Source organism: Dromiciops gliroides, chromosome 2, assembly GCF_019393635.1.
Source record: "Dromiciops gliroides isolate mDroGli1 chromosome 2, mDroGli1.pri, whole genome shotgun sequence".
NCBI classification, from domain to species: Eukaryota; Metazoa; Chordata; class Mammalia; order Microbiotheria; family Microbiotheriidae; genus Dromiciops; species Dromiciops gliroides.
Window position 1 is genome coordinate 522,114,463 of NC_057862.1, and position 288,358 is coordinate 522,402,820.

Genomic DNA, 288,358 nt, shown 5'->3' on the forward strand with positions numbered 1-288,358 from the left:
TACCAAATCATTTTGGCATTCAGTCTTCATTAGTCCTGCCCCCTAGAAGTCTTTCATTCTCCTATATAAATAAGAGAGGTCAGTATGAGTAAAATTCACAGAGCCAAAGCTAAGTCCATGTGATGAAGTCATTGTCCTTTCTACCTGTCTACCCATAGTTCTTGTCTTTCATATGTTATAGCTTCAAGCTCATTCTTATATGTGTGCGTAGGTAAGTGGGGAGAGGTGGGGTTGGGGGTACAGCGGGATGCTAACCCCAGTGAGACTTTAGTGAAAGTTGAATATTTGCCTAGTCTAAAATTGACAGGTAAAGGGGGCAAACCTTCAGCTGGAAAATGGATCTTTCCCAATCTTAGAAGGAGTGAAAGACTAAAAATCTTAACTACATATGAAGAGGCCAACTGGACTATAAATGCAACTCCAGATATATTTTCTTATCTTTGCCCTTAGTCATGCATCTACATAAAATTTCCAAAGGAGTATGAGAGGCAAAAATGACTGAATGGAAATTAATCACCCTAAGGAAAAATGCAGTGTCTAACTTTTGAATGTGGAAGGATTTGTAGAAAGAAGAGTCTGGCTCTCTTTTATCTTCTGCCTAGAGGTGACAAAACAACTTTGTACTGAACTAATGCTCAGAGGGCCTCCAAGAGAAAAATCTGCTACTGATTCTAAGCCAAGGTTAATTTCCCTAGGTGGAAGGGCTTGTATTGCCAGTTCAGTCCAGGGCTCAAGGTGAAAGGACAATTGCATCTACCCTGTCCTAACTTCCCTGGTAGACTGAGCAAAAGTTTGAAGAGTCCTCATCTGCTGGTTCAACCAAATTGTATTTCCCAACTCTGGCCATTTTCACTGATATCCTCCATGCCAGGAATATTCTCTTTCTTTATCTCCACCTTCCTTCAAGTCCCAGCTAAAATTCTACCTTTTGTAAGAAGCCATTCCTGATCCCTCTTCTCTCCGAAGATTATTTCAAATTAAACCTGTGTGTAGCTTATTAGTACAGAGTTGTTTGCATGTTGTCTCTCACATTTTACTGTGAGGTGCTTGAGATGGGGGACTGTCTTTTTAACATCCTTTGTATCTCTGGTGCTTGGCACATAGTAGGTGCTTTATAAATGTTTATTGACTGACTAGAACAAACCGGAAAGTCCACTCACCCACATTCCAGGGACAATGATAGTACAGGAATTATCTCGTATTGTATTTTGCATATATTGCATTTTATTTTTATTTTATTTTATTTTATTTTACAAACTGAAAGACCGTGGCAACCCTGCGTCGAGCAAGTCTATGGGTGCCATTTTCCCAGAAGCATGTGCTCACATCGTGTCACATTTTGGCAATTCTTGGAATATTGCAAACTTTTTCATTATTATTATATCTGTTATGGTGATCTGTGATCAGTGATCTTTGATGTTACTAGTATAATGTTTTTGAGTACTATAAACTATGCCCACATAAGACAGCAAACTTAATTGATTAATGTTGTGTGTGTTCTGATTGCTCCACCAACTGGCCATTCCCCCGTGTTTCTTTCTCTCTCTCCTCCAGTCTCCCTATTCCCTGAGACAAAACAATATTGAAGAATGTTTCATAAACTTAGTTGATAAAGCAGCTGCAGGGTTTGAGAGGACTGACTCCAATTTTGAAAAAAATTCTACTGTGGGTAAAATGCTATCAAACAGCATCATGCTACAGAGAAATCTTTCATGAAAGGAAGAATCAATTGATGCAGCAAATTTCATTGTTGTTTTTTTTTAGAAGTTGCCACGGCCACCCCAACCTTCAGCAACCACTGCCCTGATCAGTCAACAGCTATCAACATTGCTGAAAAACTCTCTACCAGCAAAAGGATTACAACATGCTGAAGGCTCAGGGGATAGCATTTTAAAGCAAAAAAGTATTTTAAAATTAAGGTATGTACAATAGTGGTTTTTTAGACATAATACAATTTTGTACACTTAATAAAACACAATTTTATATGTACCAGGAAACAAAAAATTCATATGACTCACTTTATTGTGATATTTTCTTTATTGCAGTGATATGGAGGAATGCCTTTATTAATTTGATCACAGTTTTCAGAACAAGAGGGAAGGGATTGTGCTTGTGGCAGTTTGGGAAATGGCCAAGGTAAAGATAAGGATCTATCTTCCTAGGGAGTTCCAGAGTATTTTAGTTTCTCCTTAGTGGTTTAGTTTGGACAGAGGAGGAGGAGGAGGAGAGAGACAGAGAGACAGAGAGACAGAGAGAGACAGAGAGACAGAGGATTGAGTCACTGTCTCTTAAGTGATTGGCTCCTGGCTCAGCGGCCGTTCCTTTTGGGCCTAGCACAACCAATCACAAATACAACCAGGAAACGCTGGTCACAGGAAAGAGGCCACAGAGCAAATGTGTCACCAGAAGTGCCTCAATCACCAGAAGGAGCCACGTTCACTTCCATATATGCTTCATAGAGTACCCCCCACAGACCTCAGTCCAGCAAATCAGCGAATCATTCCAATTACTTCCATTACTTTTTGGCAGTCTTGCCAGTGGGATCTAGCTGAGCCATGACCAGTGATACATTATGATCACCTTCTCTCTAAGGTCTGAATCTTACTTTTAAGCTTCAGAGAGGTGGAGGTTGCTTGTAATAAAACTGAGGAATATATATTTACCAATTGATAAGTCAGTCAGTCAGTCAGTCAGTTATTTTTCAGTAGTCCAACTCTTTATGACCCCATTTAGGGTTTTCTTGCTAAAGATACTGGTTTGCCATTTCCTTCTCCAGCTCATTTTACAGATAAGGTAAGTGAGGCAAATAGGGTTAATTGACTTGCTCAGGGTCATACATCTGGTATGTGTCTGAGGCCAGATTAGCATTCGGATCTTCCTGACTCCAATCTCAGTGCTCTATCCACTGTTCCACCTGTTGATAGGTAGTGGAATATAAATAGTTCTCAAAAGAACATTAACAGCCACCTTAGAGACTTGCCAAATCACTAAGGATAAGAGATATGCAAATGAAAAGAACTTTGACATTTCATTTCACACCCAGCAAATTGGCAGAGGACAAAAGATAGGAAAAGTCAAAGTCAGAAAAGGCTTGGAAAGACAGGCATACTAAATATATTGTCAATAGAATTGTAGATGGGCTCAACCATTCTGGAAAGCAATTTATTTAAAAAAAAAAAGACTGTGACTAAAATATTTACTTATCCTTTAAGATTCTACTGCTAGGCATATTCCCAAGGCGGTCAAACATAGAAAGATTTCATATACACCAAAATATTTATATCATCTTGCTATATAGTAACAAAGAGCTGCAAACAAAGTAAATTTCCATTGGTTGTGGAATTGCTAAACAAATTGTGATACATGAATGTAACGGACTATTACTGTACTCTAAGAAACAATGAATATGAAGAATACAAGGGCAGAATGAGAAGACACGAACTGATGCAAAATGAAGTATATGTTGCACTCAGTCAGCTGAGAAGATGGCAGAGTAATAAAAAGAAGTATGCATAGAGCAGTTGCCCAGGGAAGAAGAGTAATTAGAATGGACCTTCCCTTCTGCAGAGGTGAGGGCATGTGGGTGTGGATATTGCATATATAACTGCAATCAGTTGATGTTTTGGTTAGTTTTGCTGAACTGTGGGTTTTTTTTTCTTTTTCTTTTTTTATTCTTCATTATAGGTTTAGCTCCCTAGGTGCAGGGTTTGGGGAAGGACACATTGGGAAAAGAAGATCATATAAACCAAAGTATATTAATACAAAAATGTTGAAATTTCTATTTTGCTAGAGCTCCTAATTCTTCAGGTGAGGAGGGAACTTTCTAACACAAAGGAGTAACAATTTTGACAGACACTGAGCACCCACTTCCAGGCAGGGGAAGCTTTTCTCCTCAAATTAGTCATCAGTATTCCTCTTTCCCCCTTTTTTATCCCACATATTGGCAGGAGGCTCCTGGAAATGTGTACCTCTCCCTCTTGCTTGTCTTGGGGCTCACCTTTGCTGGATTTAGGACCAGTAAACAGTGTTCCCTGGGCCTCATTATTGGTTGTTACTTATTGCTACTTTCCCGGAGACTCTCCCAATCATGTGGTAGTTCCAGCTTTAAGTCATGCTATTTATGACATACTCTGGAGCTAATCAAAGCAGGCAGCAGATTCTTGCCAAAAGAATTGTCCAATCCCCAAAGCTCCCCGCCACCAATATATGGTTCAGTTATAGAACTAACAGATTTTTCCTCTATGACTATTCCTTACCAGGAGACAGAACTCATGGCAGACCTACCTGGACTCTGTTAGAAAGACTGGGACTCTTGCATTCCAGATAAAAGGAGTACCTTAGCCTTGGGACTTCACCATGTTTTGGGGACCCTTACATGTTAACCCCTTTGATATCCTTCAAACGCTGAGAATCATTCCCCAGAGAATTATACCAGCTCATGCCCATGCTTTTGAAAAACAGGAAGTAACAAGCTTTGTAAAAGAGATTGTACAGTCAAAATAGCAATTGAAAAATCAAGAAAACTGTGTTTCATGTGGCAATGAAGACAGGGAAGTTAAATTGCCATAAAATGATCCTGCTAGCAGCACCAAATTTCCTAAGATTGGAAAGGTGATCAGGAAGAAAGAGGGGATGATCAAAGGGGCAAGCTGATAAAGGAGCCTTGAGGGACTGAGATCGAGGGGGTTGGCATTTGCAAGGAGATGAGTCACATCATCCTCCGTAAAGAAGAAGATAATGAAGAAAGGTGTTAAGGTGACTTGAAATGTGGAATTCAGGAGGAGAATCAGATCAACACAGGTGGCCTCAATTTTTACAATGATATATGAGCCTAGGTGTTCTGATGATGGAGAAGGGGGAGGGATGTTTCTGTAAGAAAATGGAAAGCTTGGGAGGGAAGCTATGGGGATTGTGATAGAGAATCAGTCGGGGAGGGGGTGGTGAAATGATTTCTGGGGAGCGATGAAGGCTCTGTTGAAACTGGATACTATAAATCTGTAGTGGACTCAGCCAGCAAAGTTACATTACTTCCTCTACAATGCTTAATAGCACAGAACAACAATGGGGAAAGCAGATGGTGAGAACAACGCAGGGCTTGGGCTTGGGTTTGGAAAGGAATGGGTGACAATAGGAATGGGTCAAGAGACTAAGGGGCAAAGGAAAGCATAGAGTTGAACTGGTTAAGAAAAACACCTCTTCCCTCCCTATTCAACAAGGCCTGTTGAAAAAAATTAATTAAGATAGAAAAAAAATAAGCATCTGTATTAAATATCTCTGAAAATTTCTATGAATTAAAGCCAAGAATAGGCTGAAGGAGAGACAGTAGAGGAGGAGATCTGAGGAGGACAAAGGATTGCTAGGCCTACTTTTTCACAACCTTTGCCCCCTGAAAAAAAGTCAGATATCTAGAATATATAGGGAGCTGATGCACATATGTAACATTAAGGACCATTCAGCAACTGGTCTAACCATTCTATAGAACAATTTAGAACCTGTGCCCAAAGGGCATACTTTTTCACCTAATAATAACACACCTCGTTCTATATTCCAAAGGGATCAAAGAAAAGGAAAAAGATTATATGTATGTATATAGAACATATATACATATACACAAAAATATGTATAGCAGCTTTTTGTGGTAGCAAAGAAATGGAAAATGAAGGGATGCTCATCAATTGGTGAATGGCTAAACAAGTTGTGATATATGATTCTGATGGAATACTACTGTTCTATAAGAAATGATGAGCAGGACGGTTTCAGAAAAACCTGGAAAGGCTTATATGAACTGATGCTGAGTGAAGTAGTATACACAGTAACAGCAATATTATAATGATGATCAACTTAGCTACTCTGATCAATGATCCAAGACAATTCCAAAGGATCCATGACGAAAAATGTTATCCACCTACAAAGAGAGAACTGATGAACTCTGAGTACAAATTGAACTACACTTTTTTTTCATTTTCTTTATGTTTCTTATTATTGTTGTTTTTGCAACATGACTGCTATGGAAATATGTTTTGCATGACTTCAAATGTATGTGATATATTGCTTGCCTTACCAAGATGAGGGGAAAGGAGAGAGGAAGGGAGAGAATTTGGTTTTTGTTTTTATTTTTTTTAGAGAGGCAATTGGAGTTAAGTGACTTGCCCAGGGTCACACAGCTAGCAAGTGTTAAGCGTCTGAGGTCGGATTTGAACTCAGGTCCTCCTGACTCCATGGCCGGTGCTCTATCCACTGCGCCACCTAGCTGCCCCTACAAGGGAGAGAATTTGGAACTCAACTTTTTTGAGAAATGAATGTTCAAAATAAATTAATAATTTTTTTTCTTACAGAGTCATTAATCAGTAGGTAAATAACTGGGGGGCAGCTAGGTGATGCAGTGGATAGAGCATCCGCCCTGGAGTCAGGAGGACCTGAGTTCAAGTCCGGCCTCAGACACTTGCCAACTTACAAGCTGTGTGACCCTGGGCAAGTCACTTAACCCCAATTGCCTCACCAAAAAAAAAAAAAGTAGGTAAGTAACCAAAAGATGTGAAATGTTCAAAAGAGGAAATATAAACTATCAATAATTAGATGAAAAATGCTCCAAACATAAAAATAAGATAAAATGAGAATTAAAACAGGTCTGAGGTTTCAGCTTATACTCAGCAAGTTTGCAAAGATGGCAAGAGGTGAAAATCATCTGTGTTAGGAGAACTATGGGAAGACAGGGACATAATCATGCATGTTGGTGGAGCTGTGGATTGATGAAACCATTTCAAAAAGCAATTTGAGATTATAGAAGAAAAGTGACCAAACCACTTATATACTCTTTTATTTTTATTTTTTTGTGGGGCAATGGGGGTTAAGTGACTTGCCCAGGGTCACATAGCTAGCAAGTGTCAAGTGTCTGATGCCAGATTTGAACTCAGGTCCTCCTGACTCCAGGGCCAGTGCTCTATCCACTTCGCCACCTAGCTGCCCCACTTATATACTCTTTGACCCAGAAATACCACTCCTGGGCATATGCTGCAAAGAAGGTCAAAGTCAGAAAGATAGGCTACACCCCCCCACACACACACATTTGTAGTAGTACTACTGTAGTAGCAAATATATAAATATGTATATATGTGTGTATATATATATATATATATATGTATGGAAAAAACCTTAATACTCATTGATTGGGGAATAGCTGTGGAATATGAATGGAATGGAATTCTACTACACTATAAAAAATAAGTGCCAGAAAGACTTCTGGTATTTATGAGAAGTGAAGAGAATGGGCATTTATATGGCATTTACTATTTGCCAGGCACTGTGTTTGGTGCTTTTTACAAATATTATCTCATTTAATCTTCACCATAGCCTTGGGAGAGAGGTGCTTTTACCCTCATTTTAAGATTGAGGAAGCTGGGACAAACACAGGTTAGGTGACTTCCCCAGGGTCACACAGCTAGTAACTAACTATCTAAGATCAAATTTGAACTCAGGCCTTCTTGACTCCAGGCTTAGCACTGCCTACTGCCCCACAACAGATAACAAGCAATAGATACTAAGAGAGAAAAGCTACAGCTTGTAAGAAATGTAACATATTGAGGTTATTTATTTTAAACAAACATGTTAAAATGTATACATCAAATTAAATACTGTCTATCTGTGAACTGGTGCAAACCAGTTTGACAGCCAGAACACCTCCGGACTAAGACATGACCCAGAGACTAGGCATTTCTTCTTCCCCCCACCCCCTATCCCAAGCCCTCAGCTAAATGACAATTAGAATCAAGTTCCCTGTGTCCCTGTCCCTCATTCCCCATCCTTTGTAGATAATTCAGAAAATGTCTTCATTTCACTGGTCCTGACTATACTACTCTTTTCCCTTCTGGATGACAGGGCAGTCTCCTTTAGGTGCCATGCTGGCTCTTTGTCTAACACGCTATATGATTTTGAGCCCTGAGGCGCTCCAGACATTTCACCAGAGTACTAAGGTTGTTGTGTGATTCCCTGTCCAGAAGCCATCCCACTGTGTGCTGCTTTCCGCCGAGGGAAATGGAGGCTCTATCCCGTTCTCCTTCTCCCCTTCTGAATAGTAATAAAGTTTTGTTAACTGTGATCCCGGTGTGGCTCTCTTGCTTGTCGTTTGAACTCTTCTGGACTATGACATACAAGTAGCCCCCTTTGCAAGTTTAATTCCAATGATACTGCTAGGGCTCAGAATGGTTTTAGAGTTTTGTTTTGTTTTTTTTTTCTTTTGGAATTATCTTCAAAATTAGTTTGAATAAATAGAATAAAATAAAGCCTGCAAGCAGAAAGAATACTGGGTTTGTTGCCCCAGGTTCTAGGATCAAATTTCTGTTTTACTACCTATGCTACTTGTGGTAAGTCACAGACCCAATTCTGGCCTCAGTTTCCTGATTTGTAAAATAGGACAATTGAGATAGATAATGTCTAAGGTCCTTTCTAGTGCTAAATCTCTGGATGCTATCCCATGGTTACAGCTAATAGCTTTTAGCCCCCCCCCTCCCCCCCCCCCAAAATCCCCAAACAACCCAATCTTGATTTCCTAGTGTTTCCCAGATAACTTCTAAGTTTCTAAAACTCAGGTCTATTGTGAAAGGATTAAGATTTACCACCATTAAGCAATTTCAAAATGTATTCTCCTCTTAACTTTGTCTCTCCCCTTGTTGTGCTGTGTGGAGCTTCAAGGCTCTGGCTAGTGATTTGAATTGAATTGGATTTTGGAATGGAAATATGAAGTGAGGAAAACTTTATGTGGGTGCCAAGCTAGTTGTTGGAGGGAAGTTGGCATGTAACAGCAGCACTGCTCCTTGTAAGGACTGGTTGTTAGGTTCACTCATCTTTCTCTAAGATGAGTGTCTAGCCAAAGCTAGAAGTGGTCAGAGACCTCTGTCAGCAACCAATCAGTACTCAAGAGTTCAAGTTCACATTGGGTCCCTGACTTCCATGGTACATGCTCAGTCAAGATTCTAGGAGTTTAGAGATTTTGTGACGCTAAAGATTAGTCCTAATAGAAATGTGAGTAGTACAGAGTATGACTATGTCCTTTCCTTCTAACAGGAAAATGAAATATACTCAAATTGTGCCTGGGGAATGTTAGGGGAGAAGAGTATGGGAGAAGCTGTAGGTGAGTAGCTCACTCATTTGATATTTTGTTATAATATTGTTCATTGATTTTTACTGTTCCTATGTTAAGAATAAATGCTACACACAGTATCCAAGCATTCAATCTATGTAGAGTTGAGGTTATTGGAAACATTATGGCCTATTCAAGGAGTCTGGATTTGACCTAGGCTGCAGAAGTGATCTGACTGGAAAAATCCATAAATCCACACATTCCCTACATAAGGAGCTGGTGCTGCCTGTAGGAGACAGGGAATTTCTGGAAGAATTTATTTCTATAAAGATAGGTTGAAGAAAGGATCTCCCTTGATTTCAGACATATAGTGACCTTTGCCTGTACCCAGCCAGCAGAACCTCCCCTTATTTGTTTGCCCTTTTGTTATTATATTATATAATATTTTACATTATATAATACTATTATAACCTATCCAGTTGATGCTGAACCATTGGGTGACACCTGTTGTGCAAGCTCAAAATGCACAACATATTTGGTTTCCAAACAAAGAAATCAATTTCAAAGAACTGCCCTGGGATAGGTCAGAGATGCTTTGTCTACCCAGATCAAATTCATGATGTTAGGAGCTTCCCTGTTACTGATGGCTGGCCAGCTCTTGAAATATAAAGTTCCTCTCCTCTACATACTTATTTTTTCTATGACTAATTCTCATTGCCCTTGTGCTTCTCATCTTTCCTGAGTTCAGGCCCTCCATAGTTAATATTGTACCATAGAAAGAAACAGAGATGAGGGAGAGGGAGGTCATTGACTTTGAGAAGCCAGAAGAGTCCAGCTTTTACCCAGTGCTCTGCTCCAGAGGGGGCGAATATAAATCATCAGAATAAGTCTGGGACTCCTCGAGGCTGGATCCGGTTTTTCTTGCATTGTTTTTTGTTTCTTTTCTGTTTTGTTTGTTTGTTATAGTCATCTGGGTGACTATAACCCTTTGAAAAGTAGTGTACATTGTCATTCCTCTTAAGGGACCTCACTTTTCTAACATGTAGAGTAGTGATAATGACATCTATGATGTTTTACTTCTGGGATTATCGTTAAGACAATCTATGTAAACCTTTTGCATACTTTAAAGTTCAAAGAACAGAGGTCTGTACACAATGTTTGTCGATCTGTCCAAGGTCTTTGGTGTTGTTAGTCATGAAGGCTTGTGGAAAATAATGGCAAAATTTGGGTGCCTAGAGAAGTTTGTCAGTTTTGTAGTCAGTTTTATGACAGCATGCTTGCCCAGGGTTTTGGATAATGGATAATGCTGTCAGCTTTCCCAGTCACCAGTGGAGTTAATAAGTAAGGCTATGTGCTTACTCCCATGCAAAAGCATGATGTTTTCAGCAATGTTGTCAGACACCTTCAAAGAGGACAAAAATGGCATGAAGGTCAGCTATCTCACTGATGGTAAATTATTTAACTTTAAAAGGCTACACGTAGGGGCAGCTAGGTGGTGCAGTGGATAAAGCCATCAGCCCTGGATTCAGGAGGACCTGAGTTCAAATATGACCTCAGACGCTTGACACTTACTACCTGTGTGACCCTGGGCAAGTCACTTAACCCTCATTGCCTCACAAAAAAAGAAAGAAAGAAAGAAAAAAGGCTACAGGTCAAGAAGAGGGAAAGTTGGTACATGGCGTTTTGTTTGCACTCAATATAGTCTCTGAAGCCAAGATGCCACAAAGTGTGGATCAATTCTCTGCTGCTTGTGCTAATTTTAGCCTAAGAATTAACACCAAGAAAACAAAGTTTCTCTACCAGCCAGCACTGAACCATCCATATGTGGAAACATCCTTACAACAAAAGAAGAAATTTTGAATGCTGTGGATAAGTTCACTTACCTTGGCAGTATACTTTCTAAGTACTTACACATAGATGCTGAGGTTGACATAGACATTGCCAGAGCTAGCTGTGTTTGGGAGACTCCAAAAGAAAGTGTGGGAAAGAAGAGGTATTAGGCTGCTTACCAAACTGAAGGTCTTACAGAGCTGTTGTGCTGACCTCATTGTTGTATGCTTCTAAAAGTTGGACAATATACCATCTCTGTGCCAGGAAACTAAAGGTACAGAAGAAGAAATATGCACTCAAATGTCACAGACTGAAAGAAAATAGTATTAAGCACATTTATGCTGTCAGTGCCATTTCCTTTCACAACTTTCACAACACATTTGCTACCTGTGGATCTGATGGATCTGTTGATATTTGGGATCCATTCAACAAAAAACCATTGATATCCCACTAGCATAGTATCACTTGCCTTCAGTAATGATCAGACCACACTTGCAATAGCATCATCACATATGTATGAAATGGACAATACTGAATGAACATCCTGAAGATGGTATCTTCATTCAACAAGTGACAGATGCAGAAACAAAACCCAAAGAAGCCTCAGAAAGGTTTGGAGTGACTTGCCCCAGGTCCCAGAAGGAAGAGTAAGAAGTCACATTTGGCCACAAGCTCAGGCCTGGCTTCATGCTCCTTGCTTCTCCATTTTATCTAACTTGAAACTTTCTAACAATACATGTCTATTACCAACACTACTTATATTTGTTTAGTCCTCCCAAAATGCGTTGTTCTATTGCCAAACATACATTTGCCTAAAAAAATATTTGACAGAGAACTCACTAAGGCAAGCCTCACATGGAGGTCAAAAGAAGCAAAACAGGGACACTCTTGAGGTCTTCACAACTCTGGAATTGATTGCCTGTCATGGACGACACTGGCAAAGGAACACCCAGCATGGCAAGCCCCCATCGAAGAAGGCACTATGCTTCCCTCCCGCCCCCCCTTTGGGCATCTAGATGGCTCAGTGAGTAGAGCGCAGGGAAAGGGTTTTTGTCAACCTATAGCAGGAATTTATTAGCTGTGTGACCCTGGGCAAGTCATTTAACCTCTGTTTGCCTTAATCTACTGGAGAAGGAAATGGTAAACCACTATAGTACCTTTGCCAAGAAAGCCATGGACATGGACAAGAACACCCAGTCATGAAGAGTCGGACCTGACTGAACAACACTTCCGCCATAACTTTGTATCTACTTACTCTTATGTATGTTTTTACCCCCTAGGGAATCTAAGCTCCTTGAGGTCAGGGGTTGTTTTTGTTTTTCATCTTTGTTTCCCCTCTCCCTTCCCACTCACCCCTTCATTAGCTTAGCTTGGCACTTAGTAAATGTTTAGTTAGTTCTCGTTGATTTATTATAATCTTCCCATTGCAGAAAGACCTGAAAACACTAAGAAAAGCATTTATTCCTATTCTCCCAAGGTCTTAAAAATGTGAATAAGATTAAGCCAAAGTTCTCTCGATGTGGTCACACTAGTGCCCTGAGCACTTGGGTGTGAGTGGCTCCTTTTAGGGTTCACTTTCGTCAAACAGGAAATTCAGATTTTTTTTTGAGAAAAGTCGAATAAGCCTTAATAGGATGATAAGCAAAAATATATTTTTTCTTCGTTAATAAATTTTTTTCCGAGCTGATAAAACGATGATAAAGTTCTGAAAAACTTGGCAGGTTTAAATGATTGCCCTTTAAAGATTCGTTAAAGTTGCTTTGAAAAATGGCCATTTACGACACCCACTTTTGCAGGATTCGCGGGGTGGGGATGCTTTCGATTTTAACTAGTAAAAACTGTGTAGGGCTTTGCAGCTAAGCTAAATAATAGAAGAAAAAAACTAAACGAAGGCGCACTAATCTTCCTCTCCTTTGATGTACTTTAGGATTCTAAAAGAAAACTTCGCCAACCGCGCCGCTGGTGTAGTGGTATCATGCAAGATTCCCATTCTTGCGACCCGGGTTCGATTCCCGGGCGGCGCACGTGCTTTTACATTTTTTTTTCCCTATTCTCCAGTTAAGGAAGGAACTTATTTGAAAACCTACCTTTATTTGTTTATAAGGCTATGCAATTTTAATTTCATTGCTTTTGTTGATTTCTGATCAAGGGACAAAAGTAAAGCTTTGCGCGTGCGCAGTCAGAAACCACGGCAGCATTTCGGCAGCAGCCCGGGAGGTCGACTTTGTACTTGCGCAGTACGAGAAGCGCCCCCAATACGTGGGACGGAAGCACGCCTGCGCAACAAACGAGTTGGCGTCGGTGGTGCCGTGGCGCGGGGCAGACGGGGTCTTAGAGAGAGTGGGTTCCCTCTGCGCTTGCGTGGCCCGGGCCGCTCGGCTGCTCCTGGGCGCCCGGCTCGCCGCCATCTTGTGTCGGGACTTCATTGTTCGGGCACAGGGGCGTGCGGGCTCGTGTTGCTGCTGCTGCTGGACGAAGAGGAGGCGGACGAGACCCCGCTTCACCGAGAGCGACAGAAACCCCCGGTAGCCCTCACTGCCGGGCCGCCGAGGGAGGTGGTAGGTGGTAGGAGCAGGAGGCCGAGGAGCCGCCGCCACAGCCGCAGCCATGGAGGACGAGATGCCCAAGACCCTGTAAGTCGTGTGGAGCGGGGCGATCGGGGGCCTCTGTTGAGGAGGGGGCGCAGTGTTGGGGACATGAGGGACGGGAGGAACGCCTCGGCCGGCCCGGCCTATTGTTTCCCGCGGCGCCCGTTCCCCGCTTCCCAGGTCCCATTTCCGTCTCTTTCCCTCCGCCATGAGGTCGGGGCTGCCGGGCCGTGAGGGAACGAGCGGGTGGTGGGGCGAGCCCGCCGGGGCCTGCCTTGTACGAGGCCTCTACTCGGACTCTGGAGCCCGGGAAAAGACGGGCCATGTGTCGGTTTAGAGCTAATTCCCTCCCTGTGTGAACGTTCTGTTTTTTCTCCCTCCCCCACCCCACCCCACCCCACCCCACCCCCACCCCCATTCCCACTCCCCGCCTTGATTAGCCCTTTTTTTCCTCCATTTTTTACATCCCCCCCCCAATTTATTTCCCCTTGCTGCTCAAAACTCCTAAGTTTTTTTATTTTCCTCTTTTGGGTTGTGGGGACTTCTACTGGATCTCGATTTTCCCCGAGAAGGTCTTCACTCGGATCAATTAAGTTGGAGAAACCTGGACTTAGAGCCTACTATGTGCAAAGAAAGCGCTGGGGGATGCCAAGATGAAGACTAGAAACGAAACTGGTCCTGCCCTCCAGCTGCTTACTGCCCTGGGGGAGGGGAGAAGAAATATTACACTGCATGTGGGCAAAACACTATAATGCAAGGTAGCATGAGATGGGGGCAAAGAGAATTAAAAGTGCTTTAGAAAAATTTGAGAAGGAAGAGAACCATTCCATCAAAAAGCGAGGTCGCCTTTATGCTCCTCCTTTGCCAATGGGAAGAAAGCCAAGTATTTTCCTTCCTTTCCCTTCTTTTCTTTCTCTCCATAAAAAATAGTTGAAATAGAGAGGAAAAACAAATACTTTTTTTTCCTCCCCTCCTCCCCCAATTTGGAAACCGATCTACTAAAGGGGGGAGTAAACTTTTGTTCTTTAGCTATATTAAAATAATAGGTGCTCTTGTGATTGATATTCTGTAGAAAGAGCTGGCTGTACTTTTGAAGCAACAATTAAGTCTCCATAACTGATTTTCATTGATCTCTGAGAATCTTTTTTTATTTTTATGGCTGCATATCAGTTTTTTTCTTAGTGGTTTCTAAGGCTTCCATTTCTTTGTCATTGAGTTTCTTGCATTCCCCTTTGTTTTACAAAATGAAAAGTACCCCTTGTGTGGGTAGACCTGTTTACTTTCCTCTGGTTCTAAGTTGATGCTTCTAAGTATTGTCATTGAAGACAGTTTTTAATATGTAGATATACTTTAATTTGTTGATTGTATTGCCTTTCATTTTTATTATTTCCTTGGAATCTTGATGGAGATATGAACTAGATTACTTGTAAAAAACTGGATTTTAGATTTCTTTTTCTTTTTCAGCTCCTAATGCAGCAAACTATTCTCAAAAATTTCAACTTTGCATTAACATTGGTATTTACCATTTAGGTGACAACTTTCTTGATATTACAGTGACTAGTTCTGGTAAATTATCTAAGAACCTGTAGTGTTATCTTGTGGCTCTTTACCAAGCAGCCCAATTAAGTTTATATTTTCAGTGTTGAAAAAAGCCTCACTCTAGTTATGAACTTCCTAAGAATTAATTGAGGCTTTTATTAGAAATTATTTTTTACCTTCTGCTACCTAGTGAGTAATTTGAAAATATTATTAGTTTTCTAATGACTCATAACCTCACCTAGTTATTTCAAGTTTGAGATTCCAAAATAATTTTATAATTCAATAAATTTGGAAGCTACCAAAAAACATGTAGTAGAAATTTATCATATCCATACCATAATTTGGGCAGGCAAAAGACCTGCCTTCAGTTCTTGAACTTTGTATGTGGAAAGTACTTACTAATTTTTAAAAATAGAATATTTGTTTTATGTGATAAGTACATCAATTGTATTCCTGTGCAACTGCCTAGCCTGTTACTGAGTTAGACATTTAGCATTAGAATGTACAATAAGAAGTTTCTACTTCAAAAATGGGTTTCAGGTTTTGTTTTTAAAGATAGTGATAGGGACCAGATTTGTGATTTCTTTAGGAAACTCCCTCTCTATGCAGATCTGAATCTTGTCTATAATTTATAATCCTAGAGTTGCCTAGAACAGAAGCATCAAAAACATGCAGCCCACAACACTTCTCAGTGCAAATGGAACCAGATGAAAATGCAATTGGGAAATAGTTAACAAAAGAAATAAAAATACAAGAAATAATGTTAATCTGTGGTTTTCTGAGTCAACATGGGGCCCACAGGGATCCTTGTTGATGGCTTAGTTTTACCTCTTTCTATTTGACATTACTAGCCGAGTACTGGACTGGTAGTATGTGTAAGAGCCTAGGTTTTTCTGGCCAGCTCTCTACCATTACACCTCTATGCTTTTGTTTTTCAAGTCAGTTGTAAAAAATTATTTTCCCATAGAAAACATTCATTCAACAAATCTTTGAGCCCTTTGTGTGCAGGGCTTTATGGGGATAGAGTTCTTTGATGGAGTCCTTGGCCTTAAGAAATTAATTTAGTTGGGGGGAGGTGATGAGGCTCTCAGACCAGTCTATAAAAGCCTGACAATATAGTAGCTCAACTATATTACCAGAAGTTATAGGGCAAGACAAGGAAGGTAGGTTTCCCTCTTTCCTGGACACTGGTCTAAACAGTATTTAAGTGAGCAAAGGTTGGCTTGTCTCTCTGGCCCCCACTTTCCCCCCTTCACATATTTCTTTCCCACTTCCCCCATGTGGGCTAGTATCCTTCTGAAACCCTAGGCCTTCTGCTCAGACCTGCATTTCCATTAAAGTATCTTAAAATTACTTGTTAGTTATTGATCAAAATTCCCCTCCACTCAGTGCAGCATATCTCAGCCAGGTGTTTGTGGAAACTAGTTTTAGTTGAACTAGTAGTGAATAGACGATTTTTAATTGAAATAATGTGACACATAGTCCTGACATCCTTCCTAGAGGTAGATACATTTTTAGGAGATGGTACTGATGAATAGCTAATTAGTAGAATTTGAGGCAATATGAGAAAATGAGGGAAATTTTTTTACTCACTATTGAGGATTTTCTAAAGGTATCTACATTTTTATTTAGCTGATGATCAGCCAGTTGATAGAATTTGAGGCAGTGGCAAAGTAAAGGGAATTTTTTTTTTTTTTAGTCCCTGTGGGAGACTACTATAAAGACAAGACTCTCCATTTTGGGACTTTGGCACCAGAGGTAGCTATTCTCAACTTTTTCCCTCCATTTCTGAAATCACGATTCTCTGAAAGCTCAAGTCATCGGCCCAACCTGAAGTAGCACAAAGGTCACATTAGAAAACAGTCTCATTTTCAAGAAGTGAGTCAGTTCTTTGCATTTAAGATCAGAAGTCTGAGACTCTCTGTTCTCTAATTCTTATTTATACATACTGTACTTAGGAAAAATTGCAGAAAGAAAATATACTGTATCTATTTAGCTAAAATAATTTTGAAGAAAAAGTTATAAGCATTGTTAATGTCTTAAGACCATTTCTATATGGACCAAAGAACTTGATTATCTTTAGAACATTAAAGAGAGGTTGGTGAACATCTAGATTGGCAAGAGATGGTTATAAAGAGCCAGTATGGCTTCATCAAGAACAAGTCATGTTAAACGAACTTCATTTCCTTTTTTGACAGGATTACTAAACTAGAAATGAGAGGAATACTCTGGTTATAGTTTACCTAGATTTTAGCAGAGCTCTTAGTAAAGTATTTCAAAATGTGCTTTTGGAGAAGATGGAGAGCTATAGATTATCATTAGATGATAAAACAATCAGATGGATTCAGAACTGGTTGGATGAATGGACTCAGAGAAATTGTTAAAGACTTTTTGTCAATAGGATAAGGGTATCTCTAATGAAGTAGACCCAGGGATCTGTTTAACACTTTTTAACAGTGACGTGGATAAAGGTATATATATATATATATATATACACATAGATTGTGTAATTACACAAAACTCTGGAGAATAGCCAACACATTAGATGACAGGATCCAAAAGGACTAAGCCCATTGGGCTGAATCTAATAAGATGAAATTCAGTAGGCTTAAGTATAGAGTTTTTCATTTGGGTGCAAAAATCAGTTTCACAAGAATATGATGGGGGGAGGTACAGTGAGTCAGTCAATAAATATGTACTAAGCTTTACTGTATGCCAGCCACTGTGCTAAGTGCTGGGATACAAATTTTCTTTTTTTCTTTCTTTCTTGGTGGGGCAGTGAGGGTTAAGTGACTTGCCCAAAGTCACACAGCTAGTAAGTGTCAAGTGTCTGAGGCTAGATTCCAACTTAGGTCCTTCTGAATCCAGGGCCGATGCTTTATCCACTGTGCCACCTAGCTGCCCCCTGGGATACAAAATCTGAAAAAGAAAGTCTTTGCATTTACAGAGTTTACAATCTAATGGGAAGACCTCACAAAAGGAAGCTGAAGGAGAAAGTCAGAGAGATAAGCTACACAAGAATGGGGGCATGATGAAGTACAAAGTATTGCAGCTAGATGGGAAATGAGGAGATGACTGGTCTTAGGGACCTTCCTTAAATAGAGAATTTTGGGAGGAATAGGAATTTGGGGGTTAACCTTGACAAGGAGAAGGAAGGGCTACCTCTAAGATCTGGGGGATTTTGGTGGATTGTAAACTCCAGTCAGATGTATGTTTTAGCCAGCAAATATGCTAATATGATCTTGGGCTGCATTAAGAGGATCAAAGCTCTCAGGGATAGGGAGGTGATGGTTCCACTGTACAACTGGAATATTGTGTTTGGTTCTGAACATCATGGGGGGTTTTTTGGTTTTTGGTTTTTTTTGGTGGGGCAGTGAGGGTTAAGTGACTTGCCCAGGGTCACACAGCTAGTAAGTGTCAAGTGTCTGAGGCCAGATTTGAACTCAGGTCTCCCTGAATCCGGAGCCGAAGGTGGGCAACCAGGGTGATATAATGAAGGGGCTTGAGTCCATCCATGTTCTGTGAGGATTGGTAGAAAGAAGGGGGGCACTTTTAGCCTAGAGAATAAAAGACTCCTGGGTACATAAGTACTTATATTCAGTTATCTGAAGGGTTGTCATGCAGAATTTGAAAAGATTATACTTAATATCTTATTTGGCTCCAGAAGGTAGAGCCAGGAAAAGGGTGGAAGTCGCAAAGCAAATTTAGGCTTGATGTCAAGCAAAACTTACTAACAGTTATGGATATCTATAAGTGGAAATGGCTTCCACTGTGCGTGTGTGTTCTCCCTCATAGAGGTCTTCAAGCAGAGGCTGAATGACCACTTGCTGGTATTAAAGGAAGGATTCCTTTTGTGTATTGATTAGACAAGATGGCTTCTGAGCTCCCATCCAGTTTTCAAATTATATGACTTCATGGTATCTCTAGCCTCTCTGCTTTTAGGCCCACCATCTCACACTACCAGAACTGTCCAGGACATTTGGACTCTTATTACTTGGGGACACTGAAAACTTGTGTCCAAACCCAAATGTAATAACTCTTCCAATATACTTGTTTCCCTTGATTTATCAGTTTGTCACTTTGATGCAGTGAACATTTTTTAAGTGCCTATTTTATGTGCTAAGACAGGATACAGAGACAAAAATGAAACAGTTCCTACCCTGTGGGTGTTAAGATATGTACACTAATAAGAAAATACAAAGTTATATTACATAACTTCTGGAGGGAGGAAGCAGATGTTAACTAGAGGGCCTATTGTAAGAGATGACCCCTGAACTGTATTTTAAAGGAAGTTAGGGATTCTAATACTTGAAGATGGGGGACCACCTTGCAAAGGCAAGATGGTGGTAGATGGAATTTTCTTGTATGGGAAATAATTAGTACAGGGGAGGGGAGAAATGTGAAGGAAGAAAGGAAAAATAAGTAGTAGTCATTTTTGGTGGAGGACTTTAAATGTCAGATCGAGCCATTTGTATGCTACCCTGAAGATAGTATGGAGGCAGAAAAGATAGATCTTTGAGTAGGCAAAAGTGGAAGTGAGAATCTTGGACACCAGGTCAGAGGTAGGGGACATTGTAAATGTTATTTTACATTCCCCCCCCCCCTTCATTCCCAGTAGGTAGTTGTTTAGTCCTCTTTTTTTCTTGTGACCATAATCATAGACCATGTCCTTATTACTACCTCTAGATTATTGTAGTAACATTCTAACTTAAACTCGGCCTAATATTCAAGTGCTCAGCAGTTTGGCATTATTTAAGTTGTGTTTTTTCCCCCCAGATTTATTCTTTCCATATGGGCTATAATTCTTTTTTTTATTTTTATTTTTTTGCTGGGCAATGAGGGTTAAGGGACTTACCCAAGGCCACACAGCTAGTGAATGGCAAGTGTTTGAAGACATATTTGAACTCAGGTCCTCCTGAATCCAGGATCGGTTCTTTATCCACTGTGCCACCTAGCTGCCCTATGGGCTATAATTCTTTTTTTTTTGGTTGGGCAATGAGGGTTAAGTGACTTGCCCAAGGTCACACAGCTAGTAAGTGTGAAGTGTCTGAGGCTGGATTTGAACTTAGGTCCTCCTGACTCCAGGACCGGGGCTCTATCCACTGGGCCACCTAGCTGCCCTGGCTATTCTTAATGGCTCTCCCCACATTCCTCAAGTTGTATTGCCTCTACTGTCCCTTGTGGTACTTCCTCCTCCCCCAGTTTTTGCTACATGTTTTAAGTTCTAGCTTTTTTTTTTTTATTGAGTCGATTGGGGTTAAGTGACTTGCCCAGGTCACACAGCTAGTAAGTGTTAAGTGTCTGAGGCCGGATTTGAACTCAGGTCCTCCTGACTCCAGGGCTGGTGCTTTATCCACTGTGCCACCTAGCTGCCCCAAAGTTCTAGCTTAAATGATCTTTCTTCTATGAAACTTTTGCTTGCCTATCCTTGTCTCTGAGACCTTACATTACATTCTTTTTCCTTTACTTCCACTCTAGTTTCTTCATTTATGGTCTCATTGTGGTATGTATCAAATCTCTTTACTACCTTTGTGAGCTTCATGGAAACGGAGTTTATCATAATCTACATTTATGTCTATAGATATCTATAAGTGCTTAACATATTGCTTTGTTGAAATTGAAGACTTAGCATTATGAAGAGGACTGAAGGGTCCTTTCTGTCTCAGAGTAGTGTGAAAGCTAATTAAGCCACATATGTTAGGGAAAGAATTGAACTGTGGTTTAAATTTTTCTTTAAAAGAATCCAATGTGGACTTTTCCCAAATGTGAAATGATACTATCCACTTGAAACATAATTTAAACCTGATGGACTCAGTAACCATTAATAACTAGTACTTTATGGGTTGCAAAGTCCTCTACACACTTGGTCTTATTTGAGGCTTATGACAGTCTTCTGGGTTAAGGTAATGAAATTTTACCCATGAAGGACGCAAAGCTTAGAAGGGAGTTCTCTAACCTTATTTCCATGGCTTGTAAGGTTTAGTATCAGAACTAAAATTCAGGCCAGTATTCTTTCCATTCTACAGCTCTTAAAACCAAGACTCCTGGGGGGACTCCTGGGGGGACTCCTGGGGGGTGGCTAGGTGCTTGAGGTGGATAGTATTTTTCTAAGTCCTTCAGAATTGTCTTGGATCACTGTATTGTTGAGAATAGCTAAGCCATTCACAGTTGATCATTGTACAATATTGCTGTTGCTATATACAACGTTCTCCTGATTGTGCTCATTTCACTTTGCATCAGTTCATGTATTTCTCACCAGGTTTGTTTTTTTTTTCCCTGAAAGCATCCTGCTAGTCATTTCTTATAATACAATAGTATATCATCATGTACCACAACTTGTTCAGCCATTCCCCAATTGATGGGCATTCTTTCGATTTCCAGTTCTTTGCTACCACAAAAAAGCAAATGGTTTTGTACATATAGGCCCTTTCCCTTTTTCTGGGATCCCTTTGAGATACAGACCTAGTAGTAGTATTGCTGGATCAAAGGGTATGCATGGTTTTATAGCCCTTTGGGCATAGTTCCAAATTTTTCCCCAAAATGGTTGATTCATTTCACTACTCCATCAACAAGGCATTAGTGTCCCAATTTTTTTCACATCCCCTCCATCATTTTTTTATTTTCCTTTTTCTGTTATATTTGCTAATCTGATAGGTATGAGGCAGTACCTCAGAGTTTTAATTTTCATTTCCTCAGTCATCATTTAAAGCATTTTTTTATATGACTATAGATAACTTTGATTTCTACTTCTGAAAACCGAATTTCACATCCTTTGACCATTTATCAGTTGGGGAATGACTTGTATTCTTATAAATTTGACTCTGTTCCCTTCATATTTGAGAAATGAGGCCTTTATTAAAGAAAATTGCTGCAAAGCCCCTCTTTTCCCCCCAACTTTCCTGCTTTCCTTCTAATCTTGCTTGCATTGGTTTTGTTTTTGCAAAACTTTTAAAATTTAATATAGTCAGAATTATCCATTTTAAATCCTGTAATGCTCTCTAGCTTTTGTTTGGTTAGAAATTCTTCCCTTATCAATAGATCAGTGACAGGTAAACTTCTATGCTCCCTTAATTTGCTTTTGATATTACCCTTTATGTCTAAATCATGTAGCCATTTTGATCTTATCTTTGGATTTAGTGTGAGATTGTTGGTCTATACCTAGTTCTGCCAAACTGCTTTCCAGTTTTCCCAGCGATTTTTTTTTTCCAGGTAGTGATTTCTTGTTTGGGTTTCTCAAACACTAGATTACTATGGTCATTTACTATTGTGAATTGTGTATCTAATCTATTCCTCTGATTGTCTTGATGCTTATTACTTTGTAATACAGTTTGAGAACTGCTACTGCTTAAGTCACCTTGCTTTATCAGTTTTAATTTTATGAGTTATTTTGCAATGTGTCATTACTATTTATATAATTTAAATCTTTTATATTACAGTACCAAATAAAAACATCATAGTACAGTAATACAGAAGGTCTGGTAAGATTACTGTTTTCTAATTTGTGTTCTACAAAATACAATATGTGTGCTTCGTTGATTTCCCTATATTGTCTATGCATTGCATTCTGTTTAAGTGACTTAGTGTTTTATCTACTGGCTCCTCTTCCACCTCCAATCTCGTAGACATGACATTGCCTCCTTTATTAAGGGGGATTTTCCTGCAGAAAACTGGCACACTGTGGCAATCTCTCTACTCTGGGGAAGTGGCCCTGGCCAGGGGGAATGTGGATGCCAACCAAAGCTAGGAGGCTGATTGCCATTCTTCTTTGTTCTTTCCCTCCTTCAGTACACCATGAACATGGTGAAGAATTTGTTCTAATGGGGGAGACAACACAAGAGGAGAAAAGCTCTATGTGTGCTCCTAAGGGTGCAACAGCAAAGGAGATCATTTACCTTTGTTTATGTGACTTCCATTGATAAAATCATGTTAGTATCAAAGACTCAGGTGGAGCTTTTCTTTTCCTGCTCCTTAATAGCTGTGACCATTGAGGCAGGGACCACAGTACCTTCAGACAGAGTTGCCAGGTCATATCTGCACAAGGATTGTTTCTCTGGATGGTGGCTTATAGGGGCTAGATTAGAAACAGTGGAGGATGGAGCCAGCAGTGCTGCTGTTCCCAGGGCTTTTATGTTTGAGCTCTGTGTATTAGTGATGGTTGGTACTAGCAGCTCCCCTCTCTCCAAAGTTTGTTCCCTTTCATGATGGCTGAATAGCCAGGTTAGAAGGCCTAGGTGGGGAGCAGGGATATGAAACAGCTGCCATTCCCAGGGTCATTGGGTCTTGCACTGTCTCCACCAGGGCCAGGATAGTTGACTTGCCTGGCAGATGCCTCTTCCTGTCTCTCTCAGGGTGCCTTGTTGTTTCAGCAGATGTAAGCACACTTGGTCGATTATAGTTGATGTTCATAGGGATAGTGGACTTCTCCACAACAAGTCCTTCCACAAGGGGTCTCAATGATGGCTAAAAGGACTGGATTGAAAATGAGGTCTGGTGTCTGAGGCAGGACACTTCTGTTTCCAGGATCTTGGCCTTAAGAAAAATTTAAATGTATGAAGTTTTGTTGGACTTTGCCTTTAAAGATTTCCAAATTTCATCTAATAAAATGATACATCGGAACAAGTGGATCTCAAGGACATGGGTTTTACTTCCTTTGGGTTCTGCAAGTAAATTATTACTGGGAAGGTGGGAAGAAGAGAAAATAAATTCTTACTTGTGTGACTAGTAAAGCTATATGTGGTCACCATATTTCTGTCCCAAGTTGGGAAAAATTACCTGGTGTTTCTAATATATTTGTTACTTATAAATTAGAAGCTTTAGCACCAGTTTGGCGGCATTAAGCATTTATTAAAGCATACCAAGTATTAGTAAAAAGAACACCTGGCTCAGAAAGTTAAGAAAAGGCCTATCTAGTCTAGAGATCAGACTGTCCTGCTTCTTCTCCAAAGTCCTCCTCCATGAGCATGTTCCAGAGCCAAACTCTTGAGTGGAAGCTTCCTCTTCCTCCTAGTGGAAGCTTCTTCTTTGCTGGGAGGAGAGGTGGTCCATAGACTCTGCTCCATGCTAATTGTCTAGCATCACCCGAATCCATTGGTTCGCCAGGCTCTTAGGTAGGTGTGGTTTCAACCAAGTCAACATCAAGTGAGTCTATCAGCAAAGTCAATCCAATCAATATTAATATAATCCCCTTGAAGGGGGAGGGGCCCCCTCTGGGCATTCCAAAACCCATTATTATCTATTATAGTCATTGATTTCTATCTGGTTTGTCATAGTTTACCGGCAGTCTGTTACTTAGGCAAGGTTTGCCACTTATTCTATTTGTCTTCTAATTCTTTTCTCCATAACTTTAAATTCATCTTTCCCCCCTACCCCCCCAATTTCTTCCAGGTAGTCTCATGTGATCCTCGGGGAACATCCCTTATTTTCTTTGAGTCGGGTTGTAGTTATGGAGTTACTCGTGCCTATTTGGGTATCTCTAGATTGTTAGTTATTTTACATATTGATTAGTCTCTTAGGTTTCTTTCCCCATCTCTGTAGTTTGATTTCATTCTTAAATTGGGGCTTTGTGCCACAGTCAGGACCTGACCCCTGATGGTACTTTTGTTTAGGCTAGTTGGTTAAGTTGTTCTCACTCTAGATTCCTGCACTTCACTCACCTACTGGAGCTAGGCTGTAAGATTTTTTTTTTTAAGTGAAGCATTTGGGGTTAGGTGACTTGCCCAGGGTCACACAGCTAGTAAGTGTTACGTGTCTGAGGCCGAATTTGAACTCAGGTACTCCTGACTCCAGGGCCGGTGCTCTATCCACTGCTTCATCTAGCTGCCCCAGGCTGTAAGATCTTTGAGGTTTAGTACTGGATTTGGGGGGCTTTCTGGCATCTTAGTCTAGACAGAGTGGAATTTATATGGATCTCTCAGAGCGTCTGCGCCTCTGATAGGCTGTTTTGAATGCTACCATTCCTAGATTGGCTACTGCCCCACCCCTGGGCTTCTGAGGTCTCTCCTATCCAGGGACTTGGAGGTGGTGGGCAGTGTGTCTCTGGAGCCACATGTGTCTCTTGCCCATCCATGGTCAAGCTGGGAGATTATCAACTTGTTTGTCCTGGAAGTTCCTGGTCCTTGTGGGCTTCTGTTCGATTTATTTATTTCTTTTGCATTTCTGGGGTGGAAGTCACTGTAACTTCTCATTGGATTTTTTATTCATTATTCTGTGGGTCAGATGTGAATTTCAGCTTTTTGCAAAGTGTAAGTATGTAGGAGTTGGGGTGATTTGCCTCTCAAACGCTTCTAATTTCTTAGCTGAATTGACTTGGAAATAGCCATCTGTGACAATTAAGGATTTAAAGATAATTCAGTTGATTAGAACGTGGTGCAAATGAAGTTGTTCATGGGATCAGTTCTCTTTTGCCTTTTTGATTTGTAAGAAGAGGAGAAAATAAAAATTTATGACCTTCACCAAAATATGTAGATTATTCCATCTTTTTATACTTTCTTATCTTGGAATGTGCTAGTGGTTAGGAATTCTTTTATACATACACATATATATATTATTAACATTATAGAATCTCTTAAAGGAATGTGCTTTGAGAATTCATTTCCATTCTTACATTACACTGAAAGTTTAGCTTTACTCCTTTAGGAGAACAAAGAGCCACCAATGGTCCCCTTCCCCCTACTCCTTGTACAAATTCAGTTAAGTCAATAAATCTTTATTAAGTACCTACTATGTACCAGGCACTGTACGGTAATGTCCCTTAAGGTCTATAAGAGGCAAAGGACTCTGCTCTCAAGGAGCTCAGTGTAATGGGGCAGAGAATAAGCAAACAGTACAAACAAGCTACACATAGGATAAAAGGGAAGTAATTAGAAGAGGGAAGGCAATGGAATTAAGAGGGGTTGAGAAAGGCTTCTTGTAGAAGGTGAGACTAAAAGGAAGCCAGGATAGCCAGGAGGCAGAAAGGAGGAAGAAGAAGGTTTTAGGCCCTGGAGGCAGCTGGATAGAATGCCTGGATCCGGAGGATGGAGGGTCTTTGTGGTACAGCCCGGGACCTGTATTACTTGGGGATCAAAGAGAATGTGGTAGGGAATAAGGTCTGAGAAGACTGCAAAGCTTGGGGGTGGTGATGGAAGTAGAGAGATAGGTTATGAAGGGCTTTGAATATCAAACAGCATTTTCTCTTTTATCCTAGAGGTAATAGGGAGCCATTAGAATTTATTGAGTTGGGGAGGTGTTGACATGATCAGTCCCATGCTTTTAGGAAAATCACTTTAGTGGTTGAAGGGAGGATGGATCGGAGAAGTGAGAAACTTAAAGTAGGCAGATGTACCAGTAGGCTATTGTAATAATTAAGGTATGAGGTGATAAGGGTCTGCATTATAGAGTAGGGGCTGTATCAGAGGTTTATAGAGAGAGATTGCAAAGGTGAAATCGACAGGCCTTGGCAATAGCTTGGATATGTGGGGTAAGAGAGAGTGAAGAGTACAGAATGAATTTTAAGTTTTGAACCTGAGGAACTGGGAGGCTAGTGGTACCCTTATAGTAATAGGGAAGAGTTAGGGGATAGATTATGTATTCAGTTTTGAACTTGTCAATTTTAAGATGGCTACTAAACATCCGATTTGAGAAGTCTGAAAGGCAGTTGGAGAGGAGACTGGAGATTAACAGAATTTGGAGAAGGATAGGTAGATATGAGAGTTTTCCTGCATAGAGATTAAATCCATAGGGGTTGATGAGATAACCAAAATAAATTAGATAGAGACGAAAAGCGGGCCTAGGACAGAAGAACCCTTTGAGACAGCTACATTTAGGGGGTGTGGTCTGGATGAGGAGACAGAGGAGGAATGGTCAGATAGGTAGGAGGAAAACCAGGAGAGAGTAATCTCCTGAAAACCTAGAGAGAAGAGAGTGACATGAAAGAAGACCGTGATCAACAAGGTTGTAAGGCTGTAGAGAGGTTAAGGAGAATGAGGATTGAGAAAAGTCCATTGGATGGATTGTCAGTTAAGAGAATTTTAATTACTGCTTTTATGCTTTTACATTTTTTTCCCACCTAGAATGTACTTCCCATGTTCTTTCTACCTACCCCAAACCAGACATTGTCACATTAGTGTAAAAGAAAACACCAATGAAAATCTTCTGACTCAACAGTGATAAATATGACTTCAGAGGACCAACAGATAAGTATTACTTCTGCACCCTCCTTAAAAAAGGGATACTTTGTCAGATATGGCCATACGTTTATTTTGCCTAACTGTACTTCTTTGTTGACAAAAGAAATAAACTATTGGGGCAGGCTGTGTGTGAGATGGCTTGGAGAAATATTAGTGATATAAACAAGTGCATCAGTTTTGCTGTATGAACATCTATTTCTGGAGTTTAGTAGCATTTTAAGTCTTTGTATCCTGTATACAGGGTTTGTTGTTAATTTTTTTTTCAAGAGTTTTAGTACTTTGGAATCCTATAACTTTTTTTTATACTTAAAAACCCAGGACTGTATATGTATGTGTGTTTCCAGCCATGCACAAGTCACCAACATAATACTACCTTGCAGTTTTATTACTTGGGTGGATAGAAAGGGGTGAGCAGTGCTAGTGGAATTGAGGCAGCTTGAGGGATAAGTATTCTGGGAACGGTGAGAAATTGGCCTGTCTTTTGTTAAAGGAAACCCGTGTAGGAAACCTAGTGCAGATTCTGCTGTTAACTTAGTTCGTGATCATGGCTAAATCCCATAGCCTCTCTGGGTTTCCTTTTTCTTTTCTTTTTCCTTTTTTTTTTTAAAATAAAAGTATTTTATTTTCCAGTTACATGTAGAGACAGTTTTCAGCATTCGTTTATATAAGATTTCCGATTTCATTCCCCCGTCCCCCTGTCCCCCAGTCCCCCAGACAGCAGGCAATCCGATATATATATGTATGTGTGTATATGTATACATACACACATACATAACATTAAACATATTTCTGCACCAGTCATGCTATAAGAGAAGAATCAGAGCAATAAGGAAAAACCTCAAAATAGAAAAACAACAGCACCAAAAACAAAAGAAATAGTATGGTTCAGTCAGCATCCATATTCCACATTTCTTTTTTTTTTTTTTTTTTTTTTTTTGGGATTTAGAGGGCCTTTTCCATCATGAGTCCCCTGGAACTTTCTTGTACCATTGTATTGGTGAGAAGAATCCAGTTGATCAACACATAATGTTGATGATACTGTGTATAATGATCTTTTGATTCTGCTCATCTCATCATCAGTTCATGCAAGTCCTTCCAGGTTTCTCTGAACTCCTGCTCATCATTTCTCACAGCACAATAGAATTCCATTACATTCATATACCACAACTTGTTCAGCCATTCCCCAATTGATGGACATCCTCTCAATTTCCAATTCCTTGCCACCACAAAAAGAGCAGTTATAAATATTTTTGAACATGTGGGTCCTTTTCCCTTTTCTTTGATCTCCTTGGGAAAAAGACCCAAAAGTGGTTATTGCTGGGTCAAAGGGTATGCACGGCTTTATAGCCATTTGGGCATAATTCCACATTGCTCTCCGGGATGGTTGGATCAGTTCACGGCTCCACCAACAAAGCATTAGTGTTGCAATTTTTCCACAGCTTCTCCAACATTTGTTATTTTCCTTTTTTGTCATTTTAGCCAATCTGATAGGTGTCAGGTAGTACCTCAGAGTTGTTTTAATTTGCATTTCTCTAATCAATAGTGATTTAGAACGTTTTTTCTGGGTTTCATTTTTCAAAATGACACCAAGGTCTTTTCTATCTCTAAAAACTAATTCTATTCCAAATATTTTAGTGGTTTTCTCATATGTTGATATTTTTGAAGCAACCTCTGCTTGCTGCTGGAATATTGACATAGAAAATCACAATGAGCATTTATGTTGTATTGTATTTTTATTTATTTTGTTAAACATTTTCCAATTACATTTTAATCTGATTTAGATAATATTCAGGTACTTTCATTTCTTGGAGTTTGACAGCCTCTGCCTTAGTGCACTTAAAATTTTAAAACTGCTATAATTGAACACATAGATTGTTAAATTTGAAATAGAATTGAGAACTCATCCAAATCACCCCTTCCCCCACCGTTTTTTTGTTCATATGAAGTATTCTGATATTTTTTCCTTTTTTAATTAACAGTTTGTTTTGAATTGACAATTCTCATCAAGCAGCCTCCCCCCCCCTCCCCCAAATGCTCAACTAGATCTGCAGTCTCTTCAATAATGCAGATTATAAACTATCCAAGCCCTATGTTTTGAAACACTCGCCCCTACAGGAAGTCTGTCCAATATTGAGGCCATTCTCATTTTCTCTTGACAAGGGCTGTCCACTGGTTATTTCTCTCTATTGGCCACATGACCAGTCTATTTTTTTCACGCAAATTATTTTTGTTCAACTATTTTGAGTACGAAGTAGAACATAAAAATAATTCTATATGATGCCATATACTCTTCTGTACTGCTTGCTTTTTCAAAAAGTATGTCTAATTCAGCATGTTGATTTCAGAGCTGTTCTGCCTTTCTGAGATTGTTTCTGCCCTTCTGTTCCCTTCAGTATACGTGTTTGATTTTTTTCTGTCCTTCTGTTCTCTTCCGTGTGTGTATGTGCATGTGTGCAAGCACAAGCATTATATACACATTAAAAAAATATTTCAGTGACTTTCCTATTCACCACCATCCTGGGCCTCCATGATCCTCTGGGTGAGAGTTGTTCAAAGGCCACAGAGTTCCATGAATCATGCTGTAAAACTGCTCAAGTGAAATCTCTTTTAAACTAGTGTTTCCCTTGGTTGCTACCTTCATAAGTGCTTACTTATTTACTCAGGTAGTTTTTTAGTCTCTTTTGGACTCCCTTGTTAATTAACAAACATTTATTAAATTCCTAGTGTGTGCTAACTTCTGGGAGTACAGAGACCAAATAAAACAATTCTTTTTTTTTTTTTTTTTTTTTTAGTGAGGCAGTTAGGGTTAAGTGACTTGCCCCCAGGGTCACACAGATAGTAAGTGTTAAGTGTCTGAGGCCAGATTTGAACTCAGGTACTCCTGACTCCAGAGCCAGTGCTCTATCCACTGCACCACCTAGCTGCCCCCAAATAAAACAATTCTTAACCATAGAGCTTTTGATCTAACATGGGAGACAGTAAAGGTATGAGTGTGTATATGTAGATAAAATATGTAGGAACTATAAAAAGGAGGGAGAAAGTCAGGAAAGTCTTCATAGAAAAAGGTGCTGCTTGAGCTGAGCCTTGGATGAAATGGGCTTCTAGAAAGCCATGAGAGAGGAAGATTCTCATTCTACTATGAGGAACAGAAAATCCAAAGGCATGTTTTGTGTGAAGAACAGCAAGAGAGCTAGCCTTGGTTAGGGGTGGGGTGAGGGTAGTAATACAGAATGAAATTGATTTACAGAAGCAAAAATTTTAAACTTTAAAATTACTGTAGTTGGTGTTAATTTCTTTCATTCATAATCCATTTTTAACATCAATAATTAAAAATTTTTTAAAACTATGAAAAATAAAATGAACTTTTCTAAATACACAGTAGAACAGAAGGAGGGGTTGTAATTGAACCTGGATCTTTATTATGTAGAGCTTTCTTTTAAATATAATAAATTCATCACGTAACTTTCAAAGCTGTACAGTTTGTGATTCCTTCTGGCCTTCCTTCTGTTCATATTTCAATTTGTTTTAAAACCCTAGCTGCTTTTTCCCTCCCAGTATTCCCCTTTCCTGTTGAAAAGAAAAGTAAAACCGATATAGCAAGTAATCACAAACAAGATTTTTACATTGGCTAGCTTATGTATATCTAACTCGCTGTTCGTCTATCCCTCCCTCCCTAACTGTCTATCTGTAATGGCCAATGTGGGAAATTTATTTTGCTTGGCTGTAAATGTCTGTAACAGGTTTTGGGATTTTTTTTGTTTTTTAGTTGAAGGGAGAAAAAGGGAGAGAAAGGCAGATTTTTGCTGATACAAGTATCACCAAGAGGGGTTCAGGAATCATGTCTACCAGTATAGTCAGTACTCAGGGATGTAGTTCATCTGGGCCAGGGGACTAGAACTCATTTTGGACATTTAAATGCTCTTTTACCATCTTGTTATTCATCTTAGCTAATCAACTCTTTAATTAGTGTTAAAGGCTAAAATTCTAGCTAGTCTGTCTAAAATATCTGAGTGGTCACCCATAAATTATAAGCTTTAGCAAGAGTTAGACTTTTAAGCATTTATTAAGGAGAATAAGAATTTGGTAAAGAGAGAGAAAGGCCTAGTTCCTATCTGTTAAAGGGAGAGCACATTTCTAGCTCTGCTCTCCACCTGAGTCCCCAGGAAAAAGACCCAGAGCGCCAGGCTCCCCCCTTCTTCCTCCCACCAGCAAACGTTACTTCCTGACGCCAAAGAAAAGACTCCTGATCTTGCCCTCAAAGACCTTCATTTCATGGCGGAGCTTTTCTACAGTAAATCTCCAGCAGGTGGCGTCATTCCATTTGTTACATTAGTCAGTTTTGTTTTGTCCAGTCTAAGTATCCTACATGGCAATGAAAACAGAAGCAAAATAAGAATAGAGCAGCTTTCTTCTCCCTAAAAGGTTTGTTCTTAGATTATTAGATCAGGAAGCGCCATTAGGCATTATTTGTTTTAACCCTCCCAGTTTGCAGATAAAGAAAGAAATTGAGGATCAAAAAAAGTTAAATAACTTGTCCAAGTTCACACAGCAAGTCAGAGGCTTGAATCTCCCAGGTATTGGTTTTTATCATGCTACCCTCAGTTTGGCAAGTTAATATTCTCAAACAGGTTGTTTTTAGGATGCAGAAAGTGGTGAAAGGAAAGAAGTTTGGGTGGTTACAATCAGTACTGGGTGACAGTTGTGCAAAAAACATAAGGTTTTGCATTTAAGCAAAAGGCTCCACATGGTGGGGGGGGGGGAGAATACTAAAGGTGGAAGAAGGGTTAGTACTAACAGCAAAATCCTGAAGTCACAGGGAGTAAGAAAATCTAAGTTCCAGGTGCTTATCCTATTGTTCCTCTTTTCTAAAAGTCATGCTTTAGTGGGGAAAAAGAACCCTGATAACCAGTAGAGCTAAATAAATCTCTGTCTCTATACATAAACATACACATGAGAGAGAATGCTCATTCTACACTCTTAAACTTCTACCTATATATAAAGAGGTAGATGGCATGTTTTTTCATTAGCCTTTTGACATGGTGGTTGGTCATTATGTTGATCAGAGTTTCTAGGTCTTTCAAAGTTGTTTTATCTTGACAGTATTGTTGTCATTGTAGAAATTGTTCTTCTAGTTCTGTTCAACTTACTCTGCATGTCAGTTCATATGTCTTCCCAGTTTTTTGAGAAACCATTTCCTTTATCATTTCTTACAGTACCATAGTATTCCATTACATACTTGTTTAGTCATTCCCCAGTTGATAGGCACTCTTCAGTTTCCAGTTCTTTGCCACCATCAAAAGAGGTATGAATATTTTTATACATCCTTATTTCACTTAGGACTAATCCCTTAATCTACCCTCCCTCTGATTCTCCCTTCTCCCCATTTCCTCAAATTTCCCTTTTGAGTGAAATTATTTCTATATCCAATTCTGTGTGTGTGTATTCTTCCTCCTGTAAATGGTATTTGAAAACCTATGGAGAACAGAAGAAGGTGTTGCAAAATTGGAAAAGAGCAAATGTTAAATATTTAGCATTCAAAAAAAAAGGAAAGAAGATGGAATCTCTACTCTAGCTCAGTGAGCCTAACTGAATTTCCTGGCAGAATGGTTAATGAATCTTTAGAAAAGGAATCGGTAATTAAAAACAGGCAGCATGGCTTAATTCAAGAACAAGTCATGCCAGCATAACCTTGTTTCCTTTTTTCCTTTTTTTTTTTTTTTTTTTTGGTGGGGCAATGGGGGTTAAGTGACTTGCCCAGGGTCACACAGCTAGTAATTGTTAAGTGTCTGAGGCCGGATTTGAACTCAGGTACTCCTGAATCCAGGGCCGGTGCTTTATTCACTGCGCCACCTAGCCGCCCCAACCTTGTTTCCTTTTTTGACAGGGATTCTGTAAGTTCAGGGAAGTGCTGTAGATTTAATTTATGTAGTTTGCCTACATTTTGGCAAAACTTTGATTAAAGTCTTAAGCTGGGGGCGGCTAGGTAGCACAGTGGATAAAGCACCGGCCCTGGATTCAGGAGTACCTGAGTTCAAATCCGGCCTCAGACACTTGACACTTACTAGCTGTGTGACCCTGGGCAAGTCACTTAACTTCCATTGCCCCGCCAAAAAAAAAAAAAAGTCTTAAGCTATTTTTATGGGGAAAATGTAGAGGTGTCTGTCTATGTCCAACTCTTCTGTGACCCTATGGTCTTTCCAGCCTGAGGGGCTCAGCTACCAAATTATTTTTGCATGCGCGTGTGCGCGCGCACACACTCACACTCACACACTAGCATTTTTATATTGTTCATGGGGTTGTCTTGGTAAAGTGGAGTGTTTTGCCATTTCCTTCTCCAGTTAATGCAGACTAGATGATAATAAATTTAGAGTACTGATTCTTAACCTAGGATTTACAAATTTGTTTTAAAAATATTTTGGTAACTATATTTCAGTATAATTGGTTTCATTTGTAGTCCCATGCATTTTATTTTATTCATTTTAAAAGCATTTTGAGAAAAGGTAGATAGGAGATAGGTTTCACCAAAGCTGACAGGGGGGGAAAGGAAGTATGGTGATGGTGGTGGGTGGTCTGTGACATAAGAAAGGATAAGGAAACCCCCCCCCCCTTTTTTTTTGGTGGGGCAATGAGGGTTAAGTGACTTGCCCAAGGTCACACAGCTAATAAGTGTCAAGTGTCTGAGGCTGGATTTGAACTCAGGTCCTCCTGAATCCAAGGCCAGTGCTTTACCCACTGCGCCACCTAGCTGCCCAAGAACCCATATTAAGAGGGATTTAGAATTGATTGAATGACTAGACTGTAATAGTAGCCATTAATCATTTAATGTCATCTTAGAAGGGAGGTCTCCAGTGGAGTGCCCCAGGGTTGATATGTAGCTGTTTAGCATGTTATCAATGTGCTTGGATAAAGGCATAGATGTCATACTCATCATAGTTGCAGATGACACAAAGAGAGGACAGATGGCTAAGCCATTAAATGATAGCCAGAATCTAAAAAGATTTTGATAGGCTAGAATATTTGTCTGAATTGAATAAGATTTGGGGAAAATATAAAGAATACTTAAGAATTTGATTTTTTTTTAACTCTAGTACATGGTGGAGGAAGCATGGTTTAGCAGCAGTTTATCTGGGAGAAAAAAACCTGGGTTTTTAGATTGTAAGCTCAGTATGAGTCAGCATTGTAACATGGTAGCCAGGAAAGTAATGGCCTGCTTTTAAGAGAGGCCTAGCTTGTGGATATTCCAGTGATGCAGATCATAACTCATCCATGCCCTTTCAAATTAGGAGACCTATAAACCTTTTGAAAGAGGTATACCCAAGTATGCTGAGAGAGGGGCAGATATATTACATGGATACCAGTGGTACAAAAGGATTTTATTTATTCCTTCATTTATTCCTTGTTTTGCCAAATGACTGGCCAACCTTTTTTTTCCCCCTTAATGGTCTAAAATATAAAATTGTATTATTTTTTAATTGAGTAGTTTCATTTTTCCATAAGTAATTACAAAAACAAATGAATAGCCTGTTTTATTTTTCTCCTAAGGTAATTTTTAAGCTATAAATTCAGTTTGCTTTTTACTTTTAATCTATCACTTGCACCTGATGCTCTTGTTAGTGCAACTTAATAGAAGACTTTCCGTTGCTCCATTAAAAAGAGTGTTCATTTGCTACATTTAAAATGCCTCTTTGGCTTTGGGGCCAGGAGACAAAAGCTAAATCTGGCCCATGCTATTACCTTTCTTTGTGACTTTTCCAACCCTGATTTCTTCATTTCTACAATGAGAGAGATGAAGATTATCTTTTATAGTTCTAAAATGCTGTGACTTTTATGAAATAGAATTGTTTTAACATGACTTTTATAAATTGGGTATTTGGGGATGTGAGGAGAATTATTTAGAAATCATATACATGTGTGATTTAGTTAGTAATGTCAGGCCTATACGATTGTACCACAAATCTGAGTTTTATATATATGTGTATGTGTATATATAATGCACATATATATATATATATATATACACACACACATATATATATATATTTCTTTCCAGAAGTTTTAAAATTTCTCCATTTTGGTTTTTATCCTTAGCAATTTTATTTTTACTAGTTCTGAAGACCCATGGCTTTATTGCAACTACTCTACATCTCACTATTAGTAGACAATAGTACATAATTAGTAAATGACTTGAGTCATCTAGTGATAGGCCATAAAACAGTTTCACTTGGTTGATCAACAATCACTTATTTCTGGCACTATTGTGCTAGGCAGTGGAGATCCAAAGACTATAACAACAAAACTCGATTGCCGGCCTTCTGGTAATGAGTTTTCCTGAGCATAAAGCTAGAATGAATGTCACATGATTTGATTCAACCAAGTTCTGTTAGGTAATTCTTGGAGCACATGCTCTGGCAAAAATCCTGTGGAACTTGAGACTTTGGATTTGTATTGGGTGCTGAACCTATAATTTTGAAGTGGTTCTGTGAGCAAAAGACTGTAGTTTTAATTACAAATTAAATTAATTATAGATTAATTACAACTATTAGGACTGCTGCCCAAGTTTTGTTGCTTGTTGAAAGGTATATTTTTCATAGGTAACACAATCCATTTAGAATTTTACAAGGACATCTTGTTAGGTTTGGTGCTGGTAATTGTGAATCTGATTTGAAGCAATAGAATTAGACTAAGGTAAAAGCTTAGTTTTTTAAACAAAATAAAATTGAACATTTCTCTTCATGGTGAAATATCCAGTATGATTATAAGTACCACAGTTTTGCTTAAGTACTTAAGATATTTCTCATATATTGAGGTTCAAACTGTATCCTGTGATGAATATATCTAAAGCTGACCCAGCTTTGCTAAGTCCCGCAGTCTTCTTTGTTCTTAGTTCAAGCAACTTTAGAAACAATGCAGAAGAATCACTTTAATATTTAATTTTGCATGAACTTTGTTTTTAAGTCCCTCCTCTACTTATAAAGTCTTTCCTTGTCACAAAGAATTTTTTTAAAAGTTCATAATTAGTCTGAAAATCATGGAAGTCTGACTGTAAATTCACTGTTTCATACCTGTAGATCTCCAACTCTGCAAAGAAATGAGGGAAGAGATGCATTTTCACATCTCTTCTTTGGGGTCAAACTTGGTCATTATATTTAGAGAGTCCAGGTTTTGTTGTTGACATTTAATTGCTGCAGTCATTATTTATGTTGCTTTCCTGATTCTACTTCATTCTCTTATCTATTCATAAAAGTCTTCCTGTGTGTTTCTGAATTCTTCATATTCATATGATGGAATAATATTCTATATTCATGTACTCCTATTTGTCTAGCTATTCTGATGATCATCTACTTTGTTTCCTTTTTTTTTTTTTTTGCTACCACAGAAATTGCTGCTATGACTATTTTGGGTTATATGGGGCCTTTTTATTTTTGACCTCCAAAGAAACACTTAAAAAGATTTTTTATTTTTTTTTTTTTTTACAGATATGTAGGCAACCTTTCCCGAGATGTGACAGAAGCTCTAATTCTCCAGCTGTTCAGCCAGATTGGACCATGCAAAAACTGCAAGATGATTATGGATGTAAGGGTATTTTACTTAGTTCTTCTTTTTAAACTAATAATTACAAAGTTAAGAATTCAGGGTTTATTATTAACAAAGTTTAGTGGGGGGAGGGAGGTGTGTGTACATAAAATATACACATGTACACACATATATATAAATTGAATAGTTGAAGTGATCATAGTCACTGAGCTCAACTTCATCTTAAAAAAGGATCTTTTGTTTTATGGAAAATATTTTGAGAGAAGTTTTCTGTCTTTCATAGAAAAAGAATACCATAGCTAGGAATCTAAGGAGTTTTGAACCATAAGGCATAAGCTTCTTGGTTATATTTGAAATACCTTAAAATTAATATAGGGAATCTTGAAAAATTAAATGTTAGTAAACTGGAAATTAAAATTAAGAAATAATAAAAACCCTTCAGTACATCTTTTGAACTTTTATTGATGGCTTTTATTTTTACTTTACATGAGCGATTCCTGGAAAGATCTTCCCAATATACATTTTGAGATCTCCTTTCTAATAAAGAAAAGCAGTTAAGCAAAACATAACCATATCTGATAGTGTGAAACATTCTACATATGCAATCCCCACCTCTGGACTGAAAGGAAAGAGATGTGTTTTCATCAGCTCTGTTTAATGGGATCAAGATTAATCATCATAATTATTTTTAATTCTTTTTTTTCTTAGGAGGCTACAAACCATTTAAAATACATTTTTAAGTTTTAAAATTTACATTTAATTAGATCCCATTTACCTATTTTGCAATATGATTTGGCTTTTCCATATAAGTCTTAAGTATATTCATATAACAGTGAAATCATGGATCTAGTTGGTGGTAGAGAGGCCTTTAAAAAATACACATTAAAAAGTTTGTAATGTGGAAAAAGAAATTCTAGAGATAAATATTTCTTATAGTTTAATTTTCTTTTACCTTTTCTTGAGGCTGTCTTAAAAGTCTCTTATTTTTCTTTTTTTCAAGAAGCCACCCTCAGAATTTAGTTTAATGGGTACTTATTTCACTTGTTTCCTCCTGTGTTTCCCTCCCTATATCCTCTGTCCTCCCTCTCCCCCCAAAATTTTCTTCTATATTTGTTTTTTAAAAATTGACTTTGAACTCCCAAACACTTTGTTGTATATATTTAAAATTTCAAAATATTAGTTACCTATATCTGTTTCAGTGCCCCTATGTTTGTGTATTCTAATCAGGCTTAAAAACTTGTTCTATACTGTATTGACCGTAATCTAACACATACCTATGTATTGGGGGCAATGGGTGGTGGAGGTGGGAATCAAGGAATGGGAAAGTTAAAGGGAGATTAAAAAATATTTTTTCCCTACTTTTTTCTTTCTCCCCTCATTCTTCCCATTCCAGATTTTTTGCCTTGACATTAGCTGAACAAGAATTTTAGACTTTACATGTGGAATGGAAAAGGAAAGGTTGCCCTTGATAAGCCCGCCTGAATATAGGGTTGTTATCTTTGGCTGGACTAATCTTTGAAGATTTTTATAACTCATGTCTCCCCCTTCCTCTTCCCCTTCCCCTAACCCTAACTCCCAAAGCATGAATTCTTTGAGCATTTCTTGGGAGCAAAGGATTATATGAACATCCTTTCTTTGCTCTAATTTCCAGGTAGACTGCTCAAATGCCTTCTTGTGGTCCAGGCTTAGTAAGTCATATGAGCATTCATTTTCATTTGTATATTCTACTTGTAAGATAATTAGGTACTTTCTGACTTTCATATCATATAATGTTGCATTTTTACCTTTATTGTACTACCTTGTATCATTCTGCTCTCTACCAATACAGGTAGAGTTTTTAAAAAAGATTTGTTTTATTGGTGCCTTTTGTTTTTATACTACAGTTATTTCCAGATAGTCTCCTTATACCAAATGAGACCTCTTTTGTAACAACAAATAAAAGAAAAAGGAATTGACATATTTGATATTTCTTTACATGTCTACTGAAAGAGATGCTTCCTCATCTCTTTTCCTTAACCCAAGATTGGTCATTACTGTTAACTTAGTGTACAGCTTCATTTTAGTGTTCTTTTCATTAATTTTATAATCACTGTGTTTATTATTATTATTAGTCTTCAGGGTCTGTTTAGGATCATATATCTAGAGCTCAAAGAGACTTCTGGAGGCATTTAGTTCAATCTCTGCCATATCCCTCCCCACCTTTTTTGTTTTTGTTTTTTTTGTTTTTAAACAGATGATAACTGAGAAGTTATTTGTGTAGGGTCATACAGATAAGTAAAGTACCAGAACCTGGACTTGAACTCAAGTTCTCTCAAGTTCAATGTTCTTTCTACTAGCATTTGCAACTTCTGTCCTTAGTTTAATCTGTATCAGTTCAAATAGAGCTTTCCCATATTCCTCTGAATTTCTTATATTCATTGTTTCTTATGATTCAGTAATATTACATATATAACAATTCGTTCAGTCATTTCCAGTTGATGAGGTCCCACTTTGTTTTCAGTTTTTTGCTACCACAAAAATGCTGCCATGAATATTTTGATAGTGTCTTTTTCTCTTTTGGGGTATGTACTCAGTACTAAGATCTCTGGGTCCAAGAGTATGAATAATTTAGTGACTTATATAATTCCAAACTCTATTTGGGAAGGATTGGACTAGTTTATAGTTCCACTAACAGTGTATTAGTGTGCCGATATTTCCACAGCCCATACGACATGGACTTTTTCTGAATTTTGCTGTAATATGGGGTATTAGATATGAACCCTTATTGCTATTTTAATGTGCATTTCTTATTAATTTGGAACTGTTCTGTGAAGTAGTTGTAGTTTGCAGTTCTATACTTTTTTTCCCCAATTCTTGTTCATATCCTTTGATCTCTTATTGGAGAAATACTGGTAGAATTTCTACAAGTAAAACAATATTTTAAGTTATGCAGTATTAAGGATGTCTGTTCTTTGCTTCTTTTTATGAAATAAATCCATTATGTCTTTCATCATGTCCCCTTTTGTATCAAAATTAGGTTTCTTTAGTGGTCTGTTTGTTCTAAGATCTCTTCATTTCTTTTGATTACTTTCTTGTCTGTATTGCTTACCGATGTGCCTGAGTTCATTTGGATATCTGTAGCCTTGTTCCACGTTATAATACTTTAATTCCTCTAAATTTGGGGGGTCATTAGAGTTAGGAGATGGTTTTAATTTTTTGAAGAGATTATAGAAAAAGAAATCTTATGGATTACAAAGCCAACTTGTATATTGTAATGTGTACAGATAAAATATTGGGGGTGGTGTTTGTTTTTATTTTTGAAATAACACCTCTTTCATTTTGTAATTAATGATCAAGAAACTTCAGCTGTTCAGGATATAGACATGTATCAGGAAAAACCAATAAAATCCTGTGCCAGCCAAAGTAGATGTTAGAAAGTCTATGCACTCACGCCCATTTTATTCATAGGAAACTTCTTCATGCTCTCTTTGAGTAACTATTTACTGTTGTTTTAGAGAGTATGTTTCTTTTTTTTTGGTTATTGTTTTTGTTTTTGTTTTTTAGTGAGGCAATTGGGGTCAAGTGACTTGCCCAGGGTCACACAGCTAGTAAGTGTTAAGTGTCTGAGGCTGGACCTGAACTCAGGTACTCCTGACTCCAGGGCCGGTCCTCCATCCACTGTGCCACCTAGCTGCCCCTAGAGAGTATGTTTTTAATAAGCTTGGTAGCCTGGTTTCTTAGTTGATAATAAATTTGAAACTCAGGTTGGGTTGACTCTTTGCTAAAAGTTTATCTGCTTCTGAATGTGACAGCTAGAGGGTCAAAATATTACCACCACCACCACCACCCCCCCCCCCAGGAAAATCTACATACATACCTCAGTAGGTTGCCAAGAAAAAGATTAAGTTGTATTTCTTAGTATATGCTATCTTAAGGCAGCATGCTTTTAGAAAGGTTTCCATACGAAATAAATACCACCATTAAAAAAAATTTACTTAGTGACAGATAAATTCAATTTTCCCATGTACAGCTTTATCATATAGTAAATATTTTTTAACCAGGTTTAAGAAAACGGGTAACATGGAGCTTTAAGAAATTGGTTTTTCTGTTTTTTCTTCAACAGACAGCTGGAAATGATCCTTACTGTTTTGTGGAGTTTTATGAGCACCGTCATGCAGCTGCAGCACTAGCTGCTATGAATGGACGGAAGATTATGGGTAAGGTAAGCTGTCATGACTGAAGGGTGGAGTGGAAATTCGAAAGTTGTTATACAGTTTTAAGTGGGTGAGATACTTCTAAAATATCAAAAAAGGGTCAACTGAACTACAAAAGGTAAATTATATAATTCCTTTTAGCTTTTAATATTAAGGGAATGGGTGGGGTAATGCTACTATATTGTAGCCTTCCTTGAAGGAAGGAACTACAGCTTATTCATCTTTGCATCCCTGTTGTGCCTCTTTGTACTTTGTAGATTCTCAGTTATTGTTTGTTATTATTATTATTATTATTATTTTTTAGTGAGGCAATTGGGGTTAAGTGACTTGCCCAGGGTCACACAGCTAGTAAGTGTTAAGTGTCTGAGGCTGGATATGAACTCAGGTACTCCTGACTCCAGGGCCAGTGCTCTATCCACTGCGCCACCTAGCTGCCCCTTCAGTTATTGTTTGTTGAATGAAGGAGTTTTAATTAGGGGTGGATGAAACTTTATAGGAGAATTAATTCCTTTGTTATGTTTTGTTTTTGTTTTTGGTGAGGCAATTGGGGTTAAATGACTTGCCCAGGATCACACAGCTAGTTAAGTCTTTAGTGTCTGAGGCCGAATTTGAACTCAGGTCCTCCTGAATCTAGGGCCAGTGTTCTATCCACTTAGCCACCTAGCTGCCCCAGGAGAATTAATTCCAAGGGGAGGGTGGAAGGAAGAAGAAAAATGTCTCTTACCTTTTGTTTCTATATTATAGGTTAAAACAAAAGCTTTAAATATGTTGACTGTAATCTAGTTAGTATTCTTTTTCTGTTCATCATAGATTTTGTGCACTTTCTTTTTTCTTTATACATAGGATAAACTAAGTTTTGAAACAATATAGATTCAAATTTTTCTTAGATATAACTCTAGAAAATCTTTTTTATAGGAAGTCAAAGTGAATTGGGCAACAACCCCCAGCAGTCAGAAGAAAGATACTAGCAGTAAGTGTATTATTTACTCTTTGATGAATTATTTTTATTGTACGCATAGTTTTATTATAAAGCATATAAGCATCATACATGTTTGCAGTAATGTTTTGATCTTTATCCTAAGATATGATTTAATATGTTTGTGTTAATAAATTTAAGAACAAATCTAATCTTTGTCATCAGGTAGTACCGTTGTCAGCACACTGCGTTCACAAGGTAATTGTATCTTCTTAAACATAAAATGAAATATCTCTGAAGGGTATTCACTAACCACCTGAAGCTTTTTTGTTTTTGTTTTTGTTTTGTTTTTTGAGGGGGGAGGGAAGGTCTGTATTTGGATTGTCTTTGGCAGTATTTTCCCCTTCTTCCCAATATTGACAGAATGTGACCTGTAGTAGACTGTTTTAGTCTGGTGCTATTTCAGGTACTCTGAATCCCCTAGGGTAATAGCTGATGCTTTAGAAGTTCTTTATCCAACTAAAGAAGGGGCAAGATACTTTACTTCCTTGAGGTCATCCTTGATGTGTGCTACTGTTTACCCAGATCTTCAGAGTGCTTGAGTTGCTTCTAAAACCTGGGTTTCCCAAATGGCAACCCATTGTGTTGCTTAAGGCCAACCAAATGGGGATAGCTTTAAAAAAAAAAAAAGTTGATTTAAACTTACAACATACGTGTCCATTTCTAGAGTGTTGATGAAACTCTTCTGTACGTATTAAGGTGTTGTGTATGTTTTTTTAAAGAATGTATTTATAATTAAACAATCTTCAGCTGTGGGAATCTTTATTTCTCTCCAGTGTACTCTGTAATGACTCTGACTTAAAGTTTGAAGGGATTACTGTTTTCATTCTGTTGCCTTCAGTCTTAGTTCACTTGCACATGGATTCACATAAACTGAATGGTGTAATGGCTGGGCAACCAAAACTGTTGGCTTTTGAGAAAACTGTCAAATACTTTAACAGCAAACTGTTGCAATGCAAGGTATTTCTTTGATTGTTCTTCACAAACTGTGGTTAAACCAAGTGTTATGTAGTAGCTAGGTTTTGGTATCTTGTCATAACTGAAACATTATTTTCTATTTTTTGTGATACCACTATTCTATTTTAATTTATAAAGCATCATATAGTGGTTAACTGATTTAATGTGAATAATTAACACTACTATAACTGGCATTCAGTGTCTTTTTTGCAGAATTTAAGTGAACTCATTATTTTGTATTCTAGAATAGTGACTGGATATGAGTATAACTAAAAATATCAAGTTCACCTTAAGTACATTATAATAACTTTTTAAAAACAGATCTGCTATAGTGTCAATGAGCAATTATTTTAAGATTACGATAGGATTTATATGCTTAGATATAGAGCTGTGTTTTACTTGTAATTGTCTGGAAATTATTTCTTATCAGCAATATATTTAATTTGCTCTACAATTTATTTTTCAAACTTTAAAATTTTACATTTTTTTTTACCCCACCCCTTTTCCTTCCCCCTTACAAGATCATTTCCATGTCTTTGTTGGTGATCTCAGTCCAGAAATTACAACTGAAGATATAAAAGCGGCTTTTGCACCATTTGGAAGAATATCGTAAGTAACAGATGGCAACTTAAACTTATTTTACCTAGTCACAAGCTTACATAATACATTGAAAATGATCCTTAACTTTTAGATTTAAATTGCAACTTAGTGCAGAAATATTAATATGCATCTTCTAGTAGCAGTGTGCCCTCTTTATATTTATAAAATAAATCTTTGGTCTTCAGTTACTTATAAATTCTTAGGTAGCATCTTGTTTTTTTTTTTAAAGAAACTTGTTGGCCATGTTACATTTCACTTTTTAAACTGTCCTAAGAGATTAGATATCTTGTTTGGTGTCTGTATTAAATTTGTATAGACTAGGTGGAAGTTTTATTTTGGCATGCACTTTATGTTAAATATTAATAGAAACAATTAGTGAGCACATTTAGGGGGAAAAAAGATGTTTTGTTATAAAACCAAGCTATTTTTACTGTTACATCAGCATATTAGTATTTCACAAAGCCCCTAAATGCTTGCATTTTGTTACTGATCACAAATTTAAATCTTCACAATGAAAGACAGTCAATCTAGGTAGCAGTCAGGACAGTACTTCACTGTTTTGTAAAGCATTTGATTTTAGTGCATTCATATAGTTTGTGAATATGGTAATTTCTTTTAAGGGTGTTTTTTTCTTTGTTTTGTCATTATTCCATTCAGCCTTTACATTTAGCTAAAAGTTTTTGGAGGAACTATGTTCCAATTACGATTTTTCTTGATGGGGAAGAGTACTCTAGTGATGAAAAATTGAAAATTATTGGAAGTAATTGATTCTTTAGTGCAAGCATCAAGAAATCTGTCCCAGTGCATTTTTTTCAGCTGGCCCATAACTTATGAACTAAAAATGTTTTTATTACTTGAGAAAGGGACTAATAAGCTAGGTTTAAAAGGCATGTAGGAGATTAAAACTATGTGCTGAAAAATATAGAGGTCAAATAAGGACTTTTATGTTAATTGTAGCATATTTTTAAATTGCCTTTAAAATACCAGGTATCTAAAAATTCCTTTTAAATTAACTTCCTGTTGCCGACTTTGTTCTTTGATTATTTGAGAACTAGTTAGGAAAATAAAAATGTTTCTCTCAGTCTGTTTTAGGGTTTGTATATAACAATAGGGCCAACTATATTTTCAGTCCATCTTTTTACTTTTCTTCCTTCTGATACTTTGCATATTACTCATTCCTTATATCACAGATATGAATAAGGTGAATGAAATGAACCTTAAATTATTTTGTTTCATTCCTCATGAGTTATTCAGGTAAAAATCTAGGTAGAAGAAAGTTTATACCATATTACAAATTATCAGGGATTAGCTGTATTTTAGGGCTAACGCATGAAATACAAATTTTAATCTCAGCTTTAGAAACCTTGTTAGTACATAAAGTAGCTAATATTAATAAGCTTTTTATTGATTTGTTTATTGGAGATAAGATGCTCTTAGTTTTTTGTGTGTATGTTTTTAAAAATTAGTTTTGCCATGATTTTTCTTAAATTAAAATGTGCATAAAAAGCGATAGTGAATCTGACAGCTTTTTTTTTTTACACTGTGCAGTATACAGATTTCCTAAATTTAGAAAACATTTTTTAGACAGTTGGTAGCATATTGCTTACTCCCCCCACTCCCTTTTCTGAAGATAAAAATGTTCATCTTTTTCTTTTGTCAGATTCATTCCTTTTTGAGTGTAGGAATAGGTTTAAATTAGAAAGTCAGATAAAGTATAATTTTGGTATGTTATTTAGTCAAACTATAAAATTGAGTGCATATGCACAAAAATGTAAGATTAAAAGGATTTTTAAAATACCAAAAAATGACAATAGATTTCCCTTTTGATCACTTTTTTGTCAGTTCATTGGCTCTAAAAGTGGCACACATGTTAATTGGAGTGATTAGATATTAGATCCTTTAACATAATATAGTACATGCATGGCTTTCTGATATGTGTTTTTGTTGTGAGAATAGCCCATTTTGAATGGTGTGTCATTAGAGAACAAGTATTATAGCATACCTGGCTAACTTAAAACAAATTGCCTGAGAAGTACAATTTCATTCCATTTTTTGAGGTATGGAGTTTTAGCTGTCATAGCTGGGTTTTTACTCAATCTCAAATAATAGGGCTCTGGTTATTTTGCAGAGTATCTCTGAAGAATGTGGACAGAATTGCCCTGGCTAACTACAAGCTACGGTTCACAGTGGATAAATGTTGGAGTTCTTATTTATTTTCTGAATTTTATAAAATTTGCTTTTATGTCTTGTAGTTTCCAATCAGTCCTGTATGATTACTGTTTTAAAATGCAGTTTAAAATCTTAGTATAAAATTTTAGTGTGTAATTTAAACTGAAGTGTTTTTAGTGTTTATTTTTCTTCAATAATGCAACCATTTCTTAAAATGTCAATTTCTCAAAATTTACAGCTGCCCACAGTCCAAAAAGGGGGTAACGAATTGACCTGAGAAAATTGAATTCAGTTAACAGGCGACGTATGCCTTTTTAATTCCTATTTTTTCCATTTTTTCTATTTTAACTTTTTTTTACTGAGTAGGTAGATTGTGTTGGTAAAATAGCAAGTTATAAATTTGCATGGTTAAAGAGAGCCATTCATCTGATGTGCTAGTGAGCTATAAGTGGCTTATTTAATGTGAATAGCTGCTTTGACCATGCCTAGTGCTTAACATAATGTAAAAGCATTTTGAACTACTGGGAATCAACTTCTGTAAAATATTTGCATATATTTGAGAAGTTAATGATTTGCATGTTTATACAATTTGTTTAATTTACTGCTACATGAGAAAACATTAAATTTTATAGTAGAAAAAGCAAAACTTGCTTTGACTATTTTGCTGGTGTGTTAAAAGGGTCACTTTAATGATGAAACATGAAAATAAATTGTGCGTGAAACTCACACTTTTCTTTCTATAAGAAAAGTTTTATTTGCAAAACTGAAATTCTGATTGCTTCTGATTTTAGAGATGCTCGAGTTGTGAAAGACATGGCAACAGGAAAGTCAAAGGGATACGGTTTTGTTTCCTTCTTCAACAAATGGGTAAGTTCTGATCAGTTTGGCAGTTGTTAGCCTTAAAAGTTAGGAAGGCCTGCATTCAATTTCTGCTTCTGATATATATATCTATCTATATATCTATATATCTAGATGATATATATATGCATAGACTTCTTTGTTCTCCCAAGTGCAAAGACATCTAGGGTATATAAAAGTTTACAGAGGAGTTGCAGATTTGTATCATTGGAAGGGGAATTCATTCATTGTCACTTCTTTACACTGATGAAACCACAGACATTCCCCTTTCCTACCATGAGGCTTATCCATACCTGTTCCTTCTTTTTTTTCTTATACCTTATGATCATTCCACTAATTAGCATTTCACTACAAAGTAGCGTGCCTTTGTCTCTTGTTTTTAACCATTTATCCAAGAAAGGTATATAGTGAATATCTACTATATACAAGCACAAAAAATAATTTTGAGTGGGACCTCAGAGAATAAAATTATTGTCTCAATTAAGTCTATATCTTTGCTGGTGGCTTTAATTTGTTTCCTCCTTGTACTTGATTACACGAGTTGTTGGAAAACTAGTAAATTTGGGCTCAAACTAAGTTGTATTTGTATTTGTCGACTTTATATCATTCATTTCAATACATTATACTTGAATAGCTTGTATACTTTGTTATCCTTTCATATCTTTGCTTTTCCCACTTGTTTCCCATTAGTTTGTTGCAGGTCCATGTCATGGGATTTGGGAGTTGAGAGAAGAAAAATTTAATCTACTAGTATTCCAAATGGATAAGAACATTCACTTAGGAATTTATTTCCTTGTAATGACTCCTTAAGGTTAAATCTTAGTTTTATCATTCTGGGAGATTTTGTTTGCATTCATAAAAGGTTGCCCTAGGCAATGTTCTTAGCCTCATTTTATAGTAAAAATAAACAAAACTTGAGACTGAAGGAAGTTAAGTTTATTGTTACACCGCTTATAAATTTTAAGATTCAAACGCAGGTTGCCTAAGTGTTTTTCCCACTATATCCTGTTACTTATACAGTAATGTTTCTTTGTTATGGAATATTTTTAAATTTGATTATTTTTAGTGGAAAAAATGTAAAGTTATTGGATATTTCTTTGTTCTTTTATACTAAACAAGTTAAACCTTTGTTTTGATGACCTCATCTGAGGAATATGACGATGCCTTCAATGACTGTTGATGTTTAGAGCTGTATGCTGCTGGACCAGCCTCTTTCTCTAGTTCTTGTGTATGGTTAGTTGTATCTTCGACCTCACTGTGATGTCTTGCCACTTATTAGGGAGTATCTATTGGGGATCCAAAGAACTGCTTTTTATATAAAAGTTAATTAAATAAGGTTATTATTTTAAATCATTATGTTCTTCTAAGTGAGAAACTGGGGCTTTTCTAGTTCATGGAGCTCTTAGAGAGCTTTGTCACAGAGGTCTTTTCACTTAAGGTTTTGGATTAGATTCCATATGATGTGGTTGTCAGAAGTGTGACTTCTATTTGCCCTAAGGAAATTTCTTCTCAGTGTTGTTAGGAAAGTGCTTTGTAAAATGTAGAATACTGTATTATTAAGGCTTTATTCAAAGTATCTCTATTCAAAGACCCCATGTGAATTACCTCTGTGGTTTCATTTTATTTTCCTTTGAAATTTTTTGCAGTAATTTTTCTTTGTAATTCTGTCCATAGATTTTTGATAGGCTTGGTTATGCACACCTATTGAGTTTTTTGTTTGTTGGTTTGTTTTTGGTGAGGCAATTGGAGTTAAGTGACTTGCCCCAAGGTCACACAGCTAGTAAGTGTCAAGGGTCTGAGGCTGGATTTGAACTCAGGTACTCCTGACTCCAGGGCGGTGCTCTATCTACTGTGCCACCTAGCTGCCCCTATACCTATTGAGTATTAACATCAACTGAAATTATTTTGTCTTTTATATTCGTTATGGTGAAATAGGATGCCGAAAATGCCATACAGCAGATGGGCGGACAGTGGCTTGGAGGAAGACAAATCAGAACTAACTGGGCAACTCGAAAACCTCCGGCTCCAAAGAGTACATATGAATGTAAGTGTGTTGGAAAAGAAAAAGAAAGGAAGAATTTCTTTTTCTTCTTGGAGAAAAATATAGTAGGTTTTAAAAATATCATAAACTGGTATTAGAAACTTACTGCCAAACTAGAAAGCAAATAAAAGCCAATTTTTTAAAAAGGTATTTTGCATTTCTAGTTCTACAAATAGTGGTGATGTAATATTCCTAATTTTTTTTTTTTTTTTTTTTAGTGAGGCAATTGGGGTTAGTGACTTGCCCAGGGTCACACAAGCTAGTAAGTGTTAAGTGTCTGAGGCCAGATTTGAACTCAGGTCCTCCTGACTCCAGGGCCGGTGCTCTATCCACTGCACCACCTAGCTGCCCCGTAATATTCCTAATTTTAAGTCTCTTAGTTAAAAAAAGTGGAGGGGGGAAATATGTAATACTTTTATAAGAGTTTTGTGAATGTCAGGGCTAGTGAAAGGAGAATTAATTGATAGTTACAAACAGAAACTTAGCATTTTTACAGTAATATTTATGGAATTTAATATTAAAACTGTATTTCTCTTTCTTTTCCTTCTCCATCATTCCTCCCTTCCCCAGCAAATACCAAACAACTCTCCTATGATGATGTGGTAAATCAGTCCAGTCCAAGTAACTGCACTGTGTACTGTGGGGGTGTTACTTCAGGCCTAACAGGGTATATTTTCTAACGTGTCAGATTGATGTGTTTATGATTCAATTTGAAATCCAAAGAGGAAAAGTAGAGTAGGATTTTTTAATAACCTAGATATCTTTTTTGAATTATAGAACAATTAATGCGCCAGACCTTTTCAACCATTTGGACAGATAATGGAAATTCGAGTCTTCCCAGATAAAGGGATACTCATTTGTACGGTATGTTTTTGGGTTTGGTGGGGGGAGGGTATTGTTTCTTTATACATTTTCAAATAAGTTTTCTGTGAATTTCAAGAAAGGTTCGATATTAAGAAAGTACTTTTTCTAGTCATCCAAGGAAGCAAACTTTTTAGTTGTCCTTTGAAAGGACTTAAGATCATTTAGCTTCAACTCTTTTATCTGTAGAAATGAAATCAAAGAAAGAACCTAAGCCAGGTATGTTCATGGGTAAAATTATGTTGTAGGTTCATAGAATTGTAGAGCTGAAAGGGACCTAGAAGTTAGTCATTTTTGAGATGACATTGTGGTCCAGAGGAGTAAATGGACTTGTCCATGGGCACACCTCATAAGAAATTGAACTTCAAGTCTAATGCCACTAAAATCTAATCTTCTCTTTATTATAATAACCAAGCTGGCATTTTCCATCCTGTACAGCAGAGAGCCTGTATGAAAACATGACCCAGTAAACTCAAAAACTATCAAAAAAGAATAAGGGGATCTTATTCTTAAAACTCAGGAGTAGGGAATTGCAAGGTGTATTCAGTCAGTGTGAATGGTAGTATATGAGGCCAATGTGGGAAAAGATGTTCAAGCCCAAGTATGTAGCAAGATAATTTTATCTTTTGATAAATCTATATCATACTTAAGAGGGCTATTATAAGTAACACTGACATAAATTGGGTACTTTACAAAATTCCTTTTGGAAATGCTAGACATGTGATTTTATCTCAGTAAAAAGCTTTAGTTCAATTATTTGCAAGGGGGGGAGTAATTTTGCTCTCTATGTAATATAATAGTTGATTCACAAATGATCTGAACATTTGGCCTCATACAAATTATTCTCTTTCTCTCTCTCTGTGGGGCAGTGAGGTTAAGTGACTTGCCACGGGTCACACAGCTAGTAGGTGTCAGTGTCTGAGGTAGGATTTGAACTCAGGTCTTCCTGAATCCAGGGCCAGTGCTTTATCCACTGTGCCACCTAGCTGCCCTGGAGAAGTAAGAGTTGGGTTAAGATTAATTTTGTAGTGTGTGTGTGTGTGTGTGTGTGTGGCAGTTGGAGGTAAGTGACTTGCCCAGGGTCACACAGCAGTAAGTGTCAAGTGTCTGAGGCCGCTTGAACTCAGGTCCTCCTGAATCCAGGGCTACTTCCCACTATCCACTGCACCACCTAGCTGCCCCCCAAATTATTCTTATAGTTAACTTAGAGGTGGTAAAAAGGGAAGTGTCAACATCAATAAAATTGTACTTGTATGGATTTTCCAGTGGAATTCAGTATGTATTATTTGTTTGATGGTCTCAGTCCTCATCCTTCTTGACAGTTTCTAAGCCTTTGACATTGTTGTTCCCTTTTCTTCTTGGATAGTTTTTCTGGGGTTTTGTGATACTGCTTTCTCTTGTTTCTCTTCCTATCTTTCTGGTTGATTTTTCTCAGTCTCCTTTGCTTGTCAAATATTCATACCATGCTCACTAACTGATGGTGTGCTCCAAGGATCTAGCCTTGGAACTTTTTTTTCTTTCTATTCTTTTTTCCCTGGGGGGCCTCATTGGTTCTTATGGGTTCGCTTATCTCTATTTAGATGACTCCCACATCTATATTCCAGCCTTTAAATCTCTCCAGTCTCGGTAACTGCCTTTTGGCCGGTCCAAAATGGATCTTCTGTCAGTATCTCAAACTCAACCTGTCCAAAAGAAAACTCATTTTCCATTATCCTTCCCTACACTTTACTGTCCCCCCCGCCCCCAACCAAATCCCTCCTTGCAATCTTTAGTGATTTTCAGCTTCTCACTCTATCCATGTATATTCATTGAGTTTCCAAGCTTGCTGCTTCTATTCTCACAGTATGTTTATATCAGTCCTCTTCACTTCAGTCCGTCCTTCATACAGATATTAAATAAAACAAACACTTTGGCTAAAGTATAGACCTGACCACGTCATCTCCACTAATCAGTAAACTCTAATGACACTTTCCTACCTTTAGAATCACATATAAGCTGTTCTTTTTGCCATTTTAAGCTCATCATAACTGGGCCCCATCCTGTATTTCCAGGGGACTTAAGTTTTTTCTGTGAGATCCAGCTGTTTTCCTTAGAGTATTTGATCTTCCTGTCACTTTCCTGGCTCCTCTGCTCTCTAGACCAGAGCTTCTTAAACTTTCCATTTGTGACCTGTTTTTGCCCAAGAAATTTTTTTTGTGACACCTGATATGTAGGTATATAAAATACAAATCAAACATTTACTGCCAAATTTTTTGCAACCCTCCATGTTCAGTTACAGGATTCCATGTAGGGTCACGACCCACAGTTTAAGAAGCTTTGTGGTCTCCTTAACCCCTTCCTCTTAAAATCCTGAGCTTTTTAGATCTTTTCCAGTACCCCCAACTGCTGATATGTTCCCCATTAAGGTTAGCTTATATCTAATTTATATAGGTCTTATGTATTTTTATGTATGTAGAAGTCTTCCCTGTTAGAGTGTAAACTTTTTGAGGGAAGACTTTTTTCTCCTAAGATTGGAGCCCTGGTATACATCTTGACTGATAATAGAAAAAGGAGAATGAAATGATCAAAGAGGAATTGGCTGCTGACTGACCTAGGAAAAAGTGCCCAGCACTTGGGAATTAAACTTACATGGCTTCTGCTTTTAGCTTTTAATCTCACTACTTTGTGATCGATCACTTATTTTCTTGTAGAGTCTCCTATTTATAATAATAGCTGTTTCTTGTACTTTAAGCATTTTTACTTCCTTTTATATGGGAATTATATATTTAGAGCAAAATTTATAATATAAAGTGCCTCAGATGATTTTTCTATATGGTTTCTCAAATCTATTGTATTCAGAAAAAAAAAAATCTTGGGAAATCGTGACTATTCTAGGCCATTAGTATTCTTTGGAATGGATTGCAAATAAGATGTTTTACGTTAGTTCCTAATCTTGAGTTAGAATCACTTTGCTGAGAATGACATTTTATCTTATTCCTTCAGAGATAACTCAGCATATTGGGGTTTTTTTTTGGTTTTTGTTTGTTTGGTTTTTGAGCAATTCGGGTTAAGTGACTTGCCCAGTGTCACACAGCTAGTGTCAAGTGTCTGAGGCTGGATTTGAACTCAGGTACTCCTGAGTTCAAGGCTAGTGCTTTATCCACCGTGCCACCTAGCTGCCCCCTCGGCATATTGTTTTTAATCATGGGGTTCATGAATGATCATGAGGTAAATCAGTAAAAAAAAAACAGTGTGAAAAGCTCTTGGCCAGAGGTGAGGGAGAGCAAGGTCACATTCTCTGGGCTTCCATTTATTTATCATTAAGATTCATTTCAACACAAATATACTGATTTTAGCCATTCTGTTTTCGAGGCTTGGATATTTCTTTTTGTTGTTTTGTTTTGGTTTTTTTGCGGGCAATGGGGTTAAGTGACTTGCCCCCCTGGTCACACAGCTAGTTAAGTGTCAAGTGTCTGGGGCTGGATTTGAACTCAGGTCTTCCTGAATCCAGGGCCAATACTTTATCTGCTGCGCCCCGAGGGCCACCCCCCCCCCCCAATTTCTTAACTGCTTTTTTTGCATAGGCTTAAAAACCTATTTGGAAATTGTACCAGTGTTCATCAATAGTCGCCACCATTAGACAATTCTCCATGCCTAGATGCCTAGTTCTGTTTCCCATTCACCAAGGCCAAAAGAGCACAGTCCTTTGATATAAATGGAGATAACTCTATAGACTTAGGTGATCTCTAAAGTCCCTTCCAACTCTGACTCCTATGTTTGTATATATGAGATCACTTTAAAGAATCAATAAAGAAACCTTGTGTGTTTTTGGGTTTTTTTTTGTTTTTAGAGGTGGGGGAGATTGGCTGGCTGGATTTTTTTTCTTTAAATTCATGATTAAGAGAATATGTAATTAGTTATTTTTAATATTATATCTAATAGGTTCAATTCCCATGAGAGTGCTGCACATGCAATTGTTTCAGTTAATGGTACTACAATTGAAGGACATGTTGTGAAATGCTATTGGGGCAAAGAAACTCTTGATATGCTAAATCCAGTTCAACAGGTAAGAGAGTTCTTGAAACTGGTATTTGATTTCTGGGCTCATAAGGGTTACTTTAGAATAAATATTTGTTATTAAATCCTTGTTAATAGGCTTCTAGCTAAAATTATAGTGTATAAGGGCTGTTCCTACATGTATTATAGTTCCAGAGTGGTGTTTCATGGATTGCAGTGGTGACATGGTGAATGTGACCTCCTCAATTGACTCATGCTCACACAGTGGATTTAAAAATGCTCCGACAAACATAACAGGGTATTAAATCTTTTTTTAATACTTGATAGATTTATTCACATACTGTGCAGATAACTCACAAGCATGCTTGGGTCAATTTAAACAAAAATTGTTAATATATATTTATTAGGGCCTTAAAGTTGTCCTCCAGATTGCTGTACATTATTCTTCTGTGCAACTTAGTGGTTTAAACTTTGCACCATAGCACTCTCCTCTGAAGAGAAGCTATAGATGGAGCACATAATAAGTAGGAGCTGGAATGTCCTGGATTGTGCAAGTATGCAAACCCAAATATAAATATATCTTTTAATTATAAATTAAGGGGTCATTATTTGCTTTTTGAAAAGTCAATCAGTTGAGTATTTGTTAAATTCCTACTGAGCACTTTTAATGTACCAAGGATTCACAGTAGGATTCCTGTAAAAAACATGCTGCCTTCAGCACATTTAAAATATTATTGGATTTATATAGCCCTTTCAGAATAATAATTCATAAAGCATTCTACCTGTAATCTTTAATCAGTCATCTCTGCTTTTTAAAATTCCCCTATACACACACTCAGTACAACATTTCATTATCAATACAATTTATACTACGACATTTCAAAGAGTCTGCAATTAAGAACACCAAGCAGAAATACAACAGTATAGTCTCACTTTATTAAGAACCACTTGCCAAATTCTAGTTTGTTCTCAATGTGATTAATAATGGCCCTTATGTATTGTGACTAAATATAGAAGATATAGTTTTTATGTTCAGATTGTTTCTGCTTTGGTAACTTCATATAATACTAACTTGAATTGTTATAATTTTATTTAAAAGCAGAATCAAATTGGATATCCACAGGCTTATGGTCAGTGGGGCCAGTGGTATGGAAATGCCCAACAAATTGGCCAGTACATGCCTAATGGTTGGCAAGTACCTGCATATGGAATGTATGGACAGGCATGGAATCAACAGGGATTTAAGTAAGTGTTTTTGCTATTTTACTCTTGTTTGAATGGGAGCTATTAGGGAGAAAATGTTGAACATTTAGTGGACATTAGGCTGCTTTTACTAAAGAACAAGTACCAAGTCAAAGTTATTGTTTTTGTTTGTTTTTTGTATTGTTTTGGGGTGGGGCATTGAGGGTAAAATGACTTGCCCCGGGGATCACACAGCTAGTAATGTCAAATGTCTGAGGCTGGATTTGAACTCAGTTCCTCCTGAATCTAGGGCCAGTGCTAAGTGTGCCACCTAGCTGCCCCCAAAGTTAGTGATTTTTTTAACTTGAAATGTTTGCTTTTAGAATTTTCTTACAAATATTGTCTTTATGAATATCTTATTTTATCAGTTTTGGCAATTCTTAGTCGTGAAATAGACCGTTTTTTAGCAAGGGTAAAAAATTTGATAAGTCCTGGTTACATACTAAGCCATTCTGGATGCCCTTGCTTCACTGGCAGTTATGTTTGTGAGTTTTCCCCCTAACAAAAGATGTCCTGGAGCCAGAGGACATAGGTAGCCTCTTCTGAAGGAATGTTTATTTTGGGGATCCTATGTATTTGTGTGGGGGTGGTGAACTTACTTTGAGAATTTTTTTCTGTATTTTGTGTGTGTGCAACATAATTCCCTTCACAGGGATCTTCTATTAATTGTGAGATAAATTATGAGATTAGGCTTTCTTGTTGCTGCACATAAAAATGGAAGAAAAATACCTGCATTTTGTAATGAGAATGTTTTATTGCAATTTTTTTCCTTTTAGGAAAAAAGAATTCTCATTTTACATATGTAAACAATGAATTTTTAGTTCTCTTGTTGAGGAACCATACAAGCATTCTGCCGTATCTGACCATGTTGTCAGTGTTCTTTATTATTTCAGCAGGTTGAATGGTTTTTCTTTGTATGGTGTACAAAATAATAATCTCTAAGAGAAGATACCAGCTTTTAGTTTGTGGTTTGTTTGTTTTTTGAGTCTTGTAGTAAAATGTTTAATTATACTATGTTAAGTTAGCACCTGTTCAGGGTAGGTGTCTTAATGGTAGAATTATTCCTAATTAAGAATACGTCATGTAGGGGCAGCTAGGTGGCACAGTGGATAAAGCTCTGGCCCTGGATTCAGGAGGACCTGAGTTCAAATCCAGCCTCAGACACCTGACACTTACTAGCTGTGTGACCCTGGGCAAGTCACTTAACCCTCATTGCCCGCCCCCCCCCAAAAAAACGAAAAAGAAAAGAATATGTCATGTGATTCAAATAGGGCATATTGGAATGCTTGCCTTAAAAACAACTTATTTTTGCATTCACAAGTTCTTAGTAGTTCTTTGCTGTACCTCCCCTCTCTCCAGGCTTCCCCCTCCCCCCAAGAGCAAGTGAGAACACATGTGGTTTCAACTTTTTTGTGTAATGTGCTCTTTGACACTAAATTGCCTTTTTAATTAAGTGGCTTCTCCCTTTCCCTCCCCATTTTCTCTTAACAGCCAGACACCTCCTCCTCCTCCACCTCCACCACCACCACAGACTTCAGCACCATGGATGGGTGCCAATTATGGAGTACAGCCACCTCAAGGGCAGAATGGAAGCATGTTGCCCAACCAAACTGGATATCGTGTGGCCGGTTATGAGACTCAATGAGAAAGGACTGCAGAATCTTAACACCAGTGGCTTGAGGCTACAAGAAGTGTAGTAAAGCCTTTGTTTACTTAAAGATTTATCAAATCAGTCAGTGCAAATGTCAGATACAATGTATTTATTTAAAAGAAATTCATTTTTTAATCATGAAATTACTTGTCATCCACATTGTTTTAATAAGAAACAAGATGCTGGATGTCTGCCAATTTTTGCCTTCATTACTGTTTTTGATAATGTTTCTCAGATCCTTGTTTGAAACACAATAAATGCAGGGATTGCTGCCACTTTTTAAAATTAAGAGGCAGAAAATTGCACAATGTCGAACTTTTTTCCACTGAAGTAGTGTGCAGTTCTAGTTTGCATTCCTAATATGATTTAAAATGTGTAATATAAAAAAATGTACAAAAAGCCAAAACCGTGCAGAGTCTGAAAGTTCTTTGAAATCTTCAACTTGTGCACAATTCTGTGTTTTAGAAGAACAGGCATTGTCTCAGCTGTCCATCTCCACTTTTGTCCTGTCTGTCAGGGTTTTTAAATATAAATTATTAGTTTACATCATTTTTGTATCAACATTTTTTCACAAAATTTTGTCTTGCCTTATTAAAGTTCTGTAAATTATAGTTAAATGGGGAAAATGACGTTCAACCTTTTAAAAATTGCAAAACTTTCTCAGATGGATCGATAATTGCATTCATTTTGTGTTTTATATGAGAAGGTGCCTAGAGAATTCCCTGTTAGATTTGTTTTAAAGGATTTTTATCTTCTGTGATAAACTTTGCTGTGTACCAGGAAATATATATATATAAAACCATACTAAAGACAATTACCGAAATGTGATAAAATTTCTATGAACCCCCTATTCATTTCATCTGTCAACTTTTACATTTTACATGTATTATTTCACTATCATGTAAAATATTTTAGCAAATTAATATTTGCACAGTTAGCAAACTTTGTCATTTCCTTATTTAAAGGTATGATACAGAGTTGACATGAGATTTATATTTTAACGTTTGCATGTCAGTATCAAATATACACTTTGGTAGGTCTTTGAATACAAAGTCATCTGCTCTTATTTTTCAAAAATTATGACACAGTTGTAAGTAAAAAAGGAAAGCTATTAATTTACTGTTTTCTAGTTGTTAGATTTACTCAAGTAGAGTAAGTCACTTAATTTTAATATGTACAACTATAGCTGTGAAACTATAGAATATCCTTTTATCAGGCATGGGGTATGTGGAGTGCTCCAAAATTTGCCTGAAGGACCAGCCAGGCAAAGGATTTAAAAAAAAAATATTCAGAGGCCAAAAAAAGAAAAAAAAGAGAGAAAGAAAAAAAAAACCAACCGTATGATATCCTACCTCCTTAACCAGCCTTCAAAGAGGAGAGTCCTCAGTGTAATTTATGATCCTTTTGGTACCTGCTTTTGTGGAGTTCCCAACTCACTCTAACTCATTCTGCATCAGTGTCTCTTTGGGATAGCTCCACATATTCAGGGGGTTTTATCTTTGATGGCTTCATTCTAGTTTTTAAAGTTAGTTTTTAGTGCATTTCAAAGTCTTATGTAAGTCTTGAGGGATATTTTGTTTAGCTTTTATTTTAAAATGAAGGTCAAGCTTGGTCTCTTCAAACTTCCTCTTCCTTGCTTCACACTAGGAAATATTTTGAGGTGTGATCCCGGTATACACATAACATGTGTGTCACACACATGTACACATGTATGTATATGTATAGTTGGGAGTATCTTTTTTAAAGACCATCAAAACTCCTGACGCCTTAGGGACAAGAAAGGCCTAAGGAATTTTCGTTTCTGGCCTATATCTCCAGGTAAGAGCAAATGACTCTTAATCTGGTCTCTAAGCCAATAAATTGTAAAACTGGGGGCCAGAAAAGAATGTTCATAAGTGTTTAATTCTCTGGAGATCAATTCTATGCAGCTGTACTAAAAATGTTTCGAGTCACTGTGTGTGTTTTTCAAGTGTTGGTACTTAAGAGTTTGCTTTATGGAAGATGCATAAATTTTTTAAAAATGGAAACTTTATTTCCATGTTTAACTTTGCAGATCAGGGCATGCAATCCAAAACAATGAAAATGAAATACTCTAAAAAATAAAATCAGGAAACTAATTTTAGATTTCTTGACTTATGTTTCTATTTAGACATTCACTATACCATTCCAGATTTAAACAAAAATAGCTTTTACTTCCTGCATATCAAGAACTGCAGGTTGAATTAGATAGATTAGTTCTAGAGCTAAAAGGAACCTGAGAGGCCATCTAGTTTAGCCTTCTCCTTTTTATAGATAGGTAAAACTTAGGCCCAGGGAGATGGACTTGATCAGGTTCAGAGGTAGGACTTGAACTCAGGTCCTTTGACCCCAGAGGCAGTGCTGTCTCCACTACCAGGCTATCTCCCGGATTTTGGATGTAAACAGAAATCAGATATTTTCCATTTATTTTGAATATAAAGTAATAATATTACATGGTTGTAATTGATAACAGAATCCAAAAATGCTCATGGGAAAGTTGGTCAACAGAAAAAAATAACTGCATTGCCTTACATCTTATTGGGAAAAGGTTACTACTTAACAAGTCTTGCATTTCAAAACCAACCTTAAACAGGATTTAAGCTTCCCTGTAGAACTAAGGAAATCATTCAGAGGTTCTTTTCATAATCTTTGGTATTCATATCAGGTAAGGAAATAAAGTGGTCAAAATAGGATTTAAAATTTTTTTTTGCAATATCTTTTGCTATCAACATAAACAGTTTACCTACTGTAAAATGGATCCAAGGTGACTAACACTTGGTGGTTTATTAATTCAGTATTCCACCCCTAGGCTATTTGGTTATTAAAATCACTTTATATTTTTACAGATATCTGGGATGTTGTGGAAGTGTATGAACGTGGGTGTGTGCATGTGCATTTTCAACAGTACTGTTAAGTCCATTCATATACTTGATGGGACAAAAAGCTTTCAGAAACCAGTTTGCTTTGGGTGTTAAAAGTGTCTAAGTAAATGACAGTTATGAAACCCAGATTTGTTCTTGTCCCTGATGTTGGTAGCTTCTCCATTGCAAAAGGCTCTGATTTTCACATCTTGGTTTTCTTCTACTTTTGCCTGTGTCCTTGTGTTTTTCCCTTTGTGTATGTTGAGTTTTTTACTTCATTTGAAAAGAGAGAATGATTTTGCATAGGAACTTCAGTGAAAGAAAAGTCAAATTAACAAGGATTAAGTACTATAGGGGATACCAAAGAAGCAAGGAGGCATGGGGTCTATTCTCAAGGAGTTTATAATCTAGTTGGGTAACAAGATGTATAGAAATGTTACATGGAGCAAGGTAGAAAAATGAGAGTGTTTAAAAATCAGCTTCCACCATAGCTTGTTTGTTTGCATTTAATTAAATGTCTTTTGGCTCTTGTTTTAGAATTTCAGGAATTTAATTCCAGAACAATCAAGTATGTTTTTAAGCCATTAAGGACCTTAATAAAAGTTGTGAATTTGTGCCTCACTTTACAGTTTCGTTGGCTTATTTTCTTTTTATTTTGGAGATCTTGCATATGTGGGAGGTGTAGCCAAGTTTACCACCTACTTTAGCATGTCATTTGATATTCAATTGTTAGTATACTTTTCTTTGAAAATGACTTCTTTTTAGGTAGAGTATTACAAATGGTAGCTTGAAAGATTAGGTTTTGCTGAAGTTGAATAGATGATACCATATCATTACTATTAATTTTCTTTAAATTGGAGTAACTCCACAGTTGAGATAGTAAGCCCCTTGGTTCAGGTTCTCTTAAAACAAATGCAGCAGTAGATAAAGTGAATTTTGTATAGGAACCTAGGTAATTTGGAGGATTGGCCAATTATAATTTTATCATTTAGAATTGACCAGCAGCAAACAAGTGGAATTTACCCTCTGATTCCTAATGTTGGGGTCTCCACTTTCCACTCTGGCTCCTTAAGGAGCTAGGAAAGGAGGAAAAAAAATTCCAGGAATGGAAAGGTGTCCTGTAATCAAGTATTATTACTGATTTTTTTTTAAATTGTGTGCCTGGTATGTTCTGAAGTAGTCAAAAATATCTTGAGTACTGGCAGCAGTTTTTTTTCCCTAGATCTGTTTTCAGCATTGTGGGAAATCCCCTATATGGATGTAGTTTGGTAACTAACCTATAACTTAAAAGAACTAAGCTTTCCTAGAAAATTTCCTCAGGCATGGAAAACTTATGATGGTCATACAGTATAGCTGGTATCAGTGGCAACTTATTTGAATCAGGTAAGTGTATGACCTTCCAAGGAAACCACTTCGAATCACGATTCCACAAACATTTCATTTATGGTAAGTTTTTTTTCTGTGATTGTTTTATTGTAATGTTTATTCCACAAAAATGGATAATGTATAAAAACCTCCTGTTATAGTTAAATCCTATTTTAAGACTACATGAGGGACTTGTTTTTGGAGAGGCAAAGATGTTTGAGTTTGGATTCACGATCAAATTCAACTCTGCACGTTTGAGTTTCTTCACCATTTTCAATAAAACTTGATACTGAGCAAATAACATGGTGAGAATTATATTTTGAAAGTTTGATGTAAATAAGGATTGGTTCATTTTAAATATAGGCGTGGAACTTATGTAACAGTGCAGAGTAAAGCTTTGCTTTACTAAAGAAGAGACAAAAGACATGACAAGAGAAAGACTTGGTTTCTATTATTATATCTACTATATTTGCTGTCAGAGAAATTTTCAGGGAGAAAAAGATAGTGAAATATCCCTAGATTGGTGTTTTCAGAAGCAATGAAGAGAGGTCTAAAGTCTCTTCAGGGATGTTTATGATTTATCAATTACGGATAGAAGAAAAATATTCAATGGAAAAGTTGGAGATTACATAGATTTGTCTGATAAAATTTACACAACGGAAAATGTTGGGGAAAACCTTTGTACTATATGGATAGAGGCTGAATGTGTGCTTTCATTGATAATAAACTGCCATTTGCTATCAACACAGCTTCTGTACAACTTTTGGAATTGTCTAGAGTATTGTGTGAAACTCAAAGGGAATGGGCACTCAATGAAACAAAACGTTGCATTATTGCCTTAGTGTTTAAATGCAGTGTTAACTATTTTGTTATATTTAATTCATTTTATTAAATATTTCCCAATTTCATTTTTTCATTTAATTCTGGTAAACTCAGGAGTGGTGTGGGTATGCTTGGCACCTCTGGCCTAGTGCACTGAAAAAATCAAGTGATTTGTCTTCTCAGGGTTACACAGGTAGTATAATGTCAGTGGTGGGACTTGAATCCAATTGTTCTTAGCTTGGACACTAACTCTATATCGCATTATGCTACACTGCAGTAAATGTCAGATAAAATATCTAATATCAAGAATGTTTAAGGAAATGATAAAAGTTTAATCACAGGGGTAATGGTCAAAGGGTATGAACATTTTAAAAAATGTTAATCATTTGAAAAAGTTTAAACTTTAATAGAGAAGTACCAATTAGAATGTATCACTTAAATATTTTGAAGAATTATAATTTCTTCAATGTGGATATTTATTTTTTATTTATTTTTATTTTGAATAAAAGCATTTTATTATTTTCCATTTACATGTAGAGATAGTTTTCAACATTTGTTTTTATAAGATTTCCAATTTCAAATATTTAATCCTCTCCCCCTTCCCTAGACAGTAGGTAATCTGATATAGGTTATATATATGTATATGTATGTATGTATATATACACACATATATAGATATATAAATGTAAAATAACATTAAACACATTTCTGCATTAGTCATATTGTAAGAATCAGAGCAAAAAAGAAAACCACCAAAAACAAAAGAAATAGTATGGTTCAATCAACATCCATATTCCACAGTTTTTTTTTTTTTCCTGGATTTGGAGAGCCTTTTCCATCATGAGTCCTTTGGAATTTTATTTTACCATTGTATTGGTGAGAAGAATCTAGTCTATCACAGTTGATCAACACATAATGTTGATGATACTGTGGACAATGTTCTGGTTCTGCTCATCTCATCAGTTCATGCAAGTCCTTCCAGGTTTCTCTGAATTCCTGCTCATTGTTTCTTACAGCACAATAGAATTCCATTACATTCATATACCACAGCTTGTTCAGCCATTCCCCAAATGATGGACATCCCCATAATTTCCATTTGCTTGCCACCACAAAAAGAGCAGCTATAAATATTTTTTGTACATGTGGGTCCTTTTCCCTTTTTTATGATCTCCTTGGGAAAAAGACCCCAAAGTGGTTATTGCTGGGTCAAAGGGTATGCATATCTTTAAAGCCCTTTGGGAATAGTTCCAAATTGATCTCCAGAATGGTTGGATCAGTTCACAGCTCCACCAGCAATGCATTAGTGTTCCAATTTTTGATGTGGATACTTATTGATAGGTTTTTTTTTTAATAGAAAGGATTTGTTTTCTATAGCTGCATTTTGTTTCTTACCCTCTTCGTTTCTTTACTCCCCACCATTTAGAAAAATCCTTTCCTAACATTTCTTTTTTTTTTTTTTTTTTTTGGTGAGGCAATTGGGGCTAAGTGACTTGCCCAGGGTCACACAGCTAGTAAGTGTTAAGTGTCTGAGGCTGGATTTGAACTCAGGTCCTCCTGAATCCAGGGCCAGTGCTCTATCCACTGCACCACCTAGCTGCCCCCAGAAAAATCCTTTCCTAACATTTAAGGAAGATCAACTATAGATAGTGAGTATTCCTGGCAACATATGCCTCTGATGGAGATTTCAACCCCTCTATACTATAATCTGTAATTTAATAAATTTACTTGGCTTCAGAAGTTCATGACCTGGTATCTGGCCCTCTAGTAACGTCTCCAGTTTCAGCCTGGTTCTTTTAATATTGCCAATAGGAAAGATGGAAGGAGACAGCAAAATTTGTTACAGCTTATTTGTTTCCCAAGTTAAAGAGTTAATGGTTTCGGGGGCAGCTAGGTGGCACAGTGGATAAGGCACTGGCCCTGGATTCAGGAGTACCTGAGTTCAAATCTGGCCTCAGACACTTGACACTAACTAGCTGTGTGACTCTGGGCAAGTCATTAACCCCCATTGCCTGCGGGAGGGCCCCCCCCCCAAAGAGTTAATGGTTTCATCTAGGATTTTATTAATTTTCTTATGTTTGTCAAGATTGTCATTGACTTTATAAGTTACTGGTGCAATCCCCAAAGGTACCCTTGAATTAAAATTCAGTGGTCTTCCATAGAAATTATATTTATTTACAGAATTTAGGCAAGCATTCATTAAAATAAGATCTGTATGAAAGGGTATGAGGATGACGAAATTTGGGATGTTCACGTTGGATAGCTGTTGGTGGATGGTGTCAGTCATTCAAGTCTTAAGTGTTAAGTCATAGCACAGTTTCTAGTATGTAGTAAGTACTTAATGTTTATTACCTACCATGTGCTAGACATTTTATTAGAAAAGACAACATGCAAAAACAACCATATATAAGATGAATACAGTATAAATGCAAATTCATCTCAGACAAGGCACTAGAAAGGGTAGATACCTGGAAAAACTTACAGAAGGTGAAATTTGAGATCAAAGAAAGCCAGGTGAAGGTGATGAGAAAGAACATTCCAGGCACGGGAGACAGCCTGGAAGGGGGAGGGGGAAGCACAGGTTTGGGAAATGGAGTGCAGGAAGGTGGTGTTGGATTATACATATAGTGGCAGGGGAGTCAGTTAAAGTCTGGAAATAAAGGAAGAGAGCCAGGTTATGAAGAGTTTTGCCAAAGGAGTTAATATTTGATCTTAGTGGAGAGCTCCCATTAGTTATTGAGTAGAGGGATGACATGGTCAGATCTCGAATCATGGCAGCTGAGTGAAAGATGGATTGGAATTAGAGACAAAGCAGGAATGCCGGAGCCTATTGCAATATTCTAGGAATGAGGTAATGAGGGTCTGTACCAGGGTAATAACTTGTGTGATGAGAGAGAAAGGAACTTAGGAGAAGTATTGTGAAGATTAAAATGACAAGATGACTACTTAAAGAATGTGTGTTGTGAGTTTGAGTGAGGAATTGAAGGTGACAGGTTATGAATGTGGGTGATGATGGGTAGGCTGGTGGGGCTTTCAACAGTAACAGAAATTTTGAAGAGAGGTGTTGAGAGGAAAGATGATTATTTCTGTTTGGTTCATATTTTGAGTTTGAGGTATTTATAGGATATCCTTTTTGAGTAGTTCAGAGGGCAGAGACATTAGTAGATCGTAGTACATCCAAAAAAGTGACCAGGAGGTTGAGAGAACTGAAATGTAATTCATGGTTTAATTGAAGCAACTGAGGATGAACTTGGAGAAAAGATATGGGAATTGAGGGAATAATGATCATATAGATGAAATTCAGTGTAGTTCTTGTGGGCAAAACTTAGGTAGAAATTACCCATTTTAGGCAGTTAAATTTTATTCATTTAAAAAACTGACAGAGCTGTCAATAATGCAGTGTGCTGCACTACGAGATAGATTTGTCATTGGAAGATATTTGATCAATTAAACTTAAGAAATTAATTGATCTAGGTATTCTCTCTGCTGGTGCAGATCACAATTCATCTGCCCCAAACTCATTGTGCGTGATTCTTGTCCATGCCCTTCCACAGATGGATTCTACATGAAAGGCCTTTTCATATTAATTGTGCAACAGTGCGGTATTTGGGCTGTGTCCATATGCATGCTACATGACTGGGCCACCTCTTTTTAATCATATGCTTCTTAGCTATCATAAATTATTCTTGCACAAACCATTGTTACTGATGGAAGTACAGCCTACTTTTATATGCTGCATACTTGAGTGCTTTTTGGGACTACCTGCAGTTTTGTTTCTTTAGAAATTGTGGGTTTGTATGCCAAATAGCATACAAAGAGTTTGAGACTTAGAATCTGTATACTTTCTGAATACAATTCAGGTAACAAAATAAGGTATGGCACAAATCAATCCAATTATTAGTCTAAGGGGTTGAAAGATAATTAACTGACAATCTAGAAGGTTTTACATTTGAAGCGGCATTTGATTTGGACTATAAGGGATGGGTAGAAATGTGACACGTGGATAGGGACAGGCAAGAAAATTCAAGAAACTGAATAATTGCATATGAGGAATGAAATGATGCCTTAAGAATCAACCTGCAAGGTTGAACTAGGAAACTTAAAAGGTGTCTTTTCCAATTCTAATGTTTCTTCAGTCTATTCCAAACAAAGCTACCAAAGTTTAATTGCACAGTTCCTTTATCCTTAAATACTTCAATGCTTTTAGGATCTGTGATTCTGCCAGTGTGGTTCTTCCTTCCACTGACAGATTGCAGCCTTCATGGAAATCATTTTCATACTGTTGTTAGAAAGTTCCTCTCCCATGTAGTTATTTCTTTGAAGATTCCAAACAATTGTGACGGTAAAGCATAGTTTGTGACTATTGTCTATGTAAAATTGCCATCTTCAATCAAATTCCTCTTATGATATTACAAATGCTTAAGCAGTGATTCAAGTTGATGGCATGACTGCTGTTATGGTGTTCTCACATTTTGGTAGTATTTCAGTAAGTTCCTTGTAACTGAGGTATATAGTACAAGTGTTAATATCCCCATTTTATAGTTAAGGAAAATAGGTGCAGGGTTGAAGTCCATTGTCTTCTGAGTGTGAACAATTATCTCATTTCCTCAAGCTTCTGAGGTAGGAGGGTGCCCCTAGCACATAGAGGTTAAATGAAATGCCAAAAATTTGTTGAATTAATGGTACAGCAGGGAAATTAGACTACTGTTCCCTCCCTCCAGTCTAGTGGCATAGACTCTTAGATTAGGAATGGAATGAAGTTCTAGACCAATCTAGACCAACCTTCTCATTTTACATACTATGAAAATGGATTCAGAGAGATTCAACAGTAAGTACTAAAACCAGGATTCGGACTCAGGTCTTGCTCTAAATTCAATGTTTTTGCCACCACGTGTGGGTGAAGTACAATCTCAAGGGACATAATATAATGTAAATAAAGTGAAACAGGAATCAAGAAACTTGTAACCCAGTGCAATTTACTTTTTCAACTTGTTTCTTCATGTGTAAAATTAGGGGGTTGGACTAAATATATGTTCTTTTTCATATTTTGTGATATTTTTGGATGTACTTGGCTTTTTCTCCTTGGAAGGTCTGTTTCTTTTTCTTTTTTTGCAGGGCAATGAGGGTTAAGTGACTTGCCCAGGGTCACACAGCTAGTTAAGCGTCAAGTGTCTGGGCTCAGCTTTGAACTCAGGTCCTCCTGAATCCAGGGCCTTTGCTTTTATCCACTGCCACCTAGCTGCCCCAGGTCTGTTTCTTTTCAATGGAAGGTCAATCACTGTAATTGAAAAAGTAACCTGCCACACACAAATCCTTAGGGGTCCAAAGAGGTAGAGAGTGGGCCTTTTTATTTGGACAACTGGCATTTAATGCAGTTATGTAAAACCATTTACTGCCATCATCTGTGCTTTTGTTTCAGCCTCAAAGACTGACAGTGTAATGATACATGGTTAAATGTTGAGCCTCAAAGACTGAAATACAGTGTAACAATAGATGAAACATTGAATGTTTATTATATGCAAGGCACTTGTACTAAATTGAGGTAAAACTCCTACCCTATAATAAATATCAACTCAGATGAAGAGGGCCATCTCTTATCCAAATGTCCTATTTCCCCACCATGGTCTAGCACAAAGCTTCTTAAACTGTGGGTTGCCACCCCGTATGGGGTTGCATAACTGAATGTGGGGGGTGAGTCACAAAAATTTGGCAATGAGGTTATGTATACCTACTTTACCTATATGCCAGTGGTAGCATAAGAATTTCCTGGGGGATTAGGGGTCATGAGTGGGAATACTTTTAAGAAGCTCTGGTAGCAAGAATCAATTGTAGTCTCTGGTCTAGAAGCATATCGCTAGGTTTACAAGGGTTGGGTTGGGTTCATTGTTTTGGGGTATTCTCACTGTGTCTGCTGCTTGCTGAAACGAATTTGGCTCATGTCAAGAAAAGGTAATGAGCCTAAACCCCACCTGCAAAATACTCAGGCTAACGGCAGAATAGGTGCACATCTTTGTGCACCCAAACTCTTAAGTAATCAAGATAAAACTGCTTTGAATCCTACATCCCAGGGACCTAAGCACCACCCTTTGCCCTCAAAAGGAAAGAACTTGGTTGGTGGGCTAGTCAAGCAAGACTTCCTCTGGTTCAAGGTCCTTCAGAATATATAATTCTGTATTGTATGTGGTATACTGGGTTGTTGGGGGAGGATTAACACCTTTGATGTAAAGGCTTAACAGCTTTTCAGGGCTGCTCATCCACTTTAGGTGTCCACCTAAATCTTACCTGTGGCTCCAAGAAGCTTTAGCATGCACATTGACCACATCCAGGTAAAACTCTGGGTAGGCAAGCAAAACCCAGGTTGTCGGCACCGACCAGGCCTCAAACCTAGTGAGTGGGTTATCTACCCCCAAGGATGTGAAGACCCACAACGGACAGATGAAAACAATTTGTGCCAACGTCCATCCATGAAGGTGGACTGAAGCAGGCTCTGTGGAGTTCTTAGTGCATTGTCAGACATCAAAGCCTCCAAGGTCATCTACTGCATTCTGGGACATTGCAACAGTCCTGACTTTTATCTTGCCACTGGACTTCCATGACTGGAAGAGAGTGAGGCTGACAACTTTGTGTAACTCTGTCTCACTTCAATTCAATCACCTTGTGTCATTGGTCCTCTTCTTAACGAAGGACCAACAACAAATGATGATACGATACCTTATATGAAATTTGGGTCCCCTCCTGCTCCTCCGCAAAATAAAAGTACTTGCGACAATATAATGCACCTTCCTCCCCTGGTTCTACACACATATGGACAAAAACGAGACTCCACACAATGGATCTATCGTTCGTTCCTGCTCTTCAACTCCCGCTGATACTTGGTCCAAGAACTCGAATTTGTTCTCAGACTCCAATAATGCTCTGTCTCCTGTCATTCCTGAAGGCTACAAGCTCAGGCCAGAAACCTACTGCCATTCCTGCCGCTTACGTTTCCCTAGCGGGACTGTATGGCTGCGCATTGCCTTTAGAGAGCGAAACCCAAGTGCAATGAACCAGTTTCTCTGGCTTCCCAGCTTTTCCTTTTATAGGTCAAATGAAACATACTTGCACAGAGCAAGGAGTTTGCTATTATCAGAGACACTCAGCAGAAAAGGAATTTTGTACCTTGTATATAATTTCATATTGTTGACCGAAGACAAAATTGGGCATACCCACTACTATTAATAAGTCGCCCTGGCTACTCTGCATCTGGTTAAGTTTTCCTCCTTTTCCAAGTTCGGGTTCATTTCTGTGCGAGAAGACAAAAGAACGAATAGCTTTTCTGCGTGCTCCGCTTTCTCTCATTCCCACTTCCAATATTTAAGACGACTTTTTTTTTTGTCTTTGTATCATTTATAACGACTAAGCGCCCTGCCCCTAGCTTTAGGCAGAGCGCTTACGAAATCGTTATAGAATTTAATTGAATTCGGAGAGGCAAAACTACTACTCCCAGTTGGCCTTTGGGGCCGGAGAAGGGGGGAGGGGGGAAACATACATGATCCGCCACGTGGGAGCTTCTCGGCCAATCGTAGCTGCTGTTACAGCTGTCGGTTGGCCACTACTTGTAAGAAGCCATGGTGGAGGGTCTGGGCTGAGGGTTGGCTGTGGCCGCTATCAGCTTGGGGCTCTAGGGCGAAGGTGTGGGCCGAGGCCGCCAAAACAGGTATGTATGGACGATGTGGCGCGCCAGGAGGGGACGATTTGTCAGGGAGCAGAGAACTGCCATACTACCAAACCGAGGCAAAGGCGTGGGGGTGGTGGTGGGGGGAGGGGTGCAGAGAGAGGAGCTGAATGAGGCCGGTCCCTCTGCTCTAGCTGCCTGACAGCGAGCGGAAATGACGTACGAAGGCGCGGAGGATGCTGGGAGGCAGCCATCCGCCGAGGGTGGCGGGGCTCTGGGGAACTGCCTGACCCCGTCACGCCCAGACGGGATGGAGAGGAGGCGGTCATTGCTGGAGGAAAGGCGGGCCTGGAGCCGGCGGAGGCCGTGAGGTGGGTGCCATTCCTGGGGAGGAGGCTGATGGGCACCCATGTCCACCTGAGCCACAGCACCAGGATCGGGGACTGTCAGAGCTGGAGGCACCTTAGAAGTGATCCTGTACAACCCCTTCATCGTACGGCGGAGGAAACTGAGGCGCTGAGGGGTTCGGTGTGTGCTTGGCGGGTGAGAGGAGAGGAACTTTCTTGGGGTCGCACAGTTAGTCCGTGGCATAGGCAAGATTCGAACTCCGGTTCTTCGATTCCCGATCCAGGGCTCTTTCCACTCCTCACCTTTGGACTCGTTTCAAGCGGGGCGAGAGTGACCCGTGACCCAGGGGGAGGCAGAGGCGCTGCTCCCGGGCCCCGGGCTTGGGGCTGCAGTGAGCAGGGCGGTTCGTGCCGGGTTCCCTCGTTACCCACCTGTGGGATCCTGGACGGGGGACTCAAATTCCTAAGCCTCACCTGCTGCTTCTATGGAAAGGGCAGATAATTCTTGTACTAGCCCCTCTTCATGTCTGTTGTGAGGAGTGTGCTTTTTGAACCCTAATGATGATGATTATGTTTGACATTTCTATGACCCTTTTAAGATGTGTAAAAGTTATGCAGTTTGAACCTCAATCACAACGACCGGTTATGGAAGTCACCAAATTCAACTTCTCATTTTGCATATGAGGAAACAGCTTCAGAGAAGATTAGTGATTTACACGGGGTCGCAGTGATTAGTTAAAGTAGCAAGCTAGCCTGTGAAACCAGGTCCTAGGTTTCAATATTGATTTCAGAAGAGTATCCTAAACTGATTTGGAGAAAGCTTTATTTCAGCCTGTGATCTTTATAGAGGAACAAATATCTACAAAACTGATAGCCGAAGGGTAAATGTCTCCTAGTTGACGGCTCTGAGTAATAGTTTTGTAAAAGACATCTTCCTTCTTGCTATCTATGCCTTATGTTTCCAAATCAGTGCTATAATTGTTGAATATTCCTTTCTTCTCCCCCCGCAAAATAAAAACATAATTTCTGTTATTTTGAAATAGAAGCAAGAGGATAAATATTGAAATGAGAACCATTCTCCATAAAACTTCTCCAGTGTGTTTGATCATGGTTTAGAAGTGATCCCAGATTCTTTGGGACTATGCCAAATGGAGCAGAAGCTCTTGCAGCTCCTACTAAGATGAAAAAGGGCTTTGAGTAGTGAGACCCAGACTGTGTCTGTCATGCAAAGAACATCCTAGCTAAATTTGGTTAGGGACCTCATGAGGTTGGGGGTAAAGTGATTTGGCCACAGCAACTCTCAAGAACTGTCTACTAAGTCATAGTACTCTTGTGAACTCCCTGGGAATAAATCCCTGAGGAAGAGAACACATTTTAAATTTAAGATGGTGTTATTACTAAGATGGAATGACAATATTTTCTCTGCCTACCTCCCAGAAATTATTGTAGTAATAAAATAATGTGAAAGTATTTTTTGAAGCTTTGAAGTATTATACAAGCATATAGTACTTCAGTACTTTTAAATATTCAGTAACAGGATGTAGGACAATATACCATTACAAAGGAAAGTGAGATATGTAAAAAGGTGAAGTAGTATGAGAAAAGGAAGAGTAGTTTGAGCAATCTCAAGAGGGAAAAACTCGATTTTGTGTGTGTGTGTGTGTGTGTGTGTAGGGATGCTTCATAGAGGAGGGAGCATTTAAGTAGGGAAGAAAGGGCAGGTAGAGATATGGGGAGTCAGGTTTAGATGTCAGTTTTTGGCAAAGGAGATGGTGTGAGTGAAGGCACAGAAAAGAACAGGAGGGTAGGGAATAGAGAAAAATACAGTTTAACTGGAAATGTAATACAAATCAAGAGAAGTAGTATGAGAAAAAGCTTGAAAGGTAGTTTGGGAACAAATTGTGTTTGACTTTGAATGCCAGGATTAGGAGTTTATACATTATTTATTAGGTAGTAGGATGCCATCTACTTGTGAGTTGCCCTTAGTAAACACTTTTAAAAGTTCCTGTATCCAAAAAAGACTTTTGGAAATGAATCTCCCTGTAAACTTAGCTAGTTGATTCTTAGATCACATTCTATACTTAAATCTTTTCTAGCTTGCTTGGGCTTGTTCAAGCTTGGCATTTCTTCATGAAACCAGAATCCCTTCCATGCCACAATGAGGCATTAGAGGAGGACTTTGGTGAAGAACAAATGTAAATATCATTTTCATTATGCTCTCTTGTGCATCTGAAGTGCCTGCTTCCCTTTTTTTCTTTTTTTTTTTTTTTGCAGGGCAATGAGGGTTAAGTGACTTGCCCAGGGTCACACAGCTAGTAAGTGTCAAGTATCTGAGGTCACATTTGAACTCAGGTCCTCCTGAATCCAGGGCTGGTGCTTTATCCTCTGCACCACCTAGCTGCCCCCCTGCTTCCTTTTTTTTTTTTTTTTGGGTGAGGCAGTTGGGGTTAAGTGACTTGCCCCGGGTCACACAGTTAGTAAGTAAGTGTTAAGTGTCTGAGGCTGAATTTGAACTCAGGTCCTCCTGATTCCAGGGCCGGTCTCTATCCACTGTGCCACCTAGCTGCCCCTCCTGCTTCCCTTTTAAAAACAATTTTTTTCAATTAGCAAAAATCTGCTTTGATTCCTTACTACTTCCCCTCACTCACAGCTATCTGTTGGTTTTTATATGTAAACACATACAACCTAAAGAGTAGAATTCAATCAGTCAGCAAACATTTATTAAGTGTTTTCAATGTGCCTAAATTCACTTTAAACATTGTCTACTGTGTGCAAGGGTCTTATGGAAGAATATAATACTATTTAATAAATTATTCTTATTTTTGTCAGTCAATAAGCATTTATTGAGTGTTTACTATGTTCCAGGCACTATAATTGAATGTTATTCATATAAAAATTGTAACTCACCTACTGATACACATTGTACAAAATGCTTTCTTAGTATTTTGAAATAGATGGAACAGGTATTGTAATCTCCATTTTTATTACATTTTTCAAAGTAACTGTTGTGGCAATCACTTGATGATTTATTATACTGAGATACTCTTTTTCCTTTTTGCCTGGAAGAATGCACAAGAACAGCTTGTATCTTTTAGAAGTACAGACTTCTACAAAGTGAACATTTTTTTGTGCCTGACTTGTGGTTATGATATTTTAAAATAAAGCAGATTAACATCTAATAAGAATTAGGAAAACTTTACAAAAAGTCCAGCGACTCTTTAGAATGCTTACCGATTATGGCTAAAAATATTGATGTCACAATAGGGAGTATTTTTCATGATGAGTTTTGTCTTTAAAATTTATTTGAAAATAATAAGAATAATTCTGAAAGCCACTAAATAATTAATAATTAACACTTAGTGGCTCAGTTCACTGATTTTTCTTTTGTTTATGGAGAACTTTTATCTCTAGAATCTTGTGGCTTCCAAAAATTTGTTTGGAAAATTATTATATATATATATATATTTAAAAAATAGATTCTTTTTGATATTTTTAATTTTTACATAAGGCTTTTAAATGCCAACTGGAGGAGTATTTATTTTATCTTAGAGTCAAAAGGGAGCTATAGAAGCTGCTTTGAGCTTCAAAGGGATATAGTCAGACAGGCATTATAGGCATATCATGTGACAGTCATGTGAATGACGATTGGAGGAGGGGAAGACCAACAGGAAACAAACAATAGTCCAGGCAAAAGGTTATGAGGGCCTGAACTATGTGAGTAAAGAGGAATGGATGGTTATTAGAAATTTGGAGGTAGAATCAACAATATTCCATAATAAGTGGGAATATAAGAGGAGAGTAAAGATGACCTCCCCCAGGTAGTTTGCCTGGATTAAGTATGGTGGGTGCCTCAGAAGAAATAGAGAAGTTAGGAAGAAGGAAGGTTTTTTGGAGGAAAGATCATTCTATTTTGGGCATGTTGAGTTTGAAAGGCCTGATGATGTGGATCTGGAGCTCAGGAATGAGACTCTGGATTTATACATCTGGGAATCATCTACATAGATATTTGAACCTATAGGAACTATAGCAATGACTAAGAAAAAGAGTACCTATAGAGAGAAGAGGGCAGGGGCAGCTACCTGGCACCGTGGATTGAGCACTGGCCCTGGATTCAGGAGTACCTGAGTTCAAATGCGGCCTCTGACACTTGACACTTACTAGCTGTGTGACCCTGGGCAAGTCACTTAACCCCAATTACCTCACCAAAAAAAGAAAAGAAAAGAGAAGAGGGCCTAGTACAAAAGCCTGGGATACATCCTGGGAGCAGGACATGGATTATAATACAGCAGAGGAGGCTGCAAAGGCCAGACAGATTGGAGGAGAACTGAGAGAGAACAGTGTCACTAAAACCCAGAGAGGAGGAAAAGACTCAAAGCTGGAAGGGATCTCTGCCATCACCTCTTCCAACCCCCTTCTTTTTATACATGGAGAAACTTGGACCTGGAGAGGTAGGATCATTTCTCTAATAAGCAGCAATGGCAGCACTTAGACAGCAGCCCTTTTGATTCTAATTCCATGTTCTTTCCAATATGGGAGAGGGATGGGGTGGTCAGCAGTGTTAAATATTTCAGAGAAATCAAGAAGAATGAAAACTGAGACAAACCATTGGCTTTATATACATATATGCAGGCATGTATACATATGTATGTACATACATATATAATGCACAATACACACACACACTCTTACATGAACTGAGTTTTTGACCTGGATATTTTAGTGTTTCCATGATTTAGGCAAACGAGAGCCTCTATGGAACAAACTTTCCTCATTTTTAAAATGAAGCTAATATTTGAACGTTTAATTATACATCAGAATTGTGAGGATCAAATAAGATAGTTTGTTCAAAGTGCTTTGTAAATCACAAAGGTCTGTTAAAAATGTGACTTTACTGCTAATCTTTAATGCTAAATAGTGAGAATGCTTTATTTCAGTAGAGGTAAAAGACCTGGGTTTGATTTCTAGCTCGCATCAGTACCAGCTCTTTGGCAAGTCACTTAAGGTCACTGAGTTTCTTTCCTCTTTTTCTCCTTTCTGTTGTGAAACGGGGACTATAAGAATACTTACACTACTTATTATTATTTTTTTTTTTTGGCGGGGTAGTGAGGGTTAAGTGACTTGCCCAGGGTCACACAGCTAGTAAGTGTCAAGTGTCTGAGGTCGCATTTGAACTTAGGTCCTCCTGAATCCAGGGCCGGTGCTTTATCCACTGTGCCACCTAGCTGCCCCTATATTACTTATCTTACAGGGCTGCTGTGAGAAATGTGCTTTGTAAACTTGAGCTATTATTAATTTCTCTCAGGCCTCAGGCACTTTTGGGGTAGATAGAGTAAATAATACCTCATTTTACAGCTGAGAAAAATTGAAGTTTAGATAGTTATAGTGACTTGCCAAAGATCACATACCAGTTAGTAAGAAAGGGGATGAGTATTTAGGTCTTCTGAATCCTCATATAGTATTCTTCTATACCAAATGAAGATGATGTGATATACATACAAAAATATATTGCATTTGAAAATTCTACACAGATAGCATGATTATTAGAGTGCAGTGTACTCATTAGGAACTCTTCATTATTTCAGTGAATCTACCTTTTATTTGTATGAATTTTCCCCATACTAATACGTATTACAATCTATGCACCCCCTTTTTTGTGTGTGTGTGAGGTAATTGGGGTTAAGTGACTTGCTTAGGGTCACACAGCTAGTAAGTGTCAAGTGTTTGAGGCTGGATTTGAACTCAGGTCCTTCTCAATCCTGGGCTGGTGCTCTATCCACTGTGCCACCTAGCTGCCCCTATGTACCCCCCCCTTTTTTTTTTTAGTGAGGCAATTGGGGTTAAGTGACTTGCTCAGGGTCACACAGCTAGTAAGTGTCAAGTGTCTGAGGCCAGATTTGAACTCAGGTCCTCCTGATTCCAAGGCCGGTGCTCTATCCACTGCACCACCTAGCTGCCCCCATGCACCCCTTTTTTACAAATGCTTTTTGTTGACTGATTATGCCATTATTGTCCATGTTTTTCAATAAATCCTCCATGAGGAGCTACTTCAGATGCTTAAGGCTTTTCTCTGGTCCTTTTCATATTTTGTGGGAATCATTGCAGCAGTGGGCTATGTTTCATGCCAAACGACCACCCCACCTTTTAAAAATTAGATGATAGTTGTGACTTTTAATAGTATAGGAATAGGGGGCAACTAAGTGGTACAGTGGATAGAGCACCAGCCCTGGATTCAGGAGGACCTGAGTTCAAATCTGGCCTCCGACACTTAACACTTACTAGCTGTGTGACCCTGGGCAAGTCACTTAACCCCAATTGTCTCAACGCCCCCCCCCCAAATAGTATAGGAATAGAGGCTAGCTTTTTCAAAATAGTTTTATTTGTATTCTAGCATATCCTACCAATTCATTAATTGATTCCATGAAAACATGACCTTTGGAGAAAGTTCTTTCTATGGGAACTGAACTGAGTGGATCCTCCCTGACTTGTTGAGTTATTGTGTGATATGTAGGCATGAGGCTTTGGAGTAGTGTACAAGCTTTGATTTCTTTGATTTCTTGACAAACCGTATTTTTCATCATGATCATTTTTCATCCACTGTACCCCCTTTTACTTTTTAGTTTGCCAGTGTCAAAGTACTTTTTTCCCTGGACAGATACTGTCAAATAAGCTACAGTCATTTTTTGTTTGTTTGTTTTATCCTTTAATATGACCATAAAATGATCTGAATAGAATAAAACTGGATCTGATGTATAAACCTCCATGTTATTTATAAAGAATGGTACACAGGATAGGATAGACTTTAAAATAACCAGACATGCTATCATGTAGTAACCTAAGTTGGTATGTTTTAGATTCCTAAGGAATCATAGGATTTAAGGCTGGATGGAGCCTTATGAGCTTGTCTAGTCTAATACCCTCATTTTATGGGTGAGGAAATTAATGTCTAGAAAGCTTAAACAACTTGCCCAGGGTCACACAGAACACTGGTCTTTAATCTTCCATATAGTTGCTAGACTCTATCATCTATTGATGCTTTCATAAGTTTTTTGTTTGTTTGTTTATTTGTTTAGAAATTTATTTTTCCAAATTACATGTAAAAACAAATTTGGACATAAATTTTTTTTAAACTTTGTGTTCCAACTTCTCTTCCTCCCTCCCTCCCCACCTCACCCCCTAAGAACAAAAACAATTCAATATAAGTTATACATGAGTAGTCATGCAAAACATCTCCACATTAGCCAGGTTGTGAAAGAAAACAGGCAAAAACAAAACTTTAGATTAAGGAACTGTCAAAAAAAATTTATGCTTCAATCTGTTTTCAGATACCATCATTTTTTTCTCTGTAGATGGATTGCAATTTTCATAAGTCTTTCAGAGTTATCTTGGATCTTTGTATTGCTGAAAATAACCAAGGCATTCACAGCATATCATCTTACACTATTGCTGTTATTTTGTATACAGTACATTTCACTCTGCACCATTTCATGGAGGTTTTTCCAGGTTTTTCTGATAGCATTCTGCTCATCATTTTTTTTTGTTTCCAATAAAGTAACTAACAAAAATAATTATGTTTCAGTATGTATTCAAATACCAGCTACAATCATTTTTATGGTGGTGTATTTGCTTAGTCTTTTTGTGAGTACTTGAAGGCAAGATAAATTGAGTTTCTCACAAAATGGTTTCTTGTCTTATATGAAGGCATGAAACCATATTTTAGCTTCTTGATTCACTTCTCTGAAGAGAACCTGTGACTTGCCCTTCTATTTAGTTTCATGACTTTTATGCCTTTTGTTTGATTCATGGCAATAATATCACTATATATGTGGTTCATTTTCTCTAGTAGTCTGTCTATTGGTCTTCAGATAAATATTTCAGATTGAGTACTATCAATATAAGATGGCAAAGGAAATAATCAAATTAACAAGGCCATCATCTCAGAAGAAATGCTAACATCTCAGCAATCAGAAGCAAAGATTTAAACTATTTGGTCTTATCAGAAGTGGTGTAATATGAAATAATATAGAATTAGGAATCAGGGGATTTGTATCCTATGTAGTCCTAACTTTGTTCATAACTTTTTATCTTGGCAAATCACTTAAACTCTTTTTGTCTCTTTCACTGTTCATTGTAAACTCTCCTACCTCTCACAGTAGTACTATGATGCTCAAATGAGATAATGTACATATAATTTCTTTTAATGTTATAAAGCACTCTAGTTATTATTATAATAACTAGATGAATGTCTAATATACACATATTATCAGCTGCCTCTTTTCTACTGACATTGGCACTTTTTATACCTTCTTGGTAATCAAGTACCATTGTGGGCAATTATTCTCACAACCTAGTATCTTCCTGTTATCTGTAATACTTTGGATTCCTTCTTTTCTGTTTCTTCCTTAGACATTTTTCTTCTTTGTTAATTTTAGTCATTTCCCTGTGGAATCTTGTCTAATCTTTGGAACCATCAGCAGGCGTCCTGCCATTGGCTGTTCAGGAAAGAGGAAGCAGAATGTCCTCATTGTTACACCATAAGTTTAAAACTTCAGATTCTGGTTTGGTTGGTACCAGTGACTTGGACAGGTTGTTTTTGGCACCTCAGCCAGACAAGATAAATACCTTCTGGGCCTTGTGAATCCACAGAGCAGTTAGGTCTTGCCGTCATCTAGGTGCAACAGCCGCTTTGCTACCCCAAGATTGTTTGGGGGTTTTAGGGAACTCTGGAAGGGAAAGAAATGTTCCTGTCCTTTAGTTCCTTACTCAAGGATTGCTCGTTAAAGGATTAAGCTAGATATTCTCTATATCTTGGTCTTTTTATAGAGGAGTTCACCCTGAAGAAAACTTTTTAAAAGTTTGATAATATTAAATACTGACATTATGTTAGATGCCATAGAGAATACATAAAATGCAGAGTTTTCCTACCCTTTTATTTTGCTTGTAGGTTCAAATATACATTTGTGTTTGGGATTTCCGTTGGAAGGCGGTGAGTGACTTTTATAAATGCTTTCTTTGATACTCCATATATATTAAGTATTAGTTTGTTATAAATTGTACATCTCTGTTGACAGACTTCATGTATTTTCTAGGGCCTGTGAAAAATGGAACCAAACTCGCTGAGGACTAAAGTTCCAGCATTTTTATCTGATTTGGGGAAAGCTACCTTGCGGGGGATCAGGAAGTGTCCCCGGTGTGGCACATATAATGGAACCCGAGGACTGAGCTGTAAGAATAAAACATGTGGGACTATCTTTCGCTATGGAGCACGAAAGCAGCCCAGCATTGAAGCTGTCAAAATAATCACAGGATCCGATCTGCATATCTACTCAGTACGGCAGAGAGACAGGGGTCCAGATTACCGATGTTTTGTGGAGCTGGGTGTTTCAGAGACGACAATTCAGACAGTGGACGGTACCATCATTAGTCAGCTGAGCTCAGGACGATGTTATGTCCCTTCATGTTTGAAAGCAGCCACTCAAGGTGTTGTCGAAAATCAGTGTCAGCATATCAAACTGGCCATAAACTGCCAGGCAGAGGCCACACCTTTGACCTTGAAAAGCTCAGTCTTGAACTCAATGCAGGCCTCCCCAGAAACCAAGCAGACCATCTGGCAGTTAGCCACAGAACCTACTGGCCCACTGGTACAGAGGATTACTAAAAACATTTTGGTGGTGAAATGCAAGGCCAGCCAGAAGCACAGCTTAGGCTATTTGCACGCATCCTTTGTTCAGAAAATTAGTGCCAAGAACATGACGGAGCGCCGGTTCTTCTGCTCCTGCCAGACTCTGAAATCCAGCAAGTCAAACACCTCCAAGGACGAGCTGGCCCAGAGATGCATTCACTTCTTTGCATGCATCTGTGCCTTTGCCAGTGATGAGACATTGGCTCAGGAATTCTCTGACTTTCTCAGTTTTGATTCCAATGGTAGGTGGGATTGGCACATGCACTCTTTCATTTCTAAAATGAGAAGGAATGGCTGAGTGAAGTAAGTGCCAGAATCTTAGAAAGAGTGAATAGCACCTGGTAGTGATTTATGAAGATCTTGCAATCTTAAGGAATGACTAGTTGCTTTAAGATTCAAAGAGATAGGGCTTTCTTTATCTTTAACACAAACACTACTGTAGATTGATATCTAGAGGTCTCTCTAATGTAGCTTTTGACATCATATTTTTGACAGTGAAATTAGCTGAGTGAGCTTGCCCAATATATGAGATAAATTAACAGAAGTTTTTGGTATTAAAAACATAATAGCAAGGCCCCCTCTTATCTGAGTGTAGCACAGTTGGACTACATTCATCCAGTTTGTCACAATTTATATGTGGCTATTCAGAGAGTCACCCCTGATTTATATGGCAAAAAGATGACCCCTGATGAATCAGACAGATTAGACTTGAATCTCTCATCTGTTTCATGGCAGTCTTTAAAAAGTCTAAGAACCTTCGATTTTCATTCTGATTTTCTCTGATTTTTGAAGATGCAGAAAACTACAATGTTTTTATTCTCTATATGGTCCTTAAAAATTCTGAAGGTCAATTGTTTCTGATTTTACCTTCATTTTGATTTCTGTGATATTTCCTTTTTTTCCTCTTCCCTCAAATATACAATAAAAAAAGGAAATCTTCATAACAAATACACATAGTAAAACAAAAATTCCCATATTGGTTGTGTCTAAAAATTGATGTCTCATTCTGCATGTAAGGGCCAAATTCTTTACCTGCATAATAAGTCTGCTGCCTTTTTGGCAGGAGATGGGATAGTATGCTTCAGTTTTGGTCCTCTGGAATTGTATTTTATCATTTTATTCATCAGAGTTCTAAAATCTTTGAAAATTGTTTGTCTTATAATGTTGTCATTATGTAAATTGTTCTCTTAGTTCTGTACACTCATTTTATAGAGAAAGTTCTTCCAAATTTCCTCTGAAACTGTTTATTGTCATTTTTCATGTCAAAATTATCCATTACATTCATATGCCATAGTTTGTTTAGCCATTACCCAATAGGTTAACCCCCTTATTTTCCAGTATTTTGCTACTACAAAAAGGGTGGCTCTTTTTGCCCTTTTTCTCTTTCTCTTTTGGGGCAGAATTCCAAATTGCTTTCCAGAATGACCATACCAGTTCACAGCTAAACCAATAGTGCATTAGTGTGCTTATTTTCTAGTAGCTTCTCCAGCATTTGCCATTTTCCTTTTCTTTTATCTTTTTCAATCACTGATGAGTGTGAAATAGAGCCCCAGAATTGCATTAATTTGCAATTTCTTTAATTCTTAGTGATTTGGAGCATTTCCCCACATAATTTTTAATAGCTTGGATTTCTTACTTTGATAACTGTCCATTGATATCCATTGACTATCTATTGGAGAATGGTTCTTAGTCTTAAAATTTGAATCAGTTTTTGGTAAATCTTGACTTGGAGATCATTTATCAGAGAAGCTTGCTGTAAGGGTTTTTCTTCCAGTTACCTGTTTGTTTCCCTTTTAATTTTAACTGTACTGATTCTGTTTGTGCAAAATGTTCTAACTTCATGAAATTAAAATTGTCCATTTTATCTTCTGTGCTCCTTCTGTCCCTTATTTGGTTATTATGTATCTTCCTCATCCATAGATGAGAAGAGTAATTTTTTCTTTCCTTCTCTAATTTGCTGCTAAGGTCACCTTTTATGTCTAAGTCACTGTCCGTTTGGAGTTCATCTTGGTATATATTGTGAAATGTTGGACTGTAACTAATTTCTCCCCTATTGCTTTCCAATTTTGCCAGCAGTTTGTTTTTTTTTTTTTTTGTGAGGCAATTGGGGTTAAGTGACTTGCCCAGGGCCACACAGCTAGTAAGTGTTAAGTGTCTGAGGCCGGATCTGAAGTCAGGTACTCCTGATTCCAGGGCCATTGCTCTATCCACTGCGCCATCTAGCTGCTCCCCCACAGCAGTTTTTTAAAAAAATCAAATAGTGAGTCTTTATCTCAGTAGTTGGGGTCTGTGTTTTTCAAACAGTAAGCTACTACATTTTTTTGCTTTTGTACTGTATAGTATATCCCTAATTTGTTTCACTGATTGACTACTCTTTTTTAAACAGTACCAAATCATTTAGATGATTGCTGCTTTATAAAATAGCTTGAAATTTGGTCCTGATAGGCCCCTTTCTTTCTTATTTTTTCCATTACTTTTCTTGAGATATACCTAGTTCCTTTAAATGAATTTCTTTTTTTTTGAGGCAGTCAGGGTTGTGACTTGCCCAGGGTCACACAGCTAGTAAGTGTCAAAGGTCTGAGGCTGTATTTGAACTCAGGTCGTCCTGACTCCAGAGCCAGTACTCTTATCCACTTCACCACCTAGCTGCCCCAAATGAATTTCTTGGTTCTTTTTTCTAACTCTATAAAATGATCCTTCAGCAGTTATGTATAGCACTGAATACGTGAGTTAATTTAGATAATATTGTAATTTGCATTTTATCAGACTGTGAACAATTAATATTCCTCTCATTATTTAGGCCTGTATCTGTTTCTGTAGAGAAAGTTTTATAGCTTGATTTATGTAGTTCCTGAGTGTGTCTTAGGAGATAGATTCCCAAATATTTTATACATTCTTGATTAGAATTTGTCTTTTTATGTCTTGTTGCTAGTTTTTTGGGTTTTTTTTTGTTTTTTTTGGTAGTAACAAGAACATTACTGATTTGTGTAGTTTATAATTTTGCTGCATTTTAAAACTGATTCAATTAATTTTTAAGATGACTCTAGGGTTTTCTAAGAATTAAAAATCATATCATCTGCAGGAAATGACTATTTTGTTTCTTCTTTGCCATTCTCATGCCCTTGATTTCTCTTTCTTGTTGTATTGCTATAGCAAGCGTTTCCAGCACAATGTTTACAAAAGAAATACTGGAATTTAAGAATAACTTGAAGGGCCAAACTGTGTCAATTGGTGCAGTGCATTTTTTAATCCATAAGGCAAAAAATAAAAATAAAAAATAAAGGTAGGATTTTTATTTCAAAGTAAATTTACAATAAAACTTTTGTTTCACTTGATAACTTGGTCCTTCTACTATTAAATAGTAGTGGTGATAATGGATATCCTTGCTTTAACTCCTCAATCTTATTAGATTTCAGTGATTAAAAACCACAAAACGTATTTATCTCCAATTGGCAGGGTCAGCTAACTCTTTATCTTTAATCTTCCATGCACACTTTCCTTCCCCTCTCCTTCCTTGGCCTTTCTCTTATTTTGAAAAAAAAAAACACTTAGTACTTGAAGGAAGTCTGTCTTGAAACAGATTTAATAATATTTCTGGGTGGGGGAGTTAGAGTTTTGTAAGTTCAGTTTTCTTTAAGTGGGGCACACTGTGGTTAATTTAGAGATCTGTTTTCTAGGTCTTAAAGGGATTATTGTGCCCCAGTTAGGTTGCCATCCAGAATCTACAGCACAGATTTGTGAATCCACTGCCTCTAAGCCAAAGAAGAGGAAAAGGGATGAATCATCTGGTGAGAAGCTGCTTTGGACTTTTTATTCTATTTTATATGTTGTTGTGGACCCTCTTGATTTTTCAGGGAATTGAATGAAATCTTCTTTTTCTTTAAATCATAAAATCATGTAATTATTTCCTAGTTACATGTAAAAATAGTTTTCAACATTTGTTTTCATAAGATTTTCAGTTCCAAATTTTTCCTCCACCCTCCTTTCCCTCCCCAAGACATAAAGCAATCTGATATAAGCTATATATGTACAATCACGTTAAACACATTTTTGTATTAGTCATTCTGTGAAAGAAGAGTCAGAACAAAAAAAAAAAAAGAGGGAAAAAAACCCCAACAAAAAAGTAGAAACAGAAACATGGAAACATAGGTTCGATCTGCATTCAGAATCCACAGTTCTTTTTTCTGGATGTGGAGAAGATTTTCCATCTTGAGTTCTTTGGAATTGTCTTGGGTCATGGCACTTCTGAGAAGAGCCAAATTTATCACAGTTGATCATCACACAATGTTGCTGTTACTGTGTACAATGTTCTCCTGGTTCTGCTCACTTCACTCAGCATCACTCCACTTAAGTCTTTCCAGGTTTTTCTGAAATCTGCTCATCATGAAATGTTCTTTTTTAGGTTAATTCAAGAAGTGAATTCACATCTAGTGGTCAAAATAATGCAACCTCTCCAACACTGACTTTTGTTATCTTCATGTTGTTGGATGTTTTTCTTTTAGAACTCAGACAAATTTTGCATTTTAAATTCTTTTTTAAATTTAGTTAGAACTGTACTATAGCGATAGCTAAAGCAGTACCATAAAGCTTGTCCTTTTTCTAGAAAAGGATATTTTACCTTTTTCCTATATCTTATCAGATAGTGGATATATTATCCAGATTCACTTGCTTCTTGCCAGCTTTGTTTTTGGAGGTAGGGCCTGAGGTTCCACCAGATTTGGGCTCTACTTCTCCATTTAAATTTTGGGATAAGCTTTGCTATCTAAAGGTGAATTTGCTGAGGTGGTTGGGTGGGGTTTATGGGGTTATGTGTATATTTTTGACGTGTTGGTTAGTTTTGTGACGTTTTGCCCCGTCTTTTTTACTTATTATAAAAGATGGATCTCTGGGAGGAAGCATACATTGGGAAACATAGATAACTTAAAAAAATGGAAGATATCAATGAAATTTTGTTAAAAAATGTTTTTTCCACTCAAATTTACTTTTTCTGTTTTAGACTGTCTCATTCCTCCTGGCCCCTTCCCCTCCCACTGAGAAGGCAAGAAATACAAAACCCATTACAGATATGAAGTCAGACAAAACAAATTTTCTATTAGCCATGTTCCAATAATAAGCAAAAAAAAAAAAATCCCAAGAAAAAGAAAGAAATATGCTTCAGTTTGTACTCTGAGTCCATCAGTTAACTTTATCTGGAAGTGAATAGCATTAAAAGCATTAAAAAATTTGTTGACCTGAAGTTTTCATCCAATGGGATATAATTTCTTTCTATTAAACACTCAGTTCCAGTGTTAGTTAAGAAAGTTCAAAACTACATGTAAAGATTTATTTTGATTTCTTTTATAGAATGTGTCAAGTATACCTAAGCATTATGTAGGAATTATTGCATGTTTTGGTCAATGCAGGGATTAAAATCTTCCGTATGTATATCCTGCAGACATATTCCTAAAGTTTTCAGTCATTTGTATTTTAGGTACACAGACCAATAATCCACTTTTGACTCAAGATGCAGTGAGCAGTAATCTAAGAAAAAGCAGCTTGAAAAAACCTGCAGTTACCTCTTCAATAAAAAGGCAGGGTAAGTGTCTCTTTACTGGGATGGCTTCAAGTGGTAAAATTTTATCCCATGGAGCTCAAAGTAATTTCTTTTTTTTCTTTTTTCTTTTTTAATCATAAAAGTATTTTATTATTTTCTGGTTACATGTAGAGATAGTTTTCAACATTTGTTTTTATAAGATTTCTAGTTTCAAATTTTTCTCCCTCCCTTCCCTCTCTCCCGCCTTCCCAAGACAGCAAGCAATCTGATATAGGTTATATATGTACAATCACATTAAACATATGTCTGCATTAGTCCTGCCGTGAAAGAAGAATCAGAGCAAAAGGGAAAAACCTCAAAAAAGAAAAACAAAAAAGTAGAAATAGTATGGTTCGATCTCCATCTAGATGCCACAGTTCTTTTTTTCTGGATTTGGAGAGCATTTTCCATCATGAGTCCTCTGGAACTATCTTGGACCATTGTATTGCTGAGAAGAGTCAAATCCATCACAGTTGATCAACACACAATGTTGTTGATACTGTATATAATGTTCTCCTGGTTCTGCTTATCTCACTCAGCATCAATTCATGTAAGTCCTTCCAGGTTTCTCTGTAATCTGCTTGCTCATTGTTTCTTATAGCACAATAGTATTCCATTACATCCATATACCACAACTTGTTCAGCCATTCCCGAATTGATGGGCAACCCCTCAATTTCCAATTCCTTGCCACTACAAAAAGAGCAGCTATAAATATTTTTGTACATGTGGGTCCTTTTCCGTTTTTTATGATCTTGTTGGGAAAAAGACCTAATAGTGATATCGCTGGGTCAAAGGGTATGCACAGCTTTATAGCCCTTTGAGAATAGTTCCAAATTGATCTCCAGAATGGTTGGATCAGTTCACAGCTCCACCAACAATGCATTAGTGTTCCAATTTTTCCACAGCTTCTCCAACATTTATTATTTTCCTTTTTTGTCATATTAGCCAATCTGATAGGTGTGAGGTGGTACCTCAAAGTTCAAAGTAATTTCTGTTGAGAATTGTTCAACCATTTGGACACTGAAAATAGGAGAAGTTGCAATGATTGGATCCTTTTTGTATTACACTTGGAAAAGTATTTGTTAGACTGTTAAATTATATCTTTTAAATGAACAAATGTAGAAATACACTGATATGTTTTGGTAGGCTAGGTGGATTTTGAAGAGTTGTGAAGGGGGGGGAAGAATATTCCTTGTTTAATTTCTTTCTTTTTTTTTCCCCTTGTTTAGTTTCTTATCTACATGCATAATAGGTATTGCAGTTCCTTTCCCTAGTAATACCTTACAGTTGTGTAGAGCTTTTTAGTTTATATTCATCATCTCATTTGATCTTCACCATAACCCTGTGAGGGAGGTGGGATAGATAAACAACTTTGTGTTACGACACACATGAGGTCTTCCCATCCTTAAAAAACCATCACTTGACCTTGTTCTTTCCTCAAGTCATCATCATTTATTTCTTCTCCCTTTTCCAATCACACTCCTAGGAAGGATTATTTATACATATTGCCTTCATTTCTTTACCACCACCCTCACTTCACCCCAGCTTATTCTCAGCCACTTGACTTCCAATGCCACCACTCCCCCCATCTTTTTTTTAATTAAAAAAAATTTCCCCCCCAATCTTAATAGTATTTCCTCCCAGTTACATGTAAAGATAGTTTTCAACACTTGTTTTCATAAGATTTTGAGTTCCAAATTTTTCTCCCTTTCTTCCCTCTGCTTTCCCCAAGACAGCAACCAATCTGATATAGGTTACATATGTACAATCATGTTAAATATCTTTCCACATTAGTCCTATTGTGAAAGGAGAATCAGAACAAAAGGGAAAAAACTCAAGAAAGAAAAAACAAAACCGAAAAAAAGTGAAAATAGCATGCTTTGATCTGCATTCAGATTCCACAGTTCTTTTTCTGGATGTGGAGAGCATTTTCTATCATGAGTCTTTTGGAATTATCTCGGATCATTGTATTGATGAGAAGAGCTAAGTTTATCACAACTGATCATCACACAATGTTACTTTTACTGTGTACAGTGTTCTCCTGGTTCTGGTCACTTCACTCAACATCAGTTCATTTAAGTTTTTCCAGGCCAATGCCACCACTTGACTGAAACTGTTCTATTCAAGGTTCCTAATGATCTCTTTAATTTTTTTTTTTTTGGTGGGGCAGTGAGGGTTAAGTGACTTGCCCAGGGTCACACAGCTAGTAAGTGTCAAATGTCAGAGGCTGGATTTGAACTCTGGTCCTCCTGAATCCAGGGCCGGTGCCACCTAGCTGCCTGATCTCTCTATTTTTCAAATTAAAAACAAATTTTGGAAGCTCTTTAATGTTTTAACAACAACAACAAAATTGTGATAGTGAGTTTTAAATTCTTTAGCCAGAAGACTCCCCTGTTTCTTGATTGTTATTTCCACTGCCATCTCCCAAGACTTAAGGTACTTTTCAGAATCTCTTTAGACTGTGACCTTGCAGTTGTAGCCTAACCTTCCTGGTTCATATGCCACCTCCCCTGTTAGGAATTATCAGTGTATCATGAAACTTTTCTTTCAGCCAGACAATCTTTTCCTTATTGAATTTCTCAGACCATTCTGCTTGGACATCTCCTATGTATTTCTCATATTATAATTTGCATTATACTTATCTGTACATTTGTCTTATTGTAGTGATAACAATAATAATAATTATTATTATTCTTTACTTTTATATAGCACTTTGATGCTAAGGTTTGCAAAATGTAAATAATAACCTTGTGAAGTAGATGGTACAAGAAATACTCTCTCCGATGAGCAAATTGAGTCACGCAACTGATAAAAATCAGAGCCAGGATGCCATCCTAGGAGTCTTTGCTTCAAATCCATTGTTTTCTACTATACCATGCTGTGCCTACTAAATTGTAGGGTACTAGAGGGCAAGAATTGTGTTTTGTTTCTTCTTTGTATCTCCAACACCTAACACAGTATGTTGCACATAGTAGGAAATTAAATATATTTGTTGAATTCGTTAAATGATGGATTGGATCTTTTTCAGTCCAGACCTGTAATTTCATTGTAGGGAGTTCCCAGTGAGAGGATAACTCCTTCCACCAAGATATCTGGGGAGCTATTCTGAAACTTATAGTCTTAAGAGAGTTAAATGATTTGCCCAGCATCATATAGTCCATTTATGTTGGAAGCAAGATTTGAACTCGGGCCTTCCAGATTCCAAGGCCAGCTCTCTATTCACAAACCTGTGCTTTAGGTTCATTTGAGTATATAAGTGTAATTTATTAATCCATAGCATAGAAGTCAGTCTAATACATTTGAAGGCAGGTTTTGGCTCTTAAGAAGCAGCTCAGGTATTTTGGTTTCTTTGGTAATAGATTTTTACTTAACACCCTCCAAAATATATATATATATATATATATATATATATATATATATATATATATATATATATATATACACACACATATATATATGTATGTATATATATGTATATATGTATGTGTGTGTATATATATATATATATATATCCCCAATTACCTGTTAAAACATTTTTTTTGTTTTTGTTTTTTAAGTTTTGAGTTCCAAATTCTATCCCTCCCCCCACCTCCCTTTTCTTTCTCCTCCCTGAGATGGTAAGCAGTCAGATAATAGATTATTCATGTACAATCATGTAAAACATTCCCATATTAATAATTTCGTAAAAGAAGACTCAAATAAAAGAAAAAGAAAGTTCTTTTTCTGAAGGTGAATAGTATGCTTCATTAGTCCTTTGGAATTTTCTTGAATCATTGTATTGCTGAGAATAGCTAAGTCATTCACAGGTCTTTATCAAACAATATTGCTTATACTGTGTATAATATTCTCCTAGTTTTGTTTAGTTCACTTTGCATTAGTTTATATGTCTTTCCAGGTTTTTCTGAAATCATCCTCGTCATTTCTTATAGTACAATAATATTCCATTACAATCATATACTACAGCTTGTTTAGCCATTCCTCAATTGATGGGTATTCCTTTGATTTCCAGTTCTTAGCCACCACAAAAAGAGCTGCTATAAATATTTTTGTAAAAATAGGAACTCTATCCCCTTTTGCCATTAAAAATTTTAATAATAAATATTTTTATTTGAAGTTTTGAGTTCCAAATTTTATGCCACCTTTCCTTCCTTCCTGAGGTGGTAAGCAATCAGATATGGGTTATACAAGTGCAGTTATGTAAAACATTACCTTATTAGTTATTTTGTATGAGAAAACATGAATGAAAGGAAAATAATGAAAGAAAGTAAAAAATAGCATGCTTCAGTCTGTGTTTAGTCATTATCAGTTCTTTCTTTGGAGGTGAATAGTGTGCTTCATCATTAGTCCTTTGGGATTGTCTTGGATCACTGCATTGCTGAGAATAAGTCATTCACAGTTCTTCATCAAACAATATTGCTGTCACTGTCTACAACATTCTCTTGGTTCTGCTCACTTCACTATACATCGGTTCATACAAGTCTTTTCAGACCTTTCTGAAATTATCCTGCTTTTTATTTCTTATAGCACAATAATATTCCATTACCATCATGTACCACAGCTTGTTTAGCCATTTCCCAATTGATGGGCATTACTTTGATTTCCACTTCTTAGCCACCACAAAAAGAGCTGCTATAAATATTTTTGTAAAAGTTTTTTGTAAAAATCCCCTTTTTAACAAAAATGTCCTTGGGATACAGATCTAGTTGTGATATTGTTGGATCAAAGGGTACATGTAGTTTTATAGCCCTTTGGGTATAGTTCCAAATTGCTCTTCAGAATGGTTGGATCAGTTCATAACTCCACCAGTAGTGCATTAATGTCCCAGTTTTCCCAATACCCTCCAACATCCATCATTTTCCTTTTTTGTCATATTAGTCAGTCTGATAGGTGTGAGGTAGTACCTCTGAGTTGTTTTAATTTGCATTTTTCTGATCAGTAGTGATTTAGAGTATTTTTTCATATGACTATAGATAGCTTTAATTTCTTTCTCTGAAGACTGCCTGTTTATAACCTTTGCCCATTTATCAATTGGGAAATGACTTGTATTTTTATAATTAGATTCTGTTCTCTATATATTTGAGAAATGAGGACTTTATCAGAGATATTTGTTGCAAAATTTGTTCCCCAGTTTTCTGCTTTCTTTATAATTTTTGTTGCATTGGTTTTGTTTGTGCAAAAGCTTTTAAATTTTATATAATCAAAATTATCTGTTTTACATTTTTTAAGGCTCTCCATCTCTTGTTTTGCCATAATTTCTTCCCTTCTCCATAGATCTGACATATAAACTGTTTCATACTCTCCTAATTTGTTTATAGTATGGTGATAGAATTTTAAAAGGAATTAGACAAATTTGTAGGTGCCAGTCCATTAGGAACTACACCAAATAGATGTTGTTATACTTAAATTTATTACTGGGTTTTGACAATTTGCCAACTTCTCAGTATGTTGATTAATTTTGTTCTTCAGGTTTCCCAGCTAACATAAAAATCCTCTTTCTTTTTAGTCTCCAACATTTTTTTTGAATTTCACCTCTTTGCTTTTCTAATTCTTCTAAACTAGCCAACTTTGCCCCATGTTTTTGACTGTTTATATTGTTAGTAAAAGTAGTTGTTACTGAAGAGATCCTTGTCTTTCAGCCTGTAATCAACTGCTAGATGAATCACAAGTGACTTTATCCTTCCAAGACTGGCTGGCCAGTGTCACAGAACGCATCCATCAAACTATGCATTATCAATTTGATGGTAAGTACTTATTTTTCAACTAAGCTGTTTCTGGAAGAAAAAGAAACTCAACTGCATTATAGACTTGTTATTTTATTCTGAAAGAGTATTATTGAGCTTCTGTTACTTTGTATCTGTCAAACTAATTGAAAAATCGAACGCCTTGAGGTGGAAGTAACAGAAGATTATAGTAGAAGAGAATAAAAATCGTAGTAAAGATGTAGTGCTAATAAAAAAAGTCTTAAGAAATGTAAAAAAAAAATACTAGTAACTAAAACTTAGTGTACCCATAATACTAGTTCTACTAGCCCTGAGAGAGGATATGAGAAAGGTTGAAGAGATAGTCCAAGACCTATGAATGAAAATTTAAGGGAGGAGAGAGGACGGATACATGACAAGATTACATGCAAAGAAAACAAAAGCAAGAGAAACAACATAATTACTCACATTTGTATGGCATTTTAAGTTCTTTCTCATTTGATGATGTAAAATTATATACTCAAGTGCTCAGTCCTGCTTAAGTAAATGGAAAGACTGCATTCAGGTATGAGATTAGTCATTGAAGCTTAGAGTTGAAAAGGACATTACAAATATAGGGAGATCCAACCTCCCAGGCTATTCAGGAAATCCTTTAGCCATATTCTTGACAGATGATCATCCAGCTTCTCTTTCAAAACTCTTACATAATGGAAACTCACTACTTTGCAAAACATCTCATTCCATTATTGGTTATTCCTAGTTAGAATTTTTAAAAACATTATTGAGCTGAAGTCACTTAGCTCCTACCAGTCTGCCTTAGTTCTTCCATTTGGAGCAAAACAGATTAAGTTTACTCCCGTTTTTTGTGATACTTGATAGTTGAAGACAGATGTCATTGCCTCCTGAGACAGCTCTGCTATAGGCTAAATGTCTATAGTTCTTCCAATCATTCCTCAAAAGGCATGGTTTTCAGGCCCTTCATTATCCTAGTCACTTTTGGGATACTGTAGTTTTTCTGTGTTCTCTTGAAAATGCGGCATAGAGAACTAAACACAGCATTATGGTCTGACTAGTCAGGAAAGGTTTAGTGGAGGCATTGAATCATGGAATGGAGAGATTATGGCTTTGGTTATAAAGAAAAGGAACAGGACATTTCAGGAAGATAAGATTGTATATGCAGATACTCCAAATCAGAGGTAAGCAATTGATGTCCTGGGAATGCAAGCAGATTTAGGTGACTGAAATGGAGCGTGAACTAGAATGTAAAAACAGTTGAGGGTAGTGAGATAACAGCTCCTGGTGTCTTGAAATATAAGTTTAAAAGTTAGTTTGATATGTTTTATGCTAAATACTATCAACAAATATTTATTAAGTGTTTTCTATGTGTCATACACTGTACTAAGTGATAGGGATACATTGAAAGGTAAAAACACGACCCTTGCCCTCAGGGAACTCACACTCTTATGAGGGAGACAACATGCAAATAACTATATACACATAAGTATATTGTAAATAAAGATAATTTCAAAGGGAAGGCATTAGAAGTAGGAGGGACCAGGGGCCTCTTGCAGAAGGTGGGATTTGAGCAGACTCTTGAAGGAGTATAGGAACCTAGAAGATGGAGGTGAAGAGGGAATGCATTTCAGTCAAGGAGAGCAGCCTATAAAAACAGCACAGAGTTGGGGAAATAAAAGGGTCACTTTTGAAGAAGTTCAAGAAAGGCCCTTGTAGTTGGATTGTAGTATAGAAGGAGGGGGGTGTGAAGTTTTTTTTTTTTTGTTTGTTTGTTTTTGTGAGGCAATTGGGGTTAAGTGACTTGCCCAGAGTCACACAGCTAGTAAGTGTTAAGTGTCTGAGGCTGGATTTGAACTCAGGTCCTCCTGAATCCAGGGCCGGTGCTTTATCCACTGCGCCACCTAGCTACCCCGGGTGTGAAGTTTAAGAAGACTGGAAAGGTAGGAAGGGGTCAATTTGTAAAGAGCTTTAAATGGCAAATGTAGCATTTTATATTTGATCCTAGAGGTAACAGGGAACCACTGGAATTTTTTTTTTTTTTGGTGAGGCAATTAGGGTTAAGTGACTTGCCTAGGGTCACACAGCTAGTAAGTGTTAAGTGTCTGAAGCTGGATTTGAACTCAGGTCCTCCTGAGTTCAGGGCCGGTGCTCTATCCACTGCACCACCTAGCTGCCCTGAACCACTGGAATTTACTGAGTAGTAGGATGACATGATCACACCTGTATTATGGGAAAATCACTTTGGCAGCTGAGTGGGGGATGGAGTGGAGAGACTCCCACCATGAGGACCAATTAGAAGGCTATTATAATAATCCAGGTATGAGGTGATGCTCCACAGCAGGGTTGAGGCTGTATGAGAGGAGAAAAGGGTAATAAGTGTACACTAGAGGTTATGAATGTAGAAATGACAAGACTTAATGGGTTCCACCTTGCCTACTTGAGAGTGACACTGAGGTCTCAAGCCTGGGTGACTGGACAATCAGTGGTGCCCTTTACAGTATTAGAAAAGTTATAAAGAATGAAACAAACCCAATGGACATGGATCTCTTCCAGTTTTAAGACTTTTATTTATAACTTGCCTCCTCCATGCCCCCACACCTCCTTGTGGGTCCTTGAAGACTTCACTCAATTTCAAGGCTCATCAATTGATTGCAAACTCATCCAGAGCAGAGACTGTTTTGTTTTTGTATTTCCAGGAACTAGCACAATGCCTAGAAGATAGTAGGTGCTTAATCAGTGCTTGTTGATTGATTTTCATTTGGCATCTATGCCAAACCTTAGTTCACAAGTCCCCCCCACCACCCCTTTTTTTTTTTGAGGCAATCAGCATTGAGTGACTTGCCCAGGGTCACACAGTTAATAAGTGTCTAAGGCTGGGTTTGAACTTGGGTCCTTCTGACTCCAGGGCTGATACTCTATCCACTTTGCTACCTAGCTGCCCCACAAGTTCCCTTCCAATATTTCTTTTTACCAGACAAAACTAGAGGACATGTTAACTCAAAGTAAAAGTATTCAATTACTAGAAAGCTATTCTATTACTAGCAAAATTATTCCATTACTAGAGAAAACTAGAAAGGCAAACATATTGGAATAATTGGAAGAGTCTATATGAGATGATGCTTATATTCAAATAGAGGGGGAGCAGCTAGGTGGCTCAGTGGATAAAGCACTGGCCCTGGATTCAGGAGGACCTGAATTCAAATCCAGCTTCAGACATTTGACACTTACTATTACTAGCTGTGTGGTCCTGGGCAAATCACTTAACCCTCATTGCCCCGTGGTGGTTATATATATATGTATATGTATATGTATATGTATATGTATATGTATATGTATATGTATATGTGTGTGTATATATATATGTATATATATATGTATATGTATGTATATATATATATGTATATGATGTTAAGGCTAAAATTCTAGCTAAACTGTCTAAAATATCTAATGAGTGGTCGCCAATAAATTATAAGCTTTAGCAAGAGTTAGACTTTTAAGCATTTATTAAGGAGAATAAGAATTTGGTAAAGAGAGAGAAAAAGGCCTAGATTCCTATCTATTAAAGGGAGAGCACATTTCTAGCTCCCTTCTCCGCCAGAGTCCAGAGGAAAGAGAGTGAGACCGAGCGCCAGTCTCTTCCTTCCTCCTCCCACTAGTCCGCGTCACTTCCTGAAGCCTGGTCTTGCCCTCAAAGACCTTTGCTTCATGGGCAGAACTCTTCTACAGTAAGTATCCAGCAGGTGGCGTCATTCCAATCGTTACAGTCCCCCCTGTTGTTCCTCAAGAAACAAAATGTTTCCTTGACGGAACAGTAAAAACAATATAATAACTATTGCTAACTAATAATATGTGAACAACAATATAGAAAAGGAAGAGAGGAAAGTTTTGTCCAGAGGGGCGATTTTTTTTTTTGTCCTCATGAACCGACGCTTTGACATTAGTCTTGCAAAGGGAGGGCCTCTGCAGAGAATACACGTTACAGATGGTGTATATTATAACAGAAAGAGAAAAGAGAAAAAAAAAACAACAACAAAACAAAACTGTTCATTTAAAGTCTCTGAAAGTCTTTTCTCAGATGTCCTCTAGGTGTAGTCGTAGAATGGAAGTCTTTTCAGGGGTTGATGTGTGGATGCTGGTAATCAGCCAGGAAATTTCCTACAAAATTGAGCTTAACACAACTTTAAAATAGCTTTGTCAATAATAAAATCAAACAATGAAAGTTCTCAAAAACATGTCTAAGGGAATACAGAATCTTAGTTGTTACACATGAAACATATAATAAAACAAAAATTGAAACATTCTTTAAAATTATAATATTACTATAGTCCCCCCCTTATGGAGGGTAATTGAGAAGACAATTGCTGCAATATTAATTATTAAAAATAATTTTTATCTGTTTCATCACTTTTTGCATCATCTGCCTAATTATCCTCATGCCATTATGAGAAATTTTAAAATCTAATATAATTAGTAACAGATGTCAAGGCCAAATTCAACACTGTTATTTATCATGACACCTGAGATAATTATGGGGGTTACCATAAAAGAACAGAGAAATGATGGGATATGAGCATTCCCACACTTGAGCAATATGTACTGCCCATACAGTATGCCAGGCTTAAAATAGGTGGATGGAATATACGTCCATGCCACCGAACATATTGGAGGAAACTGAGTCAGACTTAATCAGATGCATGGGATTGAGATGGTCCATGGCATCAGGCATATAGGAGGGAGCATAGAAGCCAGGTGTAGAAGTGAGATGGGTGGGATCAATACTTCCAGCCATCTGTACGATATTGTGGGGAAAAATAAAATAAAATATTAAACCAAGAGAATCCAACCTCAACATTTGTCAAAAGCCGTTCCCTTGGCCATACCTTGACTTCATGCATGTCTCCCCTCATGTGACAGTTCAGTGTCTGCTCTTGCATGTATTCCTCTTGTGATTGGATGGCATCTTGGCCAACTGGCATCCAACCAGAAGATCAGAAGAAGACTGAGGGTTAGCTTTCCTCTTCGTGGTCAGCCATCTGTTAAGGCTAAAATTCTAGCTAAACTGTCTAAAATATCTAATGAGTGGTCGCCAATAAATTATAAGCTTTAGCAAGAGTTAGACTTTTAAGCATTTATTAAGGAGAATAAGAATTTGGTAAAGAGAGAGAAAAAGGCCTAGATTCCTATCTATTAAAGGGAGAGCACATTTCTAGCTCCCTTCTCCGCCAGAGTCCAGAGGAAAGAGAGTGAGACCGAGCGCCAGTCTCTTCCTTCCTCCTCCCACTAGTCCGCGTCACTTCCTGAAGCCTGGTCTTGCCCTCAAAGACCTTTGCTTCATGGGCAGAACTCTTCTACAGTAAGTATCCAGCAGGTGGCGTCATTCCAATCGTTACAATGAGAAGCAACAAGTATCTTAGAACCCTATTTTTTTCACAGGTCAGAGAAAAAGTAAAATAAGACAAAAATAGGACTTTGGGATAGTTTTGTTATGTTTTGATCTTATTAAGTGAAGAAAGAAAGGGGATTTTAAAATGAGATGCATTAGGACAGAATGAGGGGAGCGGGGAAAGAACTTATTACTTCATGCCATTGTAAAATAAATTGTAAGGTAATTATCAAATAAAATCTCTTCCTCCTCTAAAAAAAAAAAGAATGAAGCAAGCAGATAGAGGGCATTATTCAATTAAAACAAATGATCCTGAGTGTTTTCCTCTTGCCTACCCTAGACAAAAGTCTAGTGGGAAAAGGCAGAGAGCTTTGTTGGGGCAGATCTGAATCTATAGGATTGATTTTCTGAACCTTTCTGTTTCTACTTTGACTAATTCTTCTTGACCCTAACTTTTTGCATGTCTGGTATGGTGATTAAAATGAGCTGACATGCTTAGAGAAAAACACTGATAGAGACTTGTCTGTTAATTGTAAGTAAGTCATAAATTTTGTTAGATATTTTAATGATGAACGGGACCCTAGCTTTAGGTCTAGAGCTGATTCTGACTTTGGTGAGATAATGACTTATTTTAACCTTTGTTCACAAACAAAAGCTGATGGGAAAAAATTCAAACTGCAAATTCACCTCTTGCCTCTATATAAAGAAACCTCACTGACAGGAATAATTTGAATGTTATCGATCTTTAATACCATGTCCTTTTACATTTTACCCATATTCCCCCAGTTTTTTTACTTGTTTCTTTTCATTTTTTGTAGGCAAACCAGAGCCACTGGTGTTCCACATTCCTCAGTCCTTCTTTGATGCTCTACAACAGAGGATCTCTGTTGGAAGTGCAAAGAAAAGGCTCCCCAACTCTACCACAGGTACAGGATCTTTCAGGAACACTAATCAAACCTCTTGGGCTGATGGCATTGAATGTGAAGATATCCTTTTGGGTGCTTCCAGTGATGTTTTTCTGCCAGCCTTGCAGAGTCATGTGCCAATAATATGGGACAGGGTTTGGTGCTTACATAGGCTTGGAATTTTGATCACATTCCCCTTTTTTTTTTGACCCAGTGATCCCCTCTTCTTTCTTTTTCTTTCTTTTTTTTTTGGGGGGGGGCAGGGCAATGAGGGTTAAGTAACTTGCCCAGGGTCACACAGCTAGTGTCAAGTGTCTGAGGCTGGATCTGAATTCAAGGCCGGTGCTTTATCCACTTCGCCACCTAGCTGCCCCCTACCGCACTCTTAAAAGGTCATTTTCATTATTATTCAGATTAATCAAGTAATTCAAGGAGCTTCAAGCCTATTAAATTAAGAAAGATGAAGTGATGTTAATTACCAAAGATTTCCTTATCCGGAAGTTTGATATTTTCTAGATCTGGACAATTACTTCCTAAAATATCACATTATTACAATGGTTAGAATTTGCCTGGCTTTTTTTTTTTTAATAGAATTTTATTTTCCAAAATATATGTAAAAACAAAATTTTAACATCAGTTTTTTTTTTTTAAATGAGAAAGAGCACATAAAGTTTTATTATAAGGGCAATTTAGTAGTACTTTTTTTTTTTTAATGTATGAGGTATTTTATTTTTTCCGTTACATGTAAAAATAGTTCTCAACTTTTGTTTATACATGCTTTACAATTTCAGATTTTTCTCCCTCCCTCCCCTCCCTCCCCCCTCCCCTAGACAGCAGGTAATCTGATATAGGTTATATCTATATATCTCTATACATATGCATATAGATATATATATATACACACACATATATATATATACACATAATAACATTAATCCTATTTCTGCATTAATCCTGTTACAAGAGAAAGAATCAGAGCAGTGATGCAAAACCTCAAAATAGAAAAAAAAACAACAGCACCCAAAACAAAAGAAATAATATGGTTCAATCAGCATCTATACTCCACAGTTCTTTCTTTCTTTTTTTTTATTGGATTTGGAGATCCTCTTCTATCATGAGTTCCCTGGAACTCTTCTGTACCATTGCATTGGTGAGAAGAATATAGTCCATCACAGTAGGTCAACACTCAATGTTGATGATACTGTGTACAATGTTCTTCTGGTTCTGCTCATCTCACTCATCATCAGCTCACGTAAGACCCTCCAGGTTTCTCTGAACTCTTCCTGCTCATCATTTCTTACAGCACAATAGTATTCCATTGTATTCATATACCACAGCTTGTCTAGCCATTCCCCAATTGATGGGCACCCCCCCAACTTCCAATTCCTTGATATGACGTAAAGAGCAGCTAGAAATATTTTTGTACATGTGGGTCCCTTCCCCCCTTCCATGATTTCTTTGGTAAAAAGACCTAAAAGTGGGATTGCTGGGTCAAAGGGTATGCACAGCTTTATCGCCCTTTGGGCATAATTCCAAATTGCTCTCCAGAATGGTTGGATCAGCTCACAGCTCCACCAACAATGCATTAGTGTTCCAATTTTCCCACAGCCTCTCCAACATTTATTATCTTCCTTTTTTGTCATTTTAGCTGATCTGATAGGTGTCAGGTGGTACCTCAGAGTTGTTTTTATTTGCATCTCTCTAATCATTAGAGATTTAGAGCATTTTTTCATATGGGAATAAATAGCTTTGGTTTCTTCATCAGAAAACTGCCTGTTCATATCCTTTGACCATTTCTCAATTGGGGAATGACTTGGATTCTTATAAATTTGATTTAATTCCCTATATATTTTAGAGATGAGGCCTTTATCAGAAGCACTGGCCTCAAAAATTGTTTCCCAGCTTTCTGCCTCCCTTCCAATTTTGGATGCATTGCTTCTGTTTGTACAAAAAATTTTTAATTTAATATAATCAAAATCATCCATTTTGCATTTTATAATATACTCTATCTCTTGTTTGGTCAAAAACTGTTTTCCTTTCCAAAGATCTGATAGGTAGACTATTCCTTTCTCTCCTAATTTACCTATGGTATCACCTCTTATGTCTAAATCGTGTATCCATTTTGACCTTATTTTAGTATAAGGTGTAAGATGTTGGTCTATGCCTAATTTCTGCCATACTATCTTCCAGTTTTCCCAGCAGTTTTTGTCAAATACTGAGTTCCTATCCCAGAAGCTGGAGTCTTTGGGTTTATCAAACACTACATTACTAGTGTCATTTACTACTGCATTTCCTGAGCCTAGCCTATTCCATTGATCTACCACTCTATTTTTTAGCCAGTACCAAATAGTTTTGATGACTGCCGCTTTATAGTAAAGCTCCAGGTTTGGTACTGCTAACCCACCTTCCTGTGAATTTTTTTTCATTACTTCCCTGGATATTCTTGATTTTTTGTTTTTCCAGATGAATTTTGTTATTATTTTTTCTAGCTCTATAAAATAATTTTTAGGTAGTCTGATTGGTATGGCACTGAATAAGTAAATTAATTTAGGCAGTATTGTCATTTTTACCATATTAGCTCTGCCTACCCATGAGCAATTGATATCTTTCCAATTATTTAGATCTGATTTGATTTGTGTGTCCTTCACAATCTCTTGAAAGATGGTGTCTAAGCTTTTGTTTTGGTCATGGTTTTCAGGTAGTCCAATGATTTTCAAATTATCTCTCCTAGATTTATTTTCTAGGTCAGCTGTTTTTTCACATTACCCTCTATTTTCTCATTCTCATTACTGTGTCTTGGTTTCTCATAAGGTCACTAGCTTCCATTTGTTCAATCCTAAATCTTAGGCAGTTATTTTCATCAGACAGTTTTTTAATTTCCTTTTCCATTTGGCTTTTCAAAATGTTGACTTTTTTATCCTGACTCTCCTGCATCGCTCTCATTTCCCTTTCCATTCTTTCCTTCTTTTCTCTACATCTTCTTTCTATTTCTCCTACTTTCTCTACAAAGTCCCTTTTGAGAGCTTCCATGGCCTTAGACCAGTTTATATTTTTCTTGGAAGCTTTGGATGTTGGACCTTCGACCCTGTTATTATCTTTTTTTTTTTAGTGAGGCACCTGGGGTTAAGTGACTTGCCCAGGGTCACACAGCTAGTAAGTGTTAAGTGTTTGAGGCTGGATTTGAACTCAGGTACTCCTGACTCCAGGGCCGGTGCTCTATCCACTGCGCCACCTAGCTGCCCCATATCTTCTTCTTCTGAGGTTGTATTGTGGTCTACCTTACCCCCAAAGAAGTTTTCGATGGTCTTCTGCTTTCTCTGCCTACTACTCATCCTGGCTTACTATTTCTTGGCTTTTAACTCCTTCTTAAAGTGTGGCTCTGCCTCCAGGACACACTATTCAAGCTACAGCATGGCATGGGGGATGGTTGGGCTTCTCATGCTGCCTGGCCTCGCTTTCATTTGATTTTAAATTCTCCACTGCGGGGTGATGGGGGTGTGTGTGTGTGTGGGGTGCTGCTTCTCGCCTCTGCTCCTGTTTTCAGCTTCAGAGGGTCCCAGGTGTTTTGGGTTGAGGGAGGGCAGGTTTTAATCTCACCTGGCCTGTTCTCAGGTCCGGAGATAACCTCAGAGAATTTGCCTGGCTTTTTAATGACCAATTTTTTTTCCCCCTGTGGCTATCTTTGGCTGGTAACAAGTTTTTATTTTGAAGATCCAAATAACTCTCAGACTTGATATACTTATATCATTACATCATCATTTTGATTTATTTATTTATTAGCTTTATCACTTTTTAAGCAAAGATCTGAAGACACTGAATCCAGTATTTGAGTCTGGTAACTTTAATATTAAGCAGCTGGAAATAGGGTAGAAAAGACAGAGAACAATGTTTAGTCAACAAGTCATGATGCATTTATTGGATGCCTGCTCTGTGCCAGCCACTGCTAAATGCAGGGGATACAAGGAAAGGCAAAAACATCCTTATCCTTAAGGGTTCCCAGTCTAATGGGGTAAATCATTAGTGGTAGGCTACCTAAGGATAGCTATAGTTGGGAATCCATGCTGCTTCCTTTGTAAATGCTATTTAATGAGAGGATGTTGATTTCTGGGAATGTTTATGACCTCAGTTTTCAAATAGTACTCCTAATGAATCTTTGCATTTGGGAATATTAGTGCTGGAGATCTTTATTGTGTCTTCCACAGGAGACTTGCCTCCTTCTGAATAGAGAAAGCCACAACTTATCAGACATAAACCTTGAATGCTTACGTTGGTGATTTTTCTTCCATCTTAAGATGTAGCTTTATGTTAAGTATATATTTCCTTTATTTTTGCTAGCCAAATCACATACTATGTATAGAACCCTTTTATACAGGCAGTCCCCAAAATCTTGGTATAGTTTAATTTTGAGAGCTTAAAAACTCTTTAATAGTTTAAAGCTCTTAAAGCTTAAAACTAAACTAAGACTTTTGGGATTCTCTGTCTATTGCTTGTATCAGGAGACAGGGCTGATAATCATGTTATGGGCTAAGCATGTTCAGAAGGAACATGAAGAGGATGTGACTTGACCTTGACATGTGCAAATTCATGTAATAACCATTTTTGTTGTGATAGGGTCTTTTCTATGTAATCACTTTTATGTAAGCAGAGAGATGAGATTCCAGAGCAGTAGTAGGTAACAACAACATAGATACTACACATCAAAAAGGATGTGTGATATTATAAAAGAACTTTGGAGTTGGAATGAGTTCAAATCCTGGCTGTGCCACTGATCACTCATGTGATCTTGTATGACCTTGAGCAAGTCCCTTCACTGCTCAGAGCCCAGGTCTCCTCATTTGTAAAATGAGGTTAGACTAGATAATCCACAAGGCCCCTTCCTTTACAATTCTAAATCTATGATCCTGTTATCCTGTGACTTGGATTTATATCCAGGTTTTTATTATCCATGTAACCATGTAACCATGTATCCACTTTCCTTCTCTGGGCCTCAGTTTTCTTGTGTATAAAATGGAATAGCTAATCTAGATAAATTGGACTAGATGATCTTTAAGGTCTCATTCAGCTCTAAATTCTATGATTCTGTGTGGTTGTGAAAGAAAAGCTAAAAGCGGCACTAAACAGAGACTTTTTCGTGGCAAGAGTTTCACAATGAAAGCTTTGATTTTGTGCCACTTTAGCTAGTCCATATGGTTTGTTTGTCTTTTTTAAACTCTTAGGAAATATTTACTTTAAAAGTTACAAAGCTCCATGTAAAGAAAGAAGAGCATTGTATTATTAGTAAGTATAAATGAAATAAAAAAACTATTGTTTAAAGCTTTTAGTAAACCTTAAAGCTCTTTGTAAATGTCAGCTATGATTATTAACTATATCCCCTTTTTAATTGCAGCTTTTGTGCGAAAAGATGCCTTGCCACTGGGGACCTTCTCTAAATACACCTGGCACATCACAAATATCCTGCAGGTTAAGCAAATCTTAGACACCCCAGAGGTATGGGAAGTTTGTTATCACAACTCTTTGGAGAAAAAGCACATAAATGTGACAGACACACAGATCTTAATGTGGAATTCTTGCCATATCAGGTTCTTATTGGGTACTGCCTTTAAAGATGGTCTCTTCTTCTGCTGTTAAACAAAGTTTACTATTCAAAGAAATGCCAGTTCATTACTTTATTACATGTTACATTCTTCTTGGTAAAGCCCATGTAGTCTAGCTGAAAGAGCACTGGATTTGGAGCAGGGAGACTTGACTTGGAATCCTCATCTTCCTCCTTACTTGGGGGTGGGGTCTTGGCTGCCACTCTAGGACCCAGTTTCCTTTTCCAGCTTCAACTTTTATGACAAGCCAGGTAGCCTATTGCAGCAGTTCATTGGATTGCTGAGGCTTTCCTCTTTTTGTAGCTGTAGATGACTTAGATAAATTGCTGGCTTTGTCTGACCTCTTTCATTTTATGTATTCTTCCTAACACGCAAAGATTCATTCACTAAGCGTATTTTAAGTACTTAGTATGTATAAGACACTGGAGATAGAAGGACAAAGTGAGAAATAGTCATTTTCCCTTAAAAAGCTTACATTCTTCTGGGAGAATTTAATATGTATTTGGATAAATCTATTCATGCTTTTTGTACTTTATCCCACAGTGTAGGAAAGACATTAATTAACTGGAGTGTCCACAAGATATTGGAGAGCCTTGAGTCTGTGCCACAGGAGGACTGGTTGAAGGAACTAGGCATATTTAACAATGAGAATAGAAGACTTAGGAAGGGATGTGGTAACTGTTCAAATATTTGGAAGATTGTCATGTGGAGGAGGGATTAAATTTTTTCAGTTTTGGCCCTAGAGGGCAGAAGCAGGAACAATGGATTGGAGTTGTAAAGAGGCAAATTTAGACTTGATGTCAGTCCAACACTGGGATTGGCTGTCTTGTTGGAGGTCTTCAAGCAGGGGCTGAATGGCCACTTGTTGGATTTGATATAGTGGCTGATGAGGTTCCTTACAACTCTAAAATCATGAATATTTGAGGAGAGAGGGAACCTGGGGTGTGCTGGAGCCAGCTCATACCAACTTGCAAGAGCTGATTATTAAATTTTCAGTGTGAGCATTTGTATCTCAGAAACCAACAAATGATACAAATCAGGGCTTGATTTATTGTTGTATTGATTATCTAGACTTAAAAATTTGATGAACAAAATGTTATTACTGGAGATTAAGCTTAAAAGTGTGTTGTTGTACATTCCCCCCCCCCCACCCCGAGAGCTGGTTGTAAAACATTTACTAGCATACCGCTGGTGAGAACACTAACAAACAGTTGGCTCAAGAAAACCTTACTGTAGGAAGTGACACTTGAGTTGAGCGAAGAGATTCTAAGAGCTGGAGATTAAGAGGGGAGAGTACATTACAGGCATGGAAAGATCAGCAAGTGCATTTGTGGGAGATGGGAGGTCAAGTTCAGGCAGGGAACAGTGGATAGTCTGGATTGACTGAAATGTAGAATACATGAAGGTGAGTGTAGTAAGTCTGGAAAGGCAGCCTTAAGCCAGATTGTGAAATGCTTTAGGTGCCAAACTGAGGAATTTAAATTTTATCTTTCAGGAAGTATCAAGCCACGGAAGTGTTGTGAGAACTGGGGTGACTATGCTTTAGGAAGATTATTTTGGCAGCTGTTTAGATGAGGCACTGAGAAGGATAGATTCTAGAAATAGGCAGAAAAATGAGTGGGTTATGGCAGTAGTTTAAGTAAGGAGTGATGAGTATCTGAACAAGGGAACGGAATGGATTTGAGAGGTTGTAGAAGTAGGATGGATAAGACTTGTCAAGTAAATGGATATGGAAGGTGAGGGATAGAGAGGATATTACTCTGTGGTTGCAGACCTTAGTGACTAGAAGGATAGTTATTTTCTCAACACAAATAGGAAAGTTTGGAAGAGGAACAGATTTTATGAAGAAGTTAATGAATTTCCCTTTGGACTTGTTGAGTTAGAGATGACAGTGGGCCATCCAGGGTAACATGTTCCCACAGGAAAGTTGATGATATAGGACTGGTCGTCAGGAAAAGGGCTGGGGATGGATATAGAAATTTAGCATTTATCTGCATAAAGACTATAATTGAATCCATGGGAAATGATGACATTTCAAAGAGGAAGTATATGGAGAGAAGAGCAAGCCCAGCCTCAGGATACATCCATGGTTCGACAGGGAGTATGTCTGGTAATCTAGCCTAGGAGACAAAGAAAGATCCAGAGAGAAGACAAGATCAGGGAAAGAGCAATGTCATGGAAGCTAAGGCAGGAGATAGTGATCAGGGCGGAGGGGCAGTCAGCAGCATTCTCAGGAGGAGGAGGCTTTCAGAGAGAAGGCCATTGAATTTAGCAGTTATGCATTAACCTATGGTATCAGGAGAATCTTTCTCTGGTATGTGTTTATATGTAAATCAAATGATGATTGGGCTAGTGTTAAGTGACCTATAATTTCCAAATCATTATTGAGATCTTTGATTTTAATGGCAGGCAGTTTGAAAGTGTTTGAGGCTTTGCAAAGATCATATGCTGGGTGTGCAGGTAGGATCTTAGGCATTAAACTTGGGCAGAACTGGAGTTCTTGTCATAGCTAATTCCACTTAATTTATCATCTATTAGTGTTTTTCCCTCCTTGAGGAGATCTTTGGGCAGTTTAAAAACTTTTCCTCAGGAAGACATTGGCTTGGTAAGAGAAAGGATTTATATTATTAGTTGAGGGTTAGCTATACAATGGAAAGACTAATGTAATTCAACTGATTCAACACCAGATTACATTGATAAGTCATATCACATACCCAGAAGAAAGATAACCAACTTTTGTAGTGGCCATGTAGTTTATATGTGCTTTGTAGTAGCTTATAGGTAGTTTTTGTGGGCATTGCAGATATATAGTGACTTCAGTAATTTCCTCAGGGAAATTCACAAGTAGTTTCTAGGTATAGGTGGAATGGGATAGAGGGAAGAAAGCAAGTCACAGCACCACTAGGTAGGAGAATTTAATAAGAAAGTGAGCCAAAGAGCTTTATTTTTGAATGGTGGGTGAGGGGCAGCCATTGAAAAGTTTTGAGGAGACAAGGTGATAAAATCAGAGTAGTATATGAAAAAAATTAGCTTGACTGTAATCCAGAAAACTGCTAGAGGAGCTGCCAGAGAGAATTTGCAGTGATTATTGGAGATAATGAACTTGCTTTGGTTCACACTAAGGATTGTACTATAGTTACTGAAAGTAAAGCATGAATGTATATAGTATGCAGAAAAAAAGGGCAGTTTGCTGACAGAATAATCTTGAGATACAAAGGAGTGTACTGAACTAGTAAGAGGTTTTTTGGTTTTTTTTAATCATTGAATTATGTTTCCTTTGGTAAAGATTTGCCCTTTTTAATTCTTTTCTGGTATTGTCTTTATGATCAGATGCCCTTGGAAATTACCCGGAGCTTCATTCAGAACAGGGATGGGACTTATGAGCTGTTTAAGTGTCCCAAAGTGGAAGTAGAGAATATAGCAGAAACTTATGGTCGTTTAGAGAAACAGCCAGTGCTTCGACCTTTGGAACTGAAAACTTTTCTGAAAGTTGGTAAGTTTAAGGAATGTTTGGTGGTAGTATTTTTCAGTCTCTGCTATGAGTATCAAATCTTATACAAGATATTTGATGATGAAGTTAATTAAACAATGACACATTTCCTGGTATTGTTCAATGTGCCTTCTTAGACATGCATAGGAATCATAGGATATAGAACTGGAAAACAACCATATAGATCATCTAATTCAACCCCCTCATTTTATATATGAGGAAACTGAGGCACAGAGACATAAACTGACCACCCCAAGATCATATTGCTAGTAAGTAGCACAGCTCAGGTCATGGGTCCTCTGAGTACAAATGTAGTATTGTTTACATTATACTATACTACCACTCTATACTTCTCATATTGCAATGGATTTGACATTTTGTTGATTAGAGTTTTCCTCCGTTGATACAGATTATAACCCCTGCCTTTTCATGCTGTATAATTTTTTTGTCTGTGTTCTTACATAGTTCCTCTACAGAGGTTCTGACCAGTGTTCCTTGCTCTTTTTTTCATTTTGAGGGTTCTATTGGAGTTATACATAGCTGTCCCTCTGCTATGCCTCCTATACACCATTTAACCAGCCCACCTTTTCTAATCATATATTTCTCTGGTGATATTTCTTATATATAGTCCCTTCTCTCTTTCTGACATTGCTATCTCTTTTGACCAGGCCCTCATCAGTCTCCTTCCTGGACTATTACTATAGCCTTCTGGTTGCCCTCCCTGCCTCAAGTCTCTCTTCTACCCAGCTATCAAAATCAATCATCCTTAACCCCAAATCTGACTATGTAAACCCTCTACTCAATAAACTCAAGTGGCTCTCTATAACCTGAAAGATCAAATATAAAATCCTTTGTTAGACTTTTAAAGCTTTTTATAACTATAACCTTTACTGCTTTTCTGGTCTTCCTACACCTTACTAAACTCAAGTTAGCTAGCATTTAATATCTCCTACTATGTACCTGGCACTCTGCTGAATTCTTTTCTTTTCTTTACTTTTTTTTTGTGTGGGGGGGGCAATGAGGGTTAAGTAACTTGCCCAAAGTCACACAGCTAGTAAATATCAAGTGTCTGAGGCCAGATTTGAACTCAGATCTTCCTGAATCCAGGGGCCAGTGCTTTATCCCCTGTGCCACCTAGCTGCCCCACTCTGCTGAATTCTTGGGATAAGAAGAAAGGCAAAAACTAGTTCCTATTCTTATGGAACTCACATGTACTCTGTGATTAGCTGACTCTGGCCTCCTTTCTGTTCCTTACACGCCACTCTATGTCCTGACTCCAGGCATTCTCACTGGCTGTCCCTTGTGTCTGGAATGCTCTCCCTCTGTAACTCCACCTTCTGGTTTCCTTCAAGTTTCAGCTGAAATCCTACCTTCTGCAAGAAGACTTTTTAAGGTTCTCTTTAATATTAGTGCCTTCCTTCTGAAATATCTCCATTTAGTTGTGCCTATAGCTTCTTTTTACATATTTATTTACTTGTCTTCCACATTAAATTGTGAGTTCCTTGTTGGCAGGGATTATTTTTGCCTTTCTTTGTAACTTCAACTCTTAGCACAGTGCTTGACATATAGTGAGTGCTTAATTAATAAATGCTTCTTAACTTGATTTGATATCTTATGTGGACTTTTAAGTGAGGTGACCAACATAATTAAGGACTAGCCACTTTCTCTAATTCTGCCCTTTTTTGCGGAGGGGGAGGTGCAGTGAGGGTTAAGTGACTTGCCTAGGGTCACACAGCTAGTAAGTGTCAAGTGTCTGAGGCCGGATTTGAACTCAGGTCTTCCTAAATCTACTACCAGTGCTTTATCCATTGCATCAACTAGCTGCCCTCTAATTCTTAGGACCTCTCAAGCCTCTCCAAAAGAGGAATTATGAGCAAGGGATAAAGCAAGTAACAAGGTAACAACTAGATGAGCTAATAACAAAGAGAACCAATTCCTACCTCCTACAGTGTTCACTTGGCACTCCCTTCCTTACTAGCCACTATGCTCAGCCAGGTCTGTACAGGCCAACAGAACTCAGTTCTTTCCTCTTCCCCCTTCCTGTGCTATGGAAAGCCAAAATGCAGAAGCTTGGGAGACTGGGACTGCAGCATGTCAGTTCTCCCTGCTGCACCATTACTCTGCTAGAGAACTGAGGAAACTGGAACAGGATGCCAATGTATGGCATTGTCCATTAGGCCTGAAGGAAAAGGGACTGACATCCAGCTGGGACTAGTTCCATCCCCTTAAAGTCACTTAAGGCAGAGATTGAGGTTAGTGAAACATAAATTGCCCAGTATGAAAGGTTGTTTTGAAATCTAATCCTCAGGAGAATTGTAATTAAAGAAGGAGTCTGAAAGTGAATAGTATGGGGATATAAGAAAAAAATGACTGAAATTACCAAAGATCCCAGGAGGAAGCTAACTCTTAAAGACTTTGAGAATAAGCAGATAAATAGGGAAGATAAGTACCAGAAAGGAATATGGCCTCTAGATAAGCTAAACAAATCTAGACATCTATGAATAAATATTGTTAGACAAAGGAAAATAAATACATACCTGATGAGGCAGAGGACCTTATGTATTCCCAAGAGAGCATAGAATCACAGCAGGCTATTTCTGAATGATTTAAAAGAGAAATAAGAATCGTGAAAGCAGAATTATAGCCTACGCAGAAGAAATAATGGGCAAAATAGAAAAATATGAATCAGTGGGGGCATACCTTACCAAAGAAACAACAAAGTTTGAGAATGCAAATACACAGAAGTGAAGGACAGTTTTAGAAGAAGAGGAGTAAAAAAAGCAATAATGTTAAAAGCAAACATGATTTACACACAGGTAAATCATACTGATCTCAAAGATGGATTATGTAGAGACAATTTAAGGATTATGTACGACTTCCAGAAGAACATGACAAATCAAAAAATTAAAACACCATAAAGTAAGAAAATAATACGAGAAAATCATCCAGAACTTCTGAACACAGTAAACAAAATGCCATTTCAGAGAATCTACAGATTGCTTCCAGAAACAAAACCAAAACCAAAAAACTCTATCTTGAAAACTCCAAAGCACATAAAGGTTAAATTTAACAATTCCAATTAGAAATAACAAATTCTGCAATCAATCAGGCAATATCTTATGTCATCATTGGATATATGCTACAGCTTACTTGTGCCTACCATGGAGCTCTCCCATTTTAAAAAACGTATTATTTATTTTGTTAAATACTTCTCAATTACATGTAAACATTTTTAAACGTTCATTTTTTAAAATTTGAGTTCCAAATTCTCTCTCTCCCATCCCATCCTCCCCCTTGAAAAGGCAAGAATTTGATATCAGTTATATGTGAAGTCATGCAAAATATATTTCCATAGTAGTCATGTTGCAAAAGAAAATACAAACCAAAAAATCCAGGAAAAATAAAGTAAAAAAAGTATGCTTCAATCTACATTCATAATTCATTAGCTCTTTCTCTGGAGGTAGATAGCATTTTTCATTTTGGATCCCTTAGAATTGTCTGGATTAGAGTAGCTAAATATTTCACAGTTGATTATCCTTACAATATTGCTATTACTGTGTACAGTGTTTTCCTGGTTCAGTCATTTCCCAGTTGATGGGCATCTCTTCAGTTTCCAATTCTTTGCTACACATATTTGTACAAATAGGTTATTTTCCCTTTTTTTTAAATCTGGGATACAGACCTAGGAGTGGTATTTTAAGTAGTAACAACTTTGCCAAAGTTGTTAATTTTTTCAACCAGTTTTTTAGTTAATTCTTTAGGGTTCTCTATGTATACAATCATATCATTTGCAAAGAGTGATAGTTTTGTTTTCCCATTGCCTATTTTTTTTTTTTTTAGTGAGGCAATTGGGGTTAAGTGACTTGCCCAGGGTCACACAGCTAGTAAGTGTCAATGTTCTGAGGCCAGATTTGAACTCAGGTACTCCTGACTTCAGGGCCGGTGCTCTATCCACTGCGCCACCTAGCTGCCCCCCCATTGCCTATTCTTATTCCTTCAATTTCTTTGTGTGTGTGTGTTCTTTTGCTGTAGCTAGTACTTCTTGTACAGTATTAAATAAGAGTGATGATAATGGACATCCTTGCTTCACCCCTGATCTTATTGGGAAGGCTTCAAGTTTATCCCCATTATAGAAAATACTTGCTCTGTATTTTACAAAATAATACTTAACCGTTTTAAGAATGGCTCCATTTATTCCTATGTTTTTTAGTGGGTTTTTGTTTGTTTTTTGGTGAGGCAATTGGGGTTAAGTGACTTGCCCAGGATCACACAGCTAGTAAGTGTCAAGTGTCTGAATCCGGATTTGAACTCAGGTCCTCCTGAATCCAGGGCCGATGCTCTATCCACTGTGCCACCTAGCTGCCCCAAGTCTTTTTTTTTTTTTTTGGTGGGGCAATGGGGGTTAAATAACTTGCCCAGGGTCACACAGCTAGTAAGTGTCAAGTGTCTGAGCCTGGATTTGAACTCAGGTCCTCCTGAATCCAGGACCAGTGCTTCATCCATTGCACCACCTAGCTGCCCCTGCCCTAAGTCTTTTTAATAGGAATAGTGTATTTTGTCAAAAGTTTTTTTGCATCTATTGAGATAATCATATGATTGTTGTTATTTTTGGTATTGACATGAGCAGTTATACTACCAGCTTTCTTAATATTGAACCAACCCTGCATTCCTGGTATAAAACCCACGTGGTCATAGTGTATGATCTTTGCAATGATCTCTCTAAATTTTCAAATGGAAATCTCTTTGAATTACCCACAACTTAAATTCTTCAAAGATTGTGGTGAGAATCAAAGCCATTTCTGATAGAACATTTATTTTTAAAAGTTAAGTTTTTGTATCCCAGAATAGTGTGGGATCATTCATTAAAATCATTGTGTAGTTTCTCAAATACAATCCACTCTGCTTTTTTCTTCGTATTGAGTTTTGTGTCCAACTCGTTGTCCAACTATTAGCTCCTGGCCCAAATATATGTACTGATAGACTAAATCCTTTGTCTTAGTCTGAACAGTAGGTATTTTTCATTCATTTATGTTTTTCCTTTGAGTATTTTTACACTGATTCCTTTTTTTAAGTAATTGTATTGTGCATTTAGCACAATATCTTCTTCAAAAAGGAGCATCTGGAGGAAGTTCTTTTTCCATTTGGACATTGTATAAGACATCTTCCATAACATTGACAGTGCCCTTTCTCAAACATAGGTCTTGTTTCTTTTTCTTTATTCTTTTTTTGTCATCTGATTTCCCATATCTTTCATTCTTAATTTGATTTGCAGCTATGAATACCATCTACTGGAAAGTGTAAATCATAGAATTCTTGTTTGTATGTGAGAGTTTGCTGTTTAGTTGTAGACCAGCCACCTTGCACCATTTGTGTCTTAGATTTTCCAACTGATAACATGTAGCTAGATCTTGACCTTCTTATGTGTGTGTCAGGGCATATATTCCTGTTTCACTTCCTTATTCTTTGATGATTCATAGATTTTTAAATGTTTATAGAACAAATATGTTTATGTTCATTTTGGTAGCTCTCTTTCTGCCATTGTAATACATTTATTTAGGTACAGATAAAATGTAGCTCATTCATCAGTTTTAGTTCCATCCTCAAAAAGTTGATTGCTTGGGTAATCAGTATTTTTAGCAAAAACAACTCATAAAGATGATCTGCTAAAATATGAAAAGTTTGCAATGCTGTATCAAATGGAGGGATTGCTCAGATGGAATTACGTAAAACTGGGGAAATCCAGTCTCTGAATAATGAAGTTTAATTGTTGAATAGCTTTAATTGACATTTTCTATAAAATTAGTCAAATCTATCTCACAAGGTACTTGAAAGTAACAACTATAAATGCCACCTAGTACTTTAAAGTTTGCAAAATGTTTTAAATGTGACATCTCATTTGAGCCATTGTAGTATGTTGTATTACCCTGTGAAGTAAGTATGTAATTATTATTACCCCAAAATACAGATGAGGAAACTGAGGCTCAGACGTGTTAAGTGACTAGCTCAGGTCATATAGCTAGTTTGTCAGAGGAAGCATTTGAGCATGGGTTTTCCTGAGTCCAAATCCAGCATTCTACGTTTTATGCCACTATATGCTATAGTTTTTCATGGCATATATTGAGAACAATCCTTAGGAAAACTACTTTAAGGAGAAGATATGCTTATATATTGGCATCAAAATATAAGAAAAGTTTGATTGCTTAGAAAGGTTAGACACATCCTTTGCAAATAATAATTTGTAAGTTCTTTTAAAGGTAGTAAAAAGTTTAATTTTACTTTTTTGTTCAAATTACTGTCCAAATTACCAGAAATTCTGACCTACTAAAATTGAAATTTACTTCATTGAGTTAAACTTTGTTGAAAAAAAGATGACTGTAAATGGCTTTATTTTTGCAGAATTGTTAATTCTTTTTTAAGAATTGTTAATTCTTCATAGATTTCCTTTCATAAAATTACTTTCTACCTTCTTTTTTCTTTTTATATTTATTCTGAACTTGGACATGAAAAGAACATTTCCATATACAGAACAGAACACAAAAAGGATTGTATATGAAATTGTGAATATGCATTTCATGCCACTTTGTTTAAAGTATATAGTAAATTACACAGTACTTTCAAAACTCTCCTGTGTGTCTCTTTCTGAGCTTCCTTCTGTTCTCTTCTGTGCATTTAAAAAGATTTTTCAATGGTTCTCTCTTTTTTGACATCACTATTGTTAATCCTACTTCTGCCCCCAATCTTCCTTCCCCCATTAAAAAACTGAGAGAAAGGGGGAAAAAGCACAAACCTGGTAACAAATAATCATAATAAAGAAAAAATAATCTACACAGAGGCTATGTCTGAAGTTGTGTCTCTTTTTTTTGTACCTTGAGTCTATCTGTCAGGAGGTGTAGGTAACATGCTTCATCATAGGTCCTTTGGAAACATGGTTGGTCATTGCAATGATCAGAATCGTTTTTCTTTTTTTCTTCTTTTTTTCTTTTTCTTTCAGGGCAGTGAAAGTTAAGTGACTTGCCCAGGGTCACACAGATAGGAAGTGTCAAGTGTCTGAGGCCAGATTTGAACTCAGTTCCTCCTGAATCTAGGGCCAGTGCTTTATCCACTGTGCCACCTAGCTGCCTCCCAAAGTTGTTTTTCTTTATAATGTTGTCCTTATATACATTATTCTCGTGTGTGTGTGTGTGTGTGTGTGTGTGTGTCTGTCTGTCTGTCTGTCTGTCTGTCTGTCTGTCTGTTTTCTAAACTGTGTTGGTTCATAGTACTCAAGATTCTCAGAAATCTTTTTTTCATTATTTCTTAGAGTGTATAATGTTCCATTACATTGAAGGGCACCCTCTTGCATTCCAGCTTTTTCCCCCCTCTTTTTTGTTCCTTTTACCCACACACTTTGGGGAAGTTGATTTTGTTTGTAATAATTCCCTCCCCAGCATTCTCTTTCCTCTTAAATGTCCTCTACATTTCTTCCCTTATTTGTTTCTTTGTTGAATTTGATTTATTTCTATACCAAACTATATTTTTGTGTGGGGTTCCTCCCTTATTCATTTCAGATAAGAGTAAAATTCATCTGATTCCCACTTCATCATGTTTAAATATTCACCTTTGAATGTACCCCATTTATAAGAAACAGCAAGTTACACGCAATCCTTCTTTCTACACTAATGTATTCCTTTAAACGTTTCCCCCCAACTCTCCACTTTTCTTTCCACATTTCATACTTTCGGAACAAAATCAATCTATCTCTAGGATCTGTTTTTCTTAAATCCCTCCATATTCTTTGAAGACATTAAAGTTCTGAAGGACACTTGTTTTTTCTCTCCCTGTTAGAATATTGGCACTACATTTTCTTATACCTCTTTCCAGTTGGTCAAATGAATTTACCTTCTTAGGTTTCTCTTGACTCTTGTGCTTAACATTTTCAAAATTCCCACTCAGCTCTAGTTTCTTTGTCAGAGGGCATACAAATCCTCTATTTCTTCAAAGGTCAATTTTTTTCCCTATAAGAGTATACATAACTTTCTAGAGTAAATTATTATTAGTTGTAAGTCTTTATCTTTTGCCTTTTGGATTATTGTATTCCGAGATCTCCTGTCATTTATAGTAGAAGCTATCAGGTTTTATATGATCCTGACTTTAATTTATTTGTATTGAATTGCTTCTTGTCTGGAGACATTGAGTTTTTTTCCTTTGGCAACTGATCTTTAGATTTTTATCTGTGACATTCTCAGGACTTTTCCTTTGGGGGTTCTTTTTAGGAAGGGATTGGTAAATGCTTCCTACCTTTATTTTGCTCTCTATTTATAATAGATTGGGGACAGTTTTCATTTATGATTTCTTGAACTATGGTGTCCAGACTCTTTTAAAAAGTCATGATTTTTCAGATAGTCTCATGACTTAAATTACTTCTATGTTGTTCAGATCAGTTGTTTGTGAGGTCATATACTTTACATTTTCTTCTATTTCAGTCTTTTGATTTTGTTCTAATATTTCCTGCAGTCTCATGTACAGAGTCATTGATTTCTGTTTGACTTATTCTCGTTTTCAAGGAGTCCATTACTTGGGTAAGGTTTATCACTTTTTCTCCTAAGCAATTTATTTGCTTTCCAATTCTTTCCGCTAGTGCTTTCATACCATAAAAAAAATCTCACTTCATTTATTTTAGGTATTCATGTAGTTTTTGTGGAAAATCCATTTTTCTTGTGAGTCTGCTTGTAGTTGTTATGGAGTTATTCACTCCTTTTGGGAGATCTCTAGATCTACAATAACTTTTTGTTTGTTTGTTTTTTGTTCTTTTGTTTTTATGGGGCAATAGGGGTTAGGTGACTTGCCTAGGGTCACACAGCTAGTAAGTGTCAAGTGTCTGAGGCCAGATTTGAACTCAGGTCCTCCTGAATCCAAGGCCGGTGCTTTATCCACTGCGCCACCTAGCTGCCCCCTACATTAACTTTTGATGCTGGTTGGTATTTTTTCCTAATTTTTCTCCCAATTACATGTACAGACAATTTTTAAATTCATTTTTTAAAATTTTGAGTTTCAAATTTTTTCCCTCCTTCCTCCTTCACCCCGCTCCTTCAGATGGTAAGCAATTTGATATAGGTTATATATGTACAATCATGCAAACCAAACTTCTGTATTAGTCATGTTGTAAAAGAAAACACAGACTAAAAAAACCCCCACATAACAAAAATATAATGAAAGTGAAAAATAGTATGCTTCAATCTGCATTTAGACTCCACCAATTCTTTCTCTGGAGTTTGATAGCATTTTTCAACAAGAGTCCTTTGGAATTGTCTTAGATTATTGTCTTGAACAGAGTAGCTAAGTCATTCACAGTTGATCATCTCACAATGTTCTTACAGTGTACAATGTTCTGGTTTTGCTCACTTCACTTTGCATCAATTCATATAAGTCTTTCCAGGTTTTTTAAAATCATCCTGCTCCTCATTTCTTATAGTACAATAATACTCCATTACAATTAAATACCACAACTCGTTCAGCCATTCTCCAATTGATGGGCATCCCAATAATTTTCAATTCTTTGCCACCACAAAAAGAGCTGCTTTAAATATTTTTGTACAAACAGGAACTTTTGAGGTTTTTTTTTTTTAATCTCTTTGGAATACAGCCTAGTAGTGGTATTGTTGGATCAAAGAATATGCACAGTTTTATAGCTTTTTGGGCGTAGTTCCAGATTGCTCTCCAGAATGGTTCGATCAGGTTCCAACTCCACCAACAGTGCATTAGAGTTTCAGTTTTCTCACCCCCCCCCCTTCAGCATTTATAATTTTCCTTTTTTATCATATTAGTCGATCTGATAGGTGTGAGGTGGTACTCAGAGTTGTTTTAATTTACATTTCTTTAATCAATAATGGTTTAGAGCATTTTTCCACATGACTGTAGATAACTTTTATTTTCTTGTCTGAAAATTGCCTGTTCATCTCCTTAGACCATTTATCAATTGGGAAATGACTCATATTCTTATAAATTTGACTCAATTCTCTATATATTTGTGAAATGAGACCTTTATCAGAGATACTTACTGTAAAAAATTGTTTCCCAGCTTTCTGCTTTCCTTCTAATCTTGGTTGCATTGGTTTTGTTTGTTCAAAACCTTTTTAATTTAATATAATCAAAATTATCCATTTTCTATTTAATAATGACCTCTATATCTTGTGTGGCCATACATTCTTCATTCTCCATAGATCTGATAGGTAAACTATTCCTTGTTCTCCTAACTTGTTCATGGTAAAATAAACAAAGTCTTAAGTCATTTATGTATTTTGACCATATTTTAGTATACAGTATAAGATGTTGGTCTATACCTAGTTTCTGCCATATTGTTTTCCAGTGCTAGTTGGTATTTATTTTTATTTACTTATCTGTTATCTTAGTTTTTGTGTCAGAGCCAGGCTTCTCCCTTGCTGTACTCTTTAGTGGGGTGGTCAGCACTGCTTGTTTTACTTTGGGTCCCTTGGCATCCTGTACTGATATACAGTTCCAGAGGTGAAGTCCTCCTGGATCTTTGAGGTTCATTACGCTGGATCCTCAGGGCCCTTTGTGTCATCTCAGGATAGAGTATGAGAGACCTTGGAATCCCTGGGTGTCTGGGCTGTCCTAGTCTGAACTCTGCCATGTTTCATTGGTCACTGTTGCTCCCCAGGGCTTCCTTCTTCCCCCTTGATGTTTTCTTTTCACCCTAGGGCTTTCCTATCTCACTTGAGCTATCAAGCTTTCTTGGTTTTTGGACAGAGGGACATGTCTTTTCTTTGCCTGTGCTGGCTTTACTGGTGCTCTCTTTTCCTATTTTTCATAGAATTTTGGCTGACTTTTTGTGCAGTTCTGCAGCAGAAGTTACTTTGGTTTTTTTCATTGTTTTTTTTTTTTTTATCATTATTTGGGCCAGTGTGAATGTCAGATTTTTGCTGGATTAGGTCTATGAAAGCTAGGTGTCTGCCTCCCATTCAGGCAATCATTTGGTCTCAAAGTCCCTATTTACTGCATTCTTAAGCACTATTTAGGGCAGAAAAAGTTGCATTAACATGACATTTGAGGAACATATCTTTTGTAAGAGTCAAGTCTTATATTTGCAGATCATTTACTGTGTGCCAAAAAAGGTGCTATACAAGGTACAAAGCCAAATGCGCTTGTGATAATGTTTCCACAGATATACCAAGACACATTTATAGCTAAAATATTTCTTTGCCCTTAGATAAAGATCTTTGCCTTCCCTGTATATTCAACAAAACTATGTATAAGATGACTACTTTGAGTAAGGCACTGGTGGTACAGAAACAGATAATACATGGATTTAAAGGGACTTACATTCTAAAGGGAGAGAAACAAGTATACAAATATTTATAATACAAGAGAGTGTGAACAAGATGTTTGGTTACAGTACTATGAAAAATTTGAAGAAATCATTTTCATTTGGAGGGAGGTTAGGAAAGACTTTAGGGAAAAGACTGGTGAATGAGCAATGAATCTCTTCTCTGTACTAACTGGCAGTAAAGCAAGTCAGTTTATCTGTCTTGGTCTCAGTTTCCTCACCTATAATATATTTGGAATTAATGATCTCTGAAGTCCTTTACTCCTCTCAGTCCTATGTAGTTTCTAGTTCTTTGCAGTTGTCATTTTGATGCAACTTTGATGTCATTTGCTCTAAAGACTTCCCAGAGAGTTTTATTGAAAATTATTTTCTCAGTGGAAGTAATTAAGAAATATCATCAGTAGCCTGAGATATAGCCCTGAGTAAATATCATTCTTTTTAATACACATGGGATCAAAATAAACTCTAATAATATGCACTAGTTGGAGTTTAGCATGTTGCTGTTTTAGGCGTTGGTTCACTACTTTTTTTTTTAGCATACCAAAGTTAATTACAGAACTCCTTCTACAAAGGAGCCAAATAATGTTATGCTCTAAAATTTAATGACTTACATGGAACTGAGAGTATATCCCAAATGAGAGAAATATTAAGAATGAAGAAGATGAACATGTATCAAACTGGTTTAGAATTCAACATTTTTCAACAATGTGTGATGACCTAATTCCTAGAGGGTGAGGAAGACACCTATATAGAAGTGCTTCAAATAGAAATAATGTGGTGCTGCTTTAATACTTTGCTGGCTCTATGCTCTTAACAAGAAGCATCATGGTATAGTACAGTAGTGTTAAATTCATATAGAAATGAGGGTCACCAAACTGTACATAAGGATCCCTGCAGGCCACCTATTTACTTAGAAATCCATACATGTTTATTTCTTTTTTCATGAATACATCAAAACATTAAAATCAGATAGGAACTACATTTTAATCTGGTTGGGGCTGTGTTGAGGAGTGTTGTGGGCTGCATGTTTGACACCTTTGGTGTAATGGATAGATAGCTTTGAAGTAAGAAAGACATAGATTCAAGTTCTCTTTCTAATGCATACTGGCTATGTGACTCTGGCCAAGTAACTTAAAGTATTAGTGACCTAGATAACTCTCTGAGACCTTAAGTTGCTGAGAAAGTACTGATCTGCTTTGGTAAGAAGAATTTCCTCTCCTGGGAATTTTCTTTTTTCCCAAGATATCCAAAAGAGATTTATTAAAGGATATTCTTCATAACCCACTAGAGATGGGAGTAGTATATTGGCTTCCTCCAAATCTGCATCCAGACTGGAATGGTAGAGCAGCAGTTCCCAAATGAGCTTCTGGGAATTTTCTATGTCAGTGAAATCATAGGTCTAGCCCCTCTCCCTCTCTCTATCTCTTTGAGCTTATTAGCATGGATGTCCTCTCCCATGCCCCTCTGTCCCCACTCCCACCACTTCCTTCCATCTCCTCAGTACAGATTATGTGCTGCTTGCTTATTCTGGATAATCACTGACAATCTTTCTGTAAATCCTAGATAGAGGATCTACTAGTGTAGTCCTTTTATTTTCCATCTGTTACCCCACCCTCCTACTTCATAACTGCTTCATCTTTTTCAGTCATGTGTTTTTTGTTTTTTTTTTTCCCTTAGTGAGGCAATTGGGGTTTAAGTGACTTGCCCAGGGTCACACAGCTAGTAAGTGTTAAGTGTCTGAGGCCAGATTTGAACTCAGGTACTCCTGACTCCACGCCGGTGCTCTATCCACTGTACCACCCAGCTGCCCTATGTGTTCTTGATAATGTCTTTTACTTCATTTTTCATGCATTAATCATTTGTTGGTAATATACTATACTCTGTTTATGACTACTATTTGACTTTTGGATCACCTACAGTTATGAATATTCTAATATTATAATGTTTTTTGATGATATATTGTAACAAGTTGGGAAGATAATTTCTTTTACCTACAGTTTCACATATTTATTATTTCTCACACTTCGTTATAACCAAAATATGTAGGTGAAAATTCAGTATTGGATTATTGTTTCTCCTTTTAGGCAACACCTCTCCAGATCAGAAGGAGCCAACACCTTTCATCATTGAGTGGATTCCAGATATTTTGCCCCAGTCCAAGATTGGTGAGCTGAGAATCAAGTTTGAATATGGCCACCATCGGAATGGACATACAGCTGAATACCAGGAGCAACGGCCCCCTTTAGACCAGACCTTAGAGTTGACCCCTTTAACTACCATCACTTTTCCATGAAGCAAAAGAACCTTTTGCTGCTGAGTTTGCACATCCCCACTCCTAGGCAATTTCAGATACTCCTTAGGCACTTAGACATTGACAGTTTCTTTAGCAAACTGCTTTTTGATAGGATGATGTTTTCCAAAGCATCCAAGTGGGTTATGTTGAAGAAAAAGCTCTTCTTGTAAATAGCATGTTTTGGTGCTGCTCTGTGTGCTCTTTAGATGAATTGTGCTGTATTTCTGCTGGGGTTTAGATGTGGGGAGGAAAAACCTTCTTCCCTTATCTGGACAATTTCCTATAGAGCTTATTTTTATCTTTTTTCTTAACACTCTTAAGAAATCAGTTAGCTAAAACTCAAATCTTAACAGATTTTAGAGAGTGTTGGAAAGAAGATACCATAGTTAGGACAAATGTATTATCATTTGGAGCATAATGGCACGGCTCCAGTTATGTTCTTTGTTCTTTTCTTAAAATAAAGCACATTGTCACCCCTTTTCAAGATGACATTTTATATTGATCCATTTACAAATAAGAAACCTTCCCTTGGGTGGAGCTGATAGTGAAATAGGGAAAGGAGACTTAGGTCTTAGGATTTCTAACTAGTACTTATAAAACTCTTTGTGCCCTTAATATTGGATTAATTTTTTTTCCTCTGTACTCCCGAAATGTTATTAGCCAGTAAAAAGCAGTTCTTGTCTCTGAGTTTCTTACTTAATATTGTATATAGCTCATCTGTTCTTTAAGGTTGATTGCAGTAGAGATGCAGCTAGAGGAAGAACAGTTTTAAAATATCAGCTTGGGTAGAGGGAGGCAGTCTTTCCCTTTTCCTCCTTTTGGGGAAAAAGACTCATTAGATGTAATAATAGCTGGACTAACTCAGCTGTGTCCTTTGGGTGCCCTGGAAAACCTTGGCATTTTACTCATAAAGTAATACTGGAAGTTCCATCCAAAGCATTTTATTATACTATAAACCAAGTGAATATTGGTCTCATGGTCTGGGTTCTGGTTTTCATGATGGAAGGACTCCCCTGACTGGAGAAGTTTGAGAGCTTTTTAATGGAGCACAAGATCTTTGAAGATCTGTTATGACCTGAGGTTGCAAACTGGCAGATCTGATGACTTCAATAGACTCATGGAAGAATCTATTAGTAGTAGGTGATATGCCAAGATCTATTAGGATAAAGCAACCCTAATAGACATATTAAGAAAAGAGCTAGTAAACCCATTCAAGCAGGTGGAGTTGGCCCAATTTAAAATGAACTTGTTACTCTTGGCCCAGCAGAGCCTCTGACTAGTGGAATCCCTGCTTCCATTAGAAGGGGCTCTTGAACCTTATGCCTCTGTATCCACACTAAAAGAAGTTCTTTTCTTATGCATGTAGGTGGGACTTTGCATTAGCCAACCCCTTCACAATGAGGAAGGTGATTGGTGAGGCAGCTGTGCTTATAAGGTGGGCAGGTAGAAGTACTTGCAAGAGCTGTGTGTTCCATAACACCAAAGGGATCGGGGAAGGGCTCCATAATGACTGTGTCATTGTCAGAATTTCCCCTTATTTGGGATCTCCTTTCAGAGGTGGCCCATTTGGCCACCTGTTCTGCCACTTCAGGTAGAATTAAGCACACTTAACACAGGGTCATTCATTCATAATTGAATCCCAAGGCCCTGGTTATCCTCATGGAGCCAATAAAGGTAGGAGAGGGTTGGCCTTGGTTTTCCAAATTAAAAGGTCCTGAGCTAACATTGAAATACTTCTAGTAGCAATTGGTTTTGTCCCCACGACAGAACTATACTGTGATTTTGATATCAAAAGCCCTGATTCTGAGGGGTTCTTATATATTCATTGGTTGGCCCCTAGATGATTCAAGCCTTCAAGGAGTTTCTTGTCAACATCCTCAAGTCATAGTTCATCCAGGTTTCTCCTTTACCCAGTAGGTGTTTGTACTATTTGTGAAGAATATTAGAAAACTCTCATTATGTTGAAGCTATTGGGCCCTCAATGCAATCAGTAACAAATTAGAACCCTCTGTCATTAAACACAACCTTATTGCCCAAAGGGTCACTCTGATACTCACAAAATGAGAACTCAAGGGGTACATGCAACCTGATCTATATTCATGTAATCCAAGAACTGTAAAGTACATCATTGTCCATCTAGTCCAATCCAAATACAAGCAAGAATCCCCTCTACAACACAGCCAACTGATCAAGTCATTGCATGAAGCCCTGCTTCCCTCTGGAGAAGGAACACATCTCCCATTAAGGAGAGCGTATAACCATTTCACTTTTGAAAGTCCTCACTATGGAGAAGGGTGGATGGTGCCCATTCCACTTTTAGGAAATCCTTGCAGTTGAGAAGTGTGAATGCCACCCATTCTACTTTTTGGAAGTATTCATTTTTAAGCATTGTGGATGGTACTCATTCACTTTTGGAGAGTCCTCACTGAGAAGTGTGGATGGCAGTACATTCCACATTTGGCAAGTCCTTACTGTGGAAAAGTGTGACTGACCCTCATTCTACTTTTTGGAAGTATTTACAGTTGAGAAGTGTGGATGGCAGCCCATTTAGGCAGTGCCAATTCTACTGGGATGTTCACACCATTGAGAATTATGGATGGAAGCCCATTTCCTTTTTGGGAGCTCTTCACCATTGAGACGTGTTGATGGCATGCATTCCACTTTTGGGTGCTTCTCACCGCTGAGTAGTGTGGATGGTACCCATTCCATTTGGGGGGGGTGGGGCAATGAGGGTTAAATGACTTGCCCAGGGTCACACAGCTAATAAGTGTAAAGTATTGAGTCCAGATTTGAATTTCGGGTCCTCCTGAATCCAAGGCCGGTGCTTTATCTACTGTGCCACCTAGGTGCCCCCCCCCCAATTCCATTTTTGAATGTTCCTTACCACTGAGAATTGTGGTTGGTGCCCATTCTCACTTTTGTGAAGTCCTTATTGTTGAAAAGTATAGGTGGTAGCCACTTCCACTTTGGGCTTGAGCTTACTGTTGAAAAGTATGGATAGTATCTATTTCACTTTGAGAAGTCCTCACCATTGAGAAGTGTGGATGGCAGCCCCATTCCCCTTTTGGGTGCTCCTTACCTTTGAAAAGCGTGGATGGCAACTTATGACACTTTTTAGTGGCTCTCACAATTGAATTGTACATGGCAATCCATTCCCCTTTTGTGAGATCCTCATCGTTGGGAAGTATGTATATAGCTGCCCATCCCACTTTTGGGTTGTCTTCGTTGTTGAGAAGTGCATATTAAACTTTTCGGGAATCTTTACTCTTAAGAAATGTGGATGGTGCCTATTCCAGTTTTGAGTGATCCTCACTTTTGAGAATTGTGGATACTGTCCTTTCTGCTTTTCAGAAGTCTTCAGTTTTGAGAAATGTGAATGACAGCCTCTACTCTTTTGAGGAGACTCTCACTGTTGAGAAGTGTGCATGGCAGTCCTTTCCTTTTTGGGGTGACTCACTGTTGAGAAGGTTTTTCTTACATGAAGCCTGCCTTCTTCTGCAACTTCCACCTCTTGCTGCTCCTACTTCTGCCCTTTGAGGCTGAACAGAACAAATCTAATTTCTCTCAACTTCAGATACTTGAAGATTGCTGTCATGTTTTCCCTAGGGAAAGGCTTAACCTCAAGGCTAATGGTCCCCAATTCCTTCTACTTATGCTCCTGTGGCATGATATTCAGGTCCTTTAGCAGAGAGAATGGTAGGGGAAAGATAAAAATAAGTATTTATATAGTGCCTGCTAAATTCCAGTTACTTTGCTAAGCACTTTGTAGATATCTCATTTGGTCCTCACAGCAACCCTGTAATGTAGGTACTGTTATCACCCCCATTTTATACATATAGAATTGAGGCAATCAGAAGTTAAATGACTTTCCCAGAGTCACACAGCTAGTATGAAGACAGATTGGCACTCAAGTCTTCCTGATTCCAGCCCCAGTGCTCTATGCTCTCTACCATCTGTCCATTCCAATCCAATCCAATATACATTTATTAACCACCTACTATGTACCAGTCCCTGTGCTAAATACTGGTGATACAATTAATAAAAAGCAAGACACTACCTGCCCACAAGGAGCTTCTAATCTAAAGAGGGAGATAACACAAAAGGAATCAGGAAAGTGAGTTTTGGGGAGAATGGGATACCTGGGAGTACCTAGCATGAGGGCATCTTCTTCCATGAACTTGTATACAGGCAGAGCAGCATATGGAAAGTAGAAGAAACTGAGAGTCCAATTTCTGCCTTCTCTAAAGGAAAGCATTGGGAGGAGTTTGGTACTCCGTGCTCTAGCCCTCCATCAGAAGGAGAGGAGGCTGAGGGACATATGTCAATTTAAGGCTTGAGTTAGCAGCATGGTGGTGAGTTTAGAATTGTTAAGCTTATATTGGGAGGGGCATCTTCCATACCATTGAAACCAGGCAGAGGAACTGTCTCATGCTTGACTTTATCTGGATGGAGGAAACTTGAGTCTCAGGGGGATTTAAGGGGCTTTCCTCTAATCACACAGTAGGCGTCCTCAATCTAAACACAGAGCACTTAACACTGTTCCATGCTAACTCCTGGCATATCAGCAGCCTTCTGAATGTTGCTCTTCTAAATGTGGCTTGACCAAGGTGGGTCACATGGGGACTATCATCTCCCTACTTCTTTGCCTTTCTTAATGCCGCCTATTATTGCATTAACTTTTTTTTTTCCTCTTGACTCATATTGAGCTCTTGTAGTTCATTAAAATCCCCAGATATTTTTTAGATGAATTGCTATCTACTCACATTCTTCTCAGGGAGATATAAATGGAAAACAATTCCAGACCCACTACAGACAGTACGAGTATTTGTTGATACTCTTTGGGCCATGTTATTTGCCAGTTGCCTTTCAACATTTTATGAATCTGATATCCTATGACCTATTTGACTGTTGGGAGCTGCAGAATTGGGGACAGGGGTGTTCTTAGAAATCTTAATTTTCTCTATCGATCCTATTCATCATGTCTAATTGTTATGAACAATGCTAGGCTACTTCCAGAAGCCCTTGCTAGATGCTAGATGGGCTGATTGCATATTAGCTGAAACAGGTCTTGGGAATCCAGTATAACTCCCTCAGTTTATAGATGAGGAAACCAAGGGTCATAAAAAGGTTATAAAACTTTCCTGAAGTTACAGGAGAACTTGCTGTCTCTGAAGAGAGTGTCATCTCAAGCTCTCCTGAGACCTGACAACTTTGAAGCTAGTGGTCACGGCTTGGGATGGTTAAAAGTGTTACACTGCTGCAGCAACTGGACAGCTCCCACCCCCAATTTAATCAGCCAAGCAAGGAAGGTTTCTGCAACAGAGAGAATCACCACCAAAGGGTATATCTGTGCCTATCTGTTCATGGCTGACTGGCCTGGGTTTGTCACAGTGTTCTGGCCATGGGTAGTAAAAAATCCTTCAACTGTTTATTCAGAACTTTGTCTCCAGGGTCCTTCATGATGTCACCCGATATATCCATTCACATGAGACCTAAGCCTGGGCCAAAAGTCCCATTAGACATCCTCATGTCTTCTGTCCTCCCTTCCCTTCTACAACCGTGGGCACGTAGCCCCGTTAGAATTCTTCTGTGTCCTCATCCAAGGGCCAGAATTCCATCATGGTGGTGTTAGAAAGCTCACAACAATAACCTAGTTCTCTTCCTCTGGATATCCCACTGCATTGCTGTCAAAGGTGGCCTATACCAAGAACAGGTGATACAATCAGGGCAGGCTAAGACATACATAGTACATGTTAAATTCATGGAGAATTTTGGATATGGTAACCAGTAATTGATGGAATTGATCTGACGTTTCTTGGCACACTTGTCACTAGGTGAACGGGTAAGTGATGTTCTAGTATATGTTGATGAGAGTTAGTCCTACCTCTAATAATAATAATGATGATGACTAACATTTACATAGTGTCTAGTGTGTGCCATACACTGTGCTTCAATATAGGCTCACAATTGTCTAGGTTCTTTGTCCAGAGGGGAAGGGAAGGGAAGGAAAGGGAAGGAAAGGAAAGGGAAGGAAAGGGAAGGGAAGGGAAGGGAAGGGAAGGGGAGGGGAGGGAAGGGAAGGGAAGGGGAGGGGAGGGGAGGGGAGGGGAGGGGAGGGGAGGGGAGGGGAGGGGAGGGGAGGGGAGGGGAGGAGAGGGAAGGGAAGGGAAGGGAAGGGAAGGGAAGGGAAGGGAAGGGAAGGGAAGGGAAGGGAAGGGAAGGGAAGGGAAGGGAAGGGAAGGGAAGGGAAGGGAAGGGAAGGAAAGGAAAGGAAAGGAAAGGAAAGGAAAGGAAAGGAAAGGAAAGGAAAGGAAAGGAAAGGAAAGGAAAGGAAAGGAAAGGAAAGGAAAGGAAAGGAAAGGAAAGGAAAGGAAAGGAAAGGAAAGGAAAGAAGCATTTATTAAGTACCTACTATGGGCTATAAAGGGCAGGTAGGTGGCACTGGGCCTAGAGTAAGGAAGACTCATCTTCCTGAGTACAAATCTGGCCTCAGACACTTACTAGCTTTGTGACCCCGGGCAAGTCACTTAATTCAATTTGCCTCAGTTTCTTCATCTGTAAAATGAACTGGAGGAGGAAATGGCAAGTATTTCTGCCAAGAAAAGCCCTAGTGGGGTCACAAAGAGTCGGACACTATTGAAACGACTGAACAGCAACAACTATGGTATATGATGTGAAATCCTTTACAATTATCATCCTCACAACAGCCTTGGGAAGTAGGTCCTATTATTATTCCCATTTTATAGTTGAGGACATTGAGGCAAGCAGAGGTGAAGTGGCTTCCTAGAGTCACATAACTAGGAAGTGTCTGAAGTCAGATTTGAACTCCGCCCTCCCTGACTCCAGGGCCAGTGCTCAATCCATTGCACTACCTTACTGCCTGTGTGAGAGCCCTGCCAACTGTGGCCTTGTGGGTGGTCTCTCAGTCCAGTCATATTCAGATGATTGGTGATGCCATGAGACTGGGTTTGTTTTTTTTATGTGGTTTGGCACCCAAGGCACCAACAGCCCTAGCTTCATTTAAGGCTCAGCTCATGGGACACCTCCTGCAGAAAGCTCTCTTCTTTCTTGGATTTTCACATATGTACTGATTATTTGTTACATCTACTCAGTGGAATGTAAGTTTCTTGTGCAGTGGGATTAATTTTGGTTTTGCCTTTGTATCTCCAGCATCTAGAGCAGGGGTTCTCAATTTTTCTTTGTTTCTTTTTCTCTCTCTCTTTCCTCTCTCTCTTCCCCCCTCTCTCTTCCCCCCTCTCTCTTTCCTCTCCCTCCCTCCTTCCCACTTTCCTTCCTTTTTTTGGGGGGGTATCATGGACCCCTTTGGGAATTTGGTGAAGCCTATGGACCCCTTCTCAAGACAGCAAGTGCTTACACTGTGCCAAGAACTGTGTGCTTAATACCAGGAATACAAATATAGACAGAAAGAAGGGCAGTCCTTGCCCTTAATGGGCTGACATTCTTTTTGATTGTTTTTTAAAATTTTTTAAACATTTTAATTTAAGGTTTGGTGTTCCAAATTCTATTCCCCTCTCCTTTTTTCCCCTTCCCTAAGAAAGGGTCACATAGCAATAAGATATAGGTTATACATGCGCAATCATGTAAAACATTTCCATATTAGTCATTTTGTACAAGAAGACTTAAATAAAAGGAAAAAATGAAAGAAAGTAAAATAGCATGCTTTAGTCTTTATTCAATCACTACCAGTTCTTTCTCTGGAGGCAGGTAATATGCTTCATCATTAGTCCTTTGGGATTGTTTTGGATGTTTTTATTGCTGAGAATAGCTGTCATTCACAGATGATCATTGTATAATATTGCTGTCTCTCTGCACAGTGTTCTTCTGGTTCTGCTCACTTTACTATACATCAGTTCATGTAAGTCTTTCCAGGCCTCTCTGAAATCATCCTGCTTGTCATTTCTTATAGCACAGTAATATCCTATCACAATCATATACCACAGCTTATTTAACCATTCCCCAATTGACAAGTATTCCTTTGATTTCCATTTCTTAGCCACCACAAAAAGAGCTGCTATAAATATTTTTGTACAAATAGGTCTTTTTCTCTTTTTTTGGATTTCTTTGGGATACAGACCTAGCAGTGGTATTGTTGGATCAAAAGGTACACATGGTTTTAATGGACTTATATCCTCATAGGGGAAAACAACACATAAAAAGAAGCTGAAAAATGGGTGGAGGGGAAGGAGAAGGTATCTTCACAGGAGGAGAGTCAGGAGAACATGGTGGGCCCAGGTACTTTCATTAAAATGAAGATTCTGGGCAAAACTGACCGATCTGAGGAAGGGCTCGCAGGGGCTGAGTGAACTACCAGGGTGAGAAGATTGCTGCTGATGCATGGAGGAGAAAGTCCAGGGCATCAGGAGTGTAGGCAAGAGAGCTTGAAGACATTCTCAGAGTAATGCTTTTAAATACATAGGTCTGCACATGGAAGCCAATTATAGTGAGAGGCAGTTATACAAATATAAACATAGCTGCATACATATATCTCCCTGATAAATATATGTATTCATATGTAGTTATATGTGTATGTGTGTGCATATATACATATAAATGTACATACATATCCACACATATGTGTGTATATAAAAGATAAATTCACAGATGCCTACAGCTGGCCACATATTGACTTAGGTTTTTTTTTCTCCATAAGAATTCCTTTAATTCTGGAGAGGCCTAAACCCAGGAGTGGAGGTCCCTGGAGGGGGTTGGGGGAGAAGGTCAGTTGCTGTGTACAAGAGTGACAAAGAGACTGAGGGACCTCAGGGTGAGGACACCAGTCATCACTGCTTGGACCAGAAGCGCCGTCCAGCTGCCCAGGGAGAAGAGATGGATGAATGCCTACGGGATAAATGCTTTGTAGATGCTGATTCCCAGAAGGAGAGTCAGTGGGGGGCGGACAGCAGAGCTCATCATGTCCTGCTGTATCCCTCTCTGGGTCAGGGCCGAGGTATCCAGTTCCATTGGAAATACATCCAGATGAGCATCGGTTCCAACATCAGCCTGGTCCACTACGTTGCGGTCTCTGCCCTGGCAGAGCTCTGCTGTGGCCCACCCCACGGCTGCCACCATGACCTTGTACTCGCCCTTCCCTGCGTTTTGAGACATGCCAGGGTGGAGGCCCACAAGGTCACCCAGGCCCTTGGTTGCCTTCATGAATTCCCCTATGAAATCGTAGATACCAGCTCTGCCTTCCCACATGGGGAAGAAGGTTGCGAGAAACAGCATCTTGCACAGCTGCACAAAGAGATAGGTGGCTCCTGCCTGCACACATTTCCAGAAAGCGTTGTACTCTGACAAGCCACTGCACTTGTACATGATGAGGTAGGGGAAGTACACCAAGGCGAAATAATTCCCAAAGTGGAACAGGGTCATGGTGGGTCTTTAGCTGGCCTCGGCACCTGAGCATCAGTGGCCCTGATTCACTGGGTGCTTCTCTAGGACTCCTTGACTTTGTTTGTTTTGAGAGGCAATGGGGGTTAAGTGACTTGCCCAGGGTCACACAGCTAGTAAGTGTTAAGTGTCTGAGGCTCACTTTGAACTCAGGTCCTCCTGAATCCAGGGCTGGTGCTTTATCCACTGAGCCACCTAGCTGCCCCCCTTGACTTAGTTTTAAGACGTAATATTAATCTACATTTTATTTTTTATTTGCTTTGTTTAATATTTCTACACTACATTTTCATCTAGGTTGGGCTATCCTCAGAGTGCTATGTTGGGGATGGGGGAGGCATATTTGACACCTCTGTGGTAGATAACACTCCTGGGCTAAATTACAAGAAGGGGACCAACTTTCATTGGTAGAGGGAGTTTCTTTACTTCTGTTCCCCATGCAATCACAGCCCTGTGCCTTCCAGTGTGTAGCTATTTTAGTGTCATTTGAGGGAAGGGGGTCCTTCAGAATTAACAAGATGGGGAACTGATCTGATTCTCTTTTACATATGAATCCCTACACTTAGCAGTAATTGCCTTTTAAGTGAATGATTCCATTGATGAAGGGAGGAAAGGATCAGGCCAGGGATAGAACTCAAGTTATCCTTATGAGGGATATCTTGGAGGATATTCTTGGAAGCTGGCAGAGGTGTGAGAAGGTCTGTCTGGAGACAGGATAGGATTGCTGTGGCTCTTGTAAGTAATATCAATTTATGTTCACAAGGGAAGGATGTCACACAAAAACCCTAGGTGGTAACCACATTCTTGGATGTGTTATGAAAAGGAGTATAGCAACTATAAGGCAGATGCTATGGAATGCATTAAAGCAGTCACAATTTAGTTGGTCCTAACATACCAGTACAGTGCCTTTGTTAGGTGGCTTAATGCAGGGCTTCTTAAACTTTTTCTACTCATGACCCCTTTTTGCCCAAGACATTTCTGCACGACCCCAGGTATATAGGTACATAAAATATGTATATGTAACCTTTCACTGTTGCCCAATTTTTCACCACCCCCACATTCAATTACACAAATCCATTTGGAGTCACCACCCACAGTTTAAGAAGCTTTAGCTTAATGGATAGAACACTGGGTCTGGAGTCAGGAAGACCTGAGTTCAATTCCAGCCTCAGATACTTAGTAGCTGTGTGACTCTGACAAGTCACTTAATCCTGTTTGCCTTAGGTTCCTCATCTGTAAAATGGAGATAATATAGCACCTACCTCCAAGTGTTGTTGTGAGGATCAAATGAATTAAGTGTAAAGCTGTTAGCACAATGTTGTTAGTGTTCTGGGGTCGTTTCAGTTGTGTCTGACTCTTCATGATCCCATTTGGGGTTTTCTTGCAAGGATACTGGAGTGGTTTCTTGTTTCCTTCTCCAGCTCATTTTACAGATAAGAAAAGGAGTTAAAGAGGGTGTAGGAGGCTAGATTTGGACTCGGGTCTTCCTGACTCCAGTCCTGGCTGCCCCAGCATACTGCTTGGCATCTCATAAATTCTTGTTGGGTTGGGTTGGGTCTGGTCAGATTGCACTAGAAGAGCTTGGAGGACTTTGGAGATCACACAGCCCAACGCCTTTATTCTATAGATGGAAAGACCTCTGCACTTGTCATCACTAGATCCAAATTGGATTCCTGTCCTTGGCATTTACTACCTGTGTGATCCGGACAGGTAATTTCTCCCACCTGGGGCTCATTTCCTCATCTGGAAAATGAGGGGTTTAGACTAGACAAGGTCACAGTGATGTCCCTTATGATGCTAATGATTCCACATTAGGGAACCTGGACAGAGCTCTGAACAGAGATCTCTTGATTCTAGGAGTCAGCAGGCCTCTCTTTACTCTCCCACAGGCTGCTTTGAGTCCTATGTTCCATTTGCCCATAGACTAGGCAAATAGCTGCTGTGGAGAATTATGGCCAGGTAGATTCATCTCCTATAAAATGTAGTTAGTGAGCAGTTTTGAAGCACGGAAGCACAGAATCATGTGCTCCAGTGTCACATGACCCTGACTGCTAAAACCAACTAACCAACCAAACAAACAAATGAACAAAACCCACCACATACACAAAATCAATAATATCTCGCTGGTACTTTGCATTTTCTTGGGAGCTATCTCCCTTGCCCTCATTCTTGAAATGGATTTATTAATGAAGTTATTCCTCTCTACATTTGCTGGGTACTTTGTCCCCCAGGCCCCTGGGCCCTACTTTTTTTTTTTTTTTCTGTCCACCTGGCAGCTAGCCAGGCATCCTTTTGTGAGACTGAGTTTGCTTGGGGCTATTTCTCCCTTGGGATTCCTGCTAAATATCAACATAAACCTTTGAAGGCAACGCGCTGCTTTTTTGTATGCTGTCCTCCCAAATTTATTTGCTACCCGCCCCCACCCCCATCCTTTAACTTTTTTTCCTCTTCTATTTACTGGATAGTTGCCTACTATGTCTCTTTCTCAGCTTTCCTCTGGTTAAATTTGGATTTCTTTGGTGAGCGTGTGCAGTAGAAATGTGTGGGACTTAGCCCAAGGAAGGCAGCATTGCTGAATTGTGGGAGTGGGAGGAAGCAGGTGCAATGGTGGTGTTGAGAACACACCACTGCTTCCATCTGGAGGGGCCTACAATTAGGCAGCATGTCTACACAGCAGGGAGCAGTGACCTTGGCTGGGGTTTCATCCTTCCCTGTGCTTCTTTCATCATAGGATGTGTGAACACAGGGGAGGAGAGAGACAAGTGGGGCCTTCAACACTGCAGTGGGTGATCTGAGACCCCAGGGGACATTCCTTGCCTTGTGTGCCTTTGTCCTCTGTACATTAAAAAGAGAAATCAGTGTGTGTCTGGTGTATGTGAACCCCAGTCTCCCTTCCATCATGACTTGGGAACTACCAAGTAACTTAGATACAGGGAATGATTATGTCACAGCATCTGGTGGGTTTATTTACCACTTGGCTTGGCCCAGCCAAGGAAGCAGCAGGGAACTATGGATTCTGGCCAACAAAACAAAGCAACCAATAACCTTGGAGGGCCTTCCATCCTCCCCACTGCCTGTGACCCTCACTCGTGATATTTCGCATTCATACTCTTATTCTGTTTGCTATTTCTTCTAATAGTCTTGTCCCATCCGCACATGCAGACTTTATCTTATAAGTTCCTGTGGCTTGTTGTCAGAGACATTAGAATACTGACCAAGACCATCCACCCAGTCTTGGTGGCTCACTTCCCTTCTTTCAGTCCACCTTCCTGTCATGTCTTTGTCATGGCTGGCCATCCTTCAGATCAATAACTAGCAGTTGCTATTTATTGGTTGGAGCCATTTTCTTACATTGGAATGACATAGATGACTCACTCACATTGCCCTCCTTATTCCCTAAGCCTCATCAATGCTTGTCCCCAGGGGGACATTTGCTTTGTTCACCAGCTTGTTGATAAATGGCTTGAATGTCCTAGGATGTAGCAAATCAACATAGAACTAGTTGGTGTGGCCAGATGCCTTAGGCTTAGCTTTCTTGTGTGCCTGAAGTAACATTTCTGAGTGCGTTCCCATTCTCTTGGAGCAAGTGGATCAGGCAGTCAATAAATATTTATCAATCACCTATCATGTGCCAGATAGGGCAGCTAGGTGGTACAATGGATAGCTTGCTGGACTTGGAGTCAGGAAGATCTGAGTTCCAATTCAGCCTCAGACACTTCCTAGCTGTGTGACCTTGGGCAAATCACAGGAGAAAGAAACGGCAAGCCACTCTAGAGTCTTTGTGTAGAAAACCACATGGACAGGCGTTCATGGGGTCACGAAGAGTTGGACATGATGGAAACTGCTGAACAGTATGTATCGGATGCTGTACTAAGTTCTGAGGATACAAAAAAGAGACAAAAGAGAGTCTCTGCCCTCACAATCTACTGGGGGAGACAACAAGGAACACATATGTACAAACAAGCTTTATGCAGGGAAAAATGAAAATATTTAAAAGCGGCAAGGCATTAGAATTGAGAGGAATTGGGAAGGGCTTCCTATAAAAGATGAGATTTTAGCTGGGACTTAAAGGAAGCCAGTAGGCAGAGATACAGAGGAGGAACATTCCAGGCATGGGGGATAGCCAGAGAAAATGACCCAAGCCACTAGATGGAGTGTCTTGTTTGTGTAACATCAAGGTCACTGGATTGAAAAGTGTGTGTTGGGGAGTAAAGTGTAAGAAGACTGGAATAGTAGGAGAAGGCTACATCATGAAGGGCTTTGAATGCCAAACAAAGGATTTTGTATGGCTCCTGGAGGCACTAGGGAGCCACTGGGGTTTAATGAGTAGAGGAGTATGATATGGTTGGACCTGCACTTTAGGAAAATCACTTTGGTTGCTGAATGGGGTATAGTTTGGAGTGGGGAGAGACCTGAGGCAGAAAACCCACCAGCCAGCTATTGCAGTAGTCAAAGAGTGAGGCAATGAGGACATGAACCAGACTAGCAGCAGTGTCAGAGGAGAGAAGGGGGTGTATTCAAGAGATGTTGCAAAGATGAAATCTACAGACCTAGGCAACAGATTGGACATGGGGAGTGAGAGATAATGAAGGATCAGGATGACATCTAAGTTGTGAGCCTGAGGGACTAGAAGGATGGTGTTGACCGCTAGGGAAATAGGGAAATTTGGAGGCAAGTTTAGAGGGAAAGATAATGAGTTGAGTTTTTTTTTAAGAAAGTATTTTATTTATTTATTTTTTCCCGTTACATGTAAAGATAATTCTCAACTTTTGTTTATATAAGCTTTCCAATTTCAGATTTTTCTCCCTCCCTCCCCTCCTTCCCCCTCCCCTAGACAGCAGTTAATCTGATATAGGTGATTTATATATATATATATATATATATATATATATATATATATATATATATATATATATAATAACATTAAACATATTTCTGCATTAGTCATGTTATAAGAGAAAAATCAGAGCAATGAGGAAAAACCTCAAAATAGAAAAACAACAGCACCAAAAACAAAAGAAATAGTATGGCTCATTCAGCATCTATACTCCACAGTTCTTTTTTATTTTTTTCCTGGATTTGGAGATCCTCCTTCATCATGAGTTCCCTGGAACCCTTCTGTACCATTGCATTGGTGAGAAGAATCTAGTCCATCACAGAAGATCAACACACAATGTTGATGATACTGTGTACAATGTTCTTCTGGTTCTGCTCATCTCACTCATCATCAGCCCATGCAAGACCCTCCAGGTTTCTCTGAACTCCTCCTGCTCATTGTTTCTTACAGCACAATAGTATTCCATTACATTCATATACCACAACTTGTCCAGCCATTCCCCAATTGATGGGCATCCCCTCAACTTCCAATTCCTTTCCACCAAAAAAAGAGCAGCTATAAATATTTTTGTACATGTGGGTCCTCTTCCCCTTTCCATGATCTCTTTGGGGAAAAGACCCAAAAGTGGTATTGCTGGGTCAAAGGGTATGCACAGCTTTATGTGAGTTGAGTTTTTGACATGTTGATTTTAAGAAGTCTACTGGGGGGGTGGCGGCTAGGTGGCGCAGTGGATAGAGCACCGGCCCTGGAGTCAGGAGGACCTGAGTTCAAATCTGGCTTCAGACACTTAACACTTACTAGCTGTGTGACCCTGGGCAAGTCACTTAACCCCAATTGCCTCACTAAAAAAAATTAAAAAAAAATAAAAATAAAAGAAGTCTACTGGGTATCTAGTTTGAGATGTCTGAAAGGCAGTTGGAGATACAAGATTGGAGGTCAGCAGAGAGGTTAGCATAAGGATAGGTACATTAGAATGGACATTTCCATTGGAGAGGTCAGGGGTTCTGCCAGGTGGGGTAGAGAGTAAGATCATAGAGTCAAAGGATTTCAGAGATGGAAGAGAGCTTTAGAGGTTATCTAATATGACCCCCTCTTTGGATTTGTTTTAAAGTAAAACTTTTTTTTTTTTGTGAGGTAATTGGGGTTAAGTGACTTGCCCAGGGTCACACAGCTAGGAAGTGTTAAATGTCTGAGGCCGGATTTGAACTCAGGTCCTCTTGAATCCAGGGCCGGTGCTCTATCCACTGTGCCACCTAGCTGCCCCTAAATTTAAAACATTTAATTGGTATTAGACAATTATTACAGGAATCAAGTCAACATTCACCATGTATACTCAGGGGTTTGGTTCTCCTTTCTTAATATAAGAGACAAGGTTGCGTAGTGGACAGAGAGCTGGCCTCAAAGTCAGAAAGACCTGGATTCAAATTCTGCCTTGGACACATATTATTTGTGTCTGTCAGTGCTCTTGGTGCTTCTTTAAGTCTCTAAGTTGTGGAGTGGGGCAGCTAGGTGGTGCAGTGGATAGAGCACTGGCCCTGAAGTTGGGAGAACCTGAGTTTCAATCTCACCTCAGACACTTACTAGCTGTGTGACCCTGGGCAAGTCACTTAATCCCAATTGTCTTAAACATCTGGGGCCATTTCCAGTTGTCCTGACAATATATCTTGCCACTGGACCCAGATGACTCTGGAGGAGAGAGTGAGCCTGGTGCCTTTGCACAGCCCTCCCTCACTTAAATGCAATTCATGGCCAGTAATGACATCTATCATGGTACTCTTTGAGAACAAAGGACAAACAACAACAACAAGTTATAGAGTGCTGACCTGCATTGGTCTCTACCAATGTTTCTTTGCCTGAGAGTTCCCTTTAAAAATCAAACCACAGGCCTGGTCTCTGTTCCTTATCTTTAGTAAACATTGAGTCAACCTAAAGAACACAGTATAGGGAAAATTAATTTTCAAGAGGAGTCTCTTGCTTCTCTTTCTGAAGACTTCCTAATACTCCTTGCATCCTCAGTGGAGGATGTCTCCTATCTTACTGAAAAAAAAATAGAAGCCCTCCATTATAAGTTGTCATTTCTCCCTAAATCCATATTTCAAAATTTCTTCTTCATTTCCTGTCCTCTTCTTTGCTCCATCTTAGAGGGTTGTTGGATTGTTTGTATTGATGGTTTGTCACTTTCAGGAACACATTCTAAGAAATCATCCTCTTGAAGGTAGAGTCAAGATGGTGGAGCGAGAGTCTGCCATTTTGGCCTAGGTCACCCCACATACCTCATCCAGAAAACCTAGAAAAGAAGACACACTGAATTCTGATTGAGAGAGCCAATAAAAAAGTTGCCATGAGCCAAACAAAAATGGCTAAAGCTCAGAATGAGTGGAAGCTTATAAGAAAAGCTAAAGACAGCAAAATAGTTTTTTAAAGCTATCTTGGGCAAAAGAGGTGGATCAGAGAAGCCATAGACCTTGACCTAGGGGGAGGTAAGAGCACCTAGCTGTCCTTGATGAGTTTGAGCCTCTGTACCAGATGAACTACATCCTTGTTACTGCAAGAACTGATGGATGCTGTGGGTGAGCCATTGTGAGTGATATTTTAAAAATTGTGGGTAATAGGAAAGATACCCCAGGATGGTGTCATTTTTCAGTCACCTGCTATTTTTTGTGACCCCGTTTGGGGTTTTCTTGACAAAAGATAATGGAGTAGTTTGCCATTTCCTTTTCCAGCTCATTTTACAGATGAGGAAACCAAGGCAAACATAGTTAAATGACTTGCCCAGGGTCTCACAGCTAGTAAGTATCTGGAGTCAAATTTGAACTCAGAAGATGTCTTCCTGATGCCAAGCCCAGTGCTCTATCCACAGTGCCACCTAGTGGCCATACAAATGGGCCGATGTTCCTATTGTTTTTGTTAAAGAAAGAGAATAAGACCTGTAAACTGCAGGACAATGACCTTACCTTTGAATTTTCACAAAATTCAAGAATATATTATCAAAGAGATGGTTAGTAAAAATCTAGAAAAGGAAGAAAGTCTCAAAAACAGCTAATAGGGTTTCATAAAAAATAATTAATACTGGGGCGGCTAGGTGGTGCAGTGGATAAAGCACCGGCCTTGGATTCAGGAGGACCTGAGTTCAAATCTGGCCTCAGACACTTGACTTACTAGCTGTGTGACCCTGGGCAAGTCAATTAACCCCCATTGCCCAGCAAAAAAAAAAAATTAAAAATAATTAATACCAGACTGGCCTAATTTCTGTGTAAATATAGTTTGCCTAGATTTTAGCAAAGTAATTGATTTAGCAAAGTAATTGATTTAGCAAAGTAATTGATAAAGTATTTTATGTTGTTTTTAGGGGAAAAAATGAAATGACATGGACTAGAGCATTAGTTCCCAAACTTTGTGGTCTCGGGACCTCTTTACACTCATGAAAATTATTGAGGACTCTTCCTCCAAGAGGTTTTGTTTATGTGGATTATATTTACTTGATAGTAACCCCAATACAAATACCCATGTCTTAGCATGATTATGAAAGTACTTTTGATCTTGAAATGGTCTCAGGGACTCCATGGGTTCCCAGATCATACTTTGAAAGCCACTAGACTAAGATTAAGAGCAAGTTGACTGACTGATCTGCCCCAAAGAGGAGACCTGAATAGTTGTATGTCAGTTTGGAAGCAGATAGCCTGTATGATCCCCCCCAGGCCTCTGGCTTTACCCCGCCTATCTTATTTAATGTTTTCGTCAATGACTTTGATAAAGTATGTTTATCAGATTTGCAAATGACACAAAGCTTGGAGGGATTGCTAAAATACAGGATGAGAGAGTCAGGACCCCGAAAGATCTTGAGATCTTGAGAGGCTAGAACAAAGAGCTAAAATGAATTAGAAGAAATTTAATAGAGATAGATAAATATAAAGTCATATTCTAGTTAAAAAAATCATCTTCACAAAATAGAAAAGTATGGAAGGAAATGAACATTTATTAAGTACTTACTAAACACTTCTAAAATATTGTTTCATTTAATTCTCAACAAACCTGGGAGGTCAGTGCTATTATTATCCCTATCTTGCAGATAAGGAAACTGACTCTGTCAGGGGTTTTTAAAGTGATTTGCCCAAGATCACACAGCTAGTGTCTCAGGCTGAATTTGAACTCAGGTCTTTGTTATTCCAAGCCCAGTGCTCTATGTAGTATGACACCACTTAGTCACCTCTGTAAACCTAGACAGCAGTTTAATCTGAAAAATATCTGAGATTTAAAAAAGAGTATAAATTGAATATTAACTATCAGTGTGATGTGGATGCCAACAAAAGCTAAGGCAATTTGGGGTTACATTAAGAGAATCCCGGCTTCCAAGAATAAGGTACTGATAGGATACACCTGGAGCATTATGTTCCTTTCCACAGTTTAGTGAGGGCCACCAGGATGGTCAAATGCTATGAGTCCATACCCTGGGAGAGCTGATTGAAGGAACTGGGCATATTTGATCTGCAGAAGAGGAGAAAGAGAGTGGACATGACACCTGTCTTCAAGTAGACTAAGGGCATATGAAAGTGAGATTAGATTTCTTTTATTTGCCATACAAGGGCATAACTGGGAGCAATGGGGAGGAGTTGTATTGATGAAGGCAAATTTTTGTTTGATGTCAGGAAAAACTTTCCTAACAGAATTATCTTTTTTTTTTTTTTGTGGGGCAATGGGGGTTAAGTGACTTGCCCAGGGTCTCACAGCTAGTGTCAAGTGTCTGAGGTCAGATTTGAACTCAGGCCCTCCTGAATCCAGGGCCTATGTTTTATCCATTGCATCACCTAGCTGCCCCCAGAATTATCTTAAAGTAGAATTGGAGTCAGGAGTACCTGAGTTCAAATCTGGCCTCAGACACTTAACACTTACTAGCTGTGTGACCTTGGGCAAGTCACTTAACCCCAATTGCCTCACTTAAAAAAAAAAAGTAGAATTGAACTGCCTCTGGATGTGGTGGGAAGGAGACTCTCGCCAGATGTCTTCTAACTGTGATGTTGGAAAGGTTCATGAGACATAGTTTCTGGGTAATTTAATAATTTTATTAATAATGCCAGCATATTTATTAATAAAAGGATGGTCATATGGCTGTCTCTCTCTTAGACCAAAAACCCCTCATGATGTAGGCTCACAATTTATATGCTCTAGGAAGGGCAGGTGTTCCTGAGGGTGGCAATGAACTCTGCTTGGTTAACAATTAATGAGAGAATGAATATAACAGAGGTTGGATCTATTCAAATGAACTTTGATTATGTCATTTACTTCTAAGTTACCCCCCTGCCTCTGGGCAATCTATTCAAAGAATTTATCCCCACCCACCCAAACCTGAGTAGAGCACAATGGGCTTCCCCACTCGGGTGGGTTCTGAACTGGATTGTTAAGAAAGTTAATCCAATCTCATTGTTAGTGACTCCTTCAAGAGACTGAACTTTGAAGTGAGGACTTTAGGAAAAGGGGAACTCTGGATCTCCCCAAATTATTGGTTATTAATAATCATTTCTCTCAAAGCAAACACAGGATAACCCTATTAAGTATGTTGTAGAAGGGACTCTTTAGTGGGCATGAGATTCTTCAGTAGGCTGCTGAGGTCTCACCCAACTCTGCTTTTGTGACTTTAGAAGGAGGATGAGGGATGGCTTTTTCTTTCTGAATAACAAGAGCTACAGCCCTTCCCAGAAGTGGGTTAGTAAGTGTTTAACAACCAACTCTCCAGAATAGCTTGATTTACTTTTAAATTTAATCTGCATTTTTTTTTTTTTGCAGGGCAATGAAGTTTAAGTGACTTGCCCAGGGTCACACAGCTAGTAAGTGTCATGTGTCTGAGGCTGGATTTGAACTCAGGTCCTCCTGAATCCAGGGCCAGTGGTTTATCTATCCACTGCACCACCTAGTTGCCCCTAATCTGCATTATTAACATTTTCTTCATTGATTTCTTAAGTTTAGACAATTTAAAAAACAAATTAAGCCATGATTTGCTGATTTCTGAGGTATAAATGTTCCCATGGAATATTTAACAATTGGTTCTTACAAGCCAGTATGAACTGACAACAGCATGTCACTGGCCCTTCTAGATACAAAAGGGTGAATCTAGTCCGATATGCGTATGTCAGAGACCTGAGAAAAATGGAGGAACCAATAGAGATGGGGTCTCACCTTCAAGCCTATGGCTCTGATCTCTCTTAGAATTTGTTTTACATTGGAATCAATTCCTGAGTTGTGACTTAAGGGCTTGTTATTTTATTTCACTTTTTCCTTTCAAAAATGTTTTATTGCTGCTTTTTGTTTTTTTATCATTATTATTTCCCAATATGTCATCCCTGTCCTCCCACTGAATCCTCCTCTACAACAAAGAGAGTTAAATAAAACCAAGCTATTATAAAAGCACCTTAGTCTGACAGTATATACAATACTCTATGCCTGCTGTGTGGGGGCAGCTAAGTAGCACAGTGGATAGAACTCTGTACCTTCAAATCTGGCCTCAAGACACTTGTTAGCTGTGTGACCCTGGGCAAATCATTTAACCTTGTTTGCCTCAGTTTTTTCATCTGCAAAGTGAACTGGAGAAGGAAATGGCAAAACACTCTAGTATCTTTGCCAAGGAAACCCCCAAACGGGGTCACAAACAGTTGGAACCAACTGAACAATTTAAAAATGTCCATGGTATCCAGTCTCTGGGACTGAGATTGGTCACCGAAATTAATTGGAATTCGGTTACATTTTAGTGTTGTTTTAATTCACATTATTGTAAATATCAAATGCATTCTCTTGATTGTGCTTTTTTTGTGTTTTTTTTTTTTGGTGAGGCAATTGGGGTTAAGTGACTTGCCTAGGGTCACACAGCTAGTAAGTGTTAAGTGTCTGAGGCCAGATTTGAACTCAGGTCCTCCTGACTCCAGGGCCGGTGCTCTATCCACTTCGCCACCTAGCTGCCCCAATTGTGGTTTCTTTACTGGGCTTCATTTCAACTAAGACTTCCGAAGTTCTTCTGAATTCTTCAAGTTCATTACAGCACAATGACATTCCATTCTATTCACATACTGTCATTTTGTTCAGTCATTTGCTAGTCTTTGTGCATTTACTATGGGTTTTTTTTTTTTTTTTTGCTACAGTAAACAGAGCTACCATGAATAAGTATTATGTTTCTTTAAGTGTCTCTGATATTTGTGGGGAAATCCTCTTAAGTGTCTTTTTACGTCTTAAGCTTTATTAAAACATGTTTTAAAAAATTAAATTCTGTGAAAAGAACTGTGAATCTGTTGTTATAGTCTGTACCCCCCCAAATCCATATTTAATAAAATTATGCCTGAAGAGAATTCCAACTAAGAAGCACCAAGATGCAAAATATGTATAGAATCATCTCTAGGGTAATTTCTTTCAACTTTCACTCAAATGTACAAGTCTGCAAACTGAGTCTCCAGGGGTTTGGTTCACACACTAAAAACTGTAGCTCAGGAGCTCTCATCAGTGACCTTACCCCAGCCAGTAGAAATAACTATTGCAAAGTAAAGGCATTTAATGAGATGGCGTAGTAAAAGAACAGTAGGTATAAAACATCCCATGAACCTGAATGATCTCCCAACCTTGATGTCATTTTCAAGGGATATGCATTCTCACATCTCTTCTTTGTGGCCAAATTTGGTCATTAATAATTTCAAAGTGGGGCAGCTAGGTGGCACAGTGGATAGAGCACCGGCCCTAGAGTCAGGAGTACCTGAGTTCAAATCTGGCCTCAGACACTTAACACTTACTAGCTGTGTGACCCTGGGCAAGTCACTTAACCCCAATTGCCTCACTAAAATAATAATAATAATAATAATAATAATAATAATAATAATAATAATTTCAAAGCATTCATGTTAAGTTAAAACATTTCATTTAAATTTTCATTTTTTAAAGTGAAAAGTAACAGGTAAAATATTAAAACAAACAAAACAAACTCTGTGATGGCCTCTAGTGTATTGGACAAACATTTTATGGAAAATTTATGGAAAGACACAGAGGACTCTACAGAATAAGAAAGTTGCGTATGTGTGTTAGTCAGAGGGGAGACAGAGACATGGACAGAGAGACAGAGAGAGAGAGAGACAGAAAGAGAGAAAGAGAACATTTGACACTTACTAGCTGTGTGACACTGGACAAGTTACTTAACTCTCATTGTCCTACAAAAAAAAAAGAGAGAGAGAGACAGATATACTGTTGAACTATGAGCTTATGGATCTATTGTATACTGTATATTGCCTTTAGACACTAGAGAAGTTTGCTTCGTAACACTGGTGATGTCAACGATCGAAAACTGATTTAAGAGATTAGTAGGTGATCCTTCTGTCCAAAGTCATAGTTGACTTGAATAGTAAGGTCAAGAACAGAATCTAGAATATATTTCTGACTCACGTGCTTAGATAACACTCCTTTTTCCCCCCAAAATAATTTCTATTTTCTGAGCCCTAGTTATCCTTCTCCTGTATAGTTTTGGTATCCCAGAACCATTCAGTGTTCTGGTTAGCGATAAGACTGACCTTGCATCCAGCTGGTGTATCTTTGTGAATGGTGGATAGTGTCCCAATATACTGTTGATTATCTCCTTCAAAGGGATGTTCCAAATGGTTCACATTTACATTTTGGACAAGTGGTTAGCTTTTGTTGCTTTTGTTGTTCAGTTGTGTAAGACTCTTCATGAGCCCATGGATCATACCATGCCAGGCCCTTCTATCCTCTACTGTCTATGGAAGTCTGTTCAAGTTCATGTTTGTTGTTTCCATGATACCATCTATCCATCTCATCCTCTGCCCTCCCCTTTTCCTTTTGTTCTTCAATCTTTCCCAACATCAGGGTCTTTTCCAATGAGTCCCATCTTCTCATTATGTGGCTAAAGCATTTAAGCTTCAGCTTCAGTATTTGACCGTCCAGTAAATAGTCTGAATTAATTTCTTAAAGTATCGACTGATTTGATCTCCTTGTTGTCCAAGGGACTCTCAAAAGTCTTTTCTAGCACCATAATTCAAAAGTGTTGGCACAGTACAATTCTCACAGCCATATAGTGCTACTGGAAAAACTACAGCTTTGACTCTATGGACCTTTGTCAGCAAGGTGATGTCTCTGCTCCTTAGTATGCTGTTCAGATTTGCCATAGCTTTTAATTTCATGGTGGCAGTCACCATCTGCAGTGATCTTTGGGCCCACGAATATAAAATCTGACTCTGCTTCCATTTCTTCTCCCTCTATTTGCCAGGAAGTGATGGGACCAGTTGCCATGATCTTAGTTTTGTTCTTGTTAAGTTTCAAGACAGCTTTTATACTCTTCTCTCTCAACCTCATTAAGAGGGTTCTTAATTCCTCTTTACTTTGTGTCATCAGAGAGGTATCATCTACATATCAAAGATCTTTGCTGGTTCCTTTTAACTTTGCACTCTTGGCAGGCACAACCTGCCTTAAAGATAGGTTTATCAATATGACCTCCTCCAGCAACACCATAGAAAGGGCTGAGGTCACTTTCTATGAGCTTGGAGGTAGCTTTAACTGTGCATGCTTTCTGGGTTTTAGAATTGTGGGAGATCACTGTGGCCTAGATTCCAGATGTGCAGGCAAGCTTGTTCCCATCACCAGGCACACAGTGGGCATAGAGTCAGCTAGGAAGACACTGCCAATATGGAGCTGGTCTTTCCTATTCCAGGACATACACTGGCTGGTATGAATGCCTTTAGTGGCAGTGAATGACTTCTTCCTCTTCTTAAACCAGTAAGGATCCCAGACAGCTACTTTTGTTTTGTTTATGTTTTGTTTTGTTTTTGTTTTTTTGCAGGGCAGTGAGGATTAAGTGACTTGCCCGGGGTCACACAGCTAGTGAGTATCAAGTGTCTGAGGTCGGATTTGAACTCAGGTCCTCCTGAATCCAGGGCCGGTGCTTTATCCACTGCGCCACCTAGCTGCCCCTCCAGACAGCTACTTTTATAAGAGGATCCCTCTTAGGTTTTGTTCTTCATGATGTCCTTGATGTTGCTGCATATATAGATGAAGTCAACAACTGAGACTTGGTTGGACCCCTTTTTGTGCTTCATGTGGACCTGGAAGACAGAGCTATACTCTTCCTCTGATATCATCCAGCCCATTATGTGTACTCTGGACTCTCTACAAAGAACAGCATTCCTTGTAAAGAAAAATGCCACCCTCTTTTCCTTTTCCTTAATGAACACTGATGTACCATCGAACCAGATGATATTGCTTTCTCTTAGTCAATCAACAAATATTGCCAGGGATATAAAAACAAAGAATGAACAATCCATACTTTGAAGGATCATATAATCTTTTGAAGAAACAAAACCTACATATGTAAGTATAAGAAGAATAAATATAAAGAGAATAAATCCAAATATTTACAACATAGTTATGGAGAAGGGATGCTCCTAACTTGGGGAAAGGGGATCAAGAAAGGTTTTGTGGAGAAGATGATGTTTAAGATTATGTCTTGAAGGAAGAGAGAGATTATAAGACAAAAGAGAGGAGGGTGTGCAATGCAGGAATGTGTGGCTTCAAATGTGAAGCCATGTAGACCAGAGATGGAGTGCTGTGTGTATGAGGACCAGAGAGAAGGCCAATTTGGCTGGATCACAGCCTGTGTGAAGGGGAGTAATGAATAATAAGCCTGGAAAGATAGGTCAGTGGGGGCAGCTAGGTGGCGCAGTGGATAGAACACTGGCCCTGGATTCAGGAGGACCTGAGTTCAAATCTGGCCTCAGACACTTGACACTTACTAGCTGTGTGATCCTGGGTGAGTCACTTAACCCCAATTGCCTCATCAAAAAACAAAAAACAAAAGCAAAGATAGGTCAGTGCCTGGTTGTGAAGGGATTATACTAAAGGCAATAGGGAGCCATTAGTGTTCAATAAGTAGAGGCATCACACGGTCATATCTGGTTTTATTTGCCATTTGAACACATTCAGTACTGTATTGACAGTTAAATTTGGCCCCAAAAGAAGCTGTCAGTCTTATCTCACTTCTGTCATCACATCCACTCATTATAACACTGGCCAGGCAGGTCTTTGTTTTGTTCTGCTTGAGATAAAAATGATGCATCCTCAGAGGCTCTTAGTGCATTGTCAATATTTGGCAGGTGACCTTGATCCTCTGTCAGGAAACTGGGGTGCTTTGGGGCTGGGAAATGCATTTGTAGTGTTGAGAGAAGGTTCTCTCCATGAGAGCAGCTAATCATGGGGAGTATTTCCTAATCTTGTTCTTTACCCACGGGCTCCTGGTGGCACAATTTGTTCCCTGAGTTTTTGTGACACTGCTCCCTAGTAGCTGTCTGATTGTTTCTTCTCATTCTCTGCTCTATCAGAATACGTGTCTCGACTCTCCACATCATGGGTATTCAGCAAAGCTCTTTCCTCAGCCCCCTCTTCTCTTTTCTCTTTATACCTTCTTTTGGTGACCTCATGTTGCTTATGGGTTCTGTGATCATCTCTATGTGGGTGACTCCCAAAATGGGAGTTATATATGGGGGATAGTTAGATGGCACAGTGGATAGAGTGCTGGGCCTGAAGTTGGTAAGACCTGAGTTCAAATCTGGCTTCAGACACTTACTGGCTATGTGACTGAGCAAATCACTTAGCCTCTGTTTGCCTCAGTTTCCTCATTTGTAAAATGGGGATAATAATAGCAACTGTCTCTCAGGGTTGTTGTGAGGATCAAATCAGAGAATCTTTATGAAAGGAAATAAAGGTTTTCAGCACAGTGCCCAGCACAGAGTAGGCTCCATAGAAATGCTTATTCCCTATAACCCACATAAATTCAACTTCCAGCTCTTTCCTGGTCTCCATTTCTGCCTCAGCAGCTTGCTAAATATTTCTTCCTAGTTGGGGAAAGGGAATAAACAGTTACTATGTGCCAGGCACTGTGCTAAGCATTTTACAAATAGGTTCCATAGATGGATTCAGAATTTCCGAAGCAGAACTCATTATCTTTTTCCCTAAACATGTCAATCCTCCAAACTTCCTTATTTCTGTTGAGGGTATTCCTCTCCTTCCATTCATCAAGATTTGTGTCCTTTCCTCTCTTTCCTTCCTTCCTTCCTTCCTTCCTTCCTTCCTTCCTTCCTTCCTTCCTTCCTTCCTTCCTTCCTTCCTTCCTTCCTTCCTTCCTATCAGATTACCTGGAGGCAACTACCTGGTGAGGTGGATAGGGTGATGGGACTGGATTCAGGAAGACCTGAGTTCAAATCTAGCCTTAGATACTTACTAGCTGTGTGATCCTGGGTAAGTCTGTTTAGCCTCTGTTTGCTTTAGTTTCCTCATCTGAAAAATGTGAATAATGATAGCAGCAACCTCCTACAGTTCCTGTGAGGATCAAGTGAGATAATATTTGTGAAGTACTTAGCGCATAATAGGTACTATAGAAAAATGTGAGTTATTATTATTGTTGTTGCTATTAGCTGGCAAGTCTTTATAAATCGTCAATTCTGTCTCTACAGAATCTCTCAAATGGAATCGATCCCCATCTCTGCACTGATATTTGTTTCTTGTTTTGTTTTGTGGGGCAATGAGAGTTAAGTGAATTGCCCAGGGTCACACAGCTAGTAAGTGTCAAGTGTTTGAGGCTGGATTTGAACTCAGGTCCTCTTGAATCCAGAGCTGGTGCTTTATCCACTGTGCCACCTAGCTGCTCCCTCTGCATTGATATTACCACCACCTTTGTTCAGGCCATCCCCTCTTACCTTACCCTTTTCCAAAGTATATGTACCTCTTTTTTGCCAATAATCTAAATTACAAGTTTTTTTAATAGAACTTTTTATTAGAATACTAGTTACACTCTGTTCCTACATCAAGTGTGTGCAGTGGGTAGAATAAAATTTAAAATTCAGAACAAAAGTATTTCCTATGCAGCTTGCAAGACAGAGACCAGGGCAATTGGTTAGTATTTTAGTCAAACCACACATCAGGCATACTATTAGTGGACAAGTTTTATTTTCATGTAAACTTTTGGAGTTTTCAGTAAACAAATACAAAAGACTTTTAAAACTCGTAACTATGGACAATGGTTTTGCACCTTCTATCATTGTAAATAAAAGAAGAGGAAATGAAGGTTAATGAGACACAATTCATTACGAAACATATTTGTCAACTAGAAGACACTTGAAAAAATTTTTTTTGGTTAAAAAAACAAAAGACTTGTAAACTAAGGCTAAGATGAGATGTGTCAGTTTGTTAGTTTTTTTTTTCTTACAGATGCTTGACATTTCTTGCTGAAACTTATCTTTCAAGTACAAAGAATATATTTAGGCTGCTGTAGTGGAAAGATGGGAATTATGTCCTTGGCAGCTGAGGATTCTCATGTGAGCATCAAGACGAGTCTCAGAATCATCAAGAGGCTTAGGCCAGCCACAATCCCTGCTGGCATGAGTTTCTTAGATCTCTTGAACCTCATGCCCATCATCATGGTCAGAAAAAAGGTCATGAGTAGTGACACTTTGATATCTCGGGGGTCACGGGAGACACGGTGGGCTCCATAACCCGACAACAAGCCAAAGAAAAGACCAGCAACCAAAGATACAATGCTTCCTTTGTGATGATATCCCAAAATGCCTCCAAATATTACTACGCTAGCATATCCAAAACCAATCCAGTCAATACTCATGGTTACACATCTTACACCCAGGAGCTGTCCCTGCCTCCAGTACCCCCTGAACTCTTCTCCCTTCCTTCTCCCCTCCTCCTCTGGACGCTCCCTAAATTACAAGTTTAAAAGAAAAGCTAATAATGCTTTGTACAATGTATGTCATGTAAAAGTCTCCTAATTGAATTCTTAATTTTTTTTTTTTACTTTCCAATTTATCTTCTGTCCAGCTTATAAATAATCTTCCTGAAGCACAAGTCTGACCATGTCACTTCTGAGCTAAAGAAGCTTCATTGGCTCCCTATCTTTCCTAGATCATTCTATAGGGTTACAGATTTAGAGCTGGAAGGGACCCCGAAAGCCATTCTTTTCAACCACCTCATTTTACAGATGAGAAAATTGAGACTCAAGGAAATTAAATGGTTTTCTCAAGGTCACACAAGATATAGATATTGGAGGTACCAGGAGGATCCAGAGCTTGTCTCCCACCGATTCTAACCTGGCCAGCTCAGATCAGGTGGAAGATTTGTGAGGGTGGCTTTCTGACCTTTCATTTTCTTTTTTTTTTTACCTATATAATGTATATTTTCTACATTATTACATTTAGATATACCTAGATATATTCTAGTACATTTAGATATACCTAGATATATTCTAGTACATATAACTTAGTATTTTAAATCCTTCCTCCTCTTTTTAAAAAAAAAAATTTTTTATTTAAAAAATTTTTTTTTTTGCAGGGCAATGAGGTGTAAGTGACTTGCCCAGGGTCACACAGCTAGTAAGTGTCAAGTGTCTGAGGCCAGAATTGAACTCAAGTCTTCCTGAATCTAGGGCTGGTGCTTGCTTTATCCACTGCGCCACCTAGCTACCCCTCCTTTTTTTTTTTTTTTTAAATAAACAGGCAGGTTTTTAAAAAAATGTGGGTAAATAACTGTTTTATAAATAATGTATACATATCAATTTATATAAATAATATATACGACAAATTTGTTTAAATAGAATTACTATATAAATAAGACCCAAATAACTCATATATGAACAACATATATATATATATATATATATATATATATTTATTTATTTATATGTGTATATAGATACATTTACATCCTGTAACCTTCACAGTGCACCCCTCTCCCAACTTTTTTTTTTCATGTTAAACATTTTCTGGCTTTTAAGGTCCTTTCCAGCCCCACATTTATGATACTGTGTGAGTACGTGCACACTCACATGCATAGATCCAGCCCATGTGCTGGCCAACATTTTTAAAACAAAACCACCAAAGAGCAAATTATGAATGTCTTTCAAAACATTTGCTTTAGGATGACCAAAGCAGTATATCTAGGACAGTCCTGCATGTATAATCTTTGCTTGGGGCCAGGCAGATGCATAGCATTATCTGTGGCATTGACTTGCATTGTGAGATATGAGAATATCATTACAATGGACAAATTTCAGTTCTAAGCTCTATTAATGGGATGCCATAAACCCAGGGTATAATTAGCACATTGAGCATTGTGGGAGTTTGCATTGCTGTAATTACCATTTTCCCGGGGCCTCTTTGAAGGCATCCATTTAGGAATCTCTTGCTTTAATATTTCAGTTCCAATCTTAATTGGTGTGAGTGTGCTTGTCATTGTTCTCTCTCTGTATGCCATCCAGTTTAAGGAGGAATAGCTTTGGAGGTAATTGCATTAGGTATTTTCACAAGAATCACTTTATTCAGCCAAGGAGGTAAAAGCACAAGGCTCAATTTGCCAACAATTCAACAAACACATATTAAGCTTATACTGTGAGCGGAGCCCTGAGGGAGGTGCTGGGGAAGATTCAACATGAAGGTAACATAGGGTTCCTGTCCTCCAGTCCTGCATCTCTGTCCAGCAGGGAGAGTTAGCATGAAAACTACATTGACAGCTAGGATATGAGGTAATATATAATAAATACATGAGAGAAGGATGAAACAAAGTGCTGGGGGAAGTTCTAGGAGGAAAAACCCATCAGTGATGGTATGGTGCGGTAGTTAGGGTATTACACCTAGAGTCCTGAAGACCCAGATTCCAAATCTGACCTTGGACACTTGTTGGTCACGTAACAATGGGTAAGCCACGTAACCTCTCACGGTTCCAGTTAACTCATCTGTAAAGTATGGATAATAAGGCCTGTGAGGCAGCATGGCTTTGGAGTGAGAGGAACTGAGTTCAAATCTCACCTCTGAATGACATGGATTTAGAACTGGATAAGACCATTTCCTTCATTTTGCATATGAGGAAGCTGAGGCCCAGAGATCTTAAGTAACTTTCCAAGATCACCCAGCTAGTAAGTTGTAGAATCAGGATTTGAACTCAGGTCTTCTGTCTCCAGAGAAAGCATGCTTTCTAGAAACCTGAATGTAAATGGCTGTCATTGGGATTTAGAAGGATTGTTTAAGGGTGTCAACCATTTGCCTGAAAGATGGCAGATTTTCAGCACAAATTTCAGCTTCCCTCTCAACTTTTTACTGGAAGGCAGTCCTCAAAATAAATTATTGAATGTCTTTGGACCTTAGTTCCTTTATATTTAGGATGAGGGAGTTGGACCAGATGGCCACATAGGTCTCTTTTAGCTGTATCATCCATTTTTTTTTAATTAAAAAAATCCAATAATTTTATCGATCAGATCCTATGACAATTTAATTCACAAGGTTATGATGATTTAGAGGGCAATATAAATTTCAGCTGAAAGACTATCGGTAAATCCCTTAAGGGCTCAGTTTCTTCATAAGTAAAATGGGGATAATAATATTTGTACTATATAGCTCTCAGAGGCAGGCAGGTGGCTCAGTGGATAGGTGCCTGCAGTCAGGAAGACCTGAGTTCAAATCTGATCTCAGACACTAACTAGCCGTGTGACTCTGGACAAATCATTTAACCTCTGTTTGACTTAATCCACTGGAGAGGGAAATGGCAAACCACTTCAGTATATTTGCCCCCCATATTGGGTCATGAAGAGCTGGACACTACTGAACAACAAATATAACTCATGGCATTGTTGTGAGGAAATTGCTTTGAAAACCTTAAATTGCTATACAAATGTGAGTTACTATTATCATGTAAAGATTCAACTTTATAAGATAGGTAGGAATTCAGTGGCAATTCAATGGCAGCTAGATGGTGCAGTAGGTAGAGCTCAGGTTCTAGATAGAGTCAGGAAGACATCAGTTCAAGTCTGACCTCAGACTCTTCCTAGCTGTGTGACCCTGGGCAAGTCACTTAACCCCTTTTGTCTCGGTTCCTCATCTGTAAAATGAGCTGGGGAAGGAAATGTCAAACCACTCCAGCATCTTTGCAAAGAACACCACAAATGGGGTCATGAAGTGTTGGACATGACTAAACTGATTCAACAAGAAGAACAAAAATAATTTAAAAGACAAAGATGACTCCAAAACATATTCCAAACATAAGGAATAGGGTAAGCTTAGGCACAAGGATAACAAAATATAGAGTGTGTTTAGAAGATGTCAAGTTGTACAATTTTCTTATAGGATGTTGCACAATAGGAAGAAATATGAACCAAAGCTGGAAAAATGTTAGAGCGACAAATTGGGGAAGGACTTCAGTGGCATGAAATGGAATAAATGCTTTTGCTAGGGATTAATTGTATCTACTGTCTATTTGTTAATGGAGAGCTTCCTGGTGGGGGCTTGTGAGGTATATAATGTTAGGCATGGGTATTCACAATCTATCCCTGGAATCCTAGTGTAGCATATACTTTCTATGACCCAACTCTTGAGTATGCATGCAAATTGGGGGAGAGGTGCATCCCATAGGGGATGTTATATGTGTCTTACTTTTGAAGATGTTTATACTTTTATTAACTCGTTCATCTTTGGCATTTTTGGTGGGAATTTTTTTTGGGGGGGCAATGAGGGTTAAGTGACTTGCCAAGGGTCACACAGCTAGTGTCAAGTGACTGAAGCTGGATTTGAACTCAGGTCCTCCAGAATCCAAGGCCAGTGCTTTATCCACTATGCCACCTAGGTGCCCTCCCCCCTTTTTTTGCAGGGGATTTTTTAAGTGAAAAAATTCAATAGTTCATCAATGGATATTTCTTTTCTTGTCCTTCCTGTCTATTCTCCCTTGGACTCACCTTTCCAGTCTTCTTATACCATATGCCTTACTATATATATACACTGCAATTCAGTAATACTGGCCTCCTTGCTGTTCCTCAAACAAGACTTCATCTCCTGATTCTGGGCATTTTCATTGGCTGTGCCCCATGCCTGGAATGTTCTCCCTCATCTCTGCCTCCTGGTTTCCTTCAAGTCCCAGGTAAAAAAACCACTTTTTACAGAATTTTTTCTCAATCCTCCTTGATTCTAGCCTTCTTTCTGTTGATTATCTTTATTTGTACATGGTTATTTGCATTTTTCTTCCCCTTTAGACTGTGAGCTTCTTGAGGGCAGTGACTGTCTCTTACCTTTCTTTGTATTCCTAGCATTTAGCAGTGTCTGGCACAAGGTGGGAGATTAGTTAATGTTTATTGACTGACTGGCAGGTATTGTTCTTTCCTAAAAATACCTTTACCTTAAAATAACCTTAAATAAGTAACTTTGGAACAAAGAGGAGTGTTTAGTCTCCTCTTTTCTGTGGCATCTGGGAAAGACTCTCCAGCTCTGGGCTCTATATATGAGAAATGACATTGATAAGCTGGAACCCTTCAAGAGAAAAATAACCAGGATGGTGCAGCAGTTAGAGCTTTGGACTTAGAGGTAGGGGGAGCTTAGTTTGAACTCTGTCTCTAACATTGACTACTTGAGTGACCCTGGCCAAGTCACTTAACCTGGGTCAATCTCAGTTTTCTCATCTGTTTAAAAAAGTAACATGAAGGTAATAATAGCACCCACTTTATAGGATTTTTTTGAGGATCTAATGAGGTGGTATATATAAAGTGCTTTACAAATATTAAAGCATTATGTCACTGCTATCTATTATCCATTTTTAAAAAATTATCCATGTCACATGAGGATGGCTGAAGGAACTGGGGCTGTTAGCTTAGAGAACTAAAGGCCTGAGCAAGGGCTATGGATGGAATAACTTAATAGCTGTTTTTAAATATCTAGATGCCTTTAATATGCAAGAAGGGGCCAGTGGCATATTCACTTAGAAAACCACATATTAGCATTATCTGTGTTCTGTTGTATTTTTATTTATTTTGTTAAATATTTCCCAATTATATTTTAAACTGGTTTACTCTGGGGTTGAGGCTAGGGTAGCAGGTTTGACTCCTTTGGTCTAGATAATCAACAGAATAATAAACTAAGCCCTGATTTGTAGGATTTAACCAATGCTCACACTGAAAATTTGAAAATCAGAATCTTTGGATTAGATGGGCACTAGGTTCCCTTCCAGTGCTCAAATGCTCATCATGAGAATTTGAATCTTGAAGCCAAATGAGTGTTTATAAATAACATGTTCAAAGAAATTAGACTTTAATAAAGGACCTTTAGAGATCATCTAGTCTAGCCCATTCATTTTTGTAGACGAAGAGGCTGATGCCCACAGAAATGAAGTGACTTGCTAAGTGTCATAATGCAAAGCTGAGGTTCAAATGCTACTCTTCTGATTCCAAATCCAGAGCTCTTTCTATTACATCACACTACAGGCAGGGGTGGGTATATCAGATCAGGACATTCCTAACCACTGTATTTGTGTTTTGGCAAGCATGTATGTTAGCTCTGAAAAGCCTAGAGACCACATGGAGATATCCACCCATTTCTGAGACTGAAGCACCATCCCCACTGTTTAATTACACATAGCTCCCAGGTATTTGGCTATCTTCCTCCTAGTCATTTGTGGCCCAATCATTCCTGCAATCAACAATTTTACAATGAGGAAGTCATTCAATTATGTATCTCTGGACCTCCACTCTGTCATGTTTTCATTATTGTCTGATGTAATTTTTAAAGGATGACTTCGGCAAATTACTTAGCCTCTCTGGACCTATAAAATGATAGAGTAGAATTAAATGATGTTTGAGCTCTCTTCCAATCCTAAATCATATGATTCAATGGATGAAAGTGTTTGGTTTACCATTCTCAAGAGAGATAATCAGTGTAATGCCTTTAAGGAACTTCTATGACTCAGAGAGTATATCCCCCAGAAGACCACATTTAGGGTACTTTGTGGTTGTATATTCCTAATACAATAGCTAATAAGCCCCCACTGATGTGTTTTACCTTTAATAGTCAACCAGAAGGCATAATTAATTCAAAGCAAAGGCATTTCATGAAGTAGTGTAGTAAGCAAAGTAGCAATACAATATCCCTCACCCCCCACAACATTAATAAAAAGAGTGGACATGAGGAACAGGCTATGCAAAGTTGGACTAGCGACTAGGGAATGCACTCTTTGGCTGTGGCCTGCTAAAAGATGTGAAAAGAAATACAAAATGGTCATTGGTCCCATGCAGTCTCTTTCCTCTTCTACAGTGACAGTAATAGAATGGAAGCAAAGAGGATTGTAGATGTCCAAAATCACGTAGCTTTTAGACTCTTTGTAAACATTAGTTTAGCTGTTTGAATTAGCTTACCTTAGCTGTTTTAATTTTAAGTATGAGATTCTGTCCAGTAACTAACAAGTGGACATTCTACTGGAGGAACTGAATTGGATTAATCTCGACATTCTTATTATAAATGAAAGCACAAGACAAAAGAATGTTATCCTAAATCGAGGGAGTACTCACAGGTTTTTTTGGAGATGCAAGTAAAGGAGCTGGTAGAGTTTGTTTCATTATACATCCAAAGGCAACATGAAACATCAACTGTTGGAATGCCTGGTCATTTTGCTTTGTGGTGCTCATCATGAGCATTTGCAAAGGGAGCACTAGGAAGTTAATTGTGGCTTAAGAGTCAACAGGTCTCTGAGGATAAGGAGATACAGGAATTCTATAAAGAACTCAGTAAGACCCTCCAAATGAAATAATTTCGTTTAATATTTAGAGATATCAGTGGAAAGGTGGTAATAGGAAACAACAGTGAAAAATGTGGTGGAAAACATGGTTCAAGACCAAGAGATGAGAGAGGTCAAAGGTTTGCAGGCTATACAGAAGACTCAGGCCTATGCACTGTGACTATTTTCTTCAAGAAGAGAATTGGTAGATTCTAGACATTACTAGTACGAAATGACATCACAAAAAAATTGAAATTGATTATATGAAGACAAGTATCACCTGATTATCAATGCGGGAATCAATTTAGAATCAGCTAACTGTATAGAGCCACACCATTGACTTGTTAGAGCAAAAGATCAGCATCGATGTCAATGAAGAAAAAAAATAGGAAGATATAGTATATAATCAAGGCAACTTTAATCTGACCAATTTAAACAAACCAATGATGCAAAAAAAAAGGGAAATGGATTTTTAAAAAACCCAACGCAATATTGACACATGTATCATTTCCTGATATCCCTAGTTGCTAGTGTTCCTTCCCTTCTCAAATGACTGTGTATATACTTATTTACATATAGAATTTAAGCTGTCTGAGGGCAGGGACTTATAGTTTGTTTTGTTTTTGTATTCCTTGTACCTAGCATAGTGCCTCCCACATAATAGATACTTAGTAAATGTTTGCTGGGTTGGATTGGAAATAGAGATCAAGTTAGGTAGTCTCTAAGATCCTGACTAAATCTGTGATTATGTGATATAGGTAGGTGGCATTAAATAGCCCCATTTTACAGGTCAGGAAACAGAGCCTTATTGACTTGCCCAAAGTTAAAGCTAGTAAAGTGTTAGAAATTATATCCAGGTCTTCTGACTCCAAGTTAATTGCTTTTTCTATTATACCATAGCATCTCTTTAAATATTTGCTGTGAAGAAGTCTAAGGGTTTCTGCCCTCCAACAACTAATATTCTAGTTGGGAAAATGATGCACACTAATTAATTAATTATTAATTAAATTAGCTTGGTATTTTGCATGATGTACTCTGTATAGAAGTTAAATAAATAAGGTGACAATATACAGCTTTGTTGTACTCTTTTTCCAATCTTAAACCAATCAGTTACTCCATGTTTGGTTCTGACTGTTGCTTCTTGACCCACATACAGGTTCTTCAGGAGACAAGTAAGATGATATGGTACTCCCATCTCTTTGAGGACTTGTCACATTTTGTTGTGATCCACACAATCAAAGGCTTCAGTGTAGTCAATGAAGCAGAAATAAATATTTTTCTGGAACTCCTTTGCATTCTCCATAATCCAGCAAATGCTGGCAATTTGGTCTCTAGTTCTTCTACCTCTTAAAAAACCAGCCTGCACTTCTGGTAATTCTTTTTTTTTTTTTTAGTGAGGCAATTGGGGTTAAGTGACTTGCCTAGGGTCACACAGCTAGTAAGTGTTAAGTGTCTGAGGCCAGATTTGAACTCAGGTACTCCTGACTCCAGGACCGCTGTTCAATCCACTGGGCCACCTAGCTGCCCCACTTCTGGTAATTCTTGATTCACCTAGCTCACATAATATTAAGTATAATTTAACCATGTGTGAAATGAGCACAAACTGTTTGGTAATTTGAATATTCCTTGGCATTGCTTTTCTTTAGGATTGCGATGTAAACTGATCTTTTCCAATCCAGTGGCTACTGTTGTGTTTTCCAAATTTTCTGGCATTTTGAATGATGTCAGTTCTTTTATGAAATCTTTCCTGATTCCCTGCAGTTAAAAATTATCTTTCTCTTCTCAGAATTTCCGAGAGCACTTTGCCTGCATTTTACTTTAGATCTAATCACCTACATTATATTTTACATATCTGTGTATCATGCTTTTCTTTTATTGGTCTGGAAGCTTTTTGAGGGCAAGTACTGTATCATCTTTCATATGTATATCCTCATGCAGGTAAAACAATGCCTTAGAGGCAGTGGGCACTTGCTGAATTGCTGATTTGAAATGAATTACATTTTGGATGAAATGGGAGAAAAGACTTCATTCCTTCATTTCTTCTCCTACCTTTGCCCTTCCTCCCAATCCCCTCTGTAATTAATTTTTTATTTTAAGTTAAAAAAATTAATCTGTCTATCCCACTGCTCCACTTCCTCCCTACTAATAAGATTAAAAAAACCCAAACAAAACCAATTCCTCAATACATATCTATGTAATGTGAGAAAATAATGCTTAATGCCCCCAAACTGGTGCTAAAGCTTCTAATTTATAAGTAACAAATATATTGGAATCCCCAGCTAATTTTCCCCAAACTTGGGACAGAAATAAGGCAACCACACATATCATTTTACACATCACAGTGATCTGCCAAACAAATCCTCACATTAGCAGTGCCAAAAAATGCACCTCTGCATGTTAAATTCATTATTTCTCGGTCAGGAAATGAGAGGGGTGTTTCATCTTTATTCCTTTGGATTTGTGGCTTATCATTGCATTCATCAGAGTTCTAATGTCTTTCAAAGTTGCTTTTCTCTACACTGTTGCTATCATTGTCTAAATTCTTCTCATTCTGATTGCTTTACTCTGTATCATTTGATAGAGATCTTTCCAGTTTCCTCTGAAATTTTCCACTTCATTATTTCTTATGACACAGTAACATTCCATTCTTTTTATATTATATCCCACAATTTGTTTAGCTGTCCCCCAATAAGAGGACAATCCATGTCCCTACCTTAGTTCCCAATTTTTAGCTACCATGAAAAGAATTCCTACAAATATTTTTGTACATATAAGTTCTTTTCCTCTTTGATTTCTTTGGGGTATAGACCTAGTAGTGGTCTAGCTGGGTCAAAGGCAATGTAGTTTGGTAACTTTCTGGGCATCGTTCCAAATTTCTTTCCAGAAAGGCGGAACCAATTCATAGCTTCAGCAATGGTGCATTATGGTACCTGTTTTCCCACAGCCCCATAACATTTGTCATGTTCTTCTTTTGTCATCTTTGCCAGCCTGATAAGTGTGTAGTGGGACTTCAAAGTTGTTTTAATTTGCATTTCTCTAATTATTAGTGATTTAGAGTGTTTTTCACATGATTGTTGATAGCTTGGATTTCTTCCTCTGGAGACTACCTATTTATATCCTGGACCATTTATCCATTGAAGCATAGCTCTTAGCAGACACTTAAATTTAATTTTGCTTCCAATTCCACCAAATATTCATTAAGCACCTACTATGTGCTTAGTCACTGGGTTCTCTGCTGAGGAAGAGACAAAGACTAAATAGGAGATAGGAAACATAGATAATTGTAATGCAAAAATTATACATGGTAATGAATGAAAAAAACATTTATGAAGTTCTTAATTATGTACCAAGCTTGCACTGTGCTAAGTTCTGGGGATACAAAAAGAAAGAGTAAAACAGCCCTTGCTCTCTGGGAGCTCACACTCTAATTAAGGGAGAAAACATCGATAACAAAGTTCAGTTGCTTGGCCCAAGTCCAGCTTGGCCCAGAAGTCCAAAGGGTGGAGCACTGGGGTGAGTGGCAAGGCCCAAGGTCCTTAGGTTACTTAAGTGGGGAAGATACCAGTGTTGGGAGTGGTAAAGCTAGAGGATCATCAGGGGTAGTGGCAGATCGGATGGTAAGGCTTTGCTCACCATCCTATCAGGATTGGCATCTCATGTCATCTAAGCCCCATTTGCAGTCAGTCAGTTGTGAACAAGGAAAGCAAAGTGGGGTAGAGTGCCCCCAGTGTTGGTAGGAAAAGCAAGGGGATTGTGTCCCCTGGGGTGTAACATGCCAACACATAAGTGTATAGGAAAGATACAAAGTGCTGTGTAAGGAAGGACTGAGAGGGAAAGTGTCATTATTTAATAAGGACTAGGATATCAGTAAGGCTTCATGGAGAAGATGGCTTTTGATCTGGTCCTTAAAGGATGAGTATAGTTTCAACAGGTGGGGATTAGGGGAGGGTTGGGAAAGAGGACATTTAAAGCCAGTGGTTCTCAAACTTTTTGGTCTCAGGACCCTTTTACACTTTAAAAAAACTTATCAAGGACCCCAAAGAGCTTTTGTTTATGTGGATTGTATCAATATTTACTCTATTGGAAATTGAAATAAATAAGATTTAAAAATATTTATCAATTTATCAAGCAAACAGTAATAAACCCATTTAACACGTTATTATAAATAACATTTTTTGTATGAAAAAAAGATATTTCCCCAAACAAAAAAATAAATGAATGGCATTATTTCATATATTTTTGCAAATTTCTTTACTGTCTGGCTTAAGAGAAGACAAATGGATTCTCATATAAGGTTTTATTTTAAATTAGTTGTGATATGTTGTTTTGGAAGAAAACCTGGCATCACAAATATGTAGTTGAAAAGGGGAGGGATATTTTAACAGGCATATAATGTCTTAGTATTATTATGATAGTTGTGACCTCTTTTGACTTCATAGACCCACAGGGGTCTGTGGACCACACATTGAGAACCTTTGTCCTAGAAAATAGAATGAAGAAAGGCACCCAGGAGGGAAAATGAAGGATGGGAAGCAGTAAGTTCACTTTGACTTGAGCAGAGTAGTATGATATAACACTGGAAAGATAAGGGTGGGAGTCAGATTATGGAGGGCTTTGAATGTCAGAATAAGTATTTGCACTTTATTGGGTAAGCAGTAGGGAGCCATTGAAAGATTTTGAGATTAGAAGAAGGAAGGACAAATGTTGGCATAAAAAGTAGGAGAACTGGACTAAGAAAAGGAAGAGACTTTAGTGATAATGTCATTCCAAATCCACATTTTGTAGATGAGGAAACTGAGGCCAGGAGAGACTAAATGATATTCCTAAGGTCACTCTTTGTAGTATGTAGTAAGCTGGGATTTGAATCCAAGCCCTTGATCTCTAAATCTAAATCTCTTTTTACTCTGCTATGCTTAATTTGTCAATGCTGTGAAAAGTACTTTTATTACTTAATGGTCTCTTATCTTTGCTGATGCCAAACACTTTTCACACACCTTCTCATAGTAGTAGAGCCATAGAATTTCAGTGTTGGAAGGACCCTCAGAGGCCATCTTGTTTAATCTGACCCTGAAGAAAAATTCCTTCCTTCTACAACATGCCCAAATGAGTGCTCCTACAGCCTTTGCTTAGAGACCTCCTGTGAGGGAAACCATTATGTTTCTCTTTTTTCTCCCCAAAATTTATTATTTATTTTAAACATTCTTTTCTTTATACATTTTGAATTCTAAATTTTCTTCCTCCCTTATAGCCCTCTCCCACCCACTATGAAATCAAGCAAAATGATATCAATTATACATGTGAAATCATGCAAAAAATATTTCCATATTAGCTATATTGAAAAAAAAAACAAAAAAAGCAAGAAAATTATGCTTCAATCTTCACTCAAAATTCACCAGTTCTCTCTCTGGAGATGGGTAGCATTTTTTCAACATGAGTCCTTTTGAATTCTCTTAGATCATTGTATTGATCTGAATAGCCAAGTCTTTCACAGTTGATCATTATTTTCTTGTTCATTTGTTTCAGCTGTGTTTGAATCATCGTGATCCCAAAAGGGATTTTCTTTGCAAAGATACTATTGCCATTTCCTTCTTTGGCTCATTTTACAGATGAGGAAACTGAGACAAATAGGGTTCACTGACTTGCCTAGGATCATACAGATAGTAAGTGTTTGAGGCTGGATTTGATCTCAGGTCTTTCTGACTCCAGACCCTGCACTCTATCTACTATGCCACCTAGTTGCCTTTCATCATCATCACAATGTTGCTGTTACTATGCACAATTATCTCCCAAATCTTCTTACTTCTCTTTATATCACTTCATATAGGTCTTGCCATGTTCTCTTTTTTTTCTGAACTCACCCCCTCATCATTTCTTATAGCATGATAATATTCCATCATGATCATATGCCACAATTTCTTTAGCCATTCCCCAATTTATGAGCATCCCCTCAATTTTTAGTTCTTAGCAACCACAAAAAAAGAGCTGCTTTAAATATTTTTGTATATATAGGTCTTTTTCATTTTCCTTTGCTAGCTTTGGTATATAGACCTAGTGGTGGTATTGCTGGGTCAAAGGGTTTGCACATTATTATAGAACTTTGGGTATAGTTCCAAATTGTTCTCCAGAATGGTTAGACCAGTTCACAACTTTACCAGTGTTACTCATTAGTGTACCTATTTTCCCTCATCCCTTCTAGATTTCTCATTTCTTGTAGGTTTGAGGTGGTAGCACAGAGTTGTTTTAATTTGCATTTTTCTAAGCAGTAGTGATTTAGAGCATTTTTATATCACTACAGATAGCTTTGATTTTTATTTTTCTGAAAACTGCCTGTTCATATCCTTTGACCATTCAGCAGTTGGGAAATGACTCATGTTCTTATGTTTGACTCAGTTCTCTATATATTTGAGAAATGAGGCCTTTATTAGGGAAACTTGCTATAAAATTATTTTCCTGTTTTCTGCTTCCCTTCTAATCTTGGCTGCATTGGTTTTATTTGTGCAAACCCTTTTTAATTTAATACAATCAAAACTATCCATTTTACATCCCATCATGCTCTCTATCTCTTGGTTGGTCATGCATTCTTTCTTTCCATGCATCTAACAGGTAAACTATTTCTTGCTTTTGGACTTGGAACTGGAACTGTACCCTATAGGAACAGAGCTAAGCTAAAAACCTAATCTTCTTCTCTTCCCAAGAGACTGAGGTGATACAAATGAAGGGGATTATGTCATTGAGTAGAGAAAGTTTGTATATTTATGATTATTTAATATTGTGATATTTTATGATCTTTTCAAAATATGTGATATTTTAAAGTCAATGTTCCTTTGCAAAAGCAAATCCAATTGTTAGCGACTAAGTGGAAATGGAGTAGAGGGGCCTACCTGCTACAATCAAGGGAACCACATTTGTGGGGGCTAGAGTAATTTGCAGAGAGCCTAGACACACTCCCCCCAATTTCCTTATGGGGAAGAATAGAAATGCCTGTGTTACATATGTAACATGTAATATGTAAATATGATAAATTCAAGTGATGCACATACAAAAGGGAAGGCAGTCTCTGCCCACAAGGAGCTTATATTCTAATAGGAGTAGGCAAAACATCCAGGGGAGTGGTGGCCAGGAATGCCTCTTGTTTTCCAGTTATTCAGCACCATTCTTCCTCTCAGAGAAGTGGTGCAGTGTGTGGGAAGCAGCCCTGGATTTGCTTTTTTACTTGCCTACCAGCTCTACCTTATGTGAAGCCACCAAGGCACCTTGGGTAAGTTCTGAAATTTGTGGCTGCTATTGTGGTAGTGTCCAGAGAAGGCTTCAAGCTTTTGTTCTTTTTTTTCTTTATTAAATTTTTTTTTCCAATTACATATAAAACCGATTACATTTTTTAAAAATTTGAGTTTCAAATTCTCTACCTCCCTCTCCTTCCCACTCCTTGCAAAAGCAAGCAATTTGATATAGGCTTTACATGTGCAATCAGGCAAAACATATTTCCATGTTTAGTCATGTTGTGAAGAAAACACAGACCAAAGAAAACAAAACAAAACCCAAAACCCAAACAAACCAAGAAAAATAAAGTTTAAAAAACAGTATGTTTCAATCTGCATTCAGACTCTACCAGTTCTTTCTCTGGAGGTATATAGCATTTTTCATCATGAGTCCTTTGGAATTGTCTTAGATAGTTTAAGCCTTTGTTCTAACCCCTGTAACTTGGAGTATCACAAAATAAAGCTCTATGCACCATGGAGAGTATAAATTCCTGATGCTAAAAACGTGTTTGTTAAGAAATCTTTTTTAAGGGTATCTCTTACTGCCTCTGTATGTTGCACCCTAGATTTGCCTTGTCTTCCCCAAGGCTCTGTTCAGTAGAATGTAAGCTCCTTGAAGGGAGAAACTCGTTTCATTTTCATGTTTGTAATGGCACATGGTAGGTGTCTTCTCTTTGAATTGATGTAAAAACTTTAAGCAGTAGTAAGATAGAAAATCAAGCACTGTATAATTCATTCACTGGATGAGTCTGAGTAGGAACAATTGAATTAAACACACAATCAGGCTTCCAATTTCCTCTCCTCTCCTCTCCTCTCCTCTCCTCTCCTCTCCTCTCCTCTCCTCTCCTCTCCTCTCCTCTCCTCTCCTCTCCTCTCCTCTCCTCTCCTCTCCTCTCCTCTCCTCTCCTCTCCTCTCCTCTCCTCTCCTCTCCTCTCCTCTCCTCTCCTCTCCTCTCCTCTCCTCTCCTCTCCTCTCCTCTCCTCTCCTCTCCTCTCCTCTCCTCTCCTCTCCTCTCCTCTCCTCTCCTCTCCTCTCCTCTCCTCTCCTCTCCTCTCCTCTCCTCTCCTCTCCTCTCCTCTCCTCTCCACTGTGTTTGGGTAAGGAGACAAGGCTTCCTGGCATTGGTGGAATGGCTGCTGATGTGATACTTTGGACTTACATAAGGGGCAAAGTTGGTGCCAAGAGCTTCTTGCCGGGAGAGAGATACAAGTAATTTCAAATACTCTTTGGGAGATAAAGCAGGAGGATGTTGGAAACTGCAGATATGGATCCTCGATATGTTTCTGATTTCCAATTTGCCTTCTTACAAACTCTGAAAACTTTCCTTTTGGGTCATTTGGTTTGAGCTGAGCTCTCATTTCCATCCTAGCAAAGAAGTCATTCACAAGTATTATTTGGTATATTCTAATATGTAGAATTTATCTGATTTCTGTTTGCTGTTGGGATAAACTAATTTATTCAAATTCACTATTTGTAGGTTTGTGTTACCAGCATTTGGTGGGAAGGAGCTGTGTTGGTTGTGTAATATGAGAGCTAGTGAGTAGGGAAGAAGCTTTCCTTCTGAACCCCTAAAATTATACCCTTGGCTACAAACATCAGAGGGCAGCCCCATATCCCTCTCAGAGCTAGGTGAGTGAAGGCGCAAGCTTGCCTAGCCAAGAATCTTTGTCTTGTTTTCCCTCGAGGTGAGAACCATAGTCTCATTTGGAGAGGGGTAGACCAAATTCCGGAGTTGTCTATTTATGCTGCCCATGAACCGTGTCTATACATTTAGGCAGCTCATGTGGATGTACCTGTCTTACATGGAAAAACATCTTAAGTACACATATTTTCCTTTTTATGATATGAGGCAAAAAAAGGTTATTCAATTATAGAGACATATGCCTTCTTCCCCCCACTGGAAGGAGCAAAGGGAAATAGGTTCTCCAGTTACTCTGTAAGTAGTAAAAAAAATTTAAAAATATAGGTGGTAGCTAGGAGGCGCAGTGGATAAAGCACCGGCCCTGAATTCAGGAGGACCTGAGTTCAAATCTGACCTCAGACACTTGACACTTACTAGCTGTGTGACCCTGGGCAAGTCACTTAACTCTCATTGCCCCAAACAAAAACATAAAAATAAAAATAAAAAATACAGCACCTTAATGTTGGAAGGGCCCTTAGAGGATGTACTGATATTATTATGATCGTATCATCTAGCTCACACGTTTTATGGATGATGAAGACAAAACCCAGGGAAGATAGTGATCTCATTAGTTCCCATGGGTTCCCAAATCTATAGATGCAGACTTAGTCTCTCGCCTAAACTCTAATCATGTATCACCAATTGGTTATTGGACATTTTGTACTGGATGTTCCATAGATTTTCTCAAACTCAATACGTCCTAAGCATTTCCCTGCCCAAACCTTCTCTTCTTCCCAACTTTCCCCTTTCTGGCAAGGGCACCTGCACTCCTCCTATTGCCCAGGCCAATAACCATAGTGGTATCCTGGACTTCTCAACTGCACCTACTCCACATACCAGTCTGTTGGGAGGTCCTATCATTTCCTCCTTTATATCGCATCTCTTTTGTGAGTCTCCTTTCCATTCATATAGCCATCTCTCCAGGACAGGAGCCCTCATTGCCTCTTGCCAAGACTATTACAAGAGCCTTCTGGTTGGTTTTCTGTCTCAAGTCTCTCCCTACTCTGATCTGCTTTCCACAAACTCACTAAAGTGGTTTTTTTAAAGTTTAGGCCTGGCCATATCCTATTCCTCTACTCAATACACCTCAGTGGCTCCCTATTACCTCCAGGACCAAATATAAAATCCTCTATTTGGCTTTTAAAGTCTTTTCACAATCTGGCCTCTTCCTATCTTTCTAGTCTTATACCTTTCCCTCCTCCATACACTCTACAATGCAGCTGCACTGGCTTATTATATGCTGTTTCTTTTCTTTTCTTTTTTGTTTTTTGTTTTTGGGGGGTTAAGTGACTTGCCCAGGGTCACACAGCTAGTAAGTGTTAAGTGTCTGAGGTCAAACTTGAACTCAGGTCCTCCTGACTCCAGGACTGGTGCTCTATCCACTACGCCACTTAGCTGCACCTTATGTGCTGTTTCTTGCACGTGATAGGCCATCTCTCAACTCTGCATCTTTTCACTGGCTGTCCTGCATTCCTGGATTGCTCTTCTTCCTGATTCCAACCTCTTGGCTTCCTTCAAGACTCAACTCAAACCCTACTTTCCTTATGGATATAGTTGTTGTATATATGCTATTATATGGCATGTTATCTCACCTATTTGAACATGAGCTCCTTTCTTGGAATGGTGCTTAGCACAGTGCTTGGTCCATAAGTGCTTAGTAAACCCCTGGTGACTGACTGGTTTGCCCAAAGATCACACAGTAAATTAGTGGCAGCATCTGCACTTGCATTGCCTTCTTCTGACTCTGAGTTGACAACAAGAAGGGGAATGAAGGCACAGTGAAGAAAACACTGTGACGCTGCTGCTCTCTGGCTGAGTCCAAGTATACAAGTCATTCTCTTTGCTCCTCCCACAGGGGGGATACCACGTGAGAATGCCATGAGGTCACTGAATTTTGAGCAGGAAGGGATATCAGCAATTACCTAGTTCAATCTCTTCATTTGAAAAAGAAAAGCTTTATTGACATCAGCCTTTTGTTTTTTTCACCATAGCTATTTCTGGATATAAAGCCTGACCCTGAATACTGCCCACCTTTCCAAGGAGCTCTCTATTGTAACAAAGAAAAACAGTTTGAATAGAACCAAATGCTGGACAGCGTATACAGTATTCCCCACCTGTGATCTCTCACCTCTTCATCAAAAGGAGAGAGGTACGTTTGTTTATAAGTTCTACAGGGCCAAGATTAGTTATTACAATTACTCAGAATTTGGCTTCATTTTCGCATTCTCTTCATTGACATTGTCCTTGTTCATAGTTCACTTTTCAGAGAGGGAAACTGAGGCATAGAGAGGGGAAGTGACTTGTCTGAAGTCACAAAGGTATTATGTGACTGACCAAATTCAGGTGTTTTATGCCAATTCCAATTCTCCTTCTTCTATGTCATATTTCTAATTTTTGATATGTAGTATTTGTGCTGTCAGGCAGTTAGGTGGCTCAATGGATAGAGTGCTGAGCCTGGAGTCAGGAAAGACCTGAGTTTCAATCTGGCCTCAGACACTGGCTGTGTGACCCTGGGCAAGTCACTTCACATCTGTCTGCCTTAATCCACTGGAGAAGGAAATAGCAAACTACTCCAGTATCTTTGCCAAGAAAATCCCATGGTCCTTGGGGTCACGAAGAATTGGATGTGACTGAACAATTGAACAACAGCAACAACACTTATTGTCATCATCTTGGAGGTGATTTGGCTTTGAAAATTATTTCCTTTCAACCAGATATTATTTAATAAATTGCTTTTTCATTTCCATGTAGACCTGTACCTTGTGCTCATAAATATCTTAATTTACTTCTCACATTGAATCCTGCTCCTTAAATGAACTTTCTGTCTTCCTGAATTTATTGAAGGTTCTCTATAACCAATCATGTGATCATTTTTTGGTACCTGTCCTAGAAGTTCCTGAAAAAACAAAAACAAAACATTGCTTGATTTTCCCATTAGATCCAATCTAACCTGATCTAACTGGGTGACATCTTTCTTCTGTATCTTTTCACTGGATTCTTTAGAGTGGACTGTTGAATTCTTCTCATCTCTTTTAGCAGAGGGACAGGACCTAGGAATGGAAAATGAATGAAAAACTGTCCATTTTTTCAACTTTATGGAATCATAGGATTGGTATAGGAGGAGAAAAAGTCCTGAACTTTTGGAGTCAGGAGACCTCGATTCAACTCCTGACTCTTTCACTTACTGGCTCTTAGATCCTGGACAAAACTCTCTTTGCTGGAGTTCTTTGATCTGTAAAATGGGGGCAGTAACACTTTTACTACCTAGCCCATAGGATTACTGTGAGTAAAGTGCTATGTAAACCTTAAAAGGCTAGAAGAAATGTGAATTGGTATTTTTTACTTGTTGACAACTTTTGTAAAAATGTGAAAACTGCTCTTCAGAATGCATTTCTAGATTCTCTGTTAATGATGAAAAAAACAGGAGGAAAGAGGGAAAAAGGAGAGAGAAGAGAGAGAGAGAGAGAGAGAGAGAGAGAGAGAGAGAGAGAGAGAGAGAGAGAGAGAGATATGGATGGATGCATGGAGACTGGGGGGGAGGGGAAAGGGCCTGGAAACTAGGCAGGTTCTTGACTTAAAGGAATTTTCCTTCCATGGGGATGACATCATGTTTTTGTCTTTTGCCAGCTGCAGTGGCCAGACCAATCTTAGAGTCTATGCTCCACCAGGTGGCACCAGAGGACACAAAGTTGTCTGTGTCTGTGCTTTAGACTGAGCTTAGCCTGTAAGGTGTCTCTTCTCCACTCCGCCCCCCCCCCCAAAAAAAAAAAAGACATCATGACAGGCGGGGGAGTAAGGAAAAGCAGCTTGGAAAAAGATGACATCACTCACTAGGCTTCCTACTTTATTTATCTGAGAGAGAGAGAGAGAGAGAGAGAGAGAGAGAGAGAGAGAGAGAGAGAGAGAGAGAGAGATTTAGAGAAAACTATCAGAGCTAGAAGGGACCTTAGAGATCACATAGTCTAATTCTGTCATTTTATAGATGAGGAAAATTAGGCCCAGAGGAAGGGAAATGACTCCCACAAGGTCACAAAGCTAGTTAGTGTCAGATCTGTGACAGGAATCCAGGCCCCTCAAAGAGCATTGGCAATCCCAGGAGTCTTTCCATCACAAATTCAAATTCAACCAACATTTATTAAATGTCTACTATGTGCAGAGCAATGCACCAGGCACAGTGGGAGACACAAAGTCTAGACAGGGCCCGATCCCTGCCCTTTGTTTATGGAGAGGCTGGCCCTAGCTAGGGTCAAGTTCCCCTGCATCGTAGAAAGGACTTTTGTCTTTGGCAGCCTCCCCTCCCCTGCCCTCCCCAACAAACTGTTTATGATCAGACCTCATTACCATCCACGTGAGCCCCAGCAGCACAGGCCCATGTGGGGCAGTGCAGTATAGTGTAGAGGAGAAGCAGCCAGAGTGTGCTGGAAAGAGCCCTTATGAGGGACTGGATTCAAGACCTGGATTCAAGTCCTGACAGTTGGTTAACTAGCTGAGACCTTTAAAAGATCACTTTTCCTGTCTTAGTTCTTTCATTTGGGTTTTGTTTTTGTTTTTTAATTTTTTTTGCCAGGCAATGAGGGTTAAGTGACTTGCCCAGGGTCACACAGCTAGTGTCAAGTGTCTTAGACTGGATTTGGACTCAGGTCCTCCTGAATCCGAGGCCAGTGCTTTATCCACTGTACCACCTAGCTGCCCTGTTCTTTTAAAAAAAGATTCATTTCTAAGATCTCTCCCAGCTATACCAATCTTTGAGACTATGATCTCTCAGGTCCTTTCCCTCTTGGGATCCTATGAGAAGTTATCCCATGCTCTAGAGGCAGGTAGGTGGCTCCATGGATAGAGCACTGGGCCTTGAGTTAGGAAGACCTGAGTTCAAATCCAACCTCAGGCACTGTGACCCTGGGCAAGTTTGTCCTTATCCCATGCTCTGAACCTCTCTTTCCACCTTTCCTAATCATCCAAGGGAAAAGGTCGGATAAACCAATTCCCACAAAGTTGTTAATGAGCAGAAACAGTTTCAGATGCCATTTCATTTTCTCCAATGGTGGAGAAAATGAAATGCCATTAGTAGAATTTGAAGCAATCCACCACAGGTCAGAGGGGGAAGTATTTGGGGGCTGGGTGTGGACTTCATATCATACTGCTGTGTAAGCACCTGGTAGTTTGCTCGGCCACAAGACTGAAAACTTAAGAGGTTATTTCGTCTAAGCTTCTCATTTTATAGAATAGGAAACCAAAGTTACCCGACAGTTAGAATTCAAACGGACATGCTCTGACTGAGAACCAATGGATCAATCAATCAATCATCAAGTATTTATTAAGGGTTGTATCCAAATGACTGTACTTCCCAGTACACTATACTGTCTTCCAATAAGGCCAAGGTTGCTTGGTCCATCAGCACAGTGGATAGACCACCAGATCTGGAGTGAGAAAGACTCATCTTTCTGAGTTCAAATCTGCCCTCAGATACTTACTAGCTGTTTGACCCTGTGCAAGTCACTTACCCCTGTTTGCCTCAGTTTCCCCATCTGTAAAATGAGCTGGAGAAGGAAAACAAACCACTGCAGTATCTTTGCCAAGAAAACCCTAAATGGGGTCACGAAGAGTTAGACATGTCTGAAATAACTGAATATACTTGCACCTCTCTTGCTCTCCAATCAAGTAGGTCACAGGATTATAGAGTCATCGTCTGTTTAGAACTTAAAGAGGCCTTCAGGTTAGTCAAATCCACCTCCCTCATTTTATAGATAAGGAAACCGAGGCTCACAGTGTTTAGGGATGAGCTTTGAAGTATTCGATCTTCTGCAGCCCCAGTTTGGGTGGTATTGTTTATTCCTTTGGGATTTTACATTGTCTCTCAAAGCCTCGAGTGTGTGACCTTTAGGGCTCTCTTTGCTATTCAGCCTGCCCCACCTGGACAGTGATGTAGGAATGGGAATGTAGCCTGACTGGGTCTGAAGAGCTGACCGAGGGGGAAAAAAAAATTGTTTGGGGGCCAAGTCAGTTCAGGAGCTCTGACTCAGAGCACACCTGGGGAGTGGATTTGGTGAGTCAGGATAGCTCTGAAGAGTTCCTTTCTTTGAAACCACAGGTGAAGTCCCCAGTTCCAGCTGTTTTCTGGAGGGGTGGGGAAGTGGAAGAAAAAGGAATAAGTAGGCACAAGCTATGCTCATTACTGCCTTCTTGTCTCTCCTCCCCTAATTCCCCCCAGCGGGAATTCCCACTATCCTCTAGACCTATTAATAACAACCCACATTTCCGTAGTACTTTAATGTTGATAAATGCTTCTTCTCAGCCACCACCCCCACCCCCAATGGGCCTGTAAGGAAGGTGCTGTAAATATTGTTATCCCATTTTACAGATGAAGAAACTGAGGCTGAGAGAAGTTGCCCAGATCATGAGGGTCAGAGTCAGGATCCTGGTTTTCAACTCCAAATCCAGAGTACTCCCCACCTTGTAGTGCTACTGCTCTCTAGGGGTGAAGAGTTGGGGTTTCAATCCAGAGAAGCACTGTAACAGTAAGGAGCTATTTATTGATGATCAACTTCTCTTTTAATGAAAGACTCAAGTCTTACTTATTTCTTTTCTTTTTTTTTTGGGTAGGGCAATTGGGGTTAAGTGACTTGCCCAGGGTCATACAGCTAGTAAGTGTTAAGTGTCTGAGGTCGGATTTGAACTCAGGTCCTCCTGACCCCAGGGCCGGTGGTCTATCCACTGCACCACCTAGCTGCCCTCCAAGTCTTACTTATTTCATGAAAACAGAGGGCATCATGATCATTTGTTGTTGTTCAGTTGTTTCAGTCGTGTCTGACTCTTCACGACCCCTTTTTAGATTTTCTTGGCAAAGATACTAGAGTGGTTTGCCTTTTCCTTTTCAGCTCATTTTACAGATGAGGAAACCAAGGCAAACAGGGTTAAGTGACTTGCCCAGAGTCACACAGCTGGTAAGCATCTGAAGTCAGATTTGAACTCAGGAAGATGAGTCTTCCTGACTCCAAGTCTGGCTCTTTAACCACCAGGCCACATAGCTACCCTCTGAAGAGAGCTTAGAGGCTATCAAGTCTAACCTCTTTATTTTACAGATGAAGAAATTAAAGCATAGAGACAAGTCAAATGACTTGCCCAGGGTCGCACAGCTAGTGAGTGTCTGAAGTGGAAACTGACTTGAGTCTAGAGTCCTCTCAACAAGTATCTATCTCTCTAAACTTAACTCCTCCTCTATACTTCCCTATTTCTACTGAGGATACCATAGTTCCTGCAGTCCCTCAGGCTCAAAACCTTGGTTATCTCTGAATCTTTGCTCAATCTCTCTCTCTCTCTCTCTCTCTCTCTCTCTCTCTCTCTCTCTCTCTCTCTCTCTCTCTCTCTCTCTCCACCCGCACGATCAGTTACTGATTTGACCTCCACAGCCTCTTTCATATTCACTTCTTTTATTCCTCTCACACCTCCTTCCCCAGTTCAGGATCCTTCTCATTTCTTGCCTGGACTTTTGCAATGACCTCCTAATAGGTCTTCCCGCCTCTATTTTCTCCCCTTCTTCCATCTTCCACACAGATGCCAAATATAATTCAGAAACGCGTCTGATCTTGTCCTCTTCTTCTCTCCCCTCAAACTTCAGTGACTCCCTATTGCCTCTGCTCCTCTTCACAATCTGACTTCAGCCTCTCTTTCCAGACAAACTGGCCTCCACTGGCTGTTTCCCATGCATGATGTTTCCTCTCTGGCCTCTATCAGTCAATCAACAAACATTTATTAAGCTCTTTCTATGTTCTGGACGCTGTGCTAGGCACTGGGGACACGAATACAAAGAACATATCCCCTCTGCCTAGAATGTTTTCCCTCCTCGCCTTTGTTTCTTGGAATTCCTCCCTCTGTTCAAATCCTGGCTCATGCACCACCTGCTCTCAGCCCCTCCTTCTGAAGTTACTTTGTATTTAGATGGCATAGACTGTGCATTCACTCATCTGTGTACATGTATCCCCCGCTTGGTAATTTTTTGGTTTGGACCAGTGATTTTATTGTAGTAGGGAGCTTCCAGTGAAGAAACCCCTTTTATTAATGCAAATTGGCAATGGTTTTTGCAAGTTAAAGTCTCAGAGAGCTTGTCTGGGGACGCTGAGAGCTTAAGTGAATTGGCCCTGGTCACAAAGCCAGTATGAATGAGAAGCAGGATCTTAACCAGGGCTTCCTGGCTCTCCCTTCACTATATCTCAGTGGCTGTGGTGATTGGTTACCCTCCTCCCCAGTAGAATGTAAGCTGTTTGATGATGGGATCTTTGTATCTTACAGTCCTTAGCACAGCATAGGCACCCAATACATGCTTATTTAATTTTAATTGAACTTGGGATGTGAAAGCCTGGACAAGAGGAAACTTAAAGGACATAGAAAACAGCTCGGTGGTTCAGTGGGTAGAGTGCTGGACCTGGAGTCAGGAAGATCTGAGTTCAAATCTGACCTCAGATATACACTAGTTGTGTGTTCCTGGGTAAGTCACTTAACCTCTGTTTGCCTTAATCCACTGGAGAAGGAAATGGCAAATCACTCCAGTTTCTTTTCCAAGAAAACCTCATGTATCACATGGTCCATGGCTTCATGAAGAGTCAGAGATGACTAAATGACTAAACAAAAACAAGGAGACATAGTTAATAATTTGAAAGAGGCATTAGACTTGTTCTTTTGTTGTTGCTCAGTCTTGTCCAACTCTTTGTGACCCCATTTGGAGTTTTCTTGTCAAGATACTGGAGTAATTTACCATTTCCTTCTCTGGCTCATTTTTACAGATGAGGAAACTGAGGCAAAGAGGATGAAGTGACTTGCCCAGGATCACACAGCTAGTAAGTATCTGAGGCCAGTTTGTAACTCAGGAAGATGAATCTTCCTGACTCCAGGCCTGGCTCTTTAATTGGTGTGTGACCTAGTTGCCCCTAGACTTTTTTGGCTTGGCCCCAGAGGACAGAACTAGGAATAATGAGTAAAAGCTACAGAAAGTCAGATTTAGGCTAGACATAGATAGAATCTAGTATGCTATCTTGGGAAGTAGTGAGTCTCCTGTAAGTGGAGGTCTTCAGGTATAGAATGTATGACCACTTGTGAGGTATATTACAGAGTTTTCTTGTTGGTATAAGAATTAGTCTTTTTGGCCTTCCCTGATTATTCTAGCCCTTATTTATAACTTTTTTTTTTTTTTTTTTGCGGGGCAATGAGGGTTAAGTGACTTGCCCAGGGTCACATAGCTAGTAAATGTCAAGTGTCTGAGGCTGGATTTGAACTCAGGTCCTCCTGAATCCAGGGCCGGTGCTCTATCCACTGCATCACCTAGCTGCCCCTTATAACTATCTTTTAACACTTGATCACATATAGGGGCTTTCTCCCTGTCCTCAGTCTGGATATGTGCATTGGTACCTTGTTAAAATGAAGACTAATAATTTTGACTGGTTTTCAGTGACTGGGGTAGCTCTGAAAGAGGATTTTTTGGAATTTGGCAGGACAGAATCTTGTCACAGGAGGTATCCCTTTTCTTTAGGCCCTGTAAAGAGGAGGCATAGACTACTCTTAGCCCCCACCTCTTTTTTTTTTTTTTTGCCTATTCACCTTTTCTGTGTTTAAAAGGCAGACCAACAGAGCAGATCTGCATTCCGGGCTGTGAAGTTGGAAGGTTAGAAAACAGACATTGGCACATTTTCGTTTCCTCAGTAACCAATTACATGTGCTTGCCTGCAGCTATTTGAGGCCGGACTTCCTAGCCCAAGAAATGGCAGCAGCTGGGACAGCGGGAGACTTACTGTAGAAGCACATGTCAGAAACAGACATATGTTCACACGCTTAGCCTGAGAGTATAGTTCACGGACAGTGTTTCTGAGCCCCAATCTCTTCTGTTAGGAGAGGGAAGATTTTGATTCCTTAGACACTATAATCCCCGATTCTTGTCTGACATAGTTCCTGAACGGTATTTGGTCTTGGAGAAAGAAGAGGGTCACCTAGGTAGCCCCTGCAGCTGAAGGACCAAAACCATGACATGAGGGCCAGAGATCTGGACTCTGTCACCCCGTTGCATTTACAAGGTGAACTCATTCCCTGCAACTTCCATCCTTTGTAGTTAGTTCTGTCCTCTGAGGTCAAGCAGAGAAAGATGTATGACCTGATTATGTGATGGTCCCTCAAATGCTTGAAGACAGCCATTGTCCCTTATAAGTCTTCTCTTCTTTAGTTGCTTCTTATATGGCTTGAACTTGAGGCCCTCCACCATCATAGTGGATCCTCTGTGTACACACTGGAGCTTACTAATGCCTTTCCTATAATGTGACATCTAGAACTGAACACAGCATGTTCCAAATATGGTCTGCCCACAGCAGTGTGTGAGGCGATTATCATATCCTTTTTTTTCTTTTCTTTTCTTTTTTTGTGTGTGGAGCAATGAGTGTTAAGTGACTTACTTGCCCAGGGTCACACAGCTAGTAAGTGTCAAGTGTCTGAGGTTGGGTTTGAACTTAGGTCCTTCTGAATCCAGGGCGGGTGCTTTACCCACTGCGCCACCTAGCTGTCCCGATCCTAGGCTCTTCTTAAGTAGCCTCAACTAGCACTAGCTTATTTGCCTGCCAAATTACACAATAGATATATTGTTTGAAGTACACTAAAACACCCCCTTTTTTCCAGTTAAAAGATTAGCTAGCTGCACCTTCCCATTTTGTATCCAAATTGTCACCTTATAAACTTAAAAGGGAGTCCCTGAAAGGATGTGGCACAGGCAGATCCACATTGGAATTGGGGTGGGGAGTTACATAATAATAATAATAGCTAACATTTTTATATATGGCAGTTATCATGTGCCACGCACTGTGCTAAGCACTTTACAAATATGATCTCATTTGATACTCACAACAACCCTGGGAAGTAGGTGCTATTATTAGCCTCATTTTATAGATGGGGAAACTGAGACAGACAGAGGTTAAATAAATGACTTGCCCAGGGTCACATAACTAGTAAGTGTCAAAGGCCAGATTTGAACTCAAGTCTTCTACCCTCCAGGCCCAGTACTCTATCCACTGTGTCACCTAGTTGTCACGTGAGACAAAAAGTCTTGCCCATTTCATAATTCTGCCTCTGGTCTCTTTTTTTCCTATTTAAGGGCAAAAATACTAGCCTTCTTCATTTTCTCATTCTTCTACCTAAGGGCTCATTAGAGATAAAACATTAGAATTGGAAGGGTGTGTAGAATATAGGATGTTGTTGCTGAAGAGGATGTAGAGAATGGAACAAAGCGTGGAAGGAACTTCATAAATCATCTAGTTGAAACCTTTTTGTTCGTACATGGGGAAACAGGCCCAGAGAGGAAATAATTTGTTCAGGTTCACCCAGCTAGTGAGCTAGTGAGCTAGTGAGCTAGTGAGCTAGTGAGTGGGAACTAGTTGGAGAATGATTCACCAGATTGAGGTCCTTTTTTTTTTTTAAGGGTAATGAGGGTTAAGTGACTTGCCCAGGGTCACACAGCTAGTGTCAAGTGTCTCTGGTCAGATTTGAACTCAGGTCCTCCTGAATCCAGGGCCAGTGCTTTATCCACTATGCCACCTATCTGCCCCTGGGTGGTCCTTAAAACAGCTTTAAGAGTTGGGGAATGTGGTCCTTTGGCTTATTGTTGTTCAGTTGTTACAGTTGTTTCAATTGTGTCCAACTCTTTGTGATCCCATTTGGGGTTTTCTTAGCAAAGATAGTGGAGTGGTTTGCCATTTCCTCTTCCATCTCATTTTATAGATATGAAGAAACTGAGGCAAACGGGCTTAAGGGACTTTTCCAGGGTCACACAGCTGGTAAATGTCTGAGGATGGATTTGAACTCGGGTCTTCCTGACTCCAGGCCTACTGCTCTATCCACTGTACCACCTCGCTGCCCCTCTTTGGCTTATTAATTCCTCCTAAAAGCTAGCCTTCCTGTTTGGTACAGGTAAGGCATTTTATGGAGTAGTATTGAAGAACTTAGCAGCAACAGTGATTTTTGTGGGTAAAGGCTGATTGATTCTTGCTGAACTGAAATTAGAAAATTCCAGATGTTGGCATCTGGATACCAAGTACCTGAAATTTCATAGGATTTGAAGCTGTGGGAGACATTAAAGATTGTCCAGTACAACCCTCTTATTTTATAGTTGAGGAAACTGAAGCTGAGAAAGGAGAAACTGTTTGCCCACTGGCAAAGCTGTTGTTGTTGTCATTCAGTGGTGTCTGACTCCTCATGATCTCTTTTGGGGTTTTCTTGGCAGATACTGGAGTGGTTTGCCATTTCCTTCTCCAGCTCATTTGACAGATGAGGAAACCGAACGAAGCAAAGAAGGCGAAGTGACTTGACCAGGAGTCACACAGCTAGGAAGTATCTGAGTCTTCCTGACTCCTGGCCCAGTGCTCTATGCACTGGGCCACCTAGCTGCCCCTGATGGGGAATCTAATAAGTATTCAATCTCCAACTTCCAGATCCAGTGCTTCTTTCAACCACCACAAATCCTATGGTAACAGAATTTTAAAGTTGGAAGGGGCTTCTAGAGGTCATTTAGTCCAACCTATACCCAAGAGGACTCCCCACCATAACATTCCCTGACAAGTAGTTATCTATTTCAAGTGTACTAGATTAGCTTTAATGAGAGGGGACCTATTACCTCCCAAGACAACCCTTTCCATTTTGGGGCATCTCTAATAGACATAAATTTGCCTCTTTGTAACTTTCACCCATTGCCTCTTGACCTGCCTTTCAGGACCAAACTTCCCCATATTCAAATATCTGAATGCAACTACCATGACCTCCCCAAGTCTTTTTCTCCAGGCTAAAGATCTCCAAAGCCTCATGTGACATGAACCGGAAAGTCTTCACCATCCTGGTTGCGCTGCTCTGGGGATCCACCAGCTTAGCAAGGGTCTTCTTAAACCGTGGCAGTCAGAGCTAAATACTACACTTGTGTGTGTGACCAAAGCCGAGTACAGAGGAATGATCCTGTCCTTTTCCCTGGAAGTGCTGTCTTGAGGTGCTGTCTAAGATCATAGAAGCTCTTTTGCCTGCCATATCATGATAACTCATATAGAACTTGGGGTCTGCCTCCATGCAACCTTCCGCTCCCCCCTTGGATCTTTTTCACATAAACTTTCATCTAATCTTGCTACCCATAAGCATGAGGCAGTTAGGTAGCACAGTGATATAATTCTGGACCTAGAGTCATGAAGACCTGAGTTAAAATCCAGCCTTAGACATGAGTTGTGTGACTTTGAGCAGCTAGGTGGAACAGTAAATAGAGTGCCAGACCTGGGGTCAGGAGAACTTGAATTCAGATCCAGCCTCAGACACTTACTAGCTGTGAGATTCTGGGCAAGTCACTTAATCCTGTTTGCCTCAGTTTCCTCATCTGTAAAATGAGCTGGAGAAGGAAATGGCAAACCACTCCAGTGTCTCTGCCAAGAAAACCCCAAATGAGATCATGAGGAGTCAGACATTAGTTGTATGACTCTGGGCAAGTTATTTAACCGCTGTTTACCTTAGTTTCCTTAACTGTAAAAATGAGGATAATAACATTACCTATCTTGTAGGGTGAGATAATATTTGTAAAGCACTTAGCAAACTGCCTGGCACATAGTAGGCACTATATAAATGCTTCTTCTTCATTTCTGCCTCCCACTTTGCACTTGTGAAATTGATAAAAATGCCAAGCTAGAGATGACAAAAGTAATAAGTAACTGGATGGAAGTCCAGCTCTTCTAACTTGAAATCCAGGGCAGTTACCATTACAACACACAGAGAGACCCCCCCCCCTTCCAATGTAATAACCCTTGTCCATTGTGTTCCTGTACTGGATGAGATAATGCCCTATAGTGGGAAAAATGTTGGATGTGTAGAGAGATGTTGGATTTGAGTTATTAGTAGTGCTGAGGACAGATCACTTCCCCTCCCTTGACTTCAGCTTCCTCGTCTATAAAATGGGGATAATAACACCTATAATGCCTAGCTTATGGGGGGGGTGTTGTGAGAATCAAATGAGATAATGGGTGTAAAGTTCCTGGCCAGCCTTGAAACTTAGTCTCCATAAATGTCAGATATTAGGATTCTCTATAATTTCCTGACTTCCCAGGCCCACCTCCCCTCATGCGCTTCACTGGTTTAAGTTTTGCTTTCACCTGGGCTGGTTATCCACCCAGTCCATTTTCCCCATGGCTGGCTGGCCTCATGTGCCAAGCCTTGGTGGCTAACCCACCCTGTAATTACATGAGGCGTGTGCTGGGTGATTAGGCACTCAATTAAAGAATTAGAATGACTCTGTAGAGTCTTGCCAAGTGGAGATTCTGTTTCAGGACTGGGCCAGGTATGTATGTCCTATCTAGTCAGAGGCACAGTGTAGTATGGGGTGCAGTGTGGGGTAGGGTGCCAAATGCAAGGAAGAGTTTTACTTCCACCCTTCCCCCAACCTGGTTATCCCACAGGTTCACAGAGTTTAGAGCTGAAAAAGTTCTTAGAGATTCCCACTCCTTTATTTTACAAAGGAGAAGACTGAGGTCCAGAGAAGGGGAGGGGACTTGCCCTAGGGCATATAGGTACGCTGTAACCCAGGTCCTCTGACTCCAAACTTAGTGCTCTTTCCATGACAACAGGTATGTACTTCCCTTCACTTCTCAGATTGCAACCCTTCCACACCTCACTGACTGTTCTTCACGAATGCTATGGCTGGAAAAAAAAAACCCAAACAACATCCCCTGGTGATCCAGGGTTGTCGTTGGTGGTGGTAGTCATCCTTCATTCTCAAAGAGGACCAATGACATCAGGAGGGTGACCAGCCAGTAAGTGTTGGAAGCAGAACTTGAACCTGGATTGTCCCAACTTTGAGGATGGATCTCTATCCGTTATGCCACAGACTATTCATATGAAGCACAACTATTTTTTTTTTTTAGTGAGGCAATTGGGGTTAAGTGACTTGCCCAGGGTCACACAGCTAGTAAGGGTTAAGTGTCTGAGGCTGGATTTGAACTCAGGTACTCCCGACTCCAAGGCCAGTGCTCTATCCACTGCACCACCTAGCTGCCCCACAACTATTATTTTTTACATTTTTCTGAGAGGGTTGATAGATTTAGGGCTGAAAACAGACCTCAGAGATCAACAAGTCCAACCCTTTCATTTTACAGAAGAGGAAACTCAGGCCTAAAGAATTTCAATGATTTGCCTAAAGTCATCCAGAGAGTAAGTGGGATTTGAACCCAGGTCTTATAACTCTTGGATGGTGGGATGCATAGAGTGTTAGATTTAGAGTCAGAAAGATCTAAGTTTGTATCCTGTCTTAGACACTAACTATTCAAATCTGGGCAAGTTACTTAACTACTTCAGGCCTCAGTTTGCTCATTTTTAAAATGAGTCTGGGCTCAATGTCTCTTTCCTATATATCTCCTATAATGTCTTTCCTATAAATCTATGATCCAGTGAATTTTTATTCTTTCTGCAGCATGACCTTGGAAAACCCAGCAGAACCATAATGAAGAATTTGTAAGCCTCAGGCAAAAGACAGGAAAGGAATCCTTAGAAGGGGGAAAGGGAGATAAAGGGAGATAAAGGCCTGCAGACATCAGGTTGCTCCGTCTCCTGTGTCCCTTCCAATGATGGGGGGGGGTCCTCCTGGAATCAGCCGCCTGGCAGTAGGCATCCTCATGTTCCACTCCCACGTGCTGTCCTCCTTTCCCCATGCCCTAGCTTATCCAGGATGTAGAAGTGGAAAGATCAGAGGCCTTCCATGCTTGCCATTCCCATGCCTGCCTCCCAGCTTTGTGCTGAGTGGGGGGTTCTGAGAATAAATATCAGAGCAGGGTAGCCTGTGGGAAAAGGAGATGCTTAGTTCTCATCTCCCCAGAGCCTGGTGGAGGGCTTTCTTCTATAGACCAATTAACTTTGCCAGGGAGCAGTGAGTGTTGGTGGTACTAACCCTTCCTACTTCCCACCATGTGCCCTCTAAATTCCCTACTTGCATCACACTAGAGATAGTTTTGCTCTTGGAATTTTGGGGCAAAACCTCCATGACTTTGCCCCCATAACACTATTAAGATCTTAGAAGCATCTAAGTCCATTTCATAAGTCCGAGGTCATATGCTCACCATACCTTGTTGTTTGCCTTTCCTTCTAGAAGAGGACCCATGACATCAGGAGGGGGATGTCTTGACTTGCAGGTGAATTGGCTTTGAGGGAGGCAAAGCTGGGCAAAGTTATCAGCCTCACTCTCTCCTCCAGAGTCATTCGAGTCCGGTGGCTAGACATAGGTCAGGACGTCTAACCTCTCTCATGCCCCAGTAAATGCGGAAAGTTGTCCTCTTCTCCTTCTTTATAACCAATCAGTTGGTCAGTCAGGGGATAAAAGACAAAAGTGGCACAGTCCGTGTCCTCAAGTAACTTACATTCTAATTGAGGAGACATCAGAAACATAGATAAGACCATTCAAAATGAATATATAAGGATATGGTTGAAATGATCCCACCCCACTCAGCCTTGATACATCAATCAGGTGAGAGCACTTCTCAGTTGTCTTCTAGATGTGAACCAGGCCTGGAGTCTCCCTGGGTGAGACGGGAAGTTTGACCAGACTGACTGAAGGACTTGGTCATGGCATGATCTGGGACCTGTTTAAAGTCATCCAGCTAGTCAGAATTCGTGTTGGAGTGAGCAGCAAGCCAAGAGAGAGCATTCTAGCCAGATCCCTGAAAGGCGATTGCTTGAGGGGGAGAGGCTGGAGGGGGAGCCTTGTGAACTTTGGAGAAGAAGAGAATATGGACTGTCCCCTAGGATACTCTGGTATGTGCTGGGGAAGCACATGTGAAAAGTCAGCAACTGGCCTCAGGACCTCCCAGCCAAGAGAGGAGAGTAAGTCCTGGAAAGGGGCACTGCCTCCAATGACTTCTCACCTTCATGAACAATTGGTTGCAGTCAGATGAGCTTCCTTGTTGTTTCCTGAGCTCTCCCTTCCATCTCTCACCTGTGCCTTTGCACAGGCCGTCCCTCAAGCTTGGAATGTCTTCCTTCCTTATCTCCACCTCTCAAGTCCCTAGATACCTTCAAGTTCAGATCATGTACTGCTTCTTTTTTGGAAACATTTAAAAAAAATCTCCCTAGCTTGGTATGTGTGGAAGAACACAGGACCCACCACAATGAGGAAAACCTAAGTTTGGGGCCCTGGTCCAGTATTTACTCTTTGTGTGACCATTAGCAAATCACTTAAACTTTTTGAGCCTCACTTTCCCCATCTGTAAAACAGAGATAATATTTCACCTACTAACCTTATTATGAGGAAAGGGATTTGAAAACCTTAAAGTGGTAGAGAAATATGATCATTGTTATCTACACATTAATCAATCAGTCAACAAGTATTTATCGAGCTACCTGCCAGGAACTGGGAATCCAAGTATAAAGAATGAAACAATACTTACTCACAAGCAGTTTATAGTCTGTAAGAAAGCTAGATTAGGAGTTGAATGAAGACTCAAGTTAAATTCCCACTTTGGACAGTTACTGTGTGACCCTGGGCAAGTCACTTAACTTCTCTCAGACTCAATTTCCTTTTCTGCAAAGTGAGGATAATAATAGCACCTACCTCCTAGGGCTGTTCTGAAGATTAAATGAGATAAGATATGGAGCTTTGTAATCCATAAAGTACTATACATTTTGTTATGATTGGAATCAAGGTAAACTGAAGGCACAAAACTCTGAGCATGATCTGTTTATGGGTAAGGCTAGCAGTTACTAATAAAAGGGATCTTTAACTCCTCAGCAAGCCTCAACTGAGGGCAGAAAAATCATTTTTGCAGACTAAAGGAGGAGCATCCAAAAATTAGAAGGCAGCATCATAGATGGGGAAAACAATATGATTGGTTACAAAGTCTGAAGCATCACAGGCATGGGGACAATATGATTGGCTGGAAATCAGTAATGAAGGACTAGCAACAACCCTCCTTTCATCCTGTCCCTAAGAGATGTTTGTTGTTTGAGTCCACTTGTAAGGACAGTTTAGTGCTAGTAGATCAGACTTCCTTGGGTAACAGATCAGACTCCCTGGCGTCCACCTACATCCTTCAAGGGTAAGAGATTTCCTTGGCATAAGAATAGAACAGTGACTAGCAGGAAAACTGAACTTCCAAACTTAACTCAGAGACAAACAAAACATGATTTAGTCACACAAAATGTTGGTGGTGATACAAAAGGAAATAAAAAATAGAATAGAAGCAATTTGATTGTCTCAATTTTCAATTTGTAAGCAATTTCATTCTAATCAGGGGCAATAAGCACATATATAAATATATGGAGAGAGTATAAGGTTAAGTGACCTTTCCAGTCTTCTTACACCTTGAGTGCTTTTCAATCCAGTGACTCCTGGCTGTTCCATGAACAAGACACTTCATTTCTCAGCTCCAAGCACTGTCTTTGACTATCCCCTATGCCTGGAATGTTCTCCCTCCTTCACTCAGACTACTGACACCCCTGGTTTCTTTTAAGTCCCAACTAAAATCCTACCTTGTACAGGAAGCCTTCCCTAACCCCTCTTAATTCCAGGGCCTTCCCTCTGTTAACTATCTCCTACTTATCCTGTATAGAACTTGCTTTGTATATATTTATTTGCATGTTTTCTTCCCCATTAAGCTCCTTGAGGGCAGGGGCTCCCCCACTTTTGTATCCACAGTTCCTGGCACATAGTAGGTACTTAATAAATGTTTATTGAATTGAGTAAATTCAAATATTTACAAAATAGTGTGGGAGGAAGGGTACTGGTGTTTGAGGTGTGGTTGAGGGGAGGAAAGGCTTCATGCAGAAGATGGTATTTGAACTGTGTCTCAAAAGAAGGGAGGGTCTTTATGATGAAGAGGTAAAGAGGGAGCGTATTTCAGGCTGGAGCAAAGGCATGGAGATAAGAGATTATGTGTGAGAGAGAAGAGCAGTTTGGCTGGATCAATGTGTGTAGGGGGAGTGATGTCCAATAAGGCAGGAAAGATTGGTTGGGGCCAGGTTGTAAAGGGCTCTCAAAGTTAAACAGAGGAGTTTCTAGTCTCTCTTAGAGGCAATAGGAAGCCGCTGGAATTGACCAAATAGAGTGCTGAAGGAAAATCACTTTGGTGGCAGTGTGTAGGATGAATTGGAGAGGGGAGAGACTTGAGGAAAGGAGACCAATTAGGAGGCTGTTGTAATAGGTGGGAATTGGTGTACCAACCAGATGTACCATGAAGTTAATAAAGAAACGTGGAATTTGTAGACAACTCTGTAAGCGGCTCAGGGCCAATGGTAGGGCAGGGGGGAAAGAAGATGAAGATCTGAACTAAGGTGGCACCTGAGTGATTGAAGAGAAGAGACTGGGTGCAAGAGGCTTTGTGGAGGTAGAAAGGACAACATTTGACAACTGGTTCGATATGTTGGGTGAAAGAGAGTGAGGAGTGGAGGATAATGCTGAAATTACAAACTTGGGAGTCCTAAAAGACAGTGGAGCCTTTGACAGAAGTAGGGAAGTTTGGAAGAGGGGAAGGTTTGAGAAGAAATATAATAATAGTATTTATAAAGCACTTCAAGCTTTGCTTTGCAAAACACTTTCCACATAGGACCTCATTTGATCTTCCCAACAACCCTCTGAGATAGATGCTGTTATTATTGACATGACAGATGGGGAAACTGAGGCTGAGAGAGGTTCAGTGAATTTCCCAGATTTGTACAGCCAGCTAAGTGTGTGAGGCAGGATTTGAACTCGGGTTTTCCGAGTCCAAATCTAGCACTCTATCCACTGCACTGCACGTCAGAGAGAATAAGTCCAATTTGGGATGTGTTGAATTTGAGATGCCTATGAGACATTCAGTGTATTTTTGTACAAGTATATAAATGCATGCTTTGTACCCCATAAAATGCTATATGAATGTCAGTTATGACCAAGGTCGAGTGCTAAATTGTGTGGTTCAGACTAGAGGTGCCATGGGAGTTAAGAGAAGAAGATCAAAAAAGAGAAGAAAAGAATTTTAGGATCTTGGAAGGGACATTTTCTTCTTGTGTCAGGGAAAGCTTCATGGAGGAAGTAAGGATCTCTAGATTCTTCTAGATTCTAGGTTAGAGGAGAGGACAGCTCTGCATTTAATCCTAAGCAACTAAATTCATCGAGTCTTTTCATATGGAAAGACCTTTGTTCCATAGAGAATTATTTACACAAACCAACATTTTCGTCCCAACCTGCTAAATTGTTCTTCCCTGTATGCAGGCTTTGTCAATCAAACACCACCTATTTACTGAGGCAGCTAGACTACAACACAGGTGAACATAAACCCACCGGGAAAGCCGCCCAGGTAACCAGACTCCCCAGAGCCGGCATGTTCTGCCACGCGGGTGCTTCATCTTGCATTCTTCCTGTCACTCCTAGCAACACAATCAGCTTGGCAGTGTGAAGGGCACTTTAGAAACGCCAGCCCAGGACCCTGGGCTACCTTGCCTTTTTCTAGGCTGGTAGCAGCCGGAAGCCTCAGATGAGCAGTGCAGCTGGTGACTTCTTCAGGGTTATGGCTGTGAGCTTCTGCCTTCTCCTGCCACAGATCATTTGTGCCACCTTCCTGACTGATAGGTTCAGGGATGTTTTAGCCTTTGCCATGGAAGGTTCTTAGCCCCAGCCCTTGGTGCTATGGCAGTGCTGGGTCAGGAAGGACACTAAAGAAATGTTCTCTGACATCCAGGAGCTTACGTTCCTCTGGGGAAGACTAGTGGGATACACCATATATAGTACATATATACATAGATATAGAGATAAGGCAGTTTGAGGGGGAAGGGAGCACCAACAACTGGGGAAATTGGATGAAGGTTACTTAGAGCAGTAGCTCAGGATAGAAGGAAGCCCGGTTTTGTATACTTTTATGTTTTGTGTTTTTTTGTTTGTTTGTTTTTTGTTTTTCGCGGGGCAATGGGGGTTAAGTGACTTGTCCAGGGTCACACAGCTAGTAAGTGTTAAGTGTTTGAGGCCGGATTTGAACTCAGGTACTCCTGAATCCAGGGCCGGTGCTTTATCCACTGAGCCATCTAGCTGCCGCCGGTTTTGTATACTTTTAAAGAGCAACCACTCGGTTAAGGGAAGGGGGAGATTCTGGGTACTCAGGAGCCTGGACGCAGTGGCTGGTGTCAGCAGTAGTCCAATGGTGCCGGGAGATGACAGGCGCATGATATCGAGTGCTCTGGCATCTCTGACCTACCAATTAAGTAGGTAGCTCCTTCCAGCTTCAAGCCCTCGTAAGCTGGTTAGGCACACCCCTAACCTGGGCGTGCAGGCTGCCTAAGGAACAGTGTCGCAACCCTACCACCCAAAGAGTTCTTGCCTCAGCAGCACTTTGCACTCCAAGTCCCATGACTGAGCTTTGAGGCTGACGAAACCTGGAACTTCATAAACATGCAAAAGCCCAATTCTCCAGTCACCACAGTCACAGAATGCAGACCCTCCCCTAGCACAGCTTCTCTCTTGTATCCTCTAGCTCTTGGGGCCCACAATGATATTGAAAACAACATTAAGTCACAGTTCTATGTCACTTTAAAGTTTTTCAGAATCAGCATTTATAGAATACTTTAAAATGTATAAATATTTTTTCCTATGATGCTCACAATAACCCTGTGATGAAGTAGGTGATATTATTAGCCCCAATTTACAGATGAAGAAACAGAGGCTGAATGACCTGACATAGCTAATAGGTGTCTAAGGCTGGGTTTGAACTCAGGTCTTCCAGACTCCAGGTCCAACATGTGATCTACTCTGACTCTTGGGTTCCTAGCTCTGAAGTATGTAAGGTTTTCCCTTGGAAACACTGTAGGCCAGGTAGAGAGCTCATATTTATATAGTGATTTAAAGCAGATCAAACACCATCCTTACCCAAACCCTTAGGTAGTGCAGTATTACTAGCTACTTTTTACAGATGAGGAAATGAAGGCTCCCAAAGGTTGAATGACTTTTGCCCAGGAACATGTAACTAGTATGTGTCAGATATTGGATTCAGACCCAGATCTCTTGAATGGAAGTCCCCGTAAAATTCATGCTGCAGATGAAGAGACTCAAGCTCTCCTCAGCAGATTGTTAAATTTTCAGTGTAAGCATTTACATCTCTGAAATTGAGAGCTACAAACCAGGGCTTGATCTGTGGATTGTATAGATTTAAGAAAGTGAGGAAGACTCTTACATTATTACTTATTAAATTTTAAACAATATTAAAAGTGTGCCTTGTACATTTTCAGAGTGCTGGTTGTTAAACATTTACCAGCACTCTTCTGATTGAGGCATGATATAACCAAAATCAGAATTGAGCAAAAAGTAGGGGTAACTGGGGCTTCCCTGGTAAAGGTACTGAAGTAGCAATTTGTAAATGCCACGCTAACAATAATAACTAACATTTATATGGCGCTTTAAGGTTTGCAAAGGGCGTTATATATATTAACTCATCCTTACACCAACGCTAGGCAGTGATGTAGGAGGCAAAAAAGAGTTAATAGAAAAACCCAAGACCCAGGCTCTAATTCAGATATTAGCTTTAAAAGGGAGTCAGATGGATAACTTATACTAGATTCTTGTACCCACAGACATCAGTATCCATAACCGGAACAGAGGGAGAGAGGCCATGATGACCTTAGACTAAAATGACAAGGCTATAGAAATTCTAAAGAAAAATGATTATATTTTGAAACTAGCCATGGGAATCAGAAAGAGACAAGCTCAGAAAAGGCCAAATTTGTCCCCAGATTCACTTTATGACATCTAAGGCCCCAAAACACACCTCCACCTAAAAAGGTACCACTTCGGGAGTTGGCTTAGGACCCCAGAAACTCCAAATTAGGATAGGCCCTCCCCTTTACCTCCCCAAGGTGGAGATTATTATAATGAGACGATAATCAATTTATCCATACTATAAATATAACTGTCTTTCCTTTCCTTATTTGAGAGATACCTTTCCAATATTCTGGTTCTCTCCCTGTGGTTACCCATAGTATTGCAATAAAACTTGGGAAACTGAGTCACTGAGTCTTGTAATTCTTTTGGGATGGCTCACGATCAATTTGACCCCAAATTCCAGCCCACATCAGCAGTATGTGTTGTTATTATTATACCTAATATTACAACTGTGGAAACTGAGGCAGAAAGGCTTGCCTAGGATCACACAGCTAGGAAATATCTGAGGCAGAATTCAAACTCAAGTCTGATTCCAAGTCCTACTCACTATGCACTGTGCCACCAAACAGCCTGGTAGGTCTGCTATCCAGGATGTGATCTATGGTCTCCCTAATCTTGTCAAACTAGTGGGGGAGTGGGAGGAGGATCCCAACTTGCTGCCATTGCTGTTGCTACTGCTGTGGCCTCTAACAGAGCCTCAGAGACCATGCATGTCCTGGAGCAGTGGGGTCTGGGCTGTCCATTTGTTGAGGCCTCACTATATTTACCTGGCCTCAGAACAGAACAGGCTCTTCCACCTTGGGCATTTTCCTATAAATGCACAGGTCCCTTCCCCTTCCCCTTCCCCTTCCCCTTCCCCTTCCCCTTCCCCTTCCCCTTCCCCTTCCCCTTCCCCTTCCCCTTCCCCTTCCCTTTTTTTTTTTTTTTTTGCGGGGCAATTGGGGTTAAGTGACTTGCCCAGGGTCACACAGCTAGTAAGTGTTAAGTGTCTGAGGCCGGATTTGAACTCAGGTACTTCTGAGTCCAGGGCCGGTGCTCTATCCACTGCGCCATCTAGCTGCCCCTTCCCCTTCCCTTTCCATCCTTTTCTACTTCTTTCTTTTGGAAATGTAATCTGAGCAGGGCTACTGTAGTTACTTGAAAGGGTGTGTCAATTGATTGCCCAATGGTTCTACTGCAGACACCTTTCCTGGGCCCCACCACTCCCCTCTCTCTCCATATATAAAATAAACACTTAATGAATACTTTTCTATTCATTCATTCTCGGTCATTAGAATATAAGGTCCTTGAGGATAGGGTCTGGCCTTGTTTTGTATTCCTGTCACCTGGACTTTATGTAGCACCTAGCACAGAGCTAGACTTAATAAAGGCTTCCTTCCTTCCTTCCTTCCTTCCTTCCTTCCTTCCTTCCTTCCTTCCTTCCTTCCTTCCTTCCTTCCTTCCTTCCTTCCTTCCTTCCTTCCTTCCTTCCTTCCTTCCTTCCTTCCTTCCTTCCTTCCTTCCTTCCTTCCTTCCTTCCTTCCTTCCTTCTTTCCTTCCTCCCTCCCTCCTTCCCCCCTCCCTTCCTCTATACACACCTCTGGAAATGTATATGGAGACAAAGGATACTGCCAAAAAACAGTGATAGATTTCATGAAGTCCTGAGCAAGAAATTATAGGGGCATAGGCAATGTTTTTTTATATCAGTGTTACTGATTGATGCTAAGGATTTGGGAAGAGGACAATTATTTTTAGATTGAAAAGCTGGTTAATAAGATGATTTCTAAGAACTAGATTTGGATTTCTGGATCATTGTAAGACCCCCTTGTTCCTAGGAAGTTCTTCTCATTCTCTACCCCAAGCAAGCAACCACATCCCACCTAGAGTCCCCAGAGACATTATTATGTCCTTAAGGGAAACTCCAGGATCTGCTTGACCTAGATAAAACAGAGTATATAGCAAAGCACCCCCTTCTTCCCCATGTTTGAGCCCAAGTCCTAGGACCTTTTGACTAGGTTCTCAGTACTCCCCAACCTGTGAATATTGCTAACACTTTGCTTTGATTGCAGCCTGACCTCTCTGTGTGCTTTTCTTTTCCTTCTTCCTGACACATAGTAGGCACTTAATAAATGTTTATTGACTGCCCCCAACAGCATCTTAACCTAAAACTCCCAATTTGGGGATCAGGAGACATTGCCTTAGTCTATCCGCTTTACCTAATTCTCAAGACTGGTCTTAGAGAATGAAGAATGTAGTTCTCAAGGGTGGGGAAGGTATTACTTGTGACACATTAATAGGCTCACTTTGTCTTTCTACCAAGTACCAGAGTTGGAACCAGGGGGTTCCTCAGGCTCCTTCCTCCTTGACAACATAACCAGCAAAGGGAAGGACACAGCGATGACTTTAAAATATTGGAATGATGGGCATTTGGCCAGTGATGAGATGCAAATTGATGAGAACTGATAAAAATATATTTGACTAGAATCTTGGAAATCTGAACAAGAGGGCTTTAAACCAAAAAGGGAGGGCAGGGGTAGACAATTGCCTGCATATGTTGGTCAAAGCAGTTACCATGGAGAGTAGCAGTCACAATGTAGGAAGAAAAATAACAATTGAGAGTCCCAGTAATTCATGGGAGATGATAACCAAGAAAGCAAAGAGCAATAAAATTCCTGGTGTGGACAATCTATAGAAAATGCATGAATTATGAATCATAAAGAAAGTGGACTACTCATTTTAATGTAAAAAGATCAATTTGAATACATAGATATTATTGAAATTTGCTGGGATGGGATTCATGAATGGAATAGGGGTATGGAGAAGTCTTGTCCCACTTTTTGTGACATTGTAGACCGTAGCATGCTAATATTGTCCTTGGAGTTTTCTTGGCAAAGATATTGGAGTGGTTTGCATTTCCTACTCCAGTGGATTAAGGCAAACTGAGGTTAAGTGACTTTCTTAGGGTCACATGGCTAGTCTGAGGCTGGATTTGAACTCAGGTCTTCATGACTCCAGGCCCCACTAGTGCTCTATCCATTGAGCCACCTAACTGCATTATTCCAAAGGCACAAAATAAATCAAATGGAAGACAGAATAGCATTGTATATTAAGAAGACAAACCCATGTGAGGAAATCTAAGAATTGGAGAAGGAAAGCCCTGGAAAGATACCAGAAAGAGAAAAAAATGATATTTTTGTGGGAGTATACTGATGACCACTTAGAAAGAGGAAATATAAGAATAGGTTAGAAAAGAGATCATACAACTGTGATAGACTTGATTCTTCTCAGCAATACAACAGTACAAGATAGTTCCAAATGACTCATGATGGAAAAGACTCTCCAAATTCAGAAAAAAAAAAGAACGGTGGAATATGGATGAAGATTGAACCATACTGTTTCTCTTGTTTTGGTGCTGTTGTTTTTCTTTTTTGAGGTTTTTCCTTTTTGCTCTGATTCTTCTCTTATAATATGACTAATGCAGAAATATATTTAATGTTATTGTCCATATATAACCTATATCAGATTACTTGCTGTCTTGGTGGGGGGAGGGAGAAAAATTTGAAACTAGAAATCTTATAAAAACAAATGTTGAAAACTATCTCTGCATGTAACTGGAAAATAATAAAATACTTTTATAAAAAAAAGGAAAGAGATCATAAATCTAGCATGGAAGTGTGATATTATAGTAATGGGCAACTTCGGTTATGAGAAAGAGCTGCTGGAATTCTTTCTCTGCCGGAAGCAGAGCAATGGATAGATTCTTGGCTGGCCTTGATGATAGTTTCTTACTTCAAAATGTTGAGGAAGGAAAATCATAAATCTAGAAGGGGACTTAGAAGCCATCTAGTCTGCACCCTCTCAATTCATAGATGAGGAAACTGAGGCCTAGGAAGCTTAAGTGACTAGGCTGAGATTGGTCCTCTGACTTAATAACCAGTGTGATTTCCACTGTACCCAGGGACAAGAGGGAACTGCTATTCAGGCCTCGATTCTGACAAAAAATGGGAAACTAGTTGTTGAAGTATAAATAATGAGAACCTTGGAGAGAAGTGACTACTTACTCAGAATTAATGATATTGAAGGAAAAGATGAGGAGCTAAAGCTTTTCCTAGGTTTTGTAAACTGGAAAAACCTTGATTTTAGGAGAGAAAATTTCAAAAGGTTCAGAGAAAGGTCAGTAACATCCCATAGTATAAAATTCTACAGGGGAAATCCATTGAAGAGGGATCACAAGATCACAAGAATATAATTCTAAGGATTCAAAGACAATTCCAATTAATCAGAAAAACCAATGTCCTTCCTAAACTTTGATTCTAAGAATGGCACATGATACTCCAGATGTTTGACCATGGCAGAGTATAGAGGGACATATTCTTGGGAATATATTATTATAATTATTGTATTTATATACATCATCATAATTATTCTTATTCTTACTCTTGGGAAGCTATTCTTTTCTTAACACAGTCTAATATTATATTAGGTAGCTTTAATTTCACTGCCATATGAAACTTACATTGAGCTAGAAGTCCACTAAAAGCTCTAGATGGTGGGGCAGCTAGGTGGCGCAGTGGTTAGAGGACTGGCCCTAGATTCAGAAGGACCTGAGTTCAAATCCGGCCTCAGACACTTGACATTTACTAGCTGTGTGACCCTGGGCAAGTCACTTGACCCCAATTGCCTCACCAAAAAACCCCACAAAAAACCCCATCAAAACTCTAAATTGTTGTTTGTTTTGGATGAACCATTATTTTGCCAGCTTTCCCCAAGCTGTACTTGTGATATTTGAACCCAAGTTTAAGATTCCATATATACCCTATTAAATTCCACCTTACTAGTCTTAGTTCAGGGTTCAAGTCTGGCCATAACTTTTTGAATCCTATCATATACTTTATTAATTAATCTTTCCTCACTTAGTGTCATATGCACATTTGATAATCATGTTATCTATAGCAGTAGTGTCAAAGTTAAATAGAAATGGGAGCCTCTAAACCATACATAAGGAGCCCTATGAACCACACATTGACTTATCTTTAAAAGACAATATTTTCGGGGCAGCTAGGTGGCGCAGTGGATAGAGCACGGGCCCTGGAGTCAGGAGTACCTGAGTTCAAATCCGGCCTCAGACACTTAACACTTACTAGCTGTGTGACCCTGGGCAAGTCACTTAACCCCAATTGCCTCACTTAAAAAAAAAAAAAGACAATATTTTCTATATTGTATTTTTATTCATTTCGCTTTAAATATTTCCCAATCTTAATCTGGTTTGGGTAGTATTCAAGAGTGTTGTGGGCCATATATTTGACTTTTTGAGCTGCAGCTTTTCCCAAATCATCCACAAAAATGTTAATAGAGCTTAGAACAGACTCTTGGGATATTCCACTGGAGCACCTTCCAAATCTAGGAACTACTATTTGGGCCCAGCCTTTCAGAAAGTTACAACAGTCACTTAATTCTACTATTGCACAACTCACACCTCATCGAATTTGTCTATAAGAACAGCAAGAGAGAGTTTATCAAATGCATTGCTAAAATCTGGGTATATTATATCCAATACATGCCCCCACTCACCTGCCTACTGACTCTGTCAAATAAGAAAATGAGGTTAATTTTTCACGGCCTATTCTTGAGGAGGCCATATTGACCCTTTGTGATTATCACTTCCTTTTCTAGATGTTTACTAACTCTTTAATAATGTGTTCTAGAATTTAGCCAGGAATCAATATCAAGCTCACTGGCCTATAGTTTGCAAACTCCACTTGTCCTCTTCTTCCTCCTCTTTTTAAAATCAGGATAGTATTTCCTGATTCTGGGGCACATCTCCTATCCTTCACAATCTTTTTAACAAAAATTTGAATTATGAAATTTAAGACCAAAAAAAGAGAGAAGTAATTCTGTACACACTATAGAACACAAAAGAGGATTATATATGAAACCATAAATCTCCATTTCTTACTGCTCGATTAAAAAAAAAGTACCTAATAAATTCTGCATAGTACTTTCAGAATTATACATCTATTTCCCCTTTTAAAACCCTCAGAACAGAACTAATTCCTACTTCCCTTCCCCTTTCTGTTTTTCTTATTTAACTCCCTCAATATCCTTGGAAGATGTTAAGGTTCTGACTGAAGGGTCACTTGTTTCTTTTCCCCCATAGAATGTTAGCACCATATTATCCTATAGTACCTTTCAATCGCTCAAATGAATTTACCTTTCTTGGACTCCTGTGTTTGTATTTCAAAGTTTCTACTCAGTTCTGGTCTTTTCCTTAGAAATACTTTAAAGTCCTCTAGATTCCATCCCCTCCCACTATGCCCCCAAATATATTCAACTTTTTAGAGTAACTTATTTTTGATTGTAAGCCTATCTATATCTATATCCTATATCCTATATCTATATCTATCTTTTGCCTTTGAGAATATTATATTTCAAGATCTCTTGTTTTTAGAAGGTTTGATATGATCTTGACTGTGATTCATTGGCACTTAAATAGTTTCTTTCTGGATGCCTGCAGTATTTTTTTCTTTAATGTGAGAGTTCTAGATTTTGGCTCTCACATTCCTGGGGCTTTTCATTTAGGGGTTCCTTTCAGGAAGCAATTGGTGTATTCTTTCTAACTTTACTTTGTCTTCCAGTTCTAGTAGAGTTGGGCAATTTTCATGTATGATTTCTTGAAATATAGTATTCAGACTCCCCCCCCCCCCCATAGTTTTTAGGTTGTTCAGCGATTCTTAAATGCTTGCTCCTTGATCTACTTTCTTTTTTTTTGTTTTTTTTGTTTTTGTTTTTTTTTTTAGTGAGGCAATTGGGGTTAAGTGACTTGCCCAGGGTCACACAGCTAGTAAGTATTAAGTGTCTGAGGCCAGATTTGAACTCAAGTACTCCTGATTCCAGGGCCGGTGCTCTATCCACTGTGCCACCTAGCTGCCCCTTGATCTACTTTCCAGATCAATTGTTTGTGATATCAGATACTTTAAATTTTCTTCTATTTTTACATCTTTTAATTTTGTTCTATGATATTTCTTGCTATTTCATAGAGTCATTGATTTCTGTTTGGCTTATTATATAGATTTCAGGGAGTTCATTACCTGATTAAAGTTTATTACTTTCTCTTCTAAGCTGTTTCTTTTCTTTCCTGTTCTTTCCTTTAGTGTTTTTATTTCATTTAAAAATATCTTACTTTATTTTTTCTAGGTCTTCATATAGTTCTTGTGGGAAATCCATTTTTTTTCTCATTTGAGTTTCTACTTGCAGCTGTTGCAGAGCTAACATTACAATTCTGAAAGGTGTTTTCTCTGATTTGCTCATCTCTCCAGCTTTAATGTCAGAATTAGGGTTTTAGGGCAGAGCCAGACTTCATACCCTGCTGTGCTTTTGGGTGGAATGGATTGCCCTTCTTGGTCTTACCCTGGGTCCTCTGGGTTCTTGTGCAGACTTTTACCTTCAGGGTTTGGCCCTGTTGGATTTTGGGGATTCAGAGCACTGGATTTTCAGGGACTTCACCAGTGTCTCAGGAGAGAATAGTAGGGACCTCAGCCCTGGGTCTGGGCTGTCCAGGTCTGAGCACTGCTCATCATAGCTGGTCACCGGTCACTGGTCACTGGTTGGCTTTTCCCAGGACTCTTAAGGGTCCCCATCCTGGGGCTTCCTGACTATTCGGGGGCTTCTTTGAGTGAGCTCTCTGCTCATGTTGTCTTTCTATCTGGGGTCTTAAAGGCTATATGTGTCCTGTCTCTGGTTGTTTTTGTGTTCGATTTATTTAAGGGGCTTTCTTTCCTGTTTCCCATGGACATCTAGTTAACTTTTTACACAGTTCTATGGCAAAGACAGAGATGTCACTGACTGTGGTTTCTCATATTTGATCAATATTAAGTCTGGTGTGAAGTTCAGGGTTCTGCTTGAGTAAGAGCTGGGCAGCCTATCTCCACTTCAGGTGGTCATCTTAGAATAGAGAACTCCTTGATCTTTCAAGCATTATTGACTGTTGCTAAGAAATCATATCTGCCAATTCCTTTCATACCCAGGAGATGGTTTTTGTCTGGACTTGGTGACAAATTCACTAAGGGTAGATAGATGCTTTCTTACTATCTCCCTCCTTGGTTTGGGTTTTAAATCCATATTCATCGTTTCTGTTTTGTTCTATCCAGCACAAAAATGATTTTTTTTGGCAAATAAAAACAAAACCAAGAAATGACTTCTGCCTTTTCCCCGTTACCATTGTCTCATCCAATCTGAGCATTGCTTCTATCCTTTCTTTGATTTTTCTCTTTTCCCAAAGCCCCAAACAAAACAACAAAACCTTCTGTTGTCCTAAGCATTCCTTGATAGTCTCAGGACATCCTAAGCTTTATTACCCCTTAAGCTATTCTTATAGTAGTCCTATAATCTTGCTTCTGTCCAAGGCCAGAACAAATTTTTTTTTTTTTTTTGGCAGAAGAGCCCTGTGCTGTTTGCTGTGTGGAAGATATGATTACTGATTGCCTGAGAAGATTCTCAGCATGTTGATGTATATCTGTGTAAGGGATTTACTTCAGTGTGTTATAGACACTTTAAGAAGAAACTTTGGAGATATGTATGGGGAGAGAGAGAGACAGAGACAGAGAGAGAAAGGTAGCCTAATCATGTTCCTTGACCTCTGGGGCTTACAATTCTCGAGAGTGCTGAGAGTGGATCTGCTCTGGGTGAGATCATCCTTTCTCTCCTGGTTTAAGCTCAAGATCTTGTCTCATTCCCAATGAAAAGCTCATTTACTCTTGTATATTCTTATCTGTAGAACTCTGCTGTGTTTGCTGTTTTGCTTGTATAAATGAATTTATTTGCTATTTGTGATTTTTTTTTTGGGGGGGAGGCATAACTAGCATTTTGTGGGAAAGGGCTAAGCTAGTGAGTGTAAGCTAGGGGCTCTCCTCCCCAATTAAGAGTGACCAGGGGGGCAGCTAGGTGGCGCAGTGGATAAAACACCAGCCCTGGATTCAGGAGGACCTGAGTTCAAATCCTCAGACACTTGACACATACTAGCTGTGTGACTCTGGGCAAGTCACTTAACCCCCATTGCCCCGCAAAAAAAAAAAAAGTGATCAGGAAAAAGAAAAAAAAGAATGATCAGGGAAGAAGCTTTCCTTCTGAACTTCTAATCATCACATTCCTAGTTTTGAGATATTTGAGCAATGGTAGATAGATATGTCTAAACTGATAACCCTCTTAGAGGAGAGGCTTCCTACAATTGGTGGGTCTTGACCTTGTCTAACACACCAACAAACATACACATACACACATATATCTACATATGATGTCCCAAAAGTTATAGCTTAAAACTGCCCCAAAACTTTTGGGACACTCTGTGTATACATAAACACAGACACAGACACACACATATGTATGTGTGTGTGTGTGTATAAGTAGCATATATATGTTAGACAGCCCTACATATGTAAATCTTACAATACCATGCTATGTGTTTGTACTCATCCTCAGTTACCTGTTCTTCCATGTTTTCCACATTTCTTTGCAAAATAAAAGTTGGTGAGTGAATCTCTGTGTTTCCACGTGAGTCTTCTAAGACAGTTCCCCCCTTTCTTATTCATTGACATAAATTCTCTTTATGTTTTGTAATTTCAGTTTTTAGTGCTTCCTATCTTTCCTGAACTGACTTACTATGCAAAGGCTTAGTTCCTGAAATTCTGTCTGTCCTATCTCTGAACCTTTTGAAATCAATTCCCCCTATTTCTAATATACATATCAGATTATGCCTAAATTTTATTTCCTCTCTCTTCTTTTTATGTTTCATTAATTTGTTTATTTATAAATATTCATTTAACTCTTTCTGTGAGAGAGAAACTCTGAGAGGCTTTGGGGAAATAGTGTTATAATAAGATGTTTATTTATAATAAAATGCACATTCTAAAATGTAATGGTCACTCCTCTCCCTCCTCCCTCCAATTTCCCATCCTTTTCACCTCAAACTACCAGTTCCTTTTTGTTGGTAAGAATCTGACTATCCACATTCAGAGAAAGAACTGATGGAGTCTGAAAGCAGATTGCAACATACTATTTTCACTTTCTTTCTCCCCCCCCCCTCCATTTTGGTCTGTTTCTTCTTTCACCCCATGACTAATATAAAAATATGTTTTACACGATTGCACATATATAACCTATATCAGATTGTTTACCATTTTAGGAAGGGGGGGAAGGGAGAGGAATGGAGGGGGAAAATTCAGAACTCAAACTTTTAAAAAAATGAATGTTAAAAATTTTTACACGTAATCAGAAAAAAAAATACTATTTTTTTTAAAAGAATCTGATCCTGAACAAAAGTTTTATCGATTCCTTCCTCCAACTTTTTTTTTTTGGTAGGGCAATGAGGGTTAAGTGACTTGCCCAGGGTCACATAGCTAGTAAGTGTCAAGTGTTTGAGGCAGGATTTGAACTCAGGTCCTCCTGAATCCATGGCTGGTGCTTCATCCACTGTGACATCTAAGTGACCCCCCTCCAACTTTTGAAGGATAAATGATAGTACAATGAGTCAAGAAATTATGAATTATCCTTCTTTTGACAGAGAGAAAGCTCTAGTCAATGCCAAGCTAAATGAATCTGCCTTAAGAAGAGAAGACTTAGAAGACACAGGATAGATCTCTTCAAGTATTTGAAAGAGAAATTGTATGTGGAAGAGGAATTAGACTTGTTCTGTTTGGTTGCAGATAGGAGAACTAGATAGAAATTACAGAGAAGCAGATTTAAGCTTAATGGAGGGAAAACTTCCTAACAATTAGAATTATTCAAAAGTGGAATTGGCTTCCTCAGGAAGTAGTGAAATCTTCTCACTGGAGGGTATGTTCTGAGGAGGGATTTTTGTTTAGGTATGGGTTTGTGTCATTTAAAAATTTATGAGAGTGCCTGTCTCCCAAGTTTTAGGGAATTTAGCTGGGGTTTCTAATATATCGTTACTTAGAAATTAGAGGCTACTGTACCAGTTTGGGGCATTAAGCGTTTATTAAAGCATACTAAATGTTAGAGAAAGTGAGAGTACATGATTAGAAGCCCTAAATACCTAGAGAGCAAGACCTAGAGGGCAGCATTGGAGAGGCAAGAGCATGCAAGAAGAGATCTAGAGACCCCTCTGAGGGTTTTTAACCTATTTCAGGTAGAGGTGGGTCACTCCACCTTGTTCCAAGCTAATTGGCCAGTAAAATTCAGGTCCATTGATTGACATGACTTAAGGGTGGTCTTAAAGTGGGTTAACTTCCTTTGAAATTCTACTGACTCTGGGTTGGCCTTAAGAAAGATCAGGCAAGGCTCTCTGGGGTCTCATAGAACCCCATTATTTTCTCACAGGTTGAACTAGAGAGTTTTGAAGTTCCAGATCTGTTATTCAGTGATTCTATGATAAATTTTCATTTTAAAAAATTGAAGGGGCAGCTAAGAGGCACAGTGGAAAAAGCACTGGCCCTGGATTCAGGAGGACCTGAGTTCAAATCCGGCTTCAGAAACTTGACACTTACTAGCTGTGTGACCTTGGGCAAGTCACTTAACCCTCATTGCCCTACCAAAAAAAAAATTGAACCTTTTCTTAAAATTGATGGTGTTGTGTTTATAATTGCTATCATAATTTTCTGAGAACCATGGGATGATTTTTTAAAAATTTAGATTGGCAAATGTCAATGTAATTTAGTAGATGACAGGATCACTCTAAATAAAACTTAATTGAAGATATCTATTGACATATTTATGTTTCTTCTATATGTCAGACATAGTACTCAAACTAATTTTGTAGATGAATGTTTCCTCATCAAATACTTTAAAAAATATTTTAAAAACTATTTTCCTCAAATTTACCAGTCTTACCTATTAATGAAGTTTGTTAGTACAAAATTATATTTATAGCTAAATAAATCAACTCCATGGATACAAAAGGCTTTGATTACTTTATGTGCATTTTTCCAAGATGGTTTCACATGGGCATCATGCATGTCAATGATTGAATCTTGTCCAATAAGAAGCTAACTTTTTCATCATTTGATCAATTTCAATATCAGTCTCTCTTTTTTTTAGTTTCAACAAATGCTATCTGCTTTATTTATTTGTTTGTTTATATCATAAAAGTATTTTTAACTTTCTAGTTACATGCAGATAGTTTTCTTTTTTTTTCCTTTTTTTTTTTCGGGGCAATGGGGGCTAAGTGACTTGCCCAGGGTCACACAGCTAGTAAGTGTAAAGTGTCTGAGGCCGGCTTTGAACTCAGGTCCTCCTGAATCCAGGGCCGGTGCTTTATCCACTGTGCCACCTAGCCGCCCCTGCAGATAGTTTTCAACATTTGTTTTTATAAGATTTCTAGTTCCAAATTTTTCTCCCTCCCTCCCTTCCCTCCCTCCTCCCCAAAACAGCAAGCAACCTGATATAGGTTATATATGTACAATCACATTAAACATATATCTGCATTAGTCATGTTGTTAAAGAAGAATCAGAACAAAAGGGAAAATCCTCAAAAAAGAAGAAAACAAAACCCCAAAAAGTAGAAACAGTATGGTTCAATCTGCATCCAGATTCCACAGTTCTTTTTTTTTGGGATGTGGAGGGCATTTTCTATCATGAGTCCTTTGGAATTACCTTGGATCATTGTATTGCTGAGAAGAGTTAAGTCTATCATCACACAATGTTGTTGATACTGTGTACAATGTTCTCCGGGTTCCGCTCATTTCATTTCAGCATCAGTTCATGTAAGTCTTTCCAGGTTTCTCTGAAATCTGCCTGCTCATCGTTTCTTACAGCACAGTAGTATTCTATTACATTCATATACCACAGTTTGTTTAGCCATTCCCCAATTGATGAACATCCCCTCAATCTCCATCAATGTCAATCTGTAAAGAACCTCTCTACTGTTTTCATGCACATCTGGCAAGTGACCAACATAGAGAGCAAAATGGAAGGTTTGTTCTTTCTGCTTGTTCACCATCATAGATCTTTTACTTTTTTAGGATCCTCTGGACTTTTGTGGAAGCCCGGTGATCCACGGAAGAGCAGTTAAAATGCATGGTTTTGCACAATGTAAGTAAATTCACAGGAAACTGGGCAAAAGGTTTGATTCAATGAAAGAAGCATCACATCTGAAGTCAGAGGATTTGGCTTTGCTATTTACTTGATCTTAAGCAAGATGTTTCATCACTTAAAGCCTCATCATTTTCCAAATCTATTAAATATCATTTAAATGAAATGATTGATCTAGACCCAGGTATTCTTAACCTCTTTTGTCTCATGGACCCTTTTGGCAGGTTGGTGAAGCCTAAGAACCCCTTCTCAGAAGACTGTTTTTGAGTGAATAAAATAAAATGCATAAGATTGCAAAGGAAACCAATTATATTGAAAGATAATTATCAAAATATAATATAGCTGCCTGGTTAAGAACCCATCTAGTTATTAGATGATCCCTAGAGTCCCATTGAGTGGGCCTGATAAATAAGCAAATAAATAAACACACACACATATATATGTATATATACACACACACACATACATATACATATATTTGCCTAGAATCATGTAAATTTGACCATTATATAAGGTATGGAATTACTAGGCCACATTAAGATAGCTAGAGGAAGTCTTCCAAGGTCTGGTAATTCTTGTATATACAAGGGGCATGTCCAAGTAGACATGGTTAAGTTTTCCATCTGCTGCCATTAGTGTCTACTCCTGGCATAGATTCAGTGTCCATAGTACAGGATTGATTATTCAGGAGAATATGGATGAAGGGAAGCTCCAACGTCAGGACTGAGTAGGAAGAGAAGATGGAAGTGGGAAGATAGAAGAATGGCTCTACAGCAAGACTGCCCTTTGAGCTGTATCCCATCCTATCAAGGAGTTGAAAATATTGTACCTCTTCTCCCTCCTGCTACTCCAGACTAGGATTCATTCCGACATGCAGCCTTCTGAGACTGTCTTCACCTCTGTTCCAGGCAATGGGAAGTTGCTGGATGAGGCCAAGGGTTTCTGGAACCAAGGAGGAAGATTTGAGATGGGAGAAGAAATACCAGATGGAGATGGAGAGGAGATAGGCCTTGCAGCAATCTTCCTGATTGAAGTGCCCAGGGGATACAAGGAAGTTTTCTACAAAGCTCCCCAGTTCCTGTGCTGACACCTGGTTGTGAGTGCCTTTAGCCCATTAGGATGTCTTAAGACTAGAGATTCCTCAGCAGATGTGTGTGGGAAGAGGTGGTTATGCTTTGGGAGGAGTTTATTTCAATGTTATTTTCTAGTATTTGCATTCTATTTTAAGTAAATTGTTCTTGTACTCACTGTGATCTGAGGTCATGGTATAAATTCTGACATGTCTGTGAGAAGGGAGATTTAAGGGATAGGGACTCGGGGGCCTTATTGAGAGAGGTTTGAACTTAAAGCTGGGTTTGCTCACAGGTAGCAGTGTTGGGGTACCATCATATGTCTGGGGACAGGCAGGATTAAGTTGCTTGTTCCCTGGCTTGTCTGCGACTTGCCACAACCCAAATTTGCACTCACTCAGAATCAGGATGGAGACTCAGCTTGCTTACTAAGTAGTCAGGAACATGTTTTCATTGGTAACTGAATGACTCCCCAGAGTCAACTGCATAAAAATCTGAAGGCCTCAGAGAATCTGGGAGGGTGGTTGAGAGATTGAGAAAATAATAGAGAGAGAAAAAGAGAATATGAAAACAAGAATGCCCTTAGAACAGAGAATGCCAAACCCGAAAGGGATTTTAGAAGGCGAAATAGAGAGCTAGAGTAGGAAGGGATTGTGGAAAATAAAACATAAACTGTCAGTGCTGGAAAATATCCTTACAATGTGGGACAAAGAGTTTTAAAGCTGCAGGGGATTTAAAAGATCATCTAGTCTAATTTCTCCATTTTCAAGATCTGGAAACTGAGGCCCAGAGAGGTGCTTGCCCAAGGTCACGCAGATAGGTATTAGAAGTGGGACTAGAATCTGAGTCTCGTAATTCTGATGCAGGAATCTTTGTTTTTTTACCTTTCACATACACAAAGAGTCACTTGTGCCCTACTGGGCTTGAATAAATTAACTAGGAATTTTTTTTTGATCTTGAACATGGGCTATGGCTAAAGTTCAGATCCTGGTTCATTAACCAGAAGATGTCGACATTAGCCAGGGAGGCTGAACTAATACTCAATTTTGGAAGAGCCAACAGTAATTTATGACACTGTAATCCCTAAGCAAATCGCCACTCATGGCTAAGCAGTTATTAGGGCTTCCAGAAAACTCTCGGCTTCTTCTTCTTCACAAAATTTAACATTAGACACTTCTCTCTTATGTTATCTGGATTTTGAACTTTGAACAGTGACCTACATGTTATATGTGTGTGTATGTGTATGTATGTATGTATGTATGTATGTATGTATGTATGTATGTATATGTGTGTGTGTGTATTTGTGTCCTGTGGCCCAGAAGGCACCCATCTCCCATGTCAGGGCTCCCACTCTGGGCTCAAGTCAGTAAGCATTTATTAAGTGTTTGCTATGTGCCTGACACTTAACAGTGCTGGGAATACAAAACAAGACAAAAAATAGTGCCTGTCTCCAAAGAGTTCAAATTCTAATGGGGGAGATAACAGATAACTCTATATACATATACATATATAAACATAAATATGTGAAATTTACATGGTTGTTATAGACATGCACACATACATGCACATATACAGGCAGGTAGGCATATACTAACTCAGAGAGAAGGCAGTGGTATTAATGGGACCTGGGAAGGGCTTTTTGTCGAAGGTAGGCTCTTAGCTGAGAATTGAAAGAAAACAGGAAAACCAAAGGTAGAATTGAGGAAGGAGAGAACATTCTATGTATGGGGGACAGTCAGTGAAGGGCAAAGGACTGGGAGATGGAGGAATGAAAAGTGAGCCAGTGCCACTGGATCTTAGAGGATGAGAAAGGGAGTGAAGAGTAAGGACAGAGAAGATAGACAGGTGGAAGGGGCCGGCTTATTTTGGGCTTTAAAAGTCAAACAGAAGATTTTGTAATTGATCCTGGAGCCCATTGGAGTTTATTGAATGGGGTATCTCTGGGGTACCTGGCAATCAGATTTCTCCCACGTTCTGTGGCTCATTATGCCTTTAGTCCCAGAGTAGAACTCTGGGAGAAAATTCTATAAACAAAGCTTAGGTATGGCTCATGGCTATAGTGCCCCTCTAACTGAGATTCATAGTGTCCTTTCTAAAAGAGTACTCATTGCATAAAGTAGTGGATATCAACTTTAAGGCAGCTATTTATTTCCTCTGCCAAAAAAGACTCATCACAATGCACAGAAAAATATTTAAGAAATAACATGATAACTCATCATTCTGATTATATTTTTCTGAGGTAAAAATCCATAGAGGAGCTGTGGATTGTTTAATGTTCAATGTATTTTCACCACTCTTCTTTGGCAGTGTGGTTCAGTGGGTGGGTTTTAATTCTGAGCAATACCACTGCCTAGCCATAAATTACATTGAAATGAAAGTAGCACAGTGTAAATATTCTTTGGTGACTTTTCTTTTTTCTTTTCTTTTTTCTTCTATTATTATTATTATTATTTTTGTGGGCAATGAGGGTTAAGTGACTTGCTCAGGGTCACACAGCTAGTAAGTGTCAAGTGTCTGAGGCCAGATTTGAAATCAGGTCCTCCTGAATCCAGGGCTGGTGCTTCATCCACTGTGCTACCTACCTGCTCCCAACTTTTCTTTTTTAAAATTCAATCTGGGGGCAGCAAGGTGGCGCAGTGGATAGAGCACCGGCCCTGGAGTCAGGAGTACCTGGGTTCAAATTCAGCCTCAGACACTTAACACTTACTAGCTGTGTGACCCTGGGCAAGTCACTTAACCCCAATTGCCTCACTAAAAAAAAAAAAAAAAAGAAAAGAAAAAAAATTTCAATCTGTGCCTTTTACTATCCCCTAGACCCACTTTAAGTGCCATGCTGCAAATGAATCACTCACAACAAAACTGAGTTGTCAGTCAGTCATCTTTGTCACCCTCCTCACTCATTTTTGGTTATAGGAACCCAAAGATCAAATAGGTGCCTCTGCTGAGATGTGGCCATTAGTAAGGGACCAGCTTCCCTGCCCAGCTCCATGGGATATGCTCCAATCTAACCCTTCATGATGTATGTAAGAGTTTTTGCCTCCAGGGTTGAAGGACAGCTGTTCTCATTCACCTCACTTATGGGGCCCTGGATTTGAAGTCAGGAGACCTGGAGTTAGAGTTCTCTCTCTGTTAATGAACACCTGGGAAGTTGTGTGATTTTGGGCTTCAGTTTTCTTCTTTTGTAAAATGGAAGTAGTTCGACTCGATGGCCTATCTCTAAATTTTCTTCCAGCTCTAACATTCCATCTATTTACTTTCCCGGCCTGTTTTCTCAGCTGTAAAACATAAGGGTCATACTATATGAGCTTTAAGGTTCTTCCAGCTATAGAAAAATCTTGGAATCCACTGTAAAGCTCAGTGTTTCTAGAGTTCCAACATGTCATAAAGAAAATACCTGTTTATAGTTTATTGTTCATTCATTTCAGTTGTGTCGACTCTTCATGACCCCGTTTGGGCTCTTCTTGGCAAGGAGACTCAATTTACAGACGAAGAAACTGAGGCAAACAGAGTTAAATGATTTGCCCAGGTTCACTTAGCTAATAAGTGTCTGAGGCTGGATTTGAACTGAGGTCTTCCTGATCCCAGACCTGGTGCTCTATCCACTGTGCTACCTAACTGCCTACCTGTTTATATAGCCAGGTATAATATATGCATATACAAATAACCCATCTCCTCTAGGACCTATTAAACTTTGCAAACAGGGTAAAAAAATCCTATTAGCCTTGTCTTTCTAAACCTATTTACCTGAAAACCCTGTTAGACTATTCCACAAAATAGATCACAAAAAGTAAATAATATCATTAACACCTTGAGAGCTAATGAGATGAAGCTTGAGCTCAGCCTAGAAGGAGATTTGGAATTCTAAGAAGCAGAGGTGAGGAGGTGAGGAGGTGAGGAGGCAGGGGAGCATCAATGCAAAGGCATGGATGGAGACTAGGAAAAATGGAGCCAGTTTGGCCAGACTGTAGCTTGCATGGAAAGGGAGAATGTCAGGTAAATCTGTAAAGGTAGTTTAGAACCAGCTTGTGATGGCCTTCAAATGCCAAATGGTGGAGTTTATATTTTATACTAATGACAATAGGAAGCTGCTGGAGTTTATTGAATAAGGGAATAATATAATCGGATGGGTGCTTCCCAATGCATTTATTGTGTAATATTGTGTGTGACAAGTATCTGTCTTATACTCTCTTATTAGACTATAAACTCCCTATTCCATCCAGAGTAGAGAGTATTTTATCCAAATTTTGGGTTTCTCCTAGTACCTAGCCCAAAATTCTGTATCCAGTATATAGGTTAAGTGATTTTTTTTTTTTTTTTAGTGAGGCAATTGTGGTTAAGTGACTTGCCCAGGGTCACACAGCTAGTAAGTGTAAAGTGTCTGAGGCCAGATTTGAACTCAGGTACTCCTGACTCCAGGGCTGGTGCTCTATCCACTGCACCACCTAGCTGCCTTTTTGAAGAAGAAATTTGGCTAAAAACTGGCATGATAAATGGATGATGTTGATGGGCATATGTAGTATGAGTTTTCTCCTGGCTCTGTTTTCTGAAGTTCCAAGGAGGGTACAAAGAGAAGGTAAATTCTAGAGGAGTCTGAGTTGGCCTTTGGAGAGGGCATCTGGAACTATCCCTAGAATAGTCCAGGGACTCTAAGGACATGATGATTCATTCCTTGTGCATTTTGGAGATGACCAACTTCCTGGCTGCTTCCTGTCATGTGGTGGCCCGGCCCTGGAAAGAATTGGTGTCTTATTATGATGTGGTGAATCCGGAGTGGCCCCTTGGTCCTTTCCCTACCCATCACCAATGCAGGAGGACAGAGGGATGTGGCAGTTACAAGGACAGAACTTCCAGTTGGTGGTCTCTTGGCTGGCACTACTCCAACAATCTTGGAGAGATAAGCCATTGAGAAGAGGACTGACCCAAGACTGACCATTGTACCAGTGGAGTTGTAGGGATAGTACAGAACCAAGGTAAAATATAAACTGCCTATTTAGTAGTACCACAAGCTGATTCTGTTCTAATAAGGTTAGATATTAGCCCCTCAGAGATTTTAATGGTAGCTACAAGTTAAGTTAGGGAATACTGTTTAATTTACTTTGTTAATCTGAATTTGTGAATGTTCTTTTTGTTTGTAGAAATAAAGTATGTATCCATCCTTGAATCCTGTTGCATATTGAGTAGCTCTTTTACTCCCTACTGACCTTTGGGAGGCCTAGATAAAAGCTATGACCTAAACTCTTAAGTAATTTTTCCTTGGGGCATGGAGGTGGGGAACTGAATGAGTTGAAGAGTCTGAGAAAGGGGAGCCTAATATCCATAAACAGTGAACAAGTTCCAGTAGAATTGATCCAGGTCCATGCCTAGATACAGAATAGAGAGTGACAGAATTCTTCAGCCCACATAGGCCCAGCATTAGGATTTCAAGGCTAGCCAAGAAAAACCCACTTCAGCCGTGCCACTTGTTCCTTCCTAGCTTTCCCCTTCCTCTTTCTCCTTCCCCACTCCTCCCTCCCTCCCTCCTTTCCTTCCTTCCTTCCTTCCTTCCTTCCTTCCTTCCTTCCTTCCTTCCTTCCTTCCTTCCTTCCTTCCTTCCTTCCTTCCTTCCTTCCTTCCTTCCTTCCTTCCTTCCTTCCTTCCTTCCTTCCTTCCTTCCTAGCAGCAGAGGGCAGTTTCACCAGATAACAGTCATCAACGCAATACAGTGGTAGAAGGCAGAGCTTTAACAGAAGAGATAGTTAAAATGGAATGATGGAGCAGGACAACAGGTGTCCCAACCCTTACAAAAGCAGATAGCGGCTAGAACCCCCAAAACAATGGAATTCCTGGACCATACCAATGGGAAATGGAATTCTGCAGACTTGAGCAAGAGTATTAAACACATGGGGGACTCAGGCTGAAACTCTTCCTTACCTCAGAGGATAAGTTTTCTGGGGATGTGTTCCTTTTCTTACCTGAACATGAGCATATGGGGGAATATACCCATTTGTGTATGTCAAAGAGGGTGTTACTGAGCATGATTCTACTGCTTAATTTTTCCCTTGTTATTTATGTTGCTATTCTTTCCCAATTACTTTACTATTTGACTTATGGTTCTTTTATTTGCCTGTTAGTAAAGGATACACTAGATAGGGATTAGGACCAACTATTATAATACCTCTCACTAATAATAAAAATAAAATAGCTAGCATTTATATAGCACTTAAAGGTTTGAAAAGCACTTTAGATGTCTCACTTGATCCTTACCACAGGCTATCATAATTCCCATTTTAGATAAGGGAAACTGAGACAAATGAAGGTTAGGCGACTTATTAAGGGTCACACAGGCACTGAGTATCTGAGTCAAGATTTGAACTCAGGTCTTCCTGACTCCAGGTCCAGTGCTCTACACATTGTGCTACCAAGGAGTGTTAAGATTCCAGAATTAAGTGGGATGCCCGTTACACATAGACAGTCTTGGTGCTGCTTGCATCACTTCATATGGGTAAAAAGAGAGAAGTACAAATATATTCTTTACTTGCTTTTAAAGAAATGATTTAAACAACAATTTAAATCACTGATCCTGTTAGGGTTTATTATAATGAATAGTGTGAGAGGACCCAAACTGATTTTGATCCATATAGTAATATTCTACTTTTTCTAAGAGTCTTTAAATGAATGTTGATTCCATTCCTGCAGTGAATTTTAGGCTAAGGTTTATCAAACATAACCCTTACATAATTGGGTTTTATTTCTGCATTTTCTATTCTGTTTCATTGATCTATTTCTCTTTTCTTCTCCTTTCTCCTTTGCCTCTCCCTGCCCAGTCTTAGATAGGTCTTATAATGGTTGCTTTAGATCCATCTTGAAATCTGGTAGGGCAAGTCCTACATTTTTATTTTTTTATACCTCTTCTTAACATCCTTGCTTATCTACTTTTCTATATTAATTCTATTATTACTAAATCTATGGAGAAGGCTTATTGATATTTTGATTGGTATTATGTTAAATCTATAAATCAGTTTGTGAAATATTGACACATTTTGTTATATTTATTGAATCTAACCACGAGTATGGAACATCCCTCCATTTATTCAGGTCTTTGATTTCTGCCAAAATCTTTTGAAATCTGTATTCATATAGATCTTTTCCATATCTTCCTAAGGCAATGTGGCATTGGGGGATAGAGTACTAGACTTAGAGTCACAAAGACCTGGGTTTGAATTTTTTCTCTGACACCAGTTGTGTGACACTGTTCAAGTCACTTAACCTCTTTCTGCCTCATTTTCCTCATCTGGAAAATGTGGATGATAATGCCTATAATTATCTGCTTTGTAGAGTTCTTGTGAGAATCAAATGGGGCAATAGATTAAGGCACTTTGTAAACTTCAAAGCACCATTTATGTTTTAGTTATTGTTATTTATTCATCTGTTTAAAAAAAAGGTGGAGGGAGGAATTAGACTAGATGATCTCTAAAATCTCTCTCAGTTCTTTTTTTTTTTTTTTTTTTTTTGCAGGGCAATGGGGGTTAAGTCACTTGCCCAGGGTCACACAGCTGGTAAGTGTCAACTGTTTGAGGCCAGATTTGAACTCAGGTACTCCTGACTCCAGGGCTGGTGCTTTATCCACTGCACCACCTAGCCGCCCCCTCTCTCAGTTCTAATACTCTATGATTGTAACAAATCCAAGAATTGGAATGAACCTCAGAGATCATTTAAACTTTGATGTAGAGATAAATAACAATATAAAGTAACTCTTACAAGTGCCAAATAAGAGGCACAGACCAGAGAAAGGTCTCCTACACCTGGATTCGTCAGGGAAAGCTTCAGGGAGGGATTAGAACTTGAGCCAAGTCTTGAAGGAAGGGCAGGACTTAGGTAAACAGAGAGACCAGGTATTTTTGGCTGGAATGGTATGTGCAAAAGCATGAAGAGAAAAACAAGACTGGTATGTACCAGGAACAATAATGAAAGCAGCAACAATAGTAAGCCATTTATTAAGTACCTACTATGTGCCAGGCATTGTGCTAAGTACTGGAGATACAAAGAAAAGTAAAAGATAGTCCCTGTTCTTAAGGAGTTTACAGTTTATAGGATTAACAACAATAACAAGACAGGACTAGTAATTTATTTTCTCTCCTTTGTTAAAAATTCAATTTGATTTTATTTTTAGTTCTCGATTCTTTTCCTCCCCTCCACCTCCTCCCCAACCCATTAGGAAGGCAAGAAATACCAAACCATTATAAATATGAAGTCAGACAAAACAAATTTCTGCATTAGCCATATTCCATTTTTTAAAAATCAAGAGAAAGAAAGAAAGAAAAAAATGCTTTGATCTGCACTCTGAGTCCATCAGTTAGGTTGTATAGCAGATTAAAGTGATGGACCTGGAGTTAGGAAGACATAAACTCAAATCTGGCCTCAGACACTTACTAGCTGTGTGGCCCTGGGCAAGTCACTTAACCTCTATGTGCCTCAGTTTCCTCATCAGTAAAATGAGAAAACAATGTTTCCTACCTCCCAGGGTTTGTTGTGATAACAAAAATGAGATAAATTTGTGAAGTGCTTTGTAAACCTTAAAGCTCTATATAAATGCTAGTTCTTCCTCCCCCTCCTTCCCCCCACCCCCAGCTGTTCTCCAAATCTGACATTCCAATCTCCTAGCTCTATGACTTTGCACAGGCTGTCCCTCATGACTGGAACATACTCTTCCTCACTTCCCAGATTCCTTTGATTTCTTCAAGGCTCATCTCCAGTGCCACCTCCTTTTTTAAACCTCTGATTCCAAAGTTATTAGCACCTTCTCCCTCCTCTACTTACCCTGTATTACACACACATGCACACACACATACATACACATACACATATATCTATGTTTGAGGTCAGAACTTTTTTTTCTTTATACCCCTAGTATCTAGCATGGTGCCTTATGCTTAGTAGGTGATAGTTAAATTACTATTGAATTGAATTGAATTATCTTTTCCCCCCAGATTTAGATTTCCTACATCCCCACTGACCAGAAATGTGGAGCCAATGTCCTTTTCTGCATGAGCAAATTCATGAACTAGCTTGAAGCTTGCTTCTAAGTCTATGGTCCCATAGGAGATAGTATTGCTAGAAAAGGTCACTTGCAGATGATCTTGTAACTCTCAGCTGGGATATCAGGCACAGGATGCTTCACCTCAGACTCAGCCAATGGCCCCATGTACTCTATCTGCCATATTCACCCTACAGCTTCAGATGGGCTGCTAAACTTCCTCCCCAGACTTTGCATTCCCACTGGGGCCAACCAAACCCAAGCTATGTAGCTCTACTATAGTGCTCTGGCCACACACAATGGCAGATACTCTAAACTGTGCATATGGCCATATAGAGTTTTTGGTGACCACAGATCTATAATATAGTAGGTCATTACATCACCTCCTACGAGGCGTACCCACATAGGCGTCAAGCTGGGAAACCCACAAGTTTCCAGCAGACTCTTTAAACCTTTGGATAGCTGTGGGTGCTGGTGCTGGAGGACTTCACCAACCTGCATTCTAGGATTATGATCCCAGGGATGGACTTGGAGTTAGAGAAGATGTAAGTTAAAATCTTACTACAAATGCTAGTTCTATGATCATGGGAAAAATCAATTAATATCTTTGGATTTCAGTTTCCTCGCCTATGATATAAAGGACTAAATGATCTTCTGGTTACATGATCACCCAAATCACATCACATTAGACAGAGGATCCAACAGTTCATCTCCTATTTTAGGATTCTCAATTCAGTCTGCCTTGGAGGAAAATATGATCCCTACTCCCAGACCAAAAGCTGGACCGAGGAAACTAATCAGACACTGGGGCATCATTTGTACAACTTTTCAACCTATTACTACTTTTGTCATATAGTGAAAAGAACACCAAATTCAAAGTCAAGAGACCTGGGTTCAAATCCTGGTTCTATTGTAACCTTGAACAAGTCACCTCTCCAATCTTAACTTTGGTTTCCTCATCTATCAAATGATGGTGACCTCTGAAATTCTTTCCAGTTGTCAATTATATGATTACTTTTTCTCCATTGTCAAGTTCTCTAAAAGCAATGTCATATACTCATCCACCCCCAAATCCAACTTTTGTGCTGTGACACCTTAGAGGTAGGGTTTGGGGAAGTACATTGTTACCACTTGGTTCTGTATCCACAGATATACTAGAGAACCTTATTGGCTAGAATGTCTTGAGATCCTTCTGGTTTCTAGGTACTTTGATCTTGGGGGAGAAGTAGGGAGTGAAGGAGGGAATAAGCACATACATACCACCTACTGTGTACCAGGCACTGTGCTTTTATTATCCCCATTTTACAGTTGAGGAAACTGAGGCAAAATAGAAGTTAAGTGACTTGCCCAAGGTCACACAGTTACTAAATGTCTGAGGCCAGATTTGAATTCAGGTCTTCCCAACTCCAAGTCTAGTTCTCTAGACATTTTGCCACTAGCCCCTCTGAGGGTGCTGGAGATTTTCTTTGGGGGAAGAAGCAATGAAGAAAGAGAATGATTCTGGAGCTCCTCAGGAGTCACTTCTGTTTTGGTGAGGACTCTGCTTGCCTGGACATGTGACAGGCTTGACATTTATGAGTAGGGTACAGTGGAACCGATCAAAATTTCTTCTTTTATAGAGTGGAGGTGAATGTGCTCGACAGATTTGGGCCAGATGCAGGCAGACTGGGACTGGCCAAAGAAGAGAGCAAATGAGGCTGAAACCAATATGTCATTGGTGAGATTCTGAGAGTCCATTCCATAGCCCCTTTATTTCCCTTTTTTCCCTGTGCCTGGGGAAACTATCCCTTCCTTTCACTTGTCCAACCATATTTCATTTCCTGCCTCTGATCAGTGATGTTTGGAGGGATGTAGAATGGAAAGGGATGAAAGACCACAACCCCTTCCCCCACTTTCCAGCTGCAGCTATTGCATCCTGAAATTAGAAGCCTTGCTTCTTTTATTTTTAATGCTTATTTGTGTTCTTATGCTTTTTGAAAATATTATAAGGTACATGGCCACTTACAATGATTTTAGTCCAATACTATCAGGGAGAAGTGAAACTAATCTACAAGAAGACTATTTTCCCAGTTAAACTGATAGGTTGTGTGTGTGTGGGGGGGAGTGGGGGGCTGGGAATTGTGGGGGATTAGGAGAGGGAATGATTTTATCAAAGATAAATTTCTGCAGTTGTTAAAATTCATGTTATCCTGATCTAGAACATACCCTGGATTGCCTATTTGAACCTGAAGGGAGACTTAACAAGGAAATGAGCCTGTAAGTGAAGCAGGTTGGGCTTGGTTAAGGTTTTATCTCGACAAACCTTTGGCACTGCTGCTGTTGGCATGTAGCCTTGCATGGCATGACAGGAATCTTAGCACCACACATTTTATACACACCCATAGTGTCTACAACAGTCACTCATTCACTCAATCAGAAAGCATAGAAAGCATTTATTGAATGCTTACTATATGTCAGGTACTGTGCTAAGCACCAGAGATACACAGAAAGGCAAAATCATGCTCCCTGCTCTCAGGGAGCTTGTGTTCTAGTGAGGGTGATGACATGCAAAATAATTGTTTGCATTAGAGATATACACAATCCATGGCAAATCCCTACTTCCCCAAGCTGTGATGTTCCCTGGGCAGTATAGGGAAGTATATTTATGGGTTACAACAATAAATAAGGGAATATTTACAAAGTTCTTCAGGTCTTTTCAAACAATCCTGGCCTTCCATGAATAGTCATAGAAAGTAGAGTCTTCTTGCAAAACTCCTACTTAAGACCCTAAAATACAGATGGACAGGACCTTTAGAGGTAATCTAGTCTGATTTTCTCTTTTATAGACAAGTAATATGACAGAGAGGTTCAAGTGATTTCCCAGTCACCTAGTTCTCCTTAGGCAGAGCCAAGATAATGTACTTTGAGTATTTTCCTTCTACATCCTTTTGGGGGAGACCCCAGGCATGAGCCAAATCTAAACTTTAAGTAAAGTTTAGTTTTTTCCTGGCTGCTGGGGTAGAACCCCAGCCAAATTAGCACAGGAGAGGGAGCCTGACCCTTATTTTAGGATAGAACCCAATCTACATGTTCATGGGTTCATGGGTTCATGTTTATAAGTCAAGGTTTCTGACTCCAAATCTGATACTTGTCCCATTACATGATCTTGTCCCCAGAGTTAATGCATAATGATAATAATTACAGCTCACATTTCTACAGTGCTTTATGGTTGGCCAAACAATTTTCTCTTAGCAACCCTGTGAGGCAAGTATCCTCCATTTTGTGGATAAGAGAACTCAGGCACAGAGAAACTTGATGACTTATCCAAGATGGAAGAGTTGGTAAGTGGTAGAGCTGGGACTAGAATCCAGGGCTCCTGAATCCCCAGGGTAATTTCTGTTATAGCATGTGGCATTTCTAGATGTTATTTTAATATCTATTTTTATTACCAAAATTAAAACAAACAAACAAAAACAACCGAGGCATAATATGGCACATTATCAAAACCCTACACTTTTATGTGATTGCATGCCAATCAAACTGGTCAAATACTGGCTAATTAACAGGCCTGGTCTCAGTTTATAGCAAACTAGATGCTCTCTGAGTCTACCTTTCCATCCAAATTGGCTAAATTCTCAATTTGTCAGTGCTTTTAAAACAGAGGTTCTTAACCTGAGCTCTGGGTGTTTGTTTTTAAAAAATATTTTGAAAACTATTGAAATATAATTGGTTTATTTTATAATCCTATGTATTGCATTTTATACTTTTAAAATAGTACTCTGGGAAGGGGTCCATAGGCTTCACCAGACATCCAGAGGGCCCAATGACATGCACCAAAATTAAGATCTCCTGCTCTAACAGGCACTTTTCCAAACAAGGGTTGGTTCTGAAGCCCCTCAGGCTTGCCAGCCATTGTTTCTCTCCTTTGATCTCCCAAAAGATCCCTTCTCTACTCTGTCACTTCTTGTCTGGGTGGGAGCCCTGCCTAACTCTGGATCCTTGGAAAAGGAAGCCCTTTTTCTCTCTGGCCTTCCCAAGAATTTGGAATTCCCAAGAATTCTTTCCTTAGGATTTCAGGTTGGATGCCCAATCTGACAAGCCTCCTTCATCCCTTTCCCTAAGGATCTTGAGTCTAGCCTTTTCCTAAACGAATTATGTCAAGCAACAGCCATTTCCACCAGCCATTTCCCAAAGCTACTATTTGCTATACCTCCAGGGACTTGAGGCTTCATGTCTCCTCCCTATCTAATCCTACTATGTGTTTAATACAGTGGGAGGGGGACTAAAGCAATTTCATTCATGCATAGATCTGTTACAGAGGTAAGCATTCCCAAGCACTCCCATTGGATCACTTCCTTTCTCCCTCTAGTATCTGTTCCCCATGCTGGCTTCCCAGGATGGCACTACAGGCTTGGGAATGGAATGGATGTTAAAGACTTGCTGACTGGATGAATGCTAACAACTTCATCTTCTGGAGGGTGTCGTGTCCTCAGCACAGGAACCCTGAAGACCTCAGTGTCTATGGGAGAGTACTCAGAAACCTGAAGAATACTGAATGTTAGAAGAACCTTGTTGCTTCCTCTTGGAAACCAAGATGGTGGGGAATACTTCCTGCAAACCACTATACCAGGGAGTACCAGCTCCAATGTGATCTATATGTGACTCCCATTTCCTTCTCCTGTCTTCCTGGCTCCCATGCCCTGGATCCCAGCCCATCTCTCTAGCTTGTATCGTATCCCTTGTGAAAGCTCCATACAGTGTTTTTTTTTTAATGTTTTACACAATCATACATGTATTTTGTTGTTTTTTTTTTTTGTTTTTTTGTTTTTAGTGAGGCAGTTGGGGTTAAGTGACTTGCCCAGGGTCACACAGCTAGTAAGTGTTAAGTGTCTGAGGCTGGATTTGAACTCAGGTATTCCTGACTCCAGGGCCAGTGCTCTATCCACTGCACCATCTAGCTGCCCCTTCATACAGTTTTAAAGTTGTGAAACTTCAAGTATGGAGTCTGACATTGAAGGTATATATGCCTATCGACTCAATGTGTTAAGGTCACATTGTCAAGTCAAGTCAATGAGTATTAAGTACTTAATTCTTATGTACCAGGCACTGTGCTGAGTGCCCGGGGTACAAAGAAATGAAAAATACAATCAATCCTTGCTCCCAAGGAGCTCACAGTCTAAGGCAGAGACAAGCAACTATGTATAAACAACATTATTGCACGTGTAAATCTATATTAGATTGCTTCCCATCTCAGTGAGGGGAGGAGAGAGAAGGACAGATAGAATTTGGAACTCAAAACTTTTTAGAAAAATGTTAAAAAATTGTTTTAACATGTAATGGGGGAATAAAATATTATATTAAAAAAACCTATGTACAAACCAGGATAGGATAAATTGAAGTTAATTAACAAAGGGAAGGTACTAACATTAAGGGTGATTGGGGAAGGCTTCTTATAGAAGGTGAGATTTTATCTGGGAAGCCAGGAGACTGAGATGAGATGGGAGAGGCATGAGAGATACCCAGTGAAAATGGCTAGAGTCTAGGGATGCATTGTGTGAAGCCCAGCAAGGAGGCTGGTGTCACTGGTCGTGCAGTCTGAGGTAGGGGATGAGGGGAGTAAGGCGTAAGAAGACTGAAGAGAGGGGAAGAAGACAGGTTATCATCCATCCTATGCTGAGCTCCTGCGTAGGCTTCTCCCTCCAAGAGAACATGGTGTTCACGTTCGCTGGATATGCCTTCCACCCAACAGTGATGAACAAAGGGAGAAAAAAGATACCTCAGTGATGTAATAGATGTCAAATTATAGTACAGGGAGCAAGAGCACTCATTTAGAGGCCCAGGACCTGGGTTTGAATGACAGCTTTGTTATTTACTACCTCTGTGACCTTGGGTGAGTTACTTTAATCCCTGCCTCCCCTGCCACAGGCCTTAGTCTCCTTTTTTGTAAAATGAGGAGATTGGGCTACATTCTCTCCAAGATCCCTCCTTATGATCTCATGAATTTCCATTTTCAATACACTCAGATTGAGGCACCTGGTCCACTGGAAGGGGTACAGACCAGAAGACTGAAGCTTCCATTCTTCTATTCATTCCTATTGTCCCCATTAAAGGTGTGTGTGTGTGTGGGGGGGGGGGTGGGATAAGCATCTATTGAGCACCTACTGTTTAGTAGGTGTTGTTCAGTCATTTTCACTCCTGTCTGACTCTTCCTGACCTAATTTGGGTTTCCTTAGGCAAGATACTGGAAGGGTTTGCCATTTCCTTCTCCATTGTGTTAAACACTTTTACAAATATTATCTCATTTGATCCTGACAACCCTACGAGGAAGATGCTATTTATTATCCCCATTTTATGGTTGAGAAAACTGAGGGCAGACAGAAGTTATGTGACTTACCGCTGGTTTTCACAGGTAGTAAATATCTGAGATTAGATTTGAACTTGTCTTCCTGATTTCAGGAGCCAGTGCTCTATCCACAGAACCACCTAGCTGGCCTGCCCGGCTACTTGCCAGGGGTGTTGCGAGGCTGCACATTAAGATAATTGGATGTAAAACACTTTGTGCTTAAAACCTTAAGTTTAAAGTATAAGTTATTATTATTAATAAGAGTTTATAACAATAATGATGATGATTATCTTGCAGTCATTTCTGAGCCTTCTGCATTCTTGCATTTCTGAGCTCTCTCTCTCTCTCTCTCTCTCTCTCTCTCTGTCATATATGTGCATGTGTATGTGTGTGTGTGTGTGTGTGGGGTCCTTCACTCTTGAAGAAGATCATGACTTTGGGGACATCAACCTCATTCTCTCCTTCAGAGCTGTAAGGGGCTAAAATTCTAGCTATACTTTCTAAAATCTAATGAGTGGTTGCCAATAAATTATAAGCTTTAGCAAGAGTATTTAAGTGTTTAAGTATTTATTAAAGAGCATTAGGATCAGAGAGAAAGGTAAAAAAATCTAACTATTTCTAAGAGACCCCATCATCTAACCCACCATGGCCAGGTCAGGAACCAAAAGAGGAAGAACCCCTCCACCAGGGTCTGCTTCCTACTTCCCGTCCTCCTCCCAGAAATGGGAGGCTCCTCAAGTTGATTGTCTGGCAGCTTTGATAGACAGTACCCATGAGCAAACGTCACTTCCTGATACCAAAGAAAAACCACATGGCTTGTCCTCAGACACCTTCTCCTCATGGAGGAGCTTTCCTACAGTAGCTCTCCAGCAGGTGGCGTCATTCCAATTGTTACAGAGCCATCTGGGTCCAGTGGCAAGAAATACTTTAGGATGACTGGAGATGGCCCCAGATGTTTAAGGCAATTGGGGTTAAGTGAGTTATCCAGGGTGACACAGCTAGTAAGTATTCGAGGCGAAATTTGAACTCAGGTCTTTTTGACTCCAGGATTAGTGCTCTATCCAGTGCGCTAGCTAGCTGCCCTATTTCTGACCTAAGAAATTTTCATAGAGCAATACAGAGGTGTGCTAGTAAATGTTTAACAACCATTTTTTTTTGGGGGGGGGAGTGTTGGAAATGTCTGCACACGCTTTTACGTTTAACCTGTATTATTTATACTTTCTTATGTCTAGATGATCAGCAAAACAATAAGCCGAATCCTAATTTGTAGCCAGTTTTTGAGATATAAATGCCCACACTGAGAATTTAACAATGGGCTTTGCCAGCCAGTTAGAGCTGGCTCTAGCTCCAGCACACTCTTGCAGTTAACCCAAAGGAGTCTCTTGGACTACAGCAGAACTGCTCCTATTTACATTTTACTCCAATCTTTTATTGTCTTCATTTCCAAAGAGTTTTATTTACAAAAATGATACTTCTGCTGCTATTTTTCACTGCTCAGACTGAGAATTGTTGAAGTTTTGGGAGTCATACTGCCAGAGACTGTGAGCCTTAGTTGGATGAGTACAGGACTGGAAGTCCAGACTCTGGGTTTTAAGCCCTGGTTCTGCCCCATATCAACTGTGTGACCTTAGGCAAGTCATTTCACCTTTCAGGGTCTCCTTTTACTCTTGTGTAAAATAAGGGGCTTGAACAAAATGGTCTCTGAGGACCCTTCCAGCTCTAACATCCTAAGAAGTTCTAAGAGAGATATTGATTAACTGGAAAGGCTTACCAGGATGGTGGAGAGCCATGTTATATCAAGGATGGTTCAGGGAAATGGGCATGTTTAGAATGGCGTCAGAGGAGCGGGGTTTGAATCACAGTTTTGCTACTTACTAGCAAGGGTGTGTGTGTGTGTGTGTGTGTGTGTGTGTGTGTGTGTGTGCATGCACACATGCGTATGCTTGTGCACTATACATGCATGTGCATATGTTGTGCATAACACATGTGTGTGCATACATGTGTATGAAGTAACCCATCCAGGAAGAGAAGACTTTAGGGGCAACCATGGTCTCTATATTTACATATGTGAAGAGTTTCTTACGGATCAAAACTACATTTTATTCTCTCTTACTCCAGGTAGCAGAACTAGGACAAATGGGTGGCAGTTAGACGGAGGCAGATTTTGGCTCAGTGTAAGGAAGATCCTGTACCAACTGCCTTTGTTTCTGGATTTGAAACAGATTTGAAAAAGATTTTTAAAAATCACTCAGACTTTCCTGCCTTTCCTGCTTTACTCTTTCCTATCCTCTCCACCCACAGCATTCATCCCTCTTCTGTGACTAGCTGTGATGGGAGGGGAAGATGCTAAGGTGGTCACAGGCCCCCTCCCTATGATGGGCAGGGCTCCCACTTCAAAATTAAGTTCGAGCCTGAGATATAAGGGAGGGAAGGGAGGTGGTTCTTTATTCATATTATTGAGCTTTGCCAACCTTGTTCCCCTCCCCTGTACTTCCTTCCCCTTTTTAGAATACAGCCCCATCCCTGTGCTATGCCCTCCCACCAGGCCCAGAGTAGATAGGGGACTATAATAAGGGTAAGGATTGTTAGGGCTGGGGGCCAGTGAGTGGGAGGATAAAATTCAATTCAACAAACCTGCATTAAGGCCCAGTGCTAGCTAGGAATTGTTGTTCATTTGTTTTAATCCTGTCTCACATAATCATTTGGACCTGCCCATGAGGAGTTTACATTCCACGGGGAGAGATTCATTGTCAGGAAGAAATAAATACAAAGTATACAAGGCAATTTCAGGCAGATTTGCTGTGGTTTCAGTCATGTCCATCTCTTCATGATTTGGGGTTTTCTTGGCAAAGGTACTGAAGTAGTTTGCCATTTCTTTCTTCAGCTCTCTTTATGGATGAGAAAACTTAGGCAAGCAGGGTTAAGTGACTTGCCCAGCATCGCACAGCTAGTCAGAAGCCATATTTGAACTTAGGAAGATGAGTCTTCCTGACTCCAGGCCTGGCGCTCTATATGTCCCCAAGTAGGGTCAAGATGAAAAATGACAGAGTATCTAAGTCTCCACAAGCTTATAATCTAGTTTAGCACACATTGAACATTGTTTATGTTTTAATAATATAGTGATGAATTTCAATTCAATCCACAGTATAATGGATTTGGAATAAGAGGATCTAGGTCAGAATCTCTATCTGCTCTTCTGGACCTGTGTGACTGTAAGTATTTTCTCCTCTCTGGGACTTATTTTCCCTAGCTATAAAATAAGGAGGCTTGACTAATAATAATATCTCTAATTTATATAGCACTTTTAGTTTTGGAAGACAATTTCCTGCCAGCAATACTCCAAGACATGTAGCCCAAGCATTATCATCTCTGTTTTATGGATAAGGGAACAAAGCTCAGAGGGGTTAAATGACAATTTGGATGAAGATGGATAAAATGACAGTTGTCTGAAGAGACTGACCCATATTGTTCTCCATATGCATAGAGGACTCCTCAACTAACTTAGATTGTAAAAATGACAGACTGTATACAGGAAATGAAAGCACGACAAGGTCAGAGGATAAGTTAGAAAACGTCACCTTAAGAATGCTAAAGCCCTGGGGCAGCTAGGTGGCGCAGTGGATAGAGCACCGGCCCAGGAGTCAGGAGTACCTGAGTTCAAATCTGGCCTCAGACACTTAACACTTACTAGCTGTGTGACCCTGGGCAAGTCACTTAATCCCAATTGCCTCACTTTAAAAAAAAAAAAAAAAAGAATGCTAAAGCCCTGAATAGCTGAGGCTTGCAAGGAAAATTAAGAAAAAAAAGAGGTTTTTTTTTCCCCCTAAACAGGGAAAAGTGGACATTCAAGGCAGGTGTAGGACTTTTGCTTGGGGTATATGGGGTGATGGCCACGACTGACAGATGGTAGAGCATGTCAAGAAGAATGACCTTTGAACTAGAAAGGACTGAACCAAAATAGCTAATAGAGGTTTGCTCCTCAAGGTAAGGAAGGAATAGTAAAAGAGTAGCTAGTAGTTGTAGATGAATTTAAGTCCCCTGACCCAAATGAACATTATGTGTAGGCACTGGTGACCTGGTGGATATGATTCCTGACCACTGCCAGTGGTATTTGAACGATGGAGGGGAGGTGGCACAGTATAATAAAACTGGAAAATGGAAAATGTCCTAGCATTCAAAAAAGGGGAAGAGAATAGAGCCTGGGAATTGTTATAGGCCAGTGAACTTCACTTAAAGTCCTGGAAAAATTCTAGAACGTATTATTAAAGAGACACTGAATATTTAAAAAGGAAGAAGGGATGACACCAAGATAGCATGGCTTAATCAAAAATGGGTCATGACAAACTTTCTTCCTTCCTTCCTTCCTTCCTTCCTTCCTTCCTTCCTTCCTTCCTTCCTTCCTTCCTTCCTTCCTTCCTTCCTTCCTTCCTTCCTTCCTTCCTCCCTCCCTCCCTCCCTCCCTCCCTCTCTTTCTTTCTTTCTTTCTTTCTTTCTTTCTTTCTTTCTTTCTTTCTCTCTCTCTCTCTCTTTCTTTCTTTCTTTCTTTCTTTCTTTCTTTCTTTCTTTCTTTCTTTCTTTCCTTCCTCCTTTCTCCTTTCCTCCTTTCTTTCCTCCTCCCTCCCTTCCTTCCTTCCTTCCTTCCTTTTTTAGAGGGTTGCTAACTGGTAACATAAGGGAATGCTAGAGATATAGATTAGCTAAAGTTTTGTAAAACATCCAATAAGTGTCTCAAGCTACTCTTGTGGAAAAGATGGAGAGATGTAGATTAGACCATAGTATACTTTTTGAATTTAGAACTAGTTAAATGATAGTACTCAAAGAATAGTCATTAATGGTTTGAATTCGTCTTGGTAGGTTGTCCTCCATGTTTGAAGAGGACCAAAAGGACATCACCATGTCAAAGAACAGTGTGTCTGACTATGGCTGATCACAGGTCAGGCACAAAGAGTACATATGAATATTTGGAGTCCCTGAAATTAAACACTTCTGCTCTGCTCATGGAACATAGCCCCTTCTTTGATGTGGGCACACCATGCCAAGTGGTCCTATGCCAATGTCTCCCATGTCTCACAATCAATTCCAAAGCTCTTCAGAGAGACCTTGGCTGTGTCATTGGATTGCTTCTTCCAACTCCACGTGAGCATTTGTCTCATGTGAGTTCTCTCTAAAATAGTCTTTTAGGCAAAGGTATTTGTTTGGCATTCAAACAATATGTCCAGCCCATTGGAGTTGTACTCTCTGGAGTAGAGTTTGAATGTTTGACACTTTAGCTTGAGAAAGGACCTTATTATCTAATACCCTACTTTCCAGGTGATCTTTGGCATCTTCCTAAGATAATTCAAGTGGAAGCGGTTCAGTTTTTTGGCATAGTGTTGGTTTCACAGACATACAACAATGAGGTCAGCACAACAGGTTTTGTAGACCTTAAGTTTGGTAGGTAGCCTAATACCTCTTCTCTCCCACACTTTCCTTGGGAGCCTTTCAAACACTGAGCCAGCTCTGGCAATGTCTGCATCAACCTCATCATCAATGTGTACACCCCTGGAAAGTATACTGCCAAAGTAAGTGCATTTATCCACAGCATTCAAAATTTCTCCTTTTGTTGTAACTGATGGTTCCATGGATAGACGCACAGTTCTGGCTGATGAAGAACCACTATTTTTTTGGTGTTAATTGTGAGCCCCAAATTAGCATGAGTGACAGAGAATCTATCCATACTCTGTTGCATCTCAACTTCAGAGGCTGCATTGAGTACAGAATCATTTGCCAACAAAAAGTCATATACCAACTCTCCCTCTATTTTAGTCTTGGCTTGTAGCCTTTTCAAGTTAAATAATTTACTGTCAGTGTGGTAGCTGCCCTTGATGATGTTTTCATCCTTGTTGAAGGTGTCTGATACCATTGCTGGAAACATCATGCTAAAAGTCATGGGAGCAAGCACATAGCTTTGCTTCACTCCACTGGTGACTGAGAGCCTAAAAGAGCATCATCCATTATCTAGAACCTGTGTAAGTACGCCATCATGAAACTGATGAATAATACTAATGAACTTCTCTGGGCAACCAAATTTTGCCATGACTTTCCACAAACTCTCCCAACTGATGGTATCAGAAGGCTTGGTCAGATCAATGAACATTGAGTACAGACCCTTTTTCTGCTCCTGGTATTTCTCCTGGAGTTGTAGGGAAGCAAACAGCTATTCCTCTGGCTTTTCTGAAGCTACACTTGACCATCTTCCAGGTGAATGAGGACTCTGGCAAGAATCTTCCTGGCAATGACTAAGAGAGAGACCTTTCCCCACCTCACCCCTCATGCTTGTCACAGGACAACCTATTTTCCCTTCCTTTATGCAGGTGGACAATGGAAGTATCTTTGGTAGTGGCCTCTGGTGGAATGTCCCAAGGTTTTGTGCTTGACCCTGTACTGTTTAACATTTTTATCAAGGACTTGGATAAAGGCATAAATGACATCCTCATTGAATTTGCAGATGACCTAAATCTAGGAGAGATGGCTAACATACTGAATGACAGTCAAGGTCCAAAAGGGTCAGGGGAAGCTAGGAAATAGGGATGAGTCTAACAAGATGAAATTTAATAGGGATACATTTGGAATATTACATTTGGGTTCAACTAATTGATCTGTATTCCACAAGTACAGGATTGGAGAGGACAGGGTGAGACAGTAGTTTGTCTGAAAACAGATCTGGGGGTTGTAAGCTCAGTGTGAGTCAGCAGTGTGATATGGCAGCCAAAAAAATAAAATTTAACCTTGGACTGTTCCAAAATGTATAGCCTACAGGAATAAGGAGGTTCTTGCCTCAGTATTCTGTTCTAGCCAAATCACATCTGCAACACGGTGTTCACCTCTAAGTACCACATTTTAGGAAAAGACATTGGCGAGCTGGAGAGCACATTGGAGAGGGAGATCTCTGCATGGTGGTGGGTCTCTACTTTGTGCCACATAAGAATCAGTTGAGGGAATCTGAAGCATTTGATCTGAAGAAGAGAAGTCTCAGGAGGGACAAGATAGCAACTCGGGGAACTCAAAGAGCTGTTAGGAGAAAGAGCCCCAGAGAGCAGAATTAGCAGCATTAGGTGAGAATGGGCAGAGAAGCAAATAGGGGCTTCATGTCAAGGGAAGTTTGTTGAAAATCAGAACTATGGACAGTGAACTGCCTTGGAAAGTCATGGGTTCCTCTTCATTGGAGGTTCGAATGCACTTGACCACTAGTCAAATGTGTTATGGGAGGGATTCTTTTTCAGGTATGGATGAGATAAAATGACCGCTGAAGGAAGTCCCTTCCAACTAGGAAATTCTATGATTCTCTTATCCCATAACTTCCCTATGGGTTGTAAAGATTGGAATGACGCCACCTGCTGGAGACTTACTATAGAAAAACTCCGCCATGAGGTGAAGGCCTCTGAGGGCAAGCCATGTGGTCAAGGTCCTTAGCATCAGGAAGTGATGTTTGCTCGTGGGTACTGTCTATCAAGGCTACCAGCCAATCAACTTGATGAACCTCCCATTTCTGGGAGGGGGACATGAAGTAGGAAGCGGATTCTGGCGGAGGGGTGCTCTCTCTTTTGGGTTCCTGACCTTGCCATGGTGGGTTGGATGTTAGGGTCTCTTAGAAATAGTTAGATTTTTACCTTTCTCTCTGATCCTAATGCTCTTTAATAAATACTTAAACATTTAAATACTCTTGCTAAAGCTTCTAATTTATTGGCGACCACTCATTAGATATTTTAGACAGTATAGCTAGAATTTTAGCCCTTATAGGGTCATACAACTAGTGGATATCAGTCTGTTGGGTAGTCAGACATTTATGAAATGCCTAAAGAAAGGCAAAAGCAGGCCTTGCTCCCAAGGCTCTCAGAATCTAATGGGAACACAGAAACAAACAACAAAGGACTGGCGAGCTCTGTAGAGGACAAATTGGAAATCATCAGAAGAGGAAAACTACTAGATAAAGTTAAGGGGAATCAGGAAAGGCTTCCAGAAGAAAATGGGTTTGTAGTTGCCAGGGAAGGCAAGAAATGAAGATGAGGAGGGAGATTATTTCAGGCATGGGGACAGCTAGTGAAAATGCTTAGAGTCTGGGGTGTGTGTGTGTGTGTGTGTGTGTGTGAAAAATGCAAGAAGATTGGAAAGTTGGGGTGGGGCAGATTATGAACAGCCATGAATGCCAAACAGAGAATTTTCTATTTGATCCTGAAGGTGAAAGACAGCCAGTGGAGTTTACTGAGTAGAGGAGGTGAGATGGTCAGACCCCTACTTTAGGACTTTGACAGCTGGAGTGGGGAGAGACTTGTGGAGGGGAGTCCGACTAGCACCAGGGTTTGAACCCTGTCTTTCTATTGCCCTGGACTGATCTCCAGGTCTCTTCCAGTTTTAAATCCTCTGATTCTATGAATTCAGTTCAATATCATTGATATTTCTCAAGTCCCCGCATTACGCTCCTGGTTGGGAATACAAAGATGACAAATGACAGGCTCCCTCCCCTCAAGGAACTGGCTCACTAAGATGGGAATGGAATGTATAGGATAAGCAGAGCAGCAGCAAATACCCACAACAACAAGGCATTGCTGAGAGTGGAGGGAGCAATGCATACCATTGTGCCAGTTGCACAATCAGGATGCTCAGTCAGATTCTCTCTAGCACCAAGACTCTGATTTAAGTAGGACAACACAGATTAGGGTCAGAGCGTGTCTAGGCCAAGAAGTCTTGGGGAGGATATGGGAAAGCCTCAGGGATTTCCACTCTCCATCCATTCAGGGATGGGTTCCTTTATCTTGTAATTCTTTGTTTGGTTTGGGCTGTCTGGGAGTCGAGACTTTCCTTCTTTGAGTCAAGGAGATTGGTTTCTTATGCTATCCTCTATTCCTAACAAGCTTTGGCAGCTTGTCTTTACCACACCTTCTCAGAGGCAGAATTAGTGGGAGCGCAGGGTTGGGAGTGGAAGAAACAACGCCCATTAGGGTGGTGTTGTAATAATTTACCATTCTGTGTGGTATAAACATAGGGCTGACTTGGAGTCAGAGAACTTGGGTTCATATCCCAGCCCTTCTATTTACTACTGATTTGACCTTGGGCAAGGGCCCCCTAATCCCCACCCCTCAAATCAATAAACTTCAGTGGCTCCCCATTGCCTCCAGAAGCAAATACAAAATGCTCTGATTGGCATTCAGAGCTCTTCATAACCTAGCCACCTCCCACCTTTCCGGTCTCCTTGCACCTCACTCCACAACACATACTCTGATCCAGTGACACTGGCCTCCAGTCTGTTCCATGAAGAAGACGCTCCATCTCTCTGCTCTGGGCATCCTCCTAGGCTGTCTCCATGCCTGGACTGCTCTCCCTCCTTCACTCAGACTACTCACCTCCCTGGTTTCCTTTAAGTCCCAACTAAAATCTCACCTCCTACAGGAAGCCTTCCCTAACCTGTCTTAATTCCAGTCCTTTCCCCTTCATTATTTCCAGTTTTCTCGTATATAGCTTGCTTTGTATACATTTATTTGAATATGGTCTCCCCCACTAGATTATAAGCTCCTTGAGGGCAGGGCCTTTTGGCCTATTTTTTTTTTTTTGGTTTTTGTGAGGCAGTTGGGGTTAAGTGACTTGCTCAGGGTCACACAGCTAGTAAGTGTTAAGTGTCTGAGGCTGGATTTGAACTCAGGTCCTCCTGAATCCAGGGCCAGTGCTCTATCCACTGTGCCACCTAGCTGCCCTGGCCTATTTTTGTATCACTAGTGTTTAGCACAGTGCCTGCACATAGTAGGCCCTTAATAAATCTTTATTGAATTGAACTTAAATTCTGTGGACTTCAGTTTCCACGTGTGTAAAATGAGGTGGTTACACTAGAAAAACTTCTACTTCCCTCCTAATTCTCCATCTCCATTGCAATGACCTCTGTGACCTTGGGGGAATCTCTTAATCTCTCTGGGCCTCAGTTTCCACATTCCTTGACGAAGGAATTGGACCAGATGAAAGCTCAGGTCCTTTTCAGCTGTAAACCTTTGATGCTGTGGCTTGTGTAACCTTGTACATAGTGTATTCATTTGTAAAATGAGGGGGCCAGGCTGGATGAGCATTAAATCCTATGTGTGATCTGGTCCAGAGAACCTCTCGCCACTTGCCTGGGTGGTATAAGTGAGGGCCCAGGTCAGGACATGCTCCTGACCTGGGCCTAGGTATTGTTCTTGTTTTCCCGTTTGAAGGGCAGATGATACAGCTTGAGTATGCTTGATTCCTCAATAAGAGGAAGATTTTGTGAGAGGGGCATCTAGGTGGTGCAGTGGATAGAGCACAGCCCTGGAGTTAGGAGGACTCGCGTTGAAACGTGGTCTCAGACACTTATAGCTGTGTGACCCTGGGCAAGTCACCTACTCCGGATTGCCTCAAACAAACAAATAAAGTTAAAACAGGGCTTGACATGGGAGGTCTGGGACTGAGTAGAAAAGGGAAAAGTGGGAAAGGAAAAGAATTCTGTATTTTCTAGGAGACTGGGAACTCTATTCAAGAGTGATAAAACTGGAAGGAATAAAAAGATAATATAATAATAATAACAATAAACAGAAGCCAGCATTTATATATTGCTATCAAGAGCCAGCACTTAAAAGTTTACAAAATGCTTTGTGAATATTATCCCCAGGGTTGTTACCCTGGGAGGTAGGTGTTATTATTATCCTCATTTTACAGATGAAGAAACTGAGGCAGACAGAGTGTGACTTGCCCAGGATCATGAAGCTAATGAGTTGTCTGAGGTGGGATTTGGATTCAGGTCTTCCTGATTCCAGGTCCAACACTTTATCCATTGTACCAGCTTTTAGTCCAGCTCTCTTGTTTTATAAGTGAGGAAACTGAGGTCCAGGGAAAATGATTTACCTGAAGTTGTATGGCTAGTAAGGTGCAGAGCTTAGATCAAGTCTTCTAATTGCAGGGCCAGACCTTTTTCTTCTACCTTATATTTCTAGCTTTGTTGCCTGGATAGCTTTTTTCTTAATTTCTTTTTTAAAAAATGATGCCTTTTGTTTTTATATTATATTTACTTTTGAGTATATATCCTTCACCTCTCTTGTCTTGAAACTTCTCTCATAACAGAATTAAAATGAAAAAAGTTCAGGAAATCCAACCAATACATTGATTTCTTCTGAAAGTATACACAATATTATATACCCATAGCCCCCCCACCTCTGCAAATAGGTGCTAAGATCATAGGTCCAGAGCTACAAGGGACATCAGAAGCCATCTAATCCAATCTCTTGGTCCAAGGAGGTTCATTGACTTGCCTAAGGTCACAAATGTAATAAGCATCAGAAGTAGGATTTGAACCCAGATCCAGTGACTTCAGAGTGATGGTTCTTTCCACTGTATCACGCACTATCTTGATGGGTCAAGCTCACTCATTATAATTATACAGTGTTCAGTTTCAGGTTATTGCTCTTTCCATAGTTGTCATTATGTCCCGTGAATGTTATATGACTGTAAGTAAGTCACTTTCTCTAAACATCACCTCAAAGACAAAGGAGCTTGAATTCTTCCACTTCCACATTCAATACAAATCCTGTTCAGGACACCCACAAGTGGAAGAGTATGGTGGTACTACCAACCAACACCTTCCACTCTAACCATGTCCTTCTGCCTATTTTGTAAGACAAGACTGGGACCAATGGGTAGAGGTTCTAGGAAAGTAGATTTTGCCTTGAACAACTTGCTCAGACTCAATTTTTTCATCTGTAAAATGGGCATAATAATAGCACCTATCTCACAGGATTGTTGTAAGGCTCAAATAAGATAATATATGTAAACCATTATACAAATCTTAGAGCACTATGTGTATGAGTATGTATATTACAGGCTATTGTTGTTATTGCTGTTGATATTACCTTAGTACCCAGTCCAGCACTAGACACAGAGTCAGGAGGATATGGATGGGAATCTTGATTTTGGTACTAGTTGTGGACAAGATACTTAACTTTCCTCATCTCTAAAGTGGGGCTAAAAATACTTTACAATATTACCTCACAGGGTTGATGTGAGGCTCACATAAAATAAAGTTATTTGCAAACCCTAAAGTGTTATTATTTTTTGCTCTAGCAACATGTTTAGCTCAACTCCTTGTCTAGTACTAACCTCTTTGATGACATCCTCTAGGCCATAAAGTTAAAATTTTAAAACAATTTAAAATAAAACAGAATTAAATTTGTATTCATTTAGTTTTGGTTTTTCCCCCACCATCATCTTCCTCCAGTTCTTCCTTGTAGCATGGAGGTAACTCAGTTCTCAAATACCTTGTCAGTGAAGTACCAACTCTGGAAGGTTCTGCCAGGCTGAGAAATCTTCAAGAGTCCATCCTTCAAGACCCAGCCTAGCTAGGGTCCGAGAGCCTCAACTCCAAAGAACTGGCTACCAGAAGATGATTTTTTTTTTATCACAGTCATTCAAGAAAACATCTGCTGAGGAATGTTAAGTTGGGATTTATATCAGGAGTGGGAGCACCCACTTCAATGAAATAATGTTTTTACCAAAAAAAAACCCACCAAAAACCAAACAAAAATGTTTTTAAAGTATTAATTTAGTAGAAATGTATTAAATACATTTAAAAATTTAAATTAAAATTTTCCATAACAAGCCTGTGAGGAAGGTAATGTGAATATTGTTGTTCAGTCTTTTAAATCATATCTGACTCTTCATGACCCCATCTGGAGTTTTCTTGGCAGAGATGCTAGAGTAGTTCGCCAGTTCCTTCTCCAGCTCATATTACAGATGAGGAAACTGAGGCAGACAGGGTTAAGTGACTTGCCCAGGGTCAACAGCTAGTAAGCATCTGAGGCAGTTTTTAACTCGGGCCTTCCTGACTCCAGACTCTTCTCTATCTGCTGTGCCACCTAGCTGCCTGGTATAAATGTTATTATCCCCTTTTTATAGATGAGGAAACTGATTTAGAGAACCGAAGTGACTAGAAATGACCTTCAAGATAACATAGACTATAAACCCCTCATTTTACATTGCATTTTGTCCATGGTCATGAAGATTGTAAGTGGCAGAGACAGGATTCAAACCCAGGTCCTCTACCTCCAAAACTAATGCTAGAACTGGGATTAAAATCCAGATCTCTTGTCTCTGGGTTTGGCACTTCCCCAGTAGAACCCTTCATCACACAGTAGGTAATTATCAGAACTCAAACCTAGTTCCCTGTCTGTAGGTCCAATTCTTTTTCAGTCATTCAGTCAATAAACATTTATTAAGTGCCCACTATATGCCAGGCACTGTGCTAAATGCTAGGGATACAGAAAGAGGCAAAAGATTGTCCCTGCCCTCATGGAGTTTACAGTCTAATGGGGGACATAACAATCAAACAACTGTATGCAAACATGCTATATACAGATTAAATAGGAAATAACAGAGGGAAGGCCACTGCAATCCTTTAGAAGTTGGGATTTTAGTTGGGACTCGAGGGAAGTCAGGAGGTTTTGCTTCCACTGTAATTCTCCAATATCTTTAGAAGCTTCTTCTATAAAGAGCCACAATCTCATTAACATGGGGACTCCCTCCACATATAGAGCAACCCCTAGCAGCTGGTATTCACGAGCTGTTGTGGCAATTTTTTGAATTGTTATTTTTGCTTTGTCTGATAGCATGATTGCAACTCCTACTATTTTTGCATTTACCCGATGCATAGTGAATTTTGTTGCAGCATTTCATTTTTACCCTATGTAGACCTTTGCTTTTTAAGCAATGGATTGTAGGGTTTATTTTTTATTATCCAACTTGTTACTTGTTTTAATTTTATTGGCTTGCTTAATCAATTCACATTGAAAATTATGAGAGCTAGGTTTATGTTTTCTTTTATTTGTGTCATTAGTATTTTAAAAAATAAGGTTTTCTTATCCTTTTTAAAAATTAGTGCTTTGTCCCAAACTGTAGGCAGCTAGGTGGTGCAGTGGATGGAGTGCTGGGCCTGGAGTGAGGAAGACCAGAGTTCAAATCTGGCCTTCAGATACTTACTAGCTGTGTGACCCTGGTCAAGTCACGTAATTTCTGTCTTAGTTTCCTCATCTGTAAAATGAGGATCATAGCACCTAACTTCCAGGGTTGTTGTGAGATAATATTTGTAAAGCACTTAGCACAGTGCCTGGAACATAGTAGGAGTTTAATAAACGCTTGTTTCTTCCCCACCTATAATTAATTTTATCTGCTTTAATGTAGGCTTTCTTCCCCCTTGTCACATAGGCTGAAGCTCTGTCCTAGTTTCATCCACTCTTTCCTTCTCTGTCTAGGTTGAATCTGTGTCTGTTGGGTTTTGCAGCATTGGGGGGCCAGGAAGGTGCTCTAGACAGAATATCTGTGGTCTGTTTTGTGGTTCCCAACCTAGGGGATACCTCAGGGAGAAGAAAGAATTACTCCTCCCTATCTTTGAGCATCCATAATCAATGTCTGCTGCTTATTGAATGGAGATGGGTAGAAGGTGGTGTCTGCCAGCAGAGTCTCTGTAGCAGGAAGGAAATCCCCATGTGGGTCCCAAAACACAAGCCAGTTTGTGCACCATGCTGGAAGCTGGTAAGGCAGGGCTGCTGAGCAAGAACATTAAGGACGAGCATCTTTGTTCTTAATTTATATATCACCTTGTTGGGCTTCCTGTTTTCTTATCCTCTGGATTTGGCTGTAATTTGCCTCTGGGCCCTAATTCTTTCTTTCCTTCCCTTTTCTTTCCTTCCTCTCTTCCTTCCTCCCTTCCTCCCCTCCTTCCTCCTGGCATACATTGGGACAACTAATTCAAGAGAGCCCTCTCTTCCAGTGAAAGATTCAGTTCAGTCAATAGGCATTTCTTACAAAAAGTATATTTATTATATAAGATATATTTCAGTTGTTTCTGAGAGAGTCCCAGGAAGGGGGAAACTGAAGAGGTATCACAAAAGTTTGCAAAACCTGGGGCTTGTAAAATGATGCCTGAAGCCATATGAAAGGCCTGAATTTAATTCCACTACCCTGAAAGCATCTGTGATGCGAAGGTCCCAGGGCAGGGTGTCCTGTTTCCATTTTGCTTTCCTTACCTCCATGGTGTAGACTTAGCCAAGGCATAGAGGCAAACACTGGGTTTAGATTCAAAAGGCCTGAGTTTGAGTCTTGTCTCTGCCACTTCCTGTCTGTGTAGCCCTGAGGGCATGATTGAGGTTCTCTGAATCTTGGCTTATTCATCTGTAAAAGGAAGGAAGAGTCATGCTATTAAAGCTTCCCAGGTTGTTTCACATGAAATCACTTATGGAAGTATGATATAAATATTAACTATAACTAATGATTTCTAGACAACTAGGGACATATCCCTTGCCTGCTGTTTAAATAGTCTGTCCAGTTCTGGGTAACAGAGTTTTCTGGTTTCCTCATCTGTAAAATAAGGCATTGCACTGAAGGGGAAATTCTATTCTGCGTCCAATTGTCACAAATAGGGAGGAACTGCTTCCTGAAGAGAAAATGATGGAAAACTTGAGGTGGTGACCCCTCCAGCCTAGTCTATGATGGATGAGAGGAGAATTGGGCCTAGTCTGAAACACAGCCTCGCCTTTGAGAAAGAGACTTCGATGGGATCAGAGAAAACGCAGTAGTGTCCCATGGACTAAAATGCTTTGGGGGAAGTTGGCCAAGGAGGGAAATGGGCTCAAGAATCCTAAAGATTCAAAGGAAAACAGAGTTCCAGAGAGAAAAATTGGGACTTGTCTGGGACTAATGTAGACACATAGGGAATTCACCAATCAACTTAAATTTTTTTTTTTTTTTTGGTGGGGCAATGGGGGTTAAGTGACTTGCCCAGGGTCACACAGCTAGCAAGTGTCAAGTGTCTAAGGCCAGATTTGAACTCAGGTCCTCCTGAATCCAAGGCCGGTGCTTTATCCACTGTGCCATCTAGCTGCCCCCCCAACTTAATTTAAAAAAGAAATGATCAGAAGATAGAAGCAAGGGCAGCTAACAGAGAATGACTGTATGAATGTGTCATAGTCTTTTAAAAATGGTGTCAGAAATATTAAAACTAAGAATGAGCTGAGGATGATGAGGGGAGATAAGAGCAACAAAAAAGGCTTTTAAAATTGTATTGAGAGAGAAAAAGGAGGAAACACAGGGAAGAAAGAACCTTTACTTGGAGCAGCTGGGTGGTGCAGTGGGTAGAGCATCGGACTTCCAGTCAAGAGACCTGAGTTCAAATCTGTCCTCAGACACTCACTGGTTATGTGACTTTGGGCAAGTTACTTAACCTCTGTTTTCTTCAGGTTTCTCATCTGTAAAATGGGGATAATAATACCACTTGTCTCCCAGGGTTAATGTGAAGATCAAATGAGATAATAAGTATAAGCACAGTGCCTGGCACATAGTAAGTACTATATAAATGTTAGCTATTTACTACTACTACTACCACCACCACCACCACCACTACCACTACTGGCAGTAGTGTGGTGCAATGGATAGGGCAAGAGGCCCTAGTCAGGGAGACTCATATTCCTGAGTTCAAATCTGCCCTCAGATACTTACTAGCTATGTGACCCTGAGCAAGTCACTTTACCCTGTTTGCTTCAATTTCCTCATATGTATAATGAGTTGGAGAAGAAAATGGCAAACCATTCCAGTATCTTTGCCAAGAAAACCCCAAATCGGGTCATGAAGAATCAGACACAACTGAAAAGACTGAAAGACAATAAAAATATTATTACTAAAGTAGTAGATTAGAGGAATGCTATGGATCTAATTTACCTAGCTTTTAGCAAAGTTTTTTTTTTCTTTGTTTTTTTTTTGCATGGCAATGAGGGTTAAGTGACTTGTCCAGGGTCACACAGCTAGTCAGTGTCAAGTGTCTGAGGCCGGGTTTGAACTCAGGTCCTCCTGAATCCAGGGCTGGTGCTTTATCTACTGCGTCACCTAGCTGCCCTTTAGCAAGGTTTTTGATAAAGTATCTAATGCTATTCTGGTGGAGAAGATGGAGAGTTATGGATTAGGTGATAACACAATCAAATGAATTCTGGTTGGACTCAAAAAATTGTTAATGGCTTGGCATCAATATGATCAGAGGTCCTTGATGAGTACTCTAGGGATCTGTTACCTTGGGCCCTATTCTGTTTAACATTCTTATCAATGATTTGACTAAAGGTATAGATGGTATCCTCATTAGATGTGCAGATAACAACAGAGTCAGAATTCAAAAGAATCTTGATAGATTAGAACATTGGTCTGAATCTAATAAGATGAAATTAAATAGGGAGACCTATTGAGTGTAAGTCAATTTAATGTAACTGTAAATGTAAGTCCTGCACTTGGGTGCAAAGAAAAAAATCATCTCAGAAGTATGATATGGTAAAGCATTGTTTAACAACAGTCATTTTGGAAAAGGCCTGTGGTTCCAGTTGACTGAGAGTTCCATGAGTCAGCAATGTGATGTGATGGGCAAAAAAATGTGATCTTGGGCTGCATTAGGAAGGGCATGGCTTCCTCGAATAGGAAGATTACAGTCCTACTGTGCCCTGCCCTTTTCAGATCTCATCTGGAATATTGTGTTCAGTTTCAGGCCCCATGGTTGAAGGAGGGCAATTGGAGAATGACCAAAAGAAGGCAGCCAGGATGCTAAAGGGACCAGAGACATGACATATAAGGTTTGACTGAAGGAACTGGGAATATTTAAGTTGGAGAAGAGGAAGACTGATGGGTGGGGGCGGGGAGACATGACCATTGTCCTCGAATTTTGAAGGGCTGTGATTGGAGGAGGGATTTGCTTTATATTTATAATGGATGGAAGTTGCCATGATTCTAATTTGGGGCTGTATGTTAGGAAAAACTTTATTTTTTCACATGTATTTATTTTATTTTTTAATTTATGGAATAAAACAAGCATTTCCATAACATAGTTTAATAAAAAAGATGACTGTGCATGAAACTGCAAATCTATTATGACAATTTGCTATTCCTTCTAAATATATAATATGTTATCTTATAATCATATAAAACAATCCCTACCCCAGACCATAAGCAAACTATTAGACACTGGGGCAGTCATTTATAACAAAAACCACCAATTCAAAGTCAGAGAGAATTGGGGTTCAATCTTGGTTCTATTACTCACTGCCTAAGTGACCTTGAACAAGTCACCTCCCCAATCTCAGTCTCAGTTTCTTCATCTGTCAAATGATGGTGTAGTACTAGGTAAGCTCTGAGGTTCTTTCCAGCTGTAAATCATATGATTAGTTTCTCTCCATTGTTAAGTTCTCTAAAAGCAATGCCACACACTCATCCACCCCAGATACCCACTTTTGTGCCATCACACCTTGGGGCTAGGATTTGGGGAAGTACATTGTTACCACTTGACTCTAACTTGCTGGATAAGCATATGGAAGGTGATAGCTTGCCCAGGTGGCCTTAGGGTCCTGGTGACCTCCCTTTTTTATTTCTTTTTTAGAAAAGTTAGATACAATAGACCTCTGGAGAAAATTAAATGGGGATGCAAAGGAATATACTTTTTTATCAGTGGTACAAAGCATCTACATAAAAATTGACCATGTATTAGGGCATAAAAAACTCACAGTCAAATGCAGAAAGGCAGAAATACTAAATGTATCCTTTTTGATTTCTTTTCTGAGAAAAAGTCTTGGGCTAGAGTTGCTGAGAAAGACCCTTCCCAGCCTTTGGAGGTTACCTCATTAGTGATCCTGAATTTGAGAGCTCTTAAGTTAAAGATTTCAGTACTGGATATCCTAGACAGAGATTTCCTCAACAACCTGGTCCTTGGAGAAGGAAGACATTTGCCCTGAAGCTAAAGGGTTAAGATCATGCCATGGTGGCTCAGGAGATATGGACCTTGATAACTCTCTAGGCTATTACTATAAGTTTCTTGGGCAGCACAAATCAAGATGAATGGAGAATATTGTTTAGCCACCCCAAAATGCCTTTACATTCTGGAAGGTATCTGGTAGATTTTTTTTTTCAGGGCAATGGGGGTTAAGTGACTTGCTCAGGGTCACACAGCTAGTAAGTGTCAATTGTCTGAGGCCAGATTTGAACTCAGGTACTCCTGAATCCAGGGCCAGTGCTTTATCCACTGCACCACCTAGCCGCCCCCCTGGTAGATTGTTTTAATACTTTATGTTTCTATATGTATGCCTAGGATCCAATGGGTCTTAAGAAGTAGATGAAATCCATAGCTGATGCCCATATTTTAATTGAGGGCTTGTTTGGGAGTTGGGGACATTGTTACCCAATTTTGGGGAAATAAACATAAGCTCCTTTTTGCAGAAAGGGGAGAGGACCAGATCTAAGATCCATTTCATCTCTTTATAGAATACTTCTCTGTGCCTCTGTTTCCTCAACCGGAAAATAAGGGGCTTGGACTTGGTAACTCCTAAGGTCCCTTCTCGCTCTAAATCTATGATCTTGATCTACTGGTGAGGAAAACTCTTCCACTGATGCAAACCAATGTCTTTAGTTACAACTGAAAGTCTAGAGAATTGCTTGGGCAGCACTGAGGGTGAAGTGATTTACTCAGAAATGACATAGATAGAAGGGGTCAGAGGTGGGATTTAAACCCAAGTTTTCCTGACACATGGGCTGGCCCCTTCCCCAGTATGCTGAAGCCCTCTCAGAAGCTACATCTTGAGTATACTTAAGAGATTTTCTTGGAGAACTCCAGTTGGGGGCAAGAGTCAAAAAGAGAAATTGATGCTTTGGGATCATCCCTCTGAAATGGAATGAAGTCTAAGCGAACCCAGAGGTTTTAGGGAGGGGCCTGAGCCTTGGGTGACAGAACTATTCAGTCAATTAGTCAATAAACATTTATTAAAGCCACTGTGCTAAGCACTGGGGATACAAAGAGAGGCAAAAGACTATCCCTATGCTCAAGGAGCTCTCAGTTAATTGGGAGAAAACATACAGACTGTGCACAAACAAGACATAAACAGAATAAATTGGTGATAACAGAGGGATGCTATAGGATCATAGACTAAGACTCAAAAGAAACTTTAGAGATCTAGTCTAGTGGTTCTTAAATATTTTGTTCTCAGGTCACACAGTTAAAAACTATTCAAGATCCCTCAAAGAGATTTGTTCATGTGGGTCATAGCTAGTCAAATCTATCATGTTGGAAAGTAAAGCATCTAAGTATTGTGATCAAAATAGTTTTGACCTCTCTGACTCCCTGGAAGGATGTCAGGGACTTCTTCCTGGGGCCCTTGGGCCACACTGAGAACTGCTGTTCTAGCCCAGTCCCCTCATTTTAAAGATGATTAAATGTTGAGTGGCTCATCTCAGATGACAAGGTAGTAAAGGACTGATCAGAGCTTGGAATAGAGGTCCTCTGACTAATCTAGGCCTCTTTCCACTGAAAAGCAAAGTTGATTTCAGCCCTCTGTGGAGGTCACTGATGAATGTTGTTGGCTCTTCTCTTTGGAAAGGGGTGGGGAGGGAAGGAGGGAATAAGCATTTACATAGCACCTACTATGTGCCAGGCACTGTGCTACGAACTTTACAAATATCTCATTTGGTTCTCACAACAGCCCTGTGAGGAGGGCACTGTTATTCTCTCCATTTTACAGATGAGGAAACTGAGGCAAACACAGTAAAGCGACTTGCCCAGGGTCCCACAGCTAGTAAGTGTCTGAGGTCACATTTGAACTCAGGTCTTCCTAACTCCAGTCCAGCACTGAACCCCCTAGAAAAGGGTTGGCCACTCCTGGAACTAGATCCTTGAATCAAGATTCAAAGAGTAGGGACGATTCCAAAGCACAACTTCATAATAACCATCAGAGGTAGAAAGACCTAGCTATTCTCATAGCTACTGAAGTCTGGACAAGAGGAGGTGACAGCCTGAAGGAGCATGTAGAGCTGAGGTTACATTGAGGGAATAATTCTATTATCAAATCTTGGCTAAGTGTATGAACATTTTTCCTCCCAATGTTTACACTTTGCAGATCCTCTCTCTGAAAGACTCTTGTCAACTTCGTTGGCCATCTGGAGGGCAGAGGTTCTCCTCCTCAATAAGTCTTTGTTTCTGTATCCCTGGATTGCTGATGTCCTTTTTGGTTGATTTGCTAAATGACGATAGGGGCAGTAAACTTCCCTTTTGTTTGTCTGGATTCCTTCTTTGCCTGATGTAAACAAGAGTCAGAATGAATAAGGTGTTCCCAAGAGGCATCGTGGACTAGTGGAAAGAGTGTGAAATCCAGAGGTGGAACAGCTGCATTTGTATCTTGGCGTCTATGACCCTCACTAGCTGGGTGACAGTGCACAAATCACATATAAGATTAGGGCTAGAAGGGGCCTTAGAGACCCTCTATTTCTCTAAGCCTCAGTTTCTTCATTCATCAATAAGGGTTAATGATACTTACTGGCATCTATGTGGGATACAGAGATAAAGTGCCAGGACTGGTGTGAGGAAGACTAGTCTTAATGAGTTCAAATCTGACCTTAACCTGAGCTACTTAACCCTGATTGCCTCAGTTTCCTCATCTGTAAAATGAGCTGGAGAAGGAAATGGCAAAAGCATTCCAGTATCTTTGCTAAGAAAACCCCAAAAGGGATGACAAAGAGTTGGGAATGGATTCATTCTGTGTCCCTTTCGTGAATTGTACAGACATGTCTGGTCTCAGCAAAGGAGTATAGGCTGACCCTATGACCAAGGGGTGTGAACTGATCTGAGCAGGAAAAGGCATTCATTAGGATTGGAAGTGTTAACCTTTTGGGGGCCACTTGTATCTGATGACTAATGGGAACACAATGCTTCACCTGCTGATGTTATTCCTGCTGGTTTTTCATTTAGGACTCGAGCCACATTGGGTGGGAGAATATGACTAGAAAAGGGAGTAGAAAATGAAAGACAAAGGGAGCTCCAGATTCTCTTCATGCCTTCCATATACAGAAAGAACAAGAAGTAGGACTTTAGGACCCTGGGAAGATCCTAGATGGAGAACTTATGGGAAAAGTGATGTGTCACACAGGTTGAAAAGGAATGTATGGGGCAGCTAGTGGCACAGTGGATAGAGCACCAGCCCTGGAGTCAGGAGTACCCTGAGTTCAAATCCGCCTCAGACACTTAAACACTCACTAGCTGTGTGACCTTGCAAGTCACTTAACCCCAATTACCTCACTAAAAAAAAAAAAAGTTAAAAAAAAAAGAAAAGGAATGTAATGTGTTGTGTATATATGTTCAACTGTTTATTGAGGAGAGAAAGGCTAAGATCTGTATTTGTTATTCAATTAACAATGTAAATGTAGTTTTTCTTCTTTAGGGAAAGAAGTGCATAATCTATGATAGATTTATTAACCATAAAAATAGTTTTGATTGATATTACTTTATTTTTATTTTATTTTATTTTATTTTTTTTTAGTGAGGCAATTGGGTAAGTGACTTGCCCAGGGTCACACAGCTTGTACGTGTTTAAGTGTCTGAGGCCAGATTTGAACTCAGGTACTCCTGACTCCAGGCCAGTGCCTATCCACTGCGCCACATCAGCTGCCCCAATTGTTATTACTTTATAACATAGAAATACCTCTAACATTAGTTAATCAAACCTGAAACTCACAGCCCAAATTTATTGAATATTATTAATGTAATGAATTGAGGAAATCTTTCTCCATAAGTAATGGCTCAGATGTCTCTCTATAGATCCAAATTTCCAAACTCTTAAGATTAACTGAATACTAAAGTTACCAGTTTTAAAATTTATCAATAATGTGGTCAATAATAGAATGGAGAATTCAAATAATTATTTATAATGTTTTGGTTTTTAGAAATATCACAAGGGAATCACTTCTACCTCACCATCACTGTAGCCACAGATGAGCTTTCTTTACTTCTGGAAAACAGTTTCCCCATTCAGTTCACTCTAGATACCCACCAGCTTCTCTCAAGAAATATCTATAGGGGTGCTAGGTGGCACAGTGGATAGAGCACCGGCCCTGGATTCAGGAATACCTGAGTTCAAATCCGGCCTCAGACCACTTGACACTTACTAGCTGTGTGACCCTGGCACGTCACTTAACCCCCATTGCCCTGCGAAAAAAAAAAAAAAAAAAGAAATATCTTTAGCACCTTTCACAAAATTAAGGTAGCTCCATCATGAAGAAGGGCCCTCTATCTGTCTTGTCTCAGTCTTCTACAAGTTCTCTTTTTATTTTTTATTTTAGAGAGGGTCTTTTATAGGTATGTGAGTGGATTCTGAGATCCCTTCCTAGACTTAAAATGGGTTGTTCTGTTTCTGAGTTGGAAGGATAGGGCATTGGTGGGTTGGGAAGATCAGAAACTTGAGCAGAGGATGGGATCCAGAGTACATCAGAGGTGCAGACCAAACTGGCTGGAGCTAAATACGGGATTAGGAAGGCCAGCATCTCCCTCAGACTGAGGTGACATAAATATTCTGGTCAGTCCAACACAGATTCAGACTCAGCACTTGGGGGAAGAATTTGGCTCCGATGTGTTTAGAATGTAGATTCCTTTGTTCTTGAGTTTGGGGGAAGCCATGTGGCTTAGTGCTCTGGTCTGAGGACTAGGCTTTGGATCCCAGATCTGCTACCTGTGACACACATGACCTTGGTCAAGTTATTTTCCTTCAGATATGTGTGGGTATTTTTTTTCCACATGTGGAGAGGGTGAAATGAGCTGCTCTTTGTGATCTCCTCTTGCTCTAACATTCTTTGTTCTGAGTTCTCCATTCTCAGGTTCTTTCCAGCTCTGGCATTCCAGAGTCTATACTGTAAGGTGCCTGCCATCTCTGACATCTGTGACCCCATCCGGCTGTCCATGCAGTGTCATCATGCTTTTTTTTGTGCTTAAAAATGTTGTTTGACTGATTGCTTTTGCCATTTGGGGGTTCAGAACAGGATTTTGCTGATGTCATCTGTGCTGGTGTCTTGGGAGACTGCCCTAGCTTCTTCTGGGTCTGCCCGCCTTGGGGGATGCTCGTGGGGTCTCCTGAAGTGCTTGGCTTTTTCCTGGTCTTAAGGGGCTTGCTTCTTGAGCATTTTTCTATGGTAGCTGCTCTGGACTGGTGCCCCAATGTAGATGGAATGGTAGTCTTCTTGTTTCTCATTCCTCCCTCTAGAGTCAGTGTTTCTTCTCTTATCCACCCCAACCTCCTCCTCTTTCTCCATTGTGTCTGGAAATTAGGAAAGCTTGGAGGGTCCTGAGACACAATACTTTGCTCCTCCATGCCTTCCTAGTCCTCCCTCTTCTGCATGTGGTGCTACAATTTCTATTTTTTTTTACAATTTCTCTTAACAGTCTTTCTCCAGATTCACTTCTCATAAAATTGTATTTACAAAGTTTCTTTAATAGAATATCTTTTAAAGCAATTCTTCCCCAAAAGATGCTTTCCCTCATCTTCTTTCTCTCGTCTTTTCAGTAGTTTCTCTCAAAATATCTCCATTAATTTTCTATTCTTAGTGTTTCAAAAACTGTCAACCTTTAGACATTCCATTTGACTCTTAAAGCTATAGCAACTTTACCATCTATAAGTAAGGCTTTTTGAAGTAGATGTTACAACTGTATACTCCTTCCTGGTAAGGACCTTGTCTTTTTGTGTGTGTGTGAGGCAGTAAGGGTTAAGTGAGTTGGCCAGGGTCACACAGCTAGTAAGTGTCAAGTGTCTGAGGCTGGATTTGAACCCAGGTCCTCTTGACTCTAAGACCAGTGTTCTATCCACTGCACCACCTTAGCTGCCCCATAAGGACCTTGTCTTATGCCTATCTTCTATATTACGTCTTCTATCAGCTAGAGAAGCACAGACACTGAAGGAGGTACTTAAAAGGCAGCATGGCATAGCAATTAAGTCACTGGGCTTAGAATCAAAATAACCCAGTTCCAATGCTCCACTCAACTCAACCCTTTCTTGCAATATATCCCTGAGTTAGGTTGAACTAAATGTTTTCTAAAGTCCCTTCCAGTTCTAAATCTACAATCCTATGATATAAAAAATTTGCAAAATAATCATTCATTTTACTGGACCAATAGCAGGCCTGAGCCAGGTCCTAGATTGAGTTCTTTAGCTGCCGGGTTCCATAGTTTATTCTCCATTTCTAAGGCTATTTATTCCTACCAATTGATTGATAAACCATCATGGTTAATGGGCATCAGTCAACATTGTCCTTTGGACTTCCAACTCTAAGATTCAAGGATTCGGTCTCTTTGTACCACATCCCTTACTTGCATTCATTCAGTTTCTGTTTGGATATATCCAGGGAAAGGGAGTTTACTCTGTTATAGGGGGGCAGCTAGGTGGTACAGTGCATAAAACACCGGCCCTGGATTCAGGAAGACCTGAGTTCAAATCCGTCCTCAGACACTTGACACTTACTAGCTGTGTGACCCTAGGCAAGTCACTTAACCCTGCAAAAAAGAAAAAAAAAGTCATATTCTGTTATAGGTTGTGTGCTTGAAAGCCTTTGCTACAGTGTTCAGCTAGAATTTGAGCAAAAAAGAATGGAGATATCTTTGTCAACATTCTTGTGGTTGTGCAAGTGAGCCTCATAACTTGGTAAGCAAGTAGTAAACACTACATTAAAGTTTGAGGCCCACTATATGAACCTATTTATCCCTGATTAATTAAACTGATTAATTGGAATAGAGTATTCTCACACCCACCTCCTGTCAGAGAAGTGATGGACTTAAAATACAGAATGAGACCTGCATTTTTGAACTTAGTTAACAGGAGAATTTGTTTTACTGAATTATGTATATTTGTTATAAGGGTTTTCCTCTTCAGTTGCTAAGGGGAAGGGGCAGTGGGGGAAAGAAAGATAATAAATGCTTCTAAAAATTAATACATTTTAAAGAGAAAGTTAATTAAATATTCTCCAACTTGATAACAAGTGCTACAATATTAAAAAAGAAAACCTCAGGAGCAAAACTAATACAAAATTGTCAGCTGAATCTGCAACACACACAGTAGAATAAATATAAAAATATTGATGATAAACAAGGGGCAGCTAGGTGGCTCAGTAGATACAAACACCAGGCATGGAGTCAGGAAGACTCCATCTTGGTGAGTTCAAATCTAGCCTCAGACACTTATTAGCTATGTGACCCTGGGGAAGTCACTTAACCCTGTTTGCCTCAATGTCCTCATCTATAAAATGAATTGGAGAAGAAAATGGCAAACCATTTTACAGTATCTTTGTCAAGAAAATCCCAGATGGGGTCACAGAGAGTAGGATACAACTGAGCAACAACAAAGATGAGGGTAGAGGAAGATTCTATTGTAGTCCTTCCCCTCCCCTACTCCAACCAAAATCACAAAAATGAAGTGAAATACAACATAGAAGGGTGGGGAGGGGCCTGGAAACAGAATAAATGTATTCAAGCAAATAAAAAAAGCAATAACAATCGGGGGGGAAAATAGACTGCTACAGAACTCAAAAATGTGACAAAGCAAAATAAAGTTATAGACTTGGAGACAATATCAAAAAGTTCAAACATCAAATTAATTGGAATCTTAGTTTTAGAAAGTGAATTTCTTGAAGGCAGGGACTGTATTTGCTTTTCTTTGTATCCCTAACACTGAGCACACACAGCTCCTGGCACACATAACAAGTGTTTAATAAATGCTTATTGATTGACTGCTTGTTATGAAGAACACTTAAAGACATCAAGGATACCTTCATTTGATGGTATGGTTTCCTCAAGCTCTTGTCTTATATCTCTCTTATTTGTTTTTTAAATCCCTAACATTTTCTTCTAAAAACTATACAAATAACTTTATTAGCTTGCATTTTATTTAAATAGAATTAAGGATTTGTATTAATTTTTATAACATAAAGAAATCTTAGACATGTAAAGAAATACCATATAAAATAAGATAGAGTAACTGTCCTGAAAAAACAAAAACAAAAAGCAAAGAGTTGGCAATGTCTGAAAACAACCAAACAACATTGACACTTAAAGTACCTACCTTACCAGGTAGTTTTGAGAAAAAATACTTTTCAACCTTAAAGCTCTGTAATCACCCTCAATATACCTGATCTAGTCTGATCTTGAAGGCTAAGCAGGGTTAAGACTCTTTAGTAACTTAGTTGGGAGATCATCTGAGAATACTGGGTGATTTATAGAGAAACAGCTTGGTATGATGGGGAGAGTGCTGACCTCAGAGTCAGGCACACTTGGGATCAAGTCCCATCTCTGACAAATTCTGTGTGATCCTAGACAGGTCACCATCCCTTGGTGGGCCAGACAACTCCCTCAGACCAAGTTGTACAGAAGGTGCCATCTATGCTAGAGGGAGGTTTCCTACCCCAAGTCCCCTACACCAATGCAATTACAAGTCTACCTTCCCATCACACCCTCCCAACGAATGGTCCAGTAGAAATATCCCCAATCTTGGAGTTGGAATTCTAAAGTATTTTAAACTTAGAGAAGGAAACTATTTGCCTCAAGGGCCTAAATCTGTAGAGTGACTCAGCTCCTCTTCCCAGTATCTTATGTGTGTGTGTACATACTATCTGCAGGATAGAGTTGAGGGAAGGGCCAGTAGTGTCTTGCACATTTTAGATATGAATGAGTGCTTGTTGATTGGCTGAACAAACATTTATTTAAGTAGCTGCTAGGCACTAGGCTTCTGCTAAAAACCAATGTCTCATGGCATGGAGGTGACTCTGGGTTCTCAAAGGCTGTGGCACAGGAGCAAATCAGAGTAGGTTCTACTAAATCAGAAAGGTTTCAAGGATGGCTTGGGGACACGTTGTGTGTCTGTTACCTGAGGACCAGCCCAGAGCCAGCTCAAGGCAGAGAGGATGCTCTTTAGAGTATTTATCATCAGGGGAATGGAATTCTTAGCAGCATGATGTGGTGGAGAGAGCACCTGGGTTTGAATCTTGTCCCAGACACTTACTAGCTGTGTAACAATGGGCCAGTTCCTTAATCTCTCTGACTCAGCAAAAAAGTTGTTTGGTGTTTGGTGGTGGTGGTGGTGGTGGTGGTGTTTCCAACCCTTCATGACTCCGTTTTCTTAGCAAAGACACCGGAGTGGGTCGCCATTTCCCTCTCCAGCTCATTTTACAGATGAGGAAAGTGAGGCAAACAAGGTGAAGTGACTTGCCCAGGGTCACAAAACTGGTAGGTATCTGAGGCTGGACTTGAACTCAGGTCTTCCTTACTCCAGACCTGGCATTCTATTTACTGTACCATCTTGCTGTCCCATTAATTATAGTAATAGCTTGCATTTATATAACACCTTAATGTTTGCAAAATACTTTACAACTATTATCTTATTTGATTCTGACAACTCTGGAAGACAGGTGTAATTATTACCCCCGTCTTACAGATGAGGAAGCTGAGGCAGATAAAGGTTAAGTGATTTGCCCAGGGTCATACAACCATTAAGTATTGGACCAGAATTTGTATTCAGATCTTGCAGATTACAAGTTCTGTGCTTTATCCCCTACGCCACCTAGCTCCTTCCAAAGAGCACATTCTTTACAACAGCCCATGAGAGAGTACAAATATTATTATGCCCATTTTATAGATGAGGAAACAGAAACACAGAATGGTTAAGTGACTTGTGTATAGCTTTTTTTTTTTTTTTAAGACAATGAGGGTTAAGCGACTTGCCCAGGGTCACAGAGCTAGTAAGTGTCAAGTGTCTGAGGCCGGATTTGAACTCAGGTACTCCTGAATCCAGAGCCGGTGCTTTAACCACTGCGCCATCTAGCTGCCCCTTGTGTATAGCTTTTAAGTTCAGGGTCAGAGGTGGGATTCAAACAAGGACAGACCTAGAACCAGGATCAGATTATATATCTAGAACTGGAAGGGACCTTGAAGATCATCTAGTCCATCCCTCTCATTTTACAGATGAAGAAATGGCAGCCCAGAGACTTGGAAGAACTTATCCCAAGTCAAGAGTACTAAGTAGCAGAATCAGAATTTGGACTCGATCCTGTGACTCCAAGAATCAGAGATGATTCCACTGTACCATGTTCTTGGATCCCCAGGGTACTGTTCTTTCCATTATATGCCAAGTTCCTTCTTGTATAAGGTCTGCACAGGTCATCAAAATGAATGAGACACAGCCCTACCCCAAGGTGCTTACAAGGTCTCAGGTAGCTGAGGCTGCCAAATAGCCAATGGTGTGTTGCCTTGGCTCCTGTCAAATTGTCAATGTGAGCATTTATGCCTTAGAAATCAGCAAATGCTGCAAATCAGAGCTTGATGTATTGTTTTCTTCACTGTCTAGACTTAAGGTGATGGAAAAAATGTTCATAATGTAGCTTAAACTTAAAAGTGTGTCATGGGTACATTTATTCCCCTAGAGAGGTAGTTGTTCTACATTTACCAGTATACCCTAGCATATAGCTAACCTCTGGATCAATGAAGTGTCATTGAATTTGAAATCACTTACTTGGAGTCAAATAAAATTTTCTTTATCCCTCTTTTCATGATAAATGAAAATGAGGCTTGCATTAACTTGGGGGGGGTGTCTTTGTGTGGCACAGTTGGAAAGGGCGATGGGGGTGGGAAAGGAAATGGAAACACTAGCTGCACATCTGGGCAGCAGGGCAACGGTGGCTGCAATGCCAGTGAGGTCAAGTTAGCAGTAGCCTAATAAGAAGTTGGGGGGGGGGCAGCTAGGTGGCAGCTAGGTAGCGCAGTGCATAAAGCACTGGCCCTGGATACAGGAGGACCTGAGTTCAAATCTGCCCTCAGACACTTGACACTTACTAGCTGTGTGACTGTGGGCGTGGGCAAGTTACTTAACTCTCATTGCCCTGCCAAAAAACAAAACAAAACAAAACAAAAAAAAGAAGTTATCCCTAGAGAAAGGTTTGAATATGAGAGCTGGAAGGGTGTTCGTAGAGTATACAATAGGCCTGGGATAGCTTCTCCTTTTCTTCTGTCTCTGTCTTTTAAGTAATCTGAAAACAAATACAGTTATCCCTCTTCCACATCTTTGGCAGTTAGGGGTGAGGCATCCCCTTGATGTGGAAAATCTATGTATAATTTTTTTTGGCCCTCCCTTTGTACCCGAGAAAAAGTCTGAATTTTTTTCTTTTTCTTTTATGGGGTGTTTACAGTACCTTATTGTAAATGTGGGTTAAGTATTGGGTCATAGCTCTGTGTCGTCTGCAGTCCTTTGTGTATTGTCTGTGACTTCCACAAAACTCCCCCCCCCCCAATTCTAATTTAACTTCTTATGCTGACCCGTGATATGTCCTTGATGGGGAAAGTTGGAGGTGGAAGGGATAACTCTAGTGTGCCTTCCTCAGGACATCAGAGTGACAGGTAGGGTTAGGAGCTAGGAGATATAAGTAGGGGGATCCCCTTGGAGCATGTGTGTTAGGAGTTTTGGCCCCTTTCTGAAAGATATGCACACCATCCATCTCACGCATCCCTGTGTGTACCTCCTCTGACTCCCTCCCCTTGGGGGAGGGAAGGGGTTGTGCCAAAGAGGATTTGCCACTGAGCCTCAAGGATCTCCTGAGTTACTGGACCTCAAAGGAAGTGACTTCGCCCTGTGATGCTCTCTCTTACTATTTGTCCAGATTGTGGGGACTTTGAGTGTTTCTCTCTTGGGCTTCCTGCAGCTTCTCCCTCTCTTGTCTTCCCTGCTCCCTCACTACAATCCCCTCCATTCCCCCACAAACATGGTAGCTGGAGTTATGTGCTGTCTAAATGACCCTGATGGACTCTGGCTACCTCTTCTTTGTATCTTTTCCTAAACACGAGTGACAAATTTTTGATCTCGAAGAGCATTTTCGAGACCCATGGCTACCTTAGGAGTTTAGGAATTCTGGGGTTCCTTGGTTGGAAGAACACCAACATGTAGAAGGATAAGTTTTCCACAGCTACACTTTATTTGGAGGGGATAACCACCAGGAAGATGAACTCAAACTAGGTCCTGGTTTACTTGATAGTATTGACTTTGAGAAAGCTGTTCACACAGTGTGACACTGAGGTGAGGATGTATAGTAGTCCTACTAAGTATTCATGTCTTAATATTTTTAAATGCCAACCATCTTGGTAAGTATAAGAGGAATTATGGGATGTTGTATTATACTTTAAGTCTTTGTCAATATGAGCTTGATCATTCTTCTGTGGTATAATTTCTTTTGTGTAAAGTAAGTAGCTGCTCCATATTGAATCTACATGGCGTATTGGACCATTTAAAAAAATCTACTTTTGGAGAGGCCCTGAATGTTAGCCAAAGTTAAATTTTGCTTAAGAGACCATTCCCAAAGCTTTACTCTGCAGTAGGGGCAATGCTGAGCCAGACAGTGAGAGAGCCTAACCCCCTCTCCAAAGGCCAACACTGACAGTACTTGTACAGGGAGTTTTCTCAGCAGAAGTTCCCTACACAGATGAAACCACAGGCCTGCCTGCCTCCTCTCTACCCTGTTCCAGTGCTATAGAGATATAAGTTGTGATTATGCTTGATTAATTAAAGTGCTTCTTAGAGAAAGAAGCTGTGTCTCCAACATAAATCTTTATCATGATTCACTTGGTGCTTCACCCCCATTTAAAATTTACATAGATTTTGCATATGTACATATATATAATATGTCTATATATGTATGTATAATATGTATATATACCTATATGTTTCTGTTGTTGGGGACCCTAAGGAGCTATTTGAAGGAACTACAGGTCAATGACCTTACTGCAATGTCTCTGAGTCTTTATGGGGCAGAAAGATGAGATTTGCCTTAGCTGAGTTAACTGGTGGACTGCTGGCTAGTGATATGGTATTGGAAAGACCACGAGAAATCAGTCAATCAATCAATAAACATTAAATTCTGTTGCAGGCATTGGGCTAAGGGTTGGGGATACAAAAAGAGGCAAAAGACAGTCTCTTTCCTCAAGGAGCTTACAATCTAACAGCTGGAAGATGAGAGAAAGAATAAAGATATTGCTTTGCACACCTCACCTACTGGCCAAGAGAAGACTTTTGGAAGAGGAGGTCTGAAGAGCCATCAGATTTGGTAGCAAACATTAGGGGACTAATGATTGTTCATCCCAGGGTCTCTTTTATTTTAATTCTTATTTCAATATAATTTTATCTGTAATACAGTGAATTGTATGTTTGGGAGCAGGCAACTGGTCTCAGGATTCTGGGGATATGATTAATAAATTTTCACACTTTTCCAGGCTAGGATGATAATAAGGCTTTCAGGCTATGAGACAGTCTCAGACACAAGGCACGGAATAAGAGACATGGAAGGCATCTTAAAACAAAGAATATAGTAGAACATAACAGATGGAAGGGACCTTGTTATTATTATATATTGATTTAAAAAAAATGATCATTCCATCAATAACTACAAATGTTCAAATAAATAAATGAAAATAAAAACCAAGAGAAAACAAAAGAAAAAAGTGATTATAAGTTATTATACATATGCCCACAAACTTGTTATTTATAGATTTTTTAAAAGGTCAATAAAAACATGCATATTAACTTTAACAAGGCTGTAGCACACCCATTCTGTCTGTTTCTATGACTCCTGAATTTAATTTCTGTTTATCTATCAGGGTTTTGCTGATATAATTTTTGTCTTTATTTAAGAAGCTATAGTGAGTGTCTATATTCTTCCTTTGGTCCTGACGTCACTCCTCAGAACATCATATTAAATTTTTACCATATTCCTTTATATGCTTCATATTTATTATTTCTTATGATAAAAATTCCATTACATTCATGCACACTCTACTTTGTTTAGTCATTTTTTAATCATTGGACATAGTTTGTAACCCATTCTCCCCCCATAGGAAATAATGTTGCTAGGAATACTTTTACATAAATGTACTCTGCACATGGTAGGTGCAGTGTATGTGCATAGTATATATGTAACTAGTGTGCACTTTTATTTATGTGTGTATGTATAATGTAAATATGTATATTGGGGGCAGCTAGGTACTGCAGTAGATAGTGTCAGGTCTGGAGTTAGGAAGACTCATCTTCGTGAGTTCAAATCTGGCCTCAGACACTTAGAAGCTGTGTGTTGCTGGACAAGTCACTTTACCCTGTTTTCATCAGTTTCCTCATGTGTAAAATAAGCAGGAGAATAAAATGGCAAACCACTCCGGTATCTTTTCCAAGAAATCCCAAATGGAGTCACAAAGATCCATATATGACTGAAACTACTGAAGAACAACATATATATATATTATATACATACACAATGTATTATATACATATTATATAAACATATACACATGCATATCATGTATATACATACACATGTATATTATACACAGAGACCTGTATATTAAACAACACATGTATATTGTACATGCATACACACATGTATTATACACACATATACTCATGTGTATTATAAACACACATGTATGTGTATTATATACATATATACACACACGTATGTATATATGTATTTTTAAATGGCTAGGTCATTCTTGGCTTTTTATAAAGACTGAAAGGAATTTTGATGATAAGGTTAGGGTAGCTGTGGAAAAGATTCCTGCATGAGGTAGGTTAGAGTAAATGACCTCTAAGGCCACTCTTAGCACTGACTGAGATAAAGGATCAAAGACTAATAGAAGATGGTGTTCTGCACTTGATGCAGGCACTCTAAGTATCTGGTTTTAACCTTTGGGCTGGTTAGCATTGCACTGACATTCCAACATTTCACTGACAAAGTTTTCATGAGTCTTCAGGGTAACATATTTGGTGAGTAATCCCTTAGGACACAAGGCCACTTGGAAAAAGTACAAGATGTTCTGACCTAGTTTCTCCCAATTCAATTAAACCCAAATAACATTTTTTTGGATAATAAACATTTTTATTTAAAATTTTGAGTTCTAAATTCTATCCCTCTTTCCCTCCCTCTCCTCCCCCCCCCCAGGCAGTAAGCAATCAGATATGGGTTATATACTTGCAATTATGCAAAACATTACCATATTAGTCATTTTGTACAATAAAATGAATAAAAGAAAAAATGAAAGAAAGTGAAAAATAGCATGCTTCAGTCTGTGTTCAATCAATATCAGTTCTTTCTTTGGAGGTGGATAGTATGCTTCATCATCAGTCCTTTGGGATTGTCTTTGATCATTGTATTGCTGAGAATAGTTACATCATTCACAGTTCTTCATATAATAATACTGCTGTCACTATGCATAGCCTTCTCCTGGTCCTGCTCACTTCACTATACATCAGCTCACATAAGTCTTTCCAGGCCTTTCCGAAATCGTCCTGCTTGTCATTTCTCATAGCACAATAATATTCCATTACAATAATATACCACAGCTTGTTTAGCCATTCCCCAATTGATAGGTTTGATTTCCAATTCTTAGCCACCATGAAAAGAGCTGCTATCATTTTTTTTTGTACAAATAGACCTTTTTCTCTTTTTAGTGATGTCTTTGGGATATAAACCTAGGTGTGGTATTGTTGGATCAAAGGGTATGCACAGTTTGATATCTCTTTGGGCATATTTACAAATTGTTCTCTAGAATGGTTGGATCAGTTCACAACTCCACCTGCAATGGATTAGCATCCCAGTTTTCCCATATCCCATCCAACATCCAACATTTTCCTTTTTTTTGTTATACTTGCCTCTCTGATAGGTGTGAGGTGGTATCTAAGAGGTGTTGTAATTTGCATTTCTCTGGTCAGCAGTGATTTAGAGCATTTTTTAAAAATATGAGTATAGATAGCTTTGATTTCTTTGTCTGAAAACTACCTGTTCATATCTTTTGACCATTTATCAATTGGGGAATGACTTGTATTTTTACAAATTTCATTCAGTTCTTTATATATTTGAGAAATGAGGCCTTTATCAGTGATAACTTGTTGCAAAAATTCTTTCCCAGTTTCCTGTTTTCCTTATAATTTTGGTTACATTGGTTTTGTTTTGTACAAAAGCTTTTTAATTTTATATAATCCAAAAGGATCAATTTTATATTTTTTGTAAAGCTCTCTATATCTTCTTTGGTCCTAAATTCTTCCTCTGTCCATAGACTTGACAGATAAACTATTCCATGCTCTTTTAATTTGTTTATGGTATCACCCTTTATGTGCAAATCATGTACCCATTTTGACCTTATTTTAGTATATAATGTGAGATGTTGGTCTATACCAAGCATCTGCCATACTTAGTTTTCTGGTTTTCCCAGCATTTTTTGTCAAATAACTAGTTTTTGTTCCAAAAGCTTAGATCTTTGGGTTTATCCTATACTAGATTTCTATAGTCATTTACTATAGTGTAATTCATTCCTATTCTATTACACTGGTTCACCACTCTATGCTCAGCCAGTACCGGATTGTTCTGATAATTACCCATTTGTAATATGCCAAGTGACATTTTTAATGCATCTATTATGTGAAAGGCACTATCTTGGGCACTGGAGACATGGACAAGAACAAAAAAAATCCCTGCCCCTAAGGAGCTTATTTCCTACCAGGGAGTACAACATGTAGACAAATAAATGCAGTACAAAGAAAATTGAATTAGGAGGAAGCACAAACACCTGTGGTGTCGGGGGTGGGGGAGTTGAGGTAAAGCTTTATGGAGAAGATAGTAGTGATTCTGAGAGGCTTTTGGGGTAGGCTTAACACTGACACCCTGTTCAGGCTTAATGTTGGGATAAAATGAAGCATTCACAAGTCATTAAATAGTTAACAAAAGGAAATTTACTTTGCCCTAACTCAGTTTTTGCTGAGTTCAACAAGGCTACGGCTAGCTTTTCTGAACAAAGACCCCCTTGTTTTTATGTGGAAACCTGTCTGGTCAGCAAGGCAGTGACCTGAGTGGCCTTCAGAAATCTACCAAGTCAGAAAGGCCCAATTCCATCTAGGAGCCCTTAGGTGACCAGGAAGCTTGTGAAGGGAGTCAGGGTAAAACTAAGTCTTAGGGATAGCTTTGTTACCTTTTGGTAAAAAACTAATCCCTACTGTATGAAATAGGGGAACCCTGGTTCTAACATAGAGGTGGGGAAAGAAGGCATTCTAGTCATAGGCGATAAGCTCTGCGATGCACAGAAATGGGAGACTGGGTGCTAAGTTTGAGGAAAAGGAATGCATGACACAAAACAAGATTAAAAACTCCTGATCTAGTCCAACCCCTACATTTTAAAGAGGAAGAAATTCTTTGGAAACACCAGACAAGTTAAGTGACTTGCCCAAGGCAACATAGTGATAGGGTCAAGATTTGAACCCAGGTCCTGATTCTAAATCCAGTGTTCTTTCCATTATGACACAATTGGGTAATTTTGGTGTGCGTTACTCTTGGGAACCTCTTCTCTTCTAAAGTGCTCATAAGCTACCTGTTTGGTAATCTTTTCTAGAGTTTTTCAGTCATCTATATTAAGATCATAGGTCTGTACTGTGATGGACTATATTCTTCTCACCAATGCAATGGTACAGAAGAGTTCCAGGGAACTCATGATAGAAGAGGATCTCCAAATCCAAGAAAAAAAAAAGAAAGAAAGAACTGTGGAGTATAGATGCTGATTGAACCATATTATTTCTTTTGTTTTGGGTGCTGTTGGTTTTTTTTTTCTTTCTATTTTGAGGTTTTGCATCACTGCTCTGATTCTTTCTCTTGTAACAGGATTAATGCAGAAATAGGATTAATGTTATTATGTGTATATATATATGTGTGTGTATATATATATGTGTGTGTATATATATATATATATGTATATGTATAGAGATATATAGATATAACCTATATCAGATTACCTGCTGTCTAGGGAAGGGGGGAGGGAGGGGTGGGAGGGAGAAAAATCTGAAATTGTAAAGCATGTATAAACAAAAGTTGAGAACTATCTTTACATGTAATGGAAAAAATAAAATACCTCATACATTAAACAAACAAACAAAAAAGATCATAGGTCTGTATTTTGTAGAATTCACAAGTACATTGGATGCTTAATGAATGTGTGCTGGATTGACTGGACTTTTTGAGAACAGGGATCTTGGGATCATAGATTTAGGGTTGTAAGGGACCTTATCAATCACCAAGTTCTAGTCCTTCATTTTACAGAGGAGGAACCAAGATCCTATAAGTAGTGTCAGGAATAGGATTCAAACCCAGGTTCTTTGACTTTAAATCTAGGGTTCTATCCGCTGTACCAGACTATTCTTGCTCACCTCCAGTCTTTTGGTACTTCTTCCATTGGAGTATATGGGTGTTTGGGGAGGATTGGCATCTTTGGGGTGAGGGCTTGCCAAGCCCTTCTGAGGCCTGTGTATGATATGATTATGGATTTGAGTCAGATTAAACTCTGAGGATGGGGTCTGGAAGGTACCCAGCCCTGCCCCAGTATAGTTAGTTTAGAAGTTTATTGCTTATCAAATTTTCACTGTCTCCTTTAAGTTTTATTGCCAATTAACAGTATTTTTACTTCTGCTACATATTAGTTTTGTCTGCAATCCATCATGTGTCAGAACCCCAGTCAGTGGGTCAGGGAGTTTGCCCACCAATTCAATACTCGGGACTCAAGAAGAAAGGACAGGGCTCGGCACAGGATGCAGCAATTGAGTTGAGACCAGATGTTAAGTGACATGTCTCTTTTACTCAGAGCAGAATCCCCTTGGCCCTGGGGTCCCAACAATGGATTATTCTTTTCTTCCCAACATAACCAAAGATAAATTTTAACCCTGTCATCCTTCTAGAATTAACACGACTACAGAACAATGCTGAAGCACCTGAGTGATTCTTCCTGTTATTCAGGTTGAATATCTTTAGAGACAGGGGCCGGGAGAGGGGAGTCAGTGGGAACTGTGAGATCTGAAACATCTGACTGTCACTCCCCTGTTTCCTCTTCCTTTGGTTTGACCTTGTTCCCCCTCCCCTTTTCCCCCTTGTTCCTGGAACACGTATGCATGTCTCCATACATTGATCACGAGCTGAACACGCACCCTGGGTGAGACAGGATTGGATGTTAGATTGTGAGCTTGACCTAGTGTGCGTGGGGACTTCCCCTCTGACCAACATTCCTATATAAGGTCAAGGCATGTATTAGCTAGCGCGGCTCAGGCATTGAGCTTGCCCATTCCTGTGGGAATGTAATAAATCTGTCTCTGCTTGACTTGGTGGTCTCCTTGAGTTATTTGGGTAAACTGAGGCAGTTTGCTCCATACACCTGCTTACACACCTTTGGTGTCCGCCTGGCACTTAACTCTTTCCAGTGGCTCCAAGATGTTGTAGCATGTGCAACAGCCACACTCAGGTACTGTTCCAGCACATGGGCTAAACCAGGTTGAGGGTAACTAGTAAGTGACTTGGGGAGTGTCTACCCCAAGCAAATGAAGACTTCCCATCAGTCTTCTTTGAAAACAAAAGATAAACAACTCCTTCCTTTCTCCATGACTTAGCAAAGTAGCCAGTTGCTAGAAACAAGCATTTTCAGTACCCTGGGTTGTAATTTGTCTGAATGTAAGGACTTAAATACTTGTGCCCCTGTTCAGGAGAAGCAAGAGAGATCTGAAGTCTTACTCAGGGACACCATAACTTATGCTCATTATGCTTTATCCAGATTGGGTCAGAGAAGAGTCAGAGAGAGACTCTGGGTAATCCCCCACATTTCCCAATCTTTAGAGATTTATCATGGGTATTCAGGTTGTGGGTTTGTTTTCATCTTCCCTCTGTGGGGAACCACTGTGATTTTCTGGAGCCTGGGGGTAGAGGGTGTGGTAACTACCTCCCCACCCCCACCCGCATTGCAAGGCCTGCTTGTGTGATGTGTAATTATGACAGGGTCCTAGCAGTTAATTGGTAATGAGTAAACAAGAGCTGCTCCTATGGCTCCTCTAGGAAAGATAGAATGAGTCTAGGTCTCAGCAAACAATCAAAGATCAAAGAACGCAGGTGTCTGGGTAGGAGACAGACCAGTTAGAGAAAAGAGACCAAAAAAAGGGAGGAGGAGGGGGAAGGGGAGGGCAGGGGATGGGAAGGGGGAGGAGGAGGTTAAGGGGGGGAGGGGAATTCTGTGGAAGCTTCAAAGCCGACCATCTAATTTAACCATCTCATTTTACAAATGGGGAAACTGAGGCACTAGGGAAGTTAAAGCGTTATGTGGGTTAATTTATAGCAGAGAAGGAATTCAAAACCATTCCCACTTACTTCAAATCATAAAAAGAAGCAGAGTAAAGCTGTCAATATGTTAGGTAGATGGAGGGGCAAGAATAAGAAGACATGGATATGTTGTAATCAGTATTGATTAGGAAGGAGTGCCGTACTTAATGAGAGCATTATTGTGGCAGAGTAGAAAGATCCCTGGCACTGGGTTCAAATCCCACCTATGATACTCACTACCTGTAGAGTCTTGGACAAGTCAATTAATTTCCCTGGACTTGGTTGCCTCACCTGTAAAATGAAAGGGTTAAACCAGGTTGAACTCTGAGGCCAGTTTTAGCTTTCAGTTTTGGCTCTCATTGGTCAACAAGCATTTATTAAGTGCTTGCTATCTAACAGACATAGCTTAAGGGGCTGGGTTGTTGTTGAGTTGTTTTAGTCATATCCAACTCTTCATGACTCCATTTGGGGTTTTCTTGGTAAAGATACTGACTGGAGTGGTTTGCCATTTCCTTCTCCAGCTCACTTTACAGACATGAGGAAGCTGAGGCAAAGAGGGTTAAGTGACTTGCCTAAGGTCACACTGTTAGGCAATGTCTGAGGCCAGATTTGAACTCATTAGGATGAGTCTTCTGGTTCCAAACCAGCACTCTAACCGGTATCACCAACTGGCCCAAGGGTCTGGGTATATAAAGACAAAAGTGACAGACTCTCTATAGCCAAGGGGCTTATGTTCTGATACAAGAGACAACATGTACCTACAGATGTCCCAAAAGTCTTAGTGCAATCTCCAAGCTTTAACATGCATCCCTTCCCAGAGGGACAGCTACCATTCCTCTCTGGAAGAATATTCCTTCCTGTGAGCCACAGTTTCTTAGGGATTCCATCATCATGTGAGGTTTCTTTGTTTCTCTAGGGAGGGTAAGGAAGGGTTCAGTTGCCCCTTTTAGGCAAACAAGGTGTGAGGGGGCTTATTTGTTTTTGAGTTTCCTTGTGAGAAGAACATCTGTGGTCACTGGTCACAGATGTCAAGGGCCATAGTATCAGTGTCCTCATGACCTCATGAAGCCATATTCCTCCATTAGAGTCAGAGCTGATCCAATGTGCGCCTCCCATCTTCAAATTGCTGATAAAGAAGATTGCTTTATCTTCTGAACAGAATCAGCAGAATCAGCTGAGTGCTTATTCGCTGTCTTCAGGAACACCAGGGTCTTTTCCCATCCCTCCTATCCTCCCCCCCAAAAAAACTAGTAGTTAAAACAATGACTAGCTCAGCTTCAGGATCATTAGTGGCAGAACAGGGGGGGACAGTTTGATGACCTAAATCTGGTGCTCCTGCTGAACCACCAAAGGACAAATCACTGCTTGTGCCCTCTTTAGTGGACAGACTTTAACTGCTGCCCCACCTGCACTCACTCTTCTAAGATCATAAGGAAGGCCCTCTCTACGGGCTGCTGGTTGTATTCTTAGGCACCAGAAGTTTCTGTTGTACAAGGTACAGGGAGATGAAATGCTTCTTAGGTAGGCAAGCAACATGAATCTGAGTCCAAGGACAATTGTTTCTTTATTGGTGTATTCTACTGGCAACATCAGTGCCCTACAATAGATTTTGGCAAACTACTCACCCATATTACCATAACCAGGGAGACAAGACAGTTGACTTGTGGGTCAGGAAGAAGTGTGCTGCTAGCAATCCTTCCATTTCCAGAGCCAGCCTAGGCTTCTGGGTTGGTGTTTAGGAACTCTCTTCTCCAAGAGGAGCAAAGAACACTCATATGATGGTGTTATTCTCAAGAAACTCTGGCTACATGGAAGCTGCTTCTTATCTCATATCCTCATCAGTCTCAAATGAAATCACAGAATCTTAGCTTTAGGAGGAAACTCAAAGGTTATCCAATCCAATATTTAGTTTAATAAGAATCCCTTCTGGGGGCAGCTAGGTGACACAGTAGATAAAGCACTGACCCTGGATTCAGGAGGACCTGAGTTCAAATCCAGCCTCAGACACTTGACACTTACTAGCTGTGTGACCCTGGACAAGTCACTTAACCCTCATTGCCCTGCAAAAAAAAAAAAAAAAAGAGTCCTTTCTATGCTGTTCCTAACAAGGAGCCATCCAGCCTTTGCTCAAAGCCCTCCAGTTTGGGGATTCTCCCTATCTCCTAAAGCAGCTCAATTCACTTGTGGGTACCTCTAATTGTTAGGGAATTTCTCTTTACACTGATCTGAAATGTTCTTCCTGAAATGGAGTGTCCCAAACTGAAAATGATTCTGTAGGTATGGTCTGACCAAGGCAATCTCTGTAGTGACTGTCACTTCCCTTATTCTTGACAGTCTGCCTATCTGATTGGAGTTTGAGAGAAACAAGGTGGCATACTGGATAGAGGGTCCAAGCTCAGAGTTGGCAAGACCAAGATTGAAGTCCCATCTCTACGGCATTTGAGCAGGATGAAGATAGGCAAAGCTCTTATCCTCTTTGCCTCAGAAACTCTCCGATACTATAAACTGCAGGACCGTGGCAAGTAGTGTATGCTGATAGAAGTATTTCCTCATTGGGAGTCCCCTAGGCCAGTGAAATCGCAGGACTGGTTAAAAGAAAAAAGAGAGAGAGAGAGAGTCCAAAGGGCTTCTTGGGGTCTTTTCTTGTATGCCATATTTCACTTTTGCCTCATTATGAACTCTTCCCCCACCCCACCCCCAGATAAATGCCTCCTATTTTTTTTTTTTTTTTTTTTGCGGGGCAATGGGGGTTAAGCGACTTGCTCAGGGTCACACAGCTAGTAAGTGTTAAGTGTCTGAGGCTGGATTTGAACTCCAGTCCCCCTGACTCCAGGGCCTGTGCTCTATCCACTGCGCCACCTAGCTGCCCCAATGCCTCCTATTTTTAATATCTATTATTTTTCTATTATATGAAGTTGATTTTAAAAAACTCAATTGTAAGGTTTCTGATATATCCCAGTGAAATTTCATTAGAAATTTACTTTCTACTTCTGATTTCTAAGAGGCACATTATTCTAACAGCTGTAGATAAGACTAGTACCTCTGGTGTGAGGGCTGGTTTTCACCTTTGGTGCCTGCCTGATCTACCTAACTCTCACCTGTGGCTTTAAGAAGCTGTAGCATGTGCAGTGGCCATTCCCCAGTAAACTGTTTTGGCAGATGGGCTTAACCAGGTTGAGGGTAACTGAGGGGTCTTAAACCGGTCGGTGAGTTAGAGGGGTGTCTACCCCAAACATGTGAAGACTTCTCCCAGTGGAATGGGTGGATGAGGACAACTTGTTCCCATGGCCATGAAGGCAGCTGAAGCAGGCTCTGTGGAGCACTTAGAGCTTGGTTAGACACTGAAGATGCCAAGGTCATCAAGTGCACCTTGAGCCATCACCAGTCATCTTGACTCTTCTCTGCCACTGAACTATGATCATGCTGGAAGAGAGAGCGAGGCCAACCACATCGTGCAACTCTGCCTCACTTGAATCCAATTTATGCATGAGTCAAAAGACATCACCAAATGTTCACATGGATGACTTGTGCCAGACCTCTGGTAGAGCATTCTGAGCTCATGTTGGTCTGATCAGACACAGCTGGACACACTGTCACTGACTCTAATACAGTTATGTCATTTTGGTCATCTTTGAGAATGGACAGCAACCAACCAACTAGATCTTCTTGGATCCTGACTGCCAACTAACGGGTTGCCTCGACCAGAGGTGTAAAGCACACTACCCAGGCTTCATGCAGCCTGCAATTCTCCTAAGAGTGGCCTGAATAAGATTAAAATGTAATTGGGGGGGGGGCGGTGATAGGTGGCCTAGTGGATAAAGCACGGGCCCTGGATTCAGGAGGACCTGAGTTCAAATTTGGCCTTAGACATTTGACACTTACTAGCTGTGTGACTGTGGGCAAGTCATTCAACCCTCATTGCCCTGAAAAAATGTAATTGGGAAATTTTAAACAAAATCAATAAAAATATAATAAAACATAGATAATAATACATTTTAAAACTAAGTCAATGGGTGGTCCATTTAGTGGCTCCCATTTCTATTTGAGTTTGACCCCACTGACCTAAACCTCCTAGTTTTGTGTTATCTGCAAATTTGATACGTATGCCATCTATCCTTCATTAAAGTCATTGATGAAAATATTAAGGAGCATGGGGCCAAGTACAGTCCCCTGAACATTCCTCAAGACATTGCCCAAGTTGATAGGGAGCCATCAATTACTTTCAGGGTTGGATTATTCAACCAGTTCTGAGTCTCATGATTTTAATGACTGCTCTGCCCTCATCTTTTTGTATTTTCCTTTTTTTGTATTTAAAAAAAAATAGCATAAGGGCTTTCCTCAAGTGTTTGCCAGAATCTAGGTAAACTTTATCTATAGTATTTCCTTAATCTGTCAGTCTAGAGCCCTAGCAAAGAAAAAGTTTAATAAATGCTTATTGACTTGACTGTTCTGATTGAAGTTATGCTGTTTTTTTGGGAACACAACTTTCTTTTTCAGATTTTCACTAACCATCCCTTTAGCAATATATTCTAGAATTTCAGAGGGACTTTAAAAAAAATTGGAATAACTTTGCTACCTCTCCAGGCCTGTAGTATGTTTCCTGTTCTCCATAGGTTTTCAAAGATCACTGACAGCTGCTCGACATTCATGTCTGCCATGTTTCTTAGTGTTCTGCATGTTTGCCTGAATGTTTAGACTTGACCCCATCAAGGGCAGCTAAGTGTTCTCCTGTTATTTACTCATGCTTGTTGTTTTATATTTCTGTTCCTTTTTTTGTTCTGTCCTTCCAGATACCAAGATCACTCACCTTTGCAGAAGCAAGCTAAGAGTTGAATATTTCTGCCTTTTTACTATCATCTGTTACCACGAGATCCATACTGAGTAGATTTCCTAAACCTTTCTTCATCCTCCTTTTCCCCTTCTAGCTATAGCGTTTTTTGTTTTTGTTTTTATTTGTTTTTGCAGGGCAATGAAGGTTAAGTGACTTGCCCAGGGTCACACAGCTAGTAAGTGTCAAGTGTCTGAGGTCAAATTTGAACTCAGGTCCACCTCAATCCAGGGCCATTACTTTATTCACTGTGCCACCTAGTAGCCCCTTCGATATAGCTTTTTTTTTTTAATTTTTAAAAATTTTAAATTTTTTTTAGGGAGGCAATTGCCCAGGGTCGCACAGCTAGTAAGTGTTAAGTGTCTGAGGCTGGATTTGAACTCAGGTACTCCTGAATCCATGGCCGGTGCTCTATCCACTGCACCACCTAGCTGCCCCCTCGATATAGCTTTTTAAAAACATAACCCTTTTTGTTGCCATTTTTTTTTTCATCAGCATCTGCTCATTTTGAGCTTTAGATTTCCCAATGCTATTCTTATGGACTGGGCCATAGATGTGGATTCACTTTATGTTATTTACCTTTGCTTCTATCTTCTGCACATTTTTTTAATAGAATTTTATTTTCCAAAATATATGTAAAACCAAAATTTTAACATCAATTTTTAAAAAACGTTGTGTTCCAACTTCTCTTCCCCCCTCCATTCCCACCCCCCACCCACAAGAACTCAAGCAGTTCTGCACATCTTTTAAAAATCTAAGCTGGTCAATGAATTTCCAGGGGCATTTTCATCAGCTTCTTTGGACAGCTCCTTCTTTGCCTCCTCACTGAAGTGATTTCTGGGTCTTCTTTGTAGGGGAAGGTTGGTCGTCAGGATTCCCCTCCATTCTGGGCTGACTTTCTCTGTAGAATTTCAGGCCATTGGGGTTTCCCTTATTGCTCTTCCTAAATCTGGAGTAAACATCAATATGATAGCAGGCTAGTTTAAAAATCATTTAGTGATGGTGCAGACGGGGAGGTTTCATGGAGAAAGTGGGACTTCAGAAACTAACCACATTATAACAACAACAACAACAACAACAAAACCCAGCAAGAATCACTCACATTTTCATAACATTTTAGGATTTACAAGGTGCTTTCCTCACTGTAATCTTATGAAGGAGGTAGAACAAATATCATTATCCTGAGTTTTCACATGGTGATCTTTGGTGAAGTGAGCTGTAGACACATCCCCTAAATGTCAGAGCCTAGATTTGAATTCATCACTCTCTTTTTTATAGCTCCTTCTCTGTAAACCTTAAAGGCATCCGGCATTTTTTGAGAGTTTTCTTTCATCCTATGAAACCTATTCACCACCACAACAAAACTGTTTTATACCAATCTTTTTAATCTTAGTGAAACTGAATTTAAGTTCCTGTGTGGTCCCTTCCCAGTGTACTCCCACTTTAAGACTTAACATTCATTGCAAATGAGAATAAAAGATATTTGCCCCATAAGAGGAATTTCAAACAGTGGCAAAGGTTCATTTTGGTGTCTTTTCTCCCATAATTCCTATTGCCTGGGCTGTCTCCTCCCCTCCCCCCATCCTTTACCTGTTGTATTCTTATCCATCCCTTAAAACCTAACACAGATGCCATCTCCTTGGGAAACTTTCTGTTATCTCCCTAACAGAATCTTTGAACTTCTCATAGTGCTTTGCATATCTCTGGTGCATGTATCATGTACAACTTGGTGGTACAATGGACAGAGTTTTAAACTTAAAGTCATGGAGAGCTCAGTTCAAATGCCTAAGATACTTATTACTGGCTTGATTTTGTCACTTAGCATCAGTCACCCTCAGTTTCCTCAACTGTAAAGTGGGTATAATAATAGTGTCCACCTCCAGGTCTATTGCCAGTCAATGAATATTTATTACACCCAGCTACGTTGTTGTGAGAATCAAATGACATAATATTTGTAAAACACTCAGCAAGCTTTAATAGGCTATATAAATGGTAGTTATTATTATCTTTATGCATTATAGTTATCTGTGTTTGTGTCAGCCTCTTGCTGGAAGGTAAGTTCCAAGGTGGCAGGACCATGTCTTAGCAGTGGGAAGAGTCTACACTTGGAGGTTGAAGTTTTGGGTTGGCATCCTAGTTTATTGACAGTTTGACCTCGGGCAAATGATTTTTCTCCTAAGCCTCAGTTTTCTCATCCCTAACTAAGATCTTTCATATCTAAAGCCCCTTTTAGCTCATTAGTCCCAGGCATTCTACTGCCTTTCCTCTGCCATCTTGGCTCTGCCCAGTCTCAGGAGCCGTTCCAGGCATTCTAGCCCCCATATGATCTAAATCCTAGAGCTCCCTAGAAGCCCACCAGGTATGGTAATAAAGGTTTATTGAGTACCTGATGAACATGTGGGGAGCAGGAGTGTGTCTCGGGCACTCTTGAAGCCACATCAGGAGCAAGCAAAGCCAGCTCAGAAAGCAGGGACGAAGGCCCTCCCACATGGCCATCCTGGGTCTCCACTGGAGTCAGGCACATTTTGCCAATGAAGAGACTTGATTAATCATGGGGGTGGGAGTGGCTGGGAAAGGGATGAAGAAGGCTATTGCTGCCCGCTCAGTCCAGTTTCTCAAGTATTTCCAGAGATACCATGAAAACAGTAATAACCAGAAGCAGTGGAAGAGTGGCCTCAGCGTGTATTCCCCCTGGAGAAGTGTAATTGGAAGACTGCAACATATGGTTGGCGAGCTTGGTCCCAGCCATCCTCAGCTAGGAGAACAACCCCCTGAGGCTAGCTGCTAGAGACTAGATCCACACTTGCAGTTTTCTTTTTTTATGCTTGAAGCTTTGCATAAAGCAGACAATAGGTGCTGGAGAAAGTTTCCCAGGAGGGAGAGAAGACTAAGGGTCTTAAGGTGGGAGGGAGAATACCAAGTAGTCTGAGGAGAGGGAAAAACAGGAGGAAGGGAGCTAGCAAGGTATAGGTACATAAAGCATGCCCACCCCTTCCCACCCCCATCTTGTGTGAGAAACATGATAACATAATTCATTCAAAGCATCACTAGAAAACGTGAGTTTGAATCTCGACTCTGCTGTTTACCATGTGAAGCCTTTTCTGACCCCCCCTCCCCCCCTCCCCCCCTCCCCCATGGCCTTAGACATGTAACAGGGGTATTTAACAGCTAGTTCTCTGGGGGGAAAGAAGTTCACACTACACACATTTGAGTTTAATTTGCATTATTATCATTTTCTCCCTCACTTTCTTAAGTTGAGATAATTAACAAAACAATAAATCAAGTCTTGATTTGTTGGTTTGCTGATTTCAAAGGTGTAAATGTCCACATTGGGGAAAAAAGCTAATTGGAAATTTTAATGTGCTCTCAAAAGCAGGTTGGAGCTGGTTCCAGCACACTTCTCTCTCTCTCTCTCTCTCTCTCTCTCTCTCTCTCTCTCTCTCTCTGTACACACACACACACACACACACACACACACACACACACACACACACACACACACACACACACGTTGTCTCTCTTCATAGACTATAGACTCCATGAGAGCCTTGATTGTCCTATTTTTGTCCTGGTACCTCTTCTCAGTGCTTCATTCAGCGTCTTATTTTGTTAAACTGAGATTATACCTGTGGCACCTGCCCCACAGGGTTATCGTCAGGATCAAATGAAACGTTGGTAATGTGATTTTTGGACCTCTATAATCAAGGTTTGCAAAGTGCTTTACAAATAGTAGCTTGCCATTTTGCAGATGAGAAGGCAGATAAGAGATTAAGGTAATTTTCCAGGGTCGCACAACTAGTAAATGTCTGAGTTCACATTCGACCTCAGATCTTTCTGACTCCAGAGCTAAGGTTCTAGCCACGGAACCACCTAGGTGTTTCTGGCATCATATAGTCACTGGTTTAAATTTGGAAGGGACCTTAGAACTACTATAGTCCAAATCTTCATTTTACAACTGAGGAAATCTAGAGATTGTGACTTGCCTGGGACCATACAAGTAGTAAGTAAGAGAGTCAGAACTTGAACCCAATTCTGTTGACTCCAAATCCAAGGCTTTTTTTTTCTTCTATTACACCCTGGTACCTCCTTTCCTTTTTCCTTTTCTTCCCTTACCGTTGAGCCCTTAGTAATCTCTCCCTCCTGTGAAAGAAACCTTTTTTGAGCATTTATTGTCTAAATCACTGAAGATTATATAAAACTATTACTGGCAGATTGTTTCTTCTTCTTCTTCTTCTTCTTCTTCTTCTTCTTCTTCTTCTTCTTCTTCTTCTTCTTCTTCTTCTTCTTCTTCTTCTTCATACTCCTGCTATCTCCTGAAAGGTTTTTTTTTTTTAAGGGATTCGGGGTTAAGTGACTTGTCTAGGGTCACACAGTGTTTGAGGCTAGATCTGAATTCAGGTCCTCTTGACTCCAGAACTGGTGCTCTATCCACTGATCTGTACAACATGGTCTTATTTCAGGACAGAAGTAGATTACTCTTTATGGAAGGATGGAAACAAGCCTTTATTAAGCACCTACTATATGCCAGGTGCTGTGCTAAGCACTTTTTGAATATGATCTCAGTTGATCCTCACAACAATCCTGTGAGGTAGGTGCTGTTATTATGCTAATTTTTTAGTTGAGAAAACTGAGACTGACTTCCCCAGGGTCACACAGTTAGGAAGTCTCTGAGACTAGATTTGAAGTTATATCTTCCTGACTCTGGGCCCGGCATTCTATTCACTGTGCCACATTGCTACCTGTTATAATAATAGGGAAAATTCCAACCCAGGTTTGAAGTCTAAGGACTCTTTTTACTGTACCACATGTTTGTGAGTGTGTGTGTGTGTGTGTGTGTGTGTGTGTGTATGTGTGATGGCTCCATTAGACCCTAAATTTCAAGGATCATAGAATTCAGAACGGGAAGGGACCTTAGGAATCATCTAGTCAAGCCAAACCCTTCATTTTACCTCAGCTATAAAAAGGTGAGGTGATTTGGTCCTATGTCCAACAGCTACAGAATCCTTTCTAGCAACTTCATTCTGGATAGATCCAGTCGACATGCCCATGGAATACCAGGATCTCTGACTAACAAGGGGCAGATTCCCAATTGGTGGTGGCCAAGAGCTGGACTCTCCTCCCACCACAGCCACGCCCACTCCCTTCCCTGAGTATATCTGAGCAGTGATGGAGTGAGGGCAGCAGACTTTGTCTACTGACTTTGTGGGAGGATCTGTGGAAGGAATTCACACTCTTCAGGGTTCCTTTCATCTTTGTGTCCAAGAAAGGGGCAAATTATTTCCCTACATCAACAAAATCTCCGTCTGAAAAGGAAGCAGGGTGGGGGCAGCCGGAAAGAGCTTGTTCTGAAGTCAGAGGGTAGATTCATATTCCAGGTCTGCTACTTATTACCTGTATGACCTTGGGCAAATCACTTTATCTCTCTGAGCCTCAGTTCCTTAATCTGTCAAATGAGGGACTGCACTTGATGATCACTAAGGTGTCCTCTGGCTCCAAAGCCTCTGATAGTCAGGTTGCCATACATGATGGCCTCTGGTCTTTGCTTTCATCTCTCTGATCATGGGGGTCAGGAGGGTGGATAGAGACAGGAGTTAGTATTTTAATTTAAATGAAATGGGGAGCCATTGAAACATCTTGAGTTGAGGAGCAACATGGTCAGACCTGTGCTTTAGAAATATCAAGTTGTTGTCTGAGTGAAGAATACATTAGCAAGGAGAGTATGGAGGTAGGAAAGAACAATTAAGAACCTATTGAAATAGACTAGAGGGTAGCTAGGTGGCACAGTGGATAGAGAACTGGCCCTGGATTCAGGAGGACCTGAGTTCAAATCAGGCCTCAGATACTTGACACTTACTAGCTGTGTGACCCTGGGCAAGTCACTTAACCCCAATTGTCTCACCAAAAAAAAGAAAAAAAAAAGAAATAGACTAGATAAGAAGTGATAAGGGCCTGGACTCCAGTGTTTGTGACAACCATTTCCTAAAATCAGTTTTTCCCAGGCTACCCAACCAGGCAAGTAATTTATATTTTAAAAGTTACATTTAATTGAAACTAAACTAATCAGCAAAAAGCTGGCTACTTCAACCTCTGAAATGGAAACAGTGGAGGAAGGATGTAAAGATATTGAAATGTGGAGTAGGGAAGATAAAGGAGTTTACAACAGAGGGAGGTGAGATCATTTCCTGAGAAAGAGGGGATTGGCCATCTGAGTCATGAAGTTGGAGGAGAGAGATTTGGAATAGCTGCAGGGAAGAGAGTGATGGAATCAATAGGAGATGAACAAAAGAATTGCCATGCAATAGTGAGTGCCCAGTGTGAATAACATGCATTTGTCATGGAACCATTTATGCTATCTCTTACAGTGTGTTTTGTGGGTAAAGCACTGTGAATTTGATGAGAATTATTATGATCAATGCTATTCCCTAACATCGTGCAGACCCTCAGTTCAACCTGTGAAAATAGAGTGGGATAGTGGCAGATTGCTGAGACAAATTGATTCTACTGGGAAACTGAAGTCCAAATTCTTCTGTGAGGGATTTCTTTAGCACAGCAGTCAATGAGACAAACAACAGCAGTGTGTGCCTCTGTCTCTAGCTTCCCAGTAACTCAGTTCTGGAAGGGGGTAGTAGGAAGCTCTGCATTTGACTCATATGTGAGATGACAGGATGCAGGGGTTTTGATCTGGCCATATCTCTAGAGGAAAGCAGGGTGGGGGGTGAGTATGGGGAAGGGGAACGAGCAGTCATCCCATTGCTATTTGTTTTTGTCATGATCCATCTTTTTGAGCACAGAAGCTCAATTAACATATCCTAGTAAAGCATAGAAAGCTCCTGATCTTCATCAGGGTAGAAATCACTGACATTGATGGGATTAGGGAATCTTTTTTTTTTAAGGGAATCTTTTAAAATAACGAAGAATAGGGCAGCTAGGTGGTGCAGTGGATCGAGCACCGGCCCTGGAGTCAGAAGTACCTGAGTTCAAATCTGACCTCAGACACTTAACACTTACTAGCTGTGTGATCCTGGGCAAGTCACTTAACCCCAATTGCCTCACTTAAAAAAAATAATGAAGAAATCAAGCTTATATTTAGCAGCCCCCAAACATTCCAGGATGATACTTTCTTTTTTTTTTTTTTAATGTATAAGGTATTTTATTTTTTCCGTTACATGTAAAGATAGTTCTCAACTTTTGTTTATACAAGCTTTACAATTTCAGATTTTTCTCCCTCCCTCCCCTCCCTCCCCCCTCCCCTCAGGATGATACTTTGAACAAAATTCATGTTCACTTTTCTCCTCATTCCTTTCTTTCATAAGACCACAAAAACTACCACACTGCATTGGCCCCATCTCCCTGTTTTGTCTCTTACAGTGACACTGAAGGGCGTACTATGGGAGAATGTTTCTTCATTTCCAAAGTGAGGGATGTGCCCCAAACATTTGAGTTTCTATAATGTGAATGTCCCCAAGTCTTTGGTCAGGGTATTCCTTAAGGCTAGAAAGACCTCTTTTTCCCTCTTCTGTTAGATTACCCACCCTTCAGAATCCTATTCAATTTAATGCTGCTTCCTCCTTAGGGCTTCTTTCATACCAAGAATAACAACCTTCCTCCTCTGACTTCATGAAGCAGTTTGCTTTATCCCTCTCTGATGCCCTAAATTGCATTATACTAATATTGCATATCATTTTGTAGTATATGTATAGAGCATAGTAAATATATCATATAGATGTACACATATATATTGGGAGGAGAGAGCAAAAGGGGGGAGGGAGGGAGAAAGAGAGGAGAGAGAAGGGGCAGAGGAAGGGAGAGAGAGAGAGAAAGAGAGAGAATATAATGAGAAACACTAATGGTGAAAACTAGCCTTGGAGTCAAGAAGACCTGGGTTCAAGTCCAGCCTCTGACCCATACTGGCTCTGAGACCCTTTATAAGGTATTTCCCCTCTTAATCTCTCAGTGCCCCAGGCAGCTCTAATGCTGCAAATTCCTAGTTCTTTTATATTGATGAAATCATAGCTTCAGCTTAAAAACAAATATTCAGTTAAATGTCTTCATGTCCTATTCCCTTGCTAGACTGTAAGTTCTATATGGGAAGGCTCTACCTCCTACTTAAACTTTGTATTCCCCCTCCCCTCTCCCCACACTCTGTACCTCATCATAGGTCTAGTACAGTGTTCTGTACATAGTAGGCTATTAGCAAATAACCACTGAATGAATATGAAACTCATTATAGCTTAGTCAAAAGTGTGTGGTGATCAGAAGGCAGCAAAGTGGCCCAGTGCAGCTAGGTGGTACAGTAGATAGAGTGTCTAGTATGCAGTCAGGAAGACTCATCTTCCTGAGTTCAAATCTGGCTTCAGACACTTACTGACTGTGTAACCCTGGGCAAGTTACTTAACTCTGTTTGCCTCGATTTCCTCACCAGTAAAATGAGCTGGAGAAGGAAATGGAAAACCACGCCAGTATTTCTGCCAAGAAAACCCTAAATATGGTCATGAAGGGATGGACATGACTGAAAAATAACCGAATGGGATAATCAAGATAATCAAAGGTATATATAAGTGAGAGTGTGTGGCATATCATGCTTCATGTCTCTCTATTTCAACCTCTTAAAGAGGAAACATTCAGAGTCTTGTGAGTATGATATTGTAAACAGGGCTTGAGCTAGCTTGAGAGTTTTTCATTCCTCAGGCCAGGCACCTATACTCCTAGACCATATGTCTCTAGCTTACACTCATTTGTGATGAATCTTCCCCTGTAGAAATGAATAATTACCATGCTTACTACTAATAATTATCATGTATATGGGGCTTTTCATCTTTAAAGCACTGGACCAACAGTGACAGATTACTCAGAGCCAAATGGGATAACTGGAGTAGGAGAATCTATCCCAAGGCCTGGGGAAAGTTCTCTGTCTCTCCTTGTTTAATAATGGTTTGAACATCTGGAACCCTGGAGCTGCCTATAATGAGATTCTCTGGTCTAAGTTTTAAACTTTTTTGGCCTGAGAAAGCCTAGCTGAAGTTTTAAGTGGGTAGGAATTGCAACGGGACAAATTTAAGATTTATGTTCTTTCTAAAAGTGGAATAGGCTGCCTTGAGAGGTAGGGAGCCTTCTGCACTTGAGGTTTTCAATCAAAGGTTACTTGTCTGGTATATTGTAGGGGGATTCTTGTTCAGCTATGGGTTAGATGCCCCTTGAGATCTCTTCTAACTGGGAGATTCTGTATTTCTTTTGTGAAGTGTTTCATCTGTAAGGCATAGAAAGTCTTTCTGGGAATCCATAGGAGAAAGCTTTGACAAGAACCTAATGAACAAAATCTTGGAGATGCTTTTGAAATTGAGGTGGAAAGTCTATACCGGTGGTTCACAAAGTGTGATCCAGAGGCCCTGAGGGTTCCTGAGACCCTTTTAGAGGTTCCATGAGGGCAAAATTATTTTCATAATAGTACCAAATTGTTTCTATCTCATATAGAAAATGTTAACAGGAATAATCCTCATGAACAAAAACCCTTTGGGGTCTTCAATAATTTTTAATAGTATAAAGGGGTCCTGAGACCCCCAAATTTGAGAAGTTCTTATCTAGATGGGTTGCAGCTTTTTATTCTCAAAGATGTTTAGGAAAGTGTATCTGTGTTTCTTCTCTGTGCTGGAGTGGGTCATGGCATGATCAGTTTGATATCTTTATTGATTGATTAGTTGGTGGGAAGTTTGTCAGCAACAAAATAGGGTTAAATTGTCTGCATAACTTCAGCTCTTTACAGGTCAAGGGTGGCAGGGATGGAGGAGAGAATTGGGGTGAGGAGGGGGAGATATGGTTGGATAATTCAATCTTATTTTAAGTGCTATATAAAATGCTACACTTGGACATTGTTCAGCTTTGTCCTGCTATCAGCCTAACATGACTTGTCCTCAGAGACTAAAGGTATACACCAATGGGGGAAAAGAGGAAGTTGGATCTAATTCTTTTAGTACTAAGCTCACAAGACTGACTTTTGTCTTATTAGTGGGTTTTCATGACTCTGGAGGAGAAAGTGAGGCTGATGACTTTGCACAACACTGTCCCACTTAAATCCAATTCACTAACAAGTTATCACCCTTGTGATGTCATTGATCCTCTTTGAGAATGAAGGACAAGCAACAGCAATGATTAAGAGTCAGGATCTAGGGGCAGCTAGGTGGCATAGTGGATAGAGCACGGGCCCTGGAGTCAGGAGTACCTGAGTTCAAATCCGGCCTCAGACACTTAACACTTACTAGCTATGTGACCCTGGGCAAGTCACTTAACCCCAATTGCCTCACTTAAAAAAAAAAAAAAGAGTCAGGATCTGGGGACCAAACCAGACCCTCACATGATGCCATCTTTCTTAGGATGTAACTTATTATCAAAGGACTGAAAATCCTCTAGATTATTGCGTTAAAAGTGGAAGTTGAACCTTAACTTTTCTAAATCCAAAGTCAGCTCCCTATCCATTATACTGCACAGCCTCTGAACAAAATGAAATACCGTCTAAATAGCAATATATTTAATAAGTGAATATGTAAAGTCTAATGTTGTTCAGTCATTCAGTCATGCCTAACTCTTCATGACCACATAGATCATAGCATGCTGGGCTCTTCTATCCTTCACTCTCTCCAAAAGTCTGTCCAAGCTCATGTTCATTGATTGATTACACAACATTATCTATTTAATCCCCTTTCATCCCCCCTTTCCCAACATCAGGGTCTTTTCCAGTGAGTCCTGTCTTCTCATTATGTGGCCAAAGCTTTTGTATTTGACCTTTCAGTAGTCTGAATGTAAAGTCTAATTTGTTATTGTTAAGTCATTTTTTTTTTTCAGTTGTGTCTGACTCTTCATGACCCTATTTGGGTTTTCTTGGCAAAGATACTGGAGTGGTTTGCTATTTTCTTCTCTGGTTCATTTTACAGATGAGGAAACTGAGACAAACAGGGTTAAGTGACTTGCCCAGGGTCCCGCAGCTAGGAAGTGTCTGAGGTCAGATTTGAATTCAGGAAGACAAGTCTTTTTGACTCCAGGTCCTGAACTCTATCCACTGTGCAACCTAACTGATCTGTAAAGTCTAACAGTTGGCCTTAAAAAACAAAACAAAACAAAACAAAAAAAAACCTTTGCAAGAACAGACTTCAGGGTGAAGTGTGACTAGAGAATAGGTCATGTAAAAAATATTAGAGGATGTAGTCTAGAAAAAGATCAATATGAGTCAACATTTTGACATCACAGACAAAAAAGCTCACTTGATCTTAGGGCTCCATTGAGAGCTTTGGAGTCCAGGGCCAGAGAGGTGAAAGATGGTCCCACTGTGCTCTTCCCTGGTCAAACCACATCTTGCATGTTGTGTTCACTTCTGGGTTCTACATTTTAGGAAATTATTATGAAATTGTAAGCTCCTTGAGGTCAGAGACTGTCTTTTGCCCTTTTTTGTATCCCCATCTCTTAGTGCAGTGCCTGACATATAGCAGGTGCTCCATAAATTTTTTTTTTTTGTGGGGGAATTGGGGTTAAGTGATTTGCCCAGGATCATACAGCTCCATAAATGTTTATTGATTGACAAGTTGGATCACGTTAAGAAGAAGATAACCATTAGAGAACTGGAGACGAGACTGAAGAAAATTATTTTTATCCTTGGGAAGAGAAGACTTTTTTTTTTTTGTAGCAGTCGGGACTGGGGTCGGGGGTGGTGGTGGTGGTGGTGGTGTCACAGTAGCTTTCTTTAAATATTTGAATAAAAGTCATGTGGCTGATGTATTAGATTAGTTCTGCTGGGACCCAGGGGGCACAACTCGAAGTAATTGGTAGAAGTTGAAAAGAAGCTCTGTTTTAAGGAAAAACATTTCTAACAATCAGAGTTGTTCAATTTAATTCAAATTCATTCACGACAACCCCTACTTATGTGCAAGGCACAGGGATCCAAAGACAAAAACAAAAGTCTCTACCTTCAAGGAGCTTCTGGTGGGATGGGGGTGGGGAGTGGGGCTGGAGGGACATGAACAAGTATAGTACAAGGAAGATAAGAAGCATGACTGGAGGATCAGGAAAGGTTTCTAGGGGAAGCAGCCCCTCAGCTAGCCCTACAAGGGTGGGATCAATTCGAAGAAGTGGCTGTGAGGAGGGAGCCCTTTCCAGGTTTGGATTGGAGCTTGTGCAAAGCAACAGAGGTGGGAGATGCCATGTCAAGTTCAGAAAACAGCCTGTAGACCAGTTTGACTGGAACCTAGACTACTCGAGGGGAGTGGGCTGAAATAAATCTGGGAAGGTAGGTGGGAGCCGGATGATGGTAGGTTTTAAATGTCAAGTTAAGTATTTTATCCTAGAGACAATAGAGAGACATAAATAGAGAAAGAACATGATCAAATCTGTGCCATAGGGATGTGAATTTAGCCACAGTATGGAGGGTGGATGGAATCAGAGAGAATTGGAAGAAATGAGACCCACTAGGAGACTCTTGCAATGGTTCTGGCAAGAGGGGATAAGGGTCTGAAATAAGGGAATGGAGGGGAGGACAGGTGCACAAGCGGTTTAATACAGAGAAAAGTAAGCTCGATGCAAAAGAGAGACCCAGGCATAGAGCTATGAGAAATTTGAGGAGGAAGTGGGATTTATCTGAGTTGGGCCTCGAGGAAGGGAAAGACTTAATAAATGGAAATCAGGGGAGATTCCATTGTAGGTCCCAAGGGATGATATGACAAAGGCATGGAGATGGGGAAGAGGGCAGGCTGAGAATGAGGAACAGAGAGTACAGTTTGGTTGGAATGTAGGACATGTGAAGGTTTATGCCTATATGAAAAGAGGCTGGAAATGTCAGTTAGATCCAGAGTGTGGAAGGCCTTGAATGACAGGAACAGGAGTTTCTACTTTATGTCAAGTAGAGACTGGGGACTTTTGAGTAGGGAATGATGCGATCATAACAATCATCAGATGGTTACTCTCAGACAAAATGTGGCAAGTTGGGAATTGAATTAGATGATCTCTAAGGTTCCCTTCAACTCTAAATCCTATGGAGAGACAGTATGGTATAGTGGATGGGGCACTGGACTCAAAGGCAGGAAGATCAGGCTTCGAATCCCACTTGAGATACCTTCTAGCTATGTGACCTTGGACAAGTCACTTACATCTTTCATCTGTAAGCCGAAAGGTTTAGATTCAATAACCTCTATTGATAGGTCCTGTTTAGCTCTAGATCTATGATCCTATGGCTGGAGAAAGGATAGTTGGGTCAGGAGAACATTATTCAGTGGATGTTACTTCCCTGTTGAGCTCTTTCTAAAATCAGGATGTGTCCATTAGAATCTCTCTGTCGGGGGCAGCTAGGTGGCGCAGTGGATAAAGCACTGGCCCTGGAGTCAGGAGTACCTGAGTTCAAATCCGGCCTCAGACACTTAACACTTACTAGTTGTGTGACCCTAGGCAAGTCACTTAAGCCCAATTGCCTCACTAAAAATTAAACAAAAACCCCCCAAAAAACCAAAAACCAAAAACAACAACAAAAAAAGAATCTCTGTTGGAACTGCTGAAGAAGGGAGTCTTGGTTAAGTAAGGTCAAGGTTGGACTTGATGGCTTCTGAGTTCCCTTTCAGCCCTGAGATTCTGTGATACAGTGTTTACAGGATTCATAGGGTTTAGGTGCTTGGTCTCTTTGCTGTTAGTCAAACAAGAAAGTCCATTTCCTGAATTAAAGCATCATTCCTTCCCTGTCCCCCATGCTTGGAATGCTGTCCCTCCTCATCTCTGCCTCCAGGCTCCCTTGGCTTCCTTCAAATGGGAGCTAAAATTCCACCTTCTACAGTAAGTTTTTCCAATCTCCCTTAATTCTAGTGCCTTCCCTCTGTTGATTGCTTCTAATTGATCCTGTATACAGTTCATCTGTACAGTTCGAATGCTGTCTTCCTTTAGAGCAAGGACTGACTTTTGTCCTTCTTTGAATTCCTAGAACTTAGCACAGTGCCTGGCACATAATAGGTGCTTAATAAATGTTTATTATTATAAATACTTAGCTAGCATTTGTGAAGTACTTTAAGGTTTGCAAAACACTTTGCACATCTTATCTCATTTGATTCTCTCAACAACCCTGTGAGGTGGATGTTATTATTAATTTCTACTTTACAAATGAAAAAAAAAACAGACCAAGGTTGAATCATTTGCTCAGGTTGATACAGCTAATACGTGTTTGAGGCAGAGGATTGGAACTCATGTCTTACTGACTTCAAATCCAGAGCTCTAGCCATTGTACCACCTAGCTAATTAGTGAGAATCCATCAAACTGAGATCCATATTGAGAAATGCAGACATCAGAAGCTAGGAGTGTTGAATGCTCCTAAGACCCTCTCCTTTAGGCACAAATTTGTCTGAAAAAACACCAAGATTTCCAGACAAGGAAGCATGTTGGTTTTTTCTAACCTAGTGAGGCAGCATAATAGAGTAGAAAGGGGAAGTTTTCTGCTTGATGATTTAAAAACTCTTTCTGGGGGCAGCTAGGTGGCTCAGTAGATAATGTACTAGTCCTGGATTCAGGAGAACCTGAGTTCAAATCCAGCCTCAGACACTTGATACTTACTAGCTATGTTGACCCTGGGCAAGTCACTTAACCCTCATTGCCCCACAAAATGCCAAAAAAACCAAAAAAACTCTTCTCCAGGTTTAATAGGGCAATAGTACTTGAATGGTCTATCTAGTCCAGTCCCCTTCATTTTAAGACAAGGAGATTGAGGCCCAAGGAAGTTAAGTGACATGTTCAATATCACACATATAAAAAGCATCAAAGGCAGGATTGGAACCCAGGTCCTCTAACTCAAAAAACAATATTCTAGCATGCAATATGATTTGGGACAGGACATTTTGCCTAATGTTTGCTTATAAATAAGATGGAAATAGTAAGACAAAGTATTTCAATCTTTTGATAAATATTTATTAAATACCTACTACATGCAAAGCACTTTGCTAAGTACTGGGGTTACAAAAAGAGGCAAAAGACTGTCCCTACCCTGAAGGAGCTTACAATTTAATGGGGGTTTACTTAATTTCATTTCCTTTCATTGGGCTGGCTTGAGGAAAGCAATTGTAAAATTTAGAGAAGGAACAAAGGGTTCGCGTAATCACTGAATTCTCTCAGAGGGGGAACCTCTTTCTGCTGCCATCTTGCTCTATTGAAAAGGCTGGAGGTAGTGTGGTGTGGTGGAAAGAACACAGTTAAATCCTGCCTCTGATGCTTACTTGTCATGTGACCTCTGGCAAGTCATTTGTCCTCCTGGGCCCTCAGTTTCCTCATATGTAAAGCAAAGGGGTTAGACTAGATGACCTCTGAGCTCCCTTCCAACTCTAAATCTACGATCCTTAGGTCATCCGTGTTTGAATCCCAGCTCCAATTTCAGCTGTCTGATCATGGAAATGTCACCTCTCTGAGTCTCAGTTTCTTTTTCTGTAAAATGAGGATGATTCTGGAATGAATTACCTCACAGGATCGCTGTAAAGAAAGCATTTGATGAACCTCAAGCCCCGTGGCAATTACTATTTTCGTGATTATGGCACGAGTGAACCAGGTAGGTGGGAATCACAGCCCAAGCGACTCCTTGGGAGGTGGGGATGGGGGATGGGTAGAAAGCAGCCTCTCAAACACTGTGCATGTACCTTCTGATGAAACAGCTGCTTGTCAACAAGTTCAGACTTCTCCCAAGCTGCCTTGGAGACTGAACTCCTCTAGCCTGGCAGCTGACAATAGGAACGGAGCTGCCTAGGGCAGAGAAGACAGCCCAGGCTGAGAGTCCACTTAGTAAGAAGCCTGACTTCAAAGGGGAGGGGAAAGAGTAATGGGGTGTGTAGTGTTCTCTTTGCTTGAGCCACGTGGCTGAGGAGAGAAGAGATTCTCCCCAGCCTCCCCCACATACCAGATATTATCCTTCAGGCTGCTAGGAAGAATGGGCTCTGGGGCAGCAGGCACATTCATACCAAGTCCCATTATCCCCAGAACCAAGTGGAGTGTCCGGCAAACAGTAGGTGCTTAATAAATGCTTGTTGATTGATCGAGTGATAATAACGCATATTTCTACGGCCCTTAATCACTGGATCATAAGATAATACGTTTGGACCTAGAAGGGCTCATAGATGTTAGCTAGCTCAATTCTTTCATTTTACAAATGAGGAAATGGACACCCAGAGAGGAGAAGTTTATGAGACAGAATCAAGATTAGAATAGGGATGCTTTGACTGCAAATCTAGTTTTTCTACACAATAGCCCTGGCAGGTGAATAGTAGGAATACCATTGTCCCCCACTTTATAGATGAAAAAACATATTTGGAGAAATGAAGGGACTGTCTGTGGCCCACAGTCACAAAAGTAATATACATTAGAGTTGTGATCCCAAACCTGGTCTCCTGAGGTTCTAGTGCTCTGTGCCACATTGGCCTTCACCCCCCTCCCCCCACCCTCCCCCAAGGATTGAAGTAGGCTATTCCCCAAGGAAGGAAGGAAGCACATATTTATATATGCCAGGTACTATGCTAAGCATTTTACAAATATTGCTTCATTTAATCTTCTAAACACTGCTAGCTGGTAGATGATTAAAAAAAAAATCCCCATTTTACAGTTGAGAAAATCAAGGCATACAGTTTAAGTATCTCGCCTTGGGGTCACATCGCTAAGTAAGTTTCTGAGGCTGGATTTGAACTCATATCTTCCTGAGTTGAGGCCCAGGGTTCTATCCACCATGCTGCCTAACTGTCTCCAAGGGATATGGTTTCAAGAATTTTGAAGACCCTCAGTTTCCTCCTCTATAAATTGGGAATAAAGGAATGTTGTAGAGAAAGTGTTTTTGTAAATGTTAAAGTACTATAGAAAGGGTATTTCCCATTGTGGTGGACCTGAGGTTCCTTTAAGGGACTTTGATCTACACCTAGAGGGAAGGTTTACAGGACAAATGCCCTCAGGAAGGGAGGGAGGTGAAACACTGGGAGGTGTTTCATCACCCAGAGGTAAATCACAGAATCTCAGGATCTCAGGACTGAGACTAGGAAGGGGGCTTAGAAGAAATCTAGTTTAAGCTCACATGCCACCTCTTAAATGAGACTTTTCTTTATCTTCCAGTTATTTGTATTCTTATCCTTTTGAAATTTCTTTGTATAATATTTTGTACTTTACCTTGTACATAACTTTGTATTTGCTTATATACATACTATATTCACTTGGAACAATGTAAACTCTCCAAGGGTGGTAATTGTATTACTTCATCAGTCATTATTGCCTCTCTCTTCATGGATCCTTTCCCGCTATCTACACCCATTGTTAGGTCTTTCCTATCCCAAAGAATGCTCAGCAAGGCTATTTCTTGGTGCTACCATACTGTTTCTAAAGGTGTCAAAGAATAGTTTAGGTGGCACAGTGGATAGAGCACTGGACCTGAGTTCAAATCTCATCTCACTCACTTACTAGCTGTGTGATCCTGGGCAAGTCGCTTAACTCCAATTGCCTTAAACATCCAGGGCCATCTCCATTTGTCCTGATATATATCTTGCCACTGGACCCATATGACTCTGGAGGAGTCACTTAAATCCAGTTCACTGCAAGTTGTGATATTAACCTGATGTCATGGTCTTCTTCAAGAATGAAGGACAAATAACAAAGAGTAGTCTACATTTGCTGCCTCCATTTCCTCACTAGTTATTCATGTTGCAACTCCCTGTAGTCTCGTCCCTACACCTTTATTGAAACTTCTCTGAAAGATCCCGGATGTTCCCCAGATCCAATGACCTCAGAAATAATATTGGGTTTGAAGCCAGAAGACCCGGATTTTATCCCTGGTTCTGATAATTATTCTTTGGGCAAGTCACTTAACCTCTATGAGCCTCAGTTTACACATTTATAAATTACAGATTTATAGGGTGTTGGATTAGATGACCTACAAGATCCCTTCTAGCTCTGAATCATATCAATTTTTGATATTTTTGCTATAAATGAAACCAGGAGATGTAAAGACATTAGTTGGTTGGTTGCTGTCCTTCTTTCTCCAAGAGGATCAAAATGATCTCACTATGTTGGAGTCAAGGTACAGTGTGTCTGACTGTGGCTGATCAGATCAATATGGGCCCGGAAGGTTCCATCACAGGTCAGGCACAAGTAGTCTGTATGAGCATTTGGAGTGGAGATGGCTCTAAATTTGCACAAAAGAAGTTGCAGCTAAATGGAGGGATGACTTGAAGTGTTTCTTGGGAGAAACAAATAAAAGAGCTGGCATAGTTGGTTTTTATTTTTCATCCAAAGGCAATAAGAAGCACCATTTCATGGGAGACTCACTTATTTGTGTTCCAGTGCTCATGATAAACATAATCAAACAAATCATTATGAAGATAATTGAAACTTATGTACTAACCCAGCTTATAAAGGATGGGAAGGGAGAAAAATGTTCCCAATTACCTTGTTAAGACCCTCCAAAGTAAATCAACATATACTTTTATACTTGGTGATTTCAGTGCAAAGGTGGGCATAGGGAGGATGCAAAAAAAGTTGGAAAATATGGCTTACAATCAAGAAATGATAGAAGCCAAAGATTTGTAGACTACCAGAAGTTTCACGCTTATAAATCACGAATATGCTATTAAAGAAGAAAGGTGGGAGGCAGTGAGCACAGGGAACACTGAATAACATCACAAAAATGGATTTGACTTAGTCTTAACATACAGGAAACGCCAGTTACTGGAATGGAAATTTCTCCCAAATCCTTTGTCTGTGTATAGGAAGGGCATCAAGGCAGTTATTATGGTACAGTGGATAGAGTGCCTGGCCTGAAGTTAGGAAGACTCATCTTCCTGAGTTCAAATCCGGCCCTTGACACCTACTAGCTGTGTGACCCCAGGTATGGTTGTGTGCCTCAGTTTCCTAATCTGTAAAATGAACCAGAGAAAGAAATGGCAAATCACTCTAATATCTCTGCAAGAAAACCCCAAATGGGGTCACGAAGAGTCAGACAAGAATGGAATGGCTGAACAACAACAGTAAAGGTTGTTAGAACAAAGATTAAAATCCACATTCAATTTTAAAAAGAGCAAAAATGAGACAATATGGCGTATAATCTCAACAGCTCCAAACTGACCTATCAAAATTAACCATTGGCAATGCCAATGGCCACAAGCTTGGTCTAGGACTGGAATTTCAAGCATAAAAGACACTACAGTTATTTAATTTTAAACTTTTGCAGGGTGGTTACACTCAGAAATTAGGGTACCTTTCTTTCCATGTTGCATGTCTGGGATATCAAGTTAGATCTCCAGATTAAAGATGGTACACCTTTAAAGTATTATCTTTTCAGAGTTAAAGAAAAAAAAAACCCAACTCTGGAAAAAGATCCTATCTGCTCTAGGTATTTAGGGATATGTAGTGATTCCCAAAACAGCTTTCAGAAGTCTCTAACATTACCCATCCTTTTTGTCTAGAGACAGTTGCTAGTGAAAGATGATATACAGGTATTTTGTGAATCTGTACTGAGTAAATGAATGAAATTTTCACTTCTTCATTGCAGTCTATTTGGTCCCATGTCTTTCCTAAATGGTAGAGAGAGGCTCATTCCTTTATGGAATAAAACCTTGTCTGAAAACAGAATCTGGTTTTTTAAAAAAAGAAATTCTCATGAATTGTTCCAGCTTTGATTAGATGCCTCTTTTGCCAAAAGTTGTCTGCAAAATCCTTCAGGTGTTGACTTCATGCTACTGTTTTTTGGAGCCAGTTAGATGTGATTAATAAGTCAACCATGTAGTACTTAATTCCTAGTTCTAACTGGGATTCCATTCTCTTTGGCTGAGTTCCATATGAAAAGGTTCATAGGACACAGAACTATAAGCAAGGAAGAGGGTGCTTGCATAATGACATCACTTGGATTAGAAATTCGATTTGTGTTGTATTCTCAAATTAATTTTTTTTAGCAAGTTAACAGATACATTTTAGTCTTCTACTTGTGTAGAATTAAATGCCCTCCCCTCCAAATGCCAAATTTGCTACCACTTAGGAATACAATTTGAATAAAATGTTGAAACCTCAAAAAACAAATCATTGATGATTAAAAATTAGAAATTGATAAAGGTTTAGATCAACATGGATTATTACCATTTCATTCAGATATTTACCCTGTGTAAATCAATTGTTAGAATGTTCTCTTTGCCACTCTGGTGAGTATGAGGTGGAATTGCTTTAATCTTAATTTTACTAATTAGTAGTTATTTGGAGCATCTTTAGATACGGTTATAGATAACCTGGAGTTCTTTCCTTAAGAATTCTCTATTCATAACCTTAGACCATTTATCAACTGGAGAATGGTTCTTTTTCCTTAAAAGTTTGAATCAGTTTCTTACATACTTAATAGAATTTATAGAATTAGGAAAAAATAATGAAATTCATGTAGAAGGAAAAAAGGTAAAGAATTTAAAGAGAATTAATTTTTTTTAATGGGAACAAAAGGGGGTCTAATAGTGCCACATCTCAAACTATTATACAAAGTGGTAATCAAAACAATTTTGTGCTAGTTAATTAATATTTATTTATTTATTTTTGGTTAGGCAATGAAGATTAAGTGACTTGCCCAGGGTCACACAGTTAGTAAGTGTCAAGTGTCTGAGACCGGATTTGAACTCAGGTCTTCCTGACTCCAGGGTCGGCGCTCTATGTACTGTGCCACCTAGCTGCCCCCGGTTAATTAATATTTAAAGGGAAACAATTAACTAGGAAAAAAATGGCCATTGTTTTAAAGTTTGCAAAGCATTTTCCAAATATTATCTCATTTGAGCTTCTCAACAATCTTGGGAGGAAGGTACTCTTATTCTTCTTCTCATTTTGTAGATAAGAAAATTGAGACAAGCAGATTAAGTGACTTGCCCAGGGCCATGCAGCTGCAAGGTATCTGAGGCAGTATTCAATGCAGATCTTCCTGACTGTAGTCCAGAGTTCTCTCCACTGTATGCCTACCTGCCTGATCTTTGCAGCAATCTTTTCTGATAAAGGTCTCATTTCCAAGATATATAGGAAGCCAAAATAACTTAGAAACCACAGTAGCCAGCAAACCTTTGTTCTCCTTGCCTATTGGAGAGATATTGGGCAGCTAAGGGCAATATTGGTTTTGAATAAAAGCTTGCAGTGCAGTCTTTTGGTAGATTATGACCTCTGTTGTCTTACAAAACAGAAAAAATAGCTTAGAGAAAAGGAAGTCATGTGCCAGTCATATTGAGAGAAAAGGGAGATAAGAGATAGTTAACTCGAATTTTGCATGGGTATGCCTGCAAAATCAAGAGATTTAGAGGGAAGTCCATAGAGTGTTGGGTGGATCCTCCTTTGGGGATGTCAGTCAGTCAGTCAGTCAATGAGCATTTATTAAGCACATCCATTTATTAAGCCAGGCATTGTGCTAAGCATCAGATGTCTAGAAGAACATGGACAAAGATTGCATTGGATAAGAATACCTGGATGGGTTGCAATTTGCACCATTAGAGGGAGTACAACACCAATGAGACTATGGATTCATTGGAGTAGTCAAGAACTATTACTCATACTACTTACCCTGACCTGGAATGCCCTCCCCACTCCTAACCAATTAAGTCCTGCCCTTCCTTCAAGCTGCTCAAGCCCTGCCTCCTCCTCAGGCTTTTCTGAAATGCTTTAGCCCTTATGATGGTGCCTTTCCCCCTGCTCTTGGTCTCCTGTTCCACTAATCTCTGTTCCACTCACTGGACACTTAACATAGCTGACCTTCAATTGTTATGAATATTTTGAATGTATCATAATAATATCTGACATTTATATAATGCTCTAAGCTTTGCAAAATGCTTTCAGATAATCTCATATAAATGCCACAACAAGCCTGTGATGGGAAGGAGGTGCTGCAGGCATCATTATCCCAATTTTAGGACCATTGATTTAGAGGAAGAGATTCAGGGACCACCCAGTCTAACCCCTCTCATTTTTACATGTGAGGAAACTGAGGCTCACTCAGAAACTGAAGTGAATTGCCCATGATCACATATCTAGTCAATGTCAGAGATAGGATTTGAGCCCAGGCCTCCCAGAATCCAAATCCAACACTATGACCACTATGTAGAACTCTCTCACTTTATCACTCTAGGACTACCAGGTCCTACCTTTCCAACTAGATTTTATCCTCCTTGAAATAAGGAAGCCTGTCTTAGACTTCTTTGTTTCCAATTTATCTAGTCCCCATCATGTAGTAATCATTCATATTCCCTACATCATGCTAGCCTTTACAAAAAACTTTCCAAATAACACCCTGTGAGGAAGGGAGTGTAAGAACCACTCTCCTCATTTGAGGAGAGCCATTATCCTTGGATGAGGAGATTGAGGTCCAATGAGATGGAGTGACCTGTCTAGGGATGCACAACGACCGATTATGAAAGCAGAAACTTGAACTCAGGTCATAGGAGAATTCTGAGCCAGAAGAAACCTTAGGCACCATCTAACCCAGGGGTTCTTAACTTTTTGGGGGGGGTCAGCCTTTCCCAACCGCTCTTAATTCTAGAGCCTTCCCTCTCTTGATTACTTCCTATTTGTCCCATCCCATATAGCACCTGTTTATACATATTTGTTCACTGTTGTCTCTTGTTAGAATGTGAGTTCCTCGAGGGCAGGAATGTCTGCTTCCTTTTGTGTGCTTTAGTGCTTAGTATAGTGCCAGACATATGGTAGGCACTTAATACTGACTGACTTCATGAACTCCTATGGCAGTCTCGTGAAGCTTATTCTCAGAATGTTTAAAAATAATAATAATAAATAATTAAATATTATTTAATAAATAATAAATTTCAGTTATAGATTAGTGAAAAGAAAGAAGTATTTTCTTCCCTGAGTTCACAGACCCCTTGAAGGTTTTGCCTACTCACCCCTAGGTTAAGAACTCCTTATCTAATCTGAGTCTCTCCTTCCTCAGAACAGAGTCTGAGAGAGTTAGTGACTTGAATGAGATAATATAGGAATTAAGTAACTGAGGCATAATTTGAACTCAGCTCCTCTGACTCTTGCCACAATGCTGCCAAGTTCTTTGTCCTCTGAGACCCCTACCCTTTAAACTATACCAGGCTACTTCAACAGGTGCTCAGTGAATGTTTGTTGTTAATAAGAAGGGTGATGAAACTGCAGCCCACATTCAGCTCTCCCTTAGGCAGTCAGATACTTCTAGTATTGATAGTTTTTATGTGTTATCTTGGTAGTGAGGCTTTAATCTCCTTGCGGACAGGGGCTCTTTCTTCTCTACTCTTCCACAAAGTACCTGTCATGGGGCTGATACATAGCAAGGAGAAGTTTGGTATAGTGGAAAGAACCCTGGATTTGTAATCAGGAGACCTGGGTTTGAATCCCAGCTCTGCTTCTGGGCTTCAGTTTCTTCATCTATAAATGACTTCCATCTCTTCTGATTTAAAAATCCCATGGTCCACGGCAGCTAGTTGGCTCAGTAAATAGATTACCAGCCCTGGATTCAGGAGGACCTGAGTTCAAATCTGGCCTCAGACACTTGACCCTTACTAGCTGTGTGACCCTGGGCAAGTCACTTAACCCTCATTGCCCCTTAAAAATAAAATCCCATGGTCCTGTGACTTAGTGGAGTAGGTGTCAGGGAGCTGGGCTCTTTTAAACATTCTGGGCTAGGGAAGGATCAAGCCCTGCTATTGGCCCTGTAGTTGTAGAGAGGAGATGGTCCATTTGCCTTGTTGCCCCCAAATACTTCCTTCTTGGTCAACCAAATGTTCTTTAACACTGTCCACAGCTGGGGCATTTAGAAGACTTCTTTGTTTCTGGAGAAACCACTTGGTTGTTGTAATAGCAGCCTTTGTTGACAGATGTGTGTGTGTGTGTGTGTGTGTGTGTGTGTGTGTGTGACAGCCCACCCTGAGTTTTGTGTATTCTCCCACTGACCACAGCATCTCTGTACAAACACAGCCTTCCCTCCCCAGCCTTGTTCCTACAGCTGCCTGTCTTTCCACCCTTCCTTCCCTTAACCACAAATTCAGCACTTAACAGACTTAACAGATATACAGACTGTTAGAACTAGAAGGCTTCTTCTTGGAGATCCCCTAGGGTCACTGGATTTAGATTTGGAATAGACCTTGGACAATTATCTAGCCCAAACTTTGATCTTGCAGGTGAAAGAAACTGAGACTCAGGGCAGGGTAGGGACTTGCCCCAAATCAAACAGCAAGGGAATGGCAAGGCAGTGAGGATGACTTGGGTTTCTTGTTTCCCTGCCTCATGCTTTTGTCTCTAGTCGATACTATGCTATGTAGACTAACTATATAGAGGATCAGTTTTCTAAATTCACCTTCCCCACCCCAGTTGGCTTGCGAGAGTTAGTGTGTGCCTCTGACAGGGGAAGGGGAGCAAGGCAGGAAACCACAGTTATCCTGATGCTCTGAGAGGATGGAGTGGAAGGCTTATGCCACTCCTGATCAGGAGGGAGCCCAGCTGCGCGCGCGCACGCACACACACACACACACACACACACACACACACACACACACACACACACACACACACACTTCCTCCACCTGTGAAAACAATTTTATTTTCTACAGTAGCTGGTGACAGAATGCCTTCCTCAAGAGCTTGGTCAGGAGGAATGTTAATCTGGGTAACACCTGAGCCCCACCCTCTCCCCCAACATGTTGATCCTGTGATACAGGAAAGTGGCCCCGAATTTCTTTTAGTACTTTGAGGTTTGTAAAGCCTTTGTTCAAACAACCCTGTGAGGGAGGCATTGCGACTTTTATTATCCCTATTTTACAGATGAGGAAACTCTGCTAAAGACCTCTCGTGAATCATCCTGCTGTGGAGGTGACTCTGGGCCCTCCAAAGCTTGGCCAGCAGGCCTTGATCTCTGGATGGTGCTACCGTATTGGGAAGACTTGAAGTATAGTGTTTGGCTGCTGCTGGACAGTCACGGCGCCTAGCTAGCCAAGTGTGGAGAGGCTCATCACAAGACTGGCCACAGCGTGAGGAATTCTATAGGTGCAGCAATTCTTGAAGGTCATCTCCTGGGTTAAAGAAGGGCTACTGGGGCAGCTTGGTGGCACAGTAGATAAAGCACCAGCCCTGGATTCAGGAGGATCTGAGTTCAAACCTGACCTCAGACACTTGACACTTACTAGCTGTGTGACCCTGGGCAAGTCACTTAATCCTTATTGCCCTGCAAAAAAAGAAAAAAATAAAATAAAAAAGAAGGGCCACAATCTGTGTCAGAGGATGGAACACTCACACATTATGAAATCATGAAGTATTGGAGGACAGCTGAAGAAAATGAGGCCAAGAGGAGGGGAAATGACTTACCCAAGACTGTATGTCATAATTGACAAAACTTGGTTAAAATCCCAGTTCTCTGATGCCAAATCCAGCTTTCTTCTCATTAATCCATGCCTTCTCACAGAGATGGTCCAAAATGGGCTAAAGTTGCCACAGCCAGTTGGGGCGCAGAGGGTATGAAAATGCTCAGAGTCATCAGGTTAGAAGGAGAGTACAATAGAAAAAACACTGGCTCTGGAGTCATGGCACCTGGGTTCAAATCATACATTACCTGTGTGACTTTAGGTAAGTTCTTTGACCTCAGTTTCCTCACTTGTAAAATGGGGGTAGGAGTTGGGACTAGATGGCTTCTAGTCTGTCTCTAGGTCTATAATGCTATGATTTCAAGGAATCATTTTATCCACCTGCCAGGGTGAGCCTATGGGGTTCTCCTTCAGAGTAAAATTACACTGTATGACTTCTTCCCCTTTCAAAGTTTGTATCAAGATTAAGTTATATTACAGTGAATAATAAAGCTACTTTCCATCCACATTGTACATATCTTGTAGGCACCTATTTAATTACACATTGTCTTCATTGTAACCTCTTTGAGAACAGGGGCCATTTTTGCCATTAAAAAAAAAATTGGATTCCTAGCACTTGTATAGTGCCTGACACAGTAAAAGTTTAATAAAGATTTGTTCCTTGATTGTTCATGGAGGGGGTGCAGCTAGGTGGTACAGTGGATTGAGCACTGGCCCTGGAGGACCTGAGTTCAAATCCAGACTCAAACACTTACTAGCTATGTCACCCTGGGCAAGTTACTTAACTACCATGGCCTTCCCTCCCTCCTCCCCCCCGCCAAAAAAAATTGAGAAAGATTGAGTATCAGACACAGGAACATGCACAGAGTGCCTTTGACAATTTCCCCCTCAATGAAAGTCTGTTTCCAAGATGGTCATGATGACATGTGATGGAGAAAGAGCCTTCTTCCATCCACAGAATATCTAAGGCATAATAGGTCACAATTTCTTCGAGGCCCCTTTATCACTCATTGTCATGGCTCTTCGGGAAGCAGTTCTCTCAGCCTCTCCCTGTCAAGAGATGTTGTCAGAGGTGCTGGAAGCATGTACCAGTCTTTGCTCCATGTGACTGATTAAGGGCAGTCCTGAAGGGGAAATGAAAGGGTGGAGATGCCACAAGAGGATAAAAATGAGCTAGGCAGCCAGCCAGAGGAGCAAGGGGAATGGAAAGAGTGCTGGAATTGGAGCTGGGAACTCTGACTCTGACACTTGCCAACTGGGTCATCCTGGATACATTGCTTCACATTGCCGAGTCTCAGTTTCCTCCTCTGTACATTGGGGAGAGGAATATGGTCTTCCTTTCACTGTTCTGGGGGTAAGCCCAAATGGCTAGATAAGGCGACTTATTATATTAGAGGGTGAGGTGTGCAGTCCCCTTTGCTTTGTTGATGATAGGATTGAGAGTATGGGCTCATTCAGTTATAACATGTTTATGAAGTGCCTACTGGGCAAAATTAATGTAAAATAAATTAATTAGCCCCGTTCTAGTCTGTCTTGGAACTCAGTGTCTAGTGGTTGGATGCAACACAGGTAGGAACAACTATGATACAAAATAGGTCATAAATACATCAGAGAAACACAAACAACGTGCCAGGAGAGGTCAGAGGAAGGAAGGATTATTGGCTGGAGATGAACCCCAGGTATTTTTTAGAACCAGCTGAGCCACTTCTTAGTCATAAGATTCAGAGCTGGAATCAACCTTAGCAAACATGTAGTCACAGAACACTAGTGCAAGAAGGGATTTCTGGGATTATTAGTCCAACCACCTAATTTTCCAGATGAGGAAACTGAGACTCGGACAGAAGTAATGTGCTTAAAAATCACACAAGTAGGGGCAGCTAGGTGGTACAGTAGATAGAGCACTGGCCCTGGAGTCAGGAGTACCTGAGTTCAAATCCGGCCTCAGACAGTTAACACTTACTAGCTGTGTGACCCTGGGCAAGTCACTTAACCCCAACTGCCTCAATGAAAACAAAAAATCACACAAGTAGGAAGCATGGAGGTAGGACTGAAGCTTTTGACTCCAAGTGTTGTACTCATGCTATACCTGCTTTAGTATACCCAGAGCTTAGCTCAGTGTTTGGCACTTAGTGAGTAATTAATAAATGCTACTCATTCATTCATTCATTCATTCATTCATTCATTCATTCATTCATTCTCCCTTCATTTTAGAGAGGAGAAAACTCAAGTCCAGAGAGTGGAAGCAATTTATCCAAGGTCATTCATGTAGGAAGTAATAGGGACAGAACTCCAAATTCACTGTTCACTCTATCTGCCACTAGGGCTGCTTCCCCATGTCACCAGCCTACTAAAAGGAGTGGAGCAAGACAGGGAGACACCCCTAGGCATTCAATACAGATGATCAGATGATCTACTACCTTCTTGGAGATATTTAGGGATAGTGAGGTCCTTCATTAACCCTGCCCTTTTTTCTGCCATAATAAAGCATATTTGCATATAAAGGAGGAGACTAGAGTTGGTTGGATTGTACTTCCAAAGGCAAAGAGAAATACTACTTTATGGGATGCTCGGTCATGATGAACATAAGCAAAAACACCACCATGAAGGCAGTTTCAGCTTATAGGCCAATGTTTGTTGCAGGAGATGAAAAAAGAGAAATTCTCCAGAGAACTTGAGAAAGCTCTCCAATTTTAATCAACAAATATATTAATGATACTCAATAACTGCATTGAAAAAATGGGTACAAGGGAGAAAAATATGTTGGAATAGTTCGCTTAGGTTCAAAAAAACAAATGCTTATAGTTTACAAAGTCACCTCATGCCCAAATATAATGAATAGTCTCTACAAGAAGGGGTGGCTAGGTGTGCAGTGGACTGTGTCAGGACTGGGGTCAGGAAGACCTGGGTTCAAATCTGGATTCAGACACTTAACTAGTTGCATGACCCTGGGCAAGTTACTTAACTCTGTTTGTCTCAGTTTCCTCATCTATTAAAGGAGCTGGAGAAGGAAAATGGCAACCCACTCCAGTATCTTTGCCAAGAAAACTCCACAATGAGTCACAAAGAGTTAGACAGGAATGAAAAGACTGAACAACAACAACTATTGAAAAAGAGAATTCTAAAGGCATTAGAAGGCATTGTAAATAACAAAGAATAACATTACATAAAATAGAATTGCTTCTATATTAACACAGTGGAAATAACTTATTTCTGTGGGATTCAAATCCAAATTAGTTGCCTGTGTGTAAATAGACTATCAATCTGTTAGAGCAAAGATTAAAACCAGTACCAAATTAGAAAAATTAAGATAGGTTGAAATGGTATGCTATCATAATAATCTTAATTTATTTAAGTGAACTATTTGAGATCCAAGTAGGAAATGCATATAAGAATAAACATTGACATGGAATATCATAATTTCCTAAGGTAGTTTAACTGATCGATAATATAGCAATTAACAACCAATAGTCAATTAAAATTTATTTATTTTTTTCTGAATAGAATTTTATTTTCCAAAATATATGTAAAAACAAATTTTGACATCAATTTAAAAAAAATTTGTGTTCCAACTTCCCTTCCTCCCTCCCTCCCTCCCTCCCTTCCCACCCCCCCCCCCCACCCTGCTACATCCTGTTTTAGCCTTATTGTAGCTCCACAGTATTTTACTTCCTTTTTTCTAGCTGCGTGCAGCATTTTATTCTTGACCTGGGAGCTCTGGAATTTGGCAATGATATTCCTGGAGGTTTTCCTTTGGGGATCTCTTTCAGGAGGTGAACGTTGGATTTTTTCAATTTCTATTTTGCCTTCTGCTTCTAGAATATCAGGGTAATTTTCCCTGACAATTTCTTGGAGGATGGTTTCTAAGCTCATATTTTGGTCATGGTTTTCAGATAGTCCAATGATTTGCAAATGATCTCTCCTGGATCTGTTTTCCAGGTCATCTTTTTTTCCAAGGAGATATTTCATATTGCCCTCTATATTTTTATTCATTTGGATTTGCTTTACTGTGTCTTGATTTCTCATAAGATCACTAGCTTCCATTTGTTCAATCCTAATTCTAAGGCAATTATTTTCTTGAGAGAGCTTTTCTATTTCTTTTCCCATTTGGCTTTTCAAACTG

General features: G+C 39.5%; 4 protein-coding genes and 1 non-coding gene across 10 annotated transcripts; 3 read left to right on the forward strand and 2 right to left on the reverse strand.

The window, feature by feature from the left end:
- The first annotated feature begins 12,859 nt into the window (after window positions 1–12,859).
- On the forward strand, window positions 12,860–12,930 carry TRNAG-CCC. The gene has a single exon. It is a non-coding gene; the product is annotated as a tRNA-Gly (tRNA).
- Window positions 12,931–13,369: 439 nt separating this feature from the next.
- Window positions 13,370–59,019, forward strand: TIA1 (TIA1 cytotoxic granule associated RNA binding protein). Its single transcript, XM_043981793.1, is given in 15 exon segments — window positions 13,370–13,539; window positions 36,677–36,773; window positions 40,837–40,935; window positions 41,843–41,897; window positions 42,069–42,101; window positions 43,382–43,469; window positions 46,421–46,496; window positions 48,423–48,531; window positions 49,099–49,195; window positions 49,286–49,331; window positions 49,333–49,371; window positions 49,373–49,392; window positions 53,311–53,434; window positions 54,485–54,630; window positions 56,119–59,019. Coding segments are annotated over 15 exon segments (1,209 nt in total). The 5' UTR covers window positions 13,370–13,513; the 3' UTR covers window positions 56,273–59,019.
- A 9,903-nt stretch (window positions 59,020–68,922) lies between these two features.
- On the forward strand, window positions 68,923–119,978 carry C2H2orf42 (chromosome 2 C2orf42 homolog). Of its 6 annotated transcripts, XM_043985544.1 has the most exons (11): window positions 68,937–69,037; window positions 69,190–69,538; window positions 78,284–78,325; window positions 78,429–79,263; window positions 82,699–82,809; window positions 84,492–84,596; window positions 90,231–90,335; window positions 96,510–96,617; window positions 101,983–102,083; window positions 105,521–105,683; window positions 119,088–119,978. In XM_043985544.1, the coding sequence occupies exons 4-11, from the start codon at window positions 78,441–78,443 to the stop codon at window positions 119,294–119,296; spliced, it is 1,725 nt and encodes a 574-aa protein (XP_043841479.1). In that variant the 5' UTR covers window positions 68,937–69,037; window positions 69,190–69,538; window positions 78,284–78,325; window positions 78,429–78,440; the 3' UTR covers window positions 119,297–119,978. The 6 variants fall into 6 exon arrangements, with proteins under 6 accessions (XP_043841477.1, XP_043841479.1, XP_043841478.1 ...); XM_043985543.1 differs by lacking the exon at window positions 78,284–78,325; XM_043985541.1 differs by lacking the exon at window positions 78,284–78,325 and having other exon boundaries at window positions 69,190–69,366.
- Window positions 119,979–128,155: 8,177 nt separating this feature from the next.
- On the reverse strand, window positions 128,156–128,689 carry LOC122739700 (transmembrane protein 147-like). Its single transcript, XM_043981350.1, has one exon. It carries the CDS (start codon window positions 128,687–128,689, stop codon window positions 128,156–128,158), a length of 534 nt encoding a protein of 177 aa, XP_043837285.1.
- Window positions 128,690–146,855: 18,166 nt separating this feature from the next.
- On the reverse strand, window positions 146,856–147,186 carry LOC122744535 (transmembrane protein 14A-like). The gene has a single exon (XM_043990065.1). It carries the CDS (start codon window positions 147,184–147,186, stop codon window positions 146,881–146,883), a length of 306 nt encoding a protein of 101 aa, XP_043846000.1. The 3' UTR covers window positions 146,856–146,880.
- Between the last annotated feature and the right edge of the window lie 141,172 nt (window positions 147,187–288,358).

Bases quoted from the DNA above. Each gene is read 5' to 3' on its own strand.
- C2H2orf42 (XM_043985542.1), top strand. From the start codon at position 78,441: ATGGAACCAAACTCGCTGAGGACTAAAGTTCCAGCATTTTTATCTGAT. The intron at 90,336-96,509 runs GTAAGTACTTAT...CATTTTTTGTAG, and splicing joins TATGCATTATCAATTTGATG to GCAAACCAGAGCCACTGGTG. The intron at 105,684-119,087 runs GTAAGTTTAAGG...TTCTCCTTTTAG, and splicing joins GAAAACTTTTCTGAAAGTTG to GCAACACCTCTCCAGATCAG.
- LOC122739700 (XM_043981350.1), bottom strand. From the start codon at position 128,689: ATGACCCTGTTCCACTTTGGGAATTATTTCGCCTTGGTGTACTTCCCC.
- LOC122744535 (XM_043990065.1), bottom strand. From the start codon at position 147,186: ATGAGTATTGACTGGATTGGTTTTGGATATGCTAGCGTAGTAATATTT.